Below are 288,358 nucleotides of genomic sequence, written 5' to 3' on the forward strand. Positions count from 1 at the left end.
AGTCAAGTAACATGTCACCAAGGCCTGTATAGTAAGGTAGCCTGTCACCAGGGCCTGTATAATAGAGTAACATGTCACCAGGTCCTGTATAGTAAAGTAACATGTCACCAGGGCCTGTATAGTAAATTAGCATGTCACCAGGGCCTGTATAGTCAAGTAACAGGTCACCAGGGCCTGTATAGTGAAGTAGCATGTCACCAGGGCCTGTATAGTCAAGTAACAGGTCACCAGGGCCTGTATAGTAGAGTAACATGTCACCAGGTCCTGTATAGTAAAGTAACATGTCACCAGGGCCTGTATAGTAAAATAGCATGTCACCAGGGCCTGTATAGTCAAGTAACAGGTCACCAGGGCCTGTATAGTAAAGTAGAATTTTGTCACCAGGGCCTGTATAGTAAGGTAACATGTTGTCACCAGGGCCTGTATAGTAAAGTAACATGTCACCAGGGCCTGTATAGTAAAGTAGCATGCTGTCACCAGGGCCTGTATCGTAAAGTAGCATGTCACCAGGGCATGTATAGTAAAGTAGCATGTCACCAGGGACTGTATAGTAGAGTAACATGTCACCAGGGCCTGTATAGTAAAGTAACATGTCACCAGGACCTGTATAGTAAAGTAACATGTTGTCACCAATTCCTGTATAGTAAAGTAGCATGTCATCAGGGCCTGTATAGTAAAGTAACCTGCTGTCACCAGGGCCTGTATAGTAAAGTAGCATGTCACCAGGGCCTGTATAGTAAAGTAACATGTCACCAGGGCCTGTATAGTAAAGTAACATGTAAACAGGGCCTGTAGAGTAAAGTAACATGTCACAAGGGCCTGTATAGTAAAGTAACATGTTGTCACCAGGGCCTGTATAGTAAAGTAACATGTCACTAGGGCCTGTAGAGTAAAGTAACATGTCACCATGGCCTGTATAGTAAAGTAACATGTCACCAGGGCCTGTATAGTAAGGTAAAATGTTGTCACCAGGGCCTGTATAGTAAAGTAACATGTCACCAGGGCCTGGATAGTAAAGTAGCATGTCACCAGGGCCTGTATAGTCAAGTAACAGGTCACCAGGGCCTGTTTAGTAAAGTGACATGTCACCACGGCCTGTATAGTAAAGTAACATGCTGTCAACAGGGCCTGTATAGTAAAGTAGCATGTCACCAGGGCCTGTATAGTAAAGTAGAATGTCACCAGGGACTGTATAGTAGAGTAACATGTCACCAGGGCCTGTATAGTAAAGTAACATGTCACCAGGACCTGTATAGTAAAGTAACATGTTGTCACCAATTCCTGTATAGTAAAGTAGCATGTCATCAGGGCCTGTATAGTAAAGTAACCTGCTGTCACCAGGGCCTGTATAGTAAAGTAACATTTAACCAGGGCCTGTCTAGTAAAGTAACATGTTGTCACCAGGGCCTTCATAGTAAAGTAACATTTAACCAGGGCCTGTCTAGTAAAGTAACATGTTGTCACCAGGGCCTGTATAGTAAAGTAACATGTTGTCACCAGGGCCTGTATAGTAAAGTAACATGCTGTCACCAGGGCCTGTATAGTAAAGTAACATGTCACCAGGGCCTGTATAGTAAAAGTAACATGCTGTCACCAGGGCCTTTATAGTAAAGTAACATGTCACCAGGGCCTGTATAGTAAAGTAACATGTCACCAGGGCATGTATAGTAAAGTAACATGTCACCAGGGCCTGTATAGTAAAGTAACATGTCACCAGGGCCTGTATAGTAAAGTAACATGTCACCAGGGCCTGTATAGTAAAGTAAATTGTTGTCCCCAGGGCCTGTATAGTAAAGTAACATGTTGTCACCAGGGCCTGTATAGTAAAGTAACATGTTGTCACCAGGGACTGTATATTAAAGTAACATGTCACCAGGGCCTTTCTAGTGCAGTAACATATTGTCACCAGGGCCTGTATAATAAAGTAACATGTCACCAGGGCCTGTATAGTAAAGTAACATGTCACCAGGGCCTGTATAGTAAAGTAGCATGTCACCAGGGCCTGTATAGTCAAGTAACATGTCACCAAGGCCTGTATAGTAAGGTAGCCTGTCACCAGGGCCTGTATAATAGAGTAACATGTCACCAGGTCCTGTATAGTAAAGTAACATGTCACCAGGGCCTGTATAGTAAATTAGCATGTCACCAGGGCCTGTATAGTCAAGTAACAGGTCACCAGGGCCTGTATAGTGAAGTAGCATGTCACCAGGGCCTGTATAGTCAAGTAACAGGTCACCAGGGCCTGTATAGTAGAGTAACATGTCACCAGGTCCTGTATAGTAAAGTAACATGTCACCAGGGCCTGTATAGTAAAATAGCATGTCACCAGGGCCTGTATAGTCAAGTAACAGGTCACCAGGGCCTGTATAGTAAAGTAGAATTTTGTCACCAGGGCCTGTATAGTAAGGTAACATGTTGTCACCAGGGCCTGTATAGTAAAGTAACATGTCACCAGGGCCTGTATAGTAAAGTAGCATGCTGTCACCAGGGCCTGTATCGTAAAGTAGCATGTCACCAGGGCATGTATAGTAAAGTAGCATGTCACCAGGGACTGTATAGTAGAGTAACATGTCACCAGGGCCTGTATAGTAAAGTAACATGTCACCAGGACCTGTATAGTAAAGTAACATGTTGTCACCAATTCCTGTATAGTAAAGTAGCATGTCATCAGGGCCTGTATAGTAAAGTAACCTGCTGTCACCAGGGCCTGTATAGTAAAGTAGCATGTCACCAGGGCCTGTATAGTAAAGTAACATGTCACCAGGGCCTGTATAGTAAAGTAACATGTAAACAGGGCCTGTAGAGTAAAGTAACATGTCACAAGGGCCTGTATAGTAAAGTAGCATGTCATCAGGGCCTGTATAGTAAAGTAACATGTTGTCACCAGGGCCTGTATAGTAAAGTAACATGTCACTAGGGCCTGTAGAGTAAAGTAACATGTCACCATGGCCTGTATAGTAAAGTAACATGTCACCAGGGCCTGTATAGTAAGGTAAAATGTTGTCACCAGGGCCTGTATAGTAAAGTAACATGTCACCAGGGCCTGGATAGTAAAGTAGCATGTCACCAGGGCCTGTATAGTCAAGTAACAGGTCACCAGGGCCTGTTTAGTAAAGTGACATGTCACCACGGCCTGTATAGTAAAGTAACATGCTGTCAACAGGGCCTGTATAGTAAAGTAGCATGTCACCAGGGCCTGTATAGTAAAGTAGAATGTCACCAGGGACTGTATAGTAGAGTAACATGTCACCAGGGCCTGTATAGTAAAGTAACATGTCACCAGGACCTGTATAGTAAAGTAACATGTTGTCACCAATTCCTGTATAGTAAAGTAGCATGTCATCAGGGCCTGTATAGTAAAGTAACCTGCTGTCACCAGGGCCTGTATAGTAAAGTAACATTTAACCAGGGCCTGTCTAGTAAAGTAACATGTTGTCACCAGGGCCTTCATAGTAAAGTAACATTTAACCAGGGCCTGTCTAGTAAAGTAACATGTTGTCACCAGGGCCTGTATAGTAAAGTAACATGTTGTCACCAGGGCCTGTATAGTAAAGTAACATGCTGTCACCAGGGCCTGTATAGTAAAGTAACATGTCACCAGGGCCTGTATAGTAAAAGTAACATGCTGTCACCAGGGCCTTTATAGTAAAGTAACATGTCACCAGGGCCTGTATAGTAAAGTAACATGTCACCAGGGCATGTATAGTAAAGTAACATGTCACCAGGGCCTGTATAGTAAAGTAACATGTCACCAGGGCCTGTATAGTAAAGTAACATGTCACCAGGGCCTGTATAGTAAAGTAAATTGTTGTCCCCAGGGCCTGTATAGTAAAGTAACATGTTGTCACCAGGGCCTGTATAGTAAAGTAACATGTTGTCACCAGGGACTGTATATTAAAGTAACATGTCACCAGGGCCTTTCTAGTGCAGTAACATATTGTCACCAGGGCCTGTATAGTAAAGTAACATGTCACCAGGGCCTGTATAGTAAAGTAACATGTCACCAGTGTCTGTATAGTAAAGTAACATGTCACCAGGGCCTGTATAGTAAAGTAGCATGTCACCAGGGCCTGTATAGTCAAGTAACATGTCACCAGGGCCTGTATAGTAAGGTAGCATGTCACCAGGGCCTGTATAGTAGAGTAATAATGTCACCAGGTCCTGTATAGTAAAGTAACATGTCACCAGGGCCTGTATAGTAAAGTAGCATGTCACCAGGGCCTGTATAGTCAAGTAACAGGTCACCAGGGCCTGTATAGTAAAGTAGCATGTCACCAGGGCCTGTATAGTCAAGTAACAGGTCACCAGGGCCTGTATAGTAGAGTAACATGTCACCAGGTCCTGTATAGTAAAGTAACATGTCACCAGGGCCTGTATAGGAAAGTAGCATGTCACCAGGGCCTGTACAGTCAAGTAACAGGTCACCAGGGCCTGTACAGTCAAGTAACAGGTCACCAGGGCCTGTATAGTAAAGTCGCATGTTGTCACCAGGGCCTGTATAGTAAGGTAACATGTTGTCACCAGGGCCTGTATAGTAAAGTAACATGTCACCAGGTTCTGTATCGTAGAGTAACATGTCACCAGGGCCTGAATAGTAAAGTAACATGTCACCAGGGCCTGTATAGTAAAGTAACATGTTGTTACCAGGGACTGTATAGTAAAATAACATGTCACCAGGGCCTGTATAGTAAAGTAACATTTCACCAGGGCCTGTCTAGTAAAGTAACATGTTGTCACCAGGGCCTTCATAGTAAAGTGACATGTAACCAGGGCCTGTATAGTAAAGTAACATGTTGTCACCAGGGCCTGTATAGTAAAGTAACATGTTGTCACCAGGGCCTGTATAGTAAAGTAACATGCTGTCACCAGGGCCTGTATAGTAAAGTAACATGTCACCAGGGCCTGTATAGTAAAGTAACATGCTGTCACCAGGGCCTTTATAGTCAAGTAACATGTCACCAGGGCCTGTATAGTAAAGTAACATGTTGTCACCAGGGCCTGAATAGTAAAGTAGCATGTCATCAGGGCCTGTATTGTAAGGTAACATGTCACCAGGGCCTGTATAGTAAAGTAACATGTCACCAGGGCATGTATAGTAAAGTAACATGTCACCAGGGCCTGTATAGTAAAGTAACATGTCACCAGGGCCTGTATAGTAAAGTAAATTGTTGTCCCCAGGGCCTGTATAGTAAGGTAACATGTTGTCACCAGGGCCTGTATAGTAAAGTAACATGTTTTTCACCAGGGACTGTATATTAAAGTAACATGTCACCAGGGCCTTTCTAGTGCAGTAACATATTGTCACCAGGGCCTGTATAATAAAGTAACATGTCACCAGGGCCTGTATAGTAAAGTAACATGTCACCAGGGCCTGTATAGTAAAGTAGCATGTCACCAGGGCCTGTATAGTCAAGTAACATGTCACCAAGGCCTGTATAGTAAGGTAGCATGTCACCAGGGCCTGTATAATAGAGTAACATGTCACCAGGTCCTGTATAGTAAAGTAACATGTTACCAGGGCCTGTATAGTAAAGTAGCATGTCACCAGGGCCTGTATAGTCAAGTACCAGGTCACCAGGGCCTGTATAGTAAGGTAAAATGTTGTCACCAGGGCCTGTATAGTAAAGTAACATGTCACCAGGGCCTGGATAGTAAAGTAGCATGTCACCAGGGCCTGTATAGTCAAGTAACAGGTCACCAGGGCCTGTTTAGTAAAGTGACATGTCACCACGGCCTGTATAGTAAAGTAACATGCTGTCAACAGGGCCTGTATAGTAAAGTAGCATGTCACCAGGGCCTGTATAGTAAAGTAGAATGTCACCAGGGACTGTATAGTAGAGTAACATGTCACCAGGGCCTGTATAGTAAAGTAGCATGTCACCAGGACCTGTATAGTAAAGTAACATGTTGTCACCAATTCCTGTATAGTAAAGTAGCATGTCATCAGGGCCTGTATAGTAAAGTAACCTGCTGTCACCAGGGCCTGTATAGTAAAGTAACATTTAACCAGGGCCTGTCTAGTAAAGTAACATGTTGTCACCAGGGCCTTCATAGTAAAGTAACATTTAACCAGGGCCTGTCTAGTAAAGTAACATGTTGTCACCAGGGCCTGTATAGTAAAGTAACATGTTGTCACCAGGGCCTGTATAGTAAAGTAACATGCTGTCACCAGGGCCTGTATAGTAAAGTAACATGTCACCAGGGCCTGTATAGTAAAGTAACATGCTGTCACCAGGGCCTTTATAGTAAAGTAACATGTCACCAGGGCCTGTATAGTAAAGTAACATGTCACCAGGGCATGTATAGTAAAGTAACATGTCACCAGGGCCTGTATAGTAAAGTAACATGTCACCAGGGCCTGTATAGTAAAGTAACATGTCACCAGGGCCTGTATAGTAAAGTAAATTGTTGTCCCCAGGGCCTGTATAGTAAAGTAACATGTTGTCACCAGGGCCTGTATAGTAAAGTAACATGTTGTCACCAGGGACTGTATATTAAAGTAACATGTCACCAGGGCCTTTCTAGTGCAGTAACATATTGTCACCAGGGCCTGTATAATAAAGTAACATGTCACCAGGGCCTGTATAGTAAAGTAACATGTCACCAGTGTCTGTATAGTAAAGTAACATGTCACCAGGGCCTGTATAGTAAAGTAGCATGTCACCAGGGCCTGTATAGTCAAGTAACATGTCACCAGGGCCTGTATAGTAAGGTAGCATGTCACCAGGGCCTGTATAGTAGAGTAATAATGTCACCAGGTCCTGTATAGTAAAGTAACATGTCACCAGGGCCTGTATAGTAAAGTAGCATGTCACCAGGGCCTGTATAGTCAAGTAACAGGTCACCAGGGCCTGTATAGTAAAGTAGCATGTCACCAGGGCCTGTATAGTCAAGTAACAGGTCACCAGGGCCTGTATAGTAGAGTAACATGTCACCAGGTCCTGTATAGTAAAGTAACATGTCACCAGGGCCTGTATAGGAAAGTAGCATGTCACCAGGGCCTGTACAGTCAAGTAACAGGTCACCAGGGCCTGTACAGTCAAGTAACAGGTCACCAGGGCCTGTATAGTAAAGTCGCATGTTGTCACCAGGGCCTGTATAGTAAGGTAACATGTTGTCACCAGGGCCTGTATAGTAAAGTAACATGTCACCAGGTTCTGTATCGTAGAGTAACATGTCACCAGGGCCTGAATAGTAAAGTAACATGTCACCAGGGCCTGTATAGTAAAGTAACATGTTGTTACCAGGGACTGTATAGTAAAATAACATGTCACCAGGGCCTGTATAGTAAAGTAACATTTCACCAGGGCCTGTCTAGTAAAGTAACATGTTGTCACCAGGGCCTTCATAGTAAAGTGACATGTAACCAGGGCCTGTATAGTAAAGTAACATGTTGTCACCAGGGCCTGTATAGTAAAGTAACATGTTGTCACCAGGGCCTGTATAGTAAAGTAACATGCTGTCACCAGGGCCTGTATAGTAAATCAACATGTCACCAGGGCCTGTATAGTAAAGTAACATGCTGTTACCAGGGCCTTTATAGTCAAGTAACATGTCACCAGGGCCTGTATAGTAAAGTAACATGTTGTCACCAGGGCCTGAATAGTAAAGTAGCATGTCATCAGGGCCTGTATTGTAAGGTAACATGTCACCAGGGCCTGTATAGTAAAGTAACATGTCACCAGGGCATGTATAGTAAAGTAACATGTCACCAGGGCCTGTATAGTAAAGTAACATGTCACCAGGGCCTGTATAGTAAAGTAAATTGTTGTCCCCAGGGCCTGTATAGTAAGGTAACATGTTGTCACCAGGGCCTGTATAGTAAAGTAACATGTTTTTCACCAGGGACTGTATATTAAAGTAACATGTCACCAGGGCCTTTCTAGTGCAGTAACATATTGTCACCAGGGCCTGTATAATAAAGTAACATGTCACCAGGGCCTGTATAGTAAAGTAACATGTCACCAGGGCCTGTATAGTAAAGTAGCATGTCACCAGGGCCTGTATAGTCAAGTAACATGTCACCAAGGCCTGTATAGTAAGGTAGCATGTCACCAGGGCCTGTATAATAGAGTAACATGTCACCAGGTCCTGTATAGTAAAGTAACATGTTACCAGGGCCTGTATAGTAAAGTAGCATGTCACCAGGGCCTGTATAGTCAAGTACCAGGTCACCAGGGCCTGTATAGTAAAGTAGCATGTCACCAGGGCCTGTATAGTCAAGTAACAGGTCACCAGGGCCTGTATAGTAGAGTAACATGTCACCAGGTCCTGTATAGTAAAGTAACATGTCACCAGGGCCTGTATAGTAAAATAGCATGTCACCAGGGCCTGTATAGTCAAGTAACAGGTCACCAGGGCCTGTATAGTAAAGAAGAAATTTGTCACCAGGGCCTGTATAGTAAGGTAACATGTTGTCACCAGGGCCTGTATAGTAAAGTAACATGTCACCAGGGCCTGTATAGTAAAGTAGAATGCTGTCACCAGGGCCTGTATCGTAAAGTAGCATGTCACCAGGGCATGTATAGTAAAGTAGCATGTCACCAGGGACTGTATAGTAGAGTAACATGTCACCAGGGCCTGTATAGTAAAGTAACATGTCACCAGGACCTGTATAGTAAAGTAACATGTTGTCACCAATTCCTGTATAGTAAAGTAGCATGTCATCAGGGCCTGTATAGTAAAGTAACCTGCTGTCACCAGGGCCTGTATAGTAAAGTAACATTTAACCAGGGCCTGTCTAGTAAAGTAACATGTTGTCACCAGGGCCTTCATAGTAAAGTGACATGTCACCAGGGCCTGTATAGTAAAGTAACATGTCACCAGGGCCTGTATAGTAAAGTAACATGTTGTCACCAGGGCCTGTATAGTAAAGTAACATGTTGTCACCAGGGCCTGTATAGTAAAGTAACATGCTGTCACCAGGGCCTGTATAGTAAAGTAACATGTCACCAGGGCCTGTATAGTAAAGTAACATGCTGTCACCAGGGCCTTTATAGTAAAGTAACATGTCACCAGGGCCTGTATAGTAAAGTAACATGTCACCAGGGCATGTATAGTAAAGTAACATGTCACCAGGGCCTTTATAGTCAAGTAACATGTCACCAGGGCCTGTATAGTAAAGTAACATGTCACCAGGGCATGTATAGTAAAGTAACATGTCACCAGGGCCTGGATAGTAAAGTAACATGTCACCAGGGCCTGTATAGTAAAGTAAATTGTTGTCCCCAGGGCCTGTATAGTAAGGTAACATGTTGTCACCAGGGCCTGTATAGTAAAGTAACATGTTGTCACCAGGGACTGTATATTAAAGTAACATGTCACCAGGGCCTTTCTAGTGCAGTAACATATTGTCACCAGGGCCTGTATAATAAAGTAACATGTCACCAGGGCCTGTATAGTAAAGTAACATGTCACCAGGGCCTGTATAGTAAAGTAGCATGTCACCAGGGCCTGTATAGTCAAGTAACATGTCACCAAGGCCTGTATAGTAAGGTAGCATGTCACCAGGGCCTGTATAATAGAGTAACATGTCACCAGGTCCTGTATAGTAGAGTAACATGTCACCAGGGCCTGTATAGTAAATTAGCATGTCACCAGGGCCTGTATAGTCAAGTAACAGGTCACCAGGGCCTGTATAGTAAAGTAGCATGTCACCAGGGCCTGTATAGTCAAGTAACAGGTCACCAGGGCCTGTATAGTAGAGTAACATGTCACCAGGTCCTGTATAGTAAAGTAACATGTCACCAGGGCCTGTATAGTAAAATAGCATGTCACCAGGGCCTGTATAGTCAAGTAACAGGTCACCAGGGCCTGTATAGTAAAATAGCATGTCACCAGGGCCTGTATAGTCAAGTAACAGGTCACCAGGGCCTGTATAGTAAAGTAGAATTTTGTCACCAGGGCCTGTATAGTAAGGTAACATGTTGTCACCAGGGCCTGTATAGTAAAGTAACATGTCACCAGGGCCTGTATAGTAAAGTAGCATGCTGTCACCAGGGCCTGTATCGTAAAGTAGCATGTCACCAGGGCATGTATAGTAAAGTAGCATGTCACCAGGGACTGTATAGTAGAGTAACATGTCACCAGGGCCTGTATAGTAAAGTAACATGTCACCAGGACCTGTATAGTAAAGTAACATGTTGTCACCAATTCCTGTATAGTAAAGTAGCATGTCATCAGGGCCTGTATAGTAAAGTAACCTGCTGTCACCAGGGCCTGTATAGTAAAGTAGCATGTCACCAGGGCCTGTATAGTAAAGTAACATGTCACCAGGGCCTGTATAGTAAAGTAACATGTAAACAGGGCCTGTAGAGTAAAGTAACATGTCACAAGGGCCTGTATAGTAAAGTAGCATGTCATCAGGGCCTGTATAGTAAAGTAACATGTTGTCACCAGGGCCTGTATAGTAAAGTAACATGTCACTAGGGCCTGTAGAGTAAAGTAACATGTCACCATGGCCTGTATAGTAAAGTAACATGTCACCAGGGCCTGTATAGTAAGGTGAAATGTTGTCACCAGGGCCTGTATAGTAAAGTAACATGTCACCAGGGCCTGGATAGTAAAGTAGCATGTCACCAGGGCCTGTATAGTCAAGTAACAGGTCACCAGGGCCTGTTTAGTAAAGTGACATGTCACCACGGCCTGTATAGTAAAGTAACATGCTGTCAACAGGGCCTGTATAGTAAAGTAGCATGTCACCAGGGCCTGTATAGTAAAGTAGAATGTCACCAGGGACTGTATAGTAGAGTAACATGTCACCAGGGCCTGTATAGTAAAGTAGCATGTCACCAGGACCTGTATAGTAAAGTAACATGTTGTCACCAATTCCTGTATAGTAAAGTAGCATGTCATCAGGGCCTGTATAGTAAAGTAACCTGCTGTCACCAGGGCCTGTATAGTAAAGTAACATTTAACCAGGGCCTGTCTAGTAAAGTAACATGTTGTCACCAGGGCCTTCATAGTAAAGTAACATTTAACCAGGGCCTGTCTAGTAAAGTAACATGTTGTCACCAGGGCCTGTATAGTAAAGTAACATGTTGTCACCAGGGCCTGTATAGTAAAGTAACATGCTGTCACCAGGGCCTGTATAGTAAAGTAACATGTCACCAGGGCCTGTATAGTAAAGTAACATGCTGTCACCAGGGCCTTTATAGTAAAGTAACATGTCACCAGGGCCTGTATAGTAAAGTAACATGTCACCAGGGCATGTATAGTAAAGTAACATGTCACCAGGGCCTTTATAGTCAAGTAACATGTCACCAGGGCCTGTATAGTAAAGTAACATGTCACCAGGGCATGTATAGTAAAGTAACATGTCACCAGGGCCTGTATAGTAAAGTAACATGTCACCAGGGCCTGTATAGTAAAGTAAATTGTTGTCCCCAGGGCCTGTATAGTAAGGTAACATGTTGTCACCAGGGCCTGTATAGTAAAGTAACATGTTGTCACCAGGGACTGTATATTAAAGTAACATGTCACCAGGGCCTTTCTAGTGCAGTAACATATTGTCACCAGGGCCTGTATAATAAAGTAACATGTCACCAGGGCCTGTATAGTAAAGTAACATGTCACCAGGGCCTGTATAGTAAAGTAGCATGTCACCAGGGCCTGTATAGTCAAGTAACATGTCACCAAGGCCTGTATAGTAAGGTAGCATGTCACCAGGGCCTGTATAATAGAGTAACATGTCACCAGGTCCTGTATAGTAAAGTAACATGTCACCAGGGCCTGTATAGTAAAGTAGCATGTCACCAGGGCCTGTATAGTCAAGTAACAGGTCACCAGGGCCTGTATAGTAAAGTAGCATGTCACCAGGGCCTGTATAGTCAAGTAACAGGTCACCAGGGCCTGTATAGTAGAGTAACATGTCACCAGGTCCTGTATAGTAAAGTAACATGTCACCAGGGCCTGTATAGTAAAATAGCATGTCACCAGGGCCTGTATAGTCAAGTAACAGGTCACCAGGGCCTGTATAGTAAAGTAGAATTCTGTCACCAGGGCCTGTATAGTAAGGTAACATGTTGTCACCAGGGCCTGTATAGTAAAGTAACATGTCACCAGGGCCTGTATAGTAAAGTAGCATGCTGTCACCAGGGCCTGTATCGTAAAGTAGCATGTCACCAGGGCATGTATAGTAAAGTAGCATGTCACCAGGGACTGTATAGTAGAGTAACATGTCACCAGGGCCTGTATAGTAAAGTAACATGTCACCAGGACCTGTATAGTAAAGTAACATGTTGTCACCAATTCCTGTATAGTAAAGTAGCATGTCATCAGGGCCTGTATAGTAAAGTAACCTGCTGTCACCAGGGCCTGTATAGTAAAGTAGCATGTCACCAGGGCCTGTATAGTAAAGTAACATGTCACCAGGGCCTGTATAGTAAAGTAACATGTAAACAGGGCCTGTAGAGTAAAGTAACATGTCACAAGGGCCTGTATAGTAAAGTAGCATGTCATCAGGGCCTGTATAGTAAAGTAACATGTTGTCACCAGGGCCTGTATAGTAAAGTAACATGTCACTAGGGCCTGTAGAGTAAAGTAACATGTCACCATGGCCTGTATAGTAAAGTAACATGTCACCAGGGCCTGTATAGTAAGGTAAAATGTTGTCACCAGGGCCTGTATAGTAAAGTAACATGTCACCAGGGCCTGGATAGTAAAGTAGCATGTCACCAGGGCCTGTATAGTCAAGTAACAGGTCACCAGGGCCTGTTTAGTAAAGTGACATGTCACCACGGCCTGTATAGTAAAGTAACATGCTGTCAACAGGGCCTGTATAGTAAAGTAGCATGTCACCAGGGCCTGTATAGTAAAGTAGAATGCCACCAGGGACTGTATAGTAGAGTAACATGTCACCAGGGCCTGTATAGTAAAGTAGCATGTCACCAGGGCCTGTATAGTAAAGTAACATGTTGTCACCAGTGCCTGTATAGTAAAGCAACATGTCACCAGGGCCTGTATAGTAAAGAAACATTTTGTCACCAGGGCCTGTATAGTAAAGTAACATGTCACCAGGGCCTGTATAGTAAAGTAACATGTCACCAGGGCCTGTAAAGTAAAGTAACATGTTGTCACCAGGGCCTGTATAGTAAGGTAACATGTTGTCACCAGGGCCTGTATAGTAAAGTAACATGTCACCATGGCCTGTAGAGTAAAGTAACATGTCACCAGGGCCTGTATAGTAAGGTAGCATGTCACCAGGGCCTGTATAGTAGAGTAATAATGTCACCAGGTCCTGTATAGTAAAGTAACATGTCACCAGGGCCTGTATAGTAAAGTAGCATGTCACCAGGGCCTGTATAGTCAAGTAACAGGTCACCAGGGCCTGTATAGTAAAGTAGCATGTCACCAGGGCCTGTATAGTCAAGTAACAGGTCACCAGGGCCTGTATAGTAAAGTAGAATTTTGTCACCAGGGCCTGTATAGTAAGGTAACATGTTGTCACCAGGGCCTGTATAGTAAAGTAACATGACACCAGGGCCTGTATAGTAAAGTAGCATGCTGTCACCAGGGCCTGTATCGTAAAGTAGCATGTCACCAGGGCATGTATAGTAAAGTAGCATGTCACCAGGGACTGTATAGTAGAGTAACATGTCACCAGGGCCTGTATAGTAAAGTAACATGGCACCAGGACCTGTATAGTAAAGTAACATGTTGTCACCAATTCCTGTATAGTAAAGTAGCATGTCATCAGGGCCTGTATAGTAAAGTAACCTGCTGTCACCAGGGCCTATATAGTAAAGTAGCATGTCACCAGGGCCTGTATAGTAAAGTAACATGTCACCAGGGCCTGTATAGTAAAGTAACATGTAAACAGGGCCTGTAGAGTAAAGTAACATGTCACAAGGGCCTGTATAGTAAAGTAGCATGTCATCAGGGCCTGTATAGTAAAGTAACATGTTGTCACCAGGGCCTGTATAGTAAAGTAACATGTCACTAGGGCCTGTAGAGTAAAGTAACATGTCACCATGGCCTGTATAGTAAAGTAACATGTCACCAGGGCCTGTATAGTAAGGTAAAATGTTGTCACCAGGGCCTGTATAGTAAAGTAACATGTCACCAGGGCCTGGATAGTAAAGTAGCATGTCACCAGGGCCTGTATAGTCAAGTAACAGGTCACCAGGGCCTGTTTAGTAAAGTGACATGTCACCACGGCCTGTATAGTAAAGTAACATGCTGTCAAAAGGGCCTGTATAGTAAAGTAGCATGTCACCAGGGCCTGTATAGTAAAGTAGAATGTCACCAGGGACTGTATAGTAGAGTAACATGTCACCAGGGCCTGTATAGTAAAGTAGCATGTCACCAGGGCCTGTATAGTAAAGTAACATGTTGTCACCAGTGCCTGTATAGTAAAGCAACATGTCACCAGGGCCTGTATAGTAAAGAAACATTTTGTCACCAGGGCCTGTATAGTAAAGTAACATGTCACCAGGGCCTGTATAGTAAAGTAACATGTCACCAGGGCCTGTAAAGTAAAGTAACATGTTGTCACCAGGGCCTGTATAGTAAGGTAACATGTTGTCACCAGGGCCTGTATAGTAAAGTAACATGTCACCAGGGCCTGTAGAGTAAAGTAACATGTCACCAGGGCCTGTATAGTAAGGTAGCATGTCACCAGGGCCTGTATAGTAGAGTAATAATGTCACCAGGTCCTGTATAGTAAAGTAACATGTCACCAGGGCCTGTATAGTAAAGTAGCATGTCACCAGGGCCTGTATAGTCAAGTAACAGGTCACCAGGGCCTGTATAGTAAAGTAGCATGTCACCAGGGCCTGTATAGTCAAGTAACAGGTCACCAGGGCCTGTATAGTAGAGTAACATGTCACCAGGGCCTGTATAGTAAAGTAGCATGTCACCAGAGCCTGTATAGTAAAGTAACATGCTGTCACCAGGGCCTGTATAGTAAAGTAGCATGTTGTCACCAGGGCCTGTATAGTAAAGTAGCATGTCAACAGGGCCTGTATAGTAGAGTACCATGTCACCAGGGCCTGTATAGTAAAGTAACATGTCACCAGGGCCTGTATAGTAAGGTAACATGTTGTCACCAGGTTCTGTATAGTAAAGTAACATGTCACCAGGTTCTGTATAGTAGAGTAACATGTCACCAGGGCCTGTATAGTAAAAGTAACATGACACCAGGGCCTGTATAGTAAAGTAACATGTTGTTACCAGGGACTGTATAGTAAAATAACATGTCACCAGGGCCTGTATAGTAAAGTAACATTTCACCAGGGCCTGTCTAGTAAAGTTACATGTTGTCACCAGGGCCTGTATAGTAAAGTAACATGCTGTCACCAGGGCCTGTATAGTAAAGTAACATGTCACCAGGGCCTGTATAGTAAAGTAACATGTCACCAGGGCCTGTATAGTAAAGTAACATGTCACCAGGGCATGTATAGTAAAGTAACATGTCACCAGGGCCTTTATAGTCAAGTAACATGTCACCAGGGCCTGTATAGTAAAGTAACATGTTGTCACCAGGGCCTGTATAGTAAAGTAGCATGTCATCAGGGCCTGTATTGTAAGGTAACATGTCACCAGGGCCTGTATAGTAAAGTAACATGTCACCAGGGCATGTATAGTAAAGTAACATGTCACCAGGGACTGTATAGTAAAGTAACATGTCACCAGGGCCTGTATAGTAAAGTAACATGTCACCAGGGCCTGTATAGTAAAGTAACATGTTGTCACCAGGGCCTGTATAGTAAAGTAGCATGTCATCAGGGCCTGTATTGTAAGGTAACATGTCACCAGGGCCTGTATAGTAAAGTAACATGTCACCAGGGCATGTATAGTAAAGTAACATGTCACCAGGGCCTGTATAGTAAAGTAACATGTCACCAGGGCCTGTATAGTAAAGTAACATGTCACCAGGGCCTGTATAGTAAAGTAAATTGTTGTCCCCAGGGCCTGTATAGTAAAGTAACATGTTGTCACCAGGGCCTGTATAGTAAAGTAACATGTTGTCACCAGGGACTGTATATTAAAGTAACATGTCACCAGGGCCTTTCTAGTGCAGTAACATATTGTCACCAGGGCCTGTATAATAAAGTAACATGTCACCAGGGCCTGTATAGTAAAGTAACATGTCACCAGTGTCTGTATAGTAAAGTAACATGTCACCAGGGCCTGTATAGTAAAGTAGCATGTCACCAGGGCCTGTATAGTAAAGTAGCATGTCACCAGGGCCTGTATAGTCAAGTAACATGTCACCAGGGCCTGTATAGTAAGGTAGCATGTCACCAGGGCCTGTATAGTAGAGTAATAATGTCACCAGGTCCTGTATAGTAAAGTAACATGTCACCAGGGCCTGTATAGTAAAGTAGCATGTCACCAGGGCCTGTATAGTCAAGTAACAGGTCACCAGGGCCTGTATAGTAAAGTAGCATGTCACCAGGGTAGCCTAGTGGTTAGAGCGTTGGACTAGTAACCGGAAGGTTGCGAGTTCAAACCCCCGAGCTGACAAGGTACAAAATCTGTCGTTCTGCCCCTGAACAGGCAGTTAACCCACTGTTCCCAGGCCGTCATTGAAAATAAGAATTTGTTCTTAACTGACTTGCCTGGTTAAATAAAGGTAAAATAAAAAAATAAAATAAAAAAAAATAGTCAAGTAACAGGTCACCAGGGCCTGTATAGTAGAGTAACATGTCACCAGGTCCTGTATAGTAAAGTAACATGTCACCAGGGCCTGTATAGGAAAGTAGCATGTCACCAGGGCCTGTACAGTCAAGTAACAGGTCACCAGGGCCTGTACAGTCAAGTAACAGGTCACCAGGGCCTGTATAGTAAAGTCGCATGTTGTCACCAGGGCCTGTATAGTAAGGTAACATGTTGTCACCAGGGCCTGTATAGTAAAGTAACATGTCACCAGGTTCTGTATCGTAGAGTAACATGTCACCAGGGCCTGAATAGTAAAGTAACATTTCACCAGGGCCTGTATAGTAAAGTAACATGTTGTTACCAGGGACTGTATAGTAAAATAACATGTCACCAGGGCCTGTATAGTAAAGTAACATTTCACCAGGGCCTGTCTAGTAAAGTAACATGTTGTCACCAGGGCCTTCATAGTAAAGTGACATGTAACCAGGGCCTGTATAGTAAAGTAACATGTTGTCACCAGGGCCTGTATAGTAAAGTAACATGTTGTCACCAGGGCCTGTATAGTAAAGTAACATGCTGTCACCAGGGCCTGTATAGTAAAGTAACATGTCACCAGGGCCTGTATAGTAAAGTAACATGCTGTCACCAGGGCCTTTATAGTAAAGTAACATGTCACCAGGGCCTGTAGAGTAAAGTAACATGTCACAAGGGCCTATATAGTAAAGTAGCATGTCACCAGGGCCTGTATAGTAAAGTAACATGTCACCAGGGCCTGTATAGTAAAGTAACATGTAAACAGGGCCTGTAGAGTAAAGTAACATGTCACAAGGGCCTGTATAGTAAAGTAGCATGTCATCAGGGCCTGTATAGTAAAGTAACATGTTGTCACCAGGGCCTGTATAGTAAAGTAACATGTCACTAGGGCCTGTAGAGTAAAGTAACATGTCACCATGGCCTGTATAGTAAAGTAACATGTCACCAGGGCCTGTATAGTAAGGTAAAATGTTGTCACCAGGGCCTGTATAGTAAAGTAACATGTCACCAGGGCCTGGATAGTAAAGTAGCATGTCACCAGGGCCTGTATAGTCAAGTAACAGGTCACCAGGGCCTGTTTAGTAAAGTGACATGTCACCACGGCCTGTATAGTAAAGTAACATGCTGTCAAAAGGGCCTGTATAGTAAAGTAGCATGTCACCAGGGCCTGTATAGTAAAGTAGAATGTCACCAGGGACTGTATAGTAGAGTAACATGTCACCAGGGCCTGTATAGTAAAGTAGCATGTCACCAGGGCCTGTATAGTAAAGTAACATGTTGTCACCAGTGCCTGTATAGTAAAGCAACATGTCACCAGGGCCTGTATAGTAAAGAAACATTTTGTCACCAGGGCCTGTATAGTAAAGTAACATGTCACCAGGGCCTGTATAGTAAAGTAACATGTCACCAGGGCCTGTAAAGTAAAGTAACATGTTGTCACCAGGGCCTGTATAGTAAGGTAACATGTTGTCACCAGGGCCTGTATAGTAAAGTAACATGTCACCAGGGCCTGTAGAGTAAAGTAACATGTCACCAGGGCCTGTATAGTAAGGTAGCATGTCACCAGGGCCTGTATAGTAGAGTAATAATGTCACCAGGTCCTGTATAGTAAAGTAACATGTCACCAGGGCCTGTATAGTAAAGTAGCATGTCACCAGGGCCTGTATAGTCAAGTAACAGGTCACCAGGGCCTGTATAGTAAAGTAGCATGTCACCAGGGCCTGTATAGTCAAGTAACAGGTCACCAGGGCCTGTATAGTAGAGTAACATGTCACCAGGGCCTGTATAGTAAAGTAGCATGTCACCAGAGCCTGTATAGTAAAGTAACATGCTGTCACCAGGGCCTGTATAGTAAAGTAGCATGTTGTCACCAGGGCCTGTATAGTAAAGTAGCATGTCAACAGGGCCTGTATAGTAGAGTACCATGTCACCAGGGACTGTATAGTAAAGTAACATGTCACCAGGGCCTGTATAGTAAGGTAACATGTTGTCACCAGGTTCTGTATAGTAAAGTAACATGTCACCAGGTTCTGTATAGTAGAGTAACATGTCACCAGGGCCTGTATAGTAAAAGTAACATGACACCAGGGCCTGTATAGTAAAGTAACATGTTGTTACCAGGGACTGTATAGTAAAATAACATGTCACCAGGGCCTGTATAGTAAAGTAACATTTCACCAGGGCCTGTCTAGTAAAGTTACATGTTGTCACCAGGGCCTGTATAGTAAAGTAACATGCTGTCACCAGGGCCTGTATAGTAAAGTAACATGTCACCAGGGCCTGTATAGTAAAGTAACATGCTGTCACCAGGGCCTTTATAGTAAAGTAACATGTCACCAGGGCCTGTATAGTAAAGTAACATGTCACCAGGGCATGTATAGTAAAGTAACATGTCACCAGGGCCTTTATAGTCAAGTAACATGTCACCAGGGCCTGTATAGTAAAGTAACATGTTGTCACCAGGGCCTGTATAGTAAAGTAGCATGTCATCAGGGCCTGTATTGTAAGGTAACATGTCACCAGGGCCTGTATAGTAAAGTAACATGTCACCAGGGCATGTATAGTAAAGTAACATGTCACCAGGGACTGTATAGTAAAGTAACATGTCACCAGGGCCTGTATAGTAAAGTAACATGTCACCAGGGCCTGTATAGTAAAGTAACATGTTGTCACCAGGGCCTGTATAGTAAAGTAGCATGTCATCAGGGCCTGTATTGTAAGGTAACATGTCACCAGGGCCTGTATAGTAAAGTAACATGTCACCAGGGCATGTATAGTAAAGTAACATGTCACCAGGGCCTGTATAGTAAAGTAACATGTCACCAGGGCCTGTATAGTAAAGTAACATGTCACCAGGGCCTGTATAGTAAAGTAAATTGTTGTCCCCAGGGCCTGTATAGTAAAGTAACATGTTGTCACCAGGGCCTGTATAGTAAAGTAACATGTTGTCACCAGGGACTGTATATTAAAGTAACATGTCACCAGGGCCTTTCTAGTGCAGTAACATATTGTCACCAGGGCCTGTATAATAAAGTAACATGTCACCAGGGCCTGTATAGTAAAGTAACATGTCACCAGTGTCTGTATAGTAAAGTAACATGTCACCAGGGCCTGTATAGTAAAGTAGCATGTCACCAGGGCCTGTATAGTAAAGTAGCATGTCACCAGGGCCTGTATAGTCAAGTAACATGTCACCAGGGCCTGTATAGTAAGGTAGCATGTCACCAGGGCCTGTATAGTAGAGTAATAATGTCACCAGGTCCTGTATAGTAAAGTAACATGTCACCAGGGCCTGTATAGTAAAGTAGCATGTCACCAGGGCCTGTATAGTCAAGTAACAGGTCACCAGGGCCTGTATAGTAAAGTAGCATGTCACCAGGGCCTGTATAGTCAAGTAACAGGTCACCAGGGCCTGTATAGTAGAGTAACATGTCACCAGGTCCTGTATAGTAAAGTAACATGTCACCAGGGCCTGTATAGGAAAGTAGCATGTCACCAGGGCCTGTACAGTCAAGTAACAGGTCACCAGGGCCTGTACAGTCAAGTAACAGGTCACCAGGGCCTGTATAGTAAAGTCGCATGTTGTCACCAGGGCCTGTATAGTAAGGTAACATGTTGTCACCAGGGCCTGTATAGTAAAGTAACATGTCACCAGGTTCTGTATCGTAGAGTAACATGTCACCAGGGCCTGAATAGTAAAGTAACATTTCACCAGGGCCTGTATAGTAAAGTAACATGTTGTTACCAGGAACTGTATAGTAAAATAACATGTCACCAGGGCCTGTATAGTAAAGTAACATTTCACCAGGGCCTGTCTAGTAAAGTAACATGTTGTCACCAGGGCCTTCATAGTAAAGTGACATGTAACCAGGGCCTGTATAGTAAAGTAACATGTTGTCACCAGGGCCTGTATAGTAAAGTAACATGTTGTCACCAGGGCCTGTATAGTAAAGTAACATGCTGTCACCAGGGCCTGTATAGTAAAGTAACATGTCACCAGGGCCTGTATAGTAAAGTAACATGCTGTCACCAGGGCCTTTATAGTAAAGTAACATGTCACCAGGGCCTGTAGAGTAAAGTAACATGTCACAAGGGCCTATATAGTAAAGTAGCATGTCACCAGGGCCTGTATAGTAAAGTAACATGTCACCAGGGCCTGTATAGTAAAGTAACATGTAAACAGGGCCTGTAGAGTAAAGTAACATGTCACAAGGGCCTGTATAGTAAAGTAGCATGTCATCAGGGCCTGTATAGTAAAGTAACATGTTGTCACCAGGGCCTGTATAGTAAAGTAACATGTCACTAGGGCCTGTAGAGTAAAGTAACATGTCACCATGGCCTGTATAGTAAAGTAACATGTCACCAGGGCCTGTATAGTAAGGTAAAATGTTGTCACCAGGGCCTGTATAGTAAAGTAACATGTCACCAGGGCCTGGATAGTAAAGTAGCATGTCACCAGGGCCTGTATAGTCAAGTAACAGGTCACCAGGGCCTGTTTAGTAAAGTGACATGTCACCACGGCCTGTATAGTAAAGTAACATGCTGTCAAAAGGGCCTGTATAGTAAAGTAGCATGTCACCAGGGCCTGTATAGTAAAGTAGAATGTCACCAGGGACTGTATAGTAGAGTAACATGTCACCAGGGCCTGTATAGTAAAGTAGCATGTCACCAGGGCCTGTATAGTAAAGTAACATGTTGTCACCAGTGCCTGTATAGTAAAGCAACATGTCACCAGGGCCTGTATAGTAAAGAAACATTTTGTCACCAGGGCCTGTATAGTAAAGTAACATGTCACCAGGGCCTGTATAGTAAAGTAACATGTCACCAGGGCCTGTAAAGTAAAGTAACATGTTGTCACCAGGGCCTGTATAGTAAGGTAACATGTTGTCACCAGGGCCTGTATAGTAAAGTAACATGTCACCAGGGCCTGTAGAGTAAAGTAACATGTCACCAGGGCCTGTATAGTAAGGTAGCATGTCACCAGGGCCTGTATAGTAGAGTAATAATGTCACCAGGTCCTGTATAGTAAAGTAACATGTCACCAGGGCCTGTATAGTAAAGTAGCATGTCACCAGGGCCTGTATAGTCAAGTAACAGGTCACCAGGGCCTGTATAGTAAAGTAGCATGTCACCAGGGCCTGTATAGTCAAGTAACAGGTCACCAGGGCCTGTATAGTAGAGTAACATGTCACCAGGGCCTGTATAGTAAAGTAGCATGTCACCAGAGCCTGTATAGTAAAGTAACATGCTTTCACCAGGGCCTGTATAGTAAAGTAGCATGTTGTCACCAGGGCCTGTATAGTAAAGTAGCATGTCAACAGGGCCTGTATAGTAAAGTAACATGTCACCAGGGCCTGTATAGTAAAGTAACATGTCACCAGGGCCTGTATAGTAAAGTAACATGCTGTCACCAGGGCCTTTATAGTAAAGTAACATGTCACCAGGGCCTGTAGAGTAAAGTAACATGTCACAAGGGCCTATATAGTAAAGTAGCATGTCACCAGGGCCTGTATAGTAAAGTAACATGTCACCAGGGCCTGTATAGTAAAGTAACATGTCACCAGGGCCTGTATAGTAAAGTAAATTGTTGTCCCCAGGGCCTGTATAGTAAAGTAACATGTTGTCACCAGGGCCTGTATAGTAAAGTAACATGTTGTCACCAGGGACTGTATATTAAAGTAACATGTCACCAGGGCCTTTCTAGTGCAGTAACATATTGTCACCAGGGCCTGTATAATAAAGTAACATGTCACCAGGGCCTGTATAGTAAAGTAACATGTCACCAGTGTCTGTATAGTAAAGTAACATGTCACCAGGGCCTGTATAGTAAAGTAGCATGTCACCAGGGCCTGTATAGTAAAGTAGCATGTCACCAGGGCCTGTATAGTCAAGTAACATGTCACCAGGGCCTGTATAGTAAGGTAGCATGTCACCAGGGCCTGTATAGTAGAGTAATAATGTCACCAGGTCCTGTATAGTAAAGTAACATGTCACCAGGGCCTGTATAGTAAAGTAGCATGTCACCAGGGCCTGTATAGTCAAGTAACAGGTCACCAGGGCCTGTATAGTAAAGTAGCATGTCACCAGGGCCTGTATAGTCAAGTAACAGGTCACCAGGGCCTGTATAGTAGAGTAACATGTCACCAGGTCCTGTATAGTAAAGTAACATGTCACCAGGGCCTGTATAGGAAAGTAGCATGTCACCAGGGCCTGTACAGTCAAGTAACAGGTCACCAGGGCCTGTACAGTCAAGTAACAGGTCACCAGGGCCTGTATAGTAAAGTCGCATGTTGTCACCAGGGCCTGTATAGTAAGGTAACATGTTGTCACCAGGGCCTGTATAGTAAAGTAACATGTCACCAGGTTCTGTATCGTAGAGTAACATGTCACCAGGGCCTGAATAGTAAAGTAACATTTCACCAGGGCCTGTATAGTAAAGTAACATGTTGTTACCAGGGACTGTATAGTAAAATAACATGTCACCAGGGCCTGTATAGTAAAGTAACATTTCACCAGGGCCTGTCTAGTAAAGTAACATGTTGTCACCAGGGCCTTCATAGTAAAGTGACATGTAACCAGGGCCTGTATAGTAAAGTAACATGTTGTCACCAGGGCCTGTATAGTAAAGTAACATGTTGTCACCAGGGCCTGTATAGTAAAGTAACATGCTGTCACCAGGGCCTGTATAGTAAAGTAACATGTCACCAGGGCCTGTATAGTAAAGTAACATGCTGTCACCAGGGCCTTTATAGTAAAGTAACATGTCACCAGGGCCTGTATAGTAAAGTAACATGTCACCAGGGCATGTATAGTAAAGTAACATGTCACCAGGGCCTTTATAGTCAAGTAACATGTCCCCAGGGCCTGTATAGTAAAGTAACATGTTGTCACCAGGGCCTGAATAGTAAAGTAGCATGTCAAAAGGGCCTGTATTGTAAGGTAACATGTCACCAGGGCCTGTATAGTAAAGTAACATGTCACCAGGGCATGTATAGTAAAGTAACATGTCACCAGGGCCTGTATAGTAAAGTAACATGTCACCAGGGCCTGTATAGTAAAGTAAATTGTTGTCCCCAGGGCCTGTATAGTAGGGTAACATGTTGTCACCAGGGCCTGTATAGTAAAGTAACATGTTGTCACCAGGGACTGTATATTAAAGTAACATGTCACCAGGGCCTTTCTAGTGCAGTAACATATTGTCACCAGGGCCTGTATAATAAAGTAACATGTCACCAGGGCCTGTATAGTAAAGTAACATGTCACCAGGGCCTGTATAGTAAAGTAGCATGTCACCAGGGCCTGTATAGTCAAGTAACATGTCACCAAGGCCTGTATAGTAAGGTAGCATGTCACCAGGGCCTGTATAATAGAGTAACATGTCACCAGGTCCTGTATAGTAAAGTAACATGTCACCAGGGCCTGTATAGTAAAGTAGCATGTCACCAGGGCCTGTATAGTCAAGTAACAGGTCACCAGGGCCTGTATAGTAAAGTAGCATGTCACCAGGGCCTGTATAGTCAAGTAACAGGTCACCAGGGCCTGTATAGTAGAGTAACATGTCACCAGGTCCTGTATAGTAAAGTAACATGTCAACAGGGCCTGTATAGTAAAATAGCATGTCACCAGGGCCTGTAAAGTCAAGTAACAGGTCACCAGGGCCTGTATAGTAAAGTAGAATTTTGTCACCAGGGCCTGTATAGTAAGGTAACATGTTGTCACAAGGGCCTGTATAGTAAAGTAACATGTCACCAGGGCCTGTATAGTAAAGTAGCATGCTGTCACCAGGGCCTGTATCGTAAAGTAGCATGTCACCAGGGCATGTATAGTAAAGTAGCATGTCACCAGGGACTGTATAGTAGAGTAACATGTCACCAGGGCCTGTATAGTAAAGTAACATGTCACCAGGACCTGTATAGTAAAGTAACATGTTGTCACCAATTCCTGTATAGTAAAGTAGCATGTCATCAGGGCCTGTATAGTAAAGTAACCTGCTGTCACCAGGGCCTGTATAGTAAAGTAACATTTAACCAGGGCCTGTCTAGTAAAGTAACATGTTGTCACCAGGGCCTTCATAGTAAAGTAACATTTAACCAGGGCCTGTCTAGTAAAGTAACATGTTGTCACCAGGGCCTGTATAGTAAAGTAACATGTTGTCACCAGGGCCTGTATAGTAAAGTAACATGCTGTCACCAGGGCCTGTATAGTAAAGTAACATGTCACCAGGGCCTGTATAGTAAAGTAACATGCTGTCACCAGGGCCTTTATAGTAAAGTAACATGTCACCAGGGCCTGTATAGTAAAGTAACATGTCACCAGGGCATGTATAGTAAAGTAACATGTCACCAGGGCCTTTATAGTCAAGTAACATGTCACCAGGGCCTGTATAGTAAAGTAACATGTCACCAGGGCATGTATAGTAAAGTAACATGTCACCAGGGCCTGTATAGTAAAGTAACATGTCACCAGGGCCTGTATAGTAAAGTAAATTGTTGTCCCCAGGGCCTGTATAGTAAGGTAACATGTTGTCACCAGGGCCTGTATAGTAAAGTAACATGTTGTCACCAGGGACTGTATATTAAAGTAACATGTCACCAGGGCCTTTCTAGTGCAGTAACATATTGTCACCAGGGCCTGTATAATAAAGTAACATGTCACCAGGGCCTGTATAGTAAAGTAACATGTCACCAGGGCCTGTATAGTAAAGTAGCATGTCACCAGTGCCTGTATAGTCAAGTAACATGTCACCAAGGCCTGTATAGTAAGGTAGCATGTCACCAGGGCCTGTATAATAGAGTAACATGTCACCAGGTCCTGTATAGTAAAGTAACATGTCACCAGGGCCTGTATAGTAAAGTAGCATGTCACCAGGGCCTGTATAGTCAAGTAACAGGTCACCAGGGCCTGTATAGTAAAGTAGCATGTCACCAGGGCCTGTATAGTCAAGTAACAGGTCACCAGGGCCTGTATAGTAGAGTAACATGTCACCAGGTCCTGTATAGTAAAGTAACATGTCACCAGGGCCTGTATAGTAAAATAGCATGTCACCAGGGCCTGTATAGTCAAGTAACAGGTCACCAGGGCCTGTATAGTAAAGTAGAATTTTGTCACCAGGGCCTGTATAGTAAGGTAACATGTTGTCACCAGGGCCTGTATAGTAAAGTAACATGTCACCAGGGCCTGTATAGTAAAGTAGCATGCTGTCACCAGGGCCTGTATCGTAAAGTAGCATGTCACCAGGGCATGTATAGTAAAGTAGCATGTCACCAGGGACTGTATAGTAGAGTAACATGTCACCAGGGCCTGTATAGTAAAGTAGCATGTCACCAGGACCTGTATAGTAAAGTAACATGTTGTCACCAATTCCTGTATAGTAAAGTAGCATGTCATCAGGGCCTGTATAGTAAAGTAACCTGCTGTCACCAGGGCCTGTATAGTAAAGTAGCATGTCACCAGGGCCTGTATAGTAAAGTAACATGTCACCAGGGCCTGTATAGTAAAGTAACATGTAAACAGGGCCTGTAGAGTAAAGTAACATGTCACAAGGGCCTGTATAGTAAAGTAGCATGTCATCAGGGCCTGTATAGTAAAGTAACATGTTGTCACCAGGGCCTGTATAGTAAAGTAACATGTCACTAGGGCCTGTAGAGTAAAGTAACATGTCATCATGGCCTGTATAGTAAAGTAACATGTCACCAGGGCCTGTATAGTAAGGTAAAATGTTGTCACCAGGGCCTGTATAGTAAAGTAACATGTCACCAGGGCCTGTATAGTAAAGTAGCATGTCACCAGGGCCTGTATAGTCAAGTAACAGGTCACCAGGGCCTGTTTAGTAAAGTGACATGTCACCACGGCCTGTATAGTAAAGTAACATGCTGTCAACAGGGCCTGTATAGTAAAGTAGCATGTCACCAGGGCCTGTATAGTAAAGTAGAATGTCACCAGGGACTGTATAGTAGAGTAACATGTCACCAGGGCCTGTATAGTAAAGTAGCATGTCACCAGGGCCTGTATAGTAAAGTAACATGTTGTCACCAGTGCCTGTATAGTAAAGCAACATGTCACCAGGGCCTGTATAGTAAAGAAACATTTTGTCACCAGGGCCTGTATAGTAAAGTAACATGTCACCAGGGCCTGTATAGTAAAGTAACATGTCACCAGGGCCTGTAAAGTAAAGTAACATGTTGTCACCAGGGCCTGTATAGTAAGGTAACATGTTGTCACCAGGGCCTGTATAGTAAAGTAACATGTCACCAGGGCCTGTAGAGTAAAGTAACATGTCACCAGGGCCTGTATAGTAAGGTAGCATGTCACCAGGGCCTGTATAGTAGAGTAATAATGTCACCAGGTCCTGTATAGTAAAGTAACATGTCACCAGGGCCTGTATAGTAAAGTAGCATGTCACCAGGGCCTGTATAGTCAAGTAACAGGTCACCAGGGCCTGTATAGTAAAGTAGCATGTCACCAGGGCCTGTATAGTCAAGTAACAGGTCACCAGGGCCTGTATAGTAAAGTAGAATTTTGTCACCAGGGCCTGTATAGTAAGGTAACATGTTGTCACCAGGGCCTGTATAGTAAAGTAACATGACACCAGGGCCTGTATAGTAAAGTAGCATGCTGTCACCAGGGCCTGTATCGTAAAGTAGCATGTCACCAGGGCATGTATAGTAAAGTAGCATGTCACCAGGGACTGTATAGTAGAGTAACATGTCACCAGGGCCTGTATAGTAAAGTAACATGTCACCAGGACCTGTATAGTAAAGTAACATGTTGTCACCAATTCCTGTATAGTAAAGTAGCATGTCATCAGGGCCTGTATAGTAAAGTAACCTGCTGTCACCAGGGCCTGTATAGTAAAGTAACATTTAACCAGGGCCTGTCTAGTAAAGTAACATGTTGTCACCAGGGCCTTCATAGTAAAGTAACATTTAACCAGGGCCTGTCTAGTAAAGTAACATGTTGTCACCAGGGCCTGTATAGTAAAGTAACATGTTGTCACCAGGGCCTGTATAGTAAAGTAACATGCTGTCACCAGGGCCTGTATAGTAAAGTAACATGTCACCAGGGCCTGTATAGTAAAGTAACATGCTGTCACCAGGGCCTTTATAGTAAAGTAACATGTCACCAGGGCCTGTATAGTAAAGTAACATGTCACCAGGGCATGTATAGTAAAGTAACATGTCACCAGGGCCTTTTTAGTCAAGTAACATGTCACCAGGGCCTGTATAGTAAAGTAACATGTCACCAGGGCATGTATAGTAAAGTAACATGTCACCAGGGCCTGTATAGTAAAGTAACATGTCACCAGGGCCTGTATAGTAAAGTAAATTGTTGTCCCCAGGGCCTGTATAGTAAGGTAACATGTTGTCACCAGGGCCTGTATAGTAAAGTAACATGTTGTCACCAGGGACTGTATATTAAAGTAACATGTCACCAGGGCCTTTCTAGTGCAGTAACATATTGTCACCAGGGCCTGTATAATAAAGTAACATGTCACCAGGGCCTGTATAGTAAGGTAGCATGTCACCAGGGCCTGTATAATAGAGTAACATGTCACCAGGTCCTGTATAGTAAAGTAACATGTCACCAGGGCCTGTATAGTAAAGTAGCATGTCACCAGGGCCTGTATAGTCAAGTAACAGGTCACCAAGGCCTGTATAGTAAGGTAGCATGTCACCAGGGCCTGTATAATAGAGTAACATGTCACCAGGTCCTGTATAGTAAAGTAACATGTCACCAGGGCCTGTATAGTAAAGTAGCATGTCACCAGGGCCTGTATAGTCAAGTAACAGGTCACCAGGGCCTGTATAGTAAAGTAGCATGTCACCAGGGCCTGTATAGTCAAGTAACAGGTCACCAGGGCCTGTATAGTAGAGTAACATGTCACCAGGTCCTGTATAGTAAAGTAACATGTCACCAGGGCCTGTATAGTAAAATAGCATGTCACCAGGGCCTGTATAGTCAAGTAACAGGTCACCAGGGCCTGTATAGTAAAGTAGCATGCTGTCACCAGGGCCTGTATCGTAAAGTAGCATGTCACCAGGGCATGTATAGTAAAGTAGCATGTCACCAGGGACTGTATAGTAGAGTAACATGTCACCAGGGCCTGTATAGTAAAGTAGCATGTCACCAGGACCTGTATAGTAAAGTAACATGTTGTCACCAATTCCTGTATAGTAAAGTAGCATGTCATCAGGGCCTGTATAGTAAAGTAACCTGCTGTCACCAGGGCCTGTATAGTAAAGTAGCATGTCACCAGGGCCTGTATAGTAAAGTAACATGTCACCAGGGCCTGTATAGTAAAGTAACATGTAAACAGGGCCTGTAGAGTAAAGTAACATGTCACAAGGGCCTGTATAGTAAAGTAGCATGTCATCAGGGCCTGTATAGTAAAGTAACATGTTGTCACCAGGGCCTGTATAGTAAAGTAACATGTCACTAGGGCCTGTAGAGTAAAGTAACATGTCATCATGGCCTGTATAGTAAAGTAACATGTCACCAGGGCCTGTATAGTAAGGTAAAATGTTGTCACCAGGGCCTGTATAGTAAAGTAACATGTCACCAGGGCCTGGATAGTAAAGTAGCATGTCACCAGGGCCTGTATAGTCAAGTAACAGGTCACCAGGGCCTGTTTAGTAAAGTGACATGTCACCACGGCCTGTATAGTAAAGTAACATGCTGTCAACAGGGCCTGTATAGTAAAGTAGCATGTCACCAGGGCCTGTATAGTAAAGTAGAATGTCACCAGGGACTGTATAGTAGAGTAACATGTTACCAGGGCCTGTATAGTAAAGTAGCATGTCACCAGGGCCTGTATAGTAAAGTAACATGTTGTCACCAGTGCCTGTATAGTAAAGCAACATGTCACCAGGGCCTGTATAGTAAAGAAACATTTTGTCACCAGGGCCTGTATAGTAAAGTAACATGTCACCAGGGCCTGTATAGTAAAGTAACATGTCACCAGGGCCTGTAAAGTAAAGTAACATGTTGTCACCAGGGCCTGTATAGTAAGGTAACATGTTGTCACCAGGGCCTGTATAGTAAAGTAACATGTCACCAGGGCCTGTAGAGTAAAGTAACATGTCACCAGGGCCTGTATAGTAAGGTAGCATGTCACCAGGGCCTGTATAGTAGAGTAATAATGTCACCAGGTCCTGTATAGTAAAGTAACATGTCACCAGGGCCTGTATAGTAAAGTAGCATGTCACCAGGGCCTGTATAGTCAAGTAACAGGTCACCAGGGCCTGTATAGTAAAGTAGCATGTCACCAGGGCCTGTATAGTCAAGTAACAGGTCACCAGGGCCTGTATAGTAAAGTAGAATTTTGTCACCAGGGCCTGTATAGTAAGGTAACATGTTGTCACCAGGGCCTGTATAGTAAAGTAACATGACACCAGGGCCTGTATAGTAAAGTAGCATGCTGTCACCAGGGCCTGTATCGTAAAGTAGCATGTCACCAGGGCATGTATAGTAAAGTAGCATGTCACCAGGGACTGTATAGTAGAGTAACATGTCACCAGGGCCTGTATAGTAAAGTAACATGTCACCAGGACCTGTATAGTAAAGTAACATGTTGTCACCAATTCCTGTATAGTAAAGTAGCATGTCATCAGGGCCTGTATAGTAAAGTAACCTGCTGTCACCAGGGCCTATATAGTAAAGTAGCATGTCACCAGGGCCTGTATAGTAAAGTAACATGTCACCAGGGCCTGTATAGTAAAGTAACATGTAAACAGGGCCTGTAGAGTAAAGTAACATGTCACAAGGGCCTGTATAGTAAAGTAGCATGTCATCAGGGCCTGTATAGTAAAGTAACATGTTGTCACCAGGGCCTGTATAGTAAAGTAACATGTCACTAGGTTCTGTAGAGTAAAGTAACATGTCACCATGGCCTGTATAGTAAAGTAACATGTCACCAGGGCCTGTATAGTAAGGTAAAATGTTGTCACCAGGGCCTGTATAGTAAAGTAACATGTCACCAGGGCCTGGATAGTAAAGTAGCATGTCACCAGGGCCTGTATAGTCAAGTAACAGGTCACCAGGGCCTGTTTAGTAAAGTGACATGTCACCACGGCCTGTATAGTAAAGTAACATGCTGTCAACAGGGCCTGTATAGTAAAATAGCATGTCACCAGGGCCTGTATAGTAAAGTAGAATGTCACCAGGGACTGTATAGTAGAGTAACATGTCACCAGGGCCTGTATAGTAAAGTAGCATGTCACCAGGGCCTGTATAGTAAAGTAACATGTTGTCACCAGTGCCTGTATAGTAAAGCAACATGTCACCAGGGCCTGTATAGTAAAGAAACATTTTGTCACCAGGGCCTGTATAGTAAAGTAACATGTCACCAGGGCCTGTATAGTAAAGTAACATGTCACCAGGGCCTGTAAAGTAAAGTAACATGTTGTCACCAGGGCCTGTATAGTAAGGTAACATGTTGTCACCAGGGCCTGTATAGTAAAGTAACATGTCACCAGGGCCTGTAGAGTAAAGTAACATGTCACCAGGGCCTGTATAGTAAGGTAGCATGTCACCAGGGCCTGTATAGTAGAGTAATAATGTCACCAGGTCCTGTATAGTAAAGTAACATGTCACCAGGGCCTGTATAGTAAAGTAGCATGTCACCAGGGCCTGTATAGTCAAGTAACAGGTCACCAGGGCCTGTATAGTAAAGTAGCATGTCACCAGGGCCTGTATAGTCAAGTAACAGGTCACCAGGGCCTGTATAGTAGAGTAACATGTCACCAGGGCCTGTATAGTAAAGTAGCATGTCACCAGAGCCTGTATAGTAAAGTAACATGCTGTCACCAGGGCCTGTATAGTAAAGTAGCATGTTGTCACCAGGGCCTGTATAGTAAAGTAGCATGTCAACAGGGCCTGTATAGTAGAGTACCATGTCACCAGGGCCTGTATAGTAAAGTAACATGTCACCAGGGCCTGTATAGTAAGGTAACATGTTGTCACCAGGTTCTGTATAGTAAAGTAACATGTCACCAGGTTCTGTATAGTAGAGTAACATGTCACCAGGGCCTGTATAGTAAAAGTAACATGACACCAGGGCCTGTATAGTAAAGTAACATGTTGTTACCAGGGACTGTATAGTAAAATAACATGTCACCAGGGCCTGTATAGTAAAGTAACATTTCACCAGGGCCTGTCTAGTAAAGTTACATGTTGTCACCAGGGCCTTCATAGTAAAGTGACATGTAACCAGGGCCTGTATAGTAAAGTAACATGTTGTCACCAGGGCCTGTATAGTAAAGTAACATGTTGTCACCAGGGCCTGTATAGTAAAGTAACATGCTGTCACCAGGGCCTGTATAGTAAAGTAACATGTCACCAGGGCCTGTATAGTAAAGTAACATGCTGTCACCAGGGCCTTTATAGTAAAGTAACATGTCACCAGGGCCTGTATAGTAAAGTAACATGTCACCAGGGCATGTATAGTAAAGTAACATGTCACCAGGGCCTTTATAGTCAAGTAACATGTCACCAGGGCCTGTATAGTAAAGTAACATGTTGTCACCAGGGCCTGTATAGTAAAGTAGCATGTCATCAGGGCCTGTATTGTAAGGTAACATGTCACCAGGGCCTGTATAGTAAAGTAACATGTCACCAGGGCATGTATAGTAAAGTAACATGTCACCAGGGACTGTATAGTAAAGTAACATGTCACCAGGGCCTGTATAGTAAAGTAACATGTCACCAGGGCCTGTATAGTAAAGTAAATTGTTGTCCCCAGGGCCTGTATAGTAAGGTAACATGTTGTCACCAGGGCCTGTATAGTAAAGTAACATGTTGTCACCAGGGACTGTATATTAAAGTAACATGTCACCAGGGCCTTTCTAGTGCAGTAACATATTGTCACCAGGGCCTGTATAATAAAGTAACATGTCACCAGGGCCTGTATAGTAAAGTAACATGTCACCAGGGTCTGTATAGTAAAGTAACATGTCACCAGGGCCTGTATAGTAAAGTAGCATGTCACCAGGGCCTGTATAGTCAAGTAACATGTCACCAGGGCCTGTATAGTAAGGTAGCATGTCACCAGGGCCTGTATAGTAGAGTAATAATGTCACTAGGTCCTGTATAGTAAAGTAACATGTCACCAGGGCCTGTAGATTAAAGTAGCATGTCACCAGGGCCTGTATAGTAAAGTAACATGTCACCAGGGCCTGTATAGTAAAGTAGCATGTCACCAGGGCCTGTATAGTCAAGTAACATGTCACCAGGGCCTGTATAGTAAGGTAGCATGTCACCAGGGCCTGTATAGTAGAGTAATAATGTCACCAGGTCCTGTATAGTAAAGTAACATGTCACCAGGGCCTGTATAGTAAAGTAACATGTCACCAGGGCCTGTATAGTAAAGTAGCATGTCACCAGGGCCTGTATAGTCAAGTAACAGGTCACCAGGGCCTGTATAGTAAAGTAGCATGTTGTCACCAGGGCCTGTATAGTAAGGTAACATGTTGTCACCAGGTTCTGTATCGTAGAGTATCATGTCACCAGGGCCTGAATAGTAAAGTAACATGTCACCAGGGCCTGTATAGTAAAGTAACATGTTGTTACCAGGGACTGTATAGTAAAATAACATGTCACCAGGGCCTGTATAGTAAAGTAACATGCTGTCAACAGGGCCTGTATAGTAAAATAGCATGTCACCAGGGCCTGTATAGTAAAGTAGAATGTCACCAGGGACTGTATAGTAGAGTAACATGTCACCAGGGCCTGTATAGTAAAGTAGCATGTCACCAGGGCCTGTATAGTAAAGTAACATGTTGTCACCAGTGCCTGTATAGTAAAGCAACATGTCACCAGGGCCTGTATAGTAAAGAAACATTTTGTCACCAGGGCCTGTATAGTAAAGTAACATGTCACCAGGGCCTGTATAGTAAAGTAACATGTCACCAGGGCCTGTAAAGTAAAGTAACATGTTGTCACCAGGGCCTGTATAGTAAGGTAACATGTTGTCACCAGGGCCTGTATAGTAAAGTAACATGTCACCAGGGCCTGTAGAGTAAAGTAACATGTCACCAGGGCCTGTATAGTAAGGTAGCATGTCACCAGGGCCTGTATAGTAGAGTAATAATGTCACCAGGTCCTGTATAGTAAAGTAACATGTCACCAGGGCCTGTATAGTAAAGTAGCATGTCACCAGGGCCTGTATAGTCAAGTAACAGGTCACCAGGGCCTGTATAGTAAAGTAGCATGTCACCAGGGCCTGTATAGTCAAGTAACAGGTCACCAGGGCCTGTATAGTAGAGTAACATGTCACCAGGGCCTGTATAGTAAAGTAGCATGTCACCAGAGCCTGTATAGTAAAGTAACATGCTGTCACCAGGGCCTGTATAGTAAAGTAGCATGTTGTCACCAGGGCCTGTATAGTAAAGTAGCATGTCAACAGGGCCTGTATAGTAGAGTACCATGTCACCAGGGCCTGTATAGTAAAGTAACATGTCACCAGGGCCTGTATAGTAAGGTAACATGTTGTCACCAGGTTCTGTATAGTAAAGTAACATGTCACCAGGTTCTGTATAGTAGAGTAACATGTCACCAGGGCCTGTATAGTAAAAGTAACATGACACCAGGGCCTGTATAGTAAAGTAACATGTTGTTACCAGGGACTGTATAGTAAAATAACATGTCACCAGGGCCTGTATAGTAAAGTAACATTTCACCAGGGCCTGTCTAGTAAAGTTACATGTTGTCACCAGGGCCTTCATAGTAAAGTGACATGTAACCAGGGCCTGTATAGTAAAGTAACATGTTGTCACCAGGGCCTGTATAGTAAAGTAACATGTTGTCACCAGGGCCTGTATAGTAAAGTAACATGCTGTCACCAGGGCCTGTATAGTAAAGTAACATGTCACCAGGGCCTGTATAGTAAAGTAACATGCTGTCACCAGGGCCTTTATAGTAAAGTAACATGTCACCAGGGCCTGTATAGTAAAGTAACATGTCACCAGGGCATGTATAGTAAAGTAACATGTCACCAGGGCCTTTATAGTCAAGTAACATGTCACCAGGGCCTGTATAGTAAAGTAACATGTTGTCACCAGGGCCTGTATAGTAAAGTAGCATGTCATCAGGGCCTGTATTGTAAGGTAACATGTCACCAGGGCCTGTATAGTAAAGTAACATGTCACCAGGGCATGTATAGTAAAGTAACATGTCACCAGGGACTGTATAGTAAAGTAACATGTCACCAGGGCCTGTATAGTAAAGTAACATGTCACCAGGGCCTGTATAGTAAAGTAAATTGTTGTCCCCAGGGCCTGTATAGTAAGGTAACATGTTGTCACCAGGGCCTGTATAGTAAAGTAACATGTTGTCACCAGGGACTGTATATTAAAGTAACATGTCACCAGGGCCTTTCTAGTGCAGTAACATATTGTCACCAGGGCCTGTATAATAAAGTAACATGTCACCAGGGCCTGTATAGTAAAGTAACATGTCACCAGGGTCTGTATAGTAAAGTAACATGTCACCAGGGCCTGTATAGTAAAGTAGCATGTCACCAGGGCCTGTATAGTCAAGTAACATGTCACCAGGGCCTGTATAGTAAGGTAGCATGTCACCAGGGCCTGTATAGTAGAGTAATAATGTCACCAGGTCCTGTATAGTAAAGTAACATGTCACCAGGGCCTGTAGAGTAAAGTAGCATGTCACCAGGGCCTGTATAGTAAAGTAACATGTCACCAGGGCCTGTATAGTAAAGTAGCATGTCACCAGGGCCTGTATAGTCAAGTAACATGTCACCAGGGCCTGTATAGTAAGGTAGCATGTCACCAGGGCCTGTATAGTAGAGTAATAATGTCACCAGGTCCTGTATAGTAAAGTAACATGTCACCAGGGCCTGTATAGTAAAGTAACATGTCACCAGGGCCTGTATAGTAAAGTAGCATGTCACCAGGGCCTGTATAGTCAAGTAACAGGTCACCAGGGCCTGTATAGTAAAGTAGCATGTTGTCACCAGGGCCTGTATAGTAAGGTAACATGTTGTCACCAGGTTCTGTATCGTAGAGTATCATGTCACCAGGGCCTGAATAGTAAAGTAACATGTCACCAGGGCCTGTATAGTAAAGTAACATGTTGTTACCAGGGACTGTATAGTAAAATAACATGTCACCAGGGCCTGTATAGTAAAGTAACATTTCACCAGGGCCTGTCTAGTAAAGTAACATGTTGTCACCAGGGCCTTCATAGTAAAGTGACATGTAACCAGGGCCTGTATAGTAAAGTAACATGTTGTCACCAGGGCCTGTATAGTAAAGTAACATGCTGTCACCAGGGCCTGTATAGTAAAGTAAAATGCTGTCACCAGGGCCTGTATAGTAAAGTAACATGTCACCAGGGCCTGTATAGTAAAGTAACATGCTGTCACCAGGGCCTGTATAGTCAAGTAACAGGTCACCAGGGCCTGTTTAGTAAAGTGACATGTCACCACGGCCTGTATAGTAAAGTAACATGCTGTCAACAGGGCCTGTATAGTAAAGTAGCATGTCACCAGGGCCTGTATAGTAAAGTAGAATGTCACCAGGGCCTGTATAGTAGAGTAACATGTCACCAGGGCCTGTATAGTAAAGTAACATGTTGTCACCAGTGCCTGTATAGTAAAGCAACATGTCACCAGGGCCTGTATAGTAAAGAAACATTTTGTCACCAGGGCCTGTATAGTAAAGTAACATGTCACCAGGGCCTGTATAGTAAAGTAACATGTCACCAGGGCCTGTAAAGTAAAGTAACATGTTGTCACCAGGGCCTGTATAGTAAGGTAACATGTTGTCACCAGGGCCTTTATAGTAAAGTAACATGTCACCAGGGCCTGTAGAGTAAAGTAACATGTCACCAGGGCCTGTATAGTAAGGTAGCATGTCACCAGGGCCTGTATAGTAGAGTAATAATGTCACCAGGTCCTGTATAGTAAAGTAACATGTCACCAGGGCCTGTATAGTAAAGTAGCATGTCACCAGGGCCTGTATAGTCAAGTAACAGGTCACCAGGGCCTGTATAGTAAAGTAGCATGTCACCAGGGCCTGTATAGTCAAGTAACAGGTCACCAGGGCCTGTATAGTAGAGTAACATGTCACCAGGGCCTGTATAGTAAAGTAGCATGTCACCAGAGCCTGTATAGTAAAGTAACATGCTGTCACCAGGGCCTGTATAGTAAAGTAGCATGTTGTCACCAGGGCCTGTATAGTAAAGTAGCATGTCAACAGGGCCTGTATAGTAGAGTAACATGTCACCAGGGCCTGTATAGTAAAGTAACATGTCACCAGGGCCTGTATAGTAAGGTAACATGTTGTCACCAGGTTCTGTATAGTAAAGTAACATGTCACCAGGTTCTGTATAGTAGAGTAACATGTCACCAGGGCCTGTATAGTAAAAGTAACATGACACCAGGGCCTGTATAGTAAAGTAACATGTTGTTACCAGGGACTGTATAGTAAAATAACATGTCACCAGGGCCTGTATAGTAAAGTAACATTTCACCAGGGCCTGTCTAGTAAAGTTACATGTTGTCACCAGGGCCTTCATAGTAAAGTGACATGTAACCAGGGCCTGTATAGTAAAGTAACATGTTGTCACCAGGGCCTGTATAGTAAAGTAACATGTTGTCACCAGGGCCTGTATAGTAAAGTAACATGCTGTCACCAGGGCCTGTATAGTAAAGTAACATTTCACCAGGGCCTGTATAGTAAAGTAACATGCTGTCACCAGGACCTTTATAGTAAAGTAACATGTCACCAGGGCCTGTATAGTAAAGTAACATGTCACCAGGGCATGTATAGTAAAGTAACATGTCACCAGGGCCTTTATAGTCAAGTAACATGTCACCAGGGCCTGTATAGTAAAGTAACATGTTGTCACCAGGGCCTGTATAGTAAAGTAGCATGTCATCAGGGCCTGTATTGTAAGGTAACATGTCACCAGGGCCTGTATAGTAAAGTAACATGTCACCAGGGCATGTATAGTAAAGTAACATGTCACCAGGGCCTGTATAGTAAAGTAACATGTCACCAGGGCCTGTATAGTAAAGTAACATGTCACCAGGGCCTGTATAGTAAAGTAAATTGTTGTCCCCAGGGCCTGTATAGTAAGGTAACATGTTGTCACCAGGGCCTGTATAGTAAAGTAACATGTTGTCACCAGGGACTGTATATTAAAGTAACATGTCACCAGGGCCTTTCTAGTGCAGTAACATATTGTCACCAGGGCCTGTATAATAAAGTAACATGTCACCAGGGCCTGTATAGTAAAGTAACATGTCACCAGGGTCTGTATAGTAAAGTAACATGTCACCAGGGCCTGTATAGTAAAGTAGCATGTCACCAGGGCCTGTATAGTCAAGTAACATGTCACCAGGGCCTGTATAGTAAGGTAGCATGTCACCAGGGCCTGTATAGTAGAGTAATAATGTCACCAGGTATTGTATAGTAAAGTAACATGTCACCAGGGCCCGTATAGTAAAGTAACATGTCACCAGGGCCTGTATAGTAAAGTAACATGTCACCAGGGCCTGTATAGTAAAGTAGCATGTCACCAGGGCCTGTATAGTCAAGTAACATGTCACCAGGGCCTGTATAGTAAGGTAGCATGTCACCAGGGCCTGTATAGTAGAGTAATAATGTCACCAGGTCCTGTATAGTAAAGTAACATGTCACCAGGGCCTGTATAGTAAAGTAACATGTCACCAGGGCCTGTATAGTAAAGTAGCATGTCACCAGGGCCTGTATAGTCAAGTAACAGGTCACCAGGGCCTGTATAGTAAAGTAGCATGTTGTCACCAGGGCCTGTATAGTAAGTTAACATGTTGTCACCAGGTTCTGTATCGTAGAGTAACATGTCACCAGGGCCTGAATAGTAAAGTAACATGTCACCAGGGCCTGTATTGTAAAGTAACATGTTGTTACCAGGGACTGTATAGTAAAATAACATGTCACCAGGGCCTGTATAGTAAAGTAACATTTCACCAGGGCCTGTCTAGTAAAGTAACATGTTGTCACCAGGGCCTTCATAGTAAAGTGACATGTAACCAGGGCCTGTATAGTAAAGTAACATGTTGTCACCAGGGCCTGTATAGTAAAGTAACATGCTGTCACCAGGGCCTGTATAGTAAAGTAAAATGCTGTCACCAGGGCCTGTATAGTAAAGTAACATGTCACCAGGGCCTGTATAGTAAAGTAACATGCTGTCACCAGGGCCTGTATAGTAAAGTAACATGTCACCAGGGCATGTATAGTAAAGTAACATGTCACCAGGGCCTTTATAGTCAAGTAACATGTCACCAGGGCCTGTATAGTAAAGTAACATGTTGTCACCAGGGCCTGTATAGTAAAGTAGCATGTCATCAGGGCCTGTATTGTAAGGTAACATGTCACCAGGGCCTGTATAGTAAAGTAACATGTCACCAGGGCATGTATAGTAAAGTAACATGTCACCAGGGCCTGTATAGTAAAGTAACATGTCACCAGGGCCTGTATAGTAAAGTAACATGTCACCAGGGCCTGTATAGTAAAGTAAATTGTTGTCCCCAGGGCCTGTATAGTAAGGTAACATGTTGACACCAGGGCCTGTATAGTAAAGTAACATGTTGTCACCAGGGCCTGTATAGTAAAGTAACATGCTGTCACCAGGGCCTGTATAATAAAGTAACATGTCACCAGGGCCTGTATAGTAAAGTAACATGTCACCAGGGCCTGTATAGTAAAGTAGCATGTCACCAGTGCCTGTATAGTCAAGTAACATGTCACCAGGGCCTGTATAGTAAGGTAGCATGTCACCAGGGCCTGTATAGTAGAGTAACATGTCACCAGGTCCTGTATAGTAAAGTAACATGTTGTCACCAGGGCCTGTATAGTAAAGTAACATGTTGTCACCAGGGCCTGTATAGTAAAGTAACATGTCACCAGATCCTGTATAGTAAAGTAGCATGTTGTCACCAGGGCCTGTATAGTAAGGTAACATGTTGTCACCAGGGCCTGTATAGTAAAGTAACATGTCACCAGGTTCTGTATAGTAGAGTAACATGTCACCAGGGCCTGAATAGTAAAGTAACATGTCACCAGGGCCTGTATAGTAAAGTAACATGTCACCAGGGCCTGTATAGTAAAGTAACATGTCACCAGGTTCTGTATAGTAAAGTAGCATGTCACCAGGGCCTGTATAGTAAAGTAAAATGCTGTCACCAGGGCCTGTATAGTAAAGTAGCATGTCACCAGGCCCTGTATAGTAAAGTAACATGTCACCAGGTCCTGTATAGTAAAGTAACATGTCACCAGGGCCTGTATAGTAAAGTAACATGTCACCAGGGCCTGTATAGTAAAGTAACATGTTGTCACCAGGGCCTGTATAGTAAAGTAGCATGTCACCAGGGACTGTATAGTAGAGTAACATGTCACCAGGGCCTGTATAGTAAAGTAACATGTCACCAGGACCTGTATAGTAAAGTAACATGTTGTCACCAATTCCTGTATAGTAAAGTAGCATGTCACCAGGGCCTGTATAGTAAAGTAACATGTCACCAGGGCCTGTATAGTAAAGTAACATGTAAACAGGGCCTGTATAGTAAAGTAGCATGTCACCAGGGACTGTATAGTAGAGTAACATGTCACCAGGGCCTGTATAGTAAAGTAACATGCTGTCAACAGGGCCTGTATAGTAAAGTAGCATGTCACCAGGGCCTGTATAGTAAAGTAGCATGTCAAAAGGGACTGTATAGTAAAGTAGCATGTCACCAGGGCCTGTATAGTAAAGTAACATGTTGTCACCAGTGCCTGTATAGTAAAGCAACATGTCACCAGGGCCTGTATAGTAAAGAAACATTTTGTCACCAGGGCCTGTATAGTAAAGTAACATGTCACCAGGGCCTGTATAGTAAAGTAACATGTCACCAGGGCCTGTATAGTAAAGTAACATGTCACCAGGGCCTGTATAGTAAAGTAGGATGTCACCAGGGCCTGTATAGTAAAGTAACATGCTGTCACCAGGGCCTGTATAGTAAAGTAGCATGTCACCAGGTTCTTTATAGTAGAGTAACATGTCACCAGGGCCTGAATAGTAAAGTAACATGTCACCAGGGCCTGTATAGTAAAGTAACATGCTGTCACCAGGGCCTGTATAGTAAAGTAGCATGTCACCAGGGCCTGTATAGTAAAGTAGCATGTCACCAGGGACTGTATAGTAGAGTAACATGTCACCAGGGCCTGTATAGTAAAGTAACATGTCACCAGGACCTGTATAGTAAAGTAACATGTTGTCACCAGTTCCTGTATAGTAAAGTAGCATGTCACCATGGCCTGTATAGAAAAGTAACATGCTGTCACCAGGGCCTGTATAGTAAAGTAGCATGTCACCAGGGCCTGTATAGTAAAGTAACATGTCACCAGGGCCTGTATAGTAAAGTAACATGTCAACAGGGCCTGTATAGTAAAGTAGCATGTCACCAGGGCCTGTATAGTCAAGTAACATGTCATCAGGGCCTGTATAGTAAAGTAACATGTTGTCACCAGGGCCTGTATAGTAAAGTAACATGTCACTAGGGCCTTTAGAGTAAAGTAACATGTCACCATGGCCTGTATAGTAAAGTAACATGTCACCAGGGCCTGTATAGTAAGGTAAAATGTTGTCACCAGGGCCTGTATAGTAAAGTAACATGTCACCAGGGCCTGTATAGTAAAGTAGCATGTCACCAGGGCCTGTATAGTCAAGTAACAGGTCACCAGGGCCTGTTTAGTAAAGTGACATGTCACCACGGCCTGTATAGTAAAGTAACATGCTGTCAACAGGGCCTGTATAGTAAAGTAGCATGTCACCAGGGCCTGTATAGTAAAGTAGAATGTCACCAGGGACTGTATAGTAGAGTAACATGTCACCAGGGCCTGTATAGTAAAGTAGCATGTCACCAGGGCCTTTATAGTAAAGTAACATGTTGTCACCAGTGCCTGTATAGTAAAGCAACATGTCACCAGGGCCTATATAGTAAAGAAACATTTTGTCACCAGGGCCTGTATAGTAAAGTAACATGTCACCAGGGCCTGTATAGTAAAGTAACATGTCACCAGGGCCTGTAAAGTAAAGTAACATGTTGTCACCAGGGCCTGTATAGTAAGGTAACATGTTGTCACCAGGGCCTGTATAGTAAAGTAACATGTCACCAGGGCCTGTAGAGTAAAGTAACATGTCACCAGGGCCTGTATAGTAAAGTAACATGTCACCAGGGCCTGTATAGTAAAGTAGCATGTCACCAGGGCCTGTATAGTCAAGTAACAGGTCACCAGGGCCTGTTTAGTAAAGTGACATGTCACCACGGCCTGTATAGTAAAGTAACATGCTGTCAACAGGGCCTGTATAGTAAAGTAGCATGTCACCAGGGCCTGTATAGTAAAGTAGCATGTCAAAAGGGACTGTATAGTAAAGTAGCATGTCACCAGGGCCTGTATAGTAAAGTAACATGTTGTCACCAGTGCCTGTATAGTAAAGCAACATGTCACCAGGGCCTGTATAGTAAAGAAACATTTTGTCACCAGGGCCTGTATAGTAAAGTAACATGTCACCAGGGCCTGTATAGTAAAGTAACATGTCACCAGGGCCTGTATAGTAAAGTAACATGTCACCAGGGCCTGTATAGTAAAGTAGCATGTCACCAGGGCCTGTATAGTAAAGTAACATGCTGTCACCAGGGCCTGTATAGTAAAGTAGCATGTCACCAGGTTCTTTATAGTAGAGTAACATGTCACCAGGGCCTGAATAGTAAAGTAACATGTCACCAGGGCCTGTATAGTAAAGTAACATGTCACCAGGACCTGTATAGTAAAGTAACATGCTGTCACCAGGGCCTGTATAGTAAAGTAGCATGTCACCAGGGCCTGTATAGTAAAGTAGCATGTCACCAGGGACTGTATAGTAGAGTAACATGTCACCAGGGCCTGTATAGTAAAGTAACATGTCACCAGGACCTGTATAGTAAAGTAACATGTTGTCACCAGGGCCTGTATAGTAAAGTAGCATGTCACCATGGCCTGTATAGAAAAGTAACATGCTGTCACCAGGGCCTGTATAGTAAAGTAGCATGTCACCAGGGCCTGTATAGTAAAGTAACATGTCACCAGGGCCTGTATAGTAAAGTAACATGTCAACAGGGCCTGTATAGTAAAGTAGCATGTCACCAGGGCCTGTATAGTCAAGTAACAGGTCACCAGGGCCTGTTTAGTAAAGTGACATGTCACCACGGCCTGTATAGTAAAGTAACATGCTGTCAACAGGGCCTGTATAGTAAAGTAGCATGTCACCAGGGCCTGTATAGTAAAGTAGAATGTCACCAGGGACTGTATAGTAGAGTAACATGTCACCAGGGCCTGTATAGTAAAGTAGCATGTCACCAGGGCCTGTATAGTAAAGTAACATGTTGTCACCAGTGCCTGTATAGTAAAGTAACATGTCACCAGGGCCTGTATAGTAAAGAAACATTTTGTCACCAGGGCCTGTATAGTAAAGTAACATGTCACCAGGGCCTGTATAGTAAAGTAACATGTCACCAGGGCCTGTAAAGTAAAGTAACATGTTGTCACCAGGGCCTGTATAGTAAGGTAACATGTTGTCACCAGGGCCTGTATAGTAAAGTAACATGTCACCAGGGCCTGTAGAGTAAAGTAACATGTCACCAGGGCCTGTATAGTAAAGTAACATGTCACCAGGGCCTGTATAGTAAGGTAAAATGTTGTCACCAGGGCCTGTATAGTAAAGTAACATGTCACCAGGGCCTGTATAGTAAAGTAGAATGTCACCAGGGCCTGTATAGTCAAGTAACAGGTCACCAGGGCCTGTTTAGTAAAGTGACATGTCACCACGGCCTGTATAGTAAAGTAACATGCTGTCAACAGGGCCTGTATAGTAAAGTAGCATGTCAAAAGGGACTGTATAGTAAAGTAGCATGTCACCAGGGCCTGTATAGTAAAGTAACATGTTGTCACCAGTGCCTGTATAGTAAAGCAACATGTCACCAGGGCCTGTATAGTAAAGAAACATTTTGTCACCAGGGCCTGTAAAGTAAAGTAACATGTCACCAGGGCCTGTATAGTAAAGTAACATGTCACCAGATCCTGTATAGTAAAGTAGCATGTTGTCACCAGGGCCTGTATAGTAAGGTAACATGTTGTCACCAGGGCCTGTATAGTAAAGTAACATGTCACCAGGTTCTGTATAGTAGAGTAACATGTCACCAGGGCCTGAATAGTAAAGTAACATGTCACCAGGGCCTGTATAGTAAAGTAACATGTCACCAGGGCCTGTATAGTAAAGTAACATGTCACCAGGTTCTGTATAGTAAAGTAGCATGTCACCAGGGCCTGTATAGTAAAGTAACATGCTGTCACCAGGGCCTGTATAGTAAAGTAGCATGTCACCAGGCCCTGTATAGTAAAGTAACATGTCACCAGGTCCTGTATAGTAAAGTAACATGTCACCAGGGCCTGTATAGTAAAGTAACATGTCACCAGGGCCTGTATAGTAAAGTAACATGTTGTCACCAGGGCCTGTATAGTAAAGTAACATGTCACCAGGGCATGTATAGTAAAGTAACATGTCACCAGGGCCGGTATAGTAAAGTAACATGTTGTCACCAGGGCCTGTATAGTAAAGTAGCATGTCACCAGGGACTGTATAGTAGAGTAACATGTCACCAGGGCCTGTATAGTAAAGTAACATGTCACCAGGACCTGTATAGTAAAGTAACATGTTGTCACCAATTCCTGTATAGTAAAGTAGCATGTCATCAGGGCCTGTATAGTAAAGTAACCTGCTGTCACCAGGGCCTGTATAGTAAAGTAGCATGTCACCAGGGCCTGTATAGTAAAGTAACATGTCACCAGGGCCTGTATAGTAAAGTAACATGTAAACAGGGCCTGTAGAGTAAAGTAACATGTCACAAGGGCCTGTATAGTAAAGTAGCATGTCATCAGGGCCTGTATAGTAAAGTAACATGTTGTCACCAGGGCCTGTATAGTAAAGTAACATGTCACTATGGCCTTTAGAGTAAAGTAACATGTCACCATGGCCTGTATAGTAAAGTAACATGTCACCAGGGCCTGTATAGTAAGGTAAAATGTTGTCACCAGGGCCTGTATAGTAAAGTAACATGTCACCAGGGCCTGTATAGTAAAGTAGCATGTCACCAGGGCCTGTATAGTCAAGTAACAGGTCACCAGGGCCTGTTTAGTAAAGTGACATGTCACCACGGCCTGTATAGTAAAGTAACATGCTGTCAACAGGGCCTGTATAGTAAAGTAACATGTCACCAGGGCCTGTATAGTAAAGTAGAATGTCACCAGGGACTGTATAGTAGAGTAACATGTCACCAGGGCCTGTATAGTAAAGTAGCATGTCACCAGGGCCTGTATAGTAAAGTAACATGTTGTCACCAGTGCCTGTATAGTAAAGCAACATGTCACCAGGGCCTATATAGTAAATAAACATTTTGTCACCAGGGCCTGTATAGTAAAGTAACATGTCACCAGGGCCTGTATAGTAAAGTAACATGTCACCAGGGCCTGTAAAGTAAAGTAACATGTTGTCACCAGGGCCTGTATAGTAAGGTAACATGTTGTCACCAGGGCCTGTATAGTAAAGTAACATGTCACCAGGGCCTGTAGAGTAAAGTAACATGTCACCAGGGCCTGTATAGTAAAGTAACATGTCACCAGGGCCTGTATAGTAAAGTAGCATGTCACCAGGGCCTGTATAGTCAAGTAACAGGTCACCAGGGCCTGTTTAGTAAAGTGACATGTCACCACGGCCTGTATAGTAAAGTAACATGCTGTCAACAGGGCCTGTATAGTAAAGTAGCATGTCACCAGGGCCTGTATAGTAAAGTAGCATGTCAAAAGGGACTGTATAGTAAAGTAGCATGCCACCAGGGCCTGTATAGTAAAGTAACATGTTGTCACCAGTGCCTGTATAGTAAAGTAACATGTCACCAGGGCCTGTATAGTAAAGTAACATGTCACCAGGGCCTGTATAGTAAAGTAACATGTCACCAGGGCCTGTATAGTCAAGTAACAGGTCACCAGGGCCTGTTTAGTAAAGTGACATGTCACCACGGCCTGTATAGTAAAGTAACATGCTGTCAACAGGGCCTGTATAGTAAAGTAGCATGTCACCAGGGCCTGTATAGTAAAGTAGCATGTCAAAAGGGACTGTATAGTAAAGTAGCATGCCACCAGGGCCTGTATAGTAAAGTAACATGTTGTCACCAGTGCCTGTATAGTAAAGTAACATGTCACCAGGGCCTGTATAGTAAAGTAACATGTCACCAGGGCCTGTATAGTAAAGTAACATGTCACCAGGGCCTGTATAGTAAAGTAGCATGTCACCAGGGCCTGTATAGTAAAGTAACATGCTGTCACCAGGGCCTGTATAGTAAAGTAGCATGTCACCAGGTTCTTTATAGTAGAGTAACATGTCACCAGGGCCTGAATAGTAAAGTAACATGTCACCAGGGCCTGTATAGTAAAGTAACATGCTGTCACCAGGGCCTGTATAGTAAAGTAACATGTCACCAGGACCTGTATAGTAAAGTAACATGTTGTCACCAGTTCCTGTATAGTAAAGTAGCATGTCACCATGGCCTGTATAGAAAAGTAACATGCTGTCACCAGGGCCTGTATAGTAAAGTAGCATGTCACCAGGGCCTGTATAGTAAAGTAACATGTCACCAGGGCCTGTATAGTAAGGTAACATGTCAACAGGGCCTGTATAGTAAAGTAGCATGTCACCAGGGCCTGTATAGTCAAGTAACATGTCATCAGGGCCTGTATAGTAAAGTAACATGTTGTCACCAGGGCCTGTATAGTAAAGTAACATGTCACTAGGGCCTTTAGAGTAAAGTAACATGTCACCATGGCCTGTATAGTAAAGTAACATGTCACCAGGGCCTGTATAGTAAGGTAACATGTTGTCACCAGGGCCTGTATAGTAAAGTAACATGTCACCAGGGCCTGTATAGTAAAGTAGCATGTCACCAGGGCCTGTATAGTCAAGTAACAGGCCACCAGGGCCTGTTTAGTAAAGTGACATGTCACCACGGCCTGTATAGTAAAGTAACATGCTGTCAACAGGGCCTGTATAGTAAAGTAGCATGTCACCAGGGCCTGTATAGTAAAGTAGAATGTCACCAGGGACTGTATAGTAGAGTAACATGTCACCAGGGCCTGTATAGTAAAGTAGCATGTCACCAGGGCCTGTATAGTAAAGTAACATGTTGTCACCAGTGCCTGTATAGTAAAGCAACATGTCACCAGGGCCTATATAGTAAAGAAACATTTTGTCACCAGGGCCTGTATAGTAAAGTAACATGTCACCAGGGCCTGTATAGTAAAGTAACATGTCACCAGGGCCTGTAAAGTAAAGTAACATTTTGTCACCAGGGCCTGTATAGTAAGGTAACATGTTGTCACCAGGGCCTGTATAGTAAAGTAACATGTCACCAGGGCCTGTAGAGTAAAGTAACATGTCACCAGGTTCTGTATAGTAAAGTAACATGTCACCAGGGCCTGTATAGTAAAGTAGCATGTCACCAGGGCCTGTATAGTCAAGTAACAGGTCACCAGGGCCTGTTTAGTAAAGTGACATGTCACCACGGCCTGTATAGTAAAGTAACATGCTGTCAACAGGGCCTGTATAGTAAAGTAGCATGTCACCAGGGCCTGTATAGTAAAGTAGCATGTCAAAAGGGACTGTATAGTAAAGTAGCATGTCACCAGGGCCTGTATAGTAAAGTAACATGTTGTCACCAGTGCCTGTATAGTAAAGCAACATGTCACCAGGGCCTGTATAGTAAAGAAACATTTTGTCACCAGGGCCTGTATAGTAAAGTAACATGTCACCAGGGCCTGTATAGTAAAGTAACATGTCACCAGGGCCTGTATAGTAAAGTAACATGTCACCAGGGCCTGTATAGTAAAGTAGCATGTCACCAGGGCCTGTATAGTAAAGTAACATGCTGTCACCAGGGCCTGTATAGTAAAGTAGCATGTCACCAGGTTCTTTACATTAGAGTAACATGTCACCAGGGCCTGAATAGTAAAGTAACATGTCACCAGGGCCTGTATAGTAAAGTAACATGCTGTCACCAGGGCCTGTATAGTAAAGTAGCATGTCACCAGGGCCTGTATAGTAAAGTAGCATGTCACCAGGGACTGTATAGTAGAGTAACATGTCACCAGGGCCTGTATAGTAAAGTAACATGTCACCAGGACCTGTATAGTAAAGTAACATGTTGTCACCAGTTCCTGTATAGTAAAGTAGCATGTCACCAGGGCCTGTATAGTAAAGTAGCATGTCACCAGGGCCTGTATAGTAAAGTAACATGTCACCAGGGCCTGTATAGTAAAGTAACATGTCAACAGGGCCTGTACAGTAAAGTAGCATGTCACCAGGGCCTGTATAGTCAAGTAACAGGTCACCAGGGCCTGTTTAGTAAAGTGACATGTCACCACGGCCTGTATAGTAAAGTAACATGCTGTCAACAGGGCCTGTATAGTAAAGTAGCATGTCACCAGGGCCTGTATAGTAAAGTAGAATGTCACCAGGGACTGTATAGTAGAGTAACATGTCACCAGGGCCTGTATAGTAAAGTAGCATGTCACCAGGGCCTGTATAGTAAAGTAACATGTTGTCACCAGTGCCTGTATAGTAAAGCAACATGTCACCAGGGCCTGTATAGTAAAGAAACATTTTGTCACCAGGGCCTGTATAGTAAAGTAACATGTCACCAGGGCCTGTATAGTAAAGTAACATGTCACCAGGGCCTGTAAAGTAAAGTAACATGTTGTCACCAGGGCCTGTATAGTAAGGTAACATGTTGTCACCAGGGCCTGTATAGTAAAGTAACATGTCACCAGGGCCTGTAGAGTAAAGTAACATGTCACCAGGGCCTGTATAGTAAAGTAACATGTCACCAGGGCCTGTATAGTAAGGTAAAATGTTGTCACCAGGGCCTGTATAGTAAAGTAACATGTCACCAGGACCTGTATAGTAAAGTAGCATGTCACCAGGGCCTGTATATTCAAGTAACAGGTCACCAGGGCCTGTTTAGTAAAGTGACATGTCACCACGGCCTGTATAGTAAAGTAACATGCTGTCAACAGGGCCTGTATAGTAAAGTAGCATGTCAAAAGGGACTGTATAGTAAAGTAGCATGTCACCAGGGCCTGTATAGTAAAGTAACATGTTGTCACCAGTGCCTGTATAGTAAAGCAACATGTCACCAGGGCCTGTATAGTAAAGAAACATTTTGTCACCAGGGCCTGTAAAGTAAAGTAACATGTCACCAGGGCCTGTATAGTAAAGTAACATGTCACCAGGGCCTGTATAGTAAAGTAACATGTCACCAGGGCCTGTATGGTAAAGTAGCATGTCACCAGGGCCTGTATAGTAAAGTAACATGCTGTCACCAGGGCCTGTATAGTAAAGTAGCATGTCACCAGGTTCTGTATAGTAGAGTAACATGTCACCAGGGCCTGAATAGTAAAGTAACATGTCACCAGGGCCTGTATAGTAAAGTAACATGCTGTCACCAGGGCCTGTATAGTAAAGTAGCATGTCACCAGGGCCTGTATAGTAAAGTAACATGTCACCAGGGCCTGTATAGTAAAGTAACATGTCAACAGGGCCTGTATAGTAAAGTAACATGTCACCAGGGCCTGTATAGTAAAGTAGCATGTCACCAGGGACTGTATAGTAGAGTAACATGTCATCAGGGCCTGTATAGTAAAGTAACATGTCACCAGGGCCTGTAGAGTAAAGTAACATGTCACCAGGGCCTGTATAGTAAGGTATAATGTTGTCACCAGTGCCTGTATAGTAAAGTAACATGTCACCAGGTTCTGTATAGTAAAGTAACATGTCACCAGGGCATGTATAGTAAAGTAACATGTCACCAGGGCCTGTATAGTAAAGTAACATGTCACCAGGGCATGTATAGTAAAGTAACATGTCACCAGGGCCTGTATAGTAAAGTAAATTGTTGTCCCCAGGGCCTGTATAGTAAGGTAACATGTTGTCACCAGGGCCTGCATAGTAAAGTAACATGTCACCAGGGCCTGTATAGTAAAGTAACATGTTGTCACCAGGGACTGTATATTAAAGTAACATGTCACCAGGGCCTTTCTAGTGCAGTAACATATTGTCACCAGGGCCTATATAATAAAGTAACATGTCACCAGGGCCTGTATAGTAAAGTAACATGTCACCAGGGCCTGTATAGTAAAGTAGCATGTCACCAGGGCCTGTATAGTCAAGTAACATGTCACCAGGGCCTGTATAGTAAGGTAGCATGTCACCAGGGCCTGTATAGTAGAGTAACATGTCACCAGGTCCTGTATAGTAAAGTAACATGTCACAAGGGCCTTTCTAGTGCAGTAACATATTGTCACCAGGGCCTGTATAATAAAGTAACATGTCACCAGGGCCTGTATAGTAAAGTAACATGTCACCAGGGCCTGTATAGTAAAGTAGCATGTCACCAGGGCCTGTATAGTCAAGTAACAGGTCACCAGGGCCTGTATAGTAAAGTAGCATGTCACCAGGGCCTGTATAGTCAAGTAACAGGCCACCAGGGCCTGTATAGTAGAGTAACATGTCACCAGGTCCTGTATAGTAAAGTAACATGTCACCAGGGCCTGTATAGTAAAGTAGCATGTCACCAGGGACTGTATAGTAGAGTAACATGTCACCAGGGCCTGTATAGTAAAGTAACATGTCACCAGGACCTGTATAGTAAAGACACATGTCACCAGGTTCTGTATAGTAGAGTAACATGTCACCAGGGCCTGAATAGTAAAGTAACATGTCACCAGGGCCTGTATAGTAAAGTAGCATGCTGTCACCAGGGCCTGTATCGTAAAGTAGCATGTCACCAGGGCCTGTATAGTAAAGTAGCATGTCACCAGGGACTGTATAGTAGAGTAACATGTCACCAGGGCCTGTATAGTAAAGTAACATGTCACCAGGACCTGTATAGTAAAGTAACATGTTGTCACCAGTTCCTGTATAGTAAAGTAGCATGTCATCAGGGCCTGTATAGTAAAGTAACCTGCTGTCACCAGGGCCTGTATAGTAAAGTAGCATGTCACCAGGGCCTGTATAGTAAAGTAACATGTCACCAGGGCCTGTATAGTAAAGTAACATGTAAACAGGGCCTGTAGAGTAAAGTAACATGTCACAAGGGCCTGTATAGTAAAGTAGCATGTCATCAGGGCCTGTATAGTAAAGTAACATGTTGTCACCAGGGCCTGTATAGTAAGGTAACATGTTGTCACCAGGGCCTGTATAGTAAAGTAACATGTCACCAGGGCCTGTAGAGTAAAGTAACATGTCACCAGGGCCTGTATAGTAAAGTAACATGTCACCAGGGCCTGTATAGTAAGGTAAAATGTTGTCACCAGGGCCTGTATAGTAAAGTAACATGTCACCAGGGCCTGTATAGTAAAGTAGCATGTCACCAGGGCCTGTATAGTCAAGTAACAGGTCACCAGGGCCTGTTTAGTAAAGTGACATGTCACCACGGCCTGAATAGTAAAGTAACATGCTGTCAACAGGGCCTGTATAGTAAAGTAGAATGTCACCAGGGCCTGTATAGTAAAGTAGCATGTCACCAGGGCCTGTATAGTAAAGTAACATGTCACCAGGGCCTGTATAGTAAAGTAACATGTCACCAGGGCCTGTATAGTAAAGTAACATGTCACCAGGCCCTGTATAGTAAAGTAGCATGTCACCAGGGCCTGTATAGTAAAGTAACATGCTGTCACCAGGGCCTGTATAGTAAAGTAGCATGTCACCAGGTTCTGTATAGTAGAGTGACATGTCAACAGGGCCTGAATAGTAAAGTAACATTTCACCAGGGCCTGTATAGTAAAGTAACATGCTGTCACCAGGGCCTGTATAGTAAAGTAACATGTCACCAGGGCCTGTATAGTAAAGTAACATGTCACCAGGGCCTGTAGAGTAAAGTAACATGTCACCAGGGCCTGTATAGTAAAGTAACATGTCACCAGGGCCTGTATAGTAAAGTAAATTGTTGTCCCCAGGGCCTGTATAGTAAAGTAACATGCTGTCACCAGGGCCTTTATAGTAAAGTAACATGTCACCAGGGCCTGTTTAGTAAAGTAAAATGTCACCAGGGCCTGTATAGTAAAGTTGCATGTCACCAGAGCCTGTATAGTAAAGTAACATGCTGTCACCAGGGCCTGTATAGTAAAGTAGCATGTTGTCACCAGGGCCTGTATAGTAAAGTAGCATGTCAACAGGGCCTGTATAGTAGAGTAACATATCACCAGGGCCTGTATAGTAAAGTAACATGTCACCAGGGCCTGTATAGTAAGGTAACATGTTGTCACCAGGTTCTGTATAGTAAAGTAACATGTCACCAGGTTCTGTATAGTAGAGTAACATGTCACCAGGGCCTGTATAGTAAAAGTAACATGACACCAGGGCCTGTATAGTAAAGTAACATGTTGTTACCAGGGACTGTATAGTAAAATAACATGTCACCAGGGCCTGTATAGTAAAGTAACATTTCACCAGGGCCTGTCTAGTAAAGTAACATGTTGTCACCAGGGCCTTCATAGTAAAGTGACATGTAACCAGGGCCTGTATAGTAAAGTAACATGTTGTCACCAGGGCCTGTATAGTAAAGTAACATGTTGTCACCAGGGCCTGTATAGTAAAGTAACATGCTGTCACCAGGGCCTGTATAGAAAAGTAACATGTCACCAGGGCCTGTATAGTAAAGTAACATGCTGTCACCAGGGCCTTTATAGTAAAGTAACATGTCACCAGGGCCTGTATAGTAAAGTAACATGTCACCAGGGCTTGTATAGTAAAGTAACATGTCACCAGGGCATGTATAGTAAAGTAACATGTCACCAGGGCCTGTATAGTAAAGTAAATTGTTGTCCCCAGGGCCTGTATAGTAAGGTAACATGTTGTCACCAGGGCCTGCATAGTAAAGTAACATGTCACCAGGGCCTGTATAGTAAAGTAACATGTTGTCACCAGGGACTGTATATTAAAGTAACATGTCACCAGGGCCTTTCTAGTGCAGTAACATATTGTCACCAGGGCCTATATAATAAAGTAACATGTCACCAGGGCCTGTATAGTAAAGTAACATGTCACCAGGGCCTGTATAGTAAAGTAGCATGTCACCAGGGCCTGTATAGTCAAGTAACATGTCACCAGGGCCTGTATAGTAAAGTATCATGTCACCAGGGCCTGTATAGTAGAGTAACATGTCACCAGGTCCTGTATAGTAAAGTAACATGTCACAAGGGCCTTTCTAGTGCAGTAACATATTGTCACCAGGGCCTGTATAATAAAGTAACATGTCACCAGGGCCTGTATAGTAAAGTAACATGTCACCAGGGCCTGTATAGTAAAGTAGCATGTCACCAGGGCCTGTATAGTCAAGTAACAGGTCACCAGGGCCTGTATAGTAAAGTAGCATGTCACCAGGGCCTGTATAGTCAAGTAACAGGCCACCAGGGCCTGTATAGTAGAGTAACATGTCACCAGGTCCTGTATAGTAAAGTAACATGTCACCAGGGCCTGTATAGTAAAGTAGCATGTCACCAGGGACTGTATAGTAGAGTAACATGTCACCAGGGCCTGTATAGTAAAGTAACATGTCACCAGGACCTGTATAGTAAAGACACATGTCACCAGGTTCTGTATAGTAGAGTAACATGTCACCAGGGCCTGAATAGTAAAGTAACATGTCACCAGGGCCTGTATAGTAAAGTAGCATGCTGTCACCAGGGCCTGTATCGTAAAGTAGCATGTCACCAGGGCCTGTATAGTAAAGTAGCATGTCACCAGGGACTGTATAGTAGAGTAACATGTCACCAGGGCCTGTATAGTAAAGTAACATGTCACCAGGACCTGTATAGTAAAGTAACATGTTGTCACCAGTTCCTGTATAGTAAAGTAGCATGTCATCAGGGCCTGTATAGTAAAGTAACCTGCTGTCACCAGGGCCTGTATAGTAAAGTAGCATGTCACCAGGGCCTGTATAGTAAAGTAACATGTCACCAGGGCCTGTATAGTAAAGTAACATGTAAACAGGGCCTGTAGAGTAAAGTAACATGTCACAAGGGCCTGTATAGTAAAGTAGCATGTCATCAGGGCCTGTATAGTAAAGTAACATGTTGTCACCAGGGCCTGTATAGTAAGGTAACATGTTGTCACCAGGGCCTGTATAGTAAAGTAACATGTCACCAGGGCCTGTAGAGTAAAGTAACATGTCACCAGGGCCTGTATAGTAAAGTAACATGTCACCAGGGCCTGTATAGTAAGGTAAAATGTTGTCACCAGGGCCTGTATAGTAAAGTAACATGTCACCAGGGCCTGTATAGTAAAGTAGCATGTCACCAGGGCCTGTATAGTCAAGTAACAGGTCACCAGGGCCTGTTTAGTAAAGTGACATGTCACCACGGCCTGAATAGTAAAGTAACATGCTGTCAACAGGGCCTGTATAGTAAAGTAGAATGTCACCAGGGCCTGTATAGTAAAGTAGCATGTCACCAGGGCCTGTATAGTAAAGTAACATGTCACCAGGGCCTGTATAGTAAAGTAACATGTCACCAGGGCCTGTATAGTAAAGTAACATGTCACCAGGCCCTGTATAGTAAAGTAGCATGTCACCAGGGCCTGTATAGTAAAGTAACATGCTGTCACCAGGGCCTGTATAGTAAAGTAGCATGTCACCAGGTTCTGTATAGTAGAGTGACATGTCACCAGGGCCTGAATAGTAAAGTAACATTTCACCAGGGCCTGTATAGTAAAGTAACATGCTGTCACCAGGGCCTGTATAGTAAAGTAACATGTCACCAGGGCCTGTATAGTAAAGTAACATGTCACCAGGGCCTGTAGAGTAAAGTAACATGTCACCAGGGCCTGTATAGTAAAGTAACATGTCACCAGGGCCTGTATAGTAAAGTAAATTGTTGTCCCCAGGGCCTGTATAGTAAAGTAACATGCTGTCACCAGGGCCTTTATAGTAAAGTAACATGTCACCAGGGCCTGTTTAGTAAAGTAAAATGTCACCAGGGCCTGTATAGTAAAGTAGCATGTCACCAGAGCCTGTATAGTAAAGTAACATGCTGTCACCAGGGCCTGTATAGTAAAGTAGCATGTTGTCACCAGGGCCTGTATAGTAAAGTAGCATGTCAACAGGGCCTGTATAGTAGAGTAACATATCACCAGGGCCTGTATAGTAAAGTAACATGTCACCAGGGCCTGTATAGTAAGGTAACATGTTGTCACCAGGTTCTGTATAGTAAAGTAACATGTCACCAGGTTCTGTATAGTAGAGTAACATGTCACCAGGGCCTGTATAGTAAAAGTAACATGACACCAGGGCCTGTATAGTAAAGTAACATGTTGTTACCAGGGACTGTATAGTAAAATAACATGTCACCAGGGCCTGTATAGTAAAGTAACATTTCACCAGGGCCTGTCTAGTAAAGTAACATGTTGTCACCAGGGCCTTCATAGTAAAGTGACATGTAACCAGGGCCTGTATAGTAAAGTAACATGTTGTCACCAGGGCCTGTATAGTAAAGTAACATGTTGTCACCAGGGCCTGTATAGTAAAGTAACATGCTGTCACCAGGGCCTGTATAGAAAAGTAACATGTCACCAGGGCCTGTATAGTAAAGTAACATGCTGTCACCAGGGCCTTTATAGTAAAGTAACATGTCACCAGGGCCTGTATAGTAAAGTAACATGTCACCAGGGCTTGTATAGTAAAGTAACATGTCACCAGGGCCTTTATAGTCAAGTAACATGTCACCAGGGCCTGTATAGTAAAGTAACATGTTGTCACCAGGGACTGTATAGTAAAGTAGCATGTCATCAGGGCCTGTATTGTAAGGTACCATGTCACCAGGGCCTGTATAGTAAAAGTAACATGACACCAGGGCCTGTATAGTAAAGTAACATGTTGTTACCAGGGACTGTATAGTAAAATAACATGTCACCAGGGCCTGTATAGTAAAGTAACATTTCACCAGGGCCTGTCTAGTAAAGTAACATGTTGTCACCAGGGCCTTCATAGTAAAGTGACATGTAACCAGGGCCTGTATAGTAAAGTAACATGTTGTCACCAGGGCCTGTATATTAAAGTAACATGTCACCAGGGCCTTTCTAGTGCAGTAACATATTGTCACCAGGGCCTGTATAATAAAGTAACATGTCACCAGGGCCTGTATAGTAAAGTAACATGTCACCAGGGCCTTTCTAGTGCAGTAACATATTGTCACCAGGGCCTGTATAATAAAGTAACATGTCACCAGGGCCTGTATAGTAAAGTAACATGTCACCAGGGCCTGTATAGTAAAGTAACATGTCAACAGGGCCTGTATAGTAAAGTAGCATGTCACCAGGGCCTGTATAGTCAAGTAACATGTCACCAGGGCCTGTATAGTAAGATAGCATGTCACCAGAGCCTGTATAGTAGAGTGATAATGTCACCAGGTCCTGTATAGTAAAGTAACATGTCACCAGGGCCTGTATAGTAAAGTAGCATGTCACCAGGGCCTGTATAGTCAAGTAACAGGTCACCAGGGCCTGTATAGTAAAGCAGCATGTCACCAGGGCCTGTATAGTCAAGTAACAGGTCACCAGGGCCTGTATAGTAGAGTAACATGTCACCAGGTCCTGTATAGTAAAGTAACATGTCACCACGGCCTGTATAGTAAAGTAGCATGTCACCAGGGCCTGTATAGTCAAGTAACAGGTCACCAGGGCCTGTATAGTAAAGTAGCATGTTGTCACCAGGGCCTGTATAGTAAGGTAACATGTTGTCACCAGGGCCTGTATAGTAAAGTAACATGTCACCAGGTTCTGTATCGTAGAGTAACATGTCACCAGGGCCTGAATAGTAAAGTAACATGTCACCAGGGCCTGTATAGTAAAGTAACATTTCACCAGGGCCTGTCTAGTAAAGTAACATGTTGTCACCAGGGCCTTCATAGTAAAGTGACATGTAACCAGGGCCTGTATAGTAAAGTAACATGTTGTCACCAGGGCCTGTATAGTAAAGTAACATGTTGTCACCAGGGCCTGTATAGTAAAGTAACATGCTGTCACCAGGGCCTGTATAGTAAAGTAACATGTCACCAGGGCCTTTATAGTCAAGTAACATGTCACCAGGGCCTGTATAGTAAAGTAACATGTTGTCACCAGGGCCTGTATAGTAAAGTAGCATGTCATCAGGGCCTGTATAGTAAAGTAACATGTCATCAGGGCCTGTATTGTAAGGTAACATGTCACCAGGGCCTGTATAGTAAAGTAACATGTCACCAGGGCATGTATAGTAAAGTAACATGTCACCAGTGCCTGTATAGTAAAGTAACATGTCACCAGGGCCTGTATAATAAAGTAACATGTCACCAGGGCCTGTATAGTAAAGTAAATTGTTGTCCCCAGGGCCTGTATAGTAAGGTAACATGTTGTCACCAGGGCCTGTATAGTAAAGTAACATGTTGTCACCAGGGACTGTATATTAAAGTAACATGTCACCAGGGCCTTTCTAGTGCAGTAACATATTGTCACCAGGGCCTGTATAGTAAAGTAACATGTCACCAGGGCCTGTATAGTAAAGTAGCATGTCACCAGGGCCTGTATAGTCAAGTAACAGGTCACCAGGGCCTGTATAGTAAAGTAGCATGTCACCAGGGCCTGTATAGTCAAGTAACAGGTCACCAGGGCCTGTATAGTAGAGTAACATGTCACCAGGTCCTGTATAGTAAAGTAACATGTTGTCACCAGGGCCTGTATAGTAAGGTAACATGTTGTCACCAGGGCCTGTATAGTAAAGTAACATGTCACCAGGGCCTGTATAGTAAAGTAACATGCTGTCACCAGGGCCTTTATAGTAAAGTAACATGTCACAAGGGCCTGTATAGTAAAGTAAAATGTCACCAGGGCATGTATAGTAAAGTAACATGTCACCAGGGCCTTTATAGTCAAGTAACATGTCACCAGGGCCTGTATAGTAAAGTAACATGTTGTCACCAGGGCCTGTATAGTAAAGTAGCATGTCATCAGGGCCTGTATTGTAAGGTAACATGTCACCAGGGCCTGTATAGTAAAGTAACATGTCACCAGGGCATGTATAGTAAAGTAACATGTCACCAGGGCCTGTATAGTAAAGTAACATGTCACCAGGGCCTGTATAGTAAAGTAACATGTCACCAGAGCCTGTATAGTAAAGTAAATTGTTGTCCCCAGGGCCTGTATAGTAAGGTAACATGTTGTCACCAGGGCCTGCATAGTAAAGTAACATGTCACCAGGGCCTGTATAGTAAAGTAACATGTCACCAGGGACTGTATATTAAAGTAACATGTCACCAGGGCCTTTCTAGTGCAGTAACATATTGTCACCAGGGCCTGTATAATAAAGTAACATGTCACCAGGGCCTGTATAGTAAAGTAACATGTCACCAGGGCCTGTATAGTAAAGTAGCATGTCACCAGGGCCTGTATAGTCAAGTAACATGTCACCAGGGCCTGTATAGTAAGGTAGCATGTCACCAGGGCCTGTATAATAGAGTAACATGTCACCAGGTCCTGTATAGTAAAGTAACATGTCACCAGGGCCTGTATAGTAAAGTAGCATGTCACCAGGGCCTGTATAGTCAAGTAACAGGTCACCAGGGCCTGTATAGTAAAGTAGCATGTCACCAGGGCCTGTATAGTCAAGTAACAGGTCACCAGGGCCTGTGTAGTAGAGTAACATGTCACCAGGTCCTGTATAGTAAAGTAACATGTCACCAGGGCCTGTATAGTAAAATAGCATGTCACCAGGGCCTGTATAGTCAAGTAACAGGTCACCAGGGCCTGTATAGTAAAGTAGAATTTTGTCACCAGGGCCTGTATAGTAAGGTAACATGTTGTCACCAGGGCCTGTATAGTAAAGTAACATGTCACCAGGTTCTGTATAGTAGAGTAACATGTCACCAGGGCCTGAATAGTAAAGTAACATGTCACCAGGGCCTGTATAGTAAAGTAACATGCTGTCACCAGGGCCTGTATCGTAAAGTAGCATGTCACCAGGGCCTGTATAGTAAAGTAGCATGTCACCAGGGACTGTATAGTAGAGTAACATGTCACCAGGGCCTGTATAGTAAAGTAACATGTCACCAGGACCTGTATAGTAAAGTAACATGTTGTCACCAATTCCTGTATAGTAAAGTAGCATGTCATCAGGGCCTGTATAGTAAAGTAACCTGCTGTCACCAGGGCCTGTATAGTAAAGTAGCATGTCACCAGGGCCTGTATAGTAAAGTAACATGTCACCAGGGCCTGTATAGTAAAGTAACATGTCACTAGGGCCTGTAGAGTAAAGTAACATGTCACCATGGCCTGTATAGTAAAGTAACATGTCACCAGGGCCTGTATAGTAAGGTAAAATGTTGTCACCAGGGCCTGTATAGTAAAGTAACATGTCACCAGGGCCTGTATAGTAAAGTAGCATGTCACCAGGGCCTGTATAGTCAAGTAACAGGTCACCAGGGCCTGTTTAGTAAAGTGACATGTTACCACGGCCTGTATAGTAAAGTAACATGCTGTCAACAGGGCCTGTATAGTAAAGTAGCATGTCACCAGGGCCTGTATAGTAAAGTAGAATGTCACCAGGGACTGTATAGTAGATTAACATGTCACCAGGGCCTGTATAGTAAAGTAGCATGTCACCAGGGCCTGTATAGTAAAGTAACATGTTGTCACCAGTGCCTGTATAGTAAAGCAACATGTCACCAGGGCCTGTATAGTAAAGAAACATTTTGTCACCAGGGCCTGTATAGTAAAGTAACATGTCACCAGGGCCTGTATAGTAAAGTAACATGTCACCAGGGCCTGTAAAGTAAAGTAACATGTTGTCACCAGGGCCTGTATAGTAAGGTAACATGTTGTCACCAGGGCCTGTATAGTAAAGTAACATGTCACCAGGGCCTGTAGAGTAAAGTAACATGTCACCAGGGCCTGTATAGTAAAGTAACATGTCACCAGGGCCTGTATAGTAAAGTAGCATGTCACCAGGGCCTGTATAGTCAAGTAACAGGTCACCAGGGCCTGTTTAGTAAAGTGACATGTCACCACGGCCTGTATAGTAAAGTAACATGCTGTCAACAGGGCCTGTATAGTAAAGTAGCATGTCACCAGGGCCTGTATAGTAAAGTAGCATGTCAAAAGGGACTGTATAGTAAAGTAGCATGTCACCAGGGCCTGTATAGTAAAGTAACATGTTGTCACCAGTGCCTGTATAGTAAAGCAACATGTCACCAGGGCCTGTATATTAAAGAAACATTTTGTCACCAGGGCCTGTATAGTAAAGTAACATGTCACCAGGGCCTGTATATTAAAGTAACATGTCACCAGGGCCTGTATAGTAAAGTAACATGTCACCAGGGCCTGTATAGTAAAGTAGCATGTCACCAGGGCCTGTATAGTAAAGTAACATGCTGTCACCAGGGCCTGTATAGTAAAGTAGCATGTCACCAGGTTCTGTATAGTAGAGTAACATGTCACCAGGGCCTGAATAGTAAAGTAACATGTCACCAGGGCCTGTATAGTAAAGTAACATGCTGTCACCAGGGCCTGTATAGTAAAGTAGCATGTCACCAGGGCCTGTATAGTAAAGTAGCATGTCACCAGGGACTGTATAGTAGAGTAACATGTCACCAGGGCCTGTATAGTAAAGTAACATGTCACCAGGACCTGTATAGTAAAGTAACATGTTGTCACCAGTTCCTGTATAGTAAAGTAGCATGTCACCATGGCCTGTATAGAAAAGTAACATGCTGTCACCAGGGCCTGTATAGTAAAGTAGCATGTCACCAGGGCCTGTATAGTAAAGTAACATGTCACCAGGGCCTGTATAGTAAAGTAACATGTCAACAGGGCCTGTATAGTAAAGTAGCATGTCACCAGGGCCTGTATAGTCAAGTAACAGGTCACCAGGGCCTGTTTAGTAAAGTGACATGTCACCACGGCCTGTATAGTAAAGTAACATGCTGTCAACAGGGCCTGTATAGTAAAGTAGCATGTCACCAGGGCCTGTATAGTAAAGTAGAATGTCACCAGGGACTGTATAGTAGAGTAACATGTCACCAGGGCCTGTATAGTAAAGTAGCATGTCACCAGGGCCTGTATAGTAAAGTAACATGTTGTCACCAGTGCCTGTATAGTAAAGCAACATGTCACCAGGGCCTGTATAGTAAAGTAACATGTTGTCACCAGTGCCTGTATAGTAAAGCAACATGTCACCAGGGCCTGTATATTAAAGAAACATTTTGTCACCAGGGCCTGTATAGTAAAGTAACATGTCACCAGGGCCTGTATAGTAAAGTAACATGTCACCAGGGCCTGTATAGTAAAGTAACATGTCACCAGGGCCTGTATAGTAAAGTAGCATGTCACCAGGGCCTGTATAGTCAAGTAACAGGTCACCAGGGCCTGTTTAGTAAAGTGACATGTCACCACGGCCTGTATAGTAAAGTAACATGCTGTCAACAGGGCCTGTATAGTAAAGTAGCATGTCACCAGGGCCTGTATAGTAAAGTAGCATGTCAAAAGGGACTGTATAGTAAAGTAGCATGTCACCAGGGCCTGTATAGTAAAGTAACATGTTGTCACCAGTGCCTGTATAGTAAAGCAACATGTCACCAGGGCCTGTATATTAAAGAAACATTTTGTCACCAGGGCCTGTATAGTAAAGTAACATGTCACCAGGGCCTGTATAGTAAAGTAACATGTCACCAGGGCCTGTATAGTAAAGTAACATGTCACCAGGGCCTGTATAGTAAAGTAGAATGTCACCAGGGCCTGTATAGTAAAGTAACATGCTGTCACCAGGGCCTGTATAGTAAAGTAGCATGTCACCAGGTTCTGTATAGTAGAGTAACATGCTGTCACCAGGGCCTGTATAGTAAAGTAGCATGTCACCAGGGCCTGTATAGTAAAGTAGCATGTCACCAGGGACTGTATAGTAGAGTAACATGTCACCAGGGCCTGTATAGTAAAGTAACATGTCACCAGGACCTGTATAGTAAAGTAACATGTTGTCACCAGTTCCTGTATAGTAAAGTAGCATGTCACCATGGCCTGTATAGAAAAGTAACATGCTGTCACCAGGGCCTGTATAGTAAAGTAGCATGTCACCAGGGCCTGTATAGTAAAGTAACATGTCACCAGGGCCTGTATAGTAAAGTAACATGTCAACAGGGCCTGTATAGTAAAGTAGCATGTCACCAGGGCCTGTATAGTCAAGTAACAGGTCACCAGGGCCTGTTTAGTAAAGTGACATGTCACCACGGCCTGTATAGTAAAGTAACATGCTGTCAACAGGGCCTGTATAGTAAAGTAGCATGTCACCAGGGCCTGTATAGTAAAGTAGAATGTCACCAGGGACTGTATAGTAGAGTAACATGTCACCAGGGCCTGTATAGTAAAGTAGCATGTCACCAGGGCCTGTATAGTAAAGTAACATGTTGTCACCAGTGCCTGTATAGTAAAGCAACATGTCACCAGGGCCTGTATAGTAAAGTAACATGTTGTCACCAGTGCCTGTATAGTAAAGCAACATGTCACCAGGGCCTGTATATTAAAGAAACATTTTGTCACCAGGGCCTGTATAGTAAAGTAACATGTCACCAGGGCCTGTATAGTAAAGTAACATGTCACCAGGGCCTGTATAGTAAAGTAACATGTCACCAGGGCCTGTATAGTAAAGTAGCATGTCACCAGGGCCTGTATAGTCAAGTAACAGGTCACCAGGGCCTGTTTAGTAAAGTGACATGTCACCACGGCCTGTATAGTAAAGTAACATGCTGTCAACAGGGCCTGTATAGTAAAGTAGCATGTCACCAGGGCCTGTATAGTAAAGTAGCATGTCAAAAGGGACTGTATAGTAAAGTAGCATGTCACCAGGGCCTGTATAGTAAAGTAACATGTTGTCACCAGTGCCTGTATAGTAAAGCAACATGTCACCAGGGCCTGTATATTAAAGAAACATTTTGTCACCAGGGCCTGTATAGTAAAGTAACATGTCACCAGGGCCTGTATAGTAAAGTAACATGTCACCAGGGCCTGTATAGTAAAGTAACATGTCACCAGGGCCTGTATAGTAAAGTAGCATGTCACCAGGGCCTGTATAGTAAAGTAACATGCTGTCACCAGGGCCTGCATAGTAAAGTAGCATGTCACCAGGTTCTGTATAGTAGAGTAACATGTCACCAGGGCCTGAATAGTAAAGTAACATGTCACCAGGGCCTGTATAGTAAAGTAACATGTCACCAGGGCCTGTATAGTAAGGTAGCATGTCACCAGGGCCTGTATAATAGAGTAACATGTCACCAGGTCCTGTATAGTAAAGTAACATGTCACCAGGGCCTGTATAGTAAAGTAGCATGTCACCAGGGCCTGTATAGTCAAGTAACAGGTCACCAGGGCCTGTATAGTAAAGTAGCATGTCACCAGGGCCTGTATAGTCAAGTAACAGGTCACCAGGGCCTGTGTAGTAGAGTAACATGTCACCAGGTCCTGTATAGTAAAGTAACATGTCACCAGGGCCTGTATAGTAAAATAGCATGTCACCAGGGCCTGTATAGTCAAGTAACAGGTCACCAGGGCCTGTATAGTAAAGTAGAATTTTGTCACCAGGGCCTGTATAGTAAGGTAACATGTTGTCACCAGGGCCTGTATAGTAAAGTAACATGTCACCAGGTTCTGTATAGTAGAGTAACATGTCACCAGGGCCTGAATAGTAAAGTAACATGTCACCAGGGCCTGTATAGTAAAGTAACATGCTGTCACCAGGGCCTGTATCGTAAAGTAGCATGTCACCAGGGCCTGTATAGTAAAGTAGCATGTCACCAGGCACTGTATAGTAGAGTAACATGTCACCAGGGCCTGTATAGTAAAGTAACATGTCACCAGGACCTGTATAGTAAAGTAACATGTTGTCACCAATTCCTGTATAGTAAAGTAGCATGTCATCAGGGCCTGTATAGTAAAGTAACCTGCTGTCACCAGGGCCTGTATAGTAAAGTAGCATGTCACCAGGGCCTGTATAGTAAAGTAACATGTCACCAGGGCCTGTATAGTAAAGTAACATGTCACTAGGGCCTGTAGAGTAAAGTAACATGTCACCATGGCCTGTATAGTAAAGTAACATGTCACCAGGGCCTGTATAGTAAGGTAAAATGTTGTCACCAGGGCCTGTATAGTAAAGTAACATGCTGTCAACAGGGCCTGTATAGTAAAGTAGCATGTCACCAGGGCCTGTATAGTAAAGTAGAATGTCACCAGGGACTGTATAGTAGATTAACATGTCACCAGGGCCTGTATAGTAAAGTAGCATGTCACCAGGGCCTGTATAGTAAAGTAACATGTTGTCACCAGTGCCTGTATAGTAAAGCAACATGTCACCAGGGCCTGTATAGTAAAGAAACATTTTGTCACCAGGGCCTGTATAGTAAAGTAACATGTCACCAGGGCCTGTATAGTAAAGTAACATGTCACCAGGGCCTGTAAAGTAAAGTAACATGTTGTCACCAGGGCCTGTATAGTAAGGTAACATGTTGTCACCAGGGCCTGTATAGTAAAGTAACATGTCACCAGGGCCTGTAGAGTAAAGTAACATGTCACCAGGGCCTGTATAGTAAAGTAACATGTCACCAGGGCCTGTATAGTAAAGTAGCATGTCACCAGGGCCTGTATAGTCAAGTAACAGGTCACCAGGGCCTGTTTAGTAAAGTGACATGTCACCACGGCCTGTATAGTAAAGTAACATGCTGTCAACAGGGCCTGTATAGTAAAGTAGCATGTCACCAGGGCCTGTATAGTAAAGTAGCATGTCAAAAGGGACTGTATAGTAAAGTAGCATGTCACCAGGGCCTGTATAGTAAAGTAACATGTTGTCACCAGTGCCTGTATAGTAAAGCAACATGTCACCAGGGCCTGTATATTAAAGAAACATTTTGTCACCAGGGCCTGTATAGTAAAGTAGCATGTCACCAGGGCCTGTATAGTAAAGTAGCATGTCACCAGGGACTGTATAGTAGAGTAACATGTCACCAGGGCCTGTATAGTAAAGTAACATGTCACCAGGACCTGTATAGTAAAGTAACATGTTGTCACCAGTTCCTGTATAGTAAAGTAGCATGTCACCATGGCCTGTATAGAAAAGTAACATGCTGTCACCAGGGCCTGTATAGTAAAGTAGCATGTCACCAGGGCCTGTATAGTAAAGTAACATGTCACCAGGGCCTGTATAGTAAAGTAACAGGTCACCAGGGCCTGTTTAGTAAAGTGACATGTCACCACGGCCTGTATAGTAAAGTAACATGCTGTTAACAGGGCCTGTATAGTAAAGTAGCATGTCACCAGGGCCTGTATAGTAAAGTAGAATGTCACCAGGGACTGTATAGTAGAGTAACATGTCACCAGGGCCTGTATAGTAAAGTAGCATGTCACCAGGGCCTGTATAGTAAAGTAACATGTTGTCACCAGTGCCTGTATAGTAAAGCAACATGTCACCAGGGCCTGTATAGTAAAGTAACATGTTGTCACCAGTGCCTGTATAGTAAAGCAACATGTCACCAGGGCCTGTATATTAAAGAAACATTTTTGTCACCAGGGCCTGTATAGTAAAGTAACATGTCACCAGGGCCTGTATAGTAAAGTAACATGTCACCAGGGCCTGTATAGTAAAGTAACATGTCACCAGGGCCTGTATAGTAAAGTAGCATGTCACCAGGGCCTGTATAGTCAAGTAACAGGTCACCAGGGCCTGTTTAGTAAAGTGACATGTCACCACGGCCTGTATAGTAAAGTAACATGCTGTCAACAGGGCCTGTATAGTAAAGTAGCATGTCACCAGGGCCTGTATAGTAAAGTAGCATGTCAAAAGGGACTGTATAGTAAAGTAGCATGTCACCAGGGCCTGTATAGTAAAGTAACATGTTGTCACCAGTGCCTGTATAGTAAAGCAACATGTCACCAGGGCCTGTATATTAAAGAAACATTTTGTCACCAGGGCCTGTATAGTAAAGTAACATGTCACCAGGGCCTGTATAGTAAAGTAACATGTCACCAGGGCCTGTATAGTAAAGTAACATGTCACCAGGGCCTGTATAGTAAAGTAGCATGTCACCAGGGCCTGTATAGTAAAGTAACATGCTGTCACCAGGGCCTGTATAGTAAAGTAGCATGTCACCAGGTTCTGTATAGTAGAGTAACATGCTGTCACCAGGGCCTGTATAGTAAAGTAGCATGTCACCAGGGCCTGTATAGTAAAGTAGCATGTCACCAGGGACTGTATAGTAGAGTAACATGTCACCAGGGCCTGTATAGTAAAGTAACATGTCACCAGGACCTGTATAGTAAAGTAACATGTTGTCACCAGTTCCTGTATAGTAAAGTAGCATGTCACCATGGCCTGTATAGAAAAGTAACATGCTGTCACCAGGGCCTGTATAGTAAAGTAGCATGTCACCAGGGCCTGTATAGTAAAGTAACATGTCACCAGGGCCTGTATAGTAAAGTAACATGTCAACAGGGCCTGTATAGTAAAGTAGCATGTCACCAGGGCCTGTATAGTCAAGTAACAGGTCACCAGGGCCTGTTTAGTAAAGTGACATGTCACCACGGCCTGTATAGTAAAGTAACATGCTGTCAACAGGGCCTGTATAGTAAAGTAGCATGTCACCAGGGCCTGTATAGTAAAGTAGAATGTCACCAGGGACTGTATAGTAGAGTAACATGTCACCAGGGCCTGTATAGTAAAGTAGCATGTCACCAGGGCCTGTATAGTAAAGTAACATGTTGTCACCAGTGCCTGTATAGTAAAGCAACATGTCACCAGGGCCTGTATAGTAAAGTAACATGTTGTCACCAGTGCCTGTATAGTAAAGCAACATGTCACCAGGGCCTGTATATTAAAGAAACATTTTGTCACCAGGGCCTGTATAGTAAAGTAGCATGTCACCAGGGCCTGTATAGTAAAGTAGCATGTCACCAGGGACTGTATAGTAGAGTAACATGTCACCAGGGCCTGTATAGTAAAGTAACATGTCACCAGGACCTGTATAGTAAAGTAACATGTTGTCACCAGTTCCTGTATAGTAAAGTAGCATGTCACCATGGCCTGTATAGAAAAGTAACATGCTGTCACCAGGGCCTGTATAGTAAAGTAGCATGTCACCAGGGCCTGTATAGTAAAGTAACATGTCACCAGGGCCTGTATAGTAAAGTAACATGTCAACAGGGCCTGTATAGTAAAGTAGCATGTCACCAGGGCCTGTATAGTCAAGTAACAGGTCACCAGGGCCTGTTTAGTAAAGTGACATGTCACCACGGCCTGTATAGTAAAGTAACATGCTGTTAACAGGGCCTGTATAGTAAAGTAGCATGTCACCAGGGCCTGTATAGTAAAGTAGAATGTCACCAGGGACTGTATAGTAGAGTAACATGTCACCAGGGCCTGTATAGTAAAGTAGCATGTCACCAGGGCCTGTATAGTAAAGTAACATGTTGTCACCAGTGCCTGTATAGTAAAGCAACATGTCACCAGGGCCTGTATAGTAAAGTAACATGTTGTCACCAGTGCCTGTATAGTAAAGCAACATGTCACCAGGGCCTGTATATTAAAGAAACATTTTTGTCACCAGGGCCTGTATAGTAAAGTAACATGTCACCAGGGCCTGTATAGTAAAGTAACATGTCACCAGGGCCTGTATAGTAAAGTAACATGTCACCAGGGCCTGTATAGTAAAGTAGCATGTCACCAGGGCCTGTATAGTCAAGTAACAGGTCACCAGGGCCTGTTTAGTAAAGTGACATGTCACCACGGCCTGTATAGTAAAGTAACATGCTGTCAACAGGGCCTGTATAGTAAAGTAGCATGTCACCAGGGCCTGTATAGTAAAGTAGCATGTCAAAAGGGACTGTATAGTAAAGTAGCATGTCACCAGGGCCTGTATAGTAAAGTAACATGTTGTCACCAGTGCCTGTATAGTAAAGCAACATGTCACCAGGGCCTGTATATTAAAGAAACATTTTGTCACCAGGGCCTGTATAGTAAAGTAACATGTCACCAGGGCCTGTATAGTAAAGTAACATGTCACCAGGGCCTGTATAGTAAAGTAACATGTCACCAGGGCCTGTATAGTAAAGTAGCATGTCACCAGGGCCTGTATAGTAAAGTAACATGCTGTCACCAGGGCCTGTATAGTAAAGTAGCATGTCACCAGGTTCTGTATAGTAGAGTAACATGCTGTCACCAGGGCCTGTATAGTAAAGTAGCATGTCACCAGGGCCTGTATAGTAAAGTAGCATGTCACCAGGGACTGTATAGTAGAGTAACATGTCACCAGGGCCTGTATAGTAAAGTAACATGTCACCAGGACCTGTATAGTAAAGTAACATGTTGTCACCAGTTCCTGTATAGTAAAGTAGCATGTCACCATGGCCTGTATAGAAAAGTAACATGCTGTCACCAGGGCCTGTATAGTAAAGTAGCATGTCACCAGGGCCTGTATAGTAAAGTAACATGTCACCAGGGCCTGTATAGTAAAGTAACATGTCAACAGGGCCTGTATAGTAAAGTAGCATGTCACCAGGGCCTGTATAGTCAAGTAACAGGTCACCAGGGCCTGTTTAGTAAAGTGACATGTCACCACGGCCTGTATAGTAAAGTAACATGCTGTCAACAGGGCCTGTATAGTAAAGTAGCATGTCACCAGGGCCTGTATAGTAAAGTAGAATGTCACCAGGGACTGTATAGTAGAGTAACATGTCACCAGGGCCTGTATAGTAAAGTAGCATGTCACCAGGGCCTGTATAGTAAAGTAACATGTTGTCACCAGTGCCTGTATAGTAAAGCAACATGTCACCAGGGCCTGTATAGTAAAGTAACATGTTGTCACCAGTGCCTGTATAGTAAAGCAACATGTCACCAGGGCCTGTATATTAAAGAAACATTTTGTCACCAGGGCCTGTATAGTAAAGTAACATGTCACCAGGGCCTGTATAGTAAAGTAACATGTCACCAGGGCCTGTATAGTAAAGTAACATGTCACCAGGGCCTGTATAGTAAAGTAGCATGTCACCAGGGCCTGTATAGTCAAGTAACAGGTCACCAGGGCCTGTTTAGTAAAGTGACATGTCACCACGGCCTGTATAGTAAAGTAACATGCTGTCAACAGGGCCTGTATAGTAAAGTAGCATGTCACCAGGGCCTGTATAGTAAAGTAGCATGTCAAAAGGGACTGTATAGTAAAGTAGCATGTCACCAGGGCCTGTATAGTAAAGTAACATGTCACCAGGGCCTGTATAGTAAAGTAACATGTCACCAGGGCCTGTATAGTAAAGTAGCATGTCACCAGGGCCTGTATAGTAAAGTAACATGCTGTCACCAGGGCCTGTATAGTAAAGTAGCATGTCACCAGGTTCTGTATAGTAGAGTAACATGTCACCAGGGCCTGAATAGTAAAGTAACATGTCACCAGGGCCTGTATAGTAAAGTAACATGCTGTCACCAGGGCCTGTATAGTAAAGTAGCATGTCACCAGGGCCTGTATAGTAAAGTAGCATGTCACCAGGGACTGTATAGTAGAGTAACATGTCACCAGGGCCTGTATAGTAAAGTAACATGTCACCAGGACCTGTATAGTAAAGTAACATGTTGTCACCAGTTCCTGTATAGTAAAGTAGCATGTCACCATGGCCTGTATAGAAAAGTAACATGCTGTCACCAGGGCCTGTATAGTAAAGTAGCATGTCACCAGGGACTGTATAGTAAAGTAACATGTCACCAGGGCCTGTATAGTAAAGTAACATGTCAACAGGGCCTGTATAGTAAAGTAGCATGTCACCAGGGCCTGTATAGTCAAGTAACAGGTCACCAGGGCCTGTTTAGTAAAGTGACATGTCACCACGGCCTGTATAGTAAAGTAACATGCTGTCAACAGGGCCTGTATAGTAAAGTAGCATGTCACCAGGGCCTGTATAGTAAAGTAGAATGTCACCAGGGACTGTATAGTAGAGTAACATGTCACCAGGGCCTGTATAGTAAAGTAGCATGTCACCAGGGCCTGTATAGTAAAGTAACATGTTGTCACCAGTGCCTGTATAGTAAAGCAACATGTCACCAGGGCCTGTATAGTAAAGAAACATTTTGTCACCAGGGCCTGTATAGTAAAGTAACATGTCACCAGGGCCTGTATAGTAAAGTAACATGTCACCAGGGCCTGTAAAGTAAAGTAACATGTTGTCACCAGGGCCTGTATAGTAAGGTAACATGTTGTCACCAGGGCCTGTATAGTAAAGTAACATGTCACCAGGGCCTGTAGAGTAAAGTAACATGTCACCAGGGCCTGTATAGTCAAGTAACAGGTCACCAGGGCCTGTTTAGTAAAGTGACATGTCACCACGGCCTGTATAGTAAAGTAACATGCTGTTAACAGGGCCTGTATAGTAAAGTAGCATGTCACCAGGGCCTGTATAGTAAAGTAGAATGTCACCAGGGACTGTATAGTAGAGTAACATGTCACCAGGGCCTGTATAGTAAAGTAGCATGTCACCAGGGCCTGTATAGTAAAGTAACATGTTGTCACCAGTGCCTGTATAGTAAAGCAACATGTCACCAGGGCCTGTATAGTAAAGTAACATGTTGTCACCAGTGCCTGTATAGTAAAGCAACATGTCACCAGGGCCTGTATATTAAAGAAACATTTTTGTCACCAGGGCCTGTATAGTAAAGTAACATGTCACCAGGGCCTGTATAGTAAAGTAACATGTCACCAGGGCCTGTATAGTAAAGTAACATGTCACCAGGGCCTGTATAGTAAAGTAGCATGTCACCAGGGCCTGTATAGTCAAGTAACAGGTCACCAGGGCCTGTTTAGTAAAGTGACATGTCACCACGGCCTGTATAGTAAAGTAACATGCTGTCAACAGGGCCTGTATAGTAAAGTAGCATGTCACCAGGGCCTGTATAGTAAAGTAGCATGTCAAAAGGGACTGTATAGTAAAGTAGCATGTCACCAGGGCCTGTATAGTAAAGTAACATGTTGTCACCAGTGCCTGTATAGTAAAGCAACATGTCACCAGGGCCTGTATATTAAAGAAACATTTTGTCACCAGGGCCTGTATAGTAAAGTAACATGTCACCAGGGCCTGTATAGTAAAGTAACATGTCACCAGGGCCTGTATAGTAAAGTAACATGTCACCAGGGCCTGTATAGTAAAGTAGCATGTCACCAGGGCCTGTATAGTAAAGTAACATGCTGTCACCAGGGCCTGTATAGTAAAGTAGCATGTCACCAGGTTCTGTATAGTAGAGTAACATGCTGTCACCAGGGCCTGTATAGTAAAGTAGCATGTCACCAGGGCCTGTATAGTAAAGTAGCATGTCACCAGGGACTGTATAGTAGAGTAACATGTCACCAGGGCCTGTATAGTAAAGTAACATGTCACCAGGACCTGTATAGTAAAGTAACATGTTGTCACCAGTTCCTGTATAGTAAAGTAGCATGTCACCATGGCCTGTATAGAAAAGTAACATGCTGTCACCAGGGCCTGTATAGTAAAGTAGCATGTCACCAGGGCCTGTATAGTAAAGTAACATGTCACCAGGGCCTGTATAGTAAAGTAACATGTCAACAGGGCCTGTATAGTAAAGTAGCATGTCACCAGGGCCTGTATAGTCAAGTAACAGGTCACCAGGGCCTGTTTAGTAAAGTGACATGTCACCACGGCCTGTATAGTAAAGTAACATGCTGTCAACAGGGCCTGTATAGTAAAGTAGCATGTCACCAGGGCCTGTATAGTAAAGTAGAATGTCACCAGGGACTGTATAGTAGAGTAACATGTCACCAGGGCCTGTATAGTAAAGTAGCATGTCACCAGGGCCTGTATAGTAAAGTAACATGTTGTCACCAGTGCCTGTATAGTAAAGCAACATGTCACCAGGGCCTGTATAGTAAAGTAACATGTTGTCACCAGTGCCTGTATAGTAAAGCAACATGTCACCAGGGCCTGTATATTAAAGAAACATTTTGTCACCAGGGCCTGTATAGTAAAGTAACATGTCACCAGGGCCTGTATAGTAAAGTAACATGTCACCAGGGCCTGTATAGTAAAGTAACATGTCACCAGGGCCTGTATAGTAAAGTAGCATGTCACCAGGGCCTGTATAGTCAAGTAACAGGTCACCAGGGCCTGTTTAGTAAAGTGACATGTCACCACGGCCTGTATAGTAAAGTAACATGCTGTCAACAGGGCCTGTATAGTAAAGTAGCATGTCACCAGGGCCTGTATAGTAAAGTAGCATGTCAAAAGGGACTGTATAGTAAAGTAGCATGTCACCAGGGCCTGTATAGTAAAGTAACATGTCACCAGGGCCTGTATAGTAAAGTAACATGTCACCAGGGCCTGTATAGTAAAGTAGCATGTCACCAGGGCCTGTATAGTAAAGTAACATGCTGTCACCAGGGCCTGTATAGTAAAGTAGCATGTCACCAGGTTCTGTATAGTAGAGTAACATGTCACCAGGGCCTGAATAGTAAAGTAACATGTCACCAGGGCCTGTATAGTAAAGTAACATGCTGTCACCAGGGCCTGTATAGTAAAGTAGCATGTCACCAGGGCCTGTATAGTAAAGTAGCATGTCACCAGGGACTGTATAGTAGAGTAACATGTCACCAGGGCCTGTATAGTAAAGTAACATGTCACCAGGACCTGTATAGTAAAGTAACATGTTGTCACCAGTTCCTGTATAGTAAAGTAGCATGTCACCATGGCCTGTATAGAAAAGTAACATGCTGTCACCAGGGCCTGTATAGTAAAGTAGCATGTCACCAGGGACTGTATAGTAAAGTAACATGTCACCAGGGCCTGTATAGTAAAGTAACATGTCAACAGGGCCTGTATAGTAAAGTAGCATGTCACCAGGGCCTGTATAGTCAAGTAACAGGTCACCAGGGCCTGTTTAGTAAAGTGACATGTCACCACGGCCTGTATAGTAAAGTAACATGCTGTCAACAGGGCCTGTATAGTAAAGTAGCATGTCACCAGGGCCTGTATAGTAAAGTAGAATGTCACCAGGGACTGTATAGTAGAGTAACATGTCACCAGGGCCTGTATAGTAAAGTAGCATGTCACCAGGGCCTGTATAGTAAAGTAACATGTTGTCACCAGTGCCTGTATAGTAAAGCAACATGTCACCAGGGCCTGTATAGTAAAGAAACATTTTGTCACCAGGGCCTGTATAGTAAAGTAACATGTCACCAGGGCCTGTATAGTAAAGTAACATGTCACCAGGGCCTGTAAAGTAAAGTAACATGTTGTCACCAGGGCCTGTATAGTAAGGTAACATGTTGTCACCAGGGCCTGTATAGTAAAGTAACATGTCACCAGGGCCTGTAGAGTAAAGTAACATGTCACCAGGGCCTGTATAGTAAAGTAACATGTCACCAGGGCCTGTATATTAAGGTAAAATGTTGTCACCAGGGCCTGTATAGTAAAGTAACATGTCACCAGGGCCTGTATAGTAAAGTAGCATGTCACCAGGGCCTGTATAGTCAAGTAACAGGTCACCAGGGCCTGTTTAGTAAAGTGACATGTCACCACGGCCTGTATAGTAAAGTAACATGCTGTCAACAGGGCCTGTATAGTAAAGTAGCATGTCAAAAGGGACTGTATAGTAAAGTAGCATGTCACCAGGGCCTGTATAGTAAAGTAACATGTTGTCACCAGTGCCTGTTTAGTAAAGCAACATGTCACCAGGGCCTGTATAGTAAAGAAACATTTTGTCACCAGGGCCTGTAAAGTAAAGTAACATGTCACCAGGGCCTGTATAGTAAAGTAACATGTCACCAGGGCCTGTATAGTAAAGTAACATGTCACCAGGGCCTGTATAGTAAAGTAGCATGTCACCAGGGCCTGTATAGTAAAGTAACATGCTGTCACCAGGGCCTGTATAGTAAAGTAGCATGTCACCAGGTTCTGTATAGTAGGGTAACATGTCACCAGGGCCTGAATAGTAAAGTAACATGTCACCAGGGCCTGTATAGTAAAGTAACATGCTGTCACCAGGGCCTGTATAGTAAAGTAGCATGTCACCAGGGCCTGTATAGTAAAGTAGCATGTCACCAGGGACTGTATAGTAGAGTAACATGTCACCAGGGCCTGTATAGTAAAGTAACATGTCACCAGGACCTGTATAGTAAAGTAACATGTTGTCACCAGTTCCTGTATAGTAAAGTAGCATGTCACCATGGCCTGTATAGAAAAGTAACATGCTGTCACCAGGGCCTGTATAGTAAAGTAGCATGTCACCAGGGCCTGTATAGTAAAGTAACATGTCACCAGGGCCTGTATAGTAAAGTAACATGTCAACAGGGCCTGTATAGTAAAGTAACATGTCACCAGGGCCTGTATAGTAAAGTAGCATGTCACCAGGGACTGTATAGTAGAGTAACATGTCACCAGGGCCTGTATAGTAAAGTAACATGTCACCAGGGCCTGTAGAGTAAAGTAACATGTCACCAGGGCCTGTATAGTAAGGTATAATGTTGTCACCAGGGCCTGTATAGTAAGGTAACATGTTGTCACCAGGGACTGTATATTAAAGTAACATGTCACCAGGGCCTTTCTAGTGCAGTAACATATTGTCACCAGGGCCTGTATAATAAAGTAACATGTCACCAGGGCCTGTATAGTAAAGTAACATGTCACCAGGGCCTGTATAGTAAAGTAGCATGTCACCAGGGCCTGTATAGTCAAGTAACATGTCACCAGGGCCTGTATAGTAAGGTAGCATGTCACCAGGGCCTGTATAGTAGAGTAACATGTCACCAGGTCCTGTATAGTAAAGTAACATGTCACCAGGGCCTTTCTAGTGCAGTAACATATTGTCACCAGGGCCTGTATAATAAAGTAACATGTCACCAGGGCCTGTATAGTAAAGTAACATGTCACCAGGGCCTGTATAGTAAAGTAGCATGTCACCAGGGCCTGTATAGTCAAGTAACAGGTCACCAGGGCCTGTTTAGTAAAGTGACATGTCACCACGGCCTGTATAGTAAAGTAACATGCTGTCAACAGGGCCTGTATAGTAAAGTAGCATGTCAAAAGGGACTGTATAGTAAAGTAGCATGTCACCAGGGCCTGTATAGTCAAGTAACAGGCCACCAGGGCCTGTATAGTAGAGTAACATGTCACCAGGTCCTGTATAGTAAAGTAACATGTCACCAGGGCCTGTATAGTAAAGTAGCATGTCACCAGGGACTGTATAGTAGAGTAACATGTCACCAGGGCCTGTATAGTAAAGTAACATGTCACCAGGACCTGTATAGTAAAGAAACATGTCACCAGGTTCTGTATAGTAGAGTAACATGTCACCAGGGCCTGTATAGTAAAGTAGCATGTCACCAGGGCCTGTATAGTAGAGTAACATGTCACCAGGTCCTGTATAGTAAAGTAACATGTCACCAGGGCCTGTATAGTAAAGTAGCATGTCACCAGGGCCTGTATAGTCAAGTAACAGGTCACCAGGGCCTGTATAGTAAAGTAGCATGTTGTCACCAGGGCCTGTATAGTAAGGTAACATGTTGTCACCAGGGCCTGTATAGTAAAGTAACATGTCACCAGGTTCTGTATAGTAGAGTAACATGTCACCAGGGCCTGAATAGTAAAGTAACATGTCACCAGGGCCTGTATAGTAAAGTAACATGCTGTCACCAGGGCCTGTATCGTAAAGTAGCATGTCACCAGGGCCTGTATAGTAAAGTAGCATGTCACCAGGGACTGTATAGTAGAGTAACATGTCACTAGGGCCTGTATAGTAAAGTAACATGTCACCAGGACCTGTATAGTAAAGTAACATGTCACCAGTTCCTGTATAGTAAAGTAGCATGTCATCAGGGCCTGTATACTAAAGTAACCTGCTGTCACCAGGGCCTGTATAGTAAAGTAGCATGTCACCAGGGCCTGTATAGTAAAGTAACATGTCACCAGGGCCTGTATAGTAAAGTAACATGTCACCAGGGCCTGTATAGTAAAGTAGCATGTCACCAGGGCCTGTATAGTAAAGTAACATGCTGTCACCAGGGCCTGTATAGTAAAGTAGCATGTCACCAGGTTCTGTATAGTAGAGTAACATGCTGTCACCAGGGCCTGTATAGTAAAGTAGCATGTCACCAGGGCCTGTATAGTAAAGTAGCATGTCACCAGGGACTGTATAGTAGAGTAACATGTCACCAGGGCCTGTATAGTAAAGTAACATGTCACCAGGACCTGTATAGTAAAGTAACATGTTGTCACCAGTTCCTGTATAGTAAAGTAGCATGTCACCATGGCCTGTATAGTAAAGTAACATGCTGTCACCAGGGCCTGTATAGTAAAGTAGCATGTCACCAGGGCCTGTATAGTAAAGTAACATGTCACCAGGGCCTGTATAGTAAAGTAACATGTCAACAGGGCCTGTATAGTAAAGTAGCATGTCACCAGGGCCTGTATAGTCAAGTAACAGGTCACCAGGGCCTGTTTAGTAAAGTGACATGTCACCACGGCCTGTATAGTAAAGTAACATGCTGTCAACAGGGCCTGTATAGTAAAGTAGCATGTCACCAGGGCCTGTATAGTAAAGTAGAATGTCACCAGGGACTGTATAGTAGAGTAACATGTCACCAGGGCCTGTATAGTAAAGTAGCATGTCACCAGGGCCTGTATAGTAAAGTAACATGTTGTCACCAGTGCCTGTATAGTAAAGCAACATGTCACCAGGGCCTGTATAGTAAAGTAACATGTTGTCACCAGTGCCTGTATAGTAAAGCAACATGTCACCAGGGCCTGTATATTAAAGAAACATTTTGTCACCAGGGCCTGTATAGTAAAGTAGCATGTCACCAGGGCCTGTATAGTAAAGTAGCATGTCACCAGGGACTGTATAGTAGAGTAACATGTCACCAGGGCCTGTATAGTAAAGTAACATGTCACCAGGACCTGTATAGTAAAGTAACATGTTGTCACCAGTTCCTGTATAGTAAAGTAGCATGTCACCATGGCCTGTATAGAAAAGTAACATGCTGTCACCAGGGCCTGTATAGTAAAGTAGCATGTCACCAGGGCCTGTATAGTAAAGTAACATGTCACCAGGGCCTGTATAGTAAAGTAACATGTCAACAGGGCCTGTATAGTAAAGTAGCATGTCACCAGGGCCTGTATAGTCAAGTAACAGGTCACCAGGGCCTGTTTAGTAAAGTGACATGTCACCACGGCCTGTATAGTAAAGTAACATGCTGTTAACAGGGCCTGTATAGTAAAGTAGCATGTCACCAGGGCCTGTATAGTAAAGTAGAATGTCACCAGGGACTGTATAGTAGAGTAACATGTCACCAGGGCCTGTATAGTAAAGTAGCATGTCACCAGGGCCTGTATAGTAAAGTAACATGTTGTCACCAGTGCCTGTATAGTAAAGCAACATGTCACCAGGGCCTGTATAGTAAAGTAACATGTTGTCACCAGTGCCTGTATAGTAAAGCAACATGTCACCAGGGCCTGTATATTAAAGAAACATTTTTGTCACCAGGGCCTGTATAGTAAAGTAACATGTCACCAGGGCCTGTATAGTAAAGTAACATGTCACCAGGGCCTGTATAGTAAAGTAACATGTCACCAGGGCCTGTATAGTAAAGTAGCATGTCACCAGGGCCTGTATAGTCAAGTAACAGGTCACCAGGGCCTGTTTAGTAAAGTGACATGTCACCACGGCCTGTATAGTAAAGTAACATGCTGTCAACAGGGCCTGTATAGTAAAGTAGCATGTCACCAGGGCCTGTATAGTAAAGTAGCATGTCAAAAGGGACTGTATAGTAAAGTAGCATGTCACCAGGGCCTGTATAGTAAAGTAACATGTTGTCACCAGTGCCTGTATAGTAAAGCAACATGTCACCAGGGCCTGTATATTAAAGAAACATTTTGTCACCAGGGCCTGTATAGTAAAGTAACATGTCACCAGGGCCTGTATAGTAAAGTAACATGTCACCAGGGCCTGTATAGTAAAGTAACATGTCACCAGGGCCTGTATAGTAAAGTAGCATGTCACCAGGGCCTGTATAGTAAAGTAACATGCTGTCACCAGGGCCTGTATAGTAAAGTAGCATGTCACCAGGTTCTGTATAGTAGAGTAACATGCTGTCACCAGGGCCTGTATAGTAAAGTAGCATGTCACCAGGGCCTGTATAGTAAAGTAGCATGTCACCAGGGACTGTATAGTAGAGTAACATGTCACCAGGGCCTGTATAGTAAAGTAACATGTCACCAGGACCTGTATAGTAAAGTAACATGTTGTCACCAGTTCCTGTATAGTAAAGTAGCATGTCACCATGGCCTGTATAGAAAAGTAACATGCTGTCACCAGGGCCTGTATAGTAAAGTAGCATGTCACCAGGGCCTGTATAGTAAAGTAACATGTCACCAGGGCCTGTATAGTAAAGTAACATGTCAACAGTGCCTGTATAGTAAAGTAGCATGTCACCAGGGCCTGTATAGTCAAGTAACAGGTCACCAGGGCCTGTTTAGTAAAGTGACATGTCACCACGGCCTGTATAGTAAAGTAACATGCTGTCAACAGGGCCTGTATAGTAAAGTAGCATGTCACCAGGGCCTGTATAGTAAAGTAGAATGTCACCAGGGACTGTATAGTAGAGTAACATGTCACCAGGGCCTGTATAGTAAAGTAGCATGTCACCAGGGCCTGTATAGTAAAGTAACATGTTGTCACCAGTGCCTGTATAGTAAAGCAACATGTCACCAGGGCCTGTATAGTAAAGTAACATGTTGTCACCAGTGCCTGTATAGTAAAGCAACATGTCACCAGGGCCTGTATATTAAAGAAACATTTTGTCACCAGGGCCTGTATAGTAAAGTAACATGTCACCAGGGCCTGTATAGTAAAGTAACATGTCACCAGGGCCTGTATAGTAAAGTAACATGTCACCAGGGCCTGTATAGTAAAGTAGCATGTCACCAGGGCCTGTATAGTCAAGTAACAGGTCACCAGGGCCTGTTTAGTAAAGTGACATGTCACCACGGCCTGTATAGTAAAGTAACATGCTGTCAACAGGGCCTGTATAGTAAAGTAGCATGTCACCAGGGCCTGTATAGTAAAGTAGCATGTCAAAAGGGACTGTATAGTAAAGTAGCATGTCACCAGGGCCTGTATAGTAAAGTAACATGTTGTCACCAGTGCCTGTATAGTAAAGCAACATGTCACCAGGGCCTGTATATTAAAGAAACATTTTGTCACCAGGGCCTGTATAGTAAAGTAACATGTCACCAGGGCCTGTATAGTAAAGTAACATGTCACCAGGGCCTGTATAGTAAAGTAACATGTCACCAAGGCCTGTATAGTAAAGTAGCATGTCACCAGGGCCTGTATAGTAAAGTAACATGCTGTCACCAGGGCCTGTATAGTAAAGTAGCATGTCACCAGGTTCTGTATAGTAGAGTAACATGTCACCAGGGCCTGAATAGTAAAGTAACATGTCACCAGGGCCTGTATAGTAAAGTAACATGCTGTCACCAGGGCCTGTATAGTAAAGTAGCATGTCACCAGGGCCTGTATAGTAAAGTAGCATGTCACCAGGGACTGTATAGTAGAGTAACATGTCACCAGGGCCTGTATAGTAAAGTAACATGTCACCAGGACCTGTATAGTAAAGTAACATGTTGTCACCAGTTCCTGTATAGTAAAGTAGCATGTCACCATGGCCTGTATAGAAAAGTAACATGCTGTCACCAGGGCCTGTATAGTAAAGTAGCATGTCACCAGGGACTGTATAGTAAAGTAACATGTCACCAGGGCCTGTATAGTAAAGTAACATGTCAACAGGGCCTGTATAGTAAAGTAGCATGTCACCAGGGCCTGTATAGTCAAGTAACAGGTCACCAGGGCCTGTTTAGTAAAGTGACATGTCACCACGGCCTGTATAGTAAAGTAACATGCTGTCAACAGGGCCTGTATAGTAAAGTAGCATGTCACCAGGGCCTGTATAGTAAAGTAGAATGTCACCAGGGACTGTATAGTAGAGTAACATGTCACCAGGGCCTGTATAGTAAAGTAGCATGTCACCAGGGCCTGTATAGTAAAGTAACATGTTGTCACCAGTGCCTGTATAGTAAAGCAACATGTCACCAGGGCCTGTATAGTAAAGAAACATTTTGTCACCAGGGCCTGTATAGTAAAGTAACATGTCACCAGGGCCTGTATAGTAAAGTAACATGTCACCAGGGCCTGTAAAGTAAAGTAACATGTTGTCACCAGGGCCTGTATAGTAAGGTAACATGTTGTCACCAGGGCCTGTATAGTAAAGTAACATGTCACCAGGGCCTGTAGAGTAAAGTAACATGTCACCAGGGCCTGTATAGTAAAGTAACATGTCACCAGGGCCTGTATATTAAGGTAAAATGTTGTCACCAGGGCCTGTATAGTAAAGTAACATGTCACCAGGGCCTGTATAGTAAAGTAGCATGTCACCAGGGCCTGTATAGTCAAGTAACAGGTCACCAGGGCCTGTTTAGTAAAGTGACATGTCACCACGGCCTGTATAGTAAAGTAACATGCTGTCAACAGGGCCTGTATAGTAAAGTAGCATGTCAAAAGGGACTGTATAGTAAAGTAGCATGTCACCAGGGCCTGTATAGTAAAGTAACATGTTGTCACCAGTGCCTGTTTAGTAAAGCAACATGTCACCAGGGCCTGTATAGTAAAGAAACATTTTGTCACCAGGGCCTGTAAAGTAAAGTAACATGTCACCAGGGCCTGTATAGTAAAGTAACATGTCACCAGGGCCTGTATAGTAAAGTAACATGTCACCAGGGCCTGTATAGTAAAGTAGCATGTCACCAGGGCCTGTATAGTAAAGTAACATGCTGTCACCAGGGCCTGTATAGTAAAGTAGCATGTCACCAGGTTCTGTATAGTAGGGTAACATGTCACCAGGGCCTGAATAGTAAAGTAACATGTCACCAGGGCCTGTATAGTAAAGTAACATGCTGTCACCAGGGCCTGTATAGTAAAGTAGCATGTCACCAGGGCCTGTATAGTAAAGTAGCATGTCACCAGGGACTGTATAGTAGAGTAACATGTCACCAGGGCCTGTATAGTAAAGTAACATGTCACCAGGACCTGTATAGTAAAGTAACATGTTGTCACCAGTTCCTGTATAGTAAAGTAGCATGTCACCATGGCCTGTATAGAAAAGTAACATGCTGTCACCAGGGCCTGTATAGTAAAGTAGCATGTCACCAGGGCCTGTATAGTAAAGTAACATGTCACCAGGGCCTGTATAGTAAAGTAACATGTCAACAGGGCCTGTATAGTAAAGTAACATGTCACCAGGGCCTGTATAGTAAAGTAGCATGTCACCAGGGACTGTATAGTAGAGTAACATGTCACCAGGGCCTGTATAGTAAAGTAACATGTCACCAGGGCCTGTAGAGTAAAGTAACATGTCACCAGGGCCTGTATAGTAAGGTATAATGTTGTCACCAGGGCCTGTATAGTAAAGTAAAATGTCACCAGGGCCTGTATAGTAAAGTAACATGTCACCAGGGCATGTATAGTAAAGTAACATGTCACCAGGGCCTGTATAGTAAAGTAACATGTCACCAGGGCATGTATAGTAAAGTAACATGTCACCCGGGCCTGTATAGTAAAGTAAATTGTTGTCCCCAGGGCCTGTATAGTAAGGTAACATGTTGTCACCAGGGACTGTATATTAAAGTAACATGTCACCAGGGCCTTTCTAGTGCAGTAACATATTGTCACCAGGGCCTGTATAATAAAGTAACATGTCACCAGGGCCTGTATAGTAAAGTAACATGTCACCAGGGCCTGTATAGTAAAGTAGCATGTCACCAGGGCCTGTATAGTCAAGTAACATGTCACCAGGGCCTGTATAGTAAGGTAGCATGTCACCAGGGCCTGTATAGTAGAGTAACATGTCACCAGGTCCTGTATAGTAAAGTAACATGTCACCAGGGCCTTTCTAGTGCAGTAACATATTGTCACCAGGGCCTGTATAATAAAGTAACATGTCACCAGGGCCTGTATAGTAAAGTAACATGTCACCAGGGCCTGTATAGTAAAGTAGCATGTCACCAGGGCCTGTATAGTCAAGTAACAGGTCACCAGGGCCTGTTTAGTAAAGTGACATGTCACCACGGCCTGTATAGTAAAGTAACATGCTGTCAACAGGGCCTGTATAGTAAAGTAGCATGTCAAAAGGGACTGTATAGTAAAGTAGCATGTCACCAGGGCCTGTATAGTCAAGTAACAGGCCACCAGGGCCTGTATAGTAGAGTAACATGTCACCAGGTCCTGTATAGTAAAGTAACATGTCACCAGGGCCTGTATAGTAAAGTAGCATGTCACCAGGGACTGTATAGTAGAGTAACATGTCACCAGGGCCTGTATAGTAAAGTAACATGTCACCAGGACCTGTATAGTAAAGAAACATGTCACCAGGTTCTGTATAGTAGAGTAACATGTCACCAGGGCCTGTATAGTAAAGTAGCATGTCACCAGGGCCTGTATAGTAGAGTAACATGTCACCAGGTCCTGTATAGTAAAGTAACATGTCACCAGGGCCTGTATAGTAAAGTAGCATGTCACCAGGGCCTGTATAGTCAAGTAACAGGTCACCAGGGCCTGTATAGTAAAGTAGCATGTTGTCACCAGGGCCTGTATAGTAAGGTAACATGTTGTCACCAGGGCCTGTATAGTAAAGTAACATGTCACCAGGTTCTGTATAGTAGAGTAACATGTCACCAGGGCCTGAATAGTAAAGTAACATGTCACCAGGGCCTGTATAGTAAAGTAACATGCTGTCACCAGGGCCTGTATCGTAAAGTAGCATGTCACCAGGGCCTGTATAGTAAAGTAGCATGTCACCAGGGACTGTATAGTAGAGTAACATGTCACTAGGGCCTGTATAGTAAAGTAACATGTCACCAGGACCTGTATAGTAAAGTAACATGTCACCAGTTCCTGTATAGTAAAGTAGCATGTCATCAGGGCCTGTATACTAAAGTAACCTGCTGTCACCAGGGCCTGTATAGTAAAGTAGCATGTCACCAGGGCCTGTATAGTAAAGTAACATGTCACCAGGGCCTGTATAGTAAAGTAACATGTAAACAGGGCCAGTAGAGTAAAGTAACATGTCACAAGGGCCTGTATAGTAAAGTAGCATGTCATCAGGGCCTGTATGGTAAAGTAACATGTTGTCACCAGGCCCTGTATAGTAAGGTAACATGTTGTCACCAGGGCCTGTATAGTAAAGTAACATGTCACCAGGGCCTGTAGAGTAAAGTAACATGTCACCAGGGCCTGTATAGTAAAGTAACATGTCACCAGGGCCTGTATAGTAAGGTAAAATGTTGTCACCAGGGCCTGTATAGTAAAGTAACATGTCACCAGGGCCTGTATAGTAAAGTAGCATGTCACCAGGGCCTGTATAGTCAAGTAACAGTTCACCAGGGCCTGTTTAGTAAAGTGACATGTCACCACGGCCTGTATAGTAAAGTAACATGCTGTCAACAGGGCCTGTATAGTAAAGTAGTATGTCACCAGGGCCTGAATAGTAAAGTAGCATGTCACCAGGGACTGTATAGTAGAGTAACATGTCACCAGGGCCTGTATAGTAAAGTAGCATGTCACCAGGGCCTGTATAGTAAAGTAACATGTTGTCACCAGTGCCTGTATAGTAAAGCAACATGTCACAAGGGCCTGTATAGTAAAGAAACATTTTGTCACCAGGGCCTGTATAGTAAAGTAACATGTCACCAGGGCCTGTATAGTAAAGTAACATGTCACCAGGGCCTGTATAGTAAAGTAACATGTCACCAGGGCCTGTATAGTAAAGTAGCATGTCACCAGGGCCTGTATAGTAAAGTAACATGCTGTCACCAGGGCCTGTATAGTAAAGTAGCATGTCACCAGGTTCTGTATAGTAGAGTAACATGTCACCAGGGCCTGAATAGTAAAGTAACATGTCACCAGGGCCTGTATAGTAAAGTAACTTGCTGTCACCAGGGCCTGTATAGTAAAGTAACATGTCACCAGGGCCTGTATAGTAAAGTAACATGTCACCAGGGCCTGTATAGTAAAGTAACATGTCACCAGGGCATGTATAGTAAAGTAACATGTCACCAGGGCCTGTATAGTAAAGTAACATGTCACCAGGGCCTGTATAGTAAAGTAACATGTCACCAGGGCCTGTATAGTAAAGTAAATTGTTGTCCCCAGGGCCTGTATAGTAAGGTAACATGTTGTCACCAGGGCCTGCATAGTAAAGTAACATGTCACCAGGGCCTGTATAGTAAAGTAACATGTTGCCACCAGGGACTGTATATTAAAGTAACATGTCACCAGGGCCTTTCTAGTGCAGTAACAGATTGTCACCAGGGCCTGTATAATAAAGTAACATGTCACCAGGGCCTGTATAGTAAAGTAACATGTCACCAGGGCCTGTATAGTAAAGTAGCATGTCACCAGGGCCTGTATAGTCAAGTAACATGTCACCAGGGCCTGTATAGTAAGGTAGCATGTCACCAGGGCCTGTATAGTAGAGTAACATGTCACCAGGTCCTGTATAGTAAAGTAACATGTCACCAGGGCCTGTATAGTAAAGTAGCATGTCACCAGGGCCTGTATAGTCAAGTAACAGGTCACCTGTATAGTAGAGTAACATGTCACCAGGTCCTGTATAGTAAAGTAACATGTCACCAGGGCCTGTATAGTAAAGTAGCATGTCACCAGGGCCTGTATAGTCAAGTAACAGGTCACCAGGGCCTGTATAGTAAAGTAGCATGTTGTCACCAGGGCCTGTATAGTAAGGTAACATGTTGTCACCAGGGCCTGTATAGTAAAGTAACATGTCACCAGGTTCTGTATAGTAGAGTAACATGTCACCAGGGCCTGTATAGTAAAGTAGCATGTCACCAGGGCCTGTATAGTAAAGTAACATGTTGTCACCAGTGCCTGTATAGTAAAGCAACATGTCACCAGGGCCTGTATAGTAAAGTAACATGTTGTCACCAGTGCCTGTATAGTAAAGCAACATGTCACCAGGGCCTGTATATTAAAGAAACATTTTGTCACCAGGGCCTGTATAGTAAAGTAACATGTCACCAGGGCCTGTATAGTAAAGTAACATGTCACCAGGGCCTGTATAGTAAAGTAACATGTCACCAGGGCCTGTATAGTAAAGTAGCATGTCACCAGGGCCTGTATAGTCAAGTAACAGGTCACCAGGGCCTGTTTAGTAAAGTGACATGTCACCACGGCCTGTATAGTAAAGTAACATGCTGTCAACAGGGCCTGTATAGTAAAGTAGCATGTCACCAGGGCCTGTATAGTAAAGTAGCATGTCAAAAGGGACTGTATAGTAAAGTAGCATGTCACCAGGGCCTGTATAGTAAAGTAACATGTTGTCACCAGTGCCTGTATAGTAAAGCAACATGTCACCAGGGCCTGTATATTAAAGAAACATTTTGTCACCAGGGCCTGTATAGTAAAGTAACATGTCACCAGGGCCTGTATAGTAAAGTAACATGTCACCAGGGCCTGTATAGTAAAGTAACATGTCACCAGGGCCTGTATAGTAAAGTAGCATGTCACCAGGGCCTGTATAGTAAAGTAACATGCTGTCACCAGGGCCTGTATAGTAAAGTAGCATGTCACCAGGTTCTGTATAGTAGAGTAACATGTCACCAGGGCCTGAATAGTAAAGTAACATGTCACCAGGGCCTGTATAGTAAAGTAACATGCTGTCACCAGGGCCTGTATAGTAAAGTAGCATGTCACCAGGGCCTGTATAGTAAAGTAGCATGTCACCAGGGACTGTATAGTAGAGTAACATGTCACCAGGGCCTGTATAGTAAAGTAACATGTCACCAGGACCTGTATAGTAAAGTAACATGTTGTCACCAGTTCCTGTATAGTAAAGTAGCATGTCACCATGGCCTGTATAGAAAAGTAACATGCTGTCACCAGGGCCTGTATAGTAAAGTAGCATGTCACCAGGGACTGTATAGTAAAGTAACATGTCACCAGGGCCTGTATAGTAAAGTAACATGTCAACAGGGCCTGTATAGTAAAGTAGCATGTCACCAGGGCCTGTATAGTCAAGTAACAGGTCACCAGGGCCTGTTTAGTAAAGTGACATGTCACCACGGCCTGTATAGTAAAGTAACATGCTGTCAACAGGGCCTGTATAGTAAAGTAGCATGTCACCAGGGCCTGTATAGTAAAGTAGAATGTCACCAGGGACTGTATAGTAGAGTAACATGTCACCAGGGCCTGTATAGTAAAGTAGCATGTCACCAGGGCCTGTATAGTAAAGTAACATGTTGTCACCAGTGCCTGTATAGTAAAGCAACATGTCACCAGGGCCTGTATAGTAAAGAAACATTTTGTCACCAGGGCCTGTATAGTAAAGTAACATGTCACCAGGGCCTGTATAGTAAAGTAACATGTCACCAGGGCCTGTAAAGTAAAGTAACATGTTGTCACCAGGGCCTGTATAGTAAGGTAACATGTTGTCACCAGGGCCTGTATAGTAAAGTAACATGTCACCAGGGCCTGTAGAGTAAAGTAACATGTCACCAGGGCCTGTATAGTAAAGTAACATGTCACCAGGGCCTGTATATTAAGGTAAAATGTTGTCACCAGGGCCTGTATAGTAAAGTAACATGTCACCAGGGCCTGTATAGTAAAGTAGCATGTCACCAGGGCCTGTATAGTCAAGTAACAGGTCACCAGGGCCTGTTTAGTAAAGTGACATGTCACCACGGCCTGTATAGTAAAGTAACATGCTGTCAACAGGGCCTGTATAGTAAAGTAGCATGTCAAAAGGGACTGTATAGTAAAGTAGCATGTCACCAGGGCCTGTATAGTAAAGTAACATGTTGTCACCAGTGCCTGTTTAGTAAAGCAACATGTCACCAGGGCCTGTATAGTAAAGAAACATTTTGTCAGCAGGGCCTGTAAAGTAAAGTAACATGTCACCAGGGCCTGTATAGTAAAGTAACATGTCACCAGGGCCTGTATAGTAAAGTAACATGTCACCAGGGCCTGTATAGTAAAGTAGCATGTCACCAGGGCCTGTATAGTAAAGTAACATGCTGTCACCAGGGCCTGTATAGTAAAGTAGCATGTCACCAGGTTCTGTATAGTAGGGTAACATGTCACCAGGGCCTGAATAGTAAAGTAACATGTCACCAGGGCCTGTATAGTAGAGTAACATGCTGTCACCAGGGCCTGTATAGTAAAGTAGCATGTCACCAGGGCCTGTATAGTAAAGTAGCATGTCACCAGGGACTGTATAGTAGAGTAACATGTCACCAGGGCCTGTATAGTAAAGTAACATGTCACCAGGACCTGTATAGTAAAGTAACATGTTGTCACCAGTTCCTGTATAGTAAAGTAGCATGTCACCATGGCCTGTATAGAAAAGTAACATGCTGTCACCAGGGCCTGTATAGTAAAGTAGCATGTCACCAGGGCCTGTATAGTAAAGTAACATGTCACCAGGGCCTGTATAGTAAAGTAACATGTCAACAGGGCCTGTATAGTAAAGTAGCATGTCACCAGGGCCTGTATAGTCAAGTAACAGGTCACCAGGGCCTGTTTAGTAAAGTGACATGTCACCACGGCCTGTATAGTAAAGTAACATGCTGTCAACAGGGCCTGTATAGTAAAGTAGCATGTCACCAGGGCCTGTATAGTAAAGTAGAATGTCACCAGGGACTGTATAGTAGAGTAACATGTCACCAGGGCCTGTATAGTAAAGTAGCATGTCACCAGGGCCTGTATAGTAAAGTAACATGTTGTCACCAGTGCCTGTATAGTAAAGCAACATGTCACCAGGGCCTGTATAGTAAAGTAACATGTTGTCACCAGTGCCTGTATAGTAAAGCAACATGTCACCAGGGCCTGTATATTAAAGAAACATTTTGTCACCAGGGCCTGTATAGTAAAGTAACATGTCACCAGGGCCTGTATAGTAAAGTAACATGTCACCAGGGCCTGTATAGTAAAGTAACATGTCACCAGGGCCTGTATAGTAAAGTAGCATGTCACCAGGGCCTGTATAGTCAAGTAACAGGTCACCAGGGCCTGTTTAGTAAAGTGACATGTCACCACGGCCTGTATAGTAAAGTAACATGCTGTCAACAGGGCCTGTATAGTAAAGTAGCATGTCACCAGGGCCTGTATAGTAAAGTAGCATGTCAAAAGGGACTGTATAGTAAAGTAGCATGTCACCAGGGCCTGTATAGTAAAGTAACATGTTGTCACCAGTGCCTGTATAGTAAAGCAACATGTCACCAGGGCCTGTATATTAAAGAAACATTTTGTCACCAGGGCCTGTATAGTAAAGTAACATGTCACCAGGGCCTGTATAGTAAAGTAACATGTCACCAGGGCCTGTATAGTAAAGTAACATGTCACCAGGGCCTGTATAGTAAAGTAGAATGTCACCAGGGCCTGTATAGTAAAGTAACATGCTGTCACCAGGGCCTGTATAGTAAAGTAGCATGTCACCAGGTTCTGTATAGTAGAGTAACATGCTGTCACCAGGGCCTGTATAGTAAAGTAGCATGTCACCAGGGCCTGTATAGTAAAGTAGCATGTCACCAGGGACTGTATAGTAGAGTAACATGTCACCAGGGCCTGTATAGTAAAGTAACATGTCACCAGGACCTGTATAGTAAAGTAACATGTTGTCACCAGTTCCTGTATAGTAAAGTAGCATGTCACCATGGCCTGTATAGAAAAGTAACATGCTGTCACCAGGGCCTGTATAGTAAAGTAGCATGTCACCAGGGCCTGTATAGTAAAGTAACATGTCACCAGGGCCTGTATAGTAAAGTAACATGTCAACAGGGCCTGTATAGTAAAGTAGCATGTCACCAGGGCCTGTATAGTCAAGTAACAGGTCACCAGGGCCTGTTTAGTAAAGTGACATGTCACCACGGCCTGTATAGTAAAGTAACATGCTGTCAACAGGGCATGTATAGTAAAGTAGCATGTCACCAGGGCCTGTATAGTAAAGTAGAATGTCACCAGGGACTGTATAGTAGAGTAACATGTCACCAGGGCCTGTATAGTAAAGTAGCATGTCACCAGGGCCTGTATAGTAAAGTAACATGTTGTCACCAGTGCCTGTATAGTAAAGCAACATGTCACCAGGGCCTGTATAGTAAAGTAACATGTTGTCACCAGTGCCTGTATAGTAAAGCAACATGTCACCAGGGCCTGTATATTAAAGAAACATTTTGTCACCAGGGCCTGTATAGTAAAGTAACATGTCACCAGGGCCTGTATAGTAAAGTAACATGTCACCAGGGCCTGTATAGTAAAGTAACATGTCACCAGGGCCTGTATAGTAAAGTAGCATGTCACCAGGGCCTGTATAGTCAAGTAACAGGTCACCAGGGCCTGTTTAGTAAAGTGACATGTCACCACGGCCTGTATAGTAAAGTAACATGCTGTCAACAGGGCCTGTATAGTAAAGTAGCATGTCACCAGGGCCTGTATAGTAAAGTAGCATGTCAAAAGGGACTGTATAGTAAAGTAGCATGTCACCAGGGCCTGTATAGTAAAGTAACATGTTGTCACCAGTGCCTGTATAGTAAAGCAACATGTCACCAGGGCCTGTATATTAAAGAAACATTTTGTCACCAGGGCCTGTATAGTAAAGTAACATGTCACCAGGGCCTGTATAGTAAAGTAACATGTCACCAGGGCCTGTATAGTAAAGTAACATGTCACCAGGGCCTGTATAGTAAAGTAGCATGTCACCAGGGCCTGTATAGTAAAGTAACATGCTGTCACCAGGGCCTGCATAGTAAAGTAGCATGTCACCAGGTTCTGTATAGTAGAGTAACATGTCACCAGGGCCTGAATAGTAAAGTAACATGTCACCAGGGCCTGTATAGTAAAGTAACATGTCACCAGGGCCTGTATAGTAAGGTAGCATGTCACCAGGGCCTGTATAATAGAGTAACATGTCACCAGGTCCTGTATAGTAAAGTAACATGTCACCAGGGCCTGTATAGTAAAGTAGCATGTCACCAGGGCCTGTATAGTCAAGTAACAGGTCACCAGGGCCTGTATAGTAAAGTAGCATGTCACCAGGGCCTGTATAGTCAAGTAACAGGTCACCAGGGCCTGTGTAGTAGAGTAACATGTCACCAGGTCCTGTATAGTAAAGTAACATGTCACCAGGGCCTGTATAGTAAAATAGCATGTCACCAGGGCCTGTATAGTCAAGTAACAGGTCACCAGGGCCTGTATAGTAAAGTAGAATTTTGTCACCAGGGCCTGTATAGTAAGGTAACATGTTGTCACCAGGGCCTGTATAGTAAAGTAACATGTCACCAGGTTCTGTATAGTAGAGTAACATGTCACCAGGGCCTGAATAGTAAAGTAACATGTCACCAGGGCCTGTATAGTAAAGTAACATGCTGTCACCAGGGCCTGTATCGTAAAGTAGCATGTCACCAGGGCCTGTATAGTAAAGTAGCATGTCACCAGGCACTGTATAGTAGAGTAACATGTCACCAGGGCCTGTATAGTAAAGTAACATGTCACCAGGACCTGTATAGTAAAGTAACATGTTGTCACCAATTCCTGTATAGTAAAGTAGCATGTCATCAGGGCCTGTATAGTAAAGTAACCTGCTGTCACCAGGGCCTGTATAGTAAAGTAGCATGTCACCAGGGCCTGTATAGTAAAGTAACATGTCACCAGGGCCTGTATAGTAAAGTAACATGTCACTAGGGCCTGTAGAGTAAAGTAACATGTCACCATGGCCTGTATAGTAAAGTAACATGTCACCAGGGCCTGTATAGTAAGGTAAAATGTTGTCACCAGGGCCTGTATAGTAAAGTAACATGCTGTCAACAGGGCCTGTATAGTAAAGTAGCATGTCACCAGGGCCTGTATAGTAAAGTAGAATGTCACCAGGGACTGTATAGTAGATTAACATGTCACCAGGGCCTGTATAGTAAAGTAGCATGTCACCAGGGCCTGTATAGTAAAGTAACATGTTGTCACCAGTGCCTGTATAGTAAAGCAACATGTCACCAGGGCCTGTATAGTAAAGAAACATTTTGTCACCAGGGCCTGTATAGTAAAGTAACATGTCACCAGGGCCTGTATAGTAAAGTAACATGTCACCAGGGCCTGTAAAGTAAAGTAACATGTTGTCACCAGGGCCTGTATAGTAAGGTAACATATTGTCACCAGGGCCTGTATAGTAAAGTAACATGTCACCAGGGCCTGTAGAGTAAAGTAACATGTCACCAGGGCCTGTATAGTAAAGTAACATGTCACCAGGGCCTGTATAGTAAAGTAGCATGTCACCAGGGCCTGTATAGTCAAGTAACAGGTCACCAGGGCCTGTTTAGTAAAGTGACATGTCACCACGGCCTGTATAGTAAAGTAACATGCTGTCAACAGGGCCTGTATAGTAAAGTAGCATGTCACCAGGGCCTGTATAGTAAAGTAGCATGTCAAAAGGGACTGTATAGTAAAGTAGCATGTCACCAGGGCCTGTATAGTAAAGTAACATGTTGTCACCAGTGCCTGTATAGTAAAGCAACATGTCACCAGGGCCTGTATATTAAAGAAACATTTTGTCACCAGGGCCTGTATAGTAAAGTAGCATGTCACCAGGGCCTGTATAGTAAAGTAGCATGTCACCAGGGACTGTATAGTAGAGTAACATGTCACCAGGGCCTGTATAGTAAAGTAACATGTCACCAGGACCTGTATAGTAAAGTAACATGTTGTCACCAGTTCCTGTATAGTAAAGTAGCATGTCACCATGGCCTGTATAGAAAAGTAACATGCTGTCACCAGGGCCTGTATAGTAAAGTAGCATGTCACCAGGGCCTGTATAGTAAAGTAACATGTCACCAGGGCCTGTATAGTAAAGTAACATGTCAACAGGGCCTGTATAGTAAAGTAGCATGTCACCAGGGCCTGTATAGTCAAGTAACAGGTCACCAGGGCCTGTTTAGTAAAGTGACATGTCACCACGGCCTGTATAGTAAAGTAACATGCTGTTAACAGGGCCTGTATAGTAAAGTAGCATGTCACCAGGGCCTGTATAGTAAAGTAGAATGTCACCAGGGACTGTATAGTAGAGTAACATGTCACCAGGGCCTGTATAGTAAAGTAGCATGTCACCAGGGCCTGTATAGTAAAGTAACATGTTGTCACCAGTGCCTGTATAGTAAAGCAACATGTCACCAGGGCCTGTATAGTAAAGTAACATGTTGTCACCAGTGCCTGTATAGTAAAGCAACATGTCACCAGGGCCTGTATATTAAAGAAACATTTTTGTCACCAGGGCCTGTATAGTAAAGTAACATGTCACCAGGGCCTGTATAGTAAAGTAACATGTCACCAGGGCCTGTATAGTAAAGTAACATGTCACCAGGGCCTGTATAGTAAAGTAGCATGTCACCAGGGCCTGTATAGTCAAGTAACAGGTCACCAGGGCCTGTTTAGTAAAGTGACATGTCACCACGGCCTGTATAGTAAAGTAACATGCTGTCAACAGGGCCTGTATAGTAAAGTAGCATGTCACCAGGGCCTGTATAGTAAAGTAGCATGTCAAAAGGGACTGTATAGTAAAGTAGCATGTCACCAGGGCCTGTATAGTAAAGTAACATGTTGTCACCAGTGCCTGTATAGTAAAGCAACATGTCACCAGGGCCTGTATATTAAAGAAACATTTTGTCACCAGGGCCTGTATAGTAAAGTAACATGTCACCAGGGCCTGTATAGTAAAGTAACATGTCACCAGGGCCTGTATAGTAAAGTAACATGTCACCAGGGCCTGTATAGTAAAGTAGCATGTCACCAGGGCCTGTATAGTAAAGTAACATGCTGTCACCAGGGCCTGTATAGTAAAGTAGCATGTCACCAGGTTCTGTATAGTAGAGTAACATGCTGTCACCAGGGCCTGTATAGTAAAGTAGCATGTCACCAGGGCCTGTATAGTAAAGTAGCATGTCACCAGGGACTGTATAGTAGAGTAACATGTCACCAGGGCCTGTATAGTAAAGTAACATGTCACCAGGACCTGTATAGTAAAGTAACATGTTGTCACCAGTTCCTGTATAGTAAAGTAGCATGTCACCATGGCCTGTATAGAAAAGTAACATGCTGTCACCAGGGCCTGTATAGTAAAGTAGCATGTCACCAGGGCCTGTATAGTAAAGTAACATGTCACCAGGGCCTGTATAGTAAAGTAACATGTCAACAGGGCCTGTATAGTAAAGTAGCATGTCACCAGGGCCTGTATAGTCAAGTAACAGGTCACCAGGGCCTGTTTAGTAAAGTGACATGTCACCACGGCCTGTATAGTAAAGTAACATGCTGTCAACAGGGCCTGTATAGTAAAGTAGCATGTCACCAGGGCCTGTATAGTAAAGTAGAATGTCACCAGGGACTGTATAGTAGAGTAACATGTCACCAGGGCCTGTATAGTAAAGTAGCATGTCACCAGGGCCTGTATAGTAAAGTAACATGTTGTCACCAGTGCCTGTATAGTAAAGCAACATGTCACCAGGGCCTGTATAGTAAAGTAACATGTTGTCACCAGTGCCTGTATAGTAAAGCAACATGTCACCAGGGCCTGTATATTAAAGAAACATTTTGTCACCAGGGCCTGTATAGTAAAGTAGCATGTCACCAGGGCCTGTATAGTAAAGTAGCATGTCACCAGGGACTGTATAGTAGAGTAACATGTCACCAGGGCCTGTATAGTAAAGTAACATGTCACCAGGACCTGTATAGTAAAGTAACATGTTGTCACCAGTTCCTGTATAGTAAAGTAGCATGTCACCATGGCCTGTATAGAAAAGTAACATGCTGTCACCAGGGCCTGTATAGTAAAGTAGCATGTCACCAGGGCCTGTATAGTAAAGTAACATGTCACCAGGGCCTGTATAGTAAAGTAACATGTCAACAGGGCCTGTATAGTAAAGTAGCATGTCACCAGGGCCTGTATAGTCAAGTAACAGGTCACCAGGGCCTGTTTAGTAAAGTGACATGTCACCACGGCCTGTATAGTAAAGTAACATGCTGTTAACAGGGCCTGTATAGTAAAGTAGCATGTCACCAGGGCCTGTATAGTAAAGTAGAATGTCACCAGGGACTGTATAGTAGAGTAACATGTCACCAGGGCCTGTATAGTAAAGTAGCATGTCACCAGGGCCTGTATAGTAAAGTAACATGTTGTCACCAGTGCCTGTATAGTAAAGCAACATGTCACCAGGGCCTGTATAGTAAAGTAACATGTTGTCACCAGTGCCTGTATAGTAAAGCAACATGTCACCAGGGCCTGTATATTAAAGAAACATTTTTGTCACCAGGGCCTGTATAGTAAAGTAACATGTCACCAGGGCCTGTATAGTAAAGTAACATGTCACCAGGGCCTGTATAGTAAAGTAACATGTCACCAGGGCCTGTATAGTAAAGTAGCATGTCACCAGGGCCTGTATAGTCAAGTAACAGGTCACCAGGGCCTGTTTAGTAAAGTGACATGTCACCACGGCCTGTATAGTAAAGTAACATGCTGTCAACAGGGCCTGTATAGTAAAGTAGCATGTCACCAGGGCCTGTATAGTAAAGTAGCATGTCAAAAGGGACTGTATAGTAAAGTAGCATGTCACCAGGGCCTGTATAGTAAAGTAACATGTTGTCACCAGTGCCTGTATAGTAAAGCAACATGTCACCAGGGCCTGTATATTAAAGAAACATTTTGTCACCAGGGCCTGTATAGTAAAGTAACATGTCACCAGGGCCTGTATAGTAAAGTAACATGTCACCAGGGCCTGTATAGTAAAGTAACATGTCACCAGGGCCTGTATAGTAAAGTAGCATGTCACCAGGGCCTGTATAGTAAAGTAACATGCTGTCACCAGGGCCTGTATAGTAAAGTAGCATGTCACCAGGTTCTGTATAGTAGAGTAACATGCTGTCACCAGGGCCTGTATAGTAAAGTAGCATGTCACCAGGGCCTGTATAGTAAAGTAGCATGTCACCAGGGACTGTATAGTAGAGTAACATGTCACCAGGGCCTGTATAGTAAAGTAACATGTCACCAGGACCTGTATAGTAAAGTAACATGTTGTCACCAGTTCCTGTATAGTAAAGTAGCATGTCACCATGGCCTGTATAGAAAAGTAACATGCTGTCACCAGGGCCTGTATAGTAAAGTAGCATGTCACCAGGGCCTGTATAGTAAAGTAACATGTCACCAGGGCCTGTATAGTAAAGTAACATGTCAACAGGGCCTGTATAGTAAAGTAGCATGTCACCAGGGCCTGTATAGTCAAGTAACAGGTCACCAGGGCCTGTTTAGTAAAGTGACATGTCACCACGGCCTGTATAGTAAAGTAACATGCTGTCAACAGGGCCTGTATAGTAAAGTAGCATGTCACCAGGGCCTGTATAGTAAAGTAGAATGTCACCAGGGACTGTATAGTAGAGTAACATGTCACCAGGGCCTGTATAGTAAAGTAGCATGTCACCAGGGCCTGTATAGTAAAGTAACATGTTGTCACCAGTGCCTGTATAGTAAAGCAACATGTCACCAGGGCCTGTATAGTAAAGTAACATGTTGTCACCAGTGCCTGTATAGTAAAGCAACATGTCACCAGGGCCTGTATATTAAAGAAACATTTTGTCACCAGGGCCTGTATAGTAAAGTAACATGTCACCAGGGCCTGTATAGTAAAGTAACATGTCACCAGGGCCTGTATAGTAAAGTAACATGTCACCAGGGCCTGTATAGTAAAGTAGCATGTCACCAGGGCCTGTATAGTCAAGTAACAGGTCACCAGGGCCTGTTTAGTAAAGTGACATGTCACCACGGCCTGTATAGTAAAGTAACATGCTGTCAACAGGGCCTGTATAGTAAAGTAGCATGTCACCAGGGCCTGTATAGTAAAGTAGCATGTCAAAAGGGACTGTATAGTAAAGTAGCATGTCACCAGGGCCTGTATAGTAAAGTAACATGTTGTCACCAGTGCCTGTATAGTAAAGCAACATGTCACCAGGGCCTGTATATTAAAGAAACATTTTGTCACCAGGGCCTGTATAGTAAAGTAACATGTCACCAGGGCCTGTATAGTAAAGTAACATGTCACCAGGGCCTGTATAGTAAAGTAACATGTCACCAGGGCCTGTATAGTAAAGTAGCATGTCACCAGGGCCTGTATAGTAAAGTAACATGCTGTCACCAGGGCCTGTATAGTAAAGTAGCATGTCACCAGGTTCTGTATAGTAGAGTAACATGTCACCAGGGCCTGAATAGTAAAGTAACATGTCACCAGGGCCTGTATAGTAAAGTAACATGCTGTCACCAGGGCCTGTATAGTAAAGTAGCATGTCACCAGGGCCTGTATAGTAAAGTAGCATGTCACCAGGGACTGTATAGTAGAGTAACATGTCACCAGGGCCTGTATAGTAAAGTAACATGTCACCAGGACCTGTATAGTAAAGTAACATGTTGTCACCAGTTCCTGTATAGTAAAGTAGCATGTCACCATGGCCTGTATAGAAAAGTAACATGCTGTCACCAGGGCCTGTATAGTAAAGTAGCATGTCACCAGGGACTGTATAGTAAAGTAACATGTCACCAGGGCCTGTATAGTAAAGTAACATGTCAACAGGGCCTGTATAGTAAAGTAGCATGTCACCAGGGCCTGTATAGTCAAGTAACAGGTCACCAGGGCCTGTTTAGTAAAGTGACATGTCACCACGGCCTGTATAGTAAAGTAACATGCTGTCAACAGGGCCTGTATAGTAAAGTAGCATGTCACCAGGGACTGTATAGTAGAGTAACATGTCACCAGGGCCTGTATAGTAAAGTAGCATGTCACCAGGGCCTGTATAGTAAAGTAACATGTTGTCACCAGTGCCTGTATAGTAAAGCAACATGTCACCAGGGCCTGTATAGTAAAGAAACATTTTGTCACCAGGGCCTGTATAGTAAAGTAACATGTCACCAGGGCCTGTATAGTAAAGTAACATGTCACCAGGGCCTGTAAAGTAAAGTAACATGTTGTCACCAGGGCCTGTATAGTAAGGTAACATGTTGTCACCAGGGCCTGTATAGTAAAGTAACATGTCACCAGGGCCTGTAGAGTAAAGTAACATGTCACCAGGGCCTGTATAGTAAAGTAACATGTCACCAGGGCCTGTATATTAAGGTAAAATGTTGTCACCAGGGCCTGTATAGTAAAGTAACATGTCACCAGGGCCTGTATAGTAAAGTAGCATGTCACCAGGGCCTGTATAGTCAAGTAACAGGTCACCAGGGCCTGTTTAGTAAAGTGACATGTCACCACGGCCTGTATAGTAAAGTAACATGCTGTCAACAGGGCCTGTATAGTAAAGTAGCATGTCAAAAGGGACTGTATAGTAAAGTAGCATGTCACCAGGGCCTGTATAGTAAAGTAACATGTTGTCACCAGTGCCTGTTTAGTAAAGCAACATGTCACCAGGGCCTGTATAGTAAAGAAACATTTTGTCACCAGGGCCTGTAAAGTAAAGTAACATGTCACCAGGGCCTGTATAGTAAAGTAACATGTCACCAGGGCCTGTATAGTAAAGTAACATGTCACCAGGGCCTGTATAGTAAAGTAGCATGTCACCAGGGCCTGTATAGTAAAGTAACATGCTGTCACCAGGGCCTGTATAGTAAAGTAGCATGTCACCAGGTTCTGTATAGTAGGGTAACATGTCACCAGGGCCTGAATAGTAAAGTAACATGTCACCAGGGCCTGTATAGTAAAGTAACATGCTGTCACCAGGGCCTGTATAGTAAAGTAGCATGTCACCAGGGCCTGTATAGTAAAGTAGCATGTCACCAGGGACTGTATAGTAGAGTAACATGTCACCAGGGCCTGTATAGTAAAGTAACATGTCACCAGGACCTGTATAGTAAAGTAACATGTTGTCACCAGTTCCTGTATAGTAAAGTAGCATGTCACCATGGCCTGTATAGAAAAGTAACATGCTGTCACCAGGGCCTGTATAGTAAAGTAGCATGTCACCAGGGCCTGTATAGTAAAGTAACATGTCACCAGGGCCTGTATAGTAAAGTAACATGTCAACAGGGCCTGTATAGTAAAGTAACATGTCACCAGGGCCTGTATAGTAAAGTAGCATGTCACCAGGGACTGTATAGTAGAGTAACATGTCACCAGGGCCTGTATAGTAAAGTAACATGTCACCAGGGCCTGTAGAGTAAAGTAACATGTCACCAGGGCCTGTATAGTAAGGTATAATGTTGTCACCAGGGCCTGTATAGTAAAGTAAAATGTCACCAGGGCCTGTATAGTAAAGTAACATGTCACCAGGGCATGTATAGTAAAGTAACATGTCACCAGGGCCTGTATAGTAAAGTAACATGTCACCAGGGCATGTATAGTAAAGTAACATGTCACCCGGGCCTGTATAGTAAAGTAAATTGTTGTCCCCAGGGCCTGTATAGTAAGGTAACATGTTGTCACCAGGGACTGTATATTAAAGTAACATGTCACCAGGGCCTTTCTAGTGCAGTAACATATTGTCACCAGGGCCTGTATAATAAAGTAACATGTCACCAGGGCCTGTATAGTAAAGTAACATGTCACCAGGGCCTGTATAGTAAAGTAGCATGTCACCAGGGCCTGTATAGTCAAGTAACATGTCACCAGGGCCTGTATAGTAAGGTAGCATGTCACCAGGGCCTGTATAGTAGAGTAACATGTCACCAGGTCCTGTATAGTAAAGTAACATGTCACCAGGGCCTTTCTAGTGCAGTAACATATTGTCACCAGGGCCTGTATAATAAAGTAACATGTCACCAGGGCCTGTATAGTAAAGTAACATGTCACCAGGGCCTGTATAGTAAAGTAGCATGTCACCAGGGCCTGTATAGTCAAGTAACAGGTCACCAGGGCCTGTTTAGTAAAGTGACATGTCACCACGGCCTGTATAGTAAAGTAACATGCTGTCAACAGGGCCTGTATAGTAAAGTAGCATGTCAAAAGGGACTGTATAGTAAAGTAGCATGTCACCAGGGCCTGTATAGTCAAGTAACAGGCCACCAGGGCCTGTATAGTAGAGTAACATGTCACCAGGTCCTGTATAGTAAAGTAACATGTCACCAGGGCCTGTATAGTAAAGTAGCATGTCACCAGGGACTGTATAGTAGAGTAACATGTCACCAGGGCCTGTATAGTAAAGTAACATGTCACCAGGACCTGTATAGTAAAGAAACATGTCACCAGGTTCTGTATAGTAGAGTAACATGTCACCAGGGCCTGTATAGTAAAGTAGCATGTCACCAGGGCCTGTATAGTAGAGTAACATGTCACCAGGTCCTGTATAGTAAAGTAACATGTCACCAGGGCCTGTATAGTAAAGTAGCATGTCACCAGGGCCTGTATAGTCAAGTAACAGGTCACCAGGGCCTGTATAGTAAAGTAGCATGTTGTCACCAGGGCCTGTATAGTAAGGTAACATGTTGTCACCAGGGCCTGTATAGTAAAGTAACATGTCACCAGGTTCTGTATAGTAGAGTAACATGTCACCAGGGCCTGAATAGTAAAGTAACATGTCACCAGGGCCTGTATAGTAAAGTAACATGCTGTCACCAGGGCCTGTATCGTAAAGTAGCATGTCACCAGGGCCTGTATAGTAAAGTAGCATGTCACCAGGGACTGTATAGTAGAGTAACATGTCACTAGGGCCTGTATAGTAAAGTAACATGTCACCAGGACCTGTATAGTAAAGTAACATGTCACCAGTTCCTGTATAGTAAAGTAGCATGTCATCAGGGCCTGTATACTAAAGTAACCTGCTGTCACCAGGGCCTGTATAGTAAAGTAGCATGTCACCAGGGCCTGTATAGTAAAGTAACATGTCACCAGGGCCTGTATAGTAAAGTAACATGTAAACAGGGCCAGTAGAGTAAAGTAACATGTCACAAGGGCCTGTATAGTAAAGTAGCATGTCATCAGGGCCTGTATGGTAAAGTAACATGTTGTCACCAGGCCCTGTATAGTAAGGTAACATGTTGTCACCAGGGCCTGTATAGTAAAGTAACATGTCACCAGGGCCTGTAGAGTAAAGTAACATGTCACCAGGGCCTGTATAGTAAAGTAACATGTCACCAGGGCCTGTATAGTAAGGTAAAATGTTGTCACCAGGGCCTGTATAGTAAAGTAACATGTCACCAGGGCCTGTATAGTAAAGTAGCATGTCACCAGGGCCTGTATAGTCAAGTAACAGTTCACCAGGGCCTGTTTAGTAAAGTGACATGTCACCACGGCCTGTATAGTAAAGTAACATGCTGTCAACAGGGCCTGTATAGTAAAGTAGTATGTCACCAGGGCCTGAATAGTAAAGTAGCATGTCACCAGGGACTGTATAGTAGAGTAACATGTCACCAGGGCCTGTATAGTAAAGTAGCATGTCACCAGGGCCTGTATAGTAAAGTAACATGTTGTCACCAGTGCCTGTATAGTAAAGCAACATGTCACAAGGGCCTGTATAGTAAAGAAACATTTTGTCACCAGGGCCTGTATAGTAAAGTAACATGTCACCAGGGCCTGTATAGTAAAGTAACATGTCACCAGGGCCTGTATAGTAAAGTAACATGTCACCAGGGCCTGTATAGTAAAGTAGCATGTCACCAGGGCCTGTATAGTAAAGTAACATGCTGTCACCAGGGCCTGTATAGTAAAGTAGCATGTCACCAGGTTCTGTATAGTAGAGTAACATGTCACCAGGGCCTGAATAGTAAAGTAACATGTCACCAGGGCCTGTATAGTAAAGTAACTTGCTGTCACCAGGGCCTGTATAGTAAAGTAACATGTCACCAGGGCCTGTATAGTAAAGTAACATGTCACCAGGGCCTGTAGAGTAAAGTAACATGTCACCAGGGCCTGTATAGTAAGGTATAATGTTGTCACCAGGGCCTGTATAGTAAAGTAACATGTCACCAGGGCCTGTATAGTAAAGTAACATGTCACCAGGGCATGTATAGTAAAGTAACATGTCACCAGGGCCTGTATAGTAAAGTAACATGTCACCAGGGCCTGTATAGTAAAGTAACATGTCACCAGGGCCTGTATAGTAAAGTAAATTGTTGTCCCCAGGGCCTGTATAGTAAGGTAACATGTTGTCACCAGGGCCTGCATAGTAAAGTAACATGTCACCAGGGCCTGTATAGTAAAGTAACATGTTGCCACCAGGGACTGTATATTAAAGTAACATGTCACCAGGGCCTTTCTAGTGCAGTAACAGATTGTCACCAGGGCCTGTATAATAAAGTAACATGTCACCAGGGCCTGTATAGTAAAGTAACATGTCACCAGGGCCTGTATAGTAAAGTAGCATGTCACCAGGGCCTGTATAGTCAAGTAACATGTCACCAGGGCCTGTATAGTAAGGTAGCATGTCACCAGGGCCTGTATAGTAGAGTAACATGTCACCAGGTCCTGTATAGTAAAGTAACATGTCACCAGGGCCTGTATAGTAAAGTAGCATGTCACCAGGGCCTGTATAGTCAAGTAACAGGTCACCTGTATAGTAGAGTAACATGTCACCAGGTCCTGTATAGTAAAGTAACATGTCACCAGGGCCTGTATAGTAAAGTAGCATGTCACCAGGGCCTGTATAGTCAAGTAACAGGTCACCAGGGCCTGTATAGTAAAGTAGCATGTTGTCACCAGGGCCTGTATAGTAAGGTAACATGTTGTCACCAGGGCCTGTATAGTAAAGTAACATGTCACCAGGTTCTGTATAGTAGAGTAACATGTCACCAGGGCCTGTATAGTAAAGTAGCATGTCACCAGGGCCTGTATAGTAAAGTAACATGTTGTCACCAGTGCCTGTATAGTAAAGCAACATGTCACCAGGGCCTGTATAGTAAAGTAACATGTTGTCACCAGTGCCTGTATAGTAAAGCAACATGTCACCAGGGCCTGTATATTAAAGAAACATTTTGTCACCAGGGCCTGTATAGTAAAGTAACATGTCACCAGGGCCTGTATAGTAAAGTAACATGTCACCAGGGCCTGTATAGTAAAGTAACATGTCACCAGGGCCTGTATAGTAAAGTAGCATGTCACCAGGGCCTGTATAGTCAAGTAACAGGTCACCAGGGCCTGTTTAGTAAAGTGACATGTCACCACGGCCTGTATAGTAAAGTAACATGCTGTCAACAGGGCCTGTATAGTAAAGTAGCATGTCACCAGGGCCTGTATAGTAAAGTAGCATGTCAAAAGGGACTGTATAGTAAAGTAGCATGTCACCAGGGCCTGTATAGTAAAGTAACATGTTGTCACCAGTGCCTGTATAGTAAAGCAACATGTCACCAGGGCCTGTATATTAAAGAAACATTTTGTCACCAGGGCCTGTATAGTAAAGTAACATGTCACCAGGGCCTGTATAGTAAAGTAACATGTCACCAGGGCCTGTATAGTAAAGTAACATGTCACCAGGGCCTGTATAGTAAAGTAGCATGTCACCAGGGCCTGTATAGTAAAGTAACATGCTGTCACCAGGGCCTGTATAGTAAAGTAGCATGTCACCAGGTTCTGTATAGTAGAGTAACATGTCACCAGGGCCTGAATAGTAAAGTAACATGTCACCAGGGCCTGTATAGTAAAGTAACATGCTGTCACCAGGGCCTGTATAGTAAAGTAGCATGTCACCAGGGCCTGTATAGTAAAGTAGCATGTCACCAGGGACTGTATAGTAGAGTAACATGTCACCAGGGCCTGTATAGTAAAGTAACATGTCACCAGGACCTGTATAGTAAAGTAACATGTTGTCACCAGTTCCTGTATAGTAAAGTAGCATGTCACCATGGCCTGTATAGAAAAGTAACATGCTGTCACCAGGGCCTGTATAGTAAAGTAGCATGTCACCAGGGACTGTATAGTAAAGTAACATGTCACCAGGGCCTGTATAGTAAAGTAACATGTCAACAGGGCCTGTATAGTAAAGTAGCATGTCACCAGGGCCTGTATAGTCAAGTAACAGGTCACCAGGGCCTGTTTAGTAAAGTGACATGTCACCACGGCCTGTATAGTAAAGTAACATGCTGTCAACAGGGCCTGTATAGTAAAGTAGCATGTCACCAGGGCCTGTATAGTAAAGTAGAATGTCACCAGGGACTGTATAGTAGAGTAACATGTCACCAGGGCCTGTATAGTAAAGTAGCATGTCACCAGGGCCTGTATAGTAAAGTAACATGTTGTCACCAGTGCCTGTATAGTAAAGCAACATGTCACCAGGGCCTGTATAGTAAAGAAACATTTTGTCACCAGGGCCTGTATAGTAAAGTAACATGTCACCAGGGCCTGTATAGTAAAGTAACATGTCACCAGGGCCTGTAAAGTAAAGTAACATGTTGTCACCAGGGCCTGTATAGTAAGGTAACATGTTGTCACCAGGGCCTGTATAGTAAAGTAACATGTCACCAGGGCCTGTAGAGTAAAGTAACATGTCACCAGGGCCTGTATAGTAAAGTAACATGTCACCAGGGCCTGTATATTAAGGTAAAATGTTGTCACCAGGGCCTGTATAGTAAAGTAACATGTCACCAGGGCCTGTATAGTAAAGTAGCATGTCACCAGGGCCTGTATAGTCAAGTAACAGGTCACCAGGGCCTGTTTAGTAAAGTGACATGTCACCACGGCCTGTATAGTAAAGTAACATGCTGTCAACAGGGCCTGTATAGTAAAGTAGCATGTAAAAAAGGGACTGTATAGTAAAGTAGCATGTCACCAGGGCCTGTATAGTAAAGTAACATGTTGTCACCAGTGCCTGTTTAGTAAAGCAACATGTCACCAGGGCCTGTATAGTAAAGAAACATTTTGTCACCAGGGCCTTTAAAGTAAAGTAACATGTCACCAGGGCCTGTATAGTAAAGTAACATGTCACCAGGGCCTGTATAGTAAAGTAACATGTCACCAGGGCCTGTATAGTAAAGTAGCATGTCACCAGGGCCTGTATAGTAAAGTAACATGCTGTCACCAGGGCCTGTATAGTAAAGTAGCATGTCACCAGGTTCTGTATAGTAGGGTAACATGTCACCAGGGCCTGAATAGTAAAGTAACATGTCACCAGGGCCTGTATAGTAAAGTAACATGCTGTCACCAGGGCCTGTATAGTAAAGTAGCATGTCACCAGGGCCTGTATAGTAAAGTAGCATGTCACCAGGGACTGTATAGTAGAGTAACATGTCACCAGGGCCTGTATAGTAAAGTAACATGTCACCAGGACCTGTATAGTAAAGTAACATGTTGTCACCAGTTCCTGTATAGTAAAGTAGCATGTCACCATGGCCTGTATAGAAAAGTAACATGCTGTCACCAGGGCCTGTATAGTAAAGTAGCATGTCACCAGGGCCTGTATAGTAAAGTAACATGTCACCAGGGCCTGTATAGTAAAGTAACATGTCAACAGGGCCTGTATAGTAAAGTAACATGTCACCAGGGCCTGTATAGTAAAGTAGCATGTCACCAGGGACTGTATAGTAGAGTAACATGTCACCAGGGCCTGTATAGTAAAGTAACATGTCACCAGGGCCTGTAGAGTAAAGTAACATGTCACCAGGGCCTGTATAGTAAGGTATAATGTTGTCACCAGGGCCTGTATAGTAAAGTAAAATGTCACCAGGGCCTGTATAGTAAAGTAACATGTCACCAGGGCATGTATAGTAAAGTAACATGTCACCAGGGCCTGTATAGTAAAGTAACATGTCACCAGGGCATGTATAGTAAAGTAACATGTCACCCGGGCCTGTATAGTAAAGTAAATTGTTGTCCCCAGGGCCTGTATAGTAAGGTAACATGTTGTCACCAGGGACTGTATATTAAAGTAACATGTCACCAGGGCCTTTCTAGTGCAGTAACATATTGTCACCAGGGCCTGTATAATAAAGTAACATGTCACCAGGGCCTGTATAGTAAAGTAACATGTCACCAGGGCCTGTATAGTAAAGTAGCATGTCACCAGGGCCTGTATAGTCAAGTAACATGTCACCAGGGCCTGTATAGTAAGGTAGCATGTCACCAGGGCCTGTATAGTAGAGTAACATGTCACCAGGTCCTGTATAGTAAAGTAACATGTCACCAGGGCCTTTCTAGTGCAGTAACATATTGTCACCAGGGCCTGTATAATAAAGTAACATGTCACCAGGGCCTGTATAGTAAAGTAACATGTCACCAGGGCCTGTATAGTAAAGTAGCATGTCACCAGGGCCTGTATAGTCAAGTAACAGGTCACCAGGGCCTGTTTAGTAAAGTGACATGTCACCACGGCCTGTATAGTAAAGTAACATGCTGTCAACAGGGCCTGTATAGTAAAGTAGCATGTCAAAAGGGACTGTATAGTAAAGTAGCATGTCACCAGGGCCTGTATAGTCAAGTAACAGGCCACCAGGGCCTGTATAGTAGAGTAACATGTCACCAGGTCCTGTATAGTAAAGTAACATGTCACCAGGGCCTGTATAGTAAAGTAGCATGTCACCAGGGACTGTATAGTAGAGTAACATGTCACCAGGGCCTGTATAGTAAAGTAACATGTCACCAGGACCTGTATAGTAAAGAAACATGTCACCAGGTTCTGTATAGTAGAGTAACATGTCACCAGGGCCTGTATAGTAAAGTAGCATGTCACCAGGGCCTGTATAGTAGAGTAACATGTCACCAGGTCCTGTATAGTAAAGTAACATGTCACCAGGGCCTGTATAGTAAAGTAGCATGTCACCAGGGCCTGTATAGTCAAGTAACAGGTCACCAGGGCCTGTATAGTAAAGTAGCATGTTGTCACCAGGGCCTGTATAGTAAGGTAACATGTTGTCACCAGGGCCTGTATAGTAAAGTAACATGTCACCAGGTTCTGTATAGTAGAGTAACATGTCACCAGGGCCTGAATAGTAAAGTAACATGTCACCAGGGCCTGTATAGTAAAGTAACATGCTGTCACCAGGGCCTGTATCGTAAAGTAGCATGTCACCAGGGCCTGTATAGTAAAGTAGCATGTCACCAGGGACTGTATAGTAGAGTAACATGTCACTAGGGCCTGTATAGTAAAGTAACATGTCACCAGGACCTGTATAGTAAAGTAACATGTCACCAGTTCCTGTATAGTAAAGTAGCATGTCATCAGGGCCTGTATACTAAAGTAACCTGCTGTCACCAGGGCCTGTATAGTAAAGTAGCATGTCACCAGGGCCTGTATAGTAAAGTAACATGTCACCAGGGCCTGTATAGTAAAGTAACATGTAAACAGGGCCAGTAGAGTAAAGTAACATGTCACAAGGGCCTGTATAGTAAAGTAGCATGTCATCAGGGCCTGTATGGTAAAGTAACATGTTGTCACCAGGCCCTGTATAGTAAGGTAACATGTTGTCACCAGGGCCTGTATAGTAAAGTAACATGTCACCAGGGCCTGTAGAGTAAAGTAACATGTCACCAGGGCCTGTATAGTAAAGTAACATGTCACCAGGGCCTGTATAGTAAGGTAAAATGTTGTCACCAGGGCCTGTATAGTAAAGTAACATGTCACCAGGGCCTGTATAGTAAAGTAGCATGTCACCAGGGCCTGTATAGTCAAGTAACAGTTCACCAGGGCCTGTTTAGTAAAGTGACATGTCACCACGGCCTGTATAGTAAAGTAACATGCTGTCAACAGGGCCTGTATAGTAAAGTAGTATGTCACCAGGGCCTGAATAGTAAAGTAGCATGTCACCAGGGACTGTATAGTAGAGTAACATGTCACCAGGGCCTGTATAGTAAAGTAGCATGTCACCAGGGCCTGTATAGTAAAGTAACATGTTGTCACCAGTGCCTGTATAGTAAAGCAACATGTCACAAGGGCCTGTATAGTAAAGAAACATTTTGTCACCAGGGCCTGTATAGTAAAGTAACATGTCACCAGGGCCTGTATAGTAAAGTAACATGTCACCAGGGCCTGTATAGTAAAGTAACATGTCACCAGGGCCTGTATAGTAAAGTAGCATGTCACCAGGGCCTGTATAGTAAAGTAACATGCTGTCACCAGGGCCTGTATAGTAAAGTAGCATGTCACCAGGTTCTGTATAGTAGAGTAACATGTCACCAGGGCCTGAATAGTAAAGTAACATGTCACCAGGGCCTGTATAGTAAAGTAACTTGCTGTCACCAGGGCCTGTATAGTAAAGTAACATGTCACCAGGGCCTGTATAGTAAAGTAACATGTCACCAGGGCCTGTAGAGTAAAGTAACATGTCACCAGGGCCTGTATAGTAAGGTATAATGTTGTCACCAGGGCCTGTATAGTAAAGTAACATGTCACCAGGGCCTGTATAGTAAAGTAACATGTCACCAGGGCATGTATAGTAAAGTAACATGTCACCAGGGCCTGTATAGTAAAGTAACATGTCACCAGGGCCTGTATAGTAAAGTAACATGTCACCAGGGCCTGTATAGTAAAGTAAATTGTTGTCCCCAGGGCCTGTATAGTAAGGTAACATGTTGTCACCAGGGCCTGCATAGTAAAGTAACATGTCACCAGGGCCTGTATAGTAAAGTAACATGTTGCCACCAGGGACTGTATATTAAAGTAACATGTCACCAGGGCCTTTCTAGTGCAGTAACAGATTGTCACCAGGGCCTGTATAATAAAGTAACATGTCACCAGGGCCTGTATAGTAAAGTAACATGTCACCAGGGCCTGTATAGTAAAGTAGCATGTCACCAGGGCCTGTATAGTCAAGTAACATGTCACCAGGGCCTGTATAGTAAGGTAGCATGTCACCAGGGCCTGTATAGTAGAGTAACATGTCACCAGGTCCTGTATAGTAAAGTAACATGTCACCAGGGCCTGTATAGTAAAGTAGCATGTCACCAGGGCCTGTATAGTCAAGTAACAGGTCACCTGTATAGTAGAGTAACATGTCACCAGGTCCTGTATAGTAAAGTAACATGTCACCAGGGCCTGTATAGTAAAGTAGCATGTCACCAGGGCCTGTATAGTCAAGTAACAGGTCACCAGGGCCTGTATAGTAAAGTAGCATGTTGTCACCAGGGCCTGTATAGTAAGGTAACATGTTGTCACCAGGGCCTGTATAGTAAAGTAACATGTCACCAGGTTCTGTATAGTAGAGTAACATGTCACCAGGGCCTGTATAGTAAAGTAGCATGTCACCAGGGCCTGTATAGTAAAGTAACATGTTGTCACCAGTGCCTGTATAGTAAAGCAACATGTCACCAGGGCCTGTATAGTAAAGTAACATGTTGTCACCAGTGCCTGTATAGTAAAGCAACATGTCACCAGGGCCTGTATATTAAAGAAACATTTTGTCACCAGGGCCTGTATAGTAAAGTAACATGTCACCAGGGCCTGTATAGTAAAGTAACATGTCACCAGGGCCTGTATAGTAAAGTAACATGTCACCAGGGCCTGTATAGTAAAGTAGCATGTCACCAGGGCCTGTATAGTCAAGTAACAGGTCACCAGGGCCTGTTTAGTAAAGTGACATGTCACCACGGCCTGTATAGTAAAGTAACATGCTGTCAACAGGGCCTGTATAGTAAAGTAGCATGTCACCAGGGCCTGTATAGTAAAGTAGCATGTCAAAAGGGACTGTATAGTAAAGTAGCATGTCACCAGGGCCTGTATAGTAAAGTAACATGTTGTCACCAGTGCCTGTATAGTAAAGCAACATGTCACCAGGGCCTGTATATTAAAGAAACATTTTGTCACCAGGGCCTGTATAGTAAAGTAACATGTCACCAGGGCCTGTATAGTAAAGTAACATGTCACCAGGGCCTGTATAGTAAAGTAACATGTCACCAGGGCCTGTATAGTAAAGTAGCATGTCACCAGGGCCTGTATAGTAAAGTAACATGCTGTCACCAGGGCCTGTATAGTAAAGTAGCATGTCACCAGGTTCTGTATAGTAGAGTAACATGTCACCAGGGCCTGAATAGTAAAGTAACATGTCACCAGGGCCTGTATAGTAAAGTAACATGCTGTCACCAGGGCCTGTATAGTAAAGTAGCATGTCACCAGGGCCTGTATAGTAAAGTAGCATGTCACCAGGGACTGTATAGTAGAGTAACATGTCACCAGGGCCTGTATAGTAAAGTAACATGTCACCAGGACCTGTATAGTAAAGTAACATGTTGTCACCAGTTCCTGTATAGTAAAGTAGCATGTCACCATGGCCTGTATAGAAAAGTAACATGCTGTCACCAGGGCCTGTATAGTAAAGTAGCATGTCACCAGGGACTGTATAGTAAAGTAACATGTCACCAGGGCCTGTATAGTAAAGTAACATGTCAACAGGGCCTGTATAGTAAAGTAGCATGTCACCAGGGCCTGTATAGTCAAGTAACAGGTCACCAGGGCCTGTTTAGTAAAGTGACATGTCACCACGGCCTGTATAGTAAAGTAACATGCTGTCAACAGGGCCTGTATAGTAAAGTAGCATGTCACCAGGGCCTGTATAGTAAAGTAGAATGTCACCAGGGACTGTATAGTAGAGTAACATGTCACCAGGGCCTGTATAGTAAAGTAGCATGTCACCAGGGCCTGTATAGTAAAGTAACATGTTGTCACCAGTGCCTGTATAGTAAAGCAACATGTCACCAGGGCCTGTATAGTAAAGAAACATTTTGTCACCAGGGCCTGTATAGTAAAGTAACATGTCACCAGGGCCTGTATAGTAAAGTAACATGTCACCAGGGCCTGTAAAGTAAAGTAACATGTTGTCACCAGGGCCTGTATAGTAAGGTAACATGTTGTCACCAGGGCCTGTATAGTAAAGTAACATGTCACCAGGGCCTGTAGAGTAAAGTAACATGTCACCAGGGCCTGTATAGTAAAGTAACATGTCACCAGGGCCTGTATATTAAGGTAAAATGTTGTCACCAGGGCCTGTATAGTAAAGTAACATGTCACCAGGGCCTGTATAGTAAAGTAGCATGTCACCAGGGCCTGTATAGTCAAGTAACAGGTCACCAGGGCCTGTTTAGTAAAGTGACATGTCACCACGGCCTGTATAGTAAAGTAACATGCTGTCAACAGGGCCTGTATAGTAAAGTAGCATGTCAAAAGGGACTGTATAGTAAAGTAGCATGTCACCAGGGCCTGTATAGTAAAGTAACATGTTGTCACCAGTGCCTGTTTAGTAAAGCAACATGTCACCAGGGCCTGTATAGTAAAGAAACATTTTGTCACCAGGGCCTGTAAAGTAAAGTAACATGTCACCAGGGCCTGTATAGTAAAGTAACATGTCACCAGGGCCTGTATAGTAAAGTAACATGTCACCAGGGCCTGTATAGTAAAGTAGCATGTCACCAGGGCCTGTATAGTAAAGTAACATGCTGTCACCAGGGCCTGTATAGTAAAGTAGCATGTCACCAGGTTCTGTATAGTAGGGTAACATGTCACCAGGGCCTGAATAGTAAAGTAACATGTCACCAGGGCCTGTATAGTAAAGTAACATGCTGTCACCAGGGCCTGTATAGTAAAGTAGCATGTCACCAGGGCCTGTATAGTAAAGTAGCATGTCACCAGGGACTGTATAGTAGAGTAACATGTCACCAGGGCCTGTATAGTAAAGTAACATGTCACCAGGACCTGTATAGTAAAGTAACATGTTGTCACCAGTTCCTGTATAGTAAAGTAGCATGTCACCATGGCCTGTATAGAAAAGTAACATGCTGTCACCAGGGCCTGTATAGTAAAGTAGCATGTCACCAGGGCCTGTATAGTAAAGTAACATGTCACCAGGGCCTGTATAGTAAAGTAACATGTCAACAGGGCCTGTATAGTAAAGTAACATGTCACCAGGGCCTGTATAGTAAAGTAGCATGTCACCAGGGACTGTATAGTAGAGTAACATGTCACCAGGGCCTGTATAGTAAAGTAACATGTCACCAGGGCCTGTAGAGTAAAGTAACATGTCACCAGGGCCTGTATAGTAAGGTATAATGTTGTCACCAGGGCCTGTATAGTAAAGTAAAATGTCACCAGGGCCTGTATAGTAAAGTAACATGTCACCAGGGCATGTATAGTAAAGTAACATGTCACCAGGGCCTGTATAGTAAAGTAACATGTCACCAGGGCATGTATAGTAAAGTAACATGTCACCCGGGCCTGTATAGTAAAGTAAATTGTTGTCCCCAGGGCCTGTATAGTAAGGTAACATGTTGTCACCAGGGACTGTATATTAAAGTAACATGTCACCAGGGCCTTTCTAGTGCAGTAACATATTGTCACCAGGGCCTGTATAATAAAGTAACATGTCACCAGGGCCTGTATAGTAAAGTAACATGTCACCAGGGCCTGTATAGTAAAGTAGCATGTCACCAGGGCCTGTATAGTCAAGTAACATGTCACCAGGGCCTGTATAGTAAGGTAGCATGTCACCAGGGCCTGTATAGTAGAGTAACATGTCACCAGGTCCTGTATAGTAAAGTAACATGTCACCAGGGCCTTTCTAGTGCAGTAACATATTGTCACCAGGGCCTGTATAATAAAGTAACATGTCACCAGGGCCTGTATAGTAAAGTAACATGTCACCAGGGCCTGTATAGTAAAGTAGCATGTCACCAGGGCCTGTATAGTCAAGTAACAGGTCACCAGGGCCTGTTTAGTAAAGTGACATGTCACCACGGCCTGTATAGTAAAGTAACATGCTGTCAACAGGGCCTGTATAGTAAAGTAGCATGTCAAAAGGGACTGTATAGTAAAGTAGCATGTCACCAGGGCCTGTATAGTCAAGTAACAGGCCACCAGGGCCTGTATAGTAGAGTAACATGTCACCAGGTCCTGTATAGTAAAGTAACATGTCACCAGGGCCTGTATAGTAAAGTAGCATGTCACCAGGGACTGTATAGTAGAGTAACATGTCACCAGGGCCTGTATAGTAAAGTAACATGTCACCAGGACCTGTATAGTAAAGAAACATGTCACCAGGTTCTGTATAGTAGAGTAACATGTCACCAGGGCCTGTATAGTAAAGTAGCATGTCACCAGGGCCTGTATAGTAGAGTAACATGTCACCAGGTCCTGTATAGTAAAGTAACATGTCACCAGGGCCTGTATAGTAAAGTAGCATGTCACCAGGGCCTGTATAGTCAAGTAACAGGTCACCAGGGCCTGTATAGTAAAGTAGCATGTTGTCACCAGGGCCTGTATAGTAAGGTAACATGTTGTCACCAGGGCCTGTATAGTAAAGTAACATGTCACCAGGTTCTGTATAGTAGAGTAACATGTCACCAGGGCCTGAATAGTAAAGTAACATGTCACCAGGGCCTGTATAGTAAAGTAACATGCTGTCACCAGGGCCTGTATCGTAAAGTAGCATGTCACCAGGGCCTGTATAGTAAAGTAGCATGTCACCAGGGACTGTATAGTAGAGTAACATGTCACTAGGGCCTGTATAGTAAAGTAACATGTCACCAGGACCTGTATAGTAAAGTAACATGTCACCAGTTCCTGTATAGTAAAGTAGCATGTCATCAGGGCCTGTATACTAAAGTAACCTGCTGTCACCAGGGCCTGTATAGTAAAGTAGCATGTCACCAGGGCCTGTATAGTAAAGTAACATGTCACCAGGGCCTGTATAGTAAAGTAACATGTAAACAGGGCCAGTAGAGTAAAGTAACATGTCACAAGGGCCTGTATAGTAAAGTAGCATGTCATCAGGGCCTGTATGGTAAAGTAACATGTTGTCACCAGGCCCTGTATAGTAAGGTAACATGTTGTCACCAGGGCCTGTATAGTAAAGTAACATGTCACCAGGGCCTGTAGAGTAAAGTAACATGTCACCAGGGCCTGTATAGTAAAGTAACATGTCACCAGGGCCTGTATAGTAAGGTAAAATGTTGTCACCAGGGCCTGTATAGTAAAGTAACATGTCAACAGGGCCTGTATAGTAAAGTAGTATGTCACCAGGGCCTGAATAGTAAAGTAGCATGTCACCAGGGACTGTATAGTAGAGTAACATGTCACCAGGGCCTGTATAGTAAAGTAGCATGTCACCAGGGCCTGTATAGTAAAGTAACATGTTGTCACCAGTGCCTGTATAGTAAAGCAACATGTCACAAGGGCCTGTATAGTAAAGAAACATTTTGTCACCAGGGCCTGTATAGTAAAGTAACATGTCACCAGGGCCTGTATAGTAAAGTAACATGTCACCAGGGCCTGTATAGTAAAGTAACATGTCACCAGGGCCTGTATAGTAAAGTAGCATGTCACCAGGGCCTGTATAGTAAAGTAACATGCTGTCACCAGGGCCTGTATAGTAAAGTAGCATGTCACCAGGTTCTGTATAGTAGAGTAACATGTCACCAGGGCCTGAATAGTAAAGTAACATGTCACCAGGGCCTGTATAGTAAAGTAACTTGCTGTCACCAGGGCCTGTATAGTAAAGTAACATGTCACCAGGGCCTGTATAGTAAAGTAACATGTCACCAGGGCCTGTAGAGTAAAGTAACATGTCACCAGGGCCTGTATAGTAAGGTATAATGTTGTCACCAGGGCCTGTATAGTAAAGTAACATGTCACCAGGGCCTGTATAGTAAAGTAACATGTCACCAGGGCATGTATAGTAAAGTAACATGTCACCAGGGCCTGTATAGTAAAGTAACATGTCACCAGGGCCTGTATAGTAAAGTAACATGTCACCAGGGCCTGTATAGTAAAGTAAATTGTTGTCCCCAGGGCCTGCATAGTAAAGTAACATGTCACCAGGGCCTGTATAGTAAAGTAACATGTTGCCACCAGGGACTGTATATTAAAGTAACATGTCACCAGGGCCTTTCTAGTGCAGTAACATATTGTCACCAGGGCCTGTATAATAAAGTAACATGTCACCAGGGCCTGTATAGTAAAGTAACATGTCACCAGGGCCTGTATAGTAAAGTAGCATGTCACCAGGGCCTGTATAGTCAAGTAACATGTCACCAGGGCCTGTATAGTAAGGTAGCATGTCACCAGGGCCTGTATAGTAGAGTAACATGTCACCATGTCCTGTATAGTAAAGTAACATGTCACCAGGGCCTGTATAGTAAAGTAGCATGTCACCAGGGCCTGTATAGTCAAGTAACAGGTCACCTGTATAGTAGAGTAACATGTCACCAGGTCCTGTATAGTAAAGTAACATGTCACCAGGGCCTGTATAGTAAAGTAGCATGTCACCAGGGCCTGTATAGTCAAGTAACAGGTCACCAGGGCCTGTATAGTAAAGTAGCATGTTGTCACCAGGGCCTGTATAGTAAGGTAACATGTTGTCACCAGGGCCTGTATAGTAAAGTAACATGTCACCAGGTTCTGTATAGTAGAGTAACATGTCACCAGGGCCTGAATAGTAAAGTAACATGTCACCAGGGCCTGTATAGTAAAGTAACATGCTGTCACCAGGGCCTGTATCGTAAAGTAGCATGTCACCAGGGCCTGTATAGTAAAGTAGAATGTCACCAGGGACTGTATAGTAGAGTAACATGTCACCAGGGCCTGTATAGTAAAGTAACATGTCACCAGGACCTGTATAGTAAAGTAACATGTTGTCACCAGTTCCTGTATAGTAAAGTAGCATGTCATCAGGGCCTGTATAGTAAAGTAACCTGCTGTCACCAGGGCCTGTATAGTAAAGTAGCATGTCACCAGGGCCTGTATAGTAAAGTAACATGTCACCAGGGCCTGTATAGTAAAGTAACATGTAAACAGGGCCTGTAGAGTAAAGTAACATGTCACAAGGGCCTGTATAGTAAAGTAGCATGTCATCAGGGCCTGTATAGTAAAGTAACATGTTGTCACCAGGGCCTGTATAGTAAGGTAACATGTTGTCACCAGGGCCTGTATAGTAAAGTAACATGTCACCAGGGCCTGTAGAGTAAAGTAACATGTCACCAGGGCCTGTATAGTAAAGTAACATGTCACCAGGGCCTGTATAGTAAGGTAAAATGTTGTCACCAGGGCCTGTATAGTAAAGTAACATGTCACCAGGGCCTGTATAGTAAAGTAGCATGTCACCAGGGCCTGTATAGTCAAGTAACAGGTCACCAGGGCCTGTTTAGTAAAGTGACATGTCACCACGGCCTGTATAGTAAAGTAACATGCTGTCAACAGGGCCTGTATAGTAAAGTAGCATGTCACCAGGGCCTGTATAGTAAAGTAGAATGTCACCAGGGACTGTATAGTAGAGTAACATGTCACCAGGGCCTGTATAGTAAAGTAGCATGTCACCAGGGCCTGTATAGTAAGGTAACATGTCACCAGGGCCTGTATAGTAAAGTAACATGTCACCAGGGCCTGTATAGTAAAGTAAATTGTTGTCCCCAGGGCCTGTATAGTAAGGTAACATGTTGTCACCAGGGCCTGCATAGTAAAGTAACATGTCACCAGGGCCTGTATAGTAAAGTAACATGTTGTCACCAGGGACTGTATATTAAAGTAACATGTCACCAGGGCCTTTCTAGTGCAGTAACTTATTGTCACCAGGGCCTGTATAATAAAGTAACATGTCACCAGGGCCTGTATAGTAAAGTAACATGTCACCAGGGCCTGTATAGTAAAGTAGCATGTCACCAGGGCCTGTATAGTCAAGTAACATGTCACCAGGGCCTGTATAGTAAGGTCGCATGTCACCAGGGCCTGTATAGTAGAGTAACATGTCACCAGGTCCTGTATAGTAAAGTAACATGTCACCAGGGCCTGTATAGTAAAGTAGCATGTCACCAGGGCCTGTATAGTCAAGTAACAGGTCACCAGGGCCTGTATAGTAGAGTAACATGTCACCAGGTCCTGTATAGTAAAGTAACATGTCACCAGGGCCTGTATAGTAAAGTAGCATGTCACCAGGGCCTGTATAGTCAAGTAACAGGTCACCAGGGCCTGTATAGTAAAGTAGCATGTTGTCACCAGGGCCTGTATAGTAAGGTAACATGTTGTCACCAGGGCCTGTATAGTAAAGTAACATGTCACCAGGTTCTGTATAGTAGAGTAACATGTCACCAGGGCCTGAATAGTAAAGTAACATGTCACCAGGGCCTGTATAGTAAAGTAGAATGTCACCAGGGACTGTATAGTAGAGTAACATGTCACCAGGGCCTGTATAGTAAAGTAACATGTCACCAGGACCTGTATAGTAAAGTAACATGTTGTCACCAGTTCCTGTATAGTAAAGTAGCATGTCATCAGGGCCTGTATAGTAAAGTAACCTGCTGTCACCAGGGCCTGTATAGTAAAGTAACATGTCACCAGGGCCTGTATAGTAAAGTAACATGTAAACAGGGCCTGTAGAGTAAAGTAAAATGTCACAAGGGCCTGTATAGTAAAGTAGCATGTCATCAGGGCCTGTATAGTAAAGTAACATGTTGTCACCAGGGCCTGTATAGTAAGGTAACATGTTGTCACCAGGGCCTGTATAGTAAAGTAACATGTCACCAGGGCCTGTAGAGTAAAGTAACATGTCACCAGGGCCTGTATAGTAAAGTAACATGTCACCAGGGCCTGTATAGTAAGGTAAAATGTTGTCACCAGGGCCTGTATAGTAAAGTAACATGTCACCAGGGCCTGTATAGTAAAGTAGCATGTCACCAGGGCCTGTATAGTCAAGTAACAGGTCACCAGGGCCTGTTTAGTAAAGTGACATGTCACCACGGCCTGTATAGTAAAGTAACATGCTGTCAACAGGGCCTGTATAGTAAAGTAGCATGTCACCAGGGCCTGTATAGTAAAGTAGAATGTCACCAGGGACTGTATAGTAGAGTAACATGTCACCAGGGCCTGTATAGTAAAGTAGCATGTCACCAGGGCCTGTATAGTAAGGTAACATGTTGTCACCAGGGCCTGTATAGTAAAGTAACATGTCACCAGGTTCTGTATAGTAGAGTAACATGTCACCAGGGCCTGAATAGTAAAGTAACATGTCACCAGGGCCTGTATAGTAAAGTAACATGCTGTCACCAGGGCCTGTATCGTAAAGTAGCATGTCACCAGGGCCTGTATAGTAAAGTAGCATGTCACCAGGGACTGTATAGTAAAGTAGCATGTCACCAGGTTCTGTATAGTAGAGTAACATGTCACCAGGGCCTGAATAGTAAAGTAACATGTCACCAGGGCCTGTATAGTAAAGTAACATGCTGTCACCAGTTCCTGTATAGTAAAGTAGCATGTCATCAGGGCCTGTATAGTAAAGTAACCTGCTGTCACCAGGGCCTGTATAGTAAAGTAGCATGTCACCAGGGCCTGTATAGTAAAGTAACATGTCACCAGGGCCTGTATAGTAAAGTAACATGTAAACAGGGCCTGTAGAGTAAACTAACATGTCACAAGGGCCTGTATAGTAAAGTAGCATGTCATCAGGGCCTGTATAGTAAAGTAACATGTTGTCACCAGGGCCTGTATAGTAAGGTAACATGTTGTCACCAGGGCCTGTATAGTAAAGTAACATGTCACCAGGGTCTGTAGAGTAAAGTAACATGTCACCAGGGCCTGCATAGTAAAGTAACATGTCACCAGGGCCTGTATAGTAAGGTAAAATGTTGTCACCAGGGCCTGTATAGTAAAGTAACATGTCACCAGGGCCTGTATAGTAAAGTAGCATGTCACCAGGGCCTGTATAGTCAAGTAACAGGTCACCAGGGCCTGTTTAGTAAAGTGACATGTCACCACGGCCTGTATAGTAAAGTAACATGCTGTCACCAGGGCCTGTATAGTAAAGTAGCATGTCACCAGTGCCTGTATAGTAAAGCAACATGTCACAAGGGCCTGTATAGGAAAGAAACATTTTGTCACCAGGGCCTGTATAGTAAAGTAACATGTCACCAGGGCCTGTATAGTCAAGTAACATGTCACCAGGGCCTGTATAGTAAAGTAGCATGTCACCAGGGCCTGTATAGTAAAGTAACATGCTGTCACCAGGGCCTGTATAGTAAAGTAGCATGTCACCAGGTTCTGTATAGTAGAGTAACATGTCACCAGGGCCTGAATAGTAAAGTAACATGTCACCAGGGCCTGTATAGTAAAGTAACATGTCACCAGGGCCTGTAGAGTAAAGTAACATGTCACCAGGGCCTGTATAGTAAAGTAACATGTCACCAGGGCCTGTATAGTAAAGTAACATGTCACCAGGGCATGTATAGTAAAGTAACATGTCACCAGGGCCTGTATAGTAAAGTAACATGTCACCAGGGCCTGTATAGTAAAGTAACATGTCACCAGGGCCTGTATAGTCAAGTAACATGTCACCAGGGCCTGTAAAGTAAGGTAGCATGTCACCAGGGCCTGTATAGTAGAGTAACATGTCACCAGGTCCTGTATAGTAAAGTAGCATGTCACCAGGGCCTGTATAGTAAAGTAGCATGTCACCAGGGCCTGTATAGTCAAGTAACAGGTCACCAGGGCCTGTATAGTAGAGTAACATGTCACCAGGTCCTGTATAGTAAAGTAACATGTCACCAGGGCCTGTATAGTAAAGTAGCATGTCACCAGGGCCTGTATAGTCAAGTAACAGATCACCAGGGCCTGTATAGTAAAGTAGCATGTTGTCACCAGGGCCTGTATAGTAAGGTAACATGTTGTCACCAGGGCCAGTATAGTAAAGTAACATGTCACCAGGTTCTGTATAGTAGAGTAACATGTCACCAGGGCCTGAATAGTAAAGTAACATGTCACCAGGGCCTGTATAGTAAAGTAACATGCTGTCACCAGGGCCTGTATCATAAAGTAGCATGTCACCAGGGCCTGTATCATAAAGTAGCATGTCACCAGGGCCTGTATAGTAAAGTAGAATGTCACCAGGGACTGTATAGTAGAGTAACATGTCACCAGGGCCTGTATAGTAAAGTAACATGTCACCAGGACCTGTATAGTAAAGTAGCATGTTGTATCCAGGGCCTGTATAGTAAAGTAACATGTCACCAGGGCCTGTATAGTAAAGTAACATGTCACCAGGGCCTGTATAGTAAAGTAACATGTTGTCACCAGTGCCTGTATAGTAAAGTAACATGTCACCAGGGCCTGTATATTAAAGTAACATGTTGTCACCATGGCCTGTATAGTAAAGTAACATGTCACCAGGTTCTGTATAGTAGAGTAACATGTCACCAGGGCCTGAATAGTAAAGTAACATGTCACCAGGGCCTGTATAGTAAAGTAACATGTCACCAGGGCCTGTATAGTAAAGTAACATTTTGTCACCACTGCCTGTATAATAAAGTAACATGTCACCAGGGCCTGTATAGTAAAGTAACATGTCACCAGGGCCTGTATAGTAAAGTAGCATGTCACCAGGGCCTGTATAGTCAAGTAACATGTCACCAGGGCCTGTATAGTAAAGTAACATGTCACCAGGGACCGTATAGTAAAGTAACATGTCACCAGGGCCTGTATAGTAAAGTAACATGTTGTCACCAGGGCCTGTATAGTAAAGTAACATGTTGTCACCAGGGCCTGTATAGTAAAGTAACATGTCACCAGGTTCTGTATAGTAGAGTAACATGTCACCAGGGCCTGAATAGTAAAGTAACATGTCACCAGGGCCTGTATAGTAAAGTAACATGTCACCAGGGCCTGTAGAGTATAAAGTAACATGTCACCAGGGCCTGTATAGTAAAGTAGCATGTTGTAACCAGGGCCTGTATAGTAAAGTAACATGTCACCAGGGCCTGTATAGTAAAGTAACATGTCACCAGATCCTGTTTAGTAAAGTAGCATGTTGTCACCAGGGCCTGTATAGTAAGGTAACATGTTGTCACCAGGGCCTGTATAGTAAAGTAACATGTCACCAGGTTCTGTATAGTAGAGTAACATGTCACCAGGGCCTGAATAGTAAAGTAACATGTCACCAGGGCCTGTATAGTAAAGTAACATGTCACCAGGGCCTGTATAGTAAAGTAACATGTCACCAGGGCCTGTATAGTAAAGTAACATGTTGTCACCAGTGCCTGTATAGTAAAGTAACATGTCACCAGGGCCTGTATATTAAAGTAACATGTTGTCACCAGGGCCTGTATAGTAAAGTAACATGTTGTCACCAGGGCCTGTATAGTAAAGTAACATGTTGTCACCAGTGCCTGTATAGTAAAGTAACATGTCACCAGGGCCTGTATAGTAAAGAAACATTTTGTCAACAGGGCCTGTATAGTAAAGTAACATGTCACCAGGGCCTGTATAGTAAAGTAACATGTCACCAGGGCCTGTATAGTAAAGTAGCATGTCACCAGGGCCTGTATAGTAAAGTAACATGCTGTCACACGGGCCTGTATAGTAAAGTAGCATGTTACCAGGTTCTGTATAGTAAAGTAACATGTTGTCACCAGTTCCTGTATAGTAAAGTAGCATGTCATTAGGGCCTGTATAGTAAAGTAACATGCTGTCACCAGGGCCTGTATAGTAAAGTAGCATGCCACCAGGGCCTGTATAGTAAAGTAACATGTCACCAGGGCCTGTATAGTAAAGTAACATGTCAACAGGGCATGTATAGTAAAGTAACATGTCACCAGGGCCTGTATAGTAAAGTAACATGTCATCAGGGCCTGTATAGTAAAGTAACATGTTGTCACCAGGGCCTGTATAGTAAGGTAACATGTTGTCACCAGGGCCTGTATAGTAAAGTAACATGTCACCAGGGCCTGTAGAGTAAAGTAACATGTCACCAGGGCCTGTATAGTAAAGTAACATGTCACCAGGGCCTGTATAGTAAGGTAAAATGTTGTCACCATGGCCTGTATAATAAAGTAACATGTCACCAGGGGCTGTATAGTAAAGTAGCATGTCACCAGGGCCTGTATAGTCAAGTAACATGCTGTCAACAGGGCCTGTCTAGTAAAGTAGCATGTCACCAGGGCCTGTAAAGTAAAGTAGCATGTCACCAGGGACTGTATAGTAGAGTAACATGTCACCAGGGCCTTTATAGTAAAGTAGAATGTCACCGGGGCATGTATAGTAAAATAACATTTCACCAGGGCCTGTATAGTAAAGTAACATGTCACCAGGGCCTGTATAGTAAAGTAGCATGTCACCAGGGCCTGTATAGTAAGGTAACATGTTGTCACCAGGGCCTGTATAGTAAAGTAACATGTTGTCACCAGTTCCTGTATAGTAAAGTAGCATGTCATCAGGGCCTGTATAGTAAAGTAACATGCTGTCACCAGGGCCTGTATAGTAAAGTAGCATGTCACCAGGGCCTGTATAGTAAAGTAACATGTCACCAGGGCCTGTATAGTAAAGTAACATGTCAACAGGGCCTGTATAGTAAAGTAACAGGTCACCAGGGCCTGTATAGTAAAGTTGCATGTCATCAGGGCCTGTATAGTAAAGTAGCATGTCACCAGGGCCTGTATAGCAAAGTAACATTTTGTCACCAGGGACTGTATATTAAAGTAACATGTCACCAGGGCCTGTATAGGGAAGTAACATGTTGTCACAAGGGCCTGTATAGTAAAGTAGCATGTCACCAGGGCCTGTATAGTAAAGTAACATTTCACCATGGCCTGTATAGTAAAGTAACATGTCACCAGGGCCTGTATAGTAAAGTAGCATGTCACCAGGGACTGTATAGTAGAGTAACATGTCACCAGGGCCTGAATAGTAAAGTAACATGTCAACAGGGCCTGTATAGTAAAGTAACATGCTGTCACCAGGGCCTGTATAGTAATGTAGCATGTCACCAGGGCCTGTATAGTAAAGTAGCATGTCACCAGGGACTGTATAGTAGAGTAACATGTCACCAGGGCCTGTATAGTAAAGTAACATGTCACCAGGACCTGTATAGTAAAGTAACATGTTGTCACCAGTTCCTGTATAGTAAAGTAGCATGTCATCAGGGCCTGTATAGTAAAGTAACATGCTGTCACCAGGGCCTGTATAGTAAAGTAGCATGTCACCAGGGCCTGTATAGTAAAGTAACATGTCACCAGGGCCTGTATAGTAAAGTAACATGTCAACAGGGCATGTATAGTAAAGTAACATGTCACCAGGGCCTGTATAGTAAAGTAGCATGTCATCAGGGCCTGTATAGTAAAGTAACATGTTGTCACCAGGGCCTGTATAGTAAGGTAACATGTTGTCACCAGGGCCTGTATAGTAAAGTAACATGTCACCAGGGCCTGTAGAGTAAAGTAACATGTCACCAGGGCCTGTATAGTAAAGTAACATGTCACCAGGGCCTGTATAGTAAGGTAAAATGTTGTCACCAGGGCCTGTATAATAAAGTAACATGTCACCAGGGCCTGTATAGTAAAGTAGCATGTCACCAGGGCCTGTATAGTCAAGTAACATGCTGTCAACAGGGCCTGTATAGTAAAGTAACATGTCACCAGGGCCTGTATAGTAAAGTAGCATGTCACCAGGGCCTGTATAGTAAAGTAACATGCTGTCACCAGGGCCTGTATAGTAAAGTAGCATGTCACCAGGTTCTGTATAGTAGAGTAACATGTCACCAGGGCCTGAATAGTAAAGTAACATGTCACCAGGGCCTGTATAGTAAAGTAACTTGCTGTCACCAGGGCCTGTATAGTAAAGTAACATGTCACCAGGGCCTGTATAGTAAAGTAACATGTCACCAGGGCCTGTAGAGTAAAGTAACATGTCACCAGGGCCTGTAGAGTAAGGTATAATGTTGTCACCAGGGCCTGTATAGTAAATTAACATGTCACCAGGGCCTGTATAGTAAAGTAACATGTCACCAGGGCATGTATAGTAAAGTAACATGTCACCAGGGCCTGTATAGTAAAGTAACATGTCACCAGGGCCTGTATAGTAAAGTAACATGTCACCAGGGCCTGTATAGTAAAGTAAATTGTTGTCCCCAGGGCCTGTATAGTAAGGTAACATGTTGTCACCAGGGCCTGCATAGTAAAGTAACATGTCACCAGGGCCTGTATAGTAAAGTAACATGTTGTCACCAGGGACTGTATATTAAAGTAACATGTCACCAGGGCCTTTCTAGTGCAGTAACATATTGTCACCAGGGCCTGTATAATAAAGTAACATGTCACCAGGGCCTGTATAGTAAAGTAACATGTCACCAGGGCCTGTATAGTAAAGTAGCATGTCACCAGGGCCTGTATAGTCAAGTAACATGTCACCAGGGCCTGTATAGTAAGGTAGCATGTCACCAGGGCCTGTATAGTAGAGTAACATGTCACCAGGTCCTGTATAGTAAAGTAACATGTCACCAGGGCCTGTATAGTAAAGTAGCATGTCACCAGGGCCAGTATAGTCAAGTAACAGGTCACCAGGGCCTGTATAGTAGAGTAACATGTCACCAGGTCCTGTATAGTAAAGTAACATGTCACCAGGGCCTGTATAGTAAAGTAGCATGTCACCAGGGCCTGTATAGTCAAGTAACAGGTCACCAGGGCCTGTATAGTAAAGTAGCATGTTGTCACCAGGGCCTGTATAGTAAGGTAACATGTTGTCACCAGGGCCTGTATAGTAAAGTAACATGTCACCAGGTTCTGTATAGTAGAGTAACATGTCACCAGGGCCTGAATAGTAAAGTAACATGTCACCAGGGCCTGTATAGTAAAGTAACATGCTGTCACCAGGGCCTGTATCGTAAAGTAGCATGTCACCAGGGCCTGTATAGTAAAGTAGAATGTCACCAGGGACTGTATAGTAGAGTAACATGTCACCAGGGCCTGTATAGTAAAGTAACATGTCACCAGGACCTGTATAGTAAAGTAGCATGTTGTATCCAGGGCCTGTATAGTAAAGTAACATGTCACCAGGGCCTGTATAGGGAAGTAACATGTTGTCACCAGGGCCTGCATAGTAAAGTAACATGTCACCAGGGCCTGTATAGTAAAGTAACATGTTGTCACCAGGGACTGTATATTAAAGTAACATGTCACCAGGGCCTTTCTAGTGCAGTAACATATTGTCACCAGGGCCTGTATAATAAAGTAACATGTCACCAGGGCCTGTATAGTAAAGTAACATGTCACCAGGGCCTGTATAGTAAAGTAGCATGTCACCAGGGCCTGTATAGTCAAGTAACATGTCACCAGGGCCTGTATAGTAAGGTAGCATGTCACCAGGGCCTGTATAGTAGAGTAACATGTCACCAGGTCCTGTATAGTAAAGTAACATGTCACCAGGGCCTGTATAGTAAAGTAGCATGTCACCAGGGCCTGTATAGTCAAGTAACAGGTCACCAGGGCCTGTATAGTAGAGTAACATGTCACCAGGTCCTGTATAGTAAAGTAACATGTCACCAGGGCCTGTATAGTAAAGTAGCATGTCACCAGGGCCTGTATAGTCAAGTAACAGGTCACCAGGGCCTGTATAGTAAAGTAGCATGTTGTCACAAGGGCCTGTATAGTAAGGTAACATGTTGTCACCAGGGCCTGTATAGTAAAGTAACATGTCACCAGGTTCTGTATAGTAGAGTAACATGTCACCAGGGCCTGAATAGTAAAGTAACATGTCACCAGGGCCTGTATAGTAAAGTAACATGCTGTCACCAGGGCCTGTATCGTAAAGTAGCATGTCACCAGGGCCTGTATAGTAAAGTAGAATGTCACCAGGGACTGTATAGTAGAGTAACATGTCACCAGGGCCTGAATAGTAAAGTAACATGTCACCAGGGCCTGTATAGTAAAGTAACATGTCACCAGGGCCTGTAGAGTATAAAGTAACATGTCACCAGGGCCTGTATAGTAAAGTAGCATGTTGTAACCAGGGCCTGTATAGTAAAGTAACATGTCACCAGGGCCTGTATAGTAAAGTAACATGTCACCAGGGCCTGTATAGTAAAGTAGCATGTCACCAGGGCCTGTATAGTAAAGTAACATGTCACCAGGACCTGTATAGTAAAGTAGCATGTTGTATCCTGGTAGGGAAGTAACATGTTGTCACCAGGGCCTTTATAGTAAAGTAACATGTAACCAGGGCCTTTCTAGTGCAGTAACATGTTGTCACCACTGCCTGTATAATAAAGTAACATGTCACCAGGGCCTGTATAGTAAAGTAACATGTCACCAGGGCCTGTATAGTAAAGTAGCATGTCACCAGGGCCTGTATAGTAAAGTAACATGTCACCAGGACCTGTATAGTAAAGTAGCATGTTGTATCCAGGGCCTGTATAGTAAAGTAACATGTCACCAGGGCCTGTATAGTAAAGTAACATGTCACCAGGGCCTGTATAGTAAAGTAACATGTTGTCACCAGTGCCTGTATAGTAAAGTAACATGTCACCAGGGCCTGTATATTAAAGTAACATGTTGTCACCATGGCCTGTATAGTAAAGTAACATGTCACCAGGTTCTGTATAGTAGAGTAACATGTCACCAGGGCCTGAATAGTAAAGTAACATGTCACCAGGGCCTGTATAGTAAAGTAACATGTCACCAGGGCCTGTATAGTAAAGTAACATTTTGTCACCAGGGACTGTATATTAAAGTAACATGTCACCAGGGCCTGTATAGGGAAGTAACATGTTGTCACCAGGGCCTTTATAGTAAAGTAACATGTAACCAGGGCCTTTCTAGTGCAGTAACATGTTGTCACCACTGCCTGTATAATAAAGTAACATGTCACCAGGGCCTGTATAGTAAAGTAACATGTCACCAGGGCCTGTATAGTAAAGTAGCATGTCACCAGGGCCTGTATAGTCAAGTAACATGTCACCAGGGCCTGTATAGTAAAGTAACATGTCACCAGGGACCGTATAGTAAAGTAACATGTCACCAGGGCCTGTATAGTAAAGTAACATGTTGTCACCAGGGCCTGTATAGTAAAGTAACATATCACCAGGGCCTGTATAGTAAAGTAACATGTCACCAGATCCTGTTTAGTAAAGTAGCATGTTGTCACCAGGGCCTGTATAGTAAGGTAACATGTTGTCACCAGGGCCTGTATAGTAAAGTAACATGTCACCAGGTTCTGTATAGTAGAGTAACATGTCACCAGGGCCTGAATAGTAAAGTAACATGTCACCAGGGCCTGTATAGTAAAGTAACATGTCACCAGGGCCTGTAGAGTATAAAGTAACATGTCACCAGGGCCTGTATAGTAAAGTAGCATGTTGTAACCAGGGCCTGTATAGTAAAGTAACATGTCACCAGGGCCTGTATAGTAAAGTAACATGTCACCAGATCCTGTTTAGTAAAGTAGCATGTTGTCACCAGGGCCTGTATAGTAAGGTAACATGTTTTCACCAGGGCCTGTATAGTAAAGTAACATGTCACCAGGTTCTGTATAGTAGAGTAACATGTCACCAGGGCCTGAATAGTAAAGTAACATGTCACCAGGGCCTGTATAGTAAAGTAACATGTCACCAGGGCCTGTATAGTAAAGTAACATGTCACCAGGGCCTGTATAGTAAAGTAACATGTTGTCACCAGTGCCTGTATAGTAAAGTAACATGTCACCAGGGCCTGTATATTAAAGTAACATGTTGTCACCAGGGCCTGTATAGTAAAGTAACATGTTGTCACCAGGGCCTGTATAGTAAAGTAACATGTTGTCACCAGTGCCTGTATAGTAAAGTAACATGTCACCAGGGCCTGTATAGTAAAGAAACATTTTGTCACCAGGGTCTGTATAGTAAAGTAACATGTCACCAGGGCCTGTATAGTAAAGTAACATGTCACCAGGGCCTGTATAGTAAAGTAACATGTCACCAGGGCCTGTATAGTAAAGTAGCATGTCACCAGGGCCTGTATAGTAAAGTAACATGCTGTCACCAGGGCCTGTATAGTAAAGTAGCATGTTACCAGGTTCTGTATAGTAAAGTAACATGTTGTCACCAGTTTCTGTATAGTAAAGTAGCATGTCATCAGGGCCTGTATAGTAAAGTAACATGCTGTCACCAGGGCCTGTATAGTAAAGTAGCATGTCACCAGGGCCTGTATAGTAAAGTAACATGTCACCAGGGCCTGTATAGTAAAGTAACATGTCAACAGGGCATGTATAGTAAAGTAACATGTCACCAGGGCCTGTATAGTAAAGTAACATGTCACCAGGGCCTGTATAGTAAAGTAGCATGTCACCAGGGCCTGTATAGTAAGGTAACATGTTGTCACCAGGGCCTGTATAGTAAGGTAAAATGTTGTCACCAGGGCCTGTATAATAAAGTAACATGTCACCAGGGCCTGTATAGTAAAGTAGCATGTCACCAGGGCCTGTATAGTCAAGTAACATGCTGTCAACAGGGCCTGTCTAGTAAAGTAGCATGTCACCAGGGCCTGTAAAGTAAAGTAGCATGTCACCAGGGACTGTATAGTAGAGTAACATGTCACCAGGGCCTTTATAGTAAAGTAGAATGTCACCGGGGCATGTATAGTAAAATAACATTTCACCAGGGCCTGTATAGTAAAGTAACATGTCACCAGGGCCTGTATAGTAAAGTAGCATGTCATCAGGGCCTGTATAGTAAAGTAACATGCTGTCACCAGGGCCTGTATAGTAAAGTAGCATGTCACCAGGGCCTGTATAGTAAAGTAACATGTCACCAGGGCCTGTATAGTAAAGTAACATGTCAACAGGGCCTGTATAGTAAAGTAACAGGTCACCAGGGCCTGTATAGTAAAGTAGCATGTCATCAGGGCCTGTATAGTAAAGTAACATGTTGTCACCAGGGCCTGTATAGTAAGGTAACATGTTGTCACCAGGGCCTGTATAGTAAAATAACATGTTGTCACCAGGGCCTGTATAGTAAAGTAACATTTTGTCACCAGGGACTGTATATTAAAGTAACATGTCACCAGGGCCTGTATAGGGAAGTAACATGTTGTCACCAGGGCCTGTATAATAAAGTAACATGTCACCAGGGCCTGTATAGTAAAGTAACATGCTGTCACCAGGGCCTGTATAGTAAAGTAGCATGTCACCAGGTTCTGTATAGTAGAGTAACATGTCACCAGGGCCTGAATAGTAAAGTAACATGTCACCAGGGCCTGTATAGTAAAGTAACTTGCTGTCACCAGGGCCTGTATAGTAAAGTAACATGTCACCAGGGCCTGTATAGTAAAGTAACATGTCACCAGGGCCTGTAGAGTAAAGTAACATGTCACCAGGGCCTGTATAGTAAGGTATAATGTTGTCACCAGGGCCTGTATAGTAAAGTAACATGTCACCAGGGCCTGTATAGTAAAGTAACATGTCACCAGGGCATGTATAGTAAAGTAACATGTCACCAGGGCCTGTATAGTAAAGTAACATGTCACCAGGGCCTGTATAGTAAAGTAACATGTCACCAGGGCCTGTATAGTAAAGTAAATTGTTGTCCCCAGGGCCTGTATAGTAAGGTAACATGTTGTCACCAGGGCCTGCATAGTAAAGTAACATGTCACCAAGGCCTGTATAGTAAAGTAACATGTTGTCACCAGGGACTGTATATTAAAGTAACATGTCACCAGGGCCTTTCTAGTGCAGTAACATATTGTCACCAGGGCCTGTATAATAAAGTAACATGTCACCAGGGCCTGTATAGTAAAGTAACATGTCACCAGGGCCTGTATAGTAAAGTAGCATGTCACCAGGGCCTGTATAGTCAAGTAACATGTCACCAGGGCCTGTATAGTAAGGTAGCATGTCACCAGGGCCTGTATAGTAGAGTAACATGTCACCAGGTCCTGTATAGTAAAGTAACATGTCACCAGGGCCTGTATAGTAAAGTAGCATGTCACCAGGGCCTGTATAGTCAAGTAACAGGTCACCAGGGCCTGTATAGTAGAGTAACATGTCACCAGGTCCTGTATAGTAAAGTAACATGTCACCAGGGCCTGTATAGTAAAGTAGCATGTCACCAGGGCCTGTATAGTCAAGTAACAGGTCACCAGGGCCTGTATAGTAAAGTAGCATGTTGTCACCAGGGCCTGTATAGTAAGGTAACATGTTGTCACCAGGGCCTGTATAGTAAAGTAACATGTCACCAGGTTCTGTATAGTAGAGTAACATGTCACCAGGGCCTGAATAGTAAAGTAACATGTCACCAGGGCCTGTATAGTAAAGTAACATGCTGTCACCAGGGCCTGTATCGTAAAGTAGCATGTCACCAGGGCCTGTATAGTAAAGTAGAATGTCACCAGGGACTGTATAGTAGAGTAACATGTCACCAGGGCCTGTATAGTAAAGTAACATGTCACCAGGACCTGTATAGTAAAGTAGCATGTTGTATCCAGGGCCTGTATAGTAAAGTAACATGTCACCAGGGCCTAAATAGGGAAGTAACATGTTGTCACCAGGGCCTGCATAGTAAAGTAACATGTCACCAGGGCCTGTATAGTAAAGTAACATGTTGTCACCAGGGACTGTATATTAAAGTAACATGTCACCAGGGCCTTTCTAGTGCAGTAACATATTGTCACCAGGGCCTGTATAATAAAGTAACATGTCACCAGGGCCTGTATAGTAAAGTAACATGTCACCAGGGCCTGTATAGTAAAGTAGCATGTCACCAGGGCCTGTATAGTCAAGTAACATGTCACCAGGGCCTGTATAGTAAGGTAGCATGTCACCAGGGCCTGTATAGTAGAGTAACATGTCACCAGGTCCTGTATAGTAAAGTAACATGTCACCAGGGCCTGTATAGTAAAGTAGCATGTCACCAGGGCCTGTATAGTCAAGTAACAGGTCACCAGGGCCTGTATAGTAGAGTAACAAGTCACCAGGTCCTGTATAGTAAAGTAACATGTCACCAGGGCCTGTATAGTAAAGTAGCATGTCACCAGGGCCTGTATAGTCAAGTAACAGGTCACCAGGGCCTGTATAGTAAAGTAGCATGTTGTCACAAGGGCCTGTATAGTAAGGTAACATGTTGTCACCAGGGCCTGTATAGTAAAGTAACATGTCACCAGGTTCTGTATAGTAGAGTAACATGTCACCAGGGCCTGAATAGTAAAGTAACATGTCACCAGGGCCTGTATAGTAAAGTAACATGCTGTCACCAGGGCCTGTATCGTAAAGTAGCATGTCACCAGGGCCTGTATAGTAAAGTAAAATGTCACCAGGGACTGTATAGTAGAGTAACATGTCACCAGGGCCTGTATAGTAAAGTAACATGTCACCAGGACCTGTAGAGTAAAGTAGCATGTTGTATCCAGGGCCTGTATAGTAAAGTAACATGTCACCAGGGCCTGTATAGTAAAGTAACATGTCACCAGGGCCTGTATAGTAAAGTAACATGTTGTCACCAGTGCCTGTATAGTAAAGTAACATGTCACCAGGGCCTGTATATTAAAGTAACATGTTGTCACCATGGCCTGTATAGTAAAGTAACATGTCACCAGGTTCTGTATAGTAGAGTAACATGTCACCAGGGCCTGAATAGTAAAGTAACATGTCACCAGGGCCTGTATAGTAAAGTAACATGTCACCAGGGCCTGTATAGTAAAGTAACATTTTGTCACCAGGGACTGTATATTAAAGTAACATGTCACCAGGGCCTGTATAGGGAAGTAACATGTTGTCACCAGGGCCTTTATAGTAAAGTAACATGTAACCAGGGCCTTTCTAGTGCAGTAACATGTTGTCACCACTGCCTGTATAATAAAGTAACATGTCACCAGGGCCTGTATAGTAAAGTAACATGTCACCAGGGCCTGTATAGTAAAGTAGCATGTCACCAGGGCCTGTATAGTCAAGTAACATGTCACCAGGGCCTGTATAGTAAAGTAACATGTCACCAGGGACCGTATAGTAAAGTAACATGTCACCAGGGCCTGTATAGTAAAGTAACATGTTGTCACCAGGGCCTGTATAGTAAAGTAACATATCACCAGGGCCTGTATAGTAAAGTAACATGTCACCAGATCCTGTTTAGTAAAGTAGCATGTTGTCACCAGGGCCTGTATAGTAAGGTAACATGTTGTCACCAGGGCCTGTATAGTAAAGTAACATGTCACCAGGTTCTGTATAGTAGAGTAACATGTCACCAGGGCCTGAATAGTAAAGTAACATGTCACCAGGGCCTGTATAGTAAAGTAACATGTCACCAGGGCCTGTAGAGTATAAAGTAACATGTCACCAGGGCCTGTATAGTAAAGTAGCATGTTGTAACCAGGGCCTGTATAGTAAAGTAACATGTCACCAGGGCCTGTATAGTAAAGTAACATGTCACCAGATCCTGTTTAGTAAAGTAGCATGTTGTCACCAGGGCCTGTATAGTAAGGTAACATGTTTTCACCAGGGCCTGTATAGTAAAGTAACATGTCACCAGGTTCTGTATAGTAGAGTAACATGTCACCAGGGCCTGAATAGTAAAGTAACATGTCACCAGGGCCTGTATAGTAAAGTAACATGTCACCAGGGCCTGTATAGTAAAGTAACATGTCACCAGGGCCTGTATAGTAAAGTAACATGCTGTCACCAGTGCCTGTATAGTAAAGTAACATGTCACCAGGGCCTGTATATTAAAGTAACATGTTGTCACCAGGGCCTGTATAGTAAAGTAACATGTTGTCACCAGGGCCTGTATAGTAAAGTAACATGTTGTCACCAGTGCCTGTATAGTAAAGTAACATGTCACCAGGGCCTGTATAGTAAAGAAACATTTTGTCACCAGGGTCTGTATAGTAAAGTAACATGTCACCAGGGCCTGTATAGTAAAGTAACATGTCACCAGGGCCTGTATAGTAAAGTAACATGTCACCAGGGCCTGTATAGTAAAGTAGCATGTCACCAGGGCCTGTATAGTAAAGTAACATGCTGTCACCAGGGCCTGTATAGTAAAGTAGCATGTTACCAGGTTCTGTATAGTAAAGTAACATGTTGTCACCAGTTTCTGTATAGTAAAGTAGCATGTCATCAGGGCCTGTATAGTAAAGTAACATGCTGTCACCAGGGCCTGTATAGTAAAGTAGCATGTCACCAGGGCCTGTATAGTAAAGTAGCATGTCATCAGGGCCTGTATAGTAAAGTAACATGTTGTCACCAGGGCCTGTATAGTAAGGTAACATGTTGTCACCAGGGCCTGTATAGTAAAGTAACATGTCACCAGGGCCTGTAGAGTAAAGTAACATGTAAACAGGGCCTGTAGAGTAAAGTAACATGTCACAAGGGCCTGTATAGTAAAGTAGCATGTCATCAGGGCCTGTATAGTAAAGTAACATGTTGTCACCAGGTCCTGTATAGTAAGGTAACATGTTGTCACCAGGGCCTGTATAGTAAAGTAACATGTCACCAGGGTCTGTAGAGTAAAGTAACATGTCACCAGGGCCTGTATAGTAAAGTAACATGTCACCAGGGCCTGTAAAGTAAGGTAAAATGTTGTCACCAGGGCCTGTATAGTAAAGTAACATGTCACCAGGGCCTGTATAGTAAAGTAGCATGTCACCAGGGCCTGTATAGTCAAGTAACAGGTCACCAGGGCCTGTTTAGTAAAGTGACATGTCACCACGGCCTGTATAGTAAAGTAACATGCTGTCAACAGGGCATGTATAGTAAAGTAGCATGTCACCAGGGCCTGTATAGTAAAGTAGCATGTCACCAGGGACTGTATAGTAGAGTAACATGTCACCAGGGCCTGTATAGTAAAGTAGCATGTCACCAGGGCCTGTATAGTAAAGTAACATGTTGTCACCAGTGCCTGTATAGTAAAGCAACATGTCACAAGGGCCTGTATAGGAAATAAACATTTTGTCACCAGGGCCTGTATAGTAAAGTAACATGTCACCAGGGCCTGTATAGTAAAGTAACATGTCACCAGGGCCTGTATAGTAAAGTAACATGTCACCAGGGCCTGTATAGTAAAGTAGCATGTCACCAGGGCCTGTATAGTAAAGTAACATGCTGTCACCAGGGCCTGTATAGTAAAGTAGCATGTCACCAGGTTCTGTATAGTAGAGTAACATGTCACCAGGGCCTGAATAGTAAAGTAACATGTCACCAGGGCCTGTATAGTAAAGTAACTTGCTGTCACCAGGGCCTGTATAGTAAAGTAACATGTCACCAGGGCCTGTATAGTAAAGTAACATGTCACCAGGGCCTGTAGAGTAAAGTAACATGTCACCAGGGCCTGTATAGTAAGGTATAATGTTGTCACCAGGGCCTGTATAGTAAAGTAACATGTCACCAGGGCCTGTATAGTAAAGTAACATGTCACCAGGGCATGTATAGTAAAGTAACATGTCACCAGGGCCTGTATAGTAAAGTAACATGTCACCAGGGCCTGTATAGTAAAGTAACATGTCACCAGGGCCTGTATAGTAAAGTAAATTGTTGTCCCCAGGGCCTGTATAGTAAGGTAACATGTTGTCACCAGGGCCTGCATAGTAAAGTAACATGTCACCAGGGCCTGTATAGTAAAGTAACATGTTGTCACCAGGGACTGTATATTAAAGTAACATGTCACCAGGGCCTTTCTAGTGCAGTAACATATTGTCACCAGGGCCTGTATAATAAAGTAACATGTCACCAGGGCCTGTATAGTAAAGTAACATGTCACCAGGGCCTGTATAGTAAGGTAGCATGTCACCAGGGCCTGTATAGTAGAGTAACATGTCACCAGGTCCTGTATAGTAAAGTAACATGTCACCAGGGCCTGTATAGTAAAGTAGCATGTCACCAGGGCCTGTATAGTCAAGTAACAGGTCACCAGGGCCTGTATAGTAGAGTAACATGTCACCAGGTCCTGTATAGTAAAGTAACATGTCACCAGGGCCTGTATAGTAAAGTAGCATGTCACCAGGGCCTGTATAGTCAAGTAACAGGTCACCAGGGCCTGTATAGTAAAGTAGCATGTTGTCACCAGGGCCTGTATAGTAAGGTAACATGTTGTCACCAGGGCCTGTATAGTAAAGTAACATGTCACCAGGTTCTGTATAGTAGAGTAACATGTCACCAGGGCCTGAATAGTAAAGTAACATGTCACCAGGGCCTGTATAGTAAAGTAACATGCTGTCACCAGGGCCTGTATCGTAAAGTAGCATGTCACCAGGGCCTGTATAGTAAAGTAGAATGTCACCAGGGACTGTATATTAGAGTAACATGTCACCAGGGCCTGTATAGTAAAGTAACATGTCACCAGGACCTGTATAGTAAAGTAGCATGTTGTATCCAGGGCCTGTATAGTAAAGTAACATGTCACCAGGGCCTGTATAGGGAAGTAACATGTTGTCACCAGGGCCTGCATAGTAAAGTAACATGTCACCAGGGCCTGTATAGTAAAGTAGCATGTCACCAGGGCCTGTATAGTAAAGTAACATGTTGTCACCAGTGCCTGTATAGTAAAGCAACATGTCACAAGGGCCTGTATAGGAAATAAACATTTTGTCACCAGGGCCTGTATAGTAAAGTAACATGTCACCAGGGCCTGTATAGTAAAGTAACATGTCACCAGGGCCTGTATAGTAAAGTAACATGTCACCAGGGCCTGTATAGTAAAGTAGCATGTCACCAGGGCCTGTATAGTCAAGTAACAGGTCACCAGGGCCTGTTTAGTAAAGTGACATGTCACCACGGCCTGTATAGTAAAGTAACATGCTGTCAACAGGGCATGTATAGTAAAGTAGCATGTCACCAGGGCCTGTATAGTAAAGTAGCATGTCACCAGGGACTGTATAGTAGAGTAACATGTCACCAGGGCCTGTATAGTAAAGTAGCATGTCACCAGGGCCTGTATAGTAAAGTAACATGTTGTCACCAGTGCCTGTATAGTAAAGCAACATGTCACAAGGGCCTGTATAGGAAATAAACATTTTGTCACCAGGGCCTGTATAGTAAAGTAACATGTCACCAGGGCCTGTATAGTAAAGTAACATGTCACCAGGGCCTGTATAGTAAAGTAACATGTCACCAGGGCCTGTATAGTAAAGTAGCATGTCACCAGGGCCTGTATAGTAAAGTAACATGCTGTCACCAGGGCCTGTATAGTAAAGTAGCATGTCACCAGGTTCTGTATAGTAGAGTAACATGTCACCAGGGCCTGAATAGTAAAGTACCATGTCACCAGGGCCTGTATAGTAAAGTAACTTGCTGTCACCAGGGCCTGTATAGTAAAGTAACATGTCACCAGGGCCTGTATAGTAAAGTAACATGTCACCAGGGCCTGTAGAGTAAAGTAACATGTCACCAGGGCCTGTATAGTAAGGTATAATGTTGTCACCAGGGCCTGTATAGTAAAGTAACATGTCACCAGGGCCTGTATAGTAAAGTAACATGTCACCAGGGCATGTATAGTAAAGTAACATGTCACCAGGGCCTGTATAGTAAAGTAACATGTCACCAGGGCCTGTATAGTAAAGTAACATGTCACCAGGGCCTGTATAGTAAAGTAAATTGTTGTCCCCAGGGCCTGTATAGTAAGGTAACATGTTGTCACCAGGGCCTGCATAGTAAAGTAACATGTCACCAGGGCCTGTATAGTAAAGTAACATGTTGTCACCAGGGACTGTATATTAAAGTAACATGTCACCAGGGCCTTTCTAGTGCAGTAACATATTGTCACCAGGGCCTGTATAATAAAGTAACATGTCACCAGGGCCTGTATAGTAAAGTAACATGTCACCAGGGCCTGTATAGTAAAGTAGCATGTCACCAGGGCCTGTATAGTCAAGTAACATGTCACCAGGGCCTGTATAGTAAGGTAGCATGTCACCAGGGCCTGTATAGTAGAGTAACATGTCACCAGGTCCTGTATAGTAAAGTAACATGTCACCAGGGCCTGTATAGTAAAGTAGCATGTCACCAGGGCCTGTATAGTCAAGTAACAGGTCACCAGGGCCTGTATAGTAGAGTAACATGTCACCAGGTCCTGTATAGTAAAGTAACATGTCACCAGGGCCTGTATAGTAAAGTAGCATGTCACCAGGGCCTGTATAGTCAAGTAACAGGTCACCAGGGCCTGTATAGTAAAGTAGCATGTTGTCACCAGGGCCTGTATAGTAAGGTAACATGTTGTCACCAGGGCCTGTATAGTAAAGTAACATGTCACCAGGTTCTGTATAGTAGAGTAACATGTCACCAGGGCCTGAATAGTAAAGTAACATGTCACCAGGGCCTGTATAGTAAAGTAACATGCTGTCACCAGGGCCTGTATCGTAAAGTAGCATGTCACCAGGGCCTGTATAGTAAAGTAGAATGTCACCAGGGACTGTATATTAGAGTAACATGTCACCAGGGCCTGTATAGTAAAGTAACATGTCACCAGGACCTGTATAGTAAAGTAGCATGTTGTATCCAGGGCCTGTATAGTAAAGTAACATGTCACCAGGGCCTGTATAGGGAAGTAACATGTTGTCACCAGGGCCTGCATAGTAAAGTAACATGTCACCAGGGCCTGTATAGTAAAGTAGCATGTCACCAGGGCCTGTATAGTAAAGTAACATGTTGTCACCAGTGCCTGTATAGTAAAGCAACATGTCACAAGGGCCTGTATAGGAAATAAACATTTTGTCACCAGGGCCTGTATAGTAAAGTAACATGTCACCAGGGCCTGTATAGTAAAGTAACATGTCACCAGGGCCTGTATAGTAAAGTAACATGTCACCAGGGCCTGTATAGTAAAGTAGCATGTCACCAGGGCCTGTATAGTAAAGTAACATGCTGTCACCAGGGCCTGTATAGTAAAGTAGCATGTCACCAGGTTCTGTATAGTAGAGTAACATGTCACCAGGGCCTGAATAGTAAAGTAACATGTCACCAGGGCCTGTATAGTAAAGTAACTTGCTGTCACCAGGGCCTGTATAGTAAAGTAACATGTCACCAGGGCCTGTATAGTAAAGTAACATGTCACCAGGGCCTGTAGAGTAAAGTAACATGTCACCAGGGCCTGTATAGTAAGGTATAATGTTGTCACCAGGGCCTGTATAGTAAAGTAACATGTCACCAGGGCCTGTATAGTAAAGTAACATGTCACCAGGGCATGTATAGTAAAGTAACATGTCACCAGGGCCTGTATAGTAAAGTAACATGTCACCAGGGCCTGTATAGTAAAGTAACATGTCACCAGGGCCTGTATAGTAAAGTAAATTGTTGTCCCCAGGGCCTGTATAGTAAGGTAACATGTTGTCACCAGGGCCTGCATAGTAAAGTAACATGTCACCAGGGCCTGTATAGTAAAGTAACATGTTGTCACCAGGGACTGTATATTAAAGTAACATGTCACCAGGGCCTTTCTAGTGCAGTAACATATTGTCACCAGGGCCTGTATAATAAAGTAACATGTCACCAGGGCCTGTATAGTAAAGTAACATGTCACCAGGGCCTGTATAGTAAAGTAGCATGTCACCAGGGCCTGTATAGTCAAGTAACATGTCACCAGGGCCTGTATAGTAAGGTAGCATGTCACCAGGGCCTGTATAGTAGAGTAACATGTCACCAGGTCCTGTATAGTAAAGTAACATGTCACCAGGGCCTGTATAGTAAAGTAGCATGTCACCAGGGCCTGTATAGTCAAGTAACAGGTCACCAGGGCCTGTATAGTAGAGTAACATGTCACCAGGTCCTGTATAGTAAAGTAACATGTCACCAGGGCCTGTATAGTAAAGTAGCATGTCACCAGGGCCTGTATAGTCAAGTAACAGGTCACCAGGGCCTGTATAGTAAAGTAGCATGTTGTCACCAGGGCCTGTATAGTAAGGTAACATGTTGTCACCAGGGCCTGTATAGTAAAGTAACATGTCACCAGGTTCTGTATAGTAGAGTAACATGTCACCAGGGCCTGAATAGTAAAGTAACATGTCACCAGGGCCTGTATAGTAAAGTAACATGCTGTCACCAGGGCCTGTATCGTAAAGTAGCATGTCACCAGGGCCTGTATAGTAAAGTAGAATGTCACCAGGGACTGTATAGTAGAGTAACATGTCACCAGGGCCTGTATAGTAAAGTAACATGTCACCAGGACCTGTATAGTAAAGTAGCATGTTGTATCCAGGGCCTGTATAGTAAAGTAACATGTCACCAGGGCCTGTATAGGGAAGTAACATGTTGTCACCAGGGCCTGCATAGTAAAGTAACATGTCACCAGGGCCTGTATAGTAAAGTAACATGTTGTCACCAGGGACTGTATATTAAAGTAACATGTCACCAGGGCCTTTCTAGTGCAGTAACATATTGTCACCAGGGCCTGTATAATAAAGTAACATGTCACCAGGGCCTGTATAGTAAAGTAACATGTCACCAGGGCCTGTATAGTAAAGTAGCATGTCACCAGGGCCTGTATAGTCAAGTAACATGTCACCAGGGCCTGTATAGTAAGGTAGCATGTCACCAGGGCCTGTATAGTAGAGTAACATGTCACCAGGTCCTGTATAGTTAAGTAACATGTCACCAGGGCCTGTATAGTAAAGTAGCATGTCACCAGGGCCTGTATAGTCAAGTAACAGGTCACCAGGGCCTGTATAGTAGAGTAACATGTCACCAGGTCCTGTATAGTAAAGTAACATGTCACCAGGGCCTGTATAGTAAAGTAGCATGTCACCAGGGCCTGTATAGTCAAGTAACAGGTCACCAGGGCCTGTATAGTAAAGTAGCATGTTGTCACAAGGGCCTGTATAGTAAGGTAACATGTTGTCACCAGGGCCTGTATAGTAAAGTAACATGTCACCAGGTTCTGTATAGTAGAGTAACATGTCACCAGGGCCTGAATAGTAAAGTAACATGTCACCAGGGCCTGTATAGTAAAGTAACATGCTGTCACCAGGGCCTGTATCGTAAAGTAGCATGTCACCAGGGCCTGTATAGTAAAGTAGAATGTCACCAGGGACTGTATAGTAGAGTAACATGTCACCAGGGCCTGTATAGTAAAGTAACATGTCACCAGGACCTGTATAGTAAAGTAGCATGTTGTATCCTGGTCCTGTATAGTAAAGTAACATGTCACCAGGGCCTGTATAGTAAAGTAACATGTCACCAGGGCCTGTATAGTAAAGTAACATGTTGTCACCAGTGCCTGTATAGTAAAGTAACATGTCACCAGGGCCTGTATATTAAAGTAACATGTTGTCACCATGGCCTGTATAGTAAAGTAACATGTCACCAGGTTCTGTATAGTAGAGTAACATGTCACCAGGGCCTGAATAGTAAAGTAACATGTCACCAGGGCCTGTATAGTAAAGTAACATGTCACCAGGGCCTGTATAGTAAAGTAACATTTTGTCACCAGGGACTGTATATTAAAGTAACATGTCACCAGGGCCTGTATAGGGAAGTAACATGTTGTCACCAGGGCCTTTATAGTAAAGTAACATGTAACCAGGGCCTTTCTAGTGCAGTAACATGTTGTCACCACTGCCTGTATAATAAAGTAACATGTCACCAGGGCCTGTATAGTAAAGTAACATGTCACCAGGGCCTGTATAGTAAAGTAGCATGTCACCAGGGCCTGTATAGTCAAGTAACATGTCACCAGGGCCTGTATAGTAAAGTAACATGTCACCAGGGACCGTATAGTAAAGTAACATGTCACCAGGGCCTGTATAGTAAAGTAACATGTTGTCACCAGGGCCTGTATAGTAAAGTAACATATCACCAGGGCCTGTATAGTAAAGTAACATGTCACCAGATCCTGTTTAGTAAAGTAGCATGTTGTCACCAGGGCCTGTATAGTAAGGTAACATGTTGTCACCAGGGCCTGTATAGTAAAGTAACATGTCACCAGGTTCTGTATTGTAGAGTAACATGTCACCAGGGCCTGAATAGTAAAGTAACATGTCACCAGGGCCTGTATAGTAAAGTAACATGTCACCAGGGCCTGTAGAGTATAAAGTAACATGTCACCAGGGCCTGTATAGTAAAGTAGCATGTTGTAACCAGGGCCTGTATAGTAAAGTAACATGTCACCAGGGCCTGTATAGTAAAGTAACATGTCACCAGATCCTGTTTAGTAAAGTAGCATGTTGTCACCAGGGCCTGTATAGTAAGGTAACATGTTTTCACCAGGGCCTGTATAGTAAAGTAACATGTCACCAGGTTCTGTATAGTAGAGTAACATGTCACCAGGGCCTGAATAGTAAAGTAACATGTCACCAGGGCCTGTATAGTAAAGTAACATGTCACCAGGGCCTGTATAGTAAAGTAACATGTCACCAGGGCCTGTATAGTAAAGTAACATGTTGTCACCAGTGCCTGTATAGTAAAGTAACATGTCACCAGGGCCTGTATATTAAAGTAACATGTTGTCACCAGGGCCTGTATAGTAAAGTAACATGTTGTCACCAGGGCCTGTATAGTAAAGTAACATGTTGTCACCAGTGCCTGTATAGTAAAGTAACATGTCACCAGGGCCTGTATAGTAAAGAAACATTTTGTCACCAGGGTCTGTATAGTAAAGTAACATGTCACCAGGGCCTGTATAGTAAAGTAACATGTCACCAGGGCCTGTATAGTAAAGTAACATGTCACCAGGGCCTGTATAGTAAAGTAGCATGTCACCAGGGTCTGTATAGTAAAGTAACATGCTGTCACCAGGGCCTGTATAGTAAAGTAGCATGTTACCAGGTTCTGTATAGTAAAGTAACATGTTGTCACCAGTTTCTGTATAGTAAAGTAGCATGTCATCAGGGCCTGTATAGTAAAGTAACATGCTGTCACCAGGGCCTGTATAGTAAAGTAGCATGTCACCAGGGCCTGTATAGTAAAGTAACATGTCACCAGGGCCTGTATAGTAAAGTAACATGTCAACAGGGCATGTATAGTAAAGTAACATGTCACCAGGGCCTGTATAGTAAAGTAGCATGTCATCAGGGCCTGTATAGTAAAGTAACATGTTGTCACCAGGGCCTGTATAGTAAGGTAACATGTTGTCACCAGGGCCTGTATAGTAAAATAACATGTTGTCACCAGGGCCTGTATAGTAAAGTAACATTTTGTCACCAGGGACTGTATATTAAAGTAACATGTCACCAGGGCCTGTATAGGGAAGTAACATGTTGTCACAAGGGCCTGTATAGTAAAGTAGCATGTCACCAGGGCCTGTATAGTAAAGTAACATTTCACCATGGCCTGTATAGTAAAGTAACATGTCACCAGGGCCTGTATAGTAAAGTAGCATGTCACCAGGGACTGTATAGTAGAGTAACATGTCACCAGGGCCTGAATAGTAAAGTAACATGTCAACAGGGCCTGTATAGTAAAGTAACATGCTGTCACCAGGGCCTGAATAGTAATGTAGCATGTCACCAGGGCCTGTATAGTAAAGTAGCATGTCACCAGGGACTGTATAGTAGAGTAACATGTCACCAGGGCCTGTATAGTAAAGTAACATGTCACCAGGACCTGTATAGTAAAGTAACATGTTGTCACCAGTTCCTGTATAGTAAAGTGGCATGTCATCAGGGCCTGTATAGTAAAGTAACATGCTGTCACCAGGGCCTGTATAGTAAAGTAGCATGTCACCAGGGCCTGTATAGTAAAGTAACATGTCACCAGGGCCTGTATAGTAAAGTAACATGTTGTCACCAGTGCCTGTATAGTAAAGTAACATGTCACCAGGGCCTGTATATTAAAGTAACATGTTGTCACCATGGCCTGTATAGTAAAGTAACATGTCACCAGGTTCTGTATAGTAGAGTAACATGTCACCAGGGCCTGAATAGTAAAGTAACATGTCACCAGGGCCTGTATAGTAAAGTAACATGTCACCAGGGCCTGTATAGTAAAGTAACATTTTGTCACCAGGGACTGTATATTAAAGTAACATGTCACCAGGGCCTGTATAGGGAAGTAACATGTTGTCACCAGGGCCTTTATAGTAAAGTAACATGTAACCAGGGCCTTTCTAGTGCAGTAACATGTTGTCACCACTGCCTGTATAATAAAGTAACATGTCACCAGGGCCTGTATAGTAAAGTCACATGTCACCAGGGCCTGTATAGTAAAGTAACATGTCACCAGGGCCTGTATAGTCAAGTAACATGTCACCAGGGCCTGTATAGTAAAGTAGCATGTTGTCACCAGGGCCTGTATAGTAAGGTAACATGTTGTCACCAGGGCCTGTATAGTAAAGTAACATGTCACCAGGTTCTGTATAGTAGAGTAACATGTCACCAGGGCCTGAATAGTAAAGTAACATGTCACCAGGGCCTGTATAGTAAAGTAACATATCACCAGGGCCTGTATAGTAAAGTAACATGTCACCAGGTTCTGTATAGTAGAGTAACATGTCACCAGGGCCTGAATAGTAAAGTAACATGTCACCAGGGCCTGTATAGTAAAGTAACATATCACCAGGGCCTGTATAGTAAAGTAACATGTCACCAGGGCCTGTATAGTAAAGTAACATGTTGTCACCAGTGCCTGTATAGTAAAGTAACATGTCACCAGGGCCTGTATAGTAAAGTAACATGTTGTCACCAGTGCCTGTATAGTAAAGTAACATGTCACCAGGGCCTGTATAGTAAAGTAACATGTTGTCACCAGTGCCTGTATAGTAAAGTAACATGTCACCAGGGCCTGTATAGTAAAGAAACATTTTGTCACCAGGGTCTGTATAGTAAAGTAACATGTCACCAGGGCCTGTATAGTAAAGTAACATGTCACCAGGGCCTGTATAGTAAAGTAACATGTCACCAGGGCCTGTATAGTAAAGTAGCATGTCACCAGGGCCTGTATAGTAAAGTAACATGCTGTCACCAGGGCCTGTATAGTAAAGTAGCATGTTACCAGGTTCTGTATAGTAAAGTAACATGTTGTCACCAGTTTCTGTATAGTAAAGTAGCATGTCATCAGGGCCTGTATAGTAAAGTAACATGCTGTCACCAGGGCCTGTATAGTAAAGTAACATGTTGTCACCAGGGCCTGTATAGTAAGGTAACATGTTGTCACCAGGGCCTGTATAGTAAAATAACATGTTGTCACCAGGGCCTGTATAGTAAAGTAACATTTTGTCACCAGGGACTGTATATTAAAGTAACATGTCACCAGGGCCTGTATAGGGAAGTAACATGTTGTCACAAGGGCCTGTATAGTAAAGTAGCATGTCACCAGGGCCTGTATAGTAAAGTAACATTTCACCATGGCCTGTATAGTAAAGTAACATGTCACCAGGGCCTGTATAGTAAAGTAGCATGTCACCAGGGACTGTATAGTAGAGTAACATGTCACCAGGGCCTGAATAGTAAAGTAACATGTCAACAGGGCCTGTATAGTAAAGTAACATGCTGTCACCAGGGCCTGAATAGTAATGTAGCATGTCACCAGGGCCTGTATAGTAAAGTAGCATGTCACCAGGGACTGTATAGTAGAGTAACATGTCACCAGGGCCTGTATAGTAAAGTAACATGTCACCAGGACCTGTATAGTAAAGTAACATGTTGTCACCAGTTCCTGTATAGTAAAGTAGCATGTCATCAGGGCCTGTATAGTAAAGTAACATGCTGTCACCAGGGCCTGTATAGTAAAGTAGCATGTCACCAGGGCCTGTATAGTAAAGTAACATGTCACCAGGGCCTGTATAGTAAAGTAACATGTTGTCACCAGTGCCTGTATAGTAAAGTAACATGTCACCAGGGCCTGTATATTAAAGTAACATGTTGTCACCATGGCCTGTATAGTAAAGTAACATGTCACCAGGTTCTGTATAGTAGAGTAACATGTCACCAGGGCCTGAATAGTAAAGTAACATGTCACCAGGGCCTGTATAGTAAAGTAACATGTCACCAGGGCCTGTATAGTAAAGTAACATTTTGTCACCAGGGACTGTATATTAAAGTAACATGTCACCAGGGCCTGTATAGGGAAGTAACATGTTGTCACCAGGGCCTTTATAGTAAAGTAACATGTAACCAGGGCCTTTCTAGTGCAGTAACATGTTGTCACCACTGCCTGTATAATAAAGTAACATGTCACCAGGGCCTGTATAGTAAAGTAACATGTCACCAGGGCCTGTATAGTAAAGTAGCATGTCACCAGGGCCTGTATAGTCAAGTAACATGTCACCAGGGCCTGTATAGTAAAGTAACATGTCACCAGGGACCGTATAGTAAAGTAACATGTTGTCACCAGGGCCTGTATAGTAAAGTAACATATCACCAGGGCCTGTATAGTAAAGTAACATGTCACCAGATCCTGTTTAGTAAAGTAGCATGTTGTCACCAGGGCCTGTTTAGTAAGGTAACATGTTGTCACCAGGGCCTGTATAGTAAAGTAACATGTCACCAGGTTCTGTATAGTAGAGTAACATGTCACCAGGGCCTGAATAGTAAAGTAACATGTCACCAGGGCCTGTATAGTAAAGTAACATGTCACCAGGGCCTGTAGAGTATAAAGTAACATGTCACCAGGGCCTGTATAGTAAAGTAGCATGTTGTAACCAGGGCCTGTATAGTAAAGTAACATGTCACCAGGGCCTGTATAGTAAAGTAACATGTCACCAGATCCTGTTTAGTAAAGTAGCATGTTGTCACCAGGGCCTGTATAGTAAGGTAACATGTTGTCACCAGGGCCTGTATAGTAAAGTAACATGTCACCAGGTTCTGTATAGTAGAGTAACATGTCACCAGGGCCTGAATAGTAAAGTAACATGTCACCAGGGCCTGTATAGTAAAGTAACATGTCACCAGGGCCTGTATAGTAAAGTAACATGTCACCAGGGCCTGTATAGTAAAGTAACATGTTGTCACCAGTGCCTGTATAGTAAAGTAACATGTCACCAGGGCCTGTATATTAAAGTAACATGTTGTCACCAGGGCCTGTATAGTAAAGTAACATGTTGTCACCAGGGCCTGTATAGTAAAGTAACATGTTGTCACCAGTGCCTGTATAGTAAAGTAACATGTCACCAGGGCCTGTATAGTAAAGAAACATTTTGTCACCAGGGTCTGTATAGTAAAGTAACATGTCACCAGGGCCTGTATAGTAAAGTAGCATGTCACCAGGGCCTGTATAGTAAAGTAACATGCTGTCACCAGGGCCTGTATAGTAAAGTAGCATGTTACCAGGTTCTGTATAGTAAAGTAACATGTTGTCACCAGTTTCTGTATAGTAAAGTAGCATGTCATCAGGGCCTGTATAGTAAAGTAACATGCTGTCACCAGGGCCTGTATAGTAAAGTAACATGTCAACAGGGCATGTATAGTAAAGTAACATGTCACCAGGGCCTGTATAGTAAAGTAGCATGTCATCAGGGCCTGTATAGTAAAGTAACATGTTGTCACCAGGGCCTGTATTGTAAGGTAACATGTTGTCACCAGGGCCTGTATAGTAAAGTAACATGTCACCAGGGCCTGTAGAGTAAAGTAACATGTCACCAGGGCCTGTATAGTAAAGTAACATGTCACCAGGGCCTGTATAGTAAGGTAAAATGTTGTCACCAGGGCCTGTATAATAAAGTAACATGTCACCAGGGCCTGTATAGTAAAGTAGCATGTCACCAGGGCCTGTATAGTCAAGTAACATGCTGTCAACAGGGCCTGTCTAGTAAAGTAGCATGTCACCAGGGCCTGTAAAGTAAAGTAGCATGTCACCAGGGACTGTATAGTAGAGTAACATGTCACCAGGGCCTTTATAGTAAAGTAGAATGTCACCGGGGCATGTATAGTAAAATAAAATTTCACCAGGGCCTGTATAGTAAAGTAACATGTCACCAGGGCCTGTATAGTAAAGTAGCATGTCACCAGGGCCTGTATAGTAAGGTAACATGTTGTCACCAGGGCCTGTATAGTAAGGTAAAATGTTGTCACCAGGGCCTGTATAATAAAGTAACATGTCACCAGGGCCTGTATAGTAAAGTAGCATGTCACCAGGGCCTGTATAGTCAAGTAACATGCTGTCAACAGGGCCTGTCTAGTAAAGTAGCATGTCACCAGGGCCTGTAAAGTAAAGTAGCATGTCACCAGGGACTGTATAGTAGAGTAACATGTCACCAGGGCCTTTATAGTAAAGTAGAATGTCACCGGGGCATGTATAGTAAAATAACATTTCACCAGGGCCTGTATAGTAAAGAAACATGTCACCAGGGCCTGTATAGTAAAGTAGCATGTCATCAGGGCCTGTATAGTAAAGTAACATGCTGTCACCAGGGCCTGTATAGTAAAGTAGCATGTCACCAGGGCCTGTATAGTAAAGTAACATGTCACCAGGGCCTGTATAGTAAAGTAACATGTCAACAGGGCCTGTATAGTAAAGTAACAGGTCACCAGGGCCTGTATAGTAAAGTAGCATGTCATCAGGGCCTGTATAGTAAAGTAACATGTTGTCACCAGGGCCTGTATAGTAAGGTAACATGTTGTCACCAGGGCCTGTATAGTAAAATAACATGTTGTCACCAGGGCCTGTATAGTAAAGTAACATTTTGTCACCAGGGACTGTATATTAAAGTAACATGTCACCAGGGCCTGTATAGGGAAGTAACATGTTGTCACAAGGGCCTGTATAGTAAAGTAGCATGTCACCAGGGCCTGTATAGTAAAGTAACATTTCACCATGGCCTGTATAGTAAAGTAACATGTCACCAGGGCCTGTATAGTAAAGTAGCATGTCACCAGGGACTGTATAGTAGAGTAACATGTCACCAGGGCCTGAATAGTAAAGTAACATGTCAACAGGGCCTGTATAGTAAAGTAACATGCTGTCACCAGGGCCTGAATAGTAATGTAGCATGTCACCAGGGCCTGTATAGTAAAGTAGCATGTCACCAGGGACTGTATAGTAGAGTAACATGTCACCAGGGCCTGTATAGTAAAGTAACATGTCACCAGGACCTGTATAGTAAAGTAACATGTTGTCACCAGTTCCTGTATAGTAAAGTAGCATGTCATCAGGGCCTGTATAGTAAAGTAACATGCTGTCACCAGGGCCTTTATAGTAAAGTAGCATGTCACCAGGGCCTGTATAGTAAAGTAACATGTCACCAGGGCCTGTATAGTAAAGTAACATGTCATCAGGGCCTGTATAGTAAAGTAACATGTTGTCACCAGGGCCTGTATAGTAAGGTAACATGTTGTCACCAGGGCCTGTATAGTAAAGTAACATGTCACCAGGGCCTGTAGAGTAAAGTAACATGTCACCAGGGCCTGTATAGTAAAGTAACATGTCACCAGGGCCTGTATAGTAAGGTAAAATGTTGTCACCAGGGCCTGTATAATAAAGTAACATGTCACCAGGGCCTGTATAGTAAAGTAGCATGTCACCAGGGCCTGTATAGTCAAGTAACATGCTGTCAACAGGGCCTGTATAGTAAAGTAGCATGTCACCAGGGCCTGTATAGTAAAGTAGCATGTCACCAGGGACTGTATAGTAGAGTAACATGTCACCAGGGCCTTTATAGTAAAGTAGAATGTCACCGGGGCCTGTATAGTAAAGTAACATTTCACCAGGGCCTGTATAGTAAAGTAACATGTCACCAGGGCCTGTATAGTAAAGTAGCATGTCACCAGGGCCTGTATAGTAAGGTAACATGTTGTCACCAGGGCTTGTATAGTAAAGTAACATGTTGTCACCAGTTCCTGTATAGTAAAGTAGCATGTCATCAGGGCCTGTATAGTAAAGTAACATGTTGTCACCAGGGCCTGTATAGTAAAGTAGCATGTCACCAGGGCCTGTATAGTTAAGTAACATGTCAACAGGGCCTGTATAGTAAAGTAACATGTTGTCACCATGGCCTGTATAGTAAAGTAACATGTCACCAGGCCCTCTGTATAGTAAAGTAACATGTCACCAGGGCCTGTATAGTTAAGTAACATGTCAATAGGGCCTGTATAGTAAAGTAGCATGTCACCAGGGCCTGTATAGTAAAGTAACATGTCACCAGGGCCTGTATAGTAAAGTAACATGTCACCAAGTTCTGTATAGTAAAGTAACATGTCACCAGGTTCTGTATAGTAAAGTAACATGCTGTCACCAGGGCCTGTATAGTAAAGTAGCATGTCACCAGGGCCTGTATAGTAAAGTAACATGTCACCAGGTACTGTATAGTAAAGTAACATTTCACCAGGGCCTGTATAGTAAAGTAACATTTCACCAGGGCCTGTATAGTAAAGTAGCATGTCACCAGGGCCTGTATAGTAAGGTAACATGTTGTCACCAGGGCCTGTATAGTAAAGTAACATGTTGTCACCAGTTCCTGTATAGTAAAGTAGCATGTCATCAGGGCCTGTATAGTAAAGTAACATGTTGTCACCAGGGCCTGTATAGTAAAGTAGCATGTCACCAGGGCCTGTATAGTAAAGTAACATGTCACCAGGGCCTGTATAGTAAAGTAACATGTCACCAGGGCCTGTATAGTAAAGTAACATGTCAACAGGGCCTGTATAGTAAAGTAACAGGTCACCAGGGCCTGTATAGTAAAGTAACATGTCACCAAGGCCTGTATAGTAAAGTAACATGTTGTCACCAGGGCCTGTATAGTAAGGTAACATGTTGTCACCAGGGCCTGTATAGTAAAATAACATGTTGTCACCAGGGCCTGTATGGTAAAGTAACATTTTGTCACCAGGGACTGTATATTAAAGTAACATGTCACCAGGGCCTGTATAGGGAAGTAACATGTTGTCACCAGGGCCTGTATAGTAAAATAGCATGTCACCAGGGCCTGTATAGTAAAGTAACATTTCACCATGGCCTGTATAGTAAAGTAACATGTCACCAGGGCCTGTATAGTAAAGTAGCATGTCACCAGGGACTGTATAGTAGAGTAACATGTCACCAGGGCCTGTATAGTAAAGTAGCGTGTCACCAGGGCCTGTATAGTAAAGTAACATTTCACCAGGGCCAATATAGTAAAGTAGCATGTCACCAGGGCCTGTATAGTAAAGTAACATGTCACCAGGGCCTGAATAGTAAAGTAACATGTCACCAGGGCCTGTATAGTAATGTAAAATGTCACCAGGGCCTGTAGAGTATAAAGTAACATGTCACCAGGGCCTGTATAGTAAAGTAGCATGTTGTAACCAGGGCCTGTATAGTAAAGTAGCATTTCACCAGGGCCTGTATAGTAAAGTAACATGTTGTCACCATGGCCTGTTTAGTAAAGTAACATGTCACCAGGTTCTGTATAGTAGAGTAACATGTCACCAGGGCCTGAATAGTAAAGTAACATGTCACCAGGGCCTGTATAGTAAAGTAACATGTCACCAGGGCCTGTATAGTAAAGTAACATGTTGTCACCAGGGACTGTATATTAAAGTAACATGTCACCAGGGCCTGTATAGGGAAGTAACATGTTGTCACCAGGGCCTGTATATTAAAGTAACATGTCACCAGGGCCTTTCTAGTGCAGTAACATGTTGTCACCACTGCCTGTATAATAAAGTTACATGTCACCAGGGCCTGTATAGTAAAGTAGCATGTCACCAGGGCCTGCATAGTCAAGTAACATGTCACCAGGTTCTGTATAGTAAAGTAACATGTCACCAGGGACCGTATAGTAAAGTAACATGTCACCAGGGCCTGTATAGTAAAGTAACATGTTGTCACCAGGGCCTGTATAGTAAAGTAACATATCACCAGGGCCTGTATAGTAAAGTAACATGTCACCAGATCCTGTATAGTAGAGTAACATGTCACCAGGGCCTGAATAGTAAAGTAACATGTCACCAGGGCCTGTATAGTAAAGTAACATGTCACCAGGGCCTGTAGAGTATAAAGTAACATGTCACCAGGGCCTGTATAGTAAAGTAGCATGTTGTAACCAGGGCCTGTATAGTAAAGTAACATGTCACCAGGGCCTGTATAGTAAAGTAACATGTTGTCACCAGTGCCTGTATAGTAAAGTAACATGTCACCATGGCCTGTATAGTAAAGTAACATGTTGTCACCAGTGCCTGTATAGTAAAGTAACATGTCACCAGGGCCTGTATAGTAAAGAAACATTTTGTCACCAGGGCCTGTATAGTAAAGTAACATGTCACCAGGGCCTGTATAGTAAAGTAACATGTCACCAGGGACTGTATAGTAAAGTAGCATGTCACCAGGGACTGTATAGTAGAGTAACATGTCACCAGGGCCTGTATAGTAAAGTAGCATGTCACCAGGGCCTGTATGGTAAAGTAACATTTCAACAGGGCCTGTATAGTAAAGTAGCATGTCACCAGGGCATGTATAGTAAAGTAACATGTCACCAGGGCCTGTATAGTAAAGTAACATGTCACCAGGGCCTGTATAGTAAAGTAGCATGTCACCAGGGCCTGTATAGTAAAGTAAAATGCTGTCACCAGGGCCTGTATAGTAAAGTAGCATGTCACCAGGGCCTGTATAGTAAAGTAGCATGTCACCAGGGACTGTATAGTAGAGTAACATGTCACCAGGGCCTGTATAATAAAGTAACATGTCACCAGGACCTGTATAGTAAAGTAACATGTCGTCACCAGTTCCTGTATAGTAAAGTAGCATGTCATCAGGGCCTGTATAGTAAAGTAACATACTGTCACCAGGGCCTGTATAGTAAAGTAGCATGTCACCAGGGCCTGTATAGTAAAGTAACATGTCACCAGGGCCTGTATAGTAAAGTAACATGTCAACAGGGCCTGTATAGTAAAGTAACATATCATCAGGGCCTGTATAGTAAAGTAACATGTTGTCACCAGGGCCTATATAGTAAGGTAACATGTTGTCACCGGGGCCTGTATAGTAAAGTAACATGTCACCAGGGCCTGTATAGTAAAGTAGCATGTTGTAACCAGGGCCTGTATAGTAAAGTAACATGTCACCAGGGCCTGTATAGTAAAGTAACATGTTGTCACCACTGCCTGTATAATAAAGTAACATGTCACCAGGTCCTGTATAGTAAAGTAACATGTTGTAACCACGGCCTGTATAGTAAAGTAGCATGTCACCAGGGACTGTATAGTAGAGTAACATGTCACCAGGGCCTGTATAGTAAAGTAGCATGTCACCAGGGCCTGTAGGTAAAGTAACATTTCACCAGGGCCTGTATAGTAAAGTAGCATGTCACCAGGGCCTGTATAGTAAAGTAACATGCTGTCACCAGGGCCTGTATAGTAAAGTAGCATTTCACCAGGGCCTGTATAGTAAAGTAACATGTTGTCACCATGGCCTGTATAGTAAAGTAACATGTCACCAGGTTCTGTATAGTAGAGTAACATGTCACCAGGGCCTGAATAGTAAAGTAACATGTCACCAGGGCCTGTATAGTAAAGTAACATGTCACCAGGGCCTGTATAGTAAAGTAACATGTTGTCACCAGGGCCTGTATATTAAAGTAACATGTCACCAGGGCCTTTCTAGTGCAGTAACATGTTGTCACCACTGCCTGTATAATAAAGTAACATGTCACCAGGGCCTGTATAGTAAAGTAACATGTCACCAGGGCCTGTATAGTAAAGTAGCATGTCACCAGGGCCTGTATAGTCAAGTAACATGTCACCAGGGCCTGTATAGTAAAGTAACATGTCACCAGGGACCGTATAGTAAAGTAACATGTCACCAGGGCCTGTATAGTAAAGTAACATGTTGTCACCAGGGCCTGTATAGTAAAGTAACATATCACCAGGGCCTGTATAGTAAAGTAACATGTCACCAGATCCTGTATAGTAGAGTAACATGTCACCAGGGCCTGAATAGTAAAGTAACATGTCACCAGGGCCTGTATAGTAAAGTAACATGTCACCAGGGCCTGTAGAGTATAAAGTAACATGTCACCAGGGCCTGTATAGTAAAGTAGCATGTTGTAACCAGGGCCTGTATAGTAAAGTAACATGTCACCAGGGCCTGTATATTAAAGTAACATGTCACCAGGGCCTGTATAGTAAAGTAACATGTTGTCACCAGTGCCTGTATAGTAAAGTAACATGTCACCATGGCCTGTATAGTAAAGTAACATGTTGTCACCAGTGCCTGTATAGTAAAGTAACATGTCACCAGGGCCTGTATAGTAAAGAAACATTTTGTCACCAGGGCCTGTATAGTAAAGTAACATGTCAACAGGGCCTGTATAGTAAAGTAACATGTCAACAGGGCCTGTATAGTAAAGTAACATATCATCAGGGCCTGTATAGTAAAGTAACATGTTGTCACCAGGGCCTATATAGTAAGGTAACATGTTGTCACCGGGGCCTGTATAGTAAAGTAACATGTCACCAGGGCCTGTATAGTAAAGTAGCATGTTGTAACCAGGGCCTGTATAGTAAAGTAACATGTCACCAGGGCCTGTATAGTAAAGTAACATGTTGTCACCACTGCCTGTATAATAAAGTAACATGTCACCAGGTCCTGTATAGTAAAGTAACATGTTGTAACCAGGGCCTGTATAGTAAAGTAGCATGTCACCAGGGACTGTATAGTAGAGTAACATGTCACCAGGGCCTGTATAGTAAAGTAGCATGTCACCAGGGCCTGTATGGTAAAGTAACATTTCACCAGGGCCTGTATAGTAAAGTAGCATGTCACCAGGGCCTGTATAGTAAAGTAACATGCTGTCACCAGGGCCTGTATAGTAAAGTAGCATTTCACCAGGGCCTGTATAGTAAAGTAGCATGTTGTAACCAGGGCCTGTATAGTAAAGTAACATGTCACCAGGGCCTGTATAGTAAAGTAACATGTCACCAGGGCCTGTATAGTAAAGTAACATGTTGTCACCAGTGCCTGTATAGTAAAGTAACATGTCACCATGGCCTGTATAGTAAAGTAACATGTTGTCACCAGTGCCTGTATAGTAAAGTAACATGTCACCAGGGCCTGTATAGTAAAGAAACATTTTGTCACCAGGGCCTGTATAGTAAAGTAACATGTCAACAGGGCCTGTATAGTAAAGTAACATGTCAACAGGGCCTGTATAGTAAAGTAACATATCATCAGGGCCTGTATAGTAAAGTAACATGTTGTCACCAGGGCCTATATAGTAAGGTAACATGTTGTCACCGGGGCCTGTATAGTAAAGTAACATGTCACCAGGGCCTGTATAGTAAAGTAGCATGTTGTAACCAGGGCCTGTGTAGTAAAGTAACATGTCACCAGGGCCTGTATAGTAAAGTAACATGTTGTCACCACTGCCTGTATAATAAAGTAACATGTCACCAGGTCCTGTATAGTAAAGTAACATGTTGTAACCAGGGCCTGTATAGTAAAGTAGCAGGTCACCAGGGACTGTATAGTAGAGTAACATGTCACCAGGGCCTGTATAGTAAAGTAGCATGTCACCAGGGCCTGTATGGTAAAGTAACATTTCACCAGGACCTGTATAGTAAAGTAGCATGTCACCAGGGCCTGTATAGTAAAGTAACATGCTGTCACCAGGGCCTGTATAGTAAAGTAGCATTTCACCAGGGCCTGTATAGTAAAGTAACATGTTGTCACCATGGCCTGTATAGTAAAGTAACATGTCACCAGGTTCTGTATAGTAGAGTAACATGTCACCAGGGCCTGAATAGTAAAGTAACATGTCACCAGGGCCTGTATAGTAAAGTAACATGTCACCAGGGCCTGTATAGTAAAGTAACATTTTGTCACCAGGGACTGTATATTAAAGTAACATGTCACCAGGGCCTGTATAGGGAAGTAACATGTTGTCACCAGGGCCTGTATATTAAAGTAACATGTCACCAGGGCCTTTCTAGTGCAGTAACATGTTGTCACCACTGCCTGTATAATAAAGTAACATGTCACCAGGGCCTGTATAGTAAAGTAACATGTCACCAGGGCCTGTATAGTAAAGTAGCATGTCACCAGGGCCTGTATAGTCAAGTAACATGTCACCAGGGCCTGTATAGTAAAGTAACATGTCACCAGGGACCGTATAGTAAAGTAACATGTCACCAGGGCCTGTATAGTAAAGTAACATGTTGTCACCAGGGCCTGTATAGTAAAGTAACATATCACCAGGGCCTGTATAGTAAAGTAACATGTCACCAGATCCTGTATAGTAGAGTAACATGTCACCAGGGCCTGAATAGTAAAGTAACATGTCACCAGGGCCTGTATAGTAAAGTAACATGTCACCAGAGCCTGTAGAGTATAAAGTAACATGTCACCAGGGCCTGTATAGTAAAGTAGCATGTTGTAACCAGGGCCTGTATAGTAAAGTAACATGTCACCAGGGCCTGTATAGTAAAGTAACATGTCACCAGGGCCTGTATAGTAAAGTAACATGTTGTCACCAGTGCCTGTATAGTAAAGTAACATGTCACCATGGCCTGTATAGTAAAGTAACATGTTGTCTGTCACCAGTGCCTGTATAGTAAAGTAACATGTCACCAGGGCCTGTATAGTAAAGAAACATTTTGTCACCAGGGCCTGTATAGTAAAGTAACATGTCAACAGGGCCTGTATAGTAAAGTAACATGTCAACAGGGCCTGTATAGTAAAGTAACATATCATCAGGGCCTGTATAGTAAAGTAACATGTTGTCACCAGGGCCTATATAGTAAGGTAACATGTTGTCACCGGGGCCTGTATAGTAAAGTAACATGTCACCAGGGCCTGTATAGTAAAGTAGCATGTTGTAACCAGGGCCTGTATAGTAAAGTAACATGTCACCAGGGCCTGTATAGTAAAGTAACATGTTGTCACCACTGCCTGTATAATAAAGTAACATGTCACCAGGTCCTGTATAGTAAAGTAACATGTTGTAACCAGGGCCTGTATAGTAAAGTAGCATGTCACCAGGGACTGTATAGTAGAGTAACATGTCACCAGGGCCTGTATAGTAAAGTAGCATGTCACCAGGGCCTGTATGGTAAAGTAACATTTCACCAGGGCCTGTATAGTAAAGTAGCATGTCACCAGGGCCTGTATAGTAAAGTAACATGCTGTCACCAGGGCCTGTATAGTAAAGTAACATTTCACCAGGGCCTGTATAGTAAAGTAACATGTTGTCACCATGGCCTGTATAGTAAAGTAACATGTCACCAGGTTCTGTATAGTAGAGTAACATGTCACCAGGGCCTGAATAGTAAAGTAACATGTCACCAGGGCCTGTATAGTAAAGTAACATGTCACCAGGGCCTGTATAGTAAAGTAACATTTTGTCACCAGGGACTGTATATTAAAGTAACATGTCACCAGGGCCTGTATAGGGAAGTAACATGTTGTCACCAGGGCCTGTATATTAAAGTAACATGTCACCAGGGCCTTTCTAGTGCAGTAACATGTTTTCACCACTGCCTGTATAATAAAGTAACATGTCACCAGGGCCTGTATAGTAAAGTAACATGTCACCAGGGCCTATATAGTAAAGTAGCATGTCACCAGGGCCTGTATAGTCAAGTAACATGTCACCAGGGCCTGTATAGTAAAGTAACATGTCACCAGGGACCGCATAGTAAAGTAACATGTCACCAGGGCCTGTATAGTAAAGTAACATGTTGTCACCAGGGCCTGTATAGTAAAGTAACATATCACCAGGGCCTGTATAGTAAAGTAACATGTCACCAGATCCTGTATAGTAGAGTAACATGTCACCAGGGCCTGTATAGTAAAGTAACATGTCACCAGGGCCTGTAGAGTATAAAGTAACATGTCACCAGGGCCTGTATAGTAAAGTAGCATGTTGTAACCAGGGCCTGTATAGTAAAGTAACATGTCACCAGGGCCTGTATAGTAAAGTAACATGTCACCAGGGCCTGTATAGTAAAGTAACATGTTGTCACCAGTGCCTGTATAGTAAAGTAACATGTCACCATGGCCTGTATAGTAAAGTAACATGTTGTCACCAGTGCCTGTATAGTAAAGTAACATGTCACCAGGGCCTGTATAGTAAAGAAACATTTTGTCACCAGGGCCTGTATAGTAAAGTAACATGTCAACAGGGCCTGTATAGTAAAGTAACATGTCAACAGGGCCTGTATAGTAAAGTAACATATCATCAGGGCCTGTATAGTAAAGTAACATGTTGTCACCAGGGCCTATATAGTAAGGTAACATGTTGTCACCGGGGCCTGTATAGTAAAGTAACATGTCACCAGGGCCTGTATAGTAAAGTAGCATGTTGTAACCAGGGCCTGTATAGTAAAGTAACATGTCACCAGGGCCTGTATAGTAAAGTAACATGTTTTCACCACTGCCTGTATAATAAAGTAACATGTCACCAGGTCCTGTATAGTAAAGTAACATGTTGTAACCAGGGCCTGTATAGTAAAGTAGCATGTCACCAGGGACTGTATAGTAGAGTAACATGTCACCAGGGCCTGTATAGTAAAGTAGCATGTCACCAGGGCCTGTATGGTAAAGTAACATTTCACCAGGGCCTGTATAGTAAAGTAGCATGTCACCAGGGCCTGTATAGTAAAGTAACATGCTGTCACCAGGGCCTGTATAGTAAAGTAACATTTCATCAGGGCCTGTATAGTAAAGTAACATGTTGTCACCATGGCCTGTATAGTAAAGTAACATGTCACCAGGTTCTGTATAGTAGAGTAACATGTCACCAGGGCCTGAATAGTAAAGTAACATGTCACCAGGGCCTGTATAGTAAAGTAACATGTCACCAGGGCCTGTATAGTAAAGTAACATTTTGTCACCAGGGACTGTATATTAAAGTAACATGTCACCAGGGCCTGTATAGGGAAGTAACATGTTGTCACCAGGGCCTGTATATTAAAGTAACATGTCACCAGGGCCTTTCTAGTGCAGTAACATGTTGTCACCACTGCCTGTATAATAAAGTAACATGTCACCAGGGCCTGTATAGTAAAGTAACATGTCACCAGGGCCTGTATAGTAAAGTAGCATGTCACCAGGGCCTGTATAGTCAAGTAACATGTCACCAGGGCCTGTATAGTAAAGTAACATGTCACCAGGGACCGTATAGTAAAGTAACATGTCACCAGGGCCTGTATAGTAAAGTAACATGTTGTCACCAGGGCCTGTATAGTAAAGTAACATATCACCAGGGCCTGTATAGTAAAGTAACATGTCACCAGATCCTGTATAGTAGAGTAACATGTCACCAGGGCCTGAATAGTAAAGTAACATGTCACCAGGGCCTGTATAGTAAAGTAACATGTCACCAGGGCCTGTAGAGTATAAAGTAACATGTCACCAGGGCCTGTATAGTAAAGTAGCATGTTGTAACCAGGGCCTGTATAGTAAAGTAACATGTCACCAGGGCCTGTATAGTAAAGTAACATGTCACCAGGGCCTGTATAGTAAAGTAACATGTTGTCACCAGTGCCTGTATAGTAAAGTAACATGTCACCATGGCCTGTATAGTAAAGTAACATGTTGTCACCAGTGCCTGTATAGTAAAGTAACATGTCACCAGGGCCTGTATAGTAAAGAAACATTTTGTCACCAGGGCCTGTATAGTAAAGTAACATGTCAACAGGGCCTGTATAGTAAAGTAACATGTCAACAGGGCCTGTATAGTAAAGTAACATATCATCAGGGCCTGTATAGTAAAGTAACATGTTGTCACCAGGGCCTATATAGTAAGGTAACATGTTGTCACCGGGGCCTGTATAGTAAAGTAACATGTCACCAGGGCCTGTATAGTAAAGTAGCATGTTGTAACCAGGGCCTGTATAGTAAAGTAACATGTCACCAGGGCCTGTATAGTAAAGTAACATGTTGTCACCACTGCCTGTATAATAAAGTAACATGTCACCAGGTCCTGTATAGTAAAGTAACATGTTGTAACCAGGGCCTGTATAGTAAAGTAGCATGTCACCAGGGACTGTATAGTAGAGTAACATGTCACCAGGGCCTGTATAGTAAAGTAGCATGTCACCAGGGCCTGTATGGTAAAGTAACATTTCACCAGGGCCTGTATAGTAAATTAGCATGTCACCAGGGCCTGTATAGTAAAGTAACATGCTGTCACCAGGGCCTGTATAGTAAAGTAGCATTTCACCAGGGCCTGTATAGTAAAGTAGCATGTTGTAACCAGGGCCTGTATAGTAAAGTAACATGTCACCAGGGCCTGTATAGTAAAGTAACATGTCACCAGGGCCTGTATAGTAAAGTAACATGTTGTCACCAGTGCCTGTATAGTAAAGTAACATGTCACCATGGCCTGTATAGTAAAGTAACATGTTGTCACCAGTGCCTGTATAGTAAAGTAACATGTCACCAGGGCCTGTATAGTAAAGAAACATTTTGTCACCAGGGCCTGTATAGTAAAGTAACATGTCAACAGGGCCTGTATAGTAAAGTAACATGTCAACAGGGCCTGTATAGTAAAGTAACATATCATCAGGGCCTGTATAGTAAAGTAACATGTTGTCACCAGGGCCTATATAGTAAGGTAACATGTTGTCACCGGGGCCTGTATAGTAAAGTAACATGTCACCAGGGCCTGTATAGTAAAGTAGCATGTTGTAACCAGGGCCTGTATAGTAAAGTAACATGTCACCAGGGCCTGTATAGTAAAGTAACATGTTGTCACCACTGCCTGTATAATAAAGTAACATGTCACCAGGTCCTGTATAGTAAAGTAACATGTTGTAACCAGGGCCTGTATAGTAAAGTAGCATGTCACCAGGGACTGTATAGTAGAGTAACATGTCACCAGGGCCTGTATAGTAAAGTAGCATGTCACCAGGGCCTGTATGGTAAAGTAACATTTCACCAGGGCCTGTATAGTAAAGTAGCATGTCACCAGGGCCTGTATAGTAAAGTAACATGCTGTCACCAGGGCCTGTATAGTAAAGTAGCATTTCACCAGGGCCTGTATAGTAAAGTAACATGTTGTCACCATGGCCTGTATAGTAAAGTAACATGTCACCAGGTTCTGTATAGTAGAGTAACATGTCACCAGGGCCTGAATAGTAAAGTAACATTTTGTCACCAGGGACTGTATATTAAAGTAACATGTCACCAGGGCCTGTATAGGGAAGTAACATGTTGTCACCAGTGCCTGTATAGTAGAGTAACATGTCACCAGGGCCTGTATAGTAAAGAAACATTTTGTCACCAGGGCCTGTATAGTAAAGTAACATGTCAACAGGGCCTGTATAGTAAAGTAACATGTCAACAGGGCCTGTATAGTAAAGTAACATATCATCAGGGCCTGTATAGTAAAGTAACATGTTGTCACCAGGGCCTATATAGTAAGGTAACATGTTGTCACCGGGGCCTGTATAGTAAAGTAACATGTCACCAGGGCCTGTATAGTAAAGTAGCATGTTGTAACCAGGGCCTGTATAGTAAAGTAACATGTCACCAGGGCCTGTATAGTAAAGTAACATGTTGTCACCACTGCCTGTATAATAAAGTAACATGTCACCAGGTCCTGTATAGTAAAGTAACATGTTGTAACCAGGGCCTGTATAGTAAAGTAGCATGTCACCAGGGACTGTATAGTAGAGTAACATGTCACCAGGGCCTGTATAGTAAAGTAGCATGTCACCAGGGCCTGTATGGTAAAGTAACATTTCACCAGGGCCTGTATAGTAAAGTAGCATGTCACCAGGGCCTGTATAGTAAAGTAACATGCTGTCACCAGGGCCTGTATAGTAAAGTAGCATTTCACCAGGGCCTGTATAGTAAAGTAACATGTTGTCACCATGGCCTGTATAGTAAAGTAACATGTCACCAGGTTCTGTATAGTAGAGTAACATGTCACCAGGGCCTGAATAGTAAAGTAACATTTTGTCACCAGGGACTGTATATTAAAGTAACATGTCACCAGGGCCTGTATAGGGAAGTAACATGTTGTCACCAGGGCCTGTATATTAAAGTAACATGTCACCAGGGCCTTTCTAGTGCAGTAACATGTTGTCACCACTGCCTGTATAATAAAGTAACATGTCACCAGGGCCTGTATAGTAAAGTAACATGTCACCAGGGCCTGTATAGTAAAGTAACATTTCACCAGGGACTGTATAGTAAAGTAGCATGTCACCAGGGCCTGTATAGTAAAGTAGCATGTCACCAGGGCCTGTATAGTAAAGTAGCATTTCCCAGGGCCTGTATAGTAAAGTAACATGTTGTCACCATGGCCTGTATAGTAAAGTAACATGTCACCAGGTTCTGTATAGTAGAGTAACATGTCACCAGGGCCTGAATAGTAAAGTAACATTTTGTCACCAGGGACTGTATATTAAAGTAACATGTCACCAGGGCCTGTATAGGGAAGTAACATGTTGTCACCAGGGCCTGTATATTAAAGTACCATGTCACCAGGGCCTTTCTAGTGCAGTAACATGTTGTCACCACTGCCTGTATAATAAAGTAACATGTCACCAGGGCCTGTATAGTAAAGTAACATGTCACCAGGGCCTGTATAGTAAAGTAGCATGTCACCAGGGCCTGTATAGTCAAGTAACATGTCACCAGGGCCTGTATAGTAAAGTAACATGTCACCAGGGACCGTATAGTAAAGTAACATGTCACCAGGGCCTGTATAGTAAAGTAACATGTTGTCACCAGGGCCTGTATAGTAAAGTAACATATCACCAGGGCCTGTATAGTAAAGTAACATGTCACCAGATCCTGTATAGTAGAGTAACATGTCACCAGGGCCTGAATAGTAAAGTAACATGTCACCAGGGCCTGTATAGTAAAGTACCATGTCACCAGGGCCTGTAGAGTATAAAGTAACATGTCACCAGGGCCTGTATAGTAAAGTAGCATGTTGTAACCAGGGCCTGTATAGTAAAGTAACATGTCACCAGGGCCTGTATAGTAAAGTAACATGTCACCAGGGCCTGTATAGTAAAGTAACATGTTGTCACCAGTGCCTGTATAGTAAAGTAACATGTCACCATGGCCTGTATAGTAAAGTAACATGTTGTCACCAGTGCCTGTATAGTAAAGTAACATGTCACCAGGGCCTGTATAGTAAAGAAACATTTTGTCACCAGGGCCTGTATAGTAAAGTAACATGTCAACAGGGCCTGTATAGTAAAGTAACATGTCAACAGGGCCTGTATAGTAAAGTAACATATCATCAGGGCCTGTATAGTAAAGTAACATGTTGTCACCAGGGCCTATATAGTAAGGTAACATGTTGTCACCGGGGCCTGTATAGTAAAGTAACATGTCACCAGGGCCTGTATAGTAAAGTAGCATGTTGTAACCAGGGCCTGTATAGTAAAGTAACATGTCACCAGGGCCTGTATAGTAAAGTAACATGTTGTCACCACTGCCTGTATAATAAAGTAACATGTCACCAGGTCCTGTATAGTAAAGTAACATGTTGTAACCAGGGCCTGTATAGTAAAGTAGCATGTCACCAGGGACTGTATAGTAGAGTAACATGTCACCAGGGCCTGTATAGTAAAGTAGCATGTCACCAGGGCCTGTATGGTAAAGTAACATTTCACCAGGGCCTGTATAGTAAAGTAGCATGTCACCAGGGCCTGTATAGTAAAGTAACATGCTGTCACCAGGGCCTGTATAGTAAAGTAGCATTTCACCAGGGCCTGTATAGTAAAGTAACATGTTGTCACCATGGCCTGTATAGTAAAGTAACATGTCACCAGGTTCTGTATAGTAGAGTAACATGTCACCAGGGCCTGAATAGTAAAGTAACATTTTGTCACCAGGGACTGTATATTAAAGTAACATGTCACCAGGGCCTGTATAGGGAAGTAACATGTTGTCACCAGGGCCTGTATATTAAAGTAACATGTCACCAGGGCCTTTCTAGTGCAGTAACATGTTGTCACCACTGCCTGTATAATAAAGTAACATGTCACCAGGGCCTGTATAGTAAAGTAACATGTCACCAGGGCCTGTATAGTAAAGTAACATGTCACCAGGGACTGTATAGTAGAGTAACATGTCACCAGGGCCTGTATAGTAAAGTAGCATGTCACCAGGGCCTGTATGGTAAAGTAACATTTCACCAGGGCCTGTATAGTAAAGTAGCATGTCACCAGGGCCTGTATAGTAAAGTAACATGCTGTCACCAGGGCCTGTATAGTAAAGTAGCATTTCCCAGGGCCTGTATAGTAAAGTAACATGTTGTCACCATGGCCTGTATAGTAAAGTAACATGTCACCAGGTTCTGTATAGTAGAGTAACATGTCACCAGGGCCTGAATAGTAAAGTAACATTTTGTCACCAGGGACTGTATATTAAAGTAACATGTCACCAGGGCCTGTATAGGGAAGTAACATGTTGTCACCAGGGCCTGTATATTAAAGTAACATGTCACCAGGGCCTTTCTAGTGCAGTAACATGTTGTCACCACTGCCTGTATAATAAAGTAACATGTCACCAGGGCCTGTATAGTAAAGTAACATGTCACCAGGGCCTGTATAGTAAAGTAGCATGTCACCAGGGCCTGTATAGTCAAGTAACATGTCACCAGGGCCTGTATAGTAAAGTAACATGTCACCAGGGACCGTATAGTAAAGTAACATGTCACCAGGGCCTGTATAGTAAAGTAACATGTTGTCACCAGGGCCTGTATAGTAAAGTAACATATCACCAGGGCCTGTATAGTAAAGTAACATGTCACCAGATCCTGTATAGTAGAGTAACATGTCACCAGGGCCTGAATAGTAAAGTAACATGTCACCAGGGCCTGTATAGTAAAGTAACATGTCACCAGGGCCTGTAGAGTATAAAGTAACATGTCACCAGGGCCTGTATAGTAAAGTAGCATGTTGTAACCAGGGCCTGTATAGTAAAGTAACATGTCACCAGGGCCTGTATAGTAAAGTAACATGTCACCAGGGCCTGTATAGTAAAGTAACATGTTGTCACCAGTGCCTGTATAGTAAAGTAACATGTCACCATGGCCTGTATAGTAAAGTAACATGTTGTCACCAGTGCCTGTATAGTAAAGTAACATGTCACCAGGGCCTGTATAGTAAAGAAACATTTTGTCACCAGGGCCTGTATAGTAAAGTAACATGTCAACAGGGCCTGTATAGTAAAGTAACATGTCAACAGGGCCTGTATAGTAAAGTAACATATCATCAGGGCCTGTATAGTAAAGTAACATGTTGTCACCAGGGCCTATATAGTAAGGTAACATGTTGTCACCGGGGCCTGTATAGTAAAGTAACATGTCACCAGGGCCTGTATAGTAAAGTAGCATGTTGTAACCAGGGCCTGTATAGTAAAGTAACATGTCACCAGGGCCTGTATAGTAAAGTAACATGTTGTCACCACTGCCTGTATAATAAAGTAACATGTCACCAGGTCCTGTATAGTAAAGTAACATGTTGTAACCAGGGCCTGTATAGTAAAGTAGCATGTCACCAGGGACTGTATAGTAGAGTAACATGTCACCAGGGCCTGTATAGTAAAGTAGCATGTCACCAGGGCCTGTTTGGTAAAGTAACATTTCACCAGGGCCTGTATAGTAAATTAGCATGTCACCAGGGCCTGTATAGTAAAGTAACATGCTGTCACCAGGGCCTGTATAGTAAAGTAGCATTTCACCAGGGCCTGTATAGTAAAGTAGCATGTTGTAACCAGGGCCTGTATAGTAAAGTAACATGTCACCAGGGCCTGTATAGTAAAGTAACATGTTGTCACCAGTGCCTGTATAGTAAAGTAACATGTCACCATGGCCTGTATAGTAAAGTAACATGTTGTCACCAGTGCCTGTATAGTAAAGTAACATGTCACCAGGGCCTGTATAGTAAAGAAACATTTTGTCACCAGGGCCTGTATAGTAAAGTAACATGTCAACAGGGCCTGTATAGTAAAGTAACATGTCAACAGGGCCTGTATAGTAAAGTAACATATCATCAGGGCCTGTATAGTAAAGTAACATGTTGTCACCAGGGCCTATATAGTAAGGTAACATGTTGTCACCGGGGCCTGTATAGTAAAGTAACATGTCACCAGGGCCTGTATAGTAAAGTAGCATGTTGTAACCAGGGCCTGTATAGTAAAGTAACATGTCACCAGGGCCTGTATAGTAAAGTAACATGTTGTCACCACTGCCTGTATAATAAAGTAACATGTCACCAGGTCCTGTATAGTAAAGTAACATGTTGTAACCAGGGCCTGTATAGTAAAGTAGCATGTCACCAGGGACTGTATAGTAGAGTAACATGTCACCAGGGCCTGTATAGTAAAGTAGCATGTCACCAGGGCCTGTATGGTAAAGTAACATTTCACCAGGGCCTGTATAGTAAAGTAGCATGTCACCAGGGCCTGTATAGTAAAGTAACATGCTGTCACCAGGGCCTGTATAGTAAAGTAGCATTTCACCAGGGCCTGTATAGTAAAGTAACATGTTGTCACCATGGCCTGTATAGTAAAGTAACATGTCACCAGGTTCTGTATAGTAGAGTAACATGTCACCAGGGCCTGAATAGTAAAGTAACATTTTGTCACCAGGGACTGTATATTAAAGTAACATGTCACCAGGGCCTGTATAGGGAAGTAACATGTTGTCACCAGGGCCTGTATATTAAAGTAACATGTCACCAGGGCCTTTCTAGTGCAGTAACATGTTGTCACCACTGCCTGTATAATAAAGTAACATGTCACCAGGGCCTGTATAGTAAAGTAACATGTCACCAGGGCCTGTATAGTAAAGTAACATGTCACCAGGGACTGTATAGTAGAGTAACATGTCACCAGGGCCTGTATAGTAAAGTAGCATGTCACCAGGGCCTGTATGGTAAAGTAACATTTCACCAGGGCCTGTATAGTAAAGTAGCATGTCACCAGGGCCTGTATAGTAAAGTAACATGCTGTCACCAGGGCCTGTATAGTAAAGTAGCATTTCCCAGGGCCTGTATAGTAAAGTAACATGTTGTCACCATGGCCTGTATAGTAAAGTAACATGTCACCAGGTTCTGTATAGTAGAGTAACATGTCACCAGGGCCTGAATAGTAAAGTAACATTTTGTCACCAGGGACTGTATATTAAAGTAACATGTCACCAGGGCCTGTATAGGGAAGTAACATGTTGTCACCAGGGCCTGTATATTAAAGTAACATGTCACCAGGGCCTTTCTAGTGCAGTAACATGTTGTCACCACTGCCTGTATAATAAAGTAACATGTCACCAGGGCCTGTATAGTAAAGTAACATGTCACCAGGGCCTGTATAGTAAAGTAGAATGTCACCAGGGCCTGTATAGTCAAGTAACATGTCACCAGGGCCTGTATAGTAAAGTAACATGTCACCAGGGACCGTATAGTAAAGTAACATGTCACCAGGGCCTGTATAGTAAAGTAACATGTTGTCACCAGGGCCTGTATAGTAAAGTAACATATCACCAGGGCCTGTATAGTAAAGTAACATGTCACCAGATCCTGTATAGTAGAGTAACATGTCACCAGGGCCTGAATAGTAAAGTAACATGTCACCAGGGCCTGTAGAGTATAAAGTAACATGTCACCAGGGCCTGTATAGTAAAGTAGCATGTTGTAACCAGGGCCTGTATAGTAAAGTAACATGTCACCAGGGCCTGTATAGTAAAGTAACATGTCACCAGGGCCTGTATAGTAAAGTAACATGTTGTCACCAGTGCCTGTATAGTAAAGTAACATGTCACCATGGCCTGTATAGTAAAGTAACATGTTGTCACCAGTGCCTGTATAGTAAAGTAACATGTCACCAGGGCCTGTATAGTAAAGAAACATTTTGTCACCAGGGCCTGTATAGTAAAGTAACATGTCACCAGGGCCTGTATAGTAAAGTAGCATGTCACCAGGGCCTGTATAGTAAAGTAAAATGCTGTCACCAGGGCCTGTATAGTAAAGTAGCATGTCACCAGGGCCTGTATAGTAAAGTAGCATGTCACCAGGGACTGTATAGTAGAGTAACATGTCACCAGGGCCTGTATAATAAAGTAACATGTCACCAGGACCTGTATAGTAAAGTAACATGTCGTCACCAGTTCCTGTATAGTAAAGTAGCATGTCATCAGGGCCTGTATAGTAAAGTAACATACAGTCACCAGGGCCTGTATAGTAAAGTAGCATGTCACCAGGGCCTGTATAGTAAAGTAACATGTCACCAGGGCCTGTATAGTAAAGTAACATGTCAACAGGGCCTGTATAGTAAAGTAACATATCATCAGGGCCTGTATAGTAAAGTAACATGTTGTCACCAGGGCCTATATAGTAAGGTAACATGTTGTATAGTAAAGTAACATGTCACCAGGGCCTGTATAGTAAAGTAGCATGTTGTAACCAGGGCCTGTATAGTAAAGTAACATGTCACCAGGGCCTGTATAGTAAAGTAACATGTTGTCACCACTGCCTGTATAATAAAGTAACATGTCACCAGGTCCTGTATAGTAAAGTAACATGTTGTAACCAGGGCCTGTATAGTAAAGTAGCATGTCACCAGGGACTGTATAGTAGAGTAACATGTCACCAGGGCCTGTATAGTAAAGTAGCATGTCACCAGGGCCTGTATGGTAAAGTAACATTTCACCAGGGCCTGTATAGTAAAGTAGCATGTCACCAGGGCCTGTATAGTAAAGTAACATGCTGTCACCAGGGCCTGTATAGTAAAGTAGCATTTCACCAGGGCCTGTATAGTAAAGTAACATGTTGTCACCATGGCCTGTATAGTAAAGTAACATGTCACCAGGTTCTGTATAGTAGAGTAACATGTCACCAGGGCCTGAATAGTAAAGTAACATGTCACCAGGGCCTGTATAGTAAAGTAACATGTCACCAGGGCCTGTATAGTAAAGTAACATTTTGTCACCAGGGACTGTATATTAAAGTAACATGTCACCAGGGCCTGTATAGGGAAGTAACATGTTGTCACCAGGGCCTGTATATTAAAGTAACATGTCACCAGGGCCTTTCTAGTGCAGTAACATGTTGTCACCACTGCCTGTATAATAAAGTAACATGTCACCAGGGCCTGTATAGTAAAGTAACATGTCACCAGGGCCTGTATAGTAAAGTAGCATGTCACCAGGGCCTGTATAGTCAAGTAACATGTCACCAGGGCCTGTATAGTAAAGTAACATGTCACCAGGGACCGTATAGTAAAGTAACATGTCACCAGGGCCTGTATAGTAAAGTAACATATCACCAGGGCCTGTATAGTAAAGTAACATGTCACCAGATCCTGTATAGTAGAGTAACATGTCACCAGGGCCTGAATAGTAAAGTAACATATCACCAGGGCCTGTATAGTAAAGTAACATGTCACCAGGGCCTGTAGAGTATAAAGTAACATGTCACCAGGGCCTGTATAGTAAAGTAGCATGTTGTAACCAGGGCCTGTATAGTAAAGTAACATGTCACCAGGGCCTGTATAGTAAAGTAACATGTCACCAGGGCCTGTATAGTAAAGTAACATGTTGTCACCAGTGCCTGTATAGTAAAGTAACATGTCACCATGGCCTGTATAGTAAAGTAACATGTTGTCACCAGTGCCTGTATAGTAAAGTAACATGTCACCAGGGCCTGTATAGTAAAGAAACATTTTGTCACCAGGGCCTGTATAGTAAAGTAACATGTCACCAGGGCCTGTATAGTAAAGTAACATGTCACCAGGGCCTGTATAGTAAAGTAACATGTCACCAGGGCCTGTATAGTAAAGTAGCATGTCACCAGGGACTGTATAGTAGAGTAACATGTCACCAGGGCCTGTATGGTAAAGTAACATTTCAACAGGGCCTGTATAGTAAAGTAGCATGTCACCAGGGCCTGTATAGTAAAGTAACATGTCACCAGGGCCTGTATAGTAAAGTAACATGTCACCAGGGCCTGTATAGTAAAGTAGCATGTCACCAGGGCCTGTATAGTAAAGTAACATGCTGTCACCAGGGCCTGTATAGTAAAGTAGCATGTCACCAGGGCCTGTATAGTAAAGTAGCATGTCACCAGGGACTGTATAGTAGAGTAACATGTCACCAGGGCCTGTATAATAAAGTAACATGTCACCAGGACCTGTATAGTAAAGTAACATGTCGTCACCACTGCCTGTATAATAAAGTAACATGTCACCAGGTCCTGTATAGTAAAGTAACATGTTGTAACCAGGGCCTGTATAGTAAAGTAGCATGTCACCAGGGACTGTATAGTAGAGTAACATGTCACCAGGGCCTGTATAGTAAAGTAGCATGTCACCAGGGCCTGTATGGTAAAGTAACATTTCACCAGGGCCTGTATAGTAAAGTAGCATGTCACCAGGGCCTGTATAGTAAAGTAACATGCTGTCACCAGGGCCTGTATAGTAAAGTAGCATTTCACCAGGGCCTGTATAGTAAAGTAACATGTTGTCACCATGGCCTGTATAGTAAAGTAACATGTCACCAGGTTCTGTATAGTAGAGTAACATGTCACCAGGGCCTGAATAGTAAAGTAACATGTCACCAGGGCCTGTATAGTAAAGTAACATGTCACCAGGGCCTGTATAGTAAAGTAACATTTTGTCACCAGGGACTGTATATTAAAGTAACATGTCACCAGGGCCTGTATAGGGAAGTAACATGTTGTCACCAGGGCCTGTATATTAAAGTAACATGTCACCAGGGCCTTTCTAGTGCAGTAACATGTTGTCACCACTGCCTGTATAATAAAGTAACATGTCACCAGGGCCTGTATAGTAAAGTAACATGTCACCAGGGCCTGTATAGTAAAGTAGCATGTCACCAGGGCCTGTATAGTCAAGTAACATGTCACCAGGGCCTGTATAGTAAAGTAACATGTCACCAGGGACCGTATAGTAAAGTAACATGTCACCAGGGCCTGTATAGTAAAGTAACATGTTGTCACCAGGGCCTGTATAGTAAAGTAACATATCACCAGGGCCTGTATAGTAAAGTAACATGTCACCAGATCCTGTATAGTAGAGTAACATGTCACCAGGGCCTGAATAGTAAAGTAACATGTCACCAGGGCCTGTATAGTAAAGTAACATGTCACCAGGGCCTGTATAGTAAAGTAGCATGTTGTAACCAGGGCCTGTATAGTAAAGTAACATGTCACCAGGGCCTGTATAGTAAAGTAACATGTCACCAGGGCCTGTATAGTAAAGTAACATGTTGTCACCAGTGCCTGTATAGTAAAGTAACATGTCACCATGGCCTGTATAGTAAAGTAACATGTTGTCACCAGTGCCTGTATAGTAAAGTAACATGTCACCAGGGCCTGTATAGTAAAGAAACATTTTGTCACCAGGGCCTGTATAGTAAAGTAACATGTCACCAGGGCCTGTATAGTAAAGTAGCATGTCACCAGGGCCTGTATAGTAAAGTAAAATGCTGTCACCAGGGCCTGTATAGTAAAGTAGCATGTCACCAGGGCCTGTATAGTAAAGTAGCATGTCACCAGGGACTGTATAGTAGAGTAACATGTCACCAGGGCCTGTATAATAAAGTAACATGTCACCAGGACCTGTATAGTAAAGTAACATGTCGTCACCAGTTCCTGTATAGTAAAGTAGCATGTCATCAGGGCCTGTATAGTAAAGTAACATACTGTCACCAGGGCCTGTATAGTAAAGTAGCATGTCACCAGGGCCTGTATAGTAAAGTAACATGTCACCAGGGCCTGTATAGTAAAGTAACATGTCAACAGGGCCTGTATAGTAAAGTAACATATCATCAGGGCCTGTATAGTAAAGTAACATGTTGTCACCAGGGCCTATATAGTAAGGTAACATGTTGTCAACGGGGCCTGTATAGTAAAGTAACATGTCACCAGGGCCTGTATAGTAAAGTAGCATGTTGTAACCAGGGCCTGTATAGTAAAGTAACATGTCACCAGGGCCTGTATAGTAAAGTAACATGTTGTCACCACTGCCTGTATAATAAAGTAACATTTCACCAGGGCCTGTATAGTAGAGTAACATGTCACCAGGGCCTGTATAGTAAAGTAGCATGTCACCAGGGCCTGTATGGTAAAGTAACATTTCACCAGGGCCTGTATAGTAAAGTAGCATGTCACCAGGGCCTGTGTAGTAAAGTAACATGCTGTCACCAGGGCCTGTATAGTAAAGTAGCATTTCACCAGGGCCTGTATAGTAAAGTAACATGTTGTCACCATGGCCTGTATAGTAAAGTAACATGTCACCAGGTTCTGTATAGTAGAGTAACATGTCACCAGGGCCTGAATAGTAAAGTAACATGTCACCAGGGCCTGTATAGTAAAGTAACATGTCACCAGGGCCTGTATAGTAAAGTAACATTTTGTCACCAGGGACTGTATATTAAAGTAACATGTCACCAGGGCCTGTATAGGGAAGTAACATGTTGTCACCAGGGCCTGTATATTAAAGTAACATGTCACCAGGGCCTTTCTAGTGCAGTAACATGTTGTCACCACTGCCTGTATAATAAAGTAACATGTCACCAGGGCCTGTATAGTAAAGTAACATGTCACCAGGGCCTGTATAGTAAAGTAGCATGTCACCAGGGCCTGTATAGTCAAGTAACATGTCACCAGGGCCTGTATAGTAAAGTAACATGTCACCAGGGACCGTATAGTAAAGTAACATGTCACCAGGGCCTGTATAGTAAAGTAACATATCACCAGGGCCTGTATAGTAAAGTAACATGTCACCAGATCCTGTATAGTAGAGTAACATGTCACCAGGGCCTGAATAGTAAAGTAACATATCACCAGGGCCTGTATAGTAAAGTAACATGTCACCAGGGCCTGTAGAGTATAAAGTAACATGTCACCAGGGCCTGTATAGTAAAGTAGCATGTTGTAACCAGGGCCTGTATAGTAAAGTAACATGTCACCAGGGCCTGTATAGTAAAGTAACATGTCACCAGGGCCTGTATAGTAAAGTAACATGTTGTCACCAGTGCCTGTATAGTAAATTAACATGTCACCATGGCCTGTATAGTAAAGTAACATGTTGTCACCAGTGCCTGTATAGTAAAGTAACATGTCACCAGGGCCTGTATAGTAAAGAAACATTTTGTCACCAGGGCCTGTATAGTAAAGTAACATGTCACCAGGGCCTGTATAGTAAAGTAACATGTCACCAGGGCCTGTATAGTAAAGTAACATGTCACCAGGGCCTGTATAGTAAAGTATTATGTCACCAGGGACTGTATAGTAGAGTAACATGTCACCAGGGCCTGTATGGTAAAGTAACATTTCAACAGGGCCTGTATAGTAAAGTAGCATGTCACCAGGGCCTGTATAGTAAAGTAACATGTCACCAGGGCCTGTATAGTAAAGTAACATGTCACCAGGGCCTGTATAGTAAAGTAGCATGTCACCAGGGCCTGTATAGTAAAGTAACATGCTGTCACCAGGGCCTGTATAGTAAAGTAGCATGTCACCAGGGCCTGTATAGTAAAGTAGCATGTCACCAGGGACTGTATAGTAGAGTAACATGTCACCAGGGCCTGTATAATAAAGTAACATGTCACCAGGACCTGTATAGTAAAGTTACATGTCGTCACCAGTTCCTGTATAGTAAAGTAGCATGTCATCAGGGCCTGTATAGTAAAGTAACATACTGTCACCAGGGCCTGTATAGTAAAGTAGCATGTCACCAGGGCCTGTATAGTAAAGTAACATGTCACCAGGGCCTGTATAGTAAAGTAACATGTCAACAGGGCCTGTATAGTAAAGTAACATATCATCAGGGCCTGTATAGTAAAGTAACATGTTGTCACCAGGGCCTATATAGTAAGGTAACATGTTGTCACCGGGGCCTGTATAGTAAAGTAACATACCTTAAGGGAACATTTCGGCATTTCGTGTATGATCAGTGAGAAAGTCCATATTGCAAATGTACGGTCCCTTACTAGACGTCCGAAATCGTTTGTAAAATTCGCGGTCGGCGTCGGGCCGTGCGGTAGGGCCAGACCTACCGGGAAGTCATCAAATGAACTTTGTCGGACATTCGGTTTCCGTTTTATAAAATAAACAAGTTTTTGACCGTTTTTCCGCTATCCCGGAATTTCCCACAAGAGGGCATACGGAATCATATGGCAATTTGGCAAAACATCACGAATCACGACGGGGCCTTATCTCGAAAACGGAAAATATTTCGAAGCCGAAACTCGGTGAGCGTAGGTTTGGCATAATGGGCAGTTGGCCCCGAACAAGATGGCGTCTAGGCCTCGACGGTTTTTGAGTTATGGCCGTTTTTCTGGGATTAAAGGTCCTAAATGGAAATAGAGAAATTATTTTTCCACTTCAGGTCAAAGTCAAGGAGCCTCCGGTGTCAATAAAAAAAGAACCAGCCATTTATCTATCGTCATTTAAGAGAAACGGAACAATGACAACTTGGCGATGGTCACAAATAGGCGTTTTTTTTTTTCAACGGTTACAGATCCAGTTGCAGGGTGTTCATACGAATCTTTTTAAAGTGTGCTGCGGAGCTCTGCGAGATTTCTGTGATTTTCTATGATTTTCTGAAATAACACACACATACTAAACCCTCCGTAAATAACTCAGTTGTTAACGTAAAGACTTAAAACTCAGGATTCTGTAACAGCATACCCCAATGAGGATATGTGGTGATTTATAGCTTCCTGTGCCAACCGGAAGTGCCATAATTGGTGTCTCAGGGGCTGTTTCAAAGGGTTAAAAAAGTCTGATCTGTCCAAAACTTCATATATGTGATTAGGCAACCCCCATGAACTGTAAATCAGTCATTTTTCCCCAAAAAATTCAAAGGAAAAAAAAATCACACTAAAACACAACTTGAATGGAGGGACGTATTGGGGTGCGTAGAGACAGACAGTGGCTGCAATAGTTAGCTTTGTTCGAGCTAAAAAAGAACCGTCAGACCTAGAGTTCCGAAACTTTAGAAACCTGTTCTAGACCTCCGGTCGATGGTGCGTGGTGAGTTACGTGGCTCTAGACGGTTCTCGGACCGAGAAACAGCCTCGTACATTTGCAATACCTTCAATTCATTTTGACCATTACGAAAATGACGACGTTTAGAAAAGTCTCAGAGACGCAAGGCTAGGTGCATTGAAACCGGCTCGGCCCATAGAGACAGACCCCAACGTTTCTGTCCGATAGCTCGTTCAAGGACCCCGTAGCAAGGCATGGAAAAAAGTGGATTTTCAGCACCAATTAGGGTTTTTCTCGGACACCAAATGACCTATCGAGCCGAAACTCGGGATTCGGGGTCGCCTCACATAGGACTTCACATAATGTCCGAACTGGACCCGCAGCTAGAACGTAACTATGTGTTTTACCTTTTTATTATGTTTTAAACTAAAGGCGCTGTGAATTATGGGACTGCTCTGACATATGTGATAGTTGGCTTCTAAATGAGTAGTAAAAAGTGGGTTTGGTGTCATAATGACATCTAATTGACTGATGGACACTGACTTGCTAGTTGACTTTTGTGCATTTGCAATATGTTTAAACGGAGAGGGACCATCACCAAAATGGCATTCTGAAATCAACACAAAAAATGGCATCACCATAGTCTCCAGACTGTGCTGAGTTCAACGAGCTATCCCGCTTGACCGTAGCTCGCTCGGTCTAAGCGCAACGACCATTAGAAAAGTAGGCCCAAAATGAAGCCTGCCCCACAATGTCATTTGCTTTTGAGTGACAGTGAGAGAACCGTTTAGGTGAGAAGAAAAATTCCACCACATGAATGTTCCTAAGGTCCTCCCGATCTGAACAAGCCTAACCTTGACCGTGTGGCATTAACCCTTAACAGTAAAACAGTGTTTTTTGATCTCACAGATTACAGTGTCATCTCTCCCCATAGGAATACATTGCCTGCACCCCTAATTTCAACCTGAGGCCTATGTGGGTTATGAATGCCGTATGAACTTGTCTTCGGTACCAGTCCATCAGGCCACTATGAGGTCTACCTGTGTTGATTCTAAGCTTCCTGGACCAACCGGAAGTGGTTAAAATGCCCCTAAAAGTGTTTACCCATACACTGCATGCAGTTTTATAGACATAGTGCATTCAACCCTGTGTAGATCAGTCAATTCTTAACGTAAGGACTTAAAACTCAGGATTCTGTAACAGCATACCCCAATGAGGATATGTGTTGATTTATAACTTCCTGTGCCAACCGGAAGTGCCATAATTGGTGTCTCAGGGGCTGTTTCGAAGGGTTAAAAAAGTCTGATCTTTCCAAAACTTCATATGTGTGATTAGGCAACCCCCATGAACTGTAAATCAGTCATTTTTCCCAAAAAAATTCAAAGGAAAAAAAAATCACACTAAAACACAACTTGGAAGGAGGGACGTATTGGGGTGCGTAGAGACAGACAGTGGCTCCAATAGTTAGCTTTGTTGGAGCTAAAAAAGAACCGTCGGACCTAGAGTTCCGAAACTTTAGAAACCTGTTCTAGACCTCCCGTAGATGGTGCGTGGTGAGTTACGTGGCTCTAGAAGGTTCTCGGACCGAGAAACAGCCTCGTACATTTGAAATAACTTCAATTCATTTTTGCATCACGAAAATGACGACATTTAGAAATGTCCCAGAGTCGCAAGACTAGGTGCATTGCAAACGTCTCGGCCCATATAGACAGACCCCAACGTTTCTGTCCAATAGCTCATTCAAGGACCCCGTAGCAAGTCATGGAAAATAGTGGATTATCAGCACCAATTAGGGTTTTTCTCGGACACCAAATGACCTATCGAGCCGAAACTTGGGATTCAGGGTCGCCTCAGCTAGGCCAACACATAACATAAGAAATGGACCCGCAGCTAGAACGTAACTACGTGTTTTATGGTTTTTTTATGGTTTGAACCGAAGGGGTTGTGAATTTTGGGCCAGCTCTGAAGTATGTAATAGTTGGCTACTAAACGAGTTGGAAAAAGTGGGTTTGGTGTCAGTTTGTATCAGTTTGGTGGTCAGAATGATATCTAATTGACTGATGGACTCTTGTCCACTTGACTCTTGTACATTTGCAATATGATCCTATAGTGAAAAAACATCACCAAAAGCGACATTCTGAAATCAACCCAAACGAGCGATTGAGATGACCCAGAATCACTGCAAAGCCATCCCGAGTTCATCGGGCCAGTCAATTTCACATTCCTGCAAGATTTTTATAGCATGACAAATTCGTGATGGTACCTGCCCTTTAAAACATATTGCAAATGCACAGTGACTTTGAAAAAGTAAGAAACAAAAAAAAATACATCTAAAAAATTTTGAGCATGACAAATTCGTGATGGTACCTGCCCATTGAAACATATTGCAAATGCACAGTGACTTTGAAAAAGTAAGGAAACATAAACAAAAAAAATCCAAAATTTTTATTTTTGGGTGACCAGTTGCACGTGCATTTGCAATATGATTCTATAGTGAAAAAACATATTGCAAATGCACAGTGACTTTGAAAAAGTAAGGAAACATAAACAAAAAAAATCTAAAATTTTTTTGGGGGGATGACCAGTTGCATGTGCATTTGCAATATGATTCTATAGTGAAAAAACATATTGCAAATGCACAGTGACTTTGAAAAAGTAAGGAAAAATAAACAAAAAAAATCTAATTTTTTTTGGGGGGGATGACCAGTTGCACGTGCATTTGCAATATGATTCTATAGTGAAAAAACATATTGCAAATGCACAGTGACTTTGAAAAAGTAAGGAAACATAAACAAAAAAAATCTAAAAAATTTTGGGGGGGATGACCAGTTGCATGTGCATTTGCAATATGATTCTATAGTGAAAAAACATATTGCAAATGCACAGTGACTTTGAAAAAGTAAGGAAACATAAACAAAAAAAATCTAATTTTTTTGGGGGGGGATGACCAGTTGCACGTGCATTTGCAATATGATTCTATAGTGAAAAAACATATTGCAAATGCACAGTGACTTTGAAAAAGTAAGGAAACATAAACAAAAAAAATCCAAAATTTTTATTTTTGGGTGACCAGTTGCACGTGCGTTTGCAATATGATTCTATAGTGAAAAAACATATTGCAAATGCACAGTGACTTTGAAAAAGTAAGGAAACATAAACAAAAAAAATCTAAATTTTTTTTGGGGGGATGACCAGTTGCATGTGCATTTGCAATATGATTCTATAGTGAAAAAACATATTGCAAATGCACAGTGACTTTGAAAAAGTAAGGAAACATAAACAAAAAAAATCTATTTTTTTTTTGGGGGGACCAGTTGCACGTGCATTTGCAATATGATTCTATAGTGAAAAAACATATTGCAAATGCACAGTGACTTTGAAAAAGTAAGGAAACATAAACAAAAAAAATCTAAAATTTTTTGGGGGGGATGACCAGTTGCATGTGCATTTGCAATATGATTCTATAGTGAAAAAACATATTGCAAATGCACAGTGACTTTGAAAAAGTAAGGAAACATAAACAAAAAAAATCTAAATTTTTTTGGGGGGGATGACCAGTTGCATGTGCATTTGCAATATGATTCTATAGTGAAAAAACATATTGCAAATGCACAGTGACTTTGAAAAAGTAAGGAAAAATAAACAAAAAAAATCTAAATTTTTTGGGGGGGGATGACCAGTTGCACGTGCATTTGCAATATGATTCTATAGTGAAAAAACATATTGCAAATGCACAGTGACTTTGAAAAAGTAAGGAAACATAAACAAAAAAAATCTAAAATTTTTTGGGGGGGATGACCAGTTGCATGTGCATTTGCAATATGATTCTATAGTGAAAAAACATATTGCAAATGCACAGTGACTTTGAAAAAGTAAGGAAACATAAACAAAAAAAATCTAAAAAATTTTGGGGGGGATGACCAGTTGCATGTGCATTTGCAATATGATTCTATAGTGAAAAAACATATTGCAAATGCACAGTGACTTTGAAAAAGTAAGGAAACATAAACAAAAAAAATCTAATTTTTTTGGGGGGGGATGACCAGTTGCACGTGCATTTGCAATATGATTCTATAGTGAAAAAACATATTGCAAATGCACAGTGACTTTGAAAAAGTAAGGAAACATAAACAAAAAAAATCCAAAATTTTTATTTTTGGGTGACCAGTTGCACGTGCGTTTGCAATATGATTCTATAGTGAAAAAACATATTGCAAATGCACAGTGACTTTGAAAAAGTAAGGAAACATAAACAAAAAAAATCTAAATTTTTTTTGGGGGGATGACCAGTTGCATGTGCATTTGCAATATGATTCTATAGTGAAAAAACATATTGCAAATGCACAGTGACTTTGAAAAAGTAAGGAAACATAAACAAAAAAAATCTATTTTTTTTTTGGGGGGACCAGTTGCACGTGCATTTGCAATATGATTCTATAGTGAAAAAACATATTGCAAATGCACAGTGACTTTGAAAAAGTAAGGAAACATAAACAAAAAAAATCTAAAATTTTTTGGGGGGGATGACCAGTTGCATGTGCATTTGCAATATGATTCTATAGTGAAAAAACATATTGCAAATGCACAGTGACTTTGAAAAAGTAAGGAAACATAAACAAAAAAAATCTAAATTTTTTTGGGGGGGATGACCAGTTGCATGTGCATTTGCAATATGATTCTATAGTGAAAAAACATATTGCAAATGCACAGTGACTTTGAAAAAGTAAGGAAAAATAAACAAAAAAAATCTAAATTTTTTGGGGGGGGATGACCAGTTGCACGTGCATTTGCAATATGATTCTATAGTGAAAAAACATATTGCAAATGCACAGTGACTTTGAAAAAGTAAGGAAACATAAACAAAAAAAATCTAAAATTTTTGGGGGGGATGACCAGTTGCATGTGCATTTGCAATATGATTCTATAGTGAAAAAACATATTGCAAATGCACAGTGACTTTGAAAAAGTAAGGAAACATAAAAAAAATCTAAATTTTTTTGGGGGGGATGACCAGTTGCATGTGCATTTGCAATATGATTCTATAGTGAAAAAACATATTGCAAATGCACAGTGACTTTGAAAAAGTAAGGAAAAATAAACAAAAAAAATCTAAATTTTTTTGGGGGGGATGACCAGTTGCACGTGCATTTGCAATATGATTCTATAGTGAAAAAACATATTGCAAATGCACAGTGACTTTGAAAAAGTAAGGAAAAATAAACAAAAAAAATCTAAATTTTTTTGGGGGGGATGACCAGTTGCACGTGCATTTGCAATATGATTCTATAGTGAAAAAACATATTGCAAATGCACAGTGACTTTGAAAAAGTAAGGAAACATAAAAAAAATCTAAATTTTTTTTGGGGGGATGACCAGTTGCATGTGCATTTGCAATATGATTCTATAGTGAAAAAACATATTGCAAATGCACAGTGACTTTGAAAAAGTAAGGAAAAATAAACAAAAAAAATCTAAATTTTTTTGGGGGGGATGACCAGTTGCATGTGCATTTGCAATATGATTCTATAGTGAAAAAACATATTGCAAATGCACAGTGACTTTGAAAAAGTAAGGAAAAATAAACAAAAAAAATCTAAATTTTTTTGGGGGGGATGACCAGTTGCACGTGCATTTGCAATATGATTCTATAGTGAAAAAACATATTGCAAATGCACAGTGACTTTGAAAAAGTAAGGAAACATAAACAAAAAAAATCTAATTTTTTTTGGGGGGGATGACCAGTTGCATGTGCATTTGCAATATGATTCTATAGTGAAAAAACATATTGCAAATGCACAGTGACTTTGAAAAAGTAAGGAAACATAAACAAAAAAAATCCAAAATTTTTATTTTTGGGTGACCAGTTGCACGTGCATTTGCAATATGATTCTATAGTGAAAAAACATATTGCAAATGCACAGTGACTTTGAAAAAGTAAGGAAAAATAAACAAAAAAATCTAAAAAATTTTTTGGGGGATGACCAGTTGCACGTGCATTTGCAATATGATTCTATAGTGAAAAAACATATTGCAAATGCACAGTGACTTTGAAAAAGTAAGGAAACATAAACAAAAAAAATCTAAAATTTTTTTGGGGGGATGACCAGTTGCATGTGCATTTGCAATATGATTCTATAGTGAAAAAACATATTGCAAATGCACAGTGACTTTGAAAAAGTAAGGAAACATAAAAAAAATCTAATTTTTTGGGGGGGGGATGACCAGTTGCATGTGCATTTGCAATATGATTCTATAGTGAAAAAACATATTGCAAATGCACAGTGACTTTGAAAAAGTAAGGAAAAATAAACAAAAAAAATCTAAAATTTTTTTTGGGGGATGACCAGTTGCACGTGCATTTGCAATATGATTCTATAGTGAAAAAACATATTGCAAATGCACAGTGACTTTGAAAAAGTAAGGAAACATAAACAAAAAAATCTAATTTTTTTTGGGGGGGATGACCAGTTGCATGTGCATTTGCAATATGATTCTATAGTGAAAAAACATATTGCAAATGCACAGTGACTTTGAAAAAGTAAGGAAACATAAACAAAAAAAATCCAAAATTTTTATTTTTGGGTGACCAGTTGCACGTGCATTTGCAATATGATTCTATAGTGAAAAAACATATTGCAAATGCACAGTGACTTTGAAAAAGTAAGGAAAAATAAACAAAAAAATCTAAAATTTTTTTTGGGGGATGACCAGTTGCACGTGCATTTGCAATATGATTCTATAGTTAAAAAACATATTGCAAATGCACAGTGACTTTGAAAAAGTAAGGAAACATAAACAAAAAAAATCTAAAATTTTTTTGGGGGGATGACCAGTTGCATGTGCATTTGCAATATGATTCTATAGTGAAAAAACATATTGCAAATGCACAGTGACTTTGAAAAAGTAAGGAAACATAAAAAAAATCTAATTTTTTTTGGGGGGGATGACCAGTTGCATGTGCATTTGCAATATGATTCTATAGTGAAAAAACATATTGCAAATGCACAGTGACTTTGAAAAAGTAAGGAAAAATAAACAAAAAAAATCTAAATTTTTTTTTGGGGGATGACCAGTTGCACGTGCATTTGCAATATGATTCTATAGTGAAAAAACATATTGCAAATGCACAGTGACTTTGAAAAAGTAAGGAAACATAAACAAAAAAATCTAAATTTTTTTGGGGGGATGACCAGTTGCATGTGCATTTGCAATATGATTCTATAGTGAAAAAACATATTGCAAATGCACAGTGACTTTGAAAAAGTAAGGAAACATAAACAAAAAAAATCCAATTTTTTTATTTTTGGGTGACCAGTTGCACGTGCATTTGCAATATGATTCTATAGTGAAAAAACATATTGCAAATGCACAGTGACTTTGAAAAAGTAAGGAAACATAAACAAAAAAAATCAAATTTTTTTTGGGGGGGATGACCAGTTGCATGTGCATTTGCAATATGATTCTATAGTGAAAAAACATATTGCAAATGCACAGTGACTTTGAAAAAGTAAGGAAACATAAACAAAAAAAATCAAAACATTTTTTTTTTGGGTGACCAGTTGCACGTGCATTTGCAATATGATTCTATAGTGAAAAAACATATTGCAAATGCACAGTGACTTTGAAAAAGTAAGGAAAAATAAACAAAAAAAATCTAAATTTTTTTTGGGGGGATGACCAGTTGCACGTGCATTTGCAATATGATTCTATAGTGAAAAAACATATTGCAAATGCACAGTGACTTTGAAAAAGTAAGGAAACATAAACAAAAAAAATCGATTTTTTTTGGGGGGGGATGACCAGTTGCATGTGCATTTGCAATATGATTCTATAGTGAAAAAACATATTGCAAATGCACAGTGACTTTGAAAAAGTAAGGAAACATAAACAAAAAAAATCTAAACATTTTTTTTTTGGGTGAGCAGTTGCACGTGCATTTGCAATATGATTCTATAGTGAAAAAACATCACCAAAAGCGACATTCTGAAATCAACCCAAACGAGCGATTGAGATGACCCAGAATCACTGCAAAGCCATCCCGAGTTCATCGGGCCAGTCAATTTCACATTCCTGCAGGATTTTTATAGCATGACAAATTCGTGATGGTACCTGCCCATTAAAACATATTGCAAATGCACAGTGACTTTGAAAAAGTAAGGAAACATAGAATCAAATTTTTTTTTTTGGGGTTACCAGTTGCACATTTCAGATCACCAGTTGCACATTTCAGATCACCAGTTGCACATTTCAGATCACCAGTTGCACGGAGGAAAATCGTTACTTTTGACTTTGACTTTTGACTTCCTATGAAATCATATTCCAAATGGAGAAAACATATGCCTAGTAGTAAAAAAAAAAAAAAAATGATAATAAAGTATGACTAAAGTATGTTGATAAAGTTCTTATACATGTGTAATTGACATAAAAATTGAAAGAATTTTGAAAAACGGTCCAGAAAGCACTTTTTTAAGGATGTGTGAAGTTTTTTACCAAATTTTGACATTTTTGACTTTTGACTTTTGACTTCCTATGAAATCATATTGCAAATGGACAAAACATATGCCTTATGCGCATGTAATAAAAAAAAAAAAAAATTGATATCAAAATTGGACAAAAGTATATTCATACAGTTCTTACACATGTGTAATTGACAAAAAAAGCGAAAGAAATTCGAAAAAAGGCCCAGAAAGCACTTTTTTAAGGGGTAAAAAGTTTTTGAAAAAAGTATCATTTTTTCAAAATTTTTCTTTTGGATGTTGACTTGGGTTGCATTTCCAATATGAAAAACCCAGGTGGAGCGCACTCGCCCCCTGTTGGATTTTTGAGGTGTTACAATTGGCAATTGCCATATGGCATTTGCCATATACTTTGCACGAATCAACGCCGCTTTGGGTGGTATTGGACATCGTGTACATGGTTTGTCCAATGCCAATATTTTGACATTCATTTTTGTACAAATCAGGGGGGTATTCCCTTACATGTAACTAGGGCCTGTAGAGTAAAGTAACATGTCACCAGGGCCTGTATAGTAAAGTAACATGTCAACAGGGCCTGTATAGTAAGGTAAAATGTTGTCAACAGGGCCTGTATAGTAAAGTAACATGTAACTAGGGCCTGTAGAGTAAAGTAGCATGTCACCAGGGCCTGTATAGTAAACTAACATATCACCAGGGCCTGTATTGTAAAGTAACATTTCACCAGATCCTGTATAGTAAAGTAGGATGTTGTCACCAGGGCCTGTATAGTAAGGTAACATGTTGTCACCAGGGCCTGAATAGTAAAGTAACATGTCACCAGGGCTTGTATAGTAAAGTAACATGTCACCAGGGCCTGAATAGTAAAGTAACATGTCACCAGGGCCTGTATAGTAAAGTAACATGTCACCAGGGTCTGTAGAGTATAAAGTAACATGTCACCAGGGCCTGTATAGTAAAGTAGAATGTTGTAACCAGGGCCTGTATAGTAAAGTAGCATGTCACCAGAGCCTGTATAGTAAAGTAACATGCTGTCACCAGGGCCTGTATAGTAAAGTAGCATGTTGTCACCAGGGCCTGTATAGTAAAGTAGCATGTCAACAGGGCCTGTATAGTAGAGTAACATGTCACCAGGTCCTGTATAGTAAAGTAGCATGTCACCAGGGCCTGTATAGTAAAGTAACATGTTGTCACCAGGGCCTGTATAGTAAAGTAACATGTCACCAGGGCCTGTATAGTAAATTAACATGTCACCAGGGCCTGTATAGTCAAGTAACATGTTGTCACCAGGGCCTGTAGAGTAAAGTAACATGTTGTCACCAGGGCCAGTATAGTAAAGTAACATGTCACCAGGGCCTGTATAGTCAAGTAACATGTCACCAGGGCCTGTATAGTAAAGTAACATGTTGTCACCAGGGCCTGTATAGTAAAGTAACATGTCACCAGGGCCTGTATAGTAAAGTAACATGTTGTTACCATGGCCTGTATAGTAAAGTAACATGTCACCAGGTCCTGTATAGGAAAGTAACATGTCACCAAGGCCTGTATAGTAAAGTAACATGTCACCAGGGCCTGCATAGTAAGGTAGCATGTCACCAGGGCCTGTATAGTAAAGTAACATGCTGTCACCAGGGCTTGTATAGTAAAGTAACATGTCACCAGGGCCTGTATAGTAAAGTAACATGTCACCAGGGCCTGTATAGTAAAGTAACATGTTGTCACCAGGGCCTGTATAGTAAAGTAACATGTCACCAGGGCCTGTATAGTAAAGTAACATGTCACCAGGGCCTGTATAGTCAAGTAACATGTCACCAGGGCCTGTATAGTAAAGTAGCATGTCACCAGGGACTGTATAGTATAGTAACATGTCACCAGGGCCTGTATAGTAAAGTAACATGTCACCAGGACCTGTATAGTAAAGTAACATGTCGTCACCAGTTCCTGTATAGTAAAGTAGCATGTCATCAGGGCCTGTATAGTAAAGTAACATACTGTCACCAGGGCCTGTATAGTAAAGTAGCATGTCAACAGGGCCTGTATAGTAAAGTAACATATCATCAGGGCCTGTATAGTAAAGTAACATGTTGTCACCAGGGCCTATATAGTAAGGTAACATGTTGTCACCGGGGCCTGTATAGTAAAGTAACATGTAACTAGGGCCTGTAGAGTAAAGTAACATGTCACCAGGGCCTGTATAGTAAAGTAACATGTCAACAGGGCCTGTATAGTAAAGTAACATATCATCAGGGCCTGTATAGTAAAGTAACATGTTGTCACCAGGGCCTATATAGTAAGGTAACATGTTGTCACCGGGGCCTGTATAGTAAAGTAACATGTAACTAGGGCCTGTAGAGTAAATTAACATGTCACCAGGGCCTGTATAGTAAAGTAACATGTCAACAGGGCCTGTATAGTAAGGTAAAATGTTGTCACCAGGGCCTGTATAGTAAAGTAACATGTAACTAGGGCCTGTAGAGTAAAGTAGCATGTCACCAGGGCCTGTATAGTAAAGTAACATTTCACCAGGGCCTGTATAGTAAAGTAGCATGTCACCAGGGCCTGTATAGTAAAGTAACATGCTGTCACCAGGGCCTGTATAGTAAAGTAGCATGTCACCAGGGCCTGTATAGTAAAGTAGCATGTCACCAGGGACTGTATAGTAGAGTAACATGTCACCAGGGCCTGTATAGTAAAGTTGCATGTCACCAGGGCCTGTATAGTAAAGTAACATGCTGTCACCAGGGCCTGTATAGTAAAGTAGCATGTCACCAGGGCCTGTATAGTAAAGTAACATGTCACCAGGGCCTGAATAGTAAAGTAACATGTCACCAGGGCCTGTATAGTAAAGTAACATGTCACCAGGGCCTGTAGAGTATAAAGTAACATGTCACCAGGGCCTGTATAGTAAAGTAGCATGTTGTAACCAGGGCCTGTATAGTAAAGTAACATGTCACCAGGCCCTCTGTATAGTAAAGTAACATGTCACCAGGGCCTGTATAGTTAAGTAACATGTCAACAGGGCCTGTATAGTAAAGTAACATGTTGTCACCATGGCCTGTATAGTAAAGTAACATGTCACCAGGGCCTGTATAGTAAAGTAGCATGTCACCAGGGCCTGTATAGTAAAGTAGCATGTCACCAGGGACTGTATAGTAGAGTAACATGTCACCAGGGCCTGTATAGTAAAGTTGCATGTCACCAGGGCCTGTATAGTAAAGTAACATGCTGTCACCAGGGCCTGTATAGTAAAGTAGCATGTCACCAGGGCCTGTATAGTAAAGTAACATGTCACCAGGGCCTGAATAGTAAAGTAACATGTCACCAGGGCCTGTAGAGTATAAAGTAACATGTCACCAGGGCCTGTATAGTAAAGTAGCATGTTGTAACCAGGGCCTGTATAGTAAAGTAACATGTCACCAGGCCCTCTGTATAGTAAAGTAACATGTCACCAGGGCCTGTATAGTTAAGTAACATGTCAACAGGGCCTGTATAGTAAAGTAACATGTTGTCACCATGGCCTGTATTGTAAAGTAACATGTCACCAGGCCCTCTGTATAGTAAAGTAACATGTCACCAGGGCCTGTATAGTAAAGTAACATATCACCAGGGCCTGTATAGTAAAGTAACATGTCACCAAGTTCTGTATAGTAAAGTAACATGTCACCAGGTTCTGTATAGTAAAGTAACGTGTCACCAAGTTCTGTATAGTAAAGTAACATGTCACCAGGTTCTGTATAGTAAAGTAACATGCTGTCACCAGGGCCTGTATAGTAAAGTAGCATGTCACCAGGGCCTGTATAGTAAAGTAACATGTCACCAGGGCCTGTATAGTAAAGTAACAAGTTGACACCAGGGCCTGTATAGTAAAGTAACATGTCAACAGGGCCTGTATAGTAAAGTAGCATGTCACCAGGGCCTGTATAGTAAAGTAACATGTAACTAGGGCCTGTATAGTAAAGTAACATGTCACCAGGACCTGTATAGTAAGGTAAAATGTTGTCACCAGGGCCTGTATAGTAAAGTAACATGTAACTAGGGCCTGTAGAGTAAAGTAACATGTCACCAGGGCCTGTATAGTAAAGTAACATGTCACCAGGACCTGTATAGTAAGGTAAAATGTTGTCACCAGGGCCTGTATAGTAAAGTAACATGTCACCAGGGCCTGTATAGTAAAGTAACATGTTGTCCCCAGGGCCTGTATAGTAGAGTAACATGCCACAGGGCCTGTATAGTATAGTACCATGCTGTCACCAGGGCCTGTATAGTAAAGTAACATGTCACCACGGCCTGTATAGTAAAGTAGCATGTCATCAGGGCCTGTATAGTAAAGTAACATGTCACCAGGGCCTGTATAGTAAGGTTGCATGTCACCAGGGCCTGTATAGTAAAGTAACATGTTGTCACCAGGGCCTGTATAGTAGAGTAACATGCCACAGGGCCTGTATAGTATAGTACCATGCTGTCACCGGGGCCTGTATAGTAAAGTAACATGTAACTAGGGCCTGTAGAGTAAAGTAACATGTCACCAGGGCCTGTATAGTAAAGTAACATGCCACCAGGGCCTGTATAGTAAGGTAAAATGTTGTCACCAGGGCCTGTATAGTAAAGTAACATGTCACAAGGGCCTGTATATTAAAGTAACATGTTGTCACCAGGGCCTGTATAGTAGAGTAACATGCCACAGGGCCTGTATAGTATAGTACCATGCTGTCACCAGGGCCTGTATAGTAAAGTAACATGTCACCAGGGCCTGTATAGTAAAGTAGCATGTCATCAGGGCCTGTATAGTAAAGTAACATGTCACCAGGGCCTGTATAGTAAGGTTGCATGTCACCAGGGCCTGTATAGTAGAGTAACATGTCACCAGGTCCTGTATAGTAAAGTAACATGTCACCAGGGCCTGTATAGTAAAGTAGCATGTCACCAGGGCCTGTATAGTCAAGTAACAGGTCACCAGGACCTGTATAGTAAAGTAGCATGTCACCAGGGCCTGTATAGTCAAGTTACAGGTCACCAGGGCCTGTATAGTAAATTAACATGTCACCAGGGCCTGTATAGTAAAGTAACATGTTGTCACCAGGGCCTGTATAGTAAAGTAACATGTCACCAGGGCCTGTATAGTAAAGTAGCATGTCACCAGGGACCGTATAGTAAAGTAACATGTCACCAGGGCCTGTATAGTAAAGTAACATGTTGTCACCAGGGCCTGTATAGTAAAGTAACATGTCACCAGGGCCTGTATAGTAAAGTATCATGTCACCAGGGCCTGTATAGTCAAGTATCATGTCACCAGGGCCTGTATAGTAAGGTAGCATGTCACCAGGGCCTGTAAAATAGATTAACATGTCACCAGGTCCTGTATAGTAAAGTAACATGTCACCAGGGCCTGTATAGTAAATCAGCATGTCACCAGGGCCTGTATAGTCAAGTAACAGGTCACCAGGGCCTGTATAGTAAAGTAACATGTCACCAGGGCCTATATAGTAAAGTAGCATATCACCAGGGACCGTATAGTAAAGTAACATGTCACAAGGGCCTGTATAGTAAAGTAACATGTTGTCACCAGGGCCTGTATAGTAAAGTAACATATCACCAGGGCCTGTATAGTAAAGTAACATGTCACCAGATCCTGTATAGTAAAGTAGCATGTCACCAGGGCCTGTATAATAAAGTAACATGCTGTCACCAGGGCCTGTATAGTAAAGTAGCATGTCACCAGGGCCTACATAGTAAAGTAGCATGTCACCAGGGACTGTATAGTAGAGTAACATGTCACCAGGGCCTGTATAGTAAAGTAAGATGTCAACAGGACCTGTATAGTAAAGTAACATGTTGTCACCAGTTCCTGTATAGTAAAGTAGCATGTCATCAGGGCCTGTATAGTAAAGTAACATGTCACCAGGGCCTGTATAGTAAAGTAACATTTTGTCACCAGGGCCTGTATAGTAAAGTAACATGTCACCAGGGCCTTTATAGTAAAGTAACATGTCACCAGGGCCTGTATAGTAAAGTAGCATGTCATCAGGGCCTGTATAGTAAAGTAACATGTCACCAGGGCCTGTATAGTAAGGTTGCATGTCACCAGGGCCTGTATAGTAAAGTAAGATGTCAACAGGACCTGTATAGTAAAGTAACATGTTGTCACCAGGGCCTGTATAGTAAAGTAGCATGTCACCAAGGCCTGTATAGTAAAGTAACATTTCACCAGGGCCTGTATAGTAAAGTAGCATGTCACCAGGGCCTGTATAGTAAAGTAACATGCTGTCACCAGGGCCTGTATAGTAAAGTAGCATGTCACCAGGGCCTGTATAGTAAAGTAACATGTCACCAGGGCCTGTATAGTAAAGTAACATGTCAACAGGGCCTGTATAGTAAAGTAACATGTCACCAGGGCCTGTATAGTAAAGTAACATGTTGTCACCAGGGCCTGTATAGTAAGGTAACATGTTGTCACCGGGGCCTGTATAGTAAAGTAACATGTAACTAGGGCCTGTATAGTAAAGTAACATGTCACCAGGACCTGTATAGTAAGGTAAAATGTTGTCACCAGGGCCTCTATAGTAAAGTAACATGTAACTAGGGCCTGTAGAGTAAAGTAACATGTCACCAGGGCCTGTATAGTAAAGTAACATGTCACCAGGACCTGTATAGTAAGGTAAAATGTTGTCACCAGGGCCTGTATAGTAAAGTAACATGTCACCAGGGCCTGTATAGTAAAGTAACATGTTGTCACCAGGGCCTGTATAGTAGAGTAACATGCCACAGGGCCTGTATAGTATAGTACCATGCTGTCACCAGGGCCTGTATAGTAAAGTAACATGTCACCAGGGCCTGTATAGTAAAGTAGCATGTCATCAGGGCCTGTATAGTAAAGTAACATGTCACCAGGGCCTGTATAGTAAGGTTGCATGTCACCAGGGCCTGTATAGTAAAGTAACATGTTGTCACCAGGGCCTGTATAGTAGAGTAACATGCCACAGGGCCTGTATAGTATAGTACCATGCTGTCACCGGGGCCTGTATAGTAAAGTAACATGTAACTAGGGCCTGTAGAGTAAAGTAACATGTCACCAGGGCCTGTATAGTAAAGTAACATGCCACCAGGGCCTGTATAGTAAGGTAAAATGTTGTCACCAGGGCCTGTATAGTAAAGTAAAATGTCACAAGGGCCTGTATATTAAAGTAACATGTTGTCACCAGGGCCTGTATAGTAGAGTAACATGCCACAGGGCCTGTATAGTATAGTACCATGCTGTCACCAGGGCCTGTATAGTAAAGTAGCATGTCATCAGGGCCTGTATAGTAAAGTAACATGTCACCAGGGCCTGTATAGTAAGGTTGCATGTCACCAGGGCCTGTATAGTAGAGTAACATGTCACCAGGTCCTGTATAGTAAAGTAACATGTCACCAGGGCCTGTATAGTAAAGTAGCATGTCACCAGGGCCTGTATAGTCAAGTAACAGGTCACCAGGACCTGTATAGTAAAGTAGCATGTCACCAGGGCCTGTATAGTCAAGTTACAGGTCACCAGGGCCTGTATAGTAAATTAACATGTCACCAGGGCCTGTATAGTAAAGTAACATGTTGTCACCAGGGCCTGTATAGTAAAGTAACATGTCACCAGGGCCTGTATAGTAAAGTAGCATGTCACCAGGGACCGTATAGTAAAGTAACATGTCACCAGGGCCTGTATAGTAAAGTAACATGTTGTCACCAGGGCCTGTATAGTAAAGTAACATGTCACCAGGGCCTGTATAGTAAAGTATCATGTCACCAGGGCCTGTATAGTCAAGTATCATGTCACCAGGATCTGTATAGTAAGGTAGCATGTCACCAGGGCCTGTAAAATAGATTAACATGTCACCAGGTCCTGTATAGTAAAGTAACATGTCACCAGGGCCTGTATAGTAAATCAGCATGTCACCAGGGCCTGTATAGTCAAGTAACAGGTCACCAGGGCCTGTATAGTAAAGTAACATGTCACCAGGGCCTATATAGTAAAGTAGCATATCACCAGGGACCGTATAGTAAAGTAACATGTCACAAGGGCCTGTATAGTAAAGTAACATGTTGTCACCAGGGCCTGTATAGTAAAGTAACATATCACCAGGGCCTGTATAGTAAAGTAACATGTCACCAGATCCTGTATAGTAAAGTAGCATGTTGTCACCAGGGCCTGTATAGTAAAGTAGCATGTCACCAGGGACTGTATAGTAGAGTAACATGTCACCAGGGCCTGTATAGTAAAGTTGCATGTCACCAGGGCCTGTATAGTAAAGTAACATGCTGTCACCAGGGCCTGTATAGTAAAGTAGCATGTCACCAGGGCCTGTATAGTAAAGTAACATGTCACCAGGGCCTGAATAGTAAAGTAACATGTCACCAGGGCCTGTAGAGTATAAAGTAACATGTCACCAGGGCCTGTATAGTAAAGTAGCATGTTGTAACCAGGGCCTGTATAGTAAAGTAACATGTCACCAGGCCCTCTGTATAGTAAAGTAACATGTCACCAGGGCCTGTATAGTTAAGTAACATGTCAACAGGGCCTGTATAGTAAAGTAACATGTTGTCACCATGGCCTGTATAGTAAAGTAACATGTCACCAGGCCCTCTGTATAGTAAAGTAACATGTCACCAGGGCCTGTATAGTAAAGTAACATATCACCAGGGCCTGTATAGTAAAGTAACATGTCACCAAGTTCTGTATAGTAAAGTAACATGTCACCAGGTTCTGTATAGTAAAGTAACATGTCACCAAGTTCTGTATAGTAAAGTAACATGTCACCAGGTTCTGTATAGTAAAGTAACATGCTGTCACCAGGGCCTGTATAGTAAAGTAGCATGTCACCAGGGCCTGTATAGTAAAGTAACATGTCACCAGGGCCTGTATAGTAAAGTAACAAGTTGACACCAGGGCCTGTATAGTAAAGTAACATGTCACCAGGGCCTGTATAGTAAAGTAGCATGTCACCAGGGCCTGTATAGTAAAGTAACATGTAACTAGGGCCTGTATAGTAAAGTAACATGTCACCAGGACCTGTATAGTAAGGTAAAATGTTGTCACCAGGGCCTGTATAGTAAAGTAACATGTAACTAGGGCCTGTAGAGTAAAGTAACATGTCACCAGGGCCTGTATAGTAAAGTAACATGTCACCAGGACCTGTATAGTAAGGTAAAATGTTGTCACCAGGGCCTGTATAGTAAAGTAACATGTCACCAGGGCCTGTATAGTAAAGTAACATGTTGTCACCAGGGCCTGTGTAGTAGAGTAACATGCCACAGGGCCTGTATAGTATAGTACCATGCTGTCACCAGGGCCTGTATAGTAAAGTAACATGTCACCAGGGCCTGTATAGTAAAGTAGCATGTCATCAGGGCCTGTATAGTAAAGTAACATGTCACCAGGGCCTGTATAGTAAGGTTGCATGTCACCAGGGCCTGTATAGTAAAGTAACATGTTGTCACCAGGGCCTGTATAGTAGAGTAACATGCCACAGGGCCTGTATAGTATAGTACCATGCTGTCACCGGGGCCTGTATAGTAAAGTAACATGTAACTAGGGCCTGTAGAGTAAAGTAACATGTCACCAGGGCCTGTATAGTAAAGTAACATGCCACCAGGGCCTGTATAGTAAGGTAAAATGTTGTCACCAGGGCCTGTATAGTAAAGTAACATGTCACAAGGGCCTGTATATTAAAGTAACATGTTGTCACCAGGGCCTGTATAGTAGAGTAACATGCCACAGGGCCTGTATAGTATAGTACCATGCTGTCACCAGGGCCTGTATAGTAAAGTAACATGTCACCAGGGCCTGTATAGTAAAGTAGCATGTCATCAGGGCCTGTATAGTAAAGTAACATGTCACCAGGGCCTGTATAGTAAGGTTGCATGTCACCAGGGCCTGTATAGTAGAGTAACATGTCACCAGGTCCTGTATAGTAAAGTAACATGTCACCAGGGCCTGTATAGTAAAGTAGCATGTCACCAGGGCCTGTATAGTCAAGTAACAGGTCACCAGGACCTGTATAGTAAAGTAGCATGTCACCAGGGCCTGTATAGTCAAGTTACAGGTCACCAGGGCCTGTATAGTAAATTAACATGTCACCAGGGCCTGTATAGTAAAGTAACATGTTGTCACCAGGGACCGTATAGTAAAGTAACATGTCACCAGGGCCTGTATAGTAAAGTAACATGTTGTCACCAGGGCCTGTATAGTAAAGTAACATGTCACCAGGGCCTGTATAGTAAAGTATCATGTCACCAGGGCCTGTATAGTCAAGTATCATGTCACCAGGGCCTGTATAGTAAGGTAGCATGTCACCAGGGCCTGTAAAATAGATTAACATGTCACCAGGTCCTGTATAGTAAAGTAACATGTCACCAGGGCCTGTATAGTAAATCAGCATGTCACCAGGGCCTGTATAGTCAAGTAACAGGTCACCAGGGCCTGTATAGTAAAGTAACATGTCACCAGGGCCTATATAGTAAAGTAGCATATCACCAGGGACCGTATAGTAAAGTAACATGTCACAAGGGCCTGTATAGTAAAGTAACATGTTGTCACCAGGGCCTGTATAGTAAAGTAACATATCACCAGGGCCTGTATAGTAAAGTAACATGTCACCAGATCCTGTATAGTAAAGTAGCATGTCACCAGGGCCTGTATAATAAAGTAACATGCTGTCACCAGGGCCTGTATAGTAAAGTAGCATGTCACCAGGGCCTACATAGTAAAGTAGCATGTCACCAGGGACTGTATAGTAGAGTAACATGTCACCAGGGCCTGTATAGTAAAGTAAGATGTCAACAGGACCTGTATAGTAAAGTAACATGTTGTCACCAGTTCCTGTATAGTAAAGTAGCATGTCATCAGGGCCTGTATAGTAAAGTAACATGTCACCAGGGCCTGTATAGTAAAGTAACATTTTGTCACCAGGGCCTGTATAGTAAAGTAACATGTCACCAGGGCCTTTATAGTAAAGTAACATGTCACCAGGGCCTGTATAGTAAAGTAGCATGTCATCAGGGCCTGTATAGTAAAGTAACATGTCACCAGGGCCTGTATAGTAAGGTTGCATGTCACCAGGGCCTGTATAGTAAAGTAAGATGTCAACAGGACCTGTATAGTAAAGTAACATGTTGTCACCAGGGCCTGTATAGTAAAGTAGCATGTCACCAGGGCCTGTATAGTAAAGTAACATTTCACCAGGGCCTGTATAGTAAAGTAGCATGTCACCAGGGCCTGTATAGTAAAGTAACATGCTGTCACCAGGGCCTGTATAGTAAAGTAGCATGTCACCAGGGCCTGTATAGTAAAGTAACATGTCACCAGGGCCTGTATAGTAAAGTAACATGTCAACAGGGCCTGTATAGTAAAGTAACATGTCACCAGGGCCTGTATAGTAAAGTAACATGTTGTCACCAGGGCCTGTATAGTAAGGTAACATGTTGTCACCGGGGCCTGTATAGTAAAGTAACATGTAACTAGGGCCTGTATAGTAAAGTAACATGTCACCAGGACCTGTATAGTAAGGTAAAATGTTGTCACCAGGGCCTCTATAGTAAAGTAACATGTAACTAGGGCCTGTAGAGTAAAGTAACATGTCACCAGGGCCTGTATAGTAAAGTAACATGTCACCAGGACCTGTATAGTAAGGTAAAATGTTGTCACCAGGGCCTGTATAGTAAAGTAACATGTCACCAGGGCCTGTATAGTAAAGTAACATGTTGTCACCAGGGCCTGTATAGTAGAGTAACATGCCACAGGGCCTGTATAGTATAGTACCATGCTGTCACCAGGGCCTGTATAGTAAAGTAACATGTCACCAGGGCCTGTATAGTAAAGTAGCATGTCATCAGGGCCTGTATAGTAAAGTAACATGTCACCAGGGCCTGTATAGTAAGGTTGCATGTCACCAGGGCCTGTATAGTAAAGTAACATGTTGTCACCAGGGCCTGTATAGTAGAGTAACATGCCACAGGGCCTGTATAGTATAGTACCATGCTGTCACCGGGGCCTGTATAGTAAAGTAACATGTAACTAGGGCCTGTAGAGTAAAGTAACATGTCACCAGGGCCTGTATAGTAAAGTAACATGCCACCAGGGCCTGTATAGTAAGGTAAAATGTTGTCACCAGGGCCTGTATAGTAAAGTAAAATGTCACAAGGGCCTGTATATTAAAGTAACATGTTGTCACCAGGGCCTGTATAGTAGAGTAACATGCCACAGGGCCTGTATAGTATAGTACCATGCTGTCACCAGGGCCTGTATAGTAAAGTAACATGTCACCAGGGCCTGTATAGTAAAGTAGCATGTCATCAGGGCCTGTATAGTAAAGTAACATGTCACCAGGGCCTGTATAGTAAGGTTGCATGTCACCAGGGCCTGTATAGTAGAGTAACATGTCACCAGGTCCTGTATAGTAAAGTAACATGTCACCAGGGCCTGTATAGTAAAGTAGCATGTCACCAGGGCCTGTATAGTCAAGTAACAGGTCACCAGGACCTGTATAGTAAAGTAGCATGTCACCAGGGCCTGTATAGTCAAGTTACAGGTCACCAGGGCCTGTATAGTAAATTAACATGTCACCAGGGCCTGTATAGTAAAGTAACATGTTGTCACCAGGGCCTGTATAGTAAAGTAACATGTCACCAGGGCCTGTATAGTAAAGTAGCATGTCACCAGGGACCGTATAGTAAAGTAACATGTCACCAGGGCCTGTATAGTAAAGTAACATGTTGTCACCAGGGCCTGTATAGTAAAGTAACATGTCACCAGGGCCTGTATAGTAAAGTATCATGTCACCAGGGCCTGTATAGTCAAGTATCATGTCACCAGGATCTGTATAGTAAGGTAGCATGTCACCAGGGCCTGTAAAATAGATTAACATGTCACCAGGTCCTGTATAGTAAAGTAACATGTCACCAGGGCCTGTATAGTAAATCAGCATGTCACCAGGGCCTGTATAGTCAAGTAACAGGTCACCAGGGCCTGTATAGTAAAGTAACATGTCACCAGGGCCTATATAGTAAAGTAGCATATCACCAGGGACCGTATAGTAAAGTAACATGTCACAAGGGCCTGTATAGTAAAGTAACATGTTGTCACCAGGGCCTGTATAGTAAAGTAACATATCACCAGGGCCTGTATAGTAAAGTAACATGTCACCAGATCCTGTATAGTAAAGTAGCATGTTGTCACCAGGGCCTGTATAGTAAAGTAGCATGTCACCAGGGACTGTATAGTAGAGTAACATGTCACCAGGGCCTGTATAGTAAAGTTGCATGTCACCAGGGCCTGTATAGTAAAGTAACATGCTGTCACCAGGGCCTGTATAGTAAAGTAGCATGTCACCAGGGCCTGTATAGTAAAGTAACATGTCACTAGGGCCTGAATAGTAAAGTAACATGTCACCAGGGCCTGTAGAGTATAAAGTAACATGTCACCAGGGCCTGTATAGTAAAGTAGCATGTTGTAACCAGGGCCTGTATAGTAAAGTAACATGTCACCAGGCCCTCTGTATAGTAAAGTAACATGTCACCAGGGCCTGTATAGTTAAGTAACATGTCAACAGGGCCTGTATAGTAAAGTAACATGTTGTCACCATGGCCTGTATAGTAAAGTAACATGTCACCAGGCCCTCTGTATAGTAAAGTAACATGTCACCAGGGCCTGTATAGTAAAGTAACATATCACCAGGGCCTGTATAGTAAAGTAACATGTCACCAAGTTCTGTATAGTAAAGTAACATGTCACCAGGTTCTGTATAGTAAAGTAACATGTCACCAAGTTCTGTATAGTAAAGTAACATGTCACCAGGTTCTGTATAGTAAAGTAACATGCTGTCACCAGGGCCTGTATAGTAAAGTAGCATGTCACCAGGGCCTGTATAGTAAAGTAACATGTCACCAGGGCCTGTATAGTAAAGTAACAAGTTGACACCAGGGCCTGTATAGTAAAGTAACATGTCACCAGGGCCTGTATAGTAAAGTAGCATGTCACCAGGGCCTGTATAGTAAAGTAACATGTAACTAGGGCCTGTATAGTAAAGTAACATGTCACCAGGACCTGTATAGTAAGGTAAAATGTTGTCACCAGGGCCTGTATAGTAAAGTAACATGTCACCAGGGCCTGTATAGTAAAGTAACATGTTGTCACCAGGGCCTGTATAGTAGAGTAACATGCCACAGGGCCTGTATAGTATAGTACCATGCTGTCACCAGGGCCTGTATAGTAAAGTAACATGTCACCAGGGCCTGTATAGTAAAGTAGCATGTCATCAGGGCCTGTATAGTAAAGTAACATGTCACCAGGGCCTGTATAGTAAGGTTGCATGTCACCAGGGCCTGTATAGTAAAGTAACATGTTGTCACCAGGGCCTGTATAGTAGAGTAACATGCCACAGGGCCTGTATAGTATAGTACCATGCTGTCACCGGGGCCTGTATAGTAAAGTAACATGTAACTAGGGCCTGTAGAGTAAAGTAACATGTCACCAGGGCCTGTATAGTAAAGTAACATGCCACCAGGGCCTGTATAGTAAGGTAAAATGTTGTCACCAGGGCCTGTATAGTAAAGTAACATGTCACAAGGGCCTGTATATTAAAGTAACATGTTGTCACCAGGGCCTGTATAGTAGAGTAACATGCCACAGGGCCTGTATAGTATAGTACCATGCTGTCACCAGGGCCTGTATAGTAAAGTAACATGTCACCAGGGCCTGTATAGTAAAGTAGCATGTCATCAGGGCCTGTATAGTAAAGTAACATGTCACCAGGGCCTGTATAGTAAGGTTGCATGTCACCAGGGCCTGTATAGTAGAGTAACATGTCACCAGGTCCTGTATAGTAAAGTAACATGTCACCAGGGCCTGTATAGTAAAGTAGCATGTCACCAGGGCCTGTATAGTCAAGTAACAGGTCACCAGGACCTGTATAGTAAAGTAGCATGTCACCAGGGCCTGTATAGTCAAGTTACAGGTCACCAGGGCCTGTATAGTAAATTAACATGTCACCAGGGCCTGTATAGTAAAGTAACATGTTGTCACCAGGGCCTGTATAGTAAAGTAACATGTCACCAAGGCCTGTATAGTAAAGTAGCATGTCACCAGGGACCGTATAGTAAAGTAACATGTCACCAGGGCCTGTATAGTAAAGTAACATGTTGTCACCAGGGCCTGTATAGTAAAGTAACATGTCACCAGGGCCTGTATAGTAAAGTATCATGTCACCAGGGCCTGTATAGTCAAGTATCATGTCACCAGGATCTGTATAGTAAGGTAGCATGTCACCAGGGCCTGTAAAATAGATTAACATGTCACCAGGTCCTGTATAGTAAAGTAACATGTCACCAGGGCCTGTATAGTAAATCAGCATGTCACCAGGGCCTGTATAGTCAAGTAACAGGTCACCAGGGCCTGTATAGTAAAGTAACATGTCACCAGGGCCTATATAGTAAAGTAGCATATCACCAGGGACCGTATAGTAAAGTAACATGTCACAAGGGCCTGTATAGTAAAGTAACATGTTGTCACCAGGGCCTGTATAGTAAAGTAACATATCACCAGGGCCTGTATAGTAAAGTAACATGTCACCAGATCCTGTATAGTAAAGTAGCATGTTGTCACCAGGGCCTGTATAGTAAGGTAACATGTTGTCACCAGGGCCTGTATAGTAAAGTAACATGTCACCAGGTTCTGTATAGTAGAGTAACATGTCACCAGGGCCTGAATAGTAAAGTAACATGTCACCAGGGCCTGTATAGTAAAGTAACATGTCACCAGGGCCTGTATAGTAAAGTAACATGTCACCAGGGCCTGTATAGTAAAGTAGAATGTTTAAACCAGGGCCTGTAGAGTAAAGTAGCATGTCACCAGGGCCTGTATAGTAAAGTAACATTTCACCAGGGCCTGTATAGTAAAGTAGCATGTCACCAGGGCCTGTATAATAAAGTAACATGCTGTCACCAGGGCCTGTATAGTAAAGTAGCATGTCACCAGGGCCTGTATAGTAAAGTAGCATGTCACCAGGGACTGTATAGTAGAGTAACATGTCACCAGGAACTGTATAGTAAAGTAAGATGTCAACAGGACCTGTATAGTAGAGTAACATGTTGTCACCAGTTCCTGTATAGTAAAGTAGCATGTCATCAGGGCCTGTATAGTAAAGTAGCATGTCACCAGGGCCTGTATAGTCAAGTAACATGTCACCAGGGCCTGTATAGTAAGGTAGCATGTCACCAGGGCCTGTATAGTAGATTAACATGTCACCAGGTCCTGTATAGTAAAGTAACATGTCACCAGGACCTGTATAGTAAGGTAAAATGTTGTCACCAGGGCCTGTATAGTAAAGTAACATGTCACCAGGGCCTGTATAGTAAAGTAAGATGTTGTCACCAGGGCCTGTATAGTAGAGTAACATGCCACAGGGCCTGTATAGTATAGTACCATGCTGTCACCAGGGCCTGTATAGTAAAGTAACATGTCACCAGGGCCTGTATAGTAAAGTAGCATGTCATCAGGGCCTGTATAGTAAAGTAACATGTCACCAGGGCCTGTATAGTAAGGTTGCATGTCACCAGGGCCTGTATAGTAAAGTAACATGTTGTCACCAGGGCCTGTATAGTAGAGTAACATGCCACAGGGCCTGTATAGTATAGTACCATGCTGTCACCGGGGCCTGTATAGTAAAGTAACATGTAACTAGGGCCTGTAGAGTAAAGTAACATGTCACCAGGGCCTGTATAGTAAAGTAACATGCCACCACGGCCTGTATAGTAAGGTAAAATGTTGTCACCAGGGCCTGTATAGTAAAGTAACATGTCACAAGGGCCTGTATATTAAAGTAACATGTTGTCACCAGGGCCTGTATAGTAGAGTAACATGCCACAGGGCCTGTATAGTATAGTACCATGCTGTCACCAGGGCCTGTATAGTAAAGTAACATGTCACCAGGGCCTGTATAGTAAAGTAGCATGTCATCAGGGCCTGTATAGTAAAGTAACATGTCACCAGGGCCTGTATAGTAAGGTTGCATGTCACCAGGGCCTGTATAGTAGAGTAACATGTCACCAGGTCCTGTATAGTAAAGTAACATGTCACCAGGGCCTGTATAGTAAAGTAGCATGTCACCAGGGCCTGTATAGTCAAGTAACAGGTCACCAGGACCTGTATAGTAAAGTAGCATGTCACCAGGGCCTGTATAGTCAAGTTACAGGTCACCAGGGCCTGTATAGTAAATTAACATGTCACCAGGGCCTGTATAGTAAAGTAACATGTTGTCACCAGGGCCTGTATAGTAAAGTAACATGTCACCAGGGCCTGTATAGTAAAGTAGCATGTCACCAGGGACCGTATAGTAAAGTAACATGTCACCAGGGCCTGTATAGTAAAGTAACATGTTGTCACCAGGGCCTGTATAGTAAAGTAACATGTCACCAGGGCCTGTATAGTAAAGTATCATGTCACCAGGGCCTGTATAGTCAAGTATCATGTCACCAGGGCCTGTATAGTAAGGTAGCATGTCACCAGGGCCTGTAAAATAGATTAACATGTCACCAGGTCCTGTATAGTAAAGTAACATGTCACCAGGGCCTGTATAGTAAATCAGCATGTCACCAGGGCCTGTATAGTCAAGTAACAGGTCACCAGGGCCTGTATAGTAAAGTAACATGTCACCAGGGCCTGTATAGTAAAGTAGCATATCACCAGGGACCGTATAGTAAAGTAACATGTCACAAGGGCCTGTATAGTAAAGTAACATGTTGTCACCAGGGCCTGTATAGTAAAGTAACATATCACCAGGGCCTGTATAGTAAAGTAACATGTCACCAGATCCTGTATAGTAAAGTAGCATGTTGTCACCAGGGCCTGTATAGTAAGGTAACATGTTGTCACCAGGGCCTGTATAGTAAAGTAACATGTCACCAGGTTCTGTATAGTAGAGTAACATGTCACCAGGGCCTGAATAGTAAAGTAACATGTCACCAGGGCCTGTATAGTAAAGTAACATGTCACCAGGGCCTGTATAGTAAAGTAACATGTCACCAGGGCCTGTATAGTAAAGTAGAATGTTTTAACCAGGGCCTGTAGAGTAAAGTAGCATGTCACCAGGGCCTGTATAGTAAAGTAGCATGTCACCAGGGCCTGTATAATAAAGTAACATGCTGTCACCAGGGCCTGTATAGTAAAGTAGCATGTCACCAGGGCCTGTATAGTAAAGTAGCATGTCACCAGGGACTGTATAGTAGAGTAACATGTCACCAGGGCCTGTATAGTAAAGTAAGATGTCAACAGGACCTGTATAGTAGAGTAACATGTTGTCACCAGTTCCTGTATAGTAAAGTAGCATGTCATCAGGGCCTGTATAGTAAAGTAGCATGTCACCAGGGCCTGTATAGTCAAGTAACATGTCACCAGGTTCTGTATAGTAAGGTAGCATGTCACCAGGGCCTGTATAGTAGATTAACATGTCACCAGGTCCTGTATAGTAAAGTAACATGTCACCAGGGCCTGTATAGTAAAGTAGCATTGCACCAGGGCCTGTATAGTCAAGTAACAGGTCACCAGGGCCTGTATAGTAAAGTAACAAGTCACCAGGGCCTGTATAGTAAAGTAACATGTTGTCACCAGGGCCTGTATAGTAAAGTAACATGTCACCAGGGCCTATATAGTAAAGTAGCATATCACCAGGGACCGTATAGTAAAGTAACATGTCACCAGGGCCTGTATAGTAAAGTAACATGTTGTCACCAGGGCCTGTATAGTAAAGTAACATATCACCAGGGCCTGTATAGTAAAGTAACATGTCACCAGATCCTGTATAGTAAAGTAGCATGTTGTCACCAGGGCCTGTATAGTAAGGTAACATGTTGTCACCAGGGCCTGTATAGTAAAGTAACATGTCACCAGGTTCTGTATAGTAGAGTAACATGTCACCAGGGCCTGTATAGTAAAGTAACATGTCACCAGGGCCTGTATAGTAAAGTAGAATGTTTTAACCAGGGCCTGTAGAGTAAAGTAGCATGTCACCAGGGCCTGTATAGTAAAGTAACATTTCACCAGGGCCTGTATAGTAAAGTAGCATGTCACCAGGGCCTGTATAATAAAGTAACATGCTGTCACCAGGGCCTGTATAGTAAAGTAGCATGTCACCAGGGCCTGTATAGTAAAGTAGCATGTCACCAGGGACTGTATAGTAGAGTAACATGTCACCAGGGCCTGTATAGTAAAGTAAGATGTCAACAGGACCTGTATAGTAGAGTAACATGTTGTCACCAGTTCCTGTATAGTAAAGTAGCATGTCATCAGGGCCTGTATAGTAAAGTAGCATGTCACCAGGGCCTGTATAGTCAAGTAACATGTCACCAGGGCCTGTATAGTAAGGTAGCATGTCACCAGGGCCTGTATAGTAGATTAACATGTCACCAGGTCCTGTATAGTAAAGTAACATGTCACCAGGGCCTGTATAGTAAAGTAGCATGTCACCAGGGCCTGTATAGTCAAGTAACAGGTCACCAGGGCCTGTATAGTAAAGTAACATGTCACCAGGTCCTGTATAGTAAAGTAACATGTCACCAGGGCCTGTATAGTAAAGTAGCATGTCACCAGGGCCTGTATAGTAAAGTAGCATGTCACCAGGGACTGTATAGTAGAGTAACATGTCACCAGGGCCTGTATAGTAAAGTAAGATGTCAACAGGACCTGTATAGTAGAGTAACATGTTGTCACCAGTTCCTGTATAGTAAAGTAGCATGTCATCAGGGCCTGTATAGTAAAGTAACATGTCACCAGGGCCTGTATAGTAAAGTAGCATGTCACCAGGGCCTGTATAGTCAAGTAAGATGTCAACAGGACCTGTATAGTAGAGTAACATGTTGTCACCAGTTCCTGTATAGTAAAGTAGCATGTCATCAGGGCCTGTATAGTAAAGTAGCATGTCACCAGGGCCTGTATAGTCAAGTAACATGTCACCAGGGCCTGTATAGTAAGGTAGCATGTCACCAGGGCCTGTATAGTAGATTAACATGTCACCAGGTCCTGTATAGTAAAGTAACATGTCACCAGGGCCTGTATAGTAAAGTAGCATGTCACCAGGGCCTGTATAGTCAAGTAACAGGTCACCAGGGCCTGTATAGTAAAGTAACATGTCACCAGGGCCTGTATAGTAAAGTAACATGTTGTCACCAGGGCCTGTATAGTAAAGTAACATGTCACCAGGGCCTGTATAGTAAAGTAGCATGTCACCAGGGACCGTATAGTAAAGTAACATGTCACCAGGGCCTGTATAGTAAAGTAACATGTTGTCACCAGGGCCTGTATAGTAAAGTAACATGTCACCAGGGCCTGTATAGTAAAGTATCATGTCACCAGGGCCTGTATAGTCAAGTAACATGTCACCAGGGCCTGTATAGTAAGGTAGCATGTCACCAGGGCCTGTAAAATAGATTAACATGTCACCAGGTCCTGTATAGTAAAGTAACATGTCACCAGGGCCTGTATAGTAAATCAGCATGTCACCAGGGCCTGTATAGTCAAGTAACAGGTCACCAGGGCCTGTATAGTAAAGTAACATGTCACCAGGGCCTATATAGTAAAGTAGCATATCACCAGGGACCGTATAGTAAAGTAACATGTCACAAGGGCCTGTATAGTAAAGTAACATGTTGTCACCAGGGCCTGTATAGTAAAGTAACATATCACCAGGGCCTGTATAGTAAAGTAACATGTCACCAGATCCTGTATAGTAAAGTAGCATGTTGTCACCAGGGCCTGTATAGTAAGGTAACATGTTGTCACCAGGGCCTGTATAGTAAAGTAACATGTCACCAGGTTCTGTATAGTAGAGTAACATGTCACCAGGGCCTGAATAGTAAAGTAACATGTCACCAGGGCCTGTATAGTAAAGTAACATGTCACCAGGGCCTGTATAGTAAAGTAACATGTCACCAGGGCCTGTATAGTAAAGTAGAATGTTTTAACCAGGGCCTGTAGAGTAAAGTAGCATGTCACCAGGGCCTGTATAGTAAAGTAACATTTCACCAGGGCCTGTATAGTAAAGTAGCATGTCACCAGGGCCTGTATAATAAAGTAACATGCTGTCACCAAGGCCTGTATAGTAAAGTAGCATGTCACCAGGGCCTGTATAGTAAAGTAGCATGTCACCAGGGACTGTATAGTAGAGTAACATGTCACCAGGGCCTGTATAGTAAAGTAAGATGTCAACAGGACCTGTATAGTAGAGTAACATGTTGTCACCAGTTCCTGTACAGTAAAGTAGCATGTCATCAGGGCCTGTATAGTAAAGTAGCATGTCACCAGGGCCTGTATAGTCAAGTAACATGTCACCAGGGCCTGTATAGTAAGGTAGCATGTCACCAGGGCCTGTATAGTAGATTAACATGTCACCAGGTCCTGTATAGTAAAGTAACATGTCACCAGGGGCTGTATAGTAAAGTAGCATGTCACCAGGGCCTGTATAGTCAAGTAACAGGTCACCAGGGCCTGTATAGTAAAGTAACATGTCACCAGGGCCTGTATAGTAAAGTAACATGTTGTCACCAGGGCCTGTATAGTAAAGTAACATGTCACCAGGGCCTATATAGTAAAGTAGCATATCACCAGGGACCGTATAGTAAAGTAACATGTCACCAGGGCCTGTATAGTAAAGTAACATGTTGTCACCAGGGCCTGTATAGTAAAGTAACATATCACCAGGGCCTGTATAGTAAAGTAACATGTCACCAGATCCTGTATAGTAAAGTAGCATGTTGTCACCAGGGCCTGTATAGTAAGGTAACATGTTGTCACCAGGGCCTGTATAGTAAAGTAACATGTCACCAGGTTCTGTATAGTAGAGTAACATGTCACCAGGGCCTGAATAGTAAAGTAACATGTCACCAGGGCCTGTATAGTAAAGTAACATGTCACCAGGGCCTGTAGAGTAAAGTAACATGTCACCAGGGCCTGTATAGTAAAGTAGAATGTTTTAACCAGGGCCTGTAGAGTAAAGTAGCATGTCACCAGGGCCTGTATAGTAAAGTAACATTTCACCAGGGCCTGTATAGTAAAGTAGCATGTCACCAGGGCCTGTATAATAAAGTAACATGCTGTCACCAGGGCCTGTATAGTAAAATAGCATGTCACCAGGGCCTGTATAGTAAAGTAGCATGTCACCAGGGACTGTATAGTAGAGTAACATGTCACCAGGGCCTGTATAGTAAAGTAAGATGTCAACAGGACCTGTATAGTAGAGTAACATGTTGTCACCAGTTCCTGTATAGTAAAGTAGCATGTCACCAGGGCCTGTATAATAAAGTAACATGCTGTCACCAGGGCCTGTATAGTAAAATAGCATGTCACCAGGGCCTGTATAGTAAAGTAGCATGTCACCAGGGACTGTATAGTAGAGTAACATGTCACCAGGGCCTGTATAGTAAAGTAAGATGTCAACAGGACCTGTATAGTAGAGTAACATGTTGTCACCAGTTCCTGTATAGTAAAGTAGCATGTCATCAGGGCCTGTATAGTAAAGTAGCATGTCACCAGGGCCTGTATAGTCAAGTAACATGTCACCAGGGCCTGTATAGTAAGGTAGCATGTCACCAGGGCCTGTATAGTAGATTAACATGTCACCAGGTCCTGTATAGTAAAGTAACATGTCACCAGGGCCTGTATAGTAAAGTAGCATGTCACCAGGGCCTGTATAGTCAAGTAACAGGTCACCAGGGCCTGTATAGTAAAGTAACATGTCACCAGGTCCTGTATAGTAAAGTAACATGTCACCAGGGCCTGTATAGTAAAGTAGCATGTCACCAGGGCCTGTATAGTAAAGTAGCATGTCACCAGGGACTGTATAGTAGAGTAACATGTCACCAGGGCCTGTATAGTAAAGTAAGATGTCAACAGGACCTGTATAGTAGAGTAACATGTTGTCACCAGTTCCTGTATAGTAAAGTAGCATGTCATCAGGGCCTGTATAGTAAAGTAACATGTCACCAGGGCCTGTATAGTAAAGTAGCATGTCACCAGGGCCTGTATAGTCAAGTAAGATGTCAACAGGACCTGTATAGTAGAGTAACATGTTGTCACCAGTTCCTGTATAGTAAAGTAGCATGTCATCAGGGCCTGTATAGTAAAGTAGCATGTCACCAGGGCCTGTATAGTCAAGTAACATGTCATCAGGGCCTGTATAGTAAAGTAGCATGTCACCAGGTCCTGTATAGTAAAGTAACATGTCACCAGGGCCTGTATAGTAAAGTAGCATGTCACCAGGGCCTGTATAGTTAAGTAACAGGTCACCAGGGACTGTATAGTAGAGTAACATGTCACCAGGGCCTGTATAGTAAAGTAAGATGTCAACAGGACCTGTATAGTAGAGTAACATGTTGTCACCAGTTCCTGTATAGTAAAGTAGCATGTCATCAGGGCCTGTATAGTAAAGTAGCATGTCACCAGGGCCTGTATAGTCAAGTAACATGTCACCAGGGCCTGTATAGTAAGGTAGCATGTCACCAGGGCCTGTATAGTAGATTAACATGTCACCAGGTCCTGTATAGTAAAGTAACATGTCACCAGGGCCTGTATAGTAAAGTAGCATGTCACCAGGGCCTGTATAGTCAAGTAACAGGTCACCAGGGCCTGTATAGTAAAGTAACATGTCACCAGGTCCTGTATAGTAAAGTAACATGTCACCAGGGCCTGTATAGTAAAGTAGCATGTCACCAGGGCCTGTATAGTAAAGTAGCATGTCACCAGGGACTGTATAGTAGAGTAACATGTCACCAGGGCCTGTATAGTAAAGTAAGATGTCAACAGGACCTGTATAGTAGAGTAACATGTTGTCACCAGTTCCTGTATAGTAAAGTAGCATGTCATCAGGGCCTGTATAGTAAAGTAACATGTCACCAGGGCCTGTATAGTAAAGTAGCATGTCACCAGGGCCTGTATAGTCAAGTAAGATGTCAACAGGACCTGTATAGTAGAGTAACATGTTGTCACCAGTTCCTGTATAGTAAAGTAGCATGTCATCAGGGCCTGTATAGTAAAGTAGCATGTCACCAGGGCCTGTATAGTCAAGTAACATGTCATCAGGGCCTGTATAGTAAAGTAGCATGTCACCAGGTCCTGTATAGTAAAGTAACATGTCACCAGGGCCTGTATAGTAAAGTAGCATGTCACCAGGGCCTGTATAGTTAAGTAACAGGTCACCAGGGCCTGTATAGTAAAGTAACATGTTGTCACCAGGGCCTGTATAGTAAAGTAGCATGTCACCAGGGCCTGTATAGTAAAGTAGCATATCACCAGGGACCGTATAGTAAAGTAACATGTCACCAGGGCCTGTATAGTAAAGTAACAAGTTGTCACCAGGGCCTGTATAGTAAAGTAACATGTCACCAGGGCCTATATAGTAAAGTAGAATATCACCAGGGACCGTATAGTAAAGTAGCATGTTGTCACCAGGGCCTGTATAGTAAAGTAACATGTTGTCACCAGGGCCTGTATAGTAAAGTAACATATCACCAGGGCCTGTATAGTAAAGTAACATGTCACCAGATCCTGTATAGTAAAGTAGCATGTTGTCACCAGGGCCTGTATAGTAAGGTAACATGTTGTCACCAGGGCCTGTATAGTAAAGTAACATGTCACCAGGTTCTGTATAGTAGCGTAACATGTCACCAGGGCCTGAATAGTAAAGTAACATGTCACCAGGGCCTGTATAGTAAAGTAACATGTCACCAGGGCCTGTATAGTAAAGTAACATATAACCAGGGCCTGTATAGTAAAGTAGAATGTTGTAACCAGGGCCTGTAGAGTAAAGTAGCATGTCACCAGGGCCTGTATAGTAAAGTAACATTTCACCAGGGCCTGTATAGTAAAGTAGCATGTCACCAGGGCCTGTATAATAAAGTAACATGCTGTCACCAGGGCCTGTATAGTAAAGTAGCATGTCACCAGGGCCTGTATAGTAAAGTAGCATGTCACCAGGGACTGTATAGTAGAGTAACATGTCACCAGGGCCTGTATAGTAAAGTAAGATGTCAACAGGACCTGTATAGTAAAGTAACATGTTGTCACCAGTTCCTGTATAGTAAAGTAGCGTGTCATCAGGGCCTGTATAGTAAAGTAACATGTCACCAGGGCCTGTATAGTAAAGTAACATGTCAACAGGGCCTGTATAGTAAAGTAACATGTCACAAGTGCCTGTATAGTAAAGTAGCATGTCATCAGGGCCTGTATAGTAAAGTAACATGTTGTCACCAGGGCCTGTATAGTAAGGAAACATGTTGTCACCGGGTTCTGTATAGTAAAGTAACATGTAACTAGGGCCTGTAGAGTAAAGTAACATGTCACCAGGGCCTGTATAGTAAAGTAACATGTCACCAGGGCCTGTATAGTAAGGTAAAATGTTGTCACCAGGGCCTGTATAGTAAAGTAACATGTCACAAGGGCCTGTATAGTAAAGTAACATGTTGTCACCAGGGCCTGTATAGTAGAGTAACATGCCACAGGGCCTGTATAGTATAGTACCATGCTGTCACCAGGGCCTGTATAGTAAAGTAACATGTCACCAGGGCCTGTATAGTAAAGTAGCATGTCATCAGGGCCTGTATAGTAAAGTAACATGTCACCAGGGCCTGTATAGTAAAGTAGCATGTCACCAGGGCCTGTATAGTCAAGTAACAGGTCACCAGGACCTGTATAGTAAAGTAGCATGTCACCAGGGCCTGTATAGTCAAGTAACAGGTCACCAGGGCCTGTATAGTAAATTAACATGTCACCAGGGCCTGTATAGTAAAGTAACATGTTGTCACCAGGGCCTGTATAGTAAAGTAACATGTCACCAGGGCCTGTATAGTAAAGTAGCATGTCACCAGGGACCGTATAGTAAAGTAACATGTCACCAGGGCCTGTATAGTAAAGTAACATGTTGTCACCAGGGCCTGTATAGTAAAGTAACATATCACCAGGGCCTGTATAGTAAAGTAACATGTCACCAGATCCTGTATAGTAAAGTAGCATGTTGTCCCCAGGGCCTGTATAGTAAGGTAACATGTTGTCACCAGGGCCTGTATAGTAAAGTAACATGTCACCAGGTTCTGTATAGTAGAGTAACATGTCACCAGGGCCTGAATAGTAAAGTAACATGTCACCAGGGCCTGTATAGTAAAGTAACATGTCACCAGGGCCTGTATAGTAAAGTAACATATAACCAGGGCCTGTATAGTAAAGTAGAATGTTGTAACCAGGGCCTGTAGAGTAAAGTAGCATGTCACCAGGGCCTGTATAGTAAAGTAACATTTCACCAGGGCCTGTATAGTAAAGTAGCATGTCACCAGGGCCTGTATAATAAAGTAACATGCTGTCACCAGGTTCTGTATAGTAAAGTAGCATGTCACCAGGGCCTGTATAGTAAAGTAGCATGTCACCAGGGACTGTATAGTAGAGTAACATGTCACCAGGGCCTGTATAGTAAAGTAAGATGTCAACAGGACCTGTATAGTAAAGTAACATGTTGTCACCAGTTCCTGTATAGTAAAGTAGCATGTCATCAGGGCCTGTTTAGTAAAGTAACATGTCACCAGGGCCTGTATAGTAAAGTAACATGTCAACAGGGCCTGTATAGTAAAGTAACATGTCACAAGGGCCTGTATAGTAAAGTAGCATGTCATCAGGGCCTGTATAGTAAAGTAAGATGTCAACAGGACCTGTATAGTAGAGTAACATGTTGTCACCAGTTCCTGTATAGTAAAGTAGCATGTCATCAGGGCCTGTATAGTAAAGTAGCATGTCACCAGGGCCTGTATAGTCAAGTAACATGTCACCAGGGCCTGTATAGTAAGGTAGCATGTCACCAGGGCCTGTATAGTAGATTAACATGTCACCAGGGCCTGTATAGTAGATTAACATGTCACCAGGTCCTGTATAGTAAAGTAACATGTCACCAGGGCCTGTATAGTAAAGTAGCATGTCACCAGGGCCTGTATAGTCAAGTAACAGGTCACCAGGGCCTGTATAGTAAAGTAACATGTCACCAGGTCCTGTATAGTAAAGTAACATGTCACCAGGGCCTGTATAGTAAAGTAGCATGTCACCAGGGCCTGTATAGTAAAGTAGCATGTCACCAGGGACTGTATAGTAGAGTAACATGTCACCAGGGCCTGTATAGTAAAGTAAGATGTCAACAGGACCTGTATAGTAGAGTAACATGTTGTCACCAGTTCCTGTATAGTAAAGTAGCATGTCATCAGGGCCTGTATAGTAAAGTAACATGTCACCAGGGCCTGTATAGTAAAGTAGCATGTCACCAGGGCCTGTATAGTCAAGTAAGATGTCAACAGGACCTGTATAGTAGAGTAACATGTTGTCACCAGTTCCTGTATAGTAAAGTAGCATGTCATCAGGGCCTGTATAGTAAAGTAGCATGTCACCAGGGCCTGTATAGTCAAGTAACATGTCACCAGGGCCTGTATAGTAAGGTAGCATGTCACCAGGGCCTGTATAGTAGATTAACATGTCACCAGGTCCTGTATAGTAAAGTAACATGTCACCAGGGCCTGTATAGTAAAGTAGCATGTCACCAGGGCCTGTATAGTCAAGTAACAGGTCACCAGGGCCTGTATAGTAAAGTAACATGTCACCAGGGCCTGTATAGTAAAGTAACATGTTGTCACCAGGGCCTGTATAGTAAAGTAACATGTCACCAGGGCCTGTATAGTAAAGTAGCATGTCACCAGGGACCGTATAGTAAAGTAACATGTCACCAGGGCCTGTATAGTAAAGTAACATGTTGTCACCAGGGCCTGTATAGTAAAGTAACATGTCACCAGGGCCTGTATAGTAAAGTATCATGTCACCAGGGCCTGTATAGTCAAGTAACATGTCACCAGGGCCTGTATAGTAAGGTAGCATGTCACCAGGGCCTGTAAAATAGATTAACATGTCACCAGGTCCTGTATAGTAAAGTAACATGTCACCAGGGCCTGTATAGTAAATCAGCATGTCACCAGGGCCTGTATAGTCAAGTAACAGGTCACCAGGGCCTGTATAGTAAAGTAACATGTCACCAGGGCCTATATAGTAAAGTAGCATATCACCAGGGACCGTATAGTAAAGTAACATGTCACAAGGGCCTGTATAGTAAAGTAACATGTTGTCACCAGGGCCTGTATAGTAAAGTAACATATCACCAGGGCCTGTATAGTAAAGTAACATGTCACCAGATCCTGTATAGTAAAGTAGCATGTTGTCACCAGGGCCTGTATAGTAAGGTAACATGTTGTCACCAGGGCCTGTATAGTAAAGTAACATGTCACCAGGTTCTGTATAGTAGAGTAACATGTCACCAGGGCCTGAATAGTAAAGTAACATGTCACCAGGGCCTGTATAGTAAAGTAACATGTCACCAGGGCCTGTATAGTAAAGTAACATGTCACCAGGGCCTGTATAGTAAAGTAGAATGTTTTAACCAGGGCCTGTAGAGTAAAGTAGCATGTCACCAGGGCCTGTATAGTAAAGTAACATTTCACCAGGGCCTGTATAGTAAAGTAGCATGTCACCAGGGCCTGTATAATAAAGTAACATGCTGTCACCAAGGCCTGTATAGTAAAGTAGCATGTCACCAGGGCCTGTATAGTAAAGTAGCATGTCACCAGGGACTGTATAGTAGAGTAACATGTCACCAGGGCCTGTATAGTAAAGTAAGATGTCAACAGGACCTGTATAGTAGAGTAACATGTTGTCACCAGTTCCTGTACAGTAAAGTAGCATGTCATCAGGGCCTGTATAGTAAAGTAGCATGTCACCAGGGCCTGTATAGTCAAGTAACATGTCACCAGGGCCTGTATAGTAAGGTAGCATGTCACCAGGGCCTGTATAGTAGATTAACATGTCACCAGGTCCTGTATAGTAAAGTAACATGTCACCAGGGGCTGTATAGTAAAGTAGCATGTCACCAGGGCCTGTATAGTCAAGTAACAGGTCACCAGGGCCTGTATAGTAAAGTAACATGTCACCAGGGCCTGTATAGTAAAGTAACATGTTGTCACCAGGGCCTGTATAGTAAAGTAACATGTCACCAGGGCCTATATAGTAAAGTAGCATATCACCAGGGACCGTATAGTAAAGTAACATGTCACCAGGGCCTGTATAGTAAAGTAACATGTTGTCACCAGGGCCTGTATAGTAAAGTAACATATCACCAGGGCCTGTATAGTAAAGTAACATGTCACCAGATCCTGTATAGTAAAGTAGCATGTTGTCACCAGGGCCTGTATAGTAAGGTAACATGTTGTCACCAGGGCCTGTATAGTAAAGTAACATGTCACCAGGTTCTGTATAGTAGAGTAACATGTCACCAGGGCCTGAATAGTAAAGTAACATGTCACCAGGGCCTGTATAGTAAAGTAACATGTCACCAGGGCCTGTAGAGTAAAGTAACATGTCACCAGGGCCTGTATAGTAAAGTAGAATGTTTTAACCAGGGCCTGTAGAGTAAAGTAGCATGTCACCAGGGCCTGTATAGTAAAGTAACATTTCACCAGGGCCTGTATAGTAAAGTAGCATGTCACCAGGGCCTGTATAATAAAGTAACATGCTGTCACCAGGGCCTGTATAGTAAAATAGCATGTCACCAGGGCCTGTATAGTAAAGTAGCATGTCACCAGGGACTGTATAGTAGAGTAACATGTCACCAGGGCCTGTATAGTAAAGTAAGATGTCAACAGGACCTGTATAGTAGAGTAACATGTTGTCACCAGTTCCTGTATAGTAAAGTAGCATGTCATCAGGGCCTGTATAGTAAAGTAGCATGTCACCAGGGCCTGTATAGTCAAGTAACATGTCACCAGGGCCTGTATAGTAAGGTAGCATGTCACCAGGGCCTGTATAGTAGATTAACATGTCACCAGGTCCTGTATAGTAAAGTAACATGTCACCAGGGCCTGTATAGTAAAGTAGCATGTCACCAGGGCCTGTATAGTCAAGTAACAGGTCACCAGGGCCTGTATAGTAAAGTAACATGTCACCAGGTCCTGTATAGTAAAGTAACATGTCACCAGGGCCTGTATAGTAAAGTAGCATGTCACCAGGGCCTGTATAGTAAAGTAGCATGTCACCAGGGACTGTATAGTAGAGTAACATGTCACCAGGGCCTGTATAGTAAAGTAAGATGTCAACAGGACCTGTATAGTAGAGTAACATGTTGTCACCAGTTCCTGTATAGTAAAGTAGCATGTCATCAGGGCCTGTATAGTAAAGTAACATGTCACCAGGGCCTGTATAGTAAAGTAGCATGTCACCAGGGCCTGTATAGTCAAGTAAGATGTCAACAGGACCTGTATAGTAGAGTAACATGTTGTCACCAGTTCCTGTATAGTAAAGTAGCATGTCATCAGGGCCTGTATAGTAAAGTAGCATGTCACCAGGGCCTGTATAGTCAAGTAACATGTCATCAGGGCCTGTATAGTAAAGTAGCATGTCACCAGGGCCTGTATAGTTAAATAACAGGTCACCAGGGCCTGTATAGTAAAGTAACATGTTGTCACCAGGGCCTGTATAGTAAAGTAGCATGTCACCAGGGCCTGTATAGTAAAGTAGCATATCACCAGGGACCGTATAGTAAAGTAACATGTCACCAGGGCCTGTATAGTAAAGTAACATGTTGTCACCAGGGCCTGTATAGTAAAGTAGCATGTCACCAGGGCCTGTATAGTTAAGTAACAGGTCACCAGGGCCTGTATAGTAAAGTAACATGTTGTCACCAGGGCCTGTATAGTAAAGTAGCATGTCACCAGGGCCTGTATAGTAAAGTAGCATATCACCAGGGACCGTATAGTAAAGTAACATGTCACCAGGGCCTGTATAGTAAAGTAACATGTTGTCACCAGGGCCTGTATAGTAAAGTAACATGTCACCAGGGCCTATATAGTAAAGTAGCATATCACCAGGGACCGTATAGTAAAGTAGCATGTTGTCACCAGGGCCTGTATAGTAAAGTAACATGTTGTCACCAGGGCCTGTATAGTAAAGTAACATATCACCAGGGCCTGTATAGTAAAGTAACATGTCACCAGATCCTGTATAGTAAAGTAGCATGTTGTCACCAGGGCCTGTATAGTAAGGTAACATGTTGTCACCAGGGCCTGTATAGTAAAGTAACATGTCACCAGGTTCTGTATAGTAGCGTAACATGTCACCAGGGCCTGAATAGTAAAGTAACATGTCACCAGGGCCTGTATAGTAAAGTAACATGTCACCAGGGCCTGTATAGTAAAGTAACATATAACCAGGGCCTGTATAGTAAAGTAGAATGTTGTAACCAGGGCCTGTAGAGTAAAGTAGCATGTCACCAGGGCCTGTATAGTAAAGTAACATTTCACCAGGGCCTGTATAGTAAAGTAGCATGTCACCAGGGCCTGTATAATAAAGTAACATGCTGTCACCAGGGCCTGTATAGTAAAGTAGCATGTCACCAGGGCCTGTATAGTAAAGTAGCATGTCACCAGGGACTGTATAGTAGAGTAACATGTCACCAGGGCCTGTATAGTAAAGTAAGATGTCAACAGGACCTGTATAGTAAAGTAACATGTTGTCACCAGTTCCTGTATAGTAAAGTAGCGTGTCATCAGGGCCTGTATAGTAAAGTAACATGTCACCAGGGCCTGTATAGTAAAGTAACATGTCAACAGGGCCTGTATAGTAAAGTAACATGTCACAAGTGCCTGTATAGTAAAGTAGCATGTCATCAGGGCCTGTATAGTAAAGTAACATGTTGTCACCAGGGCCTGTATAGTAAGGAAACATGTTGTCACCGGGTTCTGTATAGTAAAGTAACATGTAACTAGGGCCTGTAGAGTAAAGTAACATGTCACCAGGGCCTGTATAGTAAAGTAACATGTCACAAGGGCCTGTATAGTAAAGTAACATGTTGTCACCAGGGCCTGTATAGTAGAGTAACATGCCACAGGGCCTGTATAGTATAGTACCATGCTGTCACCAGGGCCTGTATAGTAAAGTAACATGTCACCAGGGCCTGTATAGTAAAGTAGCATGTCATCAGGGCCTGTATAGTAAAGTAGCATGTCACCAGGGCCTGTATAGTAAAGTAGCATGTCACCAGGGCCTGTATAGTCAAGTAACAGGTCACCAGGACCTGTATAGTAAAGTAGCATGTCACCAGGGCCTGTATAGTCAAGTAACAGGTCACCAGGGCCTGTATAGTAAATTAACATGTCACCAGGGCCTGTATAGTAAAGTAACATGTTGTCACCAGGGCCTGTATAGTAAAGTAACATGTCACCAGGGCCTGTATAGTAAAGTAGCATGTCACCAGGGACCGTATAGTAAAGTAACATGTCACCAGGGCCTGTATAGTAAAGTAACATGTTGTCACCAGGGCCTGTATAGTAAAGTAACATATCACCAGGGCCTGTATAGTAAAGTAACATGTCACCAGATCCTGTATAGTAAAGTAGCATGTTGTCCCCAGGGCCTGTATAGTAAGGTAACATGTTGTCACCAGGGCCTGTATAGTAAAGTAACATGTCACCAGGTTCTGTATAGTAGAGTAACATGTCACCAGGGCCTGAATAGTAAAGTAACATGTCACCAGGGCCTGTATAGTAAAGTAACATGTCACCAGGGCCTGTATAGTAAAGTAACATATAACCAGGGCCTGTATAGTAAAGTAGAATGTTGTAACCAGGGCCTGTAGAGTAAAGTAGCATGTCACCAGGGCCTGTATAGTAAAGTAACATTTCACCAGGGCCTGTATAGTAAAGTAGCATGTCACCAGGGCCTGTATAATAAAGTAACATGCTGTCACCAGGTTCTGTATAGTAAAGTAGCATGTCACCAGGGCCTGTATAGTAAAGTAGCATGTCACCAGGGACTGTATAGTAGAGTAACATGTCACCAGGGCCTGTATAGTAAAGTAAGATGTCAACAGGACCTGTATAGTAAAGTAACATGTTGTCACCAGTTCCTGTATAGTAAAGTAGCATGTCATCAGGGCCTGTTTAGTAAAGTAACATGTCACCAGGGCCTGTATAGTAAAGTAACATGTCAACAGGGCCTGTATAGTAAAGTAACATGTCACAAGGGCCTGTATAGTAAAGTAGCATGTCATCAGGGCCTGTATAGTAAAGTAACATGTTGTCACCAGGGCCTGTATAGTAAGGAAACATGTTGTCACCGGGTTCTGTATAGTAAAGTAACATGTAACTAGGGCCTGTAGAGTAAAGTAACATGTCACCAGGGCCTGTATAGTAAAGTAACATGTCACCAGGGCCTGTATAGTAAGGTAAAATGTTGTCACCAGGGCCTGTATAGTAAAGTAACATGTCACAAGGGCCTGTATAGTAAAGTAACATGTTGTCACCAGGGCCTGTATAGTAGAGTAACATGCCACAGGGCCTGTATAGTATAGTACCATGCTGTCACCAGGGCCTGTATAGTAAAGTAACATGTCACCAGGGCCTGTATAGTAACGTAGCATGTCATCAGGGCCTGTATAGTAAAGTAACATGTCACCAGGGCCTGTATAGTAAGGTTGCATGTCACCAGGGCCTGTATAGTAGAGTAACATGTCACCAGGTCCTGTATAGTAAAGTAACATGTCACCAGGGCCTGTATAGTAAAGTAGCATGTCACCCGGGCCTGTATAGTCAAGTAACAGGTCACCAGGACCTGTATAGTAAAGTAGCATGACACCAGGGCCTGTATAGTCAAGTAACAGGTCACCAGGGCCTGTATAGTAAATTAACATGTCACCAGGGCCTGTATAGTAAAGTAGCATGTTGTCACCTGGGCCTGTATAGTAAAGTATTATGTCACCAGGGAACGTATAGTAAAGAAACATGTCACCAGGGCCTGTATAGTAAAGTAGCATGTCACCAGGGCATGTATAGTCAAGTAACATGTCACCAGGGCCTGTATAGTAAGGTAGCATGTCACCAGGGCCTGTAAAATAGATTAACATGTCACGAGGTCCTGTATAGTAAAGTAACATGTCACCAGGGCATGTATAGTCAAGTAACATGTCACCAGGGCCTGTATAGTAAATCAGCATGTCACCAGGGCCTGTATAGTCAAGTAACAGGTCACCAGGGCCTGTATAGTAAAGTAACATGTCACCAGGGCCTATATTGTATTATATTATTATATTATAGGGCCTGTATAGTAAAGTAACATATAACCAGGGCCTGTATAGTAAAGTAACATGTCACCAGATCCTGTATAGTAAAGTAGCATGTTGTCACCAGGGCCTGTATAGTAAGGTAACATGTTGTCACCAGGGCCTGTATAGTAAAGTAACATGTCACCAGGTTCTGTATAGTAGAGTAACATGTCACCAGGGCCTGAATAGTAAAGTAACATGTCACCAGGGCCTGTATAGTAAAGTAACATGTCACAAGGGCCTGTATAGTAAAGTAACATGTTGTCACCAGGGCCTGTATAGTAGAGTAACATGCCACAGGGCCTGTATAGTATAGTACCATGCTGTCACCAGGGCCTGTATAGTAAAGTAACATGTCACCAGGGCCTGTATAGTAAAGTAGCATGTCATCAGGGCCTGTATAGTAAAGTAACATGTCACCAGGGCCTGTATAGTAAAGTAGCATGTCACCAGGGCCTGTATAGTCAAGTAACAGGTCACCAGGACCTGTATAGTAAAGTAGCATGTCACCAGGGCCTGTATAGTCAAGTAACAGGTCACCAGGGCCTGTATAGTAAATTAACATGTCACCAGGGCCTGTATAGTAAAGTAACATGTTGTCACCAGGGCCTGTATAGTAAAGTAACATGTCACCAGGGCCTGTATAGTAAAGTAGCATGTCACCAGGGACCGTATAGTAAAGTAACATGTCACCAGGGCCTGTATAGTAAAGTAACATGTTGTCACCAGGGCCTGTATAGTAAAGTAACATATCACCAGGGCCTGTATAGTAAAGTAACATGTCACCAGATCCTGTATAGTAAAGTAGCATGTTGTCCCCAGGGCCTGTATAGTAAGGTAACATGTTGTCACCAGGGCCTGTATAGTAAAGTAACATGTCACCAGGTTCTGTATAGTAGAGTAACATGTCACCAGGGCCTGAATAGTAAAGTAACATGTCACCAGGGCCTGTATAGTAAAGTAACATGTCACCAGGGCCTGTATAGTAAAGTAACATATAACCAGGGCCTGTATAGTAAAGTAGAATGTTGTAACCAGGGCCTGTAGAGTAAAGTAGCATGTCACCAGGGCCTGTATAGTAAAGTAACATTTCACCAGGGCCTGTATAGTAAAGTAGCATGTCACCAGGGCCTGTATAATAAAGTAACATGCTGTCACCAGGTTCTGTATAGTAAAGTAGCATGTCACCAGGGCCTGTATAGTAAAGTAGCATGTCACCAGGGACTGTATAGTAGAGTAACATGTCACCAGGGCCTGTATAGTAAAGTAAGATGTCAACAGGACCTGTATAGTAAAGTAACATGTTGTCACCAGTTCCTGTATAGTAAAGTAGCATGTCATCAGGGCCTGTTTAGTAAAGTAACATGTCACCAGGGCCTGTATAGTAAAGTAACATGTCAACAGGGCCTGTATAGTAAAGTAACATGTCACAAGGGCCTGTATAGTAAAGTAGCATGTCATCAGGGCCTGTATAGTAAAGTAACATGTTGTCACCAGGGCCTGTATAGTAAGGAAACATGTTGTCACCGGGTTCTGTATAGTAAAGTAACATGTAACTAGGGCCTGTAGAGTAAAGTAACATGTCACCAGGGCCTGTATAGTAAAGTAACATGTCACCAGGGCCTGTATAGTAAGGTAAAATGTTGTCACCAGGGCCTGTATAGTAAAGTAACATGTCACAAGGGCCTGTATAGTAAAGTAACATGTTGTCACCAGGGCCTGTATAGTAGAGTAACATGCCACAGGGCCTGTATAGTATAGTACCATGCTGTCACCAGGGCCTGTATAGTAAAGTAACATGTCACCAGGGCCTGTATAGTAAAGTAGCATGTCATCAGGGCCTGTATAGTAAAGTAACATGTCACCAGGGCCTGTATAGTAAGGTTGCATGTCACCAGGGCCTGTATAGTAGAGTAACATGTCACCAGGTCCTGTATAGTAAAGTAACATGTCACCAGGGCCTGTATAGTAAAGTAGCATGTCACCCGGGCCTGTATAGTCAAGTAACAGGTCACCAGGACCTGTATAGTAAAGTAGCATGACACCAGGGCCTGTATAGTCAAGTAACAGGTCACCAGGGCCTGTATAGTAAATTAACATGTCACCAGGGCCTGTATAGTAAAGTAGCATGTTGTCACCTGGGCCTGTATAGTAAAGTATTATGTCACCAGGGACCGTATAGTAAAGAAACATGTCACCAGGGCCTGTATAGTAAAGTAGCATGTCACCAGGGCATGTATAGTCAAGTAACATGTCACCAGGGCCTGTATAGTAAGGTAGCATGTCACCAGGGCCTGTAAAATAGATTAACATGTCACGAGGTCCTGTATAGTAAAGTAACATGTCACCAGGGCCTGTATAGTAAATCAGCATGTCACCAGGGCCTGTATAGTCAAGTAACAGGTCACCAGGGCCTGTATAGTAAAGTAACATGTCACCAGGGCCTATATTGTATTATATTATTATATTATAGGGCCTGTATAGTAAAGTAACATATAACCAGGGCCTGTATAGTAAAGTAACATGTCACCAGATCCTGTATAGTAAAGTAGCATGTTGTCACCAGGGCCTGTATAGTAAGGTAACATGTTGTCACCAGGGCCTGTATAGTAAAGTAACATGTCACCAGGTTCTGTATAGTAGAGTAACATGTCACCAGGGCCTGAATAGTAAAGTAACATGTCACCAGGGCCTGTATAGTAAAGTAACATGTCACCAGGGCCTGTATAGTAAAGTAACATGTCACCAGGGCCTGTATAGTAAAGTAGAATGTTTTAACCAGGGCCTGTAGAGTAAAGTAGCATGTCACCAGGGCCTGTATAGTAAAGTAACATTTCACCAGGGCCTGTATAGTAAAGTAGCATGTCACCAGGGCCTGTATAATAAAGTAACATGCTGTCACCAGGGCCTGTATAGTAAAGTAGCATGTCACCAGGGCCTGTATAGTAAAGTAGCATGTCACCAGGGACTGGATAGTAGAGTAACATGTCACCAGGGCCTGTATAGTAAAGTAAGATGTCAACAGGACCTGTATAGTAGAGTAACATGTTGTCACCAGTTCCTGTATAGTAAAGTAGCATGTCATCAGGGCCTGTATAGTAAAGTAGCATGTCACCAGGGCCTGTATAGTCAAGTAACATGTCACCAGGGCTTGTATAGTAAGGTAGCATGTCACCAGGGCCTGTATAGTAGATTAACATGTCACCAGGTCCTGTATAGTAAAGTAACATGTCACCAGGGCCTGTATAGTAAAGTAGCATGTCACCAGGGCCTGTATAGTCAAGTAACAGGTCACCAGGGCCTGTATAGTAAAGTAACATGTCACCAGGGCCTGTATAGTAAAGTAACATGTTGTCACCAGGGCCTGTATAGTAAAGTAACATGTCACCAGGGCCTATATAGTAAAGTAGCATATCACTAGGGACCGTATAGTAAAGTAACATGTCACCAGGGCCTGTATAGTAAAGTAACATGTTGTCACCAGGGCCTGTATAGTAAAGTAACATATCACCAGGGCCTGTATAGTAGAGTAACATGTCACCAGATCCTGTATAGTAAAGTAGCATGTTGTCACCAGGGCCTGTATAGTAAGGTAACATGTTGTCACCAGGGCCTGTATAGTAAAGTAACATGTCACCAGGTTCTGTATAGTAGAGTAACATGTCACCAGGGCCTGAATAGTAAAGTAACATGTCACCAGGGCCTGTATAGTAAAGTAACATGTCACCAGGGCCTGTATAGTAAAGGAACATGTCACCAGGGCCTGTATAGTAAAGTAACATGTTGTAACCAGCGCCTGTATAGAAAAGTAACATGTTGTCACCCAGGCCTGTATAGTAAAGTAACATGTAACTAGGGCCTGTAGAGTTAAGTAGCATGTCTCCAGGGACTGTATAGTAAAGTAACATTTTGTCACCAGGGACTGTATATTAAAGTAACATGTCACCAGGGTCTGTATAGGGTAGTAACATGTTGTCACCAGGGCCTGTATAGTAAAGTATCATTTCACCAGGGCCTTTCTAGTGCAGTAACATGTTGTCACCACTGCCTGTATAATAAAGTAACATATCACCAGGGCCTGTATAGTAAAGTAACATGTCACCAGGGCCTGTATAGTAAAGTAACATGTCACCAGGCCCTGTATAGTAAAGTAACATGTTGTCACCAGGGCCTGTATAGTAAAGTAACATGTTGTCACCAGGGCCTGTATAGTATAGTAACATGTCACCAGGGCCTGTATAGTAAAGTAACATTTTGTCACCAGGGACTGTATATTAAAGTAACATGTCACCAGGGCCTGTATTGGGAAGTAACATGTTGTCACCAGGGCCTGTATAGTAAAGTAACATGTCACCAGGGCCTTTCTAGTGCAGTAACATGTTGTCACCAGGGCCTGTATAATAAAGTAACATGTCACCAGGGCCTGTACAGTAAAGTAACATGTAACCAGGGCCTGTATAGTAAAGTAGCATGTCACCAGGGCCTGTATAGTCAAGTAACATGTCACCAGGGCCTGTATAGTAAGGTTGCATGTCACCAGGGCCTGTATAGTAGAGTAACATGTCACCAGGTCCTGTATAGTAAAGTAACATGTCACCAGGGCCTGTATAGTAAAGTAGCATGTCACCAGGGCCTGTATAGTCAAGTAACAGGTCACCAGGACCTGTATAGTAAAGTAGCATGTCACCAGGTTCTGTATAGTAGAGTAACATGTCACCAGGGCCTGAATAGTAAAGTAACATGTCACCAGGGCCTGTATAGTAAAGTAACATGTCACCAGGGCCTGTATAGTAAAGTAACATATAACCAGGGCCTGTATAGTAAAGTAGAATGTTGTAACCAGGGCCTGTAGAGTAAAGTAGCATGTCACCAGGGCCTGTATAGTAAAGTAACATTTCACCAGGGCCTGTATAGTAAAGTAGCATGTCACCAGGGCCTGTATAATAAAGTAACATGCTGTCACCAGGGCCTGTATAGTAAAGTAGCATGTCACCAGGGCCTGTATAGTAAAGTAGCATGTCACCAGGGACTGTATAGTAGAGTAACATGTCACCAGGGCCTGTATAGTAAAGTAACATGTTGTCACCAGGGCCTGTATAGTAAAGTAACATATCACCAGGGCCTGTATAGTAGAGTAACATGTCACCAGATCCTGTATAGTAAAGTAGCATGTTGTCACCAGGGCCTGTATAGTAAGGTAACATGTTGTCACCAGGGCCTGTATAGTAAAGTAACATGTCACCAGGTTCTGTATAGTAGAGTAACATGTCACCAGGGCCTGAATAGTAAAGTAACATGTCACCAGGGCCTGTATAGTAAAGTAACATGTCACCAGGGCCTGTATAGTAAAGGAACATGTCACCAGGGCCTGTATAGTAAAGTAACATGTTGTAACCAGCGCCTGTATAGAAAAGTAACATGTTGTCACCCAGGCCTGTATAGTAAAGTAACATGTAACTAGGGCCTGTAGAGTTAAGTAGCATGTCTCCAGGGACTGTATAGTAAAGTAACATTTTGTCACCAGGGACTGTATATTAAAGTAACATGTCACCAGGGTCTGTATAGGGTAGTAACATGTTGTCACCAGGGCCTGTATAGTAAAGTATCATTTCACCAGGGCCTTTCTAGTGCAGTAACATGTTTTCACCACTGCCTGTATAATAAAGTAACATATCACCAGGGCCTGTATAGTAAAGTAACATGTCACCAGGGCCTGTATAGTAAAGTAACATGTCACCAGGCCCTGTATAGTAAAGTAACATGTTGTCACCAGGGCCTGTATAGTAAAGTAACATGTTGTCACCAGGGCCTGTATAGTATAGTAACATGTCACCAGGGCCTGTATAGTAAAGTAACATTTTGTCACCAGGGACTGTATATTAAAGTAACATGTCACCAGGGCCTGTATTGGGAAGTAACATGTTGTCACCAGGGCCTGTATAGTAAAGTAACATGTCACCAGGGCCTTTCTAGTGCAGTAACATGTTGTCACCAGGGCCTGTATAATAAAGTAACATGTCACCAGGGCCTGTACAGTAAAGTAACATGTAACCAGGGCCTGTATAGTAAAGTAGCATGTCACCAGGGCCTGTATAGTCAAGTAACATGTCACCAGGGCCTGTATAGTAAGGTTGCATGTCACCAGGGCCTGTATAGTAGAGTAACATGTCACCAGGTCCTGTATAGTAAAGTAACATGTCACCAGGGCCTGTATAGTAAAGTAGCATGTCACCAGGGCCTGTATAGTCAAGTAACAGGTCACCAGGACCTGTATAGTAAAGTAGCATGTCACCAGGTTCTGTATAGTAGAGTAACATGTCACCAGGGCCTGAATAGTAAAGTAACATGTCACCAGGGCCTGTATAGTAAAGTAACATGTCACCAGGGCCTGTATAGTAAAGTAACATATAACCAGGGCCTGTATAGTAAAGTAGAATGTTGTAACCAGGGCCTGTAGAGTAAAGTAGCATGTCACCAGGGCCTGTATAGTAAAGTAACATTTCACCAGGGCCTGTATAGTAAAGTAGCATGTCACCAGGGCCTGTATAATAAAGTAACATGCTGTCACCAGGGCCTGTATAGTAAAGTAGCATGTCACCAGGGCCTGTATAGTAAAGTAGCATGTCACCAGGGACTGTATAGTAGAGTAACATGTCACCAGGGCCTGAATAGTAAAGTAACATGTCACCAGGGCCTGTATAGTAAAGTAACATGTCACCAGGGCCTGTAGAGTAAAGTAGCATGTCACCAGGGCCTGTATAGTAAAGTAACATTTCACCAGGGCCTGTATAGTAAAGTAGCATGTCACCAGGGCCTGTATAATAAAGTAACATGCTGTCACCAGGGCCTGTATAGTAAAGTAGCATGTCACCAGGGCCTGTATAGTAAAGTAGCATGTCACCAGGGACTGTATAGTGGAGTAACATGTCACCAGGGCCTGTATAGTAAAGTAAGATGTCAACAGGACCTGTATAGTAAAGTAACATGTTGTCACCAGTTCCTGTATAGTAAAGTAGCATGTCATCAGGGCCTGTATAGTAAAGTAACATGTCACCAGGGCCTGTATAGTAAAGTAACATGTCACCAGGCCCTGTATAGTAAAGTAACATGTTGTCACCAGGGCCTGTATAGTAAAGTAACATGTTGTCACCAGGGCCTGTATAGTATAGTAACATGTCACCAGGGCCTGTATAGTAAAGTAACATTTTGTCACCAGGGACTGTATATTAAAGTAACATGTCACCAGGGCCTGTATTGGGAAGTAACATGTTGTCACCAGGGCCTGTATAGTAAAGTAACATGTCACCAGGGCCTTTCTAGTGCAGTAACATGTTGTCACCAGGGCCTGTATAATAAAGTAACATGTCACCAGGGCCTGTACAGTAAAGTAACATGTAACCAGGGCCTGTATAGTAAAGTAGCACGTCACCAGGGCCTGTATAGTCAAGTAACATGTCACCAGGGCCTGTATAGTAAGGTTGCATGTCACCAGGGCCTGTATAGTAGAGTAACATGTCACCAGGTCCTGTATAGTAAAGTAACATGTCACCAGGGCCTGTATAGTAAAGTAGCATGTCACCAGGGCCTGTATAGTCAAGTAACAGGTCACCAGGACCTGTATAGTAAAGTAGCATGTCACCAGGTTCTGTATAGTAGAGTAACATGTCACCAGGGCCTGAATAGTAAAGTAACATGTCACCAGGGCCTGTATAGTAAAGTAACATGTCACCAGGGCCTGTATAGTAAAGTAACATATAACCAGGGCCTGTATAGTAAAGTAGAATGTTGTAACCAGGGCCTGTAGAGTAAAGTAGCATGTCACCAGGGCCTGTATAGTAAAGTAACATTTCACCAGGGCCTGTATAGTAAAGTAGCATGTCACCAGGGCCTGTATAATAAAGTAACATGCTGTCACCAGGGCCTGTATAGTAAAGTAGCATGTCACCAGGGCCTGTATAGTAAAGTAGCATGTCACCAGGGACTGTATAGTAGAGTAACATGTCACCAGGGCCTGAATAGTAAAGTAACATGTCACCAGGGCCTGTATAGTAAAGTAACATGTCACCAGGGCCTGTAGAGTAAAGTAGCATGTCACCAGGGCCTGTATAGTAAAGTAAGATGTCAACAGGACCTGTATAGTAAAGTAACATGTTGTCACCAGTTCCTGTATAGTAAAGTAGCATGTCATCAGGGCCTGTATAGTAAAGTAACATGTCACCAGGGCCTGTATAGTAAAGTAACATGTCAACAGGGCCTGTATAGTAAAGTAACATGTCACAAGGGCCTGTATAGTAAAGTAGCATGTCATCAGGGCCTGTATAGTAAAGTAACATGTTGTCACCAGGGCCTGTATAGTAAGGAAACATGTTTTCACCGGGTTCTGTATAGTAAAGTAACATGTAACTAGGGCCTGTAGAGTAAAGTAGCATGTCATCAGGGCCTGTATAGTAAAGTAACATGTTGTCACCAGGGCCTGTATAGTAAGGAAACATGTTGTCACCGGGTTCTGTATAGTAAAGTAACATGTAACTAGGGCCTGTAGAGTAAAGTAACATGTCACCAGGGCCTGTATAGTAAAGTAACATGTCACCAGGGCCTGTATAGTAAGGTAAAATGTTGTCACCAGGGCCTGTATAGTAAAGTAACATGTCGCAAGGGCCTGTATAGTAAAGTAACATGTTGTCACCAGGGCCTGTATAGTAGAGTAACATGCCACAGGGCCTGTATAGTATAGTACCATGCTGTCACCAGGGCCTGTATAGTAAATTAACATGTCACCAGGGCCTGTATAGTAAAGTAGCATGTCATCAGGGCCTGTATAGTAAAGTAACATGTCACCAGGGCCTGTATAGTAAGGTTCCATGTCACCAGGGCCTGTATAGTAGAGTAACATGTCACCAGGTCCTGTATAGTAAAGTAACATGTCACCAGGGCCTGTATAGTAAAGTAGCATGTCACCAGGGCCTGTATAGTCAAGTAACAGGTCACCAGGACCTGTATAGTAAAGTAGCATGTCACCAGGGCCTGTATAGTCAAGTAACAGGTCACCAGGGCCTGTATAGTAAATTAACATGTCACCAGAGCCTGTATAGTAAAGTAACATGTTGTCACCAGGGCCTGTATAGTAAAGTAACATGTCACCAGGGCCTGTATAGTAAAGTAGCATGTCACCAGGGACCGTATAGTAAAGTAACATGTCACCAGGGCCTGTATAGTAAAGTAACATGTTGTCACCAGGGCCTGTATAGTAAAGTAACATGTCACCAGGGCCTGTATAGTAAAGTAGCATGTCACCAGGGCCTGTATAGTCAAGTAACATGTCACCAGGGCCTGTATAGTAAGGTAGCATGTCACCAGGGCCTGTAAAATAGATTAACATGTCACCAGGTCCTGTATAGTAAAGTAACATGTCACCAGGGCCTGTATAGTAAATCAGCATGTCACCAGGGCCTGTATAGTCAAGTAACAGGTCACCAGGGCCTGTATAGTAAAGTAACATGTCACCAGGGCCTATATAGTAAAGTAGCATATCACCAGGGACCGTATAGTAAAGTAACATGTCACCAGTGGCTGTATAGTAAAGTAACATGTTGTCACCAGGGCCTGTATAGTAAAGTAACATATCACCAGGGCCTGTATAGTAAAGTAACATGTCACCAGATCCTGTATAGTAAAGTAGCATGTTGTCACCAGGGCCTGTATAGTAAGGTAACATGTTGTCACCAGGGCCTGTATAGTAAAGTAACATGTCACCAGGTTCTGTATAGTAGAGTAACATGTCACCAGGGCCTGAATAGTAAAGTAACATGTCACCAGGGCCTGTATAGTAAAGTAACATGTCACCAGGGCCTGTATAGTAAAGTAACATGTCACCAGGGCCTGTATAGTAAAGTAACATGTCACCAGGGCCTGTATAGTAAAGTAGAATGTTTTAACCAGGGCCTGTAGAGTAAAGTAGCATGTCACCAGGGCCTGTATAGTAAAGTAACATTTCACCAGGGCCTGTATAGTAAAGTAGCATGTCACCAGGGCCTGTATAATAAAGTAACATGCTGTCACCAGGGCCTGTATAGTAAAGTAGCATGTCACCAGGGCCTGTATAGTAAAGTAGCATGTCACCAGGGACTGTATAGTAGAGTAACATGTCACCAGGGCCTTTATAGTAAAGTAAGATGTCAACAGGACCTGTATAGTAGAGTAACATGTTGTCACCAGTTCCTGTATAGTAAAGTAGTATGTCATCAGGGCCTGTATAGTAAAGTAGCATGTCACCAGGGCCTGTATAGTCAAGTAACATGTCACCAGGGCCTGTATAGTAAGGTAGCATGTCACCAGGGCCTGTATAGTAGATTAACATGTCACCAGGTCCTGTATAGTAAAGTAACATGTCACCAGGGCCTGTATAGTAAAGTAGCATGTCACCAGGGCCTGTATAGTCAAGTAACAGGTCACCAGGGCCTGTATAGTAAAGTAACATGTCACCAGGGCCTGTATAGTAAAGTAACATGTTGTCACCAGGGCCTGTATAGTAAAGTAACATGTCACCAGGGCCTATATAGTAAAGTAGCATTTCACCAGGGACCGTATAGTAAAGTAACATGTCACCAGGGCCTGTATAGTAAAGTAACATGTTGTCACCAGGGCCTGTATAGTAAAGTAACATATCACCAGGGCCTGTATAGTAAAGTAACATGTCACCAGATCCTGTATAGTAAAGTAGCATGTTGTCACCAGGGCCTGTATAGTAAGGTAACATGTTGTCACCAGGGCCTGTATAGTAAAGTAACATGTCACCAGGTTCTGTATAGTAGAGTAACATGTCACCAGGGCCTGAATAGTAAAGTAACATGTCACCAGGGCCTGTATAGTAAAGTAACATGTCCCAGGGCCTGTATAGTAAAGTAACATATAACCAGGGCCTGTATAGTAAAGTAGAATGTTGTAACCAGGGCCTGTAGAGTAAAGTAATATGTCACCAGGGCCTGAATAGTAAAGTAACATTTCACCAGGGCCTGTATAGTAAAGTAGCATGTCACCAGGGCCTGTATAATAAAGTAACATGCTGTCACCAGGTTCTGTATAGTAAAGTAGCATGTCACCAGGGCCTGTATAGTAAAGTAGCATGTCACCAGGGACTGTATAGTAGAGTAACATGTCACCAGGGCCTGTATAGTAAAGTAACATGTCACCAGGGCCTGTATAGTAAAGTAACATGTTGTCACCAGGGCCTGTATAGTAAAGTAACATGTCACCAGGGCCTATATAGTAAAGTAGCATATCACCAGGGACCGTATAGTAAAGTAACATGTCACCAGGGCCTGTATAGTAAAGTAACATGTTGTCACCAGGGCCTGTATAGTAAAGTAACATATCACCAGGGCCTGTATAGTAAAGTAACATGTCACCAGATCCTGTATAGTAAAGTAGCATGTTGTCACCAGGGCCTGTATAGTAAGGTAACATGTTGTCACCAGGGCCTGTATAGTAAAGTAACATGTCACCAGGTTCTGTATAGTAGAGTAACATGTCACCAGGGCCTGAATAGTAAAGTAACATGTCACCAGGGCCTGTATAGTAAAGTAACATGTCCCAGGGCCTGTATAGTAAAGTAACATATAACCAGGGCCTGTATAGTAAAGTAGAATGTTGTAACCAGGGCCTGTAGAGTAAAGTAGCATGTCACCAGGGCCTGAATAGTAAAGTAACATTTCACCAGGGCCTGTATAGTAAAGTAGCATGTCACCAGGGCCTGTATAATAAAGTAACATGCTGTCACCAGGTTCTGTATAGTAAAGTAGCATGTCACCAGGGCCTGTATAGTAAAGTAGCATGTCACCAGGGACTGTATAGTAGAGTAACATGTCACCAGGGCCTGTATAGTAAAGTAAGATGTCAACAGGACCTGTATAGTAAAGTAACATGTTGTCACCAGTTCCTGTATAGTAAAGTAGCATGTCATCAGGGCCTGTTTAGTAAAGTAACATGTCACCAGGGCCTGTATAGTAAAGTAACATGTCAACAGGGCCTGTATAGTAAAGTAACATGTCACAAGGGCCTGTATAGTAAAGTAGCATGTCATCAGGGCCTGTATAGTAAAGTAACATGTTGTCACCAGGGCCTGTATAGTAAGGAAACATGTTGTCACCGGGTTCTGTATAGTAAAGTAACATGTAACTAGGGCCTGTAGAGTAAAGTAACATGTCACCAGGGCCTGTATAGTAAAGTAACATGTCACCAGGGCCTGTATAGTAAGGTAAAATGTTGTCACCAGGGCCTGTATAGTAAAGTAACATGTCACAAGGGCCTGTATAGTAAAGTAACATGTTGTCACCAGGGCCTGTATAGTAGAGTAACATGCCACAGGGCCTGTATAGTATAGTACCATGCTGTCACCAGGGCCTGTATAGTAAAGTAACATGTCACCAGGGCCTGTATAGTAAAGTAGCATGTCATCAGGGCCTGTATAGTAAAGTAACATGTCACCAGGGCCTGTATAGTAAGGTTGCATGTCACCAGGGCCTGTATAGTAGAGTAACATGTCACCAGGTCCTGTATAGTAAAGTAACATGTCACCAGGGCCTGTATAGTAAAGTAGCATGTCACCAGGGCCTGTATAGTCAAGTAACAGGTCACCAGGACCTGTATAGTAAAGTAGCATGTCACCAGGGCCTGTATAGTCAAGTAACAGGTCACCAGGGCCTGTATAGTAAATTAACATGTCACCAGGGCCTGTATAGTAAAGTAACATGTTGTCACCTGGGCCTGTATAGTAAAGTAACATGTCACCAGGGCCTGTATAGTAAAGTAGCATGTCACCAGGGACCGTATAGTAAAGTAACATGTCACCAGGGCCTGTATAGTAAAGTAACATGTTGTCACCAGGGCCTGTATAGTAAAGTAACATATCACCAGGGCCTGTATAGTAAAGTAACATGTCACCAGATCCTGTATAGTAAAGTAGCATGTTGTCCCCAGGGCCTGTATAGTAAGGTAACATGTTGTCACCAGGTTCTGTATATTAAAGTAACATGTCACCAGGGCCTGTATAGGGAAGTAACATGTTGTCACCAGGGCCTGTATTGTAAAGAAACATGTCACCAGGGCCTGTATAGTAAAGTAGCATGTCACCAGGGCCTGTATAGTCAAGTAACATGTCACCAGGGCCTGTATAGTAAGGTAGCATGTCACCAGGGCCTGTAAAATAGATTAACATGTCACGAGGTCCTGTATAGTAAAGTAACATGTCACCAGGGCCTGTATAGTAAATCAGCATGTCACCAGGGCCTGTATAGTCAAGTAACAGGTCACCAGGGCCTGTATAGTAAAGTAACATGTCACCAGGGCCTATATAGTAAAGTAGCATATCACCAGGGACCGTATAGTAAAGTAACATGTCACCAGGGCCTGTATAGTAAAGAAACATGTTGTCACCAGGGCCTGTATAGTAAAGTAACATATCACCAGGGCCTGTATAGTAAAGTAACATGTCACCAGATCCTGTATAGTAAAGTAGCATGTTGTCACCAGGGCCTGTATAGTAAGGTAACATGTTGTCACCAGGGCCTGTATAGTAAAGTAACATGTCACCAGGTTCTGTATAGTAGAGTAACATGTCACCAGGGCCTGAATAGTAAAGTAACATGTCACCAGGGCCTGTATAGTAAAGTAACATGTCACCAGGGCCTGTATAGTAAAGTAACATGTCACCAGGGCCTGTATAGTAAAGTAACATGTCACCAGGGCCTGTATAGTAAAGTAGAATGTTTTAACCAGGGCCTGTAGAGTAAAGTAGCATGTCACCAGGGCCTGTATAGTAAAGTATCATTTCACCAGGGCCTGTATAGTAAAGTAGCATGTCACCAGGGCCTGTATAATAAAGTAACATGCTGTCACCAGGGCCTGTATAGTAAAGTAGCATGTCACCAGGGCCTGTATAGTAAAGCAGCATGTCACCAGGGACTGGATAGTAGAGTAACATGTCACCAGGGCCTGTATAGTAAAGTAAGATGTCAACAGGACCTGTATAGTAGAGTAACATGTTGTCACCAGTTCCTGTATAGTAAAGTAGCATGTCATCAGGGCCTGTATAGTAAAGTAGCATGTCACCAGGGCCTGTATAGTCAAGTAACATGTCACCAGGGCCTGTATAGTAAGGTAGCATGTCACCAGGGCCTGTATAGTAGATTAACATGTCACCAGGTCCTGTATAGTAAAGTAACATGTCACCAGGGCCTGTATAGTAAAGTAGCATGTCACCAGGGCCTGTATAGTCAAGTAACAGGTCACCAGGGCCTGTATAGTAAAGTAGCATGTCACCAGGGCCTGTATAGTAAAGTAACATGTTGTCACCAGGGCCTGTATAGTAAAGTAACATGTCACAAGGGCCTATATAGTAAAGTAGCATATCACCAGGGACCGTATAGTAAAGTAACATGTCACCAGGGCCTGTATAGTAAAGTAACATGTTGTCACCAGGGCCTGTATAGTAAAGTAACATATCACCAGGGCCTGTATAGTAGAGTAACATGTCACCAGATCCTGTATAGTAAAGTAGCATGTTGTCACCAGGGCCTGTATAGTAAGGTAACATGTTGTCACCAGCGCCTGTATAGTAAAGTAACATGTCACCAGGGCCTTTATAGTAAAGTATCATTTCACCAGGGCCTTTCTAGTGCAGTAACATGTTGTCACCACTGCCTGTATAATAAAGTAACATATCACCAGGGCCTGTATAGTAAAGTAACATGTCACCAGGGCCTGTATAGTAAAGTAACATGTCACCAGGCCCTGTATAGTAAAGTAACATGTTGTCACCAGGGCCTGTATAGTAAAGTAACATGTTGTCACCAGGGCCTGTATAGTATAGTAACATGTCACCAGGGCCTGTATAGTAAAGTAACATTTTGTCACCAGGGACTGTATATTAAAGTAACATGTCACCAGGGCCTGTATAGGGAAGTAACATGTTGTCACCAGGGCCTGTATAGTAAAGTAACATGTCACCAGGGCCTTTCTAGTGCAGTAACATGTTGTCACCAGGGCCTGCATAATAAAGTAACATGTCACCAGGGCCTGTATAGTAAAGTAACATGTCACCAGGGCCTGTATAGTAAAGTAGCATGTCACCAGGGCCTGTATAGTCAAGTAACATGTCACCAGGGCCTGTATAGTAAGGTTGCATGTCACCAGGGCCTGTATAGTAGAGTAACATGTCACCAGGTCCTGTATAGTAAAGTAACATGTCACCAGGGCCTGTATAGTAAAGTAGCATGTCACCAGGGCCTGTATAGTCAAGTAACAGGTCACCAGGACCTGTATAGTAAAGTAGCATGTCACCAGGGCCTGTATAGTCAAGTAACAGGTCACCAGGGCCTGTATAGTAAAGTAACATGTCACCAGGGCCTGTATAGTAAAGTAACATGTTGTCACCAGGGCCTGTATAGTAAAGTAACATGCCACCAGGGCCTATATATTAAAGTAGCATATCACCAGGGACCGTATAGTAAAGTAACATGTCACCAGGGCCTGTATAGTAAAGTAACATGTTGTCACCAGGGCCTGTATAGTAAAGTAACATATCACCAGGGCCTGTATAGTAAAGTAACATGTCACCAGATCCTGTATAGTAAAGTAGCATGTTGTCACCAGGGCCTGTATAGTAAGGTAACATGTTGTCACCAGGGCCTGTATAGTAAAGTAACATGTCACCAGGTTCTGTATAGTAGAGTAACATGTCACCAGGGCCTGAATAGTAAAGTAACATGTCACCAGGGCCTGTATAGTAAAGTAACATGTCACCAGGGCCTGTATAGTAAAGTAACATATAACCAGGGCCTGTATAGTAAAGTAGAATGTTGTAACCAGGGACTTTAGAGTAAAGTAGCATGTCACCAGGGCCTGTATAGTAAAGTAACATTTCACCAGGGCCTGTATAATAAAGTAACATGCTGTCACCAGGGCCTGTATAGTAAAGTAGCATGTCACCAGGGCCTGTATAGTAAAGTAGCATGTCACCAGGGACTGTATAGTAGAGTAACATGTCACCAGGGCCTGTATAGTAAAGTAAGATGTCAACAGGACCTGTATAGTAAAGTAACATGTTGTCACCAGTTCCTGTATAGTAAAGTAGCATGTCATCAGGGCCTGTATAGTAAAGTAACATGTCACCAGGGCCTGTATAGTAAAGTAACATGTCAACAGGGCCTGTATAGTAAAGTAACATGTTGTCACCAGGGCCTGTATAGTAAGGAAACATGTTGTCACCGGGTTCTGTATAGTAAAGTAACATGTAACTAGGGCCTGTAGATTAAAGTAACATGTCACCAGGGCCTGTATAGTAAAGTAACATGTCACCAGGGCCTGTATAGTAAGGTAAAATGTTGTCACCAGGGCCTGTATAGTAAAGTAACATGTCACAAGGGCCTGTATATTAAAGTAACATGTTGTCACCAGGGCCTGTATAGTAGAGTAACATGCCACAGGGCCTGTATAGTAAAGGAACATGTCACCAGGGCCTGTATAGTAAAGTAACATGTTGTAACCAGTGCCTGTATAGAAAAGTAACATGTTGTCACCCGGGCCTGTATAGTAAAGTAACATGTAACTAGGGCCTGTAGAGTTAAGTAGCATGTCACCAGGCCCTGTATAGTAAAGTAACATTTTGTCACCAGGGACTGTATATTAAAGTAACATGTCACCAGGGCCTGTATAGGGAAGTAACATGTTGTCACCAGGGCCTGTATAGTAAAGTAACATGTCACCAGGGCCTTTCTAGTGCAGTAACATGTTGTCACCAGGGCCTGTATAGTAAAGTAACATGTCACCAGGGCCTGTATAGTAAAGTAACATGTCACCAGGGCCTGTATCGTAAAGTAGCATGTCACCAGGTCCTGTATAGTCAAGTAACATGTCACCAGGGCCTGTATAGTAAGGTTGCATGTCACCAGGGCCTGTATAGTAGAGTAACATGTCACCAGGTCCTGTATAGTAAAGTAACATGTCACCAGGGCCTGTATAGTAAAGTAGCATGTCACCAGGGCCTGTATAGTCAAGTAACAGGTCACCAGGACCTGTATAGTAAAGTAGCATGTCACCAGGGCCTGTATAGTCAAGTAACAGGTCACCAGGGCCTGTATAGTAAAGTAACATGTCACCAGGGCCTGTAGAGTAAAGTAACATGTTGTCACCAGGGCCTGCATAGTAAAGTAACATGTCACCAGGGCCTGTATAGTAAAGTAGCATGTCACCAGGGACCGTATAGTAAAGTAACATGTTGTCACCAGGGCCTGTATAGTAAAGTAACATATTATCAGGGCCTGTATAGTAAAGTAACATGTCACCAGATCCTGTATAGTAAAGTAGCATGTTGTCCCCAGGGCCTGTATAGTAAGGTAACATGTTGTCACCAGGGCCTGTATAGTAAAGTAACATGTCACCAGGTTCTGTATAGTAGAGTAACATGTCACTAGGGCCTGAATAGTAAAGTAACATTTCACCAGGGCCTGTATAGTAAAGTAACATGTCATCAGGGCCTGTATAGTAAAGTAACATGTTGTCACCAGGGCCTGTATAGTAAAGTAACATGTCACCAGGGCCTGTATAGTAAAGGAACATGTCACCAGGGCCTGTATAGTAAAGTAACATGTTGTCACCAGGGCCTGTATAGAAAAGTAACATGTTGTCACCAGTTCCTGTATAGTAAAGTAGCATGTCATCAGGGCCTGTATGGTAAAGTAACATGTCACCAGGGCCTGTATAGTAAAGTAGCATGTCATCAGGGCCTGTATAGTAAAGTAACATGTTGTCACCAGGGCCTGTATAGTAAGGAAACATGTTGTCACCGGGGCCTTTATAGTAAAGTAACATGTCACCAGGACCAGTATAGTAAAGTAACATGTTACCAGGGCCTGTATAGTAAAGTAACATGTTGTCACCAGGGTCTGTATAGTAAAGTAGCATGTCATCAGGGCCTGTATAGAAAAGTAACATGTTGTCACCAGTTCCTGTATAGTAAAGTAGCATGTCATCAGGGCCTGTATGGTAAAGTAACATGTCAACAGGGCCTGTATAGTAAAGTAACATGTCAACAGGGCCTGTATAGTAAAGTAACATGTCACCAGGGCCTGTATAGTAAAGTAGCATGTCATCAGGGCCTGTATAGTAAAGTAACATGTTGTCACCAGGGCCTGTATAGTAAGGAAACATGTTGTCACCGGGGCCTGTATAGTAAAGTAACATGTCACCAGGGCCTGTACAGTAAAGTAGCATGTCATCAGGGCCTGTATAGTAAAGTAACATGTTGTCACCAGGGCCTGTATAGTAAAGTAACATGTCACCAGGGCCTGTATAGTAAAGGAACATGTCACCAGGGCCTGTATAGTAAAGTAACATGTTGTCACCAGGGCCTGTATAGAAAAGTAACATGTTGTCACCAGTTCCTGTATAGTAAAGTAGCATGTCATCAGGGCCTGTATAGTAAAGTAACATGTTGTCACCAGGGCCTGTATAGTAAAGTAACATGTCACCAGGGCCTGTATAGTAAAGGAACATGTCACCAGGGCCTGTATAGTAAAGTAACATGTTGTCACCAGGGCCTGTATAGAAAAGTAACATGTTGTCACCAGTTCCTGTATAGTAAAGTAGCATGTCATCAGGGCCTGTATAGTAAAGTAACATGTTGTCACCAGGGCCTGTATAGTAAAGTAACATGTCACCAGGGCCTGTATAGTAAAGGAACATGTCACCAGGGCCTGTATAGTAAAGTAACATGTTGTCACCAGGGCCTGTATAGAAAAGTAACATGTTGTCACCAGTTCCTGTATAGTAAAGTAGCATGTCATCAGGGCCTGTATGGTAAAGTAACATGTCACCAGGGCCTGTATAGTAAAGTAGCATGTCATCGGGGCCTGTATAGTAAAGTAACATGTTGTCACCAGGGCCTGTATAGTAAGGAAACATGTTGTCACCGGGGCCTTTATAGTAAAGTAACATGTCACCAGGACCAGTATAGTAAAGTAACATGTTACCAGGGCCTGTATAGTAAAGTAACATGTTGTCACCAGGGTCTGTATAGTAAAGTAGCATGTCATCAGGGCCTGTATAGAAAAGTAACATGTTGTCACCAGTTCCTGTATAGTAAAGTAGCATGTCATCAGGGCCTGTATGGTAAAGTAACATGTCAACAGGGCCTGTATAGTAAAGTAACATGTCAACAGGGCCTGTATAGTAAAGTAACATGTCACCAGGGCCTGTATAGTAAAGTAGCATGTCATCAGGGCCTGTATAGTAAAGTAACATGTTGTCACCAGGGCCTGTATAGTAAGGAAACATGTTGTCACCGGGGCCTGTATAGTAAAGTAACATGTCACCAGGGCCTGTATAGTAAAGTAACATGTTACCAGGGCCTGTATAGTAAAGTAACATGTTGTCACCAGGGTCTGCATAGTAAAGTAGCATGTCATCAGGGCCTGTATTGTAAGGTAACATGTCACCAGGGCCTTTATAGTAAAGTAACATGTCACCAGGGCATGTATAGTAAAGTAACATGTCCCCAGGGCCTGTATAGTAAAGTAACATGTCACCAGGGCCTGTATAGTAAAGTAACATGTCACCAGGGCCTGTATAGTATAGTAAATTGTTGTCCCCAGGGCCTGTATAGTAAAGTAACATGTTGTCACCAGGGCCTGTATAGTAAAGTAACATGTCACCAGGGCCTGTATAGTAAAGTAACATTTTGTCACCAGGGACTGTATATTAAAGTAACATGTCACCAGGGCCTGTATAGGGAAGTAACATGTTGTCACCAGGGCTTGTATAGTAAAGTAACATGTCACCAGGGCCTTTCTAGTGCAGTAACATGTTGTCACCAGGGCCTGTATAATAATGTAACATGTCACCAGGGCCTGTATAGTAAAGTAACATGTCACCAGGGCCTGTATAGTCAAGTAACATGTCACTAGGGCCTGTATAGTAAGGTAGCATGTCACCAGGGCCTGTATAGTAGAGTAACATGTCACCAGGTCCTGTATAGTAAAGTAGCATGTCACCAGGGACCGTATAGTAAAGTAACATGTCACCAGGGCCTGTATAGTAAAGTAACATGTTGTCACCAGGGCCTGTATAGTAAAGTAACATATCACCAGGGCCTGTATAGTAAAGTAACATGTCACCAGATCCTGTATAGTAAAGTAGCATGTTGTCACCAGGGCCTGTATAGTAAGGTAACATGTTGTCACCAGGGCCTGTATAGTAAAGTAACATGTCACCAGGTTCTGTATAGTAGAGTAAAATGTCACCAGGGCCTGAATAGTAAAGTAACATGTCACCAGGGCCTGTATATTAAAGTAACATGTTGTCACCAGGGCCTGTATAGTAAAGTAACATGTCACCAGGGCCTGTATAGTAAAGTAACATGTTGTCACCAGGGCCTGTATAGTAAAGTAACATATCACCAGGGCCTGTATAGTAAAGTAACATTTTGTCACCAGGGCCTGTATAGTAAAGTAACATGTCACCAGGGCCTGTATAGTAAAGTAACATGTCACCAGGGCCTGTATAGTAGAGTAACATGTCACCAGGGCCTGTATAGTAAAGTAGCATGTCACCAGGGCCTGTATAGTAAAGTAACATGTCAACAGGGCCTGTATAGTAAAGTAACATGTCACCAGGGCCTGTATAGTAAAGTAGCATGTCATCAGGGCCTGTATAGTAAAGTAACATGTTGTCACCAGGGCCTGTATAGTAAGGAAACATGTTGTCACCGGGGCCTGTATAGTAAAGTAGCATGTCACCAGGGCCTGTATAGTAAAGTAACATGTTACCAGGGCCTGTATAGTAAAGTAACATGTCACCAGGGCATGTATAGTAAAGTAACATGTCACCAGGGCCTGTATAGTAAAGTAAATTGTTGTCCCCAGGGCCTGTATAGTAAGGTAACATGTTGTCACCAGGGCCTGTATAGGGAAGTAACATGTTGTCACCAGGGCCTGTATAGTAAAGTGACATTTCACCAGGGCCTTTCTAGTGCAGTAACTTGTTGTCACCACTGCCTGTATAATAAAGTAACATATCACCAGGGCCTGTATAGTACAGTAACATGTCACGAGGGCCTGTATAGTAAAGTAGCATGTCACCAGGGCCTGTATAGTCAAGTAACATGACACCAGGGCCTGTATAGTAAGGTAGCATGTCACCAGGGCCTGTATAGTAGAGTAACATGTCACCAGGTCCTGTACAGTAAAGTAACATGTCACCAGGGCCTGTATAGTAAAGTAGCATGTCACCAAGGCCTGTATAATTAAGTAACAGGTCACCAGGGCCTGTATAGTAAAGTAACATGTCCCCAGGGCCTGTATAGTAAAGTAACATGTTGTCACCAGGGCCTGTATAGTAAAGTAACATGTTGTCACCAGGGCCTGTATAGTAAAGTAACATGTCACCAGGGCCTGTATAGTAAAGTAACATTTTGTCACCAGGGACTGTATATTAAAGTAACATGTCACCAGGGCCTGTATAGGGAAGTAACATGTTGTCACCAGGGCTTGTATAGTAAAGTAACATGTCACCAGGGCCTTTCTAGTGCAGTAACATGTTGTCACCAGGGCCTGTATAATAAAGTAACATGTCACCAGGGCCTGTATAGTAAAGTAACATGTCACCAGGGCCTGTATAGTAAAGTAGCATGTCACCAGGGCCTGTATAGTCAAGTAACATGTCACCAGGGCCTGTATAGTAAGGTAGCATGTCACCAGGGCCTGTATAGTAGAGTAACATGTCACCAGGTCCTGTATAGTAAAGTAGCATGTCACCAGGGACCGTATAGTAAAGTAACATGTCACCAGGGCCTGTATAGTAAAGTAACATGTTGTCACCAGGGCCTGTATAGTAAAGTAACATATCACCAGGGCCTGTATAGTAAAGTAACATGTCACCAGATCCTGTATAGTAAAGTAGCATGTTGTCACCAGGGCCTGTATAGTAAGGTAACATGTTGTCACCAGGGCCTGTATAGTAAAGTAACATGTCACCAGGTTCTGTATAGTAGAGTAACATGTCACCAGGGCCTGAATAGTAAAGTAACATGTCACCAGGGCCTGTATATTAAAGTAACATGTTGTCACCAGGGCCTGTATAGTAAAGTAACATGTCACCAGGGCCTGTATAGTAAAGTAACATGTTGTCACCAGGGCCTGTATAGTAAAGTAACATATCACCAGGGCCTGTATAGTAAAGTAACATTTTGTCACCAGGGCCTGTATAGTAAAGTAACATGTCACCAGGGCCTGTATAGTAAAGTAACATGTCACCAGGGCCTGTATAGTAGAGTAACATGTCACCAGGGCCTGTATAGTAAAGTAGCATGTCACCAGGGCCTGTATAGTAAAGTAACATGTCAACAGGGCCTGTATAGTAAAGTAACATGTCACCAGGGCCTGTATAGTAAAGTAGCATGTCATCAGGGGCTGTATAGTAAAGTAACATGTTGTCACCAGGGCCTGTATAGTAAGGAAACATGTTGTCACCGGGGCCTGTATAGTAAAGTAGCATGTCACCAGGGCCTGTATAGTAAAGTAACATGTTACCAGGGCCTGTATAGTAAAGTAACATTTTGTCACCAGGGACTGTATATTATAGTAACATGTCACCAGGGCCTGTATAGGGAAGTATCATGTTGTCACCAGGGCCTGTATAGTAAAGTAACATGTCACCAGGTTCTGTATAGTAGAGTAACATGTCACCAGGGCCTGAATAGTAAAGTAACATTTCACCAGGGCCTGTATAGTAAAGTAACATGTCACCAGGGCCTGTATAGTAAAGTAACATTTTGTCACCAGGGACTGTATATTAAAGTAACATGTCACCAGGGCCTGTATAGGGAAGTATCATGTTGTCACCAGGGCCTGTATAGTAAAGTAACATGTCACCAGGGCCTTTCTAGTGCAGTAACATACCTTAAGGGAACATTTCGGCATTTCGTGTATGATCAGTGAGAAAGTCCATATTGCAAATGTACGGTCCCTTACTAGACGTCCGAAATCGTTTGTAAAATTCGCGGTCGGCGTCGGGCCGTGCGGTAGGGCCAGACCTACCGGGAAGTCATCAAATGAACTTTGTCGGACATTCGGTTTCCGTTTTATAAAATAAACAAGTTTTTGAGCGTTTTTCCGCTATCCCGGAATTTCCCACAAGAGGGCATACGGAATCATATGGCAATTTGGCAAAACATCACGAATCACGACGGGGCCTTATCTCGAAAACGGAAAATATTTCGAAGCCGAAACTCGGTGAGCGTAGGTTTGGCATAATGGGCAGTTGGCCCCGAACAAGATGGCGTCTAGGCCTCGACGGTTTTTGAGTTATGGCCGTTTTTCTGGGATTAAAGGTCCTAAATGGAAATAGAGAAATTATTTTTCCACTTCAGGTCAAAGTCAAGGAGCCTCCGGTGTCAATAAAAAAAGAACCAGCCATTTATCTATCGTCATTTAAGAGAAACGGAACAATGACAACTTGGCAATGGTCACAAATAGGCGTTTTTTTTTTTCAACGGTTACAGATCCAGTTGCAGGGTGTTCATACGAATCTTTTTAAAGTGTGCTGCGGAGCTCTGCGAGATTTCTGTGATTTTCTATGATTTTCTGAAATAACACACACATACTAAACCCTCCGTAAATAACTCAGTTGTTAACGTAAAGACTTAAAACTCAGGATTCTGTAACAGCATACCCCAATGAGGATATGTGGTGATTTATAGCTTCCTGTGCCAACCGGAAGTGCCATAATTGGTGTCTCAGGGGCTGTTTCAAAGGGTTAAAAAAGTCTGATCTGTCCAAAACTTCATATATGTGATTAGGCAACCCCCATGAACTGTAAATCAGTCATTTTTCCCCAAAAAATTCAAAGGAAAAAAAAATCACACTAAAACACAACTTGAATGGAGGGACGTATTGGGGTGCGTAGAGACAGACAGTGGCTGCAATAGTTAGCTTTGTTCGAGCTAAAAAAGAACCGTCAGACCTAGAGTTCCGAAACTTTAGAAACCTGTTCTAGACCTCCGGTCGATGGTGCGTGGTGAGTTACGTGGCTCTAGACGGTTCTCGGACCGAGAAACAGCCTCGTACATTTGCAATACCTTCAATTCATTTTGACCATTACGAAAATGACCACGTTTAGAAAAGTCTCAGAGACGCAAGGCTAGGTGCATTGAAACCGGCTCGGCCCATAGAGACGGACCCCGACGTGCCTGTCCGATAGCTCGTTCAAGGACCCCGTAGCAAGGCATGGAAAAAAGTGGATTTTCAGCACCAATTAGGGTTTTTCTCGGACACCAAATGACCTATCGAGCCGAAACTCGGGATTCGGGGTCGCCTCACATAGGACTTCACATAATGTCCGAACTGGACCCGCAGCTAGAACGTAACTATGTGTTTTACCTTTTTATTATGTTTTAAACTAAAGGCGCTGTGAATTATGGGACTGCTCTGACATATGTGATAGTTGGCTTCTAAATGAGTAGTAAAAAGTGGGTTTGGTGTCATAATGACATCTAATTGACTGATGGACACTGACTTGCTAGTTGACTTTTGTGCATTTGCAATATGTTTAAACGGAGAGGGACCATCACCAAAATGGCATTCTGAAATCAACATAAAAAATGGCATCACCATAGTCTCCAGACTGTGCTGAGTTCAACGAGCTATCCCGCTTGACCGTAGCTCGCTCGGTCTAAGCGCAACGACCATTAGAAAAGTAGGCCCAAAATGAAGCCTGCCCCACAATGTCATTTGCTTTTGAGTGACAGTGAGAGAACCGTTAGGGTGAGAAGAAAAATTCCACCACATGAATGTTCCTAAGGTCCTCCCGATCTGTACAAGCCTAACCTTGACCGTGTGGCATTAACCCTTAAGAGTAAAACAGTGTTTTTTGATCTCACAGATTACAGTGTCATCTCTCCCCATAGGAATACATTGCCTGCACCCCTAATTTCAACCTGAAGTCTATATGGGTTATGAATGCCGTATGAACCTGTCTTCGGTACCAGTCCATCAGGCCACTATGAGGTCTACCTGTGTTGATTCTGAGCTTCCTGGACCAACCGGAAGTGGTTAAAATGCCCCTAAAAGTGTTTACCCATACCCTGCCTGCAGTTTGACAGACATAGTGCATTCAACCCTGTGTAAATCAGTCAGTTCTTAACGTAAGGACTTAAAACTCAGGATTCTGTAACAGCATACCCCAATGGGGATATGTGTTGATTTATAGCTTCCTGTGCCAACCGGAAGTGCCATAACTGGTGTCTCAGGGGCTGTTTCAAGGGGTTAAAAAAGTCTGATCTTTCCAAAACTTCATATGTGTGATTAGGCAACCCCCATGAACTGTAAATCAGTCATTTTTCCCAAAAAAAATCAAAGGAAAAAAAAATCACACTAAAACACACCTTGGATGGAGGGACGTATTGGGGTGCGTAGAGACAGACAGTGGCTGCAATAGTTAGCTTTGTTGGAGCTAAAAAAGAACCGTCGGACCTAGAGTTCCGAAACTTTAGAAACCTGTTCTAGACCTCCGGTTGATGGTGCGTGGTGAGTTACGTGGCTCTAGACGGTTCTCGGACCGAGAAACAGCCTCGTACATTTGCAATACCTTCAATTCATTTTGACCATTACGAAAATGACGACGTTTAGAAAAGTCTCAGAGACGCAAGGCTAGGTGCATTGAAACCGGCTCGGCCCATAGAGACGGACCCCGACGTGCCTGTCCGATAGCTCGTTCAAGGACCCCGTAGCAAGGCATGGAAAAAAGTGGATTTTCAGCACCAATTAGGGTTTTTCTCGGACACCAAATGACCTATCGAGCCGAAACTCGGGATTCGGGGTCGCCTCACATAGGCCTTCACATAATGTCCGAACTGGACCCGCAGCTAGAACGTAACTATGTGTTTTACCTTTTTATTATGTTTTAAACCGAAGGCGCTGTGAATTATGGGACTGCTCTGACATATGTGATAGTTGGCTACTAAATGAGTAGGAAAAAGTGGGTTTGGTGTCAATTGATATCCATTTGGTGTCATAATGACATCTAATTGACTGATGGACACTGACTTGCTAGTTGACTTTTGTACATTTGCAATATGTTTAAACGGAGAGGGACCATCACCAAAATGGCATTCTGAAATCAACACAAAAAATGGCATCACCATAGTCTCCAGACTGTGCCGAGTTCAAGGAGACGCCCCGCTTGACCGTAGCTCGTTCTGAGTGCAGCAAACTTGAAAAAAAGAAGGCCCAAAATGAAGCCTGCACCACAATGTCATTTGATTTTGGGTGGCAGTGAGAGAACCGTTAGGGTGAGAAGCACAATTCCACCACATGAATGTTCCTAAGGTCCTCCCGATCTGAACAAGCCTAACCTTGACCGTGTGGCATTAACCCTTCACAGTAAAACAGGGTTTTTTGATCTCACAGATTACAGTGACATCTCTCCCCATAGGAATACATTGCCTGCACCACAAAATTCAACCTGAAGCCTATATGGGTTATGAATGCCGTATGAACCTGTCTTCGGTACCAGTCCATCAGGCCACTATGAGATCTACCTGTGTCGAATCTAAGCTTCCTGGAGCAACCGGAAGTGGTTAAAATGCCCCTAAAAGTGTTTACCCATACACTGCCTGCAGTTTGATAGACATAGTGCATTCAACCCTGTGTAGATCAGTCAATTCTTAACGTAAAGACTTAAAACTCGGGATTCTGTAAGTGGCTATGTAAATCAAGACATGTGTTTACTTATAGCTTCCTGTGCCAACCGGAAGTGCCTTTAATTGGGTCACACTCTCTGTTTCGAAGGGTTAAAAAAGTCACATCTCTCCAAAACTTCATATGTGTGACTAGGTAACCCTTCTGAACTGTAAATCAGTCATTAATCCCAACAGATGTCAAAGAAAAGCTCCCTCACACACACACAGGAAGGATGGAGTGATAAAGTGCGGTGCTTAAAGACACAGAGAGCAGGAAATGGCATTACCATAATCCCTAGGCCGTACCGAGTTCAGCGAGATATCCCGCTTGACCGTAGCTCGCTCGGTCTAGGCGCAGCGAGCATTAGAATAGTAGGCCCAAAATGAAGCCTGCACCACAATGTCATTTGCTTTTGGGTGAGAGTGAGAGAACCGTTAGAGTGAGAAGAAAAATTGCACCACATGAATGTTCCTAAGGTCCTCCCGATCTGAACAAGCCTAACCTTGACCGTGTGGCATTAACCCTTAACAGTAAAACAGTGTTTTTTGATCTCACAGATTACAGTGTCATCTCTCCCCATAGGAATACATTGCCTGCACCCCTAATTTCAACCTGAGGCCTATGTGGGTTATGAATGCCGTATGAACCTGTCTTCGGTACCAGTCCATCAGGCCACTATGAGGTCTACCTGTGTTGATTCTAAGCTTCCTGGACCAACCGGAAGTGGTTAAAATGCCCCTAAAAGTGTTTACCCATACACTGCATGCAGTTTGATAGACATAGTGCATTCAACCCTGTGTAGATCAGTCAATTCTTAACGTAAGGACTTAAAACTCAGGATTCTGTAACAGCATACCCCAATGAGGATATGTGTTGATTTATAACTTCCTGTGCCAACCGGAAGTGCCATAATTGGTGTCTTAGGGGCTGTTTCGAAGGGTTAAAAAAGTCTGATCTTTCCAAAACTTCATATGTGTGATTAGGCAACCCCCATGAACTGTAAATCAGTCATTTTTCCCAAAAAAATTCAAAGGAAAAAAAAATCACACTAAAACACAACTTGGAAGGAGGGACGTATTGGGGTGCGTAGAGACAGACACTGGCTCCAATAGTTAGCTTTGTTGGAGCTAAAAAAGAACCGTCGGACCTAGAGTTCCGAAACTTTAGAAACCTGTTCTAGACCTCCGGTTGATGGTGCGTGGTGAGTTACGTGGCTCTAGACGGTTCTCGGACCGAGAAACAGCCTCGTACATTTGCAATACCTTCAATTCATTTTGACCATTACGAAAATGACGACGTTTAGAAAAGTCTCAGAGACGCAAGGCTAGGTGCATTGAAACCGGCTCGGCCCATAGAGACGGACCCCGACGTGCCTGTCCGATAGCTCGTTCAAGGACCCCGTAGCAAGGCATGGAAAAAAGTGGATTTTCAGCACCAATTAGGGTTTTTCTCGGACACCAAATGACCTATCGAGCCGAAACTCGGGATTCGGGGTCGCCTCACATAGGCCTTCACATAATGTCCGAACTGGACCCGCAGCTAGAACGTAACTATGTGTTTTACCTTTTTATTATGTTTTAAACCGAAGGCGCTGTGAATTATGGGACTGCTCTGACATATGTGATAGTTGGCTACTAAATGAGTAGGAAAAAGTGGGTTTGGTGTCAATTGATATCCATTTGGTGTCATAATGACATCTAATTGACTGATGGACACTGACTTGCTAGTTGACTTTTGTACATTTGCAATATGTTTAAACGGAGAGGGACCATCACCAAAATGGCATTCTGAAATCAACACAAAAAATGGCATCACCATAGTCTCCAGACTGTGCCGAGTTCAAGGAGACGCCCCGCTTGACCGTAGCTCGTTCTGAGTGCAGCAAACTTGAAAAAAAGAAGGCCCAAAATGAAGCCTGCACCACAATGTCATTTGATTTTGGGTGGCAGTGAGAGAACCGTTAGGGTGAGAAGCACAATTCCACCACATGAATGTTCCTAAGGTCCTCCCGATCTGAACAAGCCTAACCTTGACCGTGTGGCATTAACCCTTCACAGTAAAACAGGGTTTTTTGATCTCACAGATTACAGTGACATCTCTCCCCATAGGAATACATTGCCTGCACCACAAAATTCAACCTGAAGCCTATATGGGTTATGAATGCCGTATGAACCTGTCTTCGGTACCAGTCCATCAGGCCACTATGAGATCTACCTGTGTCGAATCTAAGCTTCCTGGAGCAACCGGAAGTGGTTAAAATGCCCCTAAAAGTGTTTACCCATACACTGCCTGCAGTTTGATAGACATAGTGCATTCAACCCTGTGTAGATCAGTCAATTCTTAACGTAAAGACTTAAAACTCGGGATTCTGTAAGTGGCTATGTAAATCAAGACATGTGTTTACTTATAGCTTCCTGTGCCAACCGGAAGTGCCTTTAATTGGGTCACACTCTCTGTTTCGAAGGGTTAAAAAAGTCACATCTCTCCAAAACTTCATATGTGTGACTAGGTAACCCTTCTGAACTGTAAATCAGTCATTAATCCCAACAGATGTCAAAGAAAAGCTCCCTCACACACACACAGGAAGGATGGAGTGATAAAGTGCGGTGCTTAAAGACACAGAGAGCAGGAAATGGCATTACCATAATCCCTAGGCCGTACCGAGTTCAGCGAGATATCCCGCTTGACCGTAGCTCGCTCGGTCTAGGCGCAGCGAGCATTAGAATAGTAGGCCCAAAATGAAGCCTGCACCACAATGTCATTTGCTTTTGGGTGACAGTGAGAGAACCGTTAGAGTGAGAAGAAAAATTGCACCACATGAATGTTCCTAAGGTCCTCCCGATCTGAACAAGCCTAACCTTGACCGTGTGGCATTAACCCTTAACAGTAAAACAGTGTTTTTTGATCTCACAGATTACAGTGTCATCTCTCCCCATAGGAATACATTGCCTGCACCCCTAATTTCAACCTGAGGCCTATGTGGGTTATGAATGCCGTATGAACCTGTCTTCGGTACCAGTCCATCAGGCCACTATGAGGTCTACCTGTGTTGATTCTAAGCTTCCTGGACCAACCGGAAGTGGTTAAAATGCCCCTAAAAGTGTTTACCCATACACTGCATGCAGTTTGATAGACATAGTGCATTCAACCCTGTGTAGATCAGTCAATTCTTAACGTAAGGACTTAAAACTCAGGATTCTGTAACAGCATACCCCAATGAGGATATGTGTTGATTTATAACTTCCTGTGCCAACCGGAAGTGCCATAATTGGTGTCTTAGGGGCTGTTTCGAAGGGTTAAAAAAGTCTGATCTTTCCAAAACTTCATATGTGTGATTAGGCAACCCCCATGAACTGTAAATCAGTCATTTTTCCCAAAAAAATTCAAAGGAAAAAAAAATCACACTAAAACACAACTTGGAAGGAGGGACGTATTGGGGTGCGTAGAGACAGACAGTGGCTCCAATAGTTAGCTTTGTTGGAGCTAAAAAAGAACCGTCGGACCTAGAGTTCCGAAACTTTAGAAACCTGTTCTAGACCTCCCGTAGATGGTGCGTGGTGAGTTACGTGGCTCTAGAAGGTTCTCGGACCGAGAAACAGCCTCGTACATTTGAAATAACTTCAATTCATTTTTGCATCACGAAAATGACGACATTTAGAAATGTCCCAGAGTCGCAAGACTAGGTGCATTGCAAACGTCTCGGCCCATATAGACAGACCCCAACGTTTCTGTCCAATAGCTCATTCAAGGACCCCGTAGCAAGTCATGGAAAATAGTGGATTTTCAGCACCAATTAGGGTTTTTCTCGGACACCAAATGACCTATCGAGCCGAAACTTGGGATTCGGGGTCGCCTCAGCTAGGCCAACACATAACATAAGAAATGGACCCGCAGCTAGAACGTAACTACGTGTTTTATGGTTTTTTTATGGTTTGAACCGAAGGGGTTGTGAATTTTGGGCCAGCTCTGAAGTATGTAATAGTTGGCTACTAAACGAGTTGGAAAAAGTGGGTTTGGTGTCAGTTTGTATCAGTTTGGTGGTCAGAATGATATCTAATTGACTGATGGACTCTTGTCCACTTGACTCTTGTACATTTGCAATATGATCCTATAGTGAAAAAACATCACCAAAAGCGACATTCTGAAATCAACCCAAACGAGCGATTGAGATGACCCAGAATCACTGCAAAGCCATCCCGAGTTCATCGGGCCAGTCAATTTCACATTCCTGCAAGATTTTTATAGCATGACAAATTCGTGATGGTACCTGCCCTTTAAAACATATTGCAAATGCACAGTGACTTTGAAAAAGTAAGAAACAAAAAAAAATACATCTAAAAAATTTTGAGCATGACAAATTCGTGATGGTACCTGCCCATTGAAACATATTGCAAATGCACAGTGACTTTGAAAAAGTAAGGAAACATAAACAAAAAAAATCCAAAATTTTTATTTTTGGGTGACCAGTTGCACGTGCATTTGCAATATGATTCTATAGTGAAAAAACATATTGCAAATGCACAGTGACTTTGAAAAAGTAAGGAAAAATAAACAAAAAAAATCTAAATTTTTTTTTGGGGGATGACCAGTTGCACGTGCATTTGCAATATGATTCTATAGTGAAAAAACATATTGCAAATGCACAGTGACTTTGAAAAAGTAAGGAAACATAAACAAAAAAAATCTAAAATTTTTTTGGGGGGATGACCAGTTGCATGTGCATTTGCAATATGATTCTATAGTGAAAAAACATATTGCAAATGCACAGTGACTTTGAAAAAGTAAGGAAACATAAAAAAAATCTAAATTTTTTTGGGGGGGATGACCAGTTGCATGTGCATTTGCAATATGATTCTATAGTGAAAAAACATATTGCAAATGCACAGTGACTTTGAAAAAGTAAGGAAACATAAAAAAAATCTAAATTTTTTGGGGGGGGATGACCAGTTGCATGTGCATTTGCAATATGATTCTATAGTGAAAAAACATATTGCAAATGCACAGTGACTTTGAAAAAGTAAGGAAAAATAAACAAAAAAAATCTAAATTTTTTTTGGGGGGATGACCAGTTGCACGTGCATTTGCAATATGATTCTATAGTGAAAAAACATATTGCAAATGCACAGTGACTTTGAAAAAGTAAGGAAACATAAACAAAAAAAATCTAAATTTTTTTTGGGGGGATGACCAGTTGCATGTGCATTTGCAATATGATTCTATAGTGAAAAAACATATTGCAAATGCACAGTGACTTTGAAAAAGTAAGGAAACATAAACAAAAAAAATCTAAACATTTTTTTTTTGGGTGAGCAGTTGCACGTGCATTTGCAATATGATTCTATAGTGAAAAAACATCACCAAAAGCGACATTCTGAAATCAACCCAAACGAGCGATTGAGATGACCCAGAATCACTGCAAAGCCATCCCGAGTTCATCGGGCCAGTCAATTTCACATTCCTGCAGGATTTTTATAGCATGACAAATTCGTGATGGTACCTGCCCATTAAAACATATTGCAAATGCACAGTGACTTTGAAAAAGTAAGGAAACATAGAATCAAATTATTATTTTTTGGGTTACCAGTTGCACATTTCAGATCACCAGTTGCACATTTCAGATCACCAGTTGCACATTTCAGATCACCAGTTGCACGGAGGAAAATCGTTACTTTTGACTTTGACTTTTGACTTCCTATGAAATCATATTCCAAATGGAGAAAACATATGCCTTATGCACTAGTAAAAAAAAAAAAAAAAATGATAATAAAGTATGACTAAAGTATGTTGATAAAGTTCTTATACATGTGTAATTGACATAAAAATTGAAAGAATTTTGAAAAACGGTCCAGAAAGCACTTTTTTAAGGATGTGTGAAGTTTTTTACCAAATTTTGACATTTTTGACTTTTGACTTTTGACTTCCTATGAAATCATATTGCAAATGGACAAAACATATGCCTTATGCGCATGTAATTAAAAAAAAAAAAATTTGATATCAAAATTGGACAAAAGTATATTCATACAGTTCTTACACATGTGTAATTGACAAAAAAAGCGAAAGAAATTCGAAAAAAGGCCCAGAAAGCACTTTTTTAAGGGGTAAAAAGTTTTTGAAAAAAATATCATTTTTTCAAAATTTTTCTTTTGGATGTTGACTTGGGTTGCATTTCCAATATGAAAAACCCAGGTGGAGCGCACTCGCCCCCTGTTGGATTTTTGAGGTGTTACAATTGGCAATTGCCATATGGCATTTGCCATATACTTTGCACGAATCAACGCCGCTTTGGGTGGTATTGGACATCGTGTACATGGTTTGTCCAATGCCAATATTTTGACATTCATTTTTGTACAAATCAGGGGGGTATTCCCTTACATGTTGTCACCACTGCCTGTATAATAAAGTAACATGTCACCAGGGCCTGTATAGTAAAGTAACATGTCAACAGGGCCTGTATAGTAAAGTAACATGTCACCAGGGCCTGTATAGTAAAGTAGCATGTCATCAGGGCCTGTATAGTAAAGTAACATGTCACCAGGGCCTGTATAGTAAAGTAACATGTCAACAGGGCCTGTATAGTAAAGTAACATGTCACCAGGGCCTTTACAGTAAAGTAGCATGTCATCAGGGCCTGTATAGTAAAGTAACATGTTGTCACCAGGGCCTGTATAGTAAAGTAACATGTCACCAGGGCCTGTATAGTAAAGGAACATGTCACCAGGGCCTGTATAGTAAAGTAACATGTTGTCACCAGGGCCTGTATAGAAAAGTAACATGTTGTCACCAGTTCCTGTATAGTAAAGTAGCATGTCATCAGGGCTGTATGGTAAAGTAACATGTCACCAGGGCCTGTATAGTAAAGTAGCATGTCATCAGGGCCTGTATAGTAAAGTAACATGTTGTCACCAGGGCCTGTATAGTAAGGAAACATGTTGTCACCGGGGCCTTTATAGTAAAGTAACATGTCACCAGGACCAGTATAGTAAAGTAACATGTTACCAGGGCCTGTATAGTAAAGTAACATGTTGTCACCAGGGTCTGTATAGTAAAGTAGCATGTCATCAGGGCCTGTATAGAAAAGTAACATGTTGTCACCAGTTCCTGTATAGTAAAGTAGCATGTCATCAGGGCCTGTATGGTAAAGTAACATGTCAACAGGGCCTGTATAGTAAAGTAACATGTCAACAGGGCCTGTATAGTAAAGTAACATGTCACCAGGGCCTGTATAGTAAAGTAGCATGTCATCAGGGCCTGTATAGTAAAGTAACATGTTGTCACCAGGGCCTGTATAGTAAGGAAACATGTTGTCACCGGGGCCTGTATAGTAAAGTAACATGTCACCAGGGCCTGTACAGTAAAGTAGCATGTCATCAGGGCCTGTATAGTAAAGTAACATGTTGTCACCAGGGCCTGTATAGTAAAGTAACATGTCACCAGGGCCTGTATAGTAAAGGAACATGTCACCAGGGCCTGTATAGTAAAGTAACATGTTGTCACCAGGGCCTGTATAGAAAAGTAACATGTTGTCACCAGTTCCTGTATAGTAAAGTAGCATGTCATCAGGGCCTGTATGGTAAAGTAACATGTCAACAGGGCCTGTATAGTAAAGTAACATGTCAACAGGGCCTGTATAGTAAAGTAACATGTCACCAGGGCCTGTATAGTAAAGTAGCATGTCATCAGGGCCTGTATAGTAAAGTAACATGTTGTCACCAGGGCCTGTATAGTAAGGAAACATGTTGTCACCGGGGCCTGTATAGTAAAGTAACATGTCACCAGGGCCTGTATAGTAAAGTAACATGTTACCAGGGCCTGTATAGTAAAGTAACATGTTGTCACCAGGGTCTGCATAGTAAAGTAGCATGTCATCAGGGCCTGTATTGTAAGGTAACATGTCACCAGGGCCTTTATAGTAAAGTAACATGTCACCAGGGCATGTATAGTAAAGTAACATGTCCCCAGGGCCTGTATAGTAAAGTAACATGTCACCAGGGCCTGTATAGTAAAGTAACATGTCACCAGGGCCTGTATAGTATAGTAAATTGTTGTCCCCAGGGCCTGTATAGTAAAGTAACATGTTGTCACCAGGGCCTGTATAGTAAAGTAACATGTCACCAGGGCCTGTATAGTAAAGTAACATTTTGTCACCAGGGACTGTATATTAAAGTAACATGTCACCAGGGCCTGTATAGGGAAGTAACATGTTGTCACCAGGGCTTGTATAGTAAAGTAACATGTCACCAGGGCCTTTCTAGTGCAGTAACATGTTGTCACCAGGGCCTGTATAGTAAAGTAACATGTCACCAGGGCCTGTATAGTAAAGTAACATTTTGTCACCAGGGACTGTATATTAAAGTAACATGTCACCAGGGCCTGTATAGGGAAGTAACATGTTGTCACCAGGGCTTGTATAGTAAAGTAACATGTCACCAGGGCCTTTCTAGTGCAGTAACATGTTGTCACCAGGGCCTGTATAATAATGTAACATGTCACCAGGGCCTGTATAGTAAAGTAACATGTCACCAGGGCCTGTATAGTCAAGTAACATGTCACTAGGGCCTGTATAGTAAGGTAGCATGTCACCAGGGCCTGTATAGTAGAGTAACATGTCACCAGGTCCTGTATAGTAAAGTAGCATGTCACCAGGGACCGTATAGTAAAGTAACATGTCACCAGGGCCTGTATAGTAAAGTAACATGTTGTCACCAGGGCCTGTATAGTAAAGTAACATATCACCAGGGCCTGTATAGTAAAGTAACATGTCACCAGATCCTGTATAGTAAAGTAGCATGTTGTCACCAGGGCCTGTATAGTAAGGTAACATGTTGTCACCAGGGCCTGTATAGTAAAGTAACATGTCACCAGGTTCTGTATAGTAGAGTAAAATGTCACCAGGGCCTGAATAGTAAAGTAACATGTCACCAGGGCCTGTATATTAAAGTAACATGTTGTCACCAGGGCCTGTATAGTAAAGTAACATGTCACCAGGGCCTGTATAGTAAAGTAACATGTTGTCACCAGGGCCTGTATAGTAAAGTAACATATCACCAGGGCCTGTATAGTAAAGTAACATTTTGTCACCAGGGCCTGTATAGTAAAGTAACATGTCACCAGGGCCTGTATAGTAAAGTAACATGTCACCAGGGCCTGTATAGTAGAGTAACATGTCACCAGGGCCTGTATAGTAAAGTAGCACGTCACCAGGGCCTGTATAGTAAAGTAACATGTCAACAGGGCCTGTATAGTAAAGTAACATGTCACCAGGGCCTGTATAGTAAAGTAGCATGTCATCAGGGCCTGTATAGTAAAGTAACATGTTGTCACCAGGGCCTGTATAGTAAGGAAACATGTTGTCACCGGGGCCTGTATAGTAAAGTAGCATGTCACCAGGGCCTGTATAGTAAAGTAACATGTTACCAGGGCCTGTATAGTAAAGTAACATGTCACCAGGGCATGTATAGTAAAGTAACATGTCACCAGGGCCTGTATAGTAAAGTAAATTGTTGTCCCCAGGGCCTGTATAGTAAGGTAACATGTTGTCACCAGGGCCTGTATAGGGAAGTAACATGTTGTCACCAGGGCCTGTATAGTAAAGTGACATTTCACCAGGGCCTTTCTAGTGCAGTAACTTGTTGTCACCACTGCCTGTATAATAAAGTAACATATCACCAGGGCCTGTATAGTACAGTAACATGTCACGAGGGCCTGTATAGTAAAGTAGCATGTCACCAGGGCCTGTATAGTCAAGTAACATGACACCAGGGCCTGTATAGTAAGGTAGCATGTCACCAGGGCCTGTATAGTAGAGTAACATGTCACCAGGTCCTGTACAGTAAAGTAACATGTCACCAGGGCCTGTATAGTAAAGTAGCATGTCACCAAGGCCTGTATAATCAAGTAACAGGTCACCAGGGCCTGTATAGTAAAGTAACATGTCCCCAGGGCCTGTATAGTAAAGTAACATGTTGTCACCAGGGCCTGTATAGTAAAGTAACATGTTGTCACCAGGGCCTGTATAGTAAAGTAACATGTCACCAGGGCCTGTATAGTAAAGTAACATTTTGTCACCAGGGACTGTATATTAAAGTAACATGTCACCAGGGCCTGTATAGGGAAGTAACATGTTGTCACCAGGGCTTGTATAGTAAAGTAACATGTCACCAGGGCCTTTCTAGTGCAGTAACATGTTGTCACCAGGGCCTGTATAATAAAGTAACATGTCACCAGGGCCTGTATAGTAAAGTAACATGTCACCAGGGCCTGTATAGTAAAGTAGCATGTCACCAGGGCCTGTATAGTAGAGTAACATGTCACCAGGGCCTGTATAGTAAGGTAGCATGTCACCAGGGCCTGTATAGTAGAGTAACATGTCACCAGGTCCTGTATAGTAAAGTAGCATGTCACCAGGGACCGTATAGTAAAGTAACATGTCACCAGGGCCTGTATAGTAAAGTAACATGTTGTCACCAGGGCCTGTATAGTAAAGTAACATATCACCAGGGCCTGTATAGTAAAGTAACATGTCACCAGATCCTGTATAGTAAAGTAGCATGTTGTCACCAGGGCCTGTATAGTAAGGTAACATGTTGTCACCAGGGCCTGTATAGTAAAGTAACATGTCACCAGGTTCTGTATAGTAGAGTAACATGTCACCAGGGCCTGAATAGTAAAGTAACATGTCACCAGGGCCTGTATATTAAAGTAACATGTTGTCACCAGGGCCTGTATAGTAAAGTAACATGTCACCAGGGCCTGTATAGTAAAGTAACATGTTGTCACCAGGGCCTGTATAGTAAAGTAACATATCACCAGGGCCTGTATAGTAAAGTAACATTTTGTCACCAGGGCCTGTATAGTAAAGTAACATGTCACCAGGGCCTGTATAGTAAAGTAACATGTCACCAGGGCCTGTATAGTAGAGTAACATGTCACCAGGGCCTGTATAGTAAAGTAGCATGTCACCAGGGCCTGTATAGTAAAGTAACATGTCAACAGGGCCTGTATAGTAAAGTAACATGTCACCAGGGCCTGTATAGTAAAGTAGCATGTCATCAGGGCCTGTATAGTAAAGTAACATGTTGTCACCAGGGCCTGTATAGTAAGGAAACATGTTGTCACCGGGGCCTGTATAGTAAAGTAGCATGTCACCAGGGCCTGTATAGTAAAGTAACATGTTACCAGGGCCTGTATAGTAAAGTAACATGTCACCAGGGCATGTATAGTAAAGTAACATGTCACCAGGGCCTGTATAGTAAAGTAAATTGTTGTCCCCAGGGCCTGTATAGTAAGGTAACATGTTGTCACCAGGGCCTGTATAGGGAAGTAACATGTTGTCACCAGGGCCTGTATAGTAAAGTGACATTTCACCAGGGCCTTTCTAGTGCAGTAACTTGTTGTCACCACTGCCTGTATAATAAAGTAACATATAACCAGGGCCTGTATAGTACAGTAACATGTCACCAGGGCCTGTATAGTAAAGTAGCATGTCACCAGGGCCTGTATAGTCAAGTAACATGACACCAGGGCCTGTATAGTAAGGTAGCATGTCACCAGGGCCTGTATAGTAGAGTAACATGTCACCAGGTCCTGTACAGTAAAGTAACATGTCACCAGGGCCTGTATAGTAAAGTAGCATGTCACCAAGGCCTGTATAATCAAGTAACAGGTCACCAGGGCCTGTATAGTAAAGTAACATGTCCCCAGGGCCTGTATAGTAAAGTAACATGTTGTCACCAGGGCCTGTATAGTAAAGTAACATGTTGTCACCAGGGCCTGTATAGTAAAGTAACATGTCACCAGGGCCTGTATAGTAAAGTAACATTTTGTCACCAGGGACTGTATATTAAAGTAACATGTCACCAGGGCCTGTATAGGGAAGTAACATGTTGTCACCAGGGCTTGTATAGTAAAGTAACATGTCACCAGGGCCTTTCTAGTGCAGTAACATGTTGTCACCAGGGCCTGTATAATAAAGTAACATGTCACCAGGGCCTGTATAGTAAAGTAGCATGTCACCAGGGCCTGTATAGTCAAGTAACATGTCACCAGGGCCTGTATAGTAAGGTAGCATGTCACCAGGGCCTGTATAGTAGAGTAACATGTCACCAGGTCCTGTATAGTAAAGTAGCATGTCACCAGGGACCGTATAGTAAAGTAACATGTCACCAGGGCCTGTATAGTAAAGTAACATGTTGTCACCAGGGCCTGTATAGTAAAGTAACATATCACCAGGGCCTGTATAGTAAAGTAACATGTCACCAGATCCTGTATAGTAAAGTAGCATGTTGTAACCAGGGCCTGTATAGTAAGGTAACATGTTGTCACCAGGGCCTGTATAGTAAAGTAACATGTCACCAGGTTCTGTATAGTAGAGTAACATGTCACCAGGGCCTGAATAGTAAAGTAACATGTCACCAGGGCCTGTATATTAAAGTAACATGTTGTCACCAGGGCCTGTATAGTAAAGTAACATGTCACCAGGGCCTGTATAGAAAAGTAACATGTTGTCACCAGTTCCTGTATAGTAAAGTAGCATGTCATCAGGGCCTGTATGGTAAAGTAACATGTCAACAGGGCCTGTATAGTAAAGTAACATGTCAACAGGGCCTGTATAGTAAAGTAACATGTCACCAGTGCCTGTATAGTAAAGTAGCATGTCATCAGGGCCTGTATAGTAAAGTAACATGTTGTCACCAGGGCCTGTATAGTAAGGAAACATGTTGTCACCGGGGCCTGTATAGTAAAGTAACATGTCACCAGGGCCTGTATAGTAAAGTAACATGTTACCAGGGCCTGTATAGTAAAGTAACATGTTGTCACCAGGGTCTGCATAGTAAAGTAGCATGTCATCAGGGCCTGTATTGTAAGGTAACATGTCACCAGGGCCTTTATAGTAAAGTAACATGTCACCAGGGCATGTATAGTAAAGTAACATGTCCCCAGGGCCTGTATAGTAAAGTAACATGTCACCAGGGCCTGTATAGTAAAGTAACATGTCACCAGGGCCTGTATAGTATAGTAAATTGTTGTCCCCAGGGCCTGTATAGTAAAGTAACATGTTGTCACCAGGGCCTGTATAGTAAAGTAACATGTCACCAGGGCCTGTATAGTAAAGTAACATTTTGTCACCAGGGACTGTATATTAAAGTAACATGTCACCAGGGCCTGTATAGGGAAGTAACATGTTGTCACCAGGGCTTGTATAGTAAAGTAACATGTCACCAGGGCCTTTCTAGTGCAGTAACATGTTGTCACCAGGGCCTGTATAGTAAAGTAACATGTCACCAGGGCCTGTATAGTAAAGTAACATTTTGTCACCAGGGACTGTATATTAAAGTAACATGTCACCAGGGCCTGTATAGGGAAGTAACATGTTGTCACCAGGGCTTGTATAGTAAAGTAACATGTCACCAGGGCCTTTCTAGTGCAGTAACATGTTGTCACCAGGGCCTGTATAATAATGTAACATGTCACCAGGGCCTGTATAGTAAAGTAACATGTCACCAGGGCCTGTATAGTCAAGTAACATGTCACTAGGGCCTGTATAGTAAGGTAGCATGTCACCAGGGCCTGTATAGTAGAGTAACATGTCACCAGGTCCTGTATAGTAAAGTAGCATGTCACCAGGGACCGTATAGTAAAGTAACATGTCACCAGGGCCTGTATAGTAAAGTAACATGTTGTCACCAGGGCCTGTATAGTAAAGTAACATATCACCAGGGCCTGTATAGTAAAGTAACATGTCACCAGATCCTGTATAGTAAAGTAGCATGTTGTCACCAGGGCCTGTATAGTAAGGTAACATGTTGTCACCAGGGCCTGTATAGTAAAGTAACATGTCACCAGGTTCTGTATAGTAGAGTAAAATGTCACCAGGGCCTGAATAGTAAAGTAACATGTCACCAGGGCCTGTATATTAAAGTAACATGTTGTCACCAGGGCCTGTATAGTAAAGTAACATGTCACCAGGGCCTGTATAGTAAAGTAACATGTTGTCACCAGGGCCTGTATAGTAAAGTAACATATCACCAGGGCCTGTATAGTAAAGTAACATTTTGTCACCAGGGCCTGTATAGTAAAGTAACATGTCACCAGGGCCTGTATAGTAAAGTAACATGTCACCAGGGCCTGTATAGTAGAGTAACATGTCACCAGGGCCTGTATAGTAAAGTAGCATGTCACCAGGGCCTGTATAGTAAAGTAACATGTCAACAGGGCCTGTATAGTAAAGTAACATGTCACCAGGGCCTGTATAGTAAAGTAGCATGTCATCAGGGCCTGTATAGTAAAGTAACATGTTGTCACCAGGGCCTGTATAGTAAGGAAACATGTTGTCACCGGGGCCTGTATAGTAAAGTAGCATGTCACCAGGGCCTGTATAGTAAAGTAACATGTTACCAGGGCCTGTATAGTAAAGTAACATGTCACCAGGGCATGTATAGTAAAGTAACATGTCACCAGGGCCTGTATAGTAAAGTAAATTGTTGTCCCCAGGGCCTGTATAGTAAGGTAACATGTTGTCACCAGGGCCTGTATAGGGAAGTAACATGTTGTCACCAGGGCCTGTATAGTAAAGTGACATTTCACCAGGGCCTTTCTAGTGCAGTAACTTGTTGTCACCACTGCCTGTATAATAAAGTAACATGTCACGAGGGCCTGTATAGTAAAGTAGCATGTCACCAGGGCCTGTATAGTCAAGTAACATGACACCAGGGCCTGTATAGTAAGGTAGCATGTCACCAGGGCCTGTATAGTAGAGTAACATGTCACCAGGTCCTGTACAGTAAAGTAACATGTCACCAGGGCCTGTATAGTAAAGTAGCATGTCACCAAGGCCTGTATAATCAAGTAACAGGTCACCAGGGCCTGTATAGTAAAGTAACATGTCCCCAGGGCCTGTATAGTAAAGTAACATGTTGTCACCAGGGCCTGTATAGTAAAGTAACATGTTGTCACCAGGGCCTGTATAGTAAAGTAACATGTCACCAGGGCCTGTATAGTAAAGTAACATTTTGTCACCAGGGACTGTATATTAAAGTAACATGTCACCAGGGCCTGTATAGGGAAGTAACATGTTGTCACCAGGGCTTGTATAGTAAAGTAACATGTCACCAGGGCCTTTCTAGTGCAGTAACATGTTGTCACCAGGGCCTGTATAATAAAGTAACATGTCACCAGGGCCTGTATAGTAAAGTAACATGTCACCAGGGCCTGTATAGTAAAGTAGCATGTCACCAGGGCCTGTATAGTCAAGTAACATGTCACCAGGGCCTGTATAGTAAGGTAGCATGTCACCAGGGCCTGTATAGTAGAGTAACATGTCACCAGGTCCTGTATAGTAAAGTAGCATGTCACCAGGGACCGTATAGTAAAGTAACATGTCACCAGGGCCTGTATAGTAAAGTAACATGTTGTCACCAGGGCCTGTATAGTAAAGTAACATATCACCAGGGCCTGTATAGTAAAGTAACATGTCACCAGATCCTGTATAGTAAAGTAGCATGTTGTCACCAGGGCCTGTATAGTAAGGTAACATGTTGTCACCAGGGCCTGTATAGTAAAGTAACATGTCACCAGGTTCTGTATAGTAGAGTAACATGTCACCAGGGCCTGAATAGTAAAGTAACATGTCACCAGGGCCTGTATATTAAAGTAACATGTTGTCACCAGGGCCTGTATAGTAAAGTAACATGTCACCAGGGCCTGTATAGTAAAGTAACATGTTGTCACCAGGGCCTGTATAGTAAAGTAACATATCACCAGGGCCTGTATAGTAAAGTAACATTTTGTCACCAGGGCCTGTATAGTAAAGTAACATGTCACCAGGGCCTGTATAGTAAAGTAACATGTCACCAGGGCCTGTATAGTAGAGTAACATGTCACCAGGGCCTGTATAGTAAAGTAGCATGTCACCAGGGCCTGTATAGTAAAGTAACATGTCAACAGGGCCTGTATAGTAAAGTAACATGTCACCAGGGCCTGTATAGTAAAGTAGCATGTCATCAGGGCCTGTATAGTAAATTAACATGTTGTCACCAGGGCCTGTATAGTAAGGAAACATGTTGTCACCGGGGCCTGTATAGTAAAGTAGCATGTCACCAGGGCCTGTATAGTAAAGTAACATGTTACCAGGGCCTGTATAGTAAAGTAACATGTCACCAGGGCATGTATAGTAAAGTAACATGTCACCAGGGCCTGTATAGTAAAGTAAATTGTTGTCCCCAGGGCCTGTATAGTAAGGTAACATGTTGTCACCAGGGCCTGTATAGGGAAGTAACATGTTGTCACCAGGGCCTGTATAGTAAAGTGACATTTCACCAGGGCCTTTCTAGTGCAGTAACTTGTTGTCACCACTGCCTGTATAATAAAGTAACATATAACCAGGGCCTGTATAGTACAGTAACATGTCACCAGGGCCTGTATAGTAAAGTAGCATGTCACCAGGGCCTGTATAGTCAAGTAACATGACACCAGGGCCTGTATAGTAAGGTAGCATGTCACCAGGGCCTGTATAGTAGAGTAACATGTCACCAGGTCCTGTACAGTAAAGTAACATGTCACCAGGGCCTGTATAGTAAAGTAGCATGTCACCAAGGCCTGTATAATCAAGTAACAGGTCACCAGGGCCTGTATAGTAAAGTAACATGTCCCCAGGGCCTGTATAGTAAAGTAACATGTTGTCACCAGGGCCTGTATAGTAAAGTAACATGTTGTCACCAGGGCCTGTATAGTAAAGTAACATGTCACCAGGGCCTGTATAGTAAAGTAACATTTTGTCACCAGGGACTGTATATTAAAGTAACATGTCACCAGGGCCTGTATAGGGAAGTAACATGTTGTCACCAGGGCTTGTATAGTAAAGTAACATGTCACCAGGGCCTTTCTAGTGCAGTAACATGTTGTCACCAGGGCCTGTATAATAAAGTAACATGTCAGCAGGGCCTGTATAGTAAAGTAACATGTCACCAGGGCCTGTATAGTAAAGTAGCATGTCACCAGGGCCTGTATAGTCAAGTAACATGTCACCAGGGCCTGTATAGTAAGGTAGCATGTCACCAGGGCCTGTATAGTAGAGTAACATGTCACCAGGTCCTGTATAGTAAAGTAGCATGTCACCAGGGACCGTATAGTAAAGTAACATGTCACCAGGGCCTGTATAGTAAAGTAACATGTTGTCACCAGGGCCTGTATAGTAAAGTAACATATCACCAGGGCCTGTATAGTAAAGTAACATGTCACCAGATCCTGTATAGTAAAGTAGCATGTTGTCACCAGGGCCTGTATAGTAAGGTAACATGTTGTCACCAGGGCCTGTATAGTAAAGTAACATGTCACCAGGTTCTGTATAGTAGAGTAACATGTCACCAGGGCCTGAATAGTAAAGTAACATGTCACCAGGGCCTGTATATTAAAGTAACATGTTGTCACCAGGGCCTGTATAGTAAAGTAACATGTCACCAGGGCCTGTATAGTAAAGTAACATGTTGTCACCAGGGCCTGTATAGTAAAGTAACATATCACCAGGGCCTGTATAGTAAAGTAACATTTTTTCACCAGGGCCTGTATAGTAAAGTAACATGTCACCAGGGCCTGTATAGTAAAGTAACATGTCACCAGGGCCTGTATAGTAGAGTAACATGTCACCAGGGCCTGTATTGTAAAGTAGCATGTCACCAGGGCCTGTATAGTAAAGTAACATGTCAACAGGGCCTGTATAGTAAAGTAACATGTCACCAGGGCCTGTATAGTAAAGTAGCATGTCATCAGGGCCTGTATAGTAAAGTAACATGTTGTCACCAGGGCCTGTATAGTAAGGAAACATGTTGTCACCGGGGCCTGTATAGTAAAGTAGCATGTCACCAGGGCCTGTATAGTAAAGTAACATGTTACCAGGGCCTGTATAGTAAAGTAACATGTCACCAGGGCATGTATAGTAAAGTAACATGTCACCAGGGCCTGTATAGTAAAGTAAATTGTTGTCCCCAGGGCCTGTATAGTAAGGTAACATGTTGTCACCAGGGCCTGTATAGGGAAGTAACATGTTGTCACCAGGGCCTGTATAGTAAAGTGACATTTCACCAGGGCCTTTCTAGTGCAGTAACTTGTTGTCACCACTGCCTGTATAATAAAGTAACATATCACCAGGGCCTGTATAGTACAGTAACATGTCACCAGGGCCTGTATAGTAAAGTAGCATGTCACCAGGGCCTGTATAGTCAAGTAACTTGACACCAGGGCCTGTATAGTAAGGTAGCATGTCACCAGGGCCTGTATAGTAGAGTAACATGTCACCAGGTCCTGTACAGTAAAGTAACATGTCACCAGGGCCTGTATAGTAAAGTAGCATGTCACCAAGGCCTGTATAATCAAGTAACAGGTCACCAGGGCCTGTATAGTAAAGTAACATGTCACCAGGGCCTGTAGAGTAAAGTAACATGTTGTCACCAGGGCCTGTATAGTAAAGTAACATGTCACCAGGGCCTATATAGTAAAGTAGCATGTCACCAGGGACCGTATAGTAAAGTAACATGTCACCAGGGCCTGTATAGTAAAGTAACATGTTTTCACCAGGGCCTGTATAGTAAAGTAGCATGTCACCAGGGACCGTATAGTAAAGTAACATGTCACCAGGGCCTGTATAGTAAAGTAACATGTTGTCACCAGGGCCTGTATAGTAAAGTAACATATCACCAGGGCCTGTCCAAGATGGCGTAGCAGTAGGACGTATTGTCGTGTAGTGTCCCTTGTATATATCGTTTGTTTTCGTTTTTTTCTTCACATATCTTTAAAACTTTTTGCTGAACCTCAACTTCTTCTAAATACTCTCCTGCAACCCGCCTCACCCAACGTAGCTATTTTTCCTAAAGTATTTATATTTACTTCGGACCTGGAACCCCTCAACTGAAGCTAGCCAACGAACTACCAGCTTCAGCAAAACATTGCTAGCGGTCTTCAGCTAACCGGTCATCAGCTAACCTTTAGCTCGGAAAGCTCTCGCCAGTTCGAACAACGCGACTCTAACCAGAGCATAACGGACCTATTTATTATTTTATTTTATTTTTCATCCCCGGATTCCCATCGCAAACGGAACATTTTGAGCTCCTGGGCTACAATATCCAGACCCACGACCGGTCCATCGATGTCACTGCATGAAGAGGAATAAACAGATACCCCCATCGCGACGTCCCCAAAGGCTAACTCTCTAGCCCTTGCTATCTCCTTGCTTGCAAATTCGGCCTGCTAACTGCTAGCTTGTTTAGCCCGGTCCGCTAACTGCTACCGTGTTTAGCACCGTCTACTAACTGTTAGCTTGTTAGCACAGGCCTGCTAACCGTCTGCATCGCCGCGTCCCAAACACTCACTGAACCCATATTTACTTTCTATCCCTTTTCGATTTTTAATTTGTCTATACCTTCCGGTAACCTGCCTCACCCAATGTGATACGGAACCGCTATTATCTTTACATTTTTAGAACACACTCAAGAACCTCCAGAAGCTAACCAGCTAACTGGCTACAAGCTATTTGGTCATTGTTAGTTTTCTAACCTGGATAACACTCGCCAGTCCAGCTTCCCTGCCCCATCCACCGCTGCCCCTTGGACACTGATCACTTGGCTACATAGCTGATGCATGCTGGACTGTCCATTAATCACGGTAATCCATTCTGCTTGTTTATGTTTTATCTGTCGGCCCCAGCCGCACTTAGGCTCTGTGTGTAGTTAATCCGACCCTCTCTGCCTAATCAATCGCCATTCTACCTGCTGTTGTTGTGCTAGCTGATCAGCTGTTGTCTCACCTACTGTTTTAGCTAGCTCTCCCAATTCAACACCTGTGATTACTGTATGCCTCGCTGTATGTCTCTCTCATATGTCAATATGCCTTGTATACTGTTGTGCAGGTTAGTTATCATTGTTTTAGTTTACAATGGAGCCCCTAGTTCCACTCTTTATACCCCTGTTACCTCCTTTGTCCCACCCCCCACACATGCGGTGACCTCACCCATTACAACCAGCATGTCCAGAGATACAACCTCTCTCATCATCACCCAGTGCCTGGGCTTACCTCCGCTGTACCCGCACCCCACCATACCCCTGTTTGTGCATTATGCCCTGAATATATTCTACCATGCCCAGAAACCTGCTCCTCTTATTCTCTGTCCCCAACGCCCTAGGCGACCAGTTTTGATAGCCTTCAGCCGCACCCTCATACTACTCCTTCTCTGTTCCGCGGGTGATGTGGAGGTAAACCCAGGCCCTGCATGTCCCCAGGCACCCTCATTTGTTGACTTCTGTGATCGAAAAAGCCTTGGTTTCATGCATGTCAACATCAGAAGCCTCCTCCCTAAGTTTGTCTTACTCACTGCTCTAGCACACTCTGCTAACCCTGATGTCCTTGCCGTGTCTGAATCCTGGCTCAGGAAGGCCACCAAAAATTCTGAGATTTCCATACCCAACTATAACATCTTCCGTCAAGATAGAACTGCCAAAGGAGGAGGAGTTGCAGTCTACTGCAGAGAGAGCCTGCAAAGTAATGTCATACTTTCCAGGTCCATACCCAAACAGTTCGAACTACTAATTTTGAAAATTACTCTCTCCAGAAATAAGTCTCTCACTGTTGCCGCCTGCTACCGACCCCCCTCAGCTCCCAGCTGTGCCCTGGACACCATTTGTGAATTGATCGCCCCCCATCTAGCTTCAGAGTTTGTTCTGTTAGGTGACCTAAACTGGGATATGCTTAACACCCCGGCAGTCCTACAATCTAAGCTAGATGCCCTCAATCTCACTCAAATCATCAAGGAACCCACCAGGTACAACCCTAACTCTGTAAACAAGGGCACCCTCATTGACGTCATCCTGACCAACTGGCCCTCCAAATACACCTCCGCTGTCTTCAACCAGGATCTCAGCGATCACTGCCTCATTGCCTGTATCCGCTACGGAGCCGCAGTCAAACGACCACCCCTCATCACTGTCAAACGCTCCCTAAAACACTTCTGTGAGCAGGCCTTTCTAATCGACCTGGCCCGGGTATCCTGGAAGGACATTGACCTCATCCCGTCAGTTGAGGATGCCTGGTCTTTCTTTAAAAGTAACTTCCTCACCATTTTAGATAAGCATGCTCCGTTCAAAAAATGCAGAACTAAGAACAGATATAGCCCCTGGTTCACTCCAGACCTGACTGCCCTCGACCAGCACAAAAACATCCTGTGGCGGACTGCACTAACATCGAACAGTCCCCGCGATATGCAACTGTTCAGGGAAGTCAGGAACCAATACACACAGTCAGTCAGGAAAGCTAAAGCCAACTTCTTCAGGCAGAAGTTTGCATCCTGTAGCTCCAACTCCAAAAAGTTCTGGGACACTGTGAAGTCCATGGAGAACAAGAGCACCTCCTCCCAGCTGCCCACTGCACTGAGGCTAGGTAACACGGTCACCACCGATAAATCCATGATTATCGAAAACTTCAACAAGCATTTCTCAACGGCTGGCCATGCCTTCCGCCTGGCTACTCCAACCTCGTCCAACAGCTCCCCCCCCCCCCGCAGCTACTCGCCCAAGCCTCTCCAGGTTCTCCTTTACCCACATCCAGATAGCAGATGTTCTGAAAGAGCTGCAAAACCTGGACCCGTACAAATCAGCTGGGCTTGACAATCTGGACCCTCTATTCCTGAAACTATCCGCCGCCATTGTCGCAACCCCTATTACCAGCCTGTTCAACCTCTCTTTCATATCGTCTGAGATCCCCAAGGATTGGAAAGCTGCCGCAGTCATCCCCCTCTTCAAAGGGGGCGACACCCTGGACCCAAACTGTTACAGACCAATATCCATCCTGCCCTGCCTATCTAAGGTCTTCGAAAGCCAAGTCAACAAACAGATCACTGACCATCTTGAATCCCACCGTACCTTCTCCGCTGTGCAATCTCGTTTCCGAGCTGGTCACGGGTGTACCTCAGCCACGCTCAAGGTGCTAAACGATATCATAACCGCCATCGATAAAAGACAGTACTGTGCAGCCGTCTTCATAGACCTTGCCAAGGCTTTCGACTCTGTCAATCACCGTATTCTTATTGGCAGACTCAGTAGCCTCGGTTTTTCGGATGACTGCCTTGCCTGGTTCACCAATTACTTTGCAGACAGAGTTCAGTGTGTCAAATCGGAGGGCATGCTGTCCGGTCCTCTGGCAGTCTCTATGGGGGTGCCACAGGGTTCAATTCTCGGGCCGACTCTTTTCTCTGTATATATCAATGATGTTTCTCATGCTGCGGGCGATTCCCTGATCCACCTCTACGCAGACGACACCATTCTATATACTTCCGGCCCGTCCTTGGACACTGTGCTATCTAACCTCCAAACGAGCTTCAATGCCATACAGCACTCCTTCCGTGGCCTCCAACTGCTCTTAAACGCTAGTAAAACCAAATGCATGCTTTTCAACCGTTCGCTGCCTGCACCCGCACGCCTGACCAGCATCACCACCCTGGATGGTTCCGACCTTGAATATGTGGACATCTATAAGTACCTAGGTGTCTGGCTAGACTCTAAACTCTCCTTCCAGACCCATATCAAACATCTCCAATCGAAAATCAAATCAAGAGTCGGCTTTCTATTCCGCAACAAAGCCTCCTTCACTCACGCCGCCAAACTTACCCTAGTAAAACTGACTATCCTACCGATCCTCGACTTCGGCGATGTCATCTACAAAATTGCTTCCAACACTCTACTCAGCAAACTGGATGCAGTTTATCACAGTGCCATCCGTTTTGTCACTAAAGCACCTTATACCACCCACCACTGCGACTTGTATGCTCTAATCGGCTGGCCCTCGCTACATATTCGTCGCCAGACCCACTGGCTCCAGCTCATCTACAAGTCCATGCTAGGTAAAGCTCCGCCTTATCTCAGTTCACTGGTTACGATGGCAACACCCATCCGTAGCACGCGCTCCAGCAGGTGTATCTCACTGATCATCCCTAAAGCCAACACCTCATTTGGCCGCCTTTCGTTCCAGTTCTCTGCTGCCTGTGATTGGAACGAATTGCAAAAATCACTGAAGTTGGAGACTTTTATCTCCCTCACCAACTTCAAACATCTGCTATCTGAGCAGCTAACCGATCGCTGCAGCTGTACATAGTCTATTGGTAAATAGCCCACCCATTTTCACCTACCTCATCCCCATACTGTTTTTATTTATTTTTTTCTGCTCTTTTGCACACCAATATCTCTACCTTTACATCTGCATAATTGTAATTATTTGCCTACCTTCTCATGCCTTTTGCACACAATGTATATATAGACTCCCCTTTTTTCTACTGTGTTATTGACTTGTTAATTGTTTACTCCATGTGTAACTCTGTGTTGTCTGTTCACACTGCTATGCCTTATCTTGGCCAGGTCGCAGTTGCAAATGAGAACTTGTTCTCAACTAGCCTACCTGGTTAAATAAAGGTGAAATAAAAAAATAAAAGTATAGTAAAGTAACATGTCACCAGATCCTGTATAGTAAAGTAGCATGTTGTCCCCAGGGCCTGTATAGTAAGGTAACATGTTGTCACCAGGGCCTGTATAGTAAAGTAACATGTCACCAGGGTCTGTATAGTAAAGTAACATTTTGTCACCAGGGACTGTATATTAAAGTAACATGTCACCAGGGCCTGTATAGTAAAGTAACATGTCACCAGGGCCTTTCTAGTGCAGTAACATGTTGTCACCACTGCCTGTATAATAAAGTAACATGTCACCAGGGCCTGTATAGTAAAGTAACATGTCAACAGGGCCTGTATAGTAAAGTAACATGTCACCAGGGCCTGTATAGTAAAGTAGCATGTCATCATGGCCGGTATAGTAAAGTAACATGTCACCAGGGCCTGTATAGTAAAGTAACATGTCAACAGGGCCTGTATAGTAAAGTAACATGTCACCAGGGCCTGTATAGTAAAGTAGCATGTCATCAGGGCCTGTATAGTAAAGTAACATGTTGTCACCAGGGCCTGTATAGTAAAGTAACATGTCACCAGGGCCTGTATAGTACAGTAACATGTCACCAGGGCCTGTACAGTAAAGTAGCATGTCACCAGGGCCTGTATAGTCAAGTAACTTGACACCAGGGCCTGTATAGTAAGGTAGCATGTCACCAGGGCCTGTATAGTAGAGTAACATGTCACCAGGTCCTGTACAGTAAAGTAACATGTCACCAGGGCCTGTATAGTAAAGTAGCATGTCACCAAGGCCTGTATAATCAAGTAACAGGTCACCAGGGCCTGTATAGTAAAGTAACATGTCACCAGGGCCTGTAGAGTAAAGTAACATGTTTTCACCAGGGCCTGTATAGTAAAGTAGCATGTCACCAGGGACCGTATAGTAAAGTAACATGTCACCAGGGCCTGTATAGTAAAGTAGCATGTCATCAGGGCCTGTATAGTAAAGTAACATGTTGTCACCAGGGCCTGTATAGTAAAGTAACATGTCACCAGGGCCTGTATAGTAAAGGAACATGTCACCAGGGCCTGTATAGTAAAGTAACATGTTGTCACCAGGGCCTGTATAGAAAAGTAACATGTTGTCACCAGTTCCTGTATAGTAAAGTAGCATGTCATCAGGGCCTGTATGGTAAAGTAACATGTCAACAGGGCCTGTATAGTAAAGTAACATGTCAACAGGGCCTGTATAGTAAAGTAACATGTCAACAGGGCATGTATAGTAAAGTAACATGTCACCAGGGCCTGTATAGTAAAGTAGCATGTCATCAGGGCCTGTATAGTAAAGTAACATGTTGTCACCAGGGCCTGTATAGTAAGGAAACATGTTGTCACCGGGGCCTGTATAGTAAAGTAACATGTCACCAGGGCCTGTATAGTAAAGTAACATGTTACCAGGGCCTGTATAGTAAAGTAACATGTTGTCACCAGGGTCTGTATAGTAAAGTAGCATGTCATCAGGGCCTGTATTGTAAGGTAACATGTCACCAGGGCCTGTATAGTAAAGTAACATGTCACCAGGGCATGTATAGTAAAGTAACATGTCCCCAGGGCCTGTATAGTAAAGTAACATGTCATCAGGGCCTGTATAGTAAAGTAACATGTCACCAGGGCCTGTACAGTATAGTAAATTGTTGTCCCCAGGGCCTGTATAGTAAAGTAACATGTTGTCACAAGGGCCTGTATAGTAAAGTAACATGTTGTCACCAGGGCCTGTATAGTAAAGTAACATGTCACCAGGGCCTGTATAGTAAAGTAACATTTTGTCACCAGGGACTGTATATTATAGTAACATGTCACCAGGGCCTGTATAGGGAAGTAACATGTTGTCACCAGGGCTTGTATAGTAAAGTAACATGTCACCAGGGCCTTTCTAGTGCAGTAACATGTTGTCACCAGGGCCTGTATAATAAAGTAACATGTCACCAGGGCCTGTATAGTAAAGTAACATGTCACCAGGGCCTGTATAGTAAAGTAGCATGTCACCAGGGCCTGTATAGTCAAGTAACATGTCACCAGGGCCTGTATAGTAAGGTAGCATGTCACCAGGGCCTGTATAGTAGAGTAACATGTCACCAGGTCCTGTATAGTAAAGTAGCATGTCACCAGGGACCGTATAGTAAAGTAACATGTCACCAGGGCCTGTATAGTAAAGTAACATGTTGTCACCAGGGCCTGTATAGTAAAGTAACATATCACCAGGGCCTGTATAGTAAAGTAACATGTCACCAGATCCTGTATAGTAAAGTAGCATGTTGTCACCAGGGCCTGTATAGTAAGGTAACATGTTGTCACCAGGGCCTGTATAGTAAAGTAACATGTCACCAGGTTCTGTATAGTAAAGTAACATGTCACCAGGGCCTGTATAGTAAAGGAACATGTCACCAGGGCCTGTATAGTAAAGTAAAATGTTGTCACCAGGGCCTGTATAGAAAAGTAACATGTTGTCACCAGTTCCTGTATAGTAAAGTAGCATGTCATCAGGGCCTGTATGGTAAAGTAACATGTCAACAGGGCCTGTATAGTAAAGTAACATGTCAACAGGGCCTGTATAGTAAAGTAACATGTCAACAGGGCCTGTATAGTAAAGTAACATGTCACCAGGGCCTGTATAGTAAAGTAGCATGTCATCAGGGCCTGTATAGTAAAGTAACATGTTGTCACCAGGGCCTGTATAGTAAGGAAACATGTTGTCACCGGGGCCTGTATAGTAAAGTAACATGTCACCAGGGCCTGTATAGTAAAGTAACATGTTGTCACCAGGGCCTGTATAGTAAGGAAACATGTTGTCACCGGGGCCTGTATAGTAAAGTAACATGTCACCAGGGCCTGTATAGTAAAGTAACATGTTACCAGGGCCTGTATAGTAAAGTAACATGTTGTCACCAGGGTCTGTATAGTAAAGTAGCATGTCATCAGGGCCTGTATTGTAAGGTAACATGTCACCAGGGCCTGTATAGTAAAGTAACATGTCACCAGGGCATGTATAGTAAAGTAACATGTCCCCAGGGCCTGTATAGTAAAGTAACATGTCATCAGGGCCTGTATAGTAAAGTAACATGTCACCAGGGCCTGTACAGTATAGTAAATTGTTGTCCCCAGGGCCTGTATAGTAAAGTAACATGTTGTCACAAGGGCCTGTATAGTAAAGTAACATGTTGTCACCAGGGCCTGTATAGTAAAGTAACATGTCACCAGGGCCTGTATAGTAAAGTAACATTTTGTCACCAGGGACTGTATATTAAAGTAACATGTCACCAGGGCCTGTATAGGGAAGTAACATGTTGTCACCAGGGCTTGTATAGTAAAGTAACATGTCACCAGGGCCTTTCTAGTGCAGTAACATGTTGTCACCAGGGCCTGTATAATAAAGTAACATGTCACCAGGGCCTGTATAGTAAAGTAACATGTCACCAGGGCCTGTATAGTAAAGTAGCATGTCACCAGGGCCTGTATAGTCAAGTAACATGTCACCAGGGCCTGTATAGTAAGGTAGCATGTCACCAGGGCCTGTATAGTAGAGTAACATGTCACCAGGTCCTGTATAGTAAAGTAGCATGTCACCAGGGACCGTATAGTAAAGTAACATGTCACCAGGGCCTGTATAGTAAAGTAACATGTTGTCACCAGGGCCTGTATAGTAAAGTAACATATCACCAGGGCCTGTATAGTAAAGTAACATGTCACCAGATCCTGTATAGTAAAGTAGCATGTTGTAACCAGGGCCTGTATAGTAAGGTAACATGTTGTCACCAGGGCCTGTATAGTAAAGTAACATGTCACCAGGTTCTGTATAGTAGAGTAACATGTCACCAGGGCCTGAATAGTAAAGTAACATGTCACCAGGGCCTGTATATTAAAGTAACATGTTGTCACCAGGGCCTGTATAGTAAAGTAACATGTCACCAGGGCCTGTATAGTAAAGTAACATGTTGTCACCAGGGCCTGTATAGTAAAGTAACATATCACCAGGGCCTGTATAGTAAAGTAACATTTTGTCACCAGGGCCTGTATAGTAAAGTAACATGTCACCAGGGCCTGTATAGTAAAGTAACATGTCACCAGGGCCTGTATAGTAGAGTAACATGTCACCAGGGCCTGTATAGTAAAGTAGCATGTCACCAGGGCCTGTATAGTAAAGTAACATGTCAACAGGGCCTGTTAAGTAAAGTAACATGTCACCAGGGCCTGTATAGTAAAGTAGCATGTCATCAGGGCCTGTATAGTAAAGTAACATGTTGTCACCAGGGCCTGTATAGTAAGGAAACATGTTGTCACCGGGGCCTGTATAGTAAAGTAGCATGTCACCAGGGCCTGTATAGTAAAGTAACATGTTACCAGGGCCTGTATAGTAAAGTAACATGTCACCAGGGCATGTATAGTAAAGTAACATGTCACCAGGGCCTGTATAGTCAAGTAACATGTCAACAGGGCCTGTATAGTAAGGTAGCATGTCACCAGGGCCTGTATAGTAGAGTAACATGTCACCAGGTCCTGTATAGTAAAGTAGCATGTCACCAGGGACCGTATAGTAAAGTAACATGTCACCAGGGCCTGTATAGTAAAGTAACATGTTGTCACCAGGGCCTGTATAGTAAAGTAACATATCACCAGGGCCTGTATAGTAAAGTAACATGTCACCAGATCCTGTATAGTAAAGTAGCATGTTGTCACCAGGGCCTGTATAGTAAGGTAACATGTTGTCACCAGGGCCTGTATAGTAAAGTAACATGTCACCAGGTTCTGTATAGTAGAGTAACATGTCACCAGGGCCTGTATAGTAAAGTAACATGTCACCAGGGCCTGTATAGTAAAGGAACATGTCACCAGGGCCTGTATAGTAAAGTAAAATGTTGTCACCAGGGCCTGTATAGAAAAGTAACATGTTGTCACCAGTTCCTGTATAGTAAAGTAGCATGTCATCAGGGCCTGTATGGTAAAGTAACATGTCAACAGGGCCTGTATAGTAAAGTAACATGTCAACAGGGCCTGTATAGTAAAGTAACATGTCAACAGGGCCTGTATAGTAAAGTAACATGTCACCAGGGCCTGTATAGTAAAGTAGCATGTCATCAGGGCCTGTATAGTAAAGTAACATGTTGTCACCAGGGCCTGTATAGTAAGGAAACATGTTGTCACCGGGGCCTGTATAGTAAAGTAACATGTCACCAGGGCCTGTATAGTAAAGTAACATGTTGTCACCAGGGCCTGTATAGTAAGGAAACATGTTGTCACCGGGGCCTGTATAGTAAAGTAACATGTCACCAGGGCCTGTATAGTAAAGTAACATGTTACCAGGGCCTGTATAGTAAAGTAACATGTTGTCACCAGGGTCTGTATAGTAAAGTAGCATGTCATCAGGGCCTGTATTGTAAGGTAACATGTCACCAGGGCCTGTATAGTAAAGTAACATGTCACCAGGGCATGTATAGTAAAGTAACATGTCCCCAGGGCCTGTATAGTAAAGTAACATGTCATCAGGGCCTGTATAGTAAAGTAACATGTCACCAGGGCCTGTACAGTATAGTAAATTGTTGTCCCCAGGGCCTGTATAGTAAAGTAACATGTTGTCACAAGGGCCTGTATAGTAAAGTAACATGTTGTCACCAGGGCCTGTATAGTAAAGTAACATGTCACCAGGGCCTGTATAGTAAAGTAACATTTTGTCACCAGGGACTGTATATTAAAGTAACATGTCACCAGGGCCTGTATAGGGAAGTAACATGTTGTCACCAGGGCTTGTATAGTAAAGTAACATGTCACCAGGGCCTTTCTAGTGCAGTAACATGTTGTCACCAGGGCCTGTATAATAAAGTAACATGTCACCAGGGCCTGTATAGTAAAGTAACATGTCACCAGGGCCTGTATAGTAAAGTAGCATGTCACCAGGGCCTGTATAGTCAAGTAACATGTCACCAGGGCCTGTATAGTAAGGTAGCATGTCACCAGGGCCTGTATAGTAGAGTAACATGTCACCAGGTCCTGTATAGTAAAGTAGCATGTCACCAGGGACCGTATAGTAAAGTAACATGTCACCAGGGCCTGTATAGTAAAGTAACATGTTGTCACCAGGGCCTGTATAGTAAAGTAACATATCACCAGGGCCTGTATAGTAAAGTAACATGTCACCAGATCCTGTATAGTAAAGTAGCATGTTGTAACCAGGGCCTGTATAGTAAGGTAACATGTTGTCACCAGGGCCTGTATAGTAAAGTAACATGTCACCAGGTTCTGTATAGTAGAGTAACATGTCACCAGGGCCTGAATAGTAAAGTAACATGTCACCAGGGCCTGTATATTAAAGTAACATGTTGTCACCAGGGCCTGTATAGTAAAGTAACATGTCACCAGGGCCTGTATAGTAAAGTAACATGTTGTCACCAGGGCCTGTATAGTAAAGTAACATATCACCAGGGCCTGTATAGTAAAGTAACATTTTGTCACCAGGGCCTGTATAGTAAAGTAACATGTCACCAGGGCCTGTATAGTAAAGTAACATGTCACCAGGGCCTGTATAGTAGAGTAACATGTCACCAGGGCCTGTATAGTAAAGTAGCATGTCACCAGGGCCTGTATAGTAAAGTAACATGTCAACTGGGCCTGTTAAGTAAAGTAACATGTCACCAGGGCCTGTATAGTAAAGTAGCATGTCATCAGGGCCTGTATAGTAAAGTAACATGTTGTCACCAGGGCCTGTATAGTAAGGAAACATGTTGTCACCGGGGCCTGTATAGTAAAGTAGCATGTCACCAGGGCCTGTATAGTAAAGTAACATGTTACCAGGGCCTGTATAGTAAAGTAACATGTCACCAGGGCATGTATAGTAAAGTAACATGTCACCAGGGCCTGTATAGTAAAGTAAATTGTTGTCCCCAGGGCCTGTATAGTAAGGTAACATGTTGTCACCAGGGCCTGTATAGGGAAGTAACATGTTGTCACCAGGGCCTGTATAGTAAAGTGACATTTCACCAGGGCCTTTCTAGTGCAGTAACTTGTTGTCACCACTGCCTGTATAGTAAAGTAAATTGTTGTCCCCAGGGCCTGTATAGTAAAGTAACATGTTGTCACCAGGGCCTGTATAGTAAGGAAACATGTTGTCACCGGGGCCTGTATAGTAAAGTAACATGTAACTAGGGCCTGTAGAGTAAAGTAACATGTCACCAGGGCCTGTATAGTAAATTAACATGTCACCAGGGCCTGTATAGTAAAGTAACATGTAACTAGGGCCTGTAGAGTAAAGTAGCATGTCACCAGGGCCTGTATAGTAAAGTAACATGTCAACAGGGCCTGTATAGTAAAGTAACATGTCACCAGGGCCTGTATAGTAAAGTAGCATGTCATCAGGGCCTGTATAGTAAAGTAACATGTTGTCAGCAGGGCCTGTATAGTAAAGTAACATGTCATCAGGGCCTGTATAGTAAAGTAACATGTCACCAGGGCCTGTATAGTAAAGTAACATGTCAACAGGGCCTGTATAGTAAAGTAACATGTCACCAGGGACTGTATAGTAAAGTAGCATGTCATCAGGGCCTGTATAGTAAAGTAACATGTTGTCAGCAGGGCCTGTATAGTAAGGAAACATGTTGTCACCGGGGCCTGTATAGTAAAGTAACATGTAACTAGGGCCCGTAGAGTAAAGTAACATGTCACCAGGGCCTGTATAGTAAATTAACATGTCAACAGGGCCTGTATAGTAAGGTAAAATGTTGTCACCAGGGCCTGTATAGTAAAGTAACATGTAACTAGGGCCTGTATAGTAAAGGAACATGTCACCAGGGCCTGTATAGTAAAGTAACATGTTGTCACCAGGGCCTGTATAGAAAAGTAACATGTTGTCACCAGTTCCTGTATAGTAAAGTAGCATGTCACCAGGGCCTGTATAATAAAGTAACATGCTGTCACCAGGGCCTGTATAGTAAAGTAGCATGTCACCAGGGCCTACATAGTAAAGTAGCATGTCACCAGGGACTGTATAGTAGAGTAACATGTCACCAGGGCCTGTATAGTAAAGTAAGATGTCAACAGGACCTGTATAGTAAAGTAACATGTTGTCACCAGTTCCTGTAAAGTAAAGTAGCATGTCATCAGGGCCTGTATAGTAAAGTAACATGTCACCAGGGCCTGTATAGTAAAGTAACATTTTGTCACCAGGGCCTGTATAGTAAAGTAACATGTCACCAGGGCCTGTATAGTAAAGTAACATGTCACCAGGGCCTGTATAGTAAAGTAACATGTCAACAGGGCCTGTATAGTAAAGTAACATGTCACCAGGGCCTGTATAGTAAAGTAGCATGTCATCAGGGCCTGTATAGTAAAGTAAAATGTTGTCACCAGGGCCTGTATAGTAAGGAAACATGTTGTCACCGGGGCCTGTATAGTAAAGTAGCATGTCACCAGGGCCTGTATAGTAAAGTAACATGTTACCAGGGCCTGTATAGTAAAGTAACATGTCACCAGGGCATGTATAGTAAAGTAACATGTCACCAGGGCCTGTATAGTAAAGTAAATTGTTGTCCCCAGGGCCTGTATAGTAAGGTAACATGTTGTCACCAGGGCCTGTATAGGGAAGTAACATGTTGTCACCAGGGCCTGTATAGTAAAGTGACATTTCACCAGGGCCTTTCTAGTGCAGTAACTTGTTGTCACCACTGCCTGTATAGTAAAGTAAATTGTTGTCCCCAGGGCCTGTATAGTAAAGTAACATGTTGTCACCAGGGCCTGTATAGTAAGGAAACATGTTGTCACCGGGGCCTGTATAGTAAAGTAACATGTAACTAGGGCCTGTAGAGTAAAGTAACATGTCACCAGGGCCTGTATAGTAAATTAACATGTCACCAGGGCCTGTATAGTAAAGTAACATGTAACTAGGGCCTGTAGAGTAAAGTAGCATGTCACCAGGGCCTGTATAGTAAAGTAACATGTCAACAGGGCCTGTATAGTAAAGTAACATGTCACCAGGGCCTGTATAGTAAAGTAGCATGTCATCAGGGCCTGTATAGTAAGGTAACATGTTGTCACCAGGGCCTGTATAGTAAAGTAACATGTCATCAGGGCCTGTATAGTAAAGTAACATGTCACCAGGGCCTGTATAGTAAAGTAACATGTCAACAGGGCCTGTATAGTAAAGTAACATGTCACCAGGGACTGTATAGTAAAGTAGCATGTCATCAGGGCCTGTATAGTAAAGTAACATGTTGTCAGCAGGGCCTGTATAGTAAGGAAACATGTTGTCACCGGGGCCTGTATAGTAAAGTAACATGTAACTAGGGCCCGTAGAGTAAAGTAACATGTCACCAGGGCCTGTATAGTAAATTAACATGTCAACAGGGCCTGTATAGTAAGGTAAAATGTTGTCACCAGGGCCTGTATAGTAAAGTAACATGTAACTAGGGCCTGTATAGTAAAGGAACATGTCACCAGGGCCTGTATAGTAAAGTAACATGTTGTCACCAGGGCCTGTATAGAAAAGTAACATGTTGTCACCAGTTCCTGTATAGTAAAGTAGCATGTCACCAGGGCCTGTATAATAAAGTAACATGCTGTCACCAGGGCCTGTATAGTAAAGTAGCATGTCACCAGGGCCTACATAGTAAAGTAGCATGTCACCAGGGACTGTATAGTAGAGTAACATGTCACCAGGGCCTGTATAGTAAAGTAAGATGTCAACAGGACCTGTATAGTAAAGTAACATGTTGTCACCAGTTCCTGTAAAGTAAAGTAGCATGTCATCAGGGCCTGTATAGTAAAGTAACATGTCACCAGGGCCTGTATAGTAAAGTAACATTTTGTCACCAGGGCCTGTATAGTAAAGTAACATGTCACCAGGGCCTGTATAGTAAAGTAACATGTCACCAGGGCCTGTATAGTAAAGTAACATGTCACCAGGGCCTGTATAGTAAAGTAGCATGTCACCAGGGCCTGTATAGTAAAGTAACATGCTGTCACCAGGGCCTGTATAGTAAAGTAGAATGTCACCAGGGCCTGTATAGTAAAGTAGCATGTCACCAGGGACTGTATCGTAGATTAACATGTCACCAAGGCCTGTATAGTAAAGTAAGATGTCAACAGGACCTGTATAGTAAAGTAACATGTTGTCACCAGTTCCTGTATAGTAAAGTAGCATGTCATCAGGGCCTGTATAGTAAAGTAACATGTAAACAGGGCCTGTATAGTAAAGTAACATGTCAACAGGGCCTGTATAGTAAAGTAACATGTCACCAGGGCCTGTATAGTAAAGTAGCATGTCATCAGGGCCTGTATAGTAAAGTAACATGTTGTCACCAGGGCCTGTATAGTAAGGAAACATGTTGTCACCGGGGCCTGTATTGTAAAGTAACATGTAACTAGGGCCTGTATAGTAAAGTAACATGTCACCAGGGCCTGTATAGTAAAGTAACATGTCACCAGGGCCTGTATAGTAAGGTAAAATGTTGTCACCAGGGCCTGTATAGTAAAGTAACATGCCACAGGGCCTGTATAGTATAGTACCATGCTGTCACCAGGGCCTGTATAGTAAAGTAACATGTCACCAGGGCCTGTATAGTAAAGGAACATGTCACCAGGGCCTGTATAGTAAAGTAACATGTTGTCACCAGGGCCTGTATAGAAAAGTAACATGTTGTCACCGGGGCCTGTATAGTAAAGTAACATGTAACTAGGGCCTGTAGAGTAAAGTAGCATGTCTCCAGGGACTGTATAGTAGAGTAACATGTCACCAGGGCCTGTATAGTAAAGTAACATGTCACCAGGGCCTGTATAGTAAAGTAACATGTCACCAGGACCTGTATAGTAAAGTAACATGTCACCAGGGCCTGTAGGGTAAAGTAGCATGTCACAAGGGCCTGTATAGTAAAGTAACATGCTGTCACCAGGGCATGTATAGTAAAGTAGCATGTCACCGGGGCCTGTATAGTAAAGTAGCATGTCACCAGGGACTGTATAGTAGAGTAACATGTCACCAGGGCCTGTATAGTAAAGTAAGATGTCAACAGGACCTGTATAGTAAAGTAACATGTTGTCACCAGTTCCTGTATAGTAAAGTAGCATGTCATCAGGGCCTGTATAGTAAAGTAACATGTCACCAGGGCCTGTATAGTAAAGTAACATGTCAACAGGGCCTGTATAGTAAAGTAACATGTCACCAGGGCCTGTATAGTAAAGTAGCATGTCATCAGGGCCTGTATAGTAAAGTAACATGTCACCAGGGCCTGTATAGTAAAGTAACATGTCAACAGGGCCTGTATAGTAAAGTAACATGTCACCAGGGCCTGTATAGTAAAGTAGCATGTCATCAGGGCCTGTATAGTAAAGTAACATGTTGTCACCAGGGCCTGTATAGTAAGGAAACATGTTGTCACCGGGGCCTGTATAGTAAAGTAACATGTAACTAGGGCCTGTAGAGTAAAGTAACATGTCACCAGGGCCTGTATAGTAAATTAACATGTCACCAGGGCCTGTATAGTAAAGTAACATGTAACTAGGGCCTGTAGAGTAAAGTAGCATGTCACCAGGGCCTGTATAGTAAAGTAACATGTCACCAGGGCCTGTATAGTAAAGTAACATGTCAACAGGGCCTGTATAGTAAAGTAACATGTCACCAGGGCCTGTATAGTAAAGTAGCATGTCATCAGGGCCTGTATAGTAAAGTAACATGTCACCAGGGCCTGTATAGTAAAGTAACATGTCAACAGGGCCTGTATAGTAAAGTAACATGTCACCAGGGACTGTATAGTAAAGTAGCATGTCATCAGGGCCTGTATAGTAAAGTAACATGTTGTCAGCAGGGCCTGTATAGTAAGGAAACATGTTGTCACCGGGGCCTGTATAGTAAAGTAACATGTAACTAGGGCCTGTAGAGTAAAGTAACATGTCACCAGGGCCTGTATAGTAAATTAACATGTCAACAGGGCCTGTATAGTAAGGTAAAATGTTGTCACCAGGGCCTGTATAGTAAAGTAACATGTAACTAGGGCCTGTATAGTAAAGGAACATGTCACCAGGGCCTGTATAGTAAAGTAACATGTTGTCACCAGGGCCTGTATAGAAAAGTAACATGTTGTCACCAGTTCCTGTATAGTAAAGTAGCATGTCACCAGGGCCTGTATAATAAAGTAACATGCTGTCACCAGGGCCTGTATAGTAAAGTAGCATGTCACCAGGGCCTACATAGTAAAGTAGCATGTCACCAGGGACTGTATAGTAGAGTAACATGTCACCAGGGCCTGTATAGTAAAGTAAGATGTCAACAGGACCTGTATAGTAAAGTAACATGTTGTCACCAGTTCCTGTATAGTAAAGTAGCATGTCATCAGGGCCTGTATAGTAAAGTAACATGTCACCAGGGCCTGTATAGTAAAGTAACATTTTGTCACCAGGGCCTGTATAGTAAAGTAACATGTCACCAGGGCCTGTATAATAAAGTAACATGTCCCCAGGGCCTGTATAGTAAAGTCACATGTCACCAGGGCCTGTATAGTAAAGTAGCATGTCACCAGGGCCTGTATAGTAAAGTAACATGCTGTCACCAGGGCCTGTATAGTAAAGTAGAATGTCACCAGGGCCTGTATAGTAAAGTAGCATGTCACCAGGGACTGTATAGTAGATTAACATGTCACCAGGGCCTGTATAGTAAAGTAAGATGTCAACAGGACCTGTATAGTAAAGTAACATGTTGTCACCAGTTCCTGTATAGTAAAGTAGCATGTCATCAGGGCCTGTATAGTAAAGTAACATGTCAACAGGGCCTGTATAGTAAAGTAACATGTCAACAGGGCCTGTATAGTAAAGTAACATGTCACCAGGGCCTGTATAGTAAAGTAGCATGTCATCAGGGCCTGTATAGTAAAGTAACATGTTGTCAGCAGGGCCTGTATAGTAAGGAAACATGTTGTCACCGGGGCCTGTATAGTAAAGTAACATGTAACTAGGGCCTGTATAGTAAAGTAACATGTCACCAGGGCCTGTATAGTAAAGTAACATGTCACCAGGGCCTGTATAGTAAGGTAAAATGTTGTCACCAGGGCCTGTATAGTAAAGTAACATGCCACAGGGCCTGTATAGTATAGTACCATGCTGTCACCAGGGCCTGTATAGTAAAGTAACATGTCACCAGGGCCTGTATAGTAAAGGAACATGTCACCAGGGCCTGTATAGTAAAGTAACATGTTGTCACCAGGGCCTGTATAGAAAAGTAACATGTTGTCACCGGGGCCTGTATAGTAAAGTAACATGTAACTAGGGCCTGTAGAGTAAAGTAGCATGTCTCCAGGGACTGTATAGTAGAGTAACATGTCACCAGGGCCTGTATAGTAAAGTAACATGTCACCAGGGCCTGTATAGTAAAGTAACATGTCACCAGGACCTGTATAGTAAAGTAACATGTCACCAGGGCCTGTAGGGTAAAGTAGCATGTCACAAGGGCCTGTATAGTAAAGTAACATGCTGTCACCAGGGCATGTATAGTAAAGTAGCATGTCACCGGGGCCTGTATAGTAAAGTAGCATGTCACCAGGGACTGTATAGTAGAGTAACATGTCACCAGGGCCTGTATAGTAAAGTAAGATGTCAACAGGACCTGTATAGTAAAGTAACATGTTGTCACCAGTTCCTGTATAGTAAAGTAGCATGTCATCAGGGCCTGTATAGTAAAGTAACATGTCACCAGGGCCTGTATAGTAAAGTAACATGTCAACAGGGCCTGTATAGTAAAGTAACATGTCACCAGGGCCTGTATAGTAAAGTAGCATGTCATCAGGGCCTGTATAGTAAAGTAACATGTCACCAGGGCCTGTATAGTAAAGTAACATGTCAACAGGGCCTGTATAGTAAAGTAACATGTCACCAGGGCCTGTATAGTAAAGTAGCATGTCATCAGGGCCTGTATAGTAAAGTAACATGTTGTCACCAGGGCCTGTATAGTAAGGAAACATGTTGTCACCGGGGCCTGTATAGTAAAGTAACATGTAACTAGGGCCTGTAGAGTAAAGTAACATGTCACCAGGGCCTGTATAGTAAATTAACATGTCACCAGGGCCTGTATAGTAAAGTAACATGTCAACAGGGCCTGTATAGTAAAGTAACATGTCACCAGGGCCTGTATAGTAAAGTAGCATGTCATCAGGGCCTGTATAGTAAAGTAACATGTTGTCACCAGGGCCTGTATAGTAAAGTAACATGTCATCAGGGCCTATATAGTAAAGTAACATGTCACCAGGGCCTGTATAGTAAAGTAACATGTCAACAGGGCCTGTATAGTAAAGTAACATGTCACCAGGGACTGTATAGTAAAGTAGCATGTCATCAGGGCCTGTATAGTAAAGTAACATGTTGTCAGCAGGGCCTGTATAGTAAGGAAACATGTTGTCACCGGGGCCTGTATAGTAAAGTAACATGTAACTAGGGCCCGTAGAGTAAAGTAACATGTCACCAGGGCCTGTATAGTAAATTAACATGTCAACAGGGCCTGTATAGTAAGGTAAAATGTTGTCACCAGGGCCTGTATAGTAAAGTAACATGTAACTAGGGCCTGTATAGTAAAGGAACATGTCACCAGGGCCTGTATAGTAAAGTAACATGTTGTCACCAGGGCCTGTATAGAAAAGTAACATGTTGTCACCAGTTCCTGTATAGTAAAGTAGCATGTCACCAGGGCCTGTATAATAAAGTAACATGCTGTCACCAGGGCCTGTATAGTAAAGTAGCATGTCACCAGGGCCTACATAGTAAAGTAGCATGTCACCAGGGACTGTATAGTAGAGTAACATGTCACCAGGGCCTGTATAGTAAAGTAAGATGTCAACAGGACCTGTATAGTAAAGTAACATGTTGTCACCAGTTCCTGTATAGTAAAGTAGCATGTCATCAGGGCCTGTATAGTAAAGTAACATGTCACCAGGGCCTGTATAGTAAAGTAACATTTTGTCACCAGGGCCTGTATAGTAAAGTAACATGTCACCAGGGCCTGTATAGTAAAGTAACATGTCACCAGGGCCTGTATAGTAAAGTAACATGTCACCAGGGCCTGTATAGTAAAGTAGCATGTCACCAGGGCCTGTATAGTAAAGTAACATGCTGTCACCAGGGCCTGTATAGTAAAGTAGAATGTCACCAGGGCCTGTATAGTAAAGTAGCATGTCACCAGGGACTGTATAGTAGATTAACATGTCACCAGGGCCTGTATAGTAAAGTAAGATGTCAACAGGACCTGTATAGTAAAGTAACATGTTGTCACCAGTTCCTGTATAGTAAAGTAGCATGTCATCAGGGCCTGTATAGTAAAGTAACATGTAAACAGGGCCTGTATAGTAAAGTAACATGTCAACAGGGCCTGTATAGTAAAGTAACATGTCACCAGGGCCTGTATAGTAAAGTAGCATGTCATCAGGGCCTGTATAGTAAAGTAACATGTTGTCAGCAGGGCCTGTATAGTAAGGAAACATGTTGTCACCGGGGCCTGTATAGTAAAGTAACATGTAACTAGGGCCTGTAGAGTAAAGTAACATGTCACCAGGGCCTGTATAGTAAATTAACATGTCAACAGGGCCTGTATAGTAAGGTAAAATGTTGTCACCAGGGCCTGTATAGTAAAGTAACATGTAACTAGGGCCTGTATAGTAAAGGAACATGTCACCAGGGCCTGTATAGTAAAGTAACATGTTGTCACCAGGGCCTGTATAGAAAAGTAACATGTTGTCACCAGTTCCTGTAGAGTAAAGTAGCATGTCACCAGGGCCTGTATAATAAAGTAACATGCCACCAGGGCCTGTATAGTAGAGTAACATGTCACCAGGGCCTGTATAGTAAAGTAAGATGTCAACAGGACCTGTATAGTAAAGTAACATGTTGTCACCAGTTCCTGTATAGTAAAGTAGCATGTCATCAGGGCCTGTATAGTAAAGTAACATGTCACCAGGGCCTGTATAGTAAAGTAACATTTTGTCACCAGGGCCTGTATAGTAAAGTAACATGTCACCAGGGCCTGTATAATAAAGTAACATTTCCCCAGGGCCTGTATAGTAAAGTAACATGTCACCAGGGCCTGTATAGTAAAGTAGCATGTCACCAGGGCCTGTATAGTAAAGTAACATGCTGTCACCAGGGCCTGTATAGTAAAGTAGAATGTCACCAGGGCCTGTATAGTAAAGTAGCATGTCACCAGGGACTGTATAGTAGATTAACATGTCACCAGGGCCTGTATAGTAAAGTAAGATGTCAACAGGACCTGTATAGTAAAGTAACATGTTGTCACCAGTTCCTGTATAGTAAAGTAGCATGTCATCAGGGCCTGTATAGTAAAGTAACATGTCAACAGGGCCTGTATAGTAAAGTAGCATGTCACCAGGGACCGTATAGTAAAGTAACATGTCACCAGGGCCTGTATAGTAAAGTAACATGTTGTCACCAGGGCCTGTATAGTAAAGTAACATATCACCAGGGCCTGTATAGTAAAGTAACATGTCACCAGATCCTGTATAGTAAAGTAGCATGTTGTCACCAGGGCCTGTATAGTAAGGTAACATGTTGTCACCAGGGCCTGTATAGTAAAGTAACATGTCACCAGGTTCTGTATAGTAGAGTAACATGTCACCAGGGCCTGAATAGTAAAGTAACATGTCACCAGGGCCTGTATATTAAAGTAACATGTTGTCACCAGGGCCTGTATAGTAAAGTAACATGTCACCAGGGCCTGTATAGTAAAGTAACATGTTGTCACCAGGGCCTGTATAGTAAAGTAACATATCACCAGGGCCTGTATAGTAAAGTAACATTTTTTCACCAGGGCCTGTATAGTAAAGTAACATGTCACCAGGGCCTGTATAGTAAAGTAACATGTCACCAGGGCCTGTATAGTAGAGTAACATGTCACCAGGGCCTGTATTGTAAAGTAGCATGTCACCAGGGCCTGTATAGTAAAGTAACATGTCAACAGGGCCTGTATAGTAAAGTAACATGTCACCAGGGCCTGTATAGTAAAGTAGCATGTCATCAGGGCCTGTATAGTAAAGTAACATGTTGTCACCAGGGCCTGTATAGTAAGGAAACATGTTGTCACCGGGGCCTGTATAGTAAAGTAGCATGTCACCAGGGCCTGTATAGTAAAGTAACATGTTACCAGGGCCTGTATAGTAAAGTAACATGTCACCAGGGCATGTATAGTAAAGTAACATGTCACCAGGGCCTGTATAGTAAAGTAAATTGTTGTCCCCAGGGCCTGTATAGTAAGGTAACATGTTGTCACCAGGGCCTGTATAGGGAAGTAACATGTTGTCACCAGGGCCTGTATAGTAAAGTGACATTTCACCAGGGCCTTTCTAGTGCAGTAACTTGTTGTCACCACTGCCTGTATAATAAAGTAACATATCACCAGGGCCTGTATAGTACAGTAACATGTCACCAGGGCCTGTATAGTAAAGTAGCATGTCACCAGGGCCTGTATAGTCAAGTAACTTGACACCAGGGCCTGTATAGTAAGGTAGCATGTCACCAGGGCCTGTATAGTAGAGTAACATGTCACCAGGTCCTGTACAGTAAAGTAACATGTCACCAGGGCCTGTATAGTAAAGTAGCATGTCACCAAGGCCTGTATAATCAAGTAACAGGTCACCAGGGCCTGTATAGTAAAGTAACATGTCACCAGGGCCTGTAGAGTAAAGTAACATGTTGTCACCAGGGCCTGTATAGTAAAGTAACATGTCACCAGGGCCTATATAGTAAAGTAGCATGTCACCAGGGACCGTATAGTAAAGTAACATGTCACCAGGGCCTGTATAGTAAAGTAACATGTTTTCACCAGGGCCTGTATAGTAAAGTAGCATGTCACCAGGGACCGTATAGTAAAGTAACATGTCACCAGGGCCTGTATAGTAAAGTAACATGTTGTCACCAGGGCCTGTATAGTAAAGTAACATATCACCAGGGCCTGTCCAAGATGGCGTAGCAGTAGGACGTATTGTCGTGTAGTGTCCCTTGTATATATCGTTTGTTTTCGTTTTTTTCTTCACATATCTTTAAAACTTTTTGCTGAACCTCAACTTCTTCTAAATACTCTCCTGCAACCCGCCTCACCCAACGTAGCTATTTTTCCTAAAGTATTTATATTTACTTCGGACCTGGAACCCCTCAACTGAAGCTAGCCAACGAACTACCAGCTTCAGCAAAACATTGCTAGCGGTCTTCAGCTAACCGGTCATCAGCTAACCTTTAGCTCGGAAAGCTCTCGCCAGTTCGAACAACGCGACTCTAACCAGAGCATAACGGACCTATTTATTATTTTATTTTATTTTTCATCCCCGGATTCCCATCGCAAACGGAACATTTTGAGCTCCTGGGCTACAATATCCAGACCCACGACCGGTCCATCGATGTCACTGCATGAAGAGGAATAAACAGATACCCCCATCGCGACGTCCCCAAAGGCTAACTCTCTAGCCCTTGCTATCTCCTTGCTTGCAAATTCGGCCTGCTAACTGCTAGCTTGTTTAGCCCGGTCCGCTAACTGCTACCGTGTTTAGCACCGTCTACTAACTGTTAGCTTGTTAGCACAGGCCTGCTAACCGTCTGCATCGCCGCGTCCCAAACACTCACTGAACCCATATTTACTTTCTATCCCTTTTCGATTTTTAATTTGTCTATACCTTCCGGTAACCTGCCTCACCCAATGTGATACGGAACCGCTATTATCTTTACATTTTTAGAACACACTCAAGAACCTCCAGAAGCTAACCAGCTAACTGGCTACAAGCTATTTGGTCATTGTTAGTTTTCTAACCTGGATAACACTCGCCAGTCCAGCTTCCCTGCCCCATCCACCGCTGCCCCTTGGACACTGATCACTTGGCTACATAGCTGATGCATGCTGGACTGTCCATTAATCACGGTAATCCATTCTGCTTGTTTATGTTTTATCTGTCGGCCCCAGCCGCACTTAGGCTCTGTGTGTAGTTAATCCGACCCTCTCTGCCTAATCAATCGCCATTCTACCTGCTGTTGTTGTGCTAGCTGATCAGCTGTTGTCTCACCTACTGTTTTAGCTAGCTCTCCCAATTCAACACCTGTGATTACTGTATGCCTCGCTGTATGTCTCTCTCATATGTCAATATGCCTTGTATACTGTTGTGCAGGTTAGTTATCATTGTTTTAGTTTACAATGGAGCCCCTAGTTCCACTCTTTATACCCCTGTTACCTCCTTTGTCCCACCCCCCACACATGCGGTGACCTCACCCATTACAACCAGCATGTCCAGAGATACAACCTCTCTCATCATCACCCAGTGCCTGGGCTTACCTCCGCTGTACCCGCACCCCACCATACCCCTGTTTGTGCATTATGCCCTGAATATATTCTACCATGCCCAGAAACCTGCTCCTCTTATTCTCTGTCCCCAACGCCCTAGGCGACCAGTTTTGATAGCCTTCAGCCGCACCCTCATACTACTCCTTCTCTGTTCCGCGGGTGATGTGGAGGTAAACCCAGGCCCTGCATGTCCCCAGGCACCCTCATTTGTTGACTTCTGTGATCGAAAAAGCCTTGGTTTCATGCATGTCAACATCAGAAGCCTCCTCCCTAAGTTTGTCTTACTCACTGCTCTAGCACACTCTGCTAACCCTGATGTCCTTGCCGTGTCTGAATCCTGGCTCAGGAAGGCCACCAAAAATTCTGAGATTTCCATACCCAACTATAACATCTTCCGTCAAGATAGAACTGCCAAAGGAGGAGGAGTTGCAGTCTACTGCAGAGAGAGCCTGCAAAGTAATGTCATACTTTCCAGGTCCATACCCAAACAGTTCGAACTACTAATTTTGAAAATTACTCTCTCCAGAAATAAGTCTCTCACTGTTGCCGCCTGCTACCGACCCCCCTCAGCTCCCAGCTGTGCCCTGGACACCATTTGTGAATTGATCGCCCCCCATCTAGCTTCAGAGTTTGTTCTGTTAGGTGACCTAAACTGGGATATGCTTAACACCCCGGCAGTCCTACAATCTAAGCTAGATGCCCTCAATCTCACTCAAATCATCAAGGAACCCACCAGGTACAACCCTAACTCTGTAAACAAGGGCACCCTCATTGACGTCATCCTGACCAACTGGCCCTCCAAATACACCTCCGCTGTCTTCAACCAGGATCTCAGCGATCACTGCCTCATTGCCTGTATCCGCTACGGAGCCGCAGTCAAACGACCACCCCTCATCACTGTCAAACGCTCCCTAAAACACTTCTGTGAGCAGGCCTTTCTAATCGACCTGGCCCGGGTATCCTGGAAGGACATTGACCTCATCCCGTCAGTTGAGGATGCCTGGTCTTTCTTTAAAAGTAACTTCCTCACCATTTTAGATAAGCATGCTCCGTTCAAAAAATGCAGAACTAAGAACAGATATAGCCCCTGGTTCACTCCAGACCTGACTGCCCTCGACCAGCACAAAAACATCCTGTGGCGGACTGCACTAACATCGAACAGTCCCCGCGATATGCAACTGTTCAGGGAAGTCAGGAACCAATACACACAGTCAGTCAGGAAAGCTAAAGCCAACTTCTTCAGGCAGAAGTTTGCATCCTGTAGCTCCAACTCCAAAAAGTTCTGGGACACTGTGAAGTCCATGGAGAACAAGAGCACCTCCTCCCAGCTGCCCACTGCACTGAGGCTAGGTAACACGGTCACCACCGATAAATCCATGATTATCGAAAACTTCAACAAGCATTTCTCAACGGCTGGCCATGCCTTCCGCCTGGCTACTCCAACCTCGTCCAACAGCTCCCCCCCCCCCCCGCAGCTACTCGCCCAAGCCTCTCCAGGTTCTCCTTTACCCACATCCAGATAGCAGATGTTCTGAAAGAGCTGCAAAACCTGGACCCGTACAAATCAGCTGGGCTTGACAATCTGGACCCTCTATTCCTGAAACTATCCGCCGCCATTGTCGCAACCCCTATTACCAGCCTGTTCAACCTCTCTTTCATATCGTCTGAGATCCCCAAGGATTGGAAAGCTGCCGCAGTCATCCCCCTCTTCAAAGGGGGCGACACCCTGGACCCAAACTGTTACAGACCAATATCCATCCTGCCCTGCCTATCTAAGGTCTTCGAAAGCCAAGTCAACAAACAGATCACTGACCATCTTGAATCCCACCGTACCTTCTCCGCTGTGCAATCTCGTTTCCGAGCTGGTCACGGGTGTACCTCAGCCACGCTCAAGGTGCTAAACGATATCATAACCGCCATCGATAAAAGACAGTACTGTGCAGCCGTCTTCATAGACCTTGCCAAGGCTTTCGACTCTGTCAATCACCCACCGTATTCTTATTGGCAGACTCAGTAGCCTCGGTTTTTCGGATGACTGCCTTGCCTGGTTCACCAATTACTTTGCAGACAGAGTTCAGTGTGTCAAATCGGAGGGCATGCTGTCCGGTCCTCTGGCAGTCTCTATGGGGGTGCCACAGGGTTCAATTCTCGGGCCGACTCTTTTCTCTGTATATATCAATGATGTTTCTCATGCTGCGGGCGATTCCCTGATCCACCTCTACGCAGACGACACCATTCTATATACTTCCGGCCCGTCCTTGGACACTGTGCTATCTAACCTCCAAACGAGCTTCAATGCCATACAGCACTCCTTCCGTGGCCTCCAACTGCTCTTAAACGCTAGTAAAACCAAATGCATGCTTTTCAACCGTTCGCTGCCTGCACCCGCACGCCTGACCAGCATCACCACCCTGGATGGTTCCGACCTTGAATATGTGGACATCTATAAGTACCTAGGTGTCTGGCTAGACTCTAAACTCTCCTTCCAGACCCATATCAAACATCTCCAATCGAAAATCAAATCAAGAGTCGGCTTTCTATTCCGCAACAAAGCCTCCTTCACTCACGCCGCCAAACTTACCCTAGTAAAACTGACTATCCTACCGATCCTCGACTTCGGCGATGTCATCTACAAAATTGCTTCCAACACTCTACTCAGCAAACTGGATGCAGTTTATCACAGTGCCATCCGTTTTGTCACTAAAGCACCTTATACCACCCACCACTGCGACTTGTATGCTCTAATCGGCTGGCCCTCGCTACATATTCGTCGCCAGACCCACTGGCTCCAGCTCATCTACAAGTCCATGCTAGGTAAAGCTCCGCCTTATCTCAGTTCACTGGTTACGATGGCAACACCCATCCGTAGCACGCGCTCCAGCAGGTGTATCTCACTGATCATCCCTAAAGCCAACACCTCATTTGGCCGCCTTTCGTTCCAGTTCTCTGCTGCCTGTGATTGGAACGAATTGCAAAAATCACTGAAGTTGGAGACTTTTATCTCCCTCACCAACTTCAAACATCTGCTATCTGAGCAGCTAACCGATCGCTGCAGCTGTACATAGTCTATTGGTAAATAGCCCACCCATTTTCACCTACCTCATCCCCATACTGTTTTTATTTATTTTTTTCTGCTCTTTTGCACACCAATATCTCTACCTTTACATCTGCATAATTGTAATTATTTGCCTACCTTCTCATGCCTTTTGCACACAATGTATATATAGACTCCCCTTTTTTCTACTGTGTTATTGACTTGTTAATTGTTTACTCCATGTGTAACTCTGTGTTGTCTGTTCACACTGCTATGCCTTATCTTGGCCAGGTCGCAGTTGCAAATGAGAACTTGTTCTCAACTAGCCTACCTGGTTAAATAAAGGTGAAATAAAAAAATAAAAGTATAGTAAAGTAACATGTCACCAGATCCTGTATAGTAAAGTAGCATGTTGTCCCCAGGGCCTGTATAGTAAGGTAACATGTTGTCACCAGGGCCTGTATAGTAAAGTAACATGTCACCAGGGTCTGTATAGTAAAGTAACATTTTGTCACCAGGGACTGTATATTAAAGTAACATGTCACCAGGGCCTGTATAGTAAAGTAACATGTCACCAGGGCCTTTCTAGTGCAGTAACATGTTGTCACCACTGCCTGTATAATAAAGTAACATGTCACCAGGGCCTGTATAGTAAAGTAACATGTCAACAGGGCCTGTATAGTAAAGTAACATGTCACCAGGGCCTGTATAGTAAAGTAGCATGTCATCATGGCCTGTATAGTAAAGTAACATGTCACCAGGGCCTGTATAGTAAAGTAACATGTCAACAGGGCCTGTATAGTAAAGTAACATGTCACCAGGGCCTGTATAGTAAAGTAGCATGTCATCAGGGCCTGTATAGTAAAGTAACATGTTGTCACCAGGGCCTGTATAGTAAAGTAACATGTCACCAGGGCCTGTATAGTACAGTAACATGTCACCAGGGCCTGTACAGTAAAGTAGCATGTCACCAGGGCCTGTATAGTCAAGTAACTTGACACCAGGGCCTGTATAG

The sequence above is a fragment of the Oncorhynchus clarkii genome, chromosome 22, assembly GCF_045791955.1.
Source record: "Oncorhynchus clarkii lewisi isolate Uvic-CL-2024 chromosome 22, UVic_Ocla_1.0, whole genome shotgun sequence".
NCBI classification, from domain to species: domain Eukaryota; kingdom Metazoa; phylum Chordata; class Actinopteri; order Salmoniformes; family Salmonidae; genus Oncorhynchus; species Oncorhynchus clarkii.